This window comes from Mustela putorius, unplaced genomic scaffold (assembly GCF_011764305.1).
Source record: "Mustela putorius furo isolate JIRA1106 unplaced genomic scaffold, ASM1176430v1.1 tig00000083_pilon_pilon_pilon, whole genome shotgun sequence".
In the NCBI taxonomy this organism is placed as follows: domain Eukaryota; kingdom Metazoa; phylum Chordata; class Mammalia; order Carnivora; family Mustelidae; genus Mustela; species Mustela putorius.
The window spans coordinates 24,029,240-24,317,597 of NW_025421273.1; the positions used below are offsets into that span (position 1 = coordinate 24,029,240).

Here is a 288,358-nt window from a genome sequence, read left to right on the forward strand (position 1 = left end):
AGATGCCTCATCCTTCAGTATCTGACAAAATGATACAAAGTCCTCTCTGATTAGTGGAGAGATCATCCAATAAAATACAGTAAAGGAAATAATATTGTTAGAAACTTCAGAGTCAGAGGAACAGGTAGTAAGGACCCAAAGAATAAAAAAGCTGAGCAATTAAAGGCCACAAAATAAGAAAAATGTCTCTAAATGTCAGTTTGTTCTAATTTCTAGTCCGCCAATTTTACATGAAAAACAAATGGCATACACAATGGTTCTCAAAATAATAACTGTTTCACACTATCAAATAATGTAGTCACTGGCCCCATTCGTCTATGGAGCACCCAAAATGTGGCTAGTGTAAAATAACACTTAACTTCAAAGACTAAGTAGACAAAAAAAAAAAAAAAAAAAAAAAAAAAAAAGAGAGAATGTAAATCATTCCATTAATAATTTGTTGATTACATGTTGAAATAATATCTTGGATATACTTGGCTAATATCTTAATGCCATTTCCAGCTTTCTTTCTCCATAGCTTTCCAGGCATTTTACATTTAGCTACTTGTGTTAGCAGTATATCCCATGTTTTTCAGCCTCTACGCTTTTGCTCCAGCTGATTAACCTAAAATACTCATACTTCTTTGCTTTTTCTGAATTAGATTTTTTTTTTTTATTTATTTGTTTGACAGATAGAGATCCCAGGTAGGCAGAGAGAGAGAGAGAGAGGAAGCAGGTTCGCCGCGGAGCAGAGAGCCCGATGTGGGGCTCGATCCCGGGACCCTGGGACCATGACCTGAGCCGAAGGCAGAGTCTTTAACCCACTGGGCCACCTAGGCGCCCCTGAATTAGACCTCTTGATAATCTGAAATTATAGGCAGCCTAAATGCAACCATTTCATTACTTTAGCATTTGAATACTTACAGTGTCGTATGTATAATACGAAACAAGAAAATGGGTGAATAAATTATCAAATATCCATAGAACAGAATACTACCGCAACCTATCTGTGCCTCTGTTTCTTCATCTTAAAAGGAGCTAGAAGTTACATTATCGGGGTTGTTGGTAAGGGCTGAATGAACTAAAGTGCTTAGAATAAGTGTCTGGCAAATAAGGTGTAAGTTATTATTATGAAAGTATTCATATGAATAAATCTCAACAACAATACTAATTGAAAAAAGCAAGTTGCAAAGGACTATTTTGTTTGCAAATGACGATTTATATAATGTTGGAACATGAAAACAATGTATTTTTCAGAGACTTATTCATATGTCATTAATACATAAAACAGTTGACTTCAGAAGAGCTGTTAATGATGGAGAGAGAAGGTAATTCAATTGGAAAAAGGCAGGCGGCTCAATAATCTATTTCTTTAGCTGGCTGTGAGTATTGAGATGTTTTTGTCTGATATAATTCCATTTTTTTTTTTTTTTAAAGTTTAAAGACCTAGTTCCTCCTGGAAGGCATTCCAAATTTCTTTTTCTTTACCACTACCCTAAACACCATCCCGTGTTCTCCTTTGTTGAATACACTGTCGTTATGCACCTCGGTAGCTAGGCCTCGGGAGCTGGTGCATCTAGAATAAGCTGGGTCTAAATTAAATCATGCCTCTCTTCACAGCTCTTCCCAGACTGCCTCCCTTTTGCAGACCCTCCACCAGCCGCCGTCCGAGAAAGTTGAAAATGACGGAGGCGCGCTTCCCTCAGCAGACCTCGTAACTCAGCAGATCGGGAACGTCTGCTTTCTCGGCGGAGGCCGGGCCGCTGCCCAGCCTCCAGCACGCCCTCTCCCCTTCTCGATGGATCTCTAAACGAACCCCTACGCTTGGCATCCCCAGCTCCCCTATTTAGCCGGAGCAGAAACTGTTCCCCTCAGCAGATTCCCTGTTCTCACCCATAGAAGATCCTTTCTTCTTTCTCGCCCCACGCCCAGGGGCACGACCCGGATAGGCCTGGCACCACTATCTCTGTCTGGACGGCAAAACCGCCCTCCGGCAGGTGTCCGATACCACTTCCGGGCAAGGCGACGATCCTCTTACAAACGCCACTTCCCACTCGCAAAACCGCCGCGCAGGTCCTAAGCGCATGCGTCCAAAGTGCCTCATTTGAGGGAGGTGGCCCTCTCTCTTCCCGCTCCCGCGGCAGTCTCGCGGTATTTCCTTCTCCCGCGGGAGTTATTTGAATGCTCAGGCGGTAACTGCACCCTGGGTGCTCAGCCGCGGGCCGAACCCGGACCTGAGGCGATTTTGTATCCTTGACCTGCGCTCTGTAGGGCTCCTGCAGCCCGCAGCAGACGAGGCTCGTCCCGGCCGGGTCCCGCTGCCATGGGGGCGGAGAAGAAGCTGCTGCCGGTTAAGGAGGCCTTTCAGCTGGCGCAGCAGCCGCACCAGAACCAGGCGAAGCTAGTGGTGGCGCTGAGCCGCACCTACCGCACGGTAAGCGCGGCCCGGGGGCTCGGCCGCCGCCCCTCGCCCCCCTGGGACCAGCTTCCCCCAGGAGCCTCCCATGACCTTCCGGACTCCAACCTTCTGAACCAGTTCGGAGAGGCCTGGAGGCCTGCCCGACGTCGCCCGGGCACCCCCTCTCCCCAGCAGCCTCCGGCGCGGACCGTTAAATCTTTGTGAATTTGGAAAGCAACGTTTACGAGCACCTGGCGGACCAGGCGCCAAGTGTGGCGCCGCTGGGTGGAACCGAACGGGGAGGTTCAGCGGTTGCTGTCCCTCAGGTCACCGCCCACATCAGGAACGCCAGAGTCTTCACAGTTAAATTGAATGGAATCACCGAATAACAAATTAACCATTAAGACCCGGATCTTTCTATTTATGTAACTACTCTTTTGAGTGGTGCCTTGAGAAGAATAGGACAATGACTTTCGTGAAAATAAATTATTTTGAGGTCCAAGAAAAACTAAGTTAATATACTCGGGTTTAAGGATGTGAGATAGGATGTGAAAAGGTACTTGCTGTGTAAAATTAAGGCTAAATGTAAAATATGAAAGCCATTGTCGATTTTGGGTGGTTTCATGAGGAAGCTTATTTTTACTAATCTGGCACCAAGCATATTGAGAATTCAAGGGTATTAAGAGTCAAAGGAATCCTTTCACTGTCAATATTCACATTTGTTTTCCTTGGAAAAGTACATTTTTCTGGAGAGAAATTTGTGCAGGGTTTTTTTGTTTTTGTTTTTTTTGTTTTTTTTTTTTTTTTTGTTTTTTCTTTGATAGTTTGGAAACTGAACTGAGAGTTCACTAAATAATGATTTTAGTTTTTCTGAGTTATGACTAGGGCTTTCAGCACTCTTCCGGTACTGTTGGGAAAAAGGGATTGTATCAGTGCAGTTTGTGAAGGGTTTCTCTTTGTCTTTCAGGTGGATGTTAAAACAGTTTTTCATGAGGAGTTTGTTCATTATCTTAAATATGGTATGGTGGTCTATAAACGTGAACCAGCCGTGGAAAGAGTAATAGACTTTGCAGCCAAGTTTGTTACTTCATTTCACCAGTCAGATACGGAAGATGATGAGGAAGAGGAAGATGGTGGCATTTTAAATTATTTGTTTACCTTTCTTTTAAAGGTATGAAAACTGGAGCTTTGGGGAAGTGCTGTAGAAAATTTTGCATATTAAAAGGGCCATGGGAGTTTATATGTCTTAGAGAATGAAATCTTTATTTATTTATTTTTTACAGAGAGAGAGAGAGAGAGATCACAAGTAGGTAGAGAAGCAGGCAGACAGAGAGGGGGAAGCAGGCTCCCTGCAGAGAGGGAGTGGGGCTCTATCCCAGGACCCTGAGATCATGACCTGAGCTGAAGACAGCGGCTTAGTCTACTGAGCCACCCAGGTGCCCCAAGAATGAAATATTTATTAACTGAGAAAATGTCTGTGAATGAGTCTCTGCCTTTTGTAGGAAATACTAGAACTGTCATTGAGATTAAAATATGGACTTAAAATAACTGCAGTATTAAGTTTTTAATGATCTCTCTTAGCCAGTTCTCAGAGCATTTTAAATGAGTTTTCTGTTTTAGAAGTAAAGTAAGAATTACTACAAAGAGAAGTATGCTCTTGGAATTTAGCTTATATTGTGTGTATTGTGAGACTTTTAGTATGCATATGGATAAAGGTAGCATTGTAGTTTCTCTGCAAGTAATGAATTATTTTAGTAATGAAGAACTTTAGTAAGTTTCTGAATTCTAAACAAATTCAAATGATATGTGATTGTAAATAAATTGTGATTTGTTCCCATTTCAGTCTCATGAAGCAAACAGCAATGCAGTTAGGTTTAGAGTGTGCCAGCTCATAAACAAGCTGTTGGGAAGTATGCCAGAAAATGCCCAGATTGATGATGATTTGTTTGATAAAATTAATGAAGCCATGCTTATTAGATTGAAAGATAAAATTCCAAATGTGAGGATACAGGCAGTTCTGGCCCTTTCACGACTTCAGGATCCCAAAGATGATGAATGTCCTGTTGTTAATGGTAGGTGTAACTTCCTAAATTCTTTTTCATTTCCTTGACTTTGTTAAATTCTGTGTAGAGAGCTTTATTTTCCCATCTCTCTCTCTATGTAAAATCGTATAGGTCAAATATATATACATATATATATGTATATATATTTAATTTATATATGTATTTATAGTTTATATATGTAACCAAGTTATATATATAATTTATATTAATATATGTATGATTTTTTTAAATACCCAGGTAGCCACCACCCAAATTAAAAAAATAGAGCATCATCAGTGCCTTTGAAGTCTACCTTATGTCCCACCCAGTCTCCCTCAGAGTTAATGATTATCCTGAATTTTGGGTTAATTATTCTCTTGTCTTTCTGTTTAAACAATTAACCACATGTGTGTACCTTTAAAAAAGTTTTGCTTGTCATTTTTGTGTGCTATATGAGTCATACTTTTCTGTACTTTCCAATAATATATTTATAATTATAACATTCATCCATGTTGATATATTTACTGTCTTAGAGCATTCTGTTGTATAAATTGTAACACAGTTAATTATTTCTAATAATGACAGACCATCTGGTTTCCAGTTATTTTGCTCTGCAAAAATGGTGTTGTTGCTATGAACTTCTTATCATGGCTTCTGGTGCACAGGTTAAAGAGTGTTTTCTGGGATATATACCTAGGGTGGACTTATTAGCATATGTGCACATTCAGCTTTATTAGATAAGACACAAGTGTTCTACAAAACAGTTTACCAATTAATACCCCCAGTAACAATACATAAAAACATTCATTGATCCATATTCTCTCCAGTGTTAGATATTGTCAGATTTTAAAATTTTTGTTTATCTGTTTGTGTGTGTGATATATATCCTTTTTATGCATCTTTTCATATATTTAACAGTCAGCTGTATTTCTTCTATATAATGCCTATTAATGTGTTCTCATTTTTGGAAAGAAATTCTGGAGTTGTATGAATTGTAGATCTTTTTAAATTTTAGATGGCTCTTTGTTTCAACCTCTTTGGGATATCTTCTGTTAGAAATTACTAATGTCAAAATTAATCAGTCTCTGATTTTATGACTTGTGCTTTTTTTCTTTTCTTTTTTTTGATTTGCACTTTCTTTTGTTTAAGAAATTTTTCTCTGCCTCTGGGCTTGTAAAGATACCATATTCCACCTTTCCATATATGCCTATCTATGACGTTTCAGGCACATGTTCATTTTTCTCTTTGTCCTTGTTACTAGCTTTATAGTCAGTTTGTTTTTTTTTAATTTTTTTTTTTAAAGATTTTATTTATTTATTTGACAGAGAGAGATCACAAGTAGACGGAGAGGCAGGCAGAGAGAGAGATAGAGGGAAGCAGGCTCCCTGCTGAGCAGAGAGCCCGATGCGGGACTCGATCCCAGGACCCTGAGATCATGACCTGAGCCGAAGGCAGTGGCTTAACCCACTGAGCCACTCAGGCACCCAATAGTCAGTTTTGATTAATATTTTTTGGTGTTAAATGGTACACATAATATTGTATAAAATAAATGTTTAATAGTCAACATGTACTTAAGTATAAAACTGGGGAAAGGGGCGCTTGAGTGGCTCAGTGGGTTAAGCCTCTGCCTTCAGCTCAGGTCATGATCTCAGGGTTCTGGGATCAAGCCCCGAATCGGGCTCTCTGCTCAGCAGGGAGCCTGCTTTCCCCCCTCTCTCTCTGGCTGCCTCTCTGCCTACTTGTGATCTCTCTTTCTCTCTTTCTCTGTCAAATAAATAAATAAAAATCTTAAAAAAAAAAAAAACTGGGGAAAATTTGAAAAGTAAGGGTGAATAAACATTTACATACAGGGAATGGATTTGGTTTCAGGGAGTAAAACGGAACTTTTTTTTTTACAAAGCCTTATTATTTTAAAATATATTGCCTGCTATGCTAGCCTTTCTTCTAGATCTTGATTAGCAAAGACATAATCTTATTGATGGATTTTCCATAATCTTTAGGGCTCTTTGTTTTTAGTTTTAGCCTTTGTGCCTAGTCTGTTGACAAATTTCTTATTCTATTTTTTTTTTAAAGATTTTATTTATTTATTTGACAGAGAGAGATCACAAGTAAGCAGAGAGGCAGGCAGAGAGAGAGAGGAGGAAGCAGGCTCCCCACTGGGCAGAGAACCCGATGTGGGACTCGATCTCAGGACTCTGAGATCATGACCTGAGCCGAAGGCAGAGGCTTTAACCCACTGAGCCATTCTGGCACCCCTCTTATTCTATTTTTTAGAGGAAATTGGCAGAGAAAAATCTTTCGCTAAAATTAAATGTGTAAGACTAAAAAATGAATATTTTTTAAAGATTTTATTTATTTATTTGACAGAGAGAGACCATGCAAGAGAGGGAACACAAGTGGGGGTGGGGAGTGGGAGAAGGAGAAGCAGGCTTCCTGCTGAGCAGGGAGCCTGGTGTGGGGCTCCATCCCAGGACCCTGGGATCATGACCTGAGCTGGAGGCAGACACGTGCCCCCAAAATGAATATCTTTATAAAACATGTTGTCAGATATCAAAATGTGGGCTATCTTATGACTGTGGTTAAATAGATAATATTTCTTTAGTGTACTAAAATGTATTGCTCTATTTTTAGCATATGTTACTTTGATTGAAAATGATTCAAATCCAGAAGTTAGGCGTGCTGTGTTATCATGTATTGCACCATCAGCAAAGACTTTGGCAAAAATTGTGGAGCGTACCAAGGATGTAAAGGAGGCTGTCAGAAAGCTGGCTTATCAGGTAAATAGGCCTAGTAACTTGTGTAGACATATTCTTAAAATATTTTTGAAAAATATTTGGCATGTAATAATGATTTCTTCAATTTTTATGTATTTTTATGAGATTTTTATGGATGGAGAGTATAGATAATTTAGGTAGATTCTTATTACATTGAATGTGTTACCAGATATTAAATTGTTTTGGAAATTCTGGGTTATTAGATGGAAATATTACTAGTTATGAAATATGTAGACTGTTGAGTTTAATGACCACCTTATTATCATTACTATCTCTTTAAGGTTTTAGCTGAAAAGGTTCATATGAGAGCTATGTCCATTGCTCAGAGAGTAATGCTCCTTCAACAAGGTCTTAATGACAGATCAGGTAAGATAGACTTCTGTATATACAAAACATCACTAGGTTTTGCTGTAGTAGATTTTGAAGATTTAGAAAGCATGTGTCCTTAATTATGTCAAGTAAGCTTGTCATTGACTTGGCCTGTCAAAGTTTAGCTGGTTACATCATGTAGAAAACATTTCAAAGGGTTAAAGATCCTGGTAGTTAAAGGAGCGGTGTTTTTTAAAAAATTTTCCTGTGTTTTACAGATGAAGAAACTATATCTGAAGGCTATATAGCTAATTTATATCAGAGGTAGGGCAGAAACTCTTTTCAACTCTCTCTCATATAAAGAAGTACTATCTATTCCCTTTGTGTATTTCTTTTCTTCTCTTTTTCTTTCTTTTTTCTTTTTTCTTTTTTTTTTTTTTTTTGGTATTTGAGAGAGAAAGAAGCAGATGACCTCCCACTTAGGTTGAGGAGGAAGGCCTGACACTGGGCGTAATCCCAGGAATCCCTGGAATATGACCTAACCTGAAGGCAGACACTTAATGGACTGAGCCACCCAGGCACTCTCCCCTTTGTGTATATCTTGATAGGAATGTGTGCCATGCTATGGAAACAGAAATTAGGAATGATCAGAGTAGCATAATTTTCCTTTTTTTTTTTTTTTAAAGATTTTATTTATTTGACAGAGAGATCACAAGTAGGCAAAGAGTCAGGCAGAGAAAGCGGGGAGGGAAGCAGGTTCCCTGCCGAATAGAGAGCCCGATGCGGGGCTCGATCCCAGGATGCTGAGATCATGACCTGAGCGGAAGGCGAGGCTTAACCCTCTGAGCCACCCAGGCACCCTTTTTTTCCTTTTTCTCTCTGTTAAAACTAGAGACTCTGCTTACAGGAATGATGAGGAATCATATATATATATATATATTTTTTTTTTTTTAAAGATTTTATTTATTTATTTGACAGAGATCACAAGTAGGCAGAGAAGCAGGCAGAGAGAGAGAGAGGAGGAAGCAGGCCCCCTGCTGAGCAGAGACTTTGATGTGGGGCTCGATCCCAGCACCCTGGGATCATGTCCTGAGCCAAAGGCAGAGGCTTAACCCACTGAGCCACCCAGGCGCCCCGAGGAATCATATATTTTAAATTTCCAAACTCCATGAGAAGACTAAGATAGCTTAATTTTGCCATAGCAAGAAAACTTGAGTTTTAAAACATTGTCAGCAGACTAATGACTGGGAGGATGACTAAAAACTAAGAATAAAGTCTGTTCAGTGATACATGCTTGTATGATTCACTTCTGCAAATAGCAGTCATGTAATAGAAGAAGTCAGGCATCGGGTAATAAAATTGCTATCATAATGTTAGGACTAACACTGTAGTCCGTGAACCCTGTGGAGAAGGAATGCAGAAATTTTTGTAGGCTGTGATAGTGGTTGAGCATTTGGGTTTGGGCCTTTTCCGTTTTCATTAGAAGTGAGCAGCATTGTGACTTTTGCAATATTATTGTACCTTTATTTTTTTCTTCAGTATTTCTCTTTGTTCTTAGTCTCTTCTCATTTTTATTATAAATGTTGGTTTTATGTTAACATTAATCTGGTAAAAGGTAATTAATACAGACAAAATATAGGAAATAGAAGCTAGAGGGAGCCTCTGTTCACTTATATTTCAAATGACTTAACAGATGCTGTGAAACAAGCAGTGCAGAAGCATCTTCTCCAAGGCTGGCTACGTTTCACTGAAGGAAATATATTAGAGTTACTTCATCGGTTAGATGTGGAAAATTCGTCTGAAGTGGCAGTCTCTGTTCTTAATGCCTTATTTTCAGTGACTCCTCTTAATGAACTGGCAGAAATCTGTAAAAATAACGATGGCAGGTATATTATTCATTACTTGAAATGTGATGCTCAGGAACTTCTACAATTAAAATTAGTTCTTTTCTAGTCCTTTTCTGATTACTTCAGACTGTTTCAAAAGCTTTTGTCTACCTCACTTGTGTTTTCTTTGCTCTAGTTGATGACTTTTCTCTTTTATCCTCCTTGTGTAAGAACTCACTACCTTATCATAGACTACTTGAACTGCATTCTTTTTTTTCCCCATTTTTGCATTAGCTTACCATGGAAAGTCCAACAACATGCTTCCCTCTTGTATGTTTGCTTGTTTGATTCTTTTTCTCTAAATATTTTCATTTGTGTGTGGGTGGATAAGATAATGACTTTGAAAATTAAAAGGATGCTAGTTTTAAATCAGGTCTGCTTTTTATTTCCCATTTTTTATATCCATTCAAATTTTTAACTTTAAGATTTTTCTTTTTCTTATTCTCTCCCTTTTAAATGAAGGAAACTGATTCCAACAGAAACGTTGACTCCTGAAAATGCTTTGTATTGGCGTGTTCTTTGTGAATACATGAAATCGAAAGGAGATGAGGGTGAAGAATTTTTGGAGCAGATTCTGCCAGAGCCCATAGTATATGCAGAGTATTTACTAAGGTAAAATTTTCTTTTTTTTGTTTGAATTGTACTTTTGTTCCTGCCTGTGTCAACCCTCTAGCCCTCTCTTTCAAAGTCATGCTTGATTGGGGGTCAATTAAAAATCATTTTTTGGCTAGGTAGGGATAAATAGGAATGTACATTGAGTCTTTCTGAAGAACATTCTGTGCTGGACAGTACACTGAAAGAGTAAAAAGTCAATGTTTAGGGACATTCCTTAAAACCGTTAGGATGTGATTATGAACATTTCTCCATAAAGTTGATAATGAGGATGTGTTAACTCTGAAATTGGTTGGCAAACCTTTTCTGAGGGTAGATAGTAACTATTTTCGTCTGTAGACCTGTGTCGTAATGACAGTTCTGTGGGGGTTCAAAAACAGAGAATATATGATGAATGATTGTAACTGTTTTCCAATAAAACTTTTTTCTACTTATAAGTACATTAAATTTTAATTTCATATAATTTTCATCTGTATATATTTTCTTTTTTTTACATTTTTTTAAAAAAAGATTTTATTTATTTATTTGACAGAGAGATCAGAAGTAGGCCCAGTGAGAGAGGGAAGCAGGCTCCCTGCTGAGCAGAGAGTCCAATGCGGGGCTCTGTCCCAGGACCCTGAGATCATGACCTAACCCAAAGGCAGAGGTTTAACCCACTGAGCCACCCATGCGCCCCACATCTGTATATATTTTCAAATGTATTTGTGTATACATCCATGTGTAAACAAGCTTCCATTTAAAAATGTAAAACTTAGAGCACCTGGGTGGCTCAGTGGGTTAAGCCTCTGCCTTCCGCTCAGGTCATGATCTCAGGGTCCTGGGATAGAGCCCCACATCGGGACCTCTGCTCAGCGGGAAGCATGCTTCCCCCCATCTCTCTGCCTGCCTCTTTGCCTACTGATCAATATCTGTCAAATAAATAAATAAATAAATCTTTAAAAAAATAAAAATATAAAACTCTTAGCTTACAAGCTGTATGAAAACAAGCAGCAGGTCGTATCTGGTGCATGGGCCATACTTTTCCAACTGATAAGGTGAACCTTGGTGGCTAGTTTAATATTAATTAAAACTTTCACTATTTAGCTTTTTGTTTTATAAAGCTTTTCCAAGATTATTATTCTCATTTCACTTTAAAATTACTAAGTCAAACATGAATGCAATTCTTGTCAAAATTCAAATATGTAGAAGAAAAATATGGAATTTTTTTCATCTCCTAATCCCATTTATCTGAGTCATCAATTTAGGATATACACTTTCAGACCTCTTTCTTTACATTTATTTGCACATATATTAAAATACATAATTTTTTAAAAATTTATGTAAATTTTTTTAAACATAGCACACAATACATATTTTTGGTTTTTTTCCCAACCTCTTATATCTGATCATTATATGTTGGTGCACATAAATTTACCACACTCTTAACAACATATTATCCCATAGTATGATGGCAGTGCTTAATTTACTTCTCTGGTTAATGGATGTTTAGTGTGATTCCAGTTTTCACTGATAAAGTTGTGTTAACTATACATTTTATGTATGTTTGGGATTTTTATGGGGTTGATTCCCAGAAGTGAAATTGCTGGGCCAAAAGTTACGTATATTTTGGTAGATTTTGGTGTGTAGATTTTTAACTTTGTGCTTTGGGTGCATTTTTTATTTTTTATTTTAATTAAAGATTTTATTTATTTATTTGATAGAGATCACAAGTAGGCAGAGAGGCAGGCAGAGAGAGAGAGGAGGAAGCAGGCTCCCTGTGAGCAGAGAACAGGGCTTGATCCTAGGATACCGGGATCATGACCTGAGCCGAAGGCAGAGGCTTAACCCACTGAGCCACCCAGGCGCCCCTTGATGCATTTTTTAAAAAGCTTTTTCCATATAATAGGAATTATAGACCTGAATTCTCTTTATGTGGAATGTAGTATTCTGCTTTTGCTTATAATGATTCCACATAAGTTAGGAGGCAAAACTATAAATGCATTTTAATTTGTAGGCAAAATATTGAATCAAAGATAAATATCTTAAATGTGAGCCAAAATGGAAACTTACAGCTTGAGTTGATAGTAACATCATAAAAAATATGTGTGAATCTCTACTGTTTCAATAGTAATTGTTTCAGATGTCACTATTTAATTAGAGTGTTCATTATAATGCTGTTTGGGCCATGTTGCAGTATGTCCAAAATGAGTTTGATGCAATGCTCAATAATATGAATTAATATAAAAGTAGTAAATGCTTATAGAAAGTAAAAGAAAATATGAGGAAGTAAATATTTAAGTAACAGAGGGAGAGCCTCTCCTCAAGGATTGCTTCACAGGATTGCTGAAATCCGTAGGTAAGGAGCTTGCTTCCCCTGGCTCTGAGAAGTCAGGGATTCTTATAATTCCTCTGTCACTTAATCTGTGAGTTTTGAAATAGGTAACTTTTTAATCAACTTTTTTTCATTTATAAAGAAGAAAACTTTGAAAATTATATTTTAATTATTATTGAAAGAATGCCTTAGAAATAGAATGGCTTTCTTTTTGGAGCAACATCACTAGATAGGATTAGCTTATTCAGGTACAGAAACAAAATTAAATGGAAAAATTACTTCCTCATAATCTGAGAGAAGTATTTTCAGACATATAGTAGCAGAAAGAGGTATTCAGAATTCTGATATGAAACAATTTCGGGTTACCTGAGGTATTCTTGTAAAGGAAGAAATCAGGGATATTAAATTAGGCTTGCCAAATATGAGGAAGAAAAAGAGACACCAACACAAGTTTTAGAAAGTGACCTTAAGTATAAATTCTTGAAGAGAGCTTTAGGAAAAGGCTTTCTTATTCTTGAGTGCTCTTCATTGTAATGAATGTGTTTTAAAATGGTTAAAAAAATTATATCATGGTAATTAAAATTGGTGGGTCCATTTTAAGTTGTATTTATGCAGTTTGAGATTTGTACTCTATTAATGAAACAACTACTCTGAACTTATTTAAAAAATTATTTTTAAAAAACTTATTGATGCTATGCATTGTGCTAAAGCTGGAGTGGTAAGGTACTCAAATGGGAGGGAAGGATTCAAAGATGAGTGAAGGTTTTATAGCCTGTCAGAAACCAGGAACTCTAAGCTAATGATTTTGATAATTATTAGCTTCTTTCTTTTAGTTTTATCCTAGAACCCAAAGAGTGCTGATACCACTGAAAGTCCTAATCTCATGGCCAGAGATTTGTGACCTTTTATTTACTCTTGGTTATCATTTTATAGGCGAGTCAGTTTATTCATCATACATAGTTCTGCAGTTTTTATAACTTGATTTTTGTTGACATTTTATTTATTTATTAATTTATTTTTTAAAGATTTGTATTTATTTATTTGACAGAGAGATCACAAGTAGGCAGAGAGGCTGGCAGAGAGAGAGGGGAAGCATACTCCCCGCTGAGCAGAGAGCCCAATGTGGGACTCCATCCCAGGACCCTGAGATCATGACCTGAGCCGAAGACAGAGGCCTAACCCACTGAGCCACCCAGGCGTCCCAGTTGACATTCTAAAAATGACGTTTTTCATCAGGATTGTTTTTCATATTACTTTCAGCCTAAAGGCACCAAATTGTGTAAGCTTAAACTCTTAATTCTACCTTTAAGTAGCCTTTTGTTCACACAAAAAGAGAGATCTTTTGGTAGGCTGTTGAATTTTATCTAGGTGAGGCTTATAAAAGACCTTAATTTGAGCAGGGATAGTAAGAATAAAAGGGTAGTTGATGATACTTGTTTAGGAATATCTACACAAAATAAGAACAATACAGATATTAGTAGGGCCTCTAAGTAAGGATAATACAAATTCATGAGGCTCTATTTTTCTGATTTTTTAAAAGGTCATTGCATTCCTGTATAACTTGTATAATTAGTATTAATTATTACTTTTAAGCAAAAGAATAATGGTCAGTTAGGGATGATGAGTGAAGACTAGCTCTTTATGAAAAATTGAGTTTTTAGGGGCGCCTGGGTGGCTCAGTTGGTTGAGCGTCTGTCTTTGGCCCAGGTCATGATCCCAGGATCCTGGGATCCAGTGATCTACCCCCATGTTGGGCTCCTTGCTCAGTGGGAGCCTGCTTCTCCTTCTGCCTCTGCCTGCTGCCCCCCTTGCTCTGTCAAATAAAAAAAATCTTAGGAAAAAAAAAAAGGCGGGGATACCTGGGTGGCTGAGTTGGTTAAGCATTTGTCTTTGGTTTAAGTGGTGATCTCAGGGTCCTGGGGTGGAGTCCTACATTGAGCTCTCTGCTGAGCGGGGACTTGACTTCTCCTTTTCACTCTTCCTCTGTGCTATCTCTCTCTCTCAATAAATAAAAATCTTTAAAAGAAAAATTGAGTTTTTATTAAAGGGATCCAAGACTCTAATTGAGAATACTGGTTACATTGAAATAATGTCACCAACTTGAGAGACATAAATATGTGCTTTTTGAAAATTTCCCATAAGAAATTTGAATCTTTAATAAGTATATTTTCCAAATTCTTTCTGATTCAAGCCCATAAGTTTGCAACAGTTCATAACAACCGCATAGAGTTTATTCTTTAGGCCAAATTAGTATAACATGGTATAAACATCCATTTGGTTGAAGTTATATGAATTGAAAAAGACCCTTTTCTGACCTCATGGGGGACCTGTTTAATGTTTTTTTTAAACAGATTTTACATTTTATTTATTCTGCTTGTTTTAGTTATATTCAGAGTATCCCAGTTGTGGAAGATGAAAAGAAAAATGATTTTTCCTATATTGGAAATTTGATGTCAAAAGAATTTATAGGTCAACAGTTGATTCTAATTATCAAGTCTTTGGATACAAGTGAAGAAGGAGGAAGGTATGTCTAAATATTAATCCTCATCCCAATTTGCTCTTTTAATATCCTGTATTGAAATATATTCTTGTTACAGTATGATTAAATATATTTACATTTAACCTAGCTCTCTATAGTGCAATAGAGTTTTCTTTTTCCTCTTATACGTGTAATATCTAGCAGGAAATACACCCTTTCTCTCTGTGTATACATACGTGTGTGTGTGTATGCACACGCATATGTATATCCCCCATCTCACCTCTGTGGAGTCAGAAATCCACATAAAACTGTTGACCTCTCAAAAACCTAATTATTGGGGTGGCTGGGTAGCTCAGTGGGTTAAGCCTCTGCCTTCAGCTCAAGTCATGATCTCAGGATCCTGGGATAGAGCCCTCTGTGCTCAGCAGGGAGCGTACTTCCCTCTCTTTCTCTGCCTGCCTCTCTGCCTACTTGTGATCTCTCTCTCTGTCAAATAAATAAATAAAATCTTTTAAAAAAACCAAAACTGGGGCGCCTGGGTGGCTCAGTGGGTTAAGCCGCTGCCTTCGGCTCAGATCATGATCCCAGAATCCTGGTATCGAGCCCCGCATTGGGCTCTCTGCTCAGCAGGGAGCCTGCTTCCTCCTCTCTCTCTCTGCCTGCCTCTCTGCCTACTTGTGATCTCTCTCTCTGTCAAATAAATAAATAAAATCTTTAAAACAAAAAAAAAACCCACCAAAACTATTAATAGCCTATTGACTAAATGCTTTACCAGTAAGCATAACATAAAAATTGATGTAAACAGTTGATTAACATGATTTTCTATATTATATGTACTATATATCATATTCTTATAATCAAGTAAGCTAGAAAAAATGTTACTAAGAAAATCATAAGGAAGAGAAAATAAAGTACTGTACTGTATTTCTGGAATTGTACTGTACTATATATGTACTATATATGTATATATATACATATATATATATATATTTGCCCATATGTATATGGGCAAAAATATGCATATAGGTGTTTCCTGTGCAGTTTGTATCCATTTTGTTCATATATATGGAAATACATTCAATTTTTTCAGAATAAATCAATAAAATTGCAGACTTTGCTTAAAGATTTCTATTACAGGGGTGCCTAGGTGGTTCAGGGGGTTGAGCCTCTGCCTTCAGCTCAGGTAATGATCTCGGGGTCCTGGGATCGAGCCCTGTGTTGGGCTTTCTGCTCAACGGGGAGCATGCTTCCCTCTCCCTCTCTGCCTGCCTCCCTGCCTACTTAGGATCTCTGTCTGTCAAAAAAAAAATCTCTATTACAGAGAGGGCTAGTGATACTATCTGAAAAAATTTTTTTAAAAGATTTTATTTATTTATTTGACAGAGAGAGATCACAAGTAGGCAGAGAGGCAGGCAGAGAGAGAGAGAGAGAGAGAGGAGAAGCAGGCTCCCTGCTGAGCAGAGAGCCCAACATATGGGGCTCGATCCCAGGACCATGACCTGAACTGAAGGCAGAGGCTTTTTAACCCACTGAGCCACCCAGGTGCCCACTATCTGAAAATTTGATTCACTTCTGATATTTTGTCATTTCATCATGTTGATTTATGACAGATTTTAGGGCCATTTATAAAAAAATACTTTTTTGTAGAACATGAATTTTTGACCTAATCTGTACATATATTTTGTACCTATAGTGATAAAAAAGAACTGATACAAATATAATTAAGTCTGCAGAATAAATGTTAGAGATAAAATGTGTTTCTGTCATGGTTAAATGAAAACAGTTCTTTTTGAATGTAGGAAAGGACTACTGGATATTTTACAGGAGATTCTTACGCTACCCACAACCCCGGTATCCCTACTTTCTTTTCTTGTTGAGAGATTGCTCTGCATCATTACAGATGATAATAAGAGAACACAAATTGTAAGTAATTTTCTTAAGTGTTGATAAAGGTTGAAAGGTTTTGGTCAGTGAGATTAAGGATTGTCTTGTTTTCTTTTCAGTATTTTTTGCTGTATCTTCACAATTGCTTTTTGTCTTAGTCTTGTCTATTAAATTTTTAGTTTTTAAAACTGAATCTCTCTCCCACACATGCATTTGAAAAATCATCTTCTCTTCCTATCATTTTGTTGAATCAGTTTGAATGGTACAAGTTAGGGTAGAGGGGACAGGTGTCTTGATCACTAGAGTGTTAGAGTGTTTGAGTGTTTGAGAGCTGGCTTAAATTAGACACACTTAGGTTCAGATCCCTTCTACTTTCTGGCTTTGTGACTTTCAGCAAGTTATTTAATTTAGCCTTTTTAATTGTCTGTAAAACGGGAATAACAATAAGGCCTACCTTGTTCAATGAAATAGTATTCATCCAGTACTCGGTAAATACAGAATTAAGTGTTATCTATTATTATACTATTGCCAAGTATCATTTTTTCAGGGGTAGCCAAAAAGACCTGTATCAGTGCTTTTCATAAATTCATATAATCTTTGCATTGCAAATTAATTGAGGGGTTGTCTTTTCCAACCCTTTCTTATACATAAATCCTTTCTACAACATAAAACATTCCCAGTTAGTGGTTATCCAATGTCTGCTTAAGTACCTTCATATGGATGTAACCTTTTCCTGAATCAGCCAACTCTTATGTCCCAGTGGCTCTGAAAGGAAAGTCTTTAATCATGCTGGCATTATTTATGCATTCTATACCCAAAGGAAGAATAAAAGCGTATTCTGTTTTTCTATATTTAACTCCTGTGAAGCTAAACTAGAGAGGGAGTTGAGGATTGTAGACAGAGAATTTTAGGTTTTGGTGCCTAAGATTAGATACTATATTCATTTTTCTTTGTTTTTCAAGCATTGTATGAGGGAATTTATCTTCAGTGTCTATGTACCTGTTTACCTTCTTATAATCTTAGAGTTTTTAGTCAAATATATTGTTTGGTCATACCCCCACCCCGCCCCAGATTGTCTAGCAAGTAGAATGTGTGCTTTACTCTATTTTGCAAGAGATTGTGGATACTATTTGGAGCTCTATGTAGCAGTTTGGTTTCATTTTATGATACAGAACATATATTAAAGGATGTGCTCTGACTTATAATTTATCAGGTTACAGAAATTATCTCAGAGATTAGGGCGCCTATTGTTACTGTTGGTGCTGATGATCCAGCTGATGCAAGAAAGAAAGAACTCAAGGTAAATTTCTTCTGAATTAAATAAATGCTTGAGTATAACGTAACTGTGCAAGTCTTTTATTTCCTCTTGCTGTATATTTTCAGAATTGTTCTCACAGAGTCAAATTATTAATTAACAGTTAAACTATAAGAGTATCTAAAATGTTACCAGATTATGCAGTCTGAAAGATTTGCCCTTCTTTGGATCAGGAAGACCACAACTTTTTGTATATGCCTGATTCTGCTTAACTTCTGGGTTGTCATAATGTTAAATATTACTCTTTAGTTTGCTATAGATGTTCATAATAATAGCTTTTGCTGAAGCGATTTATATCTTTCCTTAGATGGCAGAAATAAAAGTTAAGCTTATTGAGGCAAAAGAAGCTTTGGAAAATTGCATTAACTTACAGGACTTTAATCGAGCATCAGAATTAAAAGAAGAAATAAAAGCATTAGAAGATGCCAGAATAAACCTATTGAAAGAGACAGAGCAACTTGAAATAAAAGAAGTCCATATAGAGAAGGTATAGATAACTTTATCATACTAAGTTTCAGCTGTTATTAATCATCTCAACTACACTTTTTTTCTTTCTTAACTCAGAAAGCTGCCAGAATATGTTTACTATGGAGGGCTTTTTAGCAGTATCATGAATTAAGATGAAAATAATTTTTTTCTCTTATTCCTTTTTATTTTAGGCTTTGAAAGGAAGGCCTTGATTAGCTTTAATTATTATAACTAGGACTTTATTTGCTCTCCTGTCATGCTAATCTCTGTAGTCTGTAGTCTTTCTTCCTTGCTAGGGAAACTTAACTTTCCAGTGTTTTCCTTCTTTGTGTGTGTGTGTGTATTTTGAATGCTTTAGAGGAGGAAAATGCATCCATCTATCCATCTTTTTTTTGTGGAAAACTCCTGACCTTTCTGAGCTAGGAAAAGAATTTTTGTGGTAAGTATGGTAACTATACCATTATACAGGTAATTTAAAAAAAAAAATTTTTTTTATAAACATATATTTTTATCCCCAGGGGTACAGATATGTGAATCGCCAGGTTTACACACTTCACAGCACTCACCAAAGCACATACCCTCCCCAATGTCCATAACCCCACCCCCTTCTCCCAACCCCCCTCCCCCCAGCATATACAGGTAATTTTTAAAGCTTAACTACACTTTTTGTTTTTAGAAAAAGCTAAGTAGTTTTGTTATTTTAAATGAAACACTAAGCATTTTATCTAGTAACACTTAAAGCTGAGTTTCAGCAGTTATTTATTTTTTTTTAACTTCATTGGTGTGATAAACTAGTCATATTTTAACATAAGATAGAATGGCATCAATTACTATAAAATTTGATGTTAATTTTCAGGAGGTCTTTTAGAATTCTGCTTTTGTAGTAAACATTATTATTTTACTTCAGTTTAGGAAGTGCTGATTGGAGTATGTTCATAAGGGGAATACTGAATAGGGAAGAATTTACTATACAGGGGCGTTTTTTAAGTTGTGCTATGTCCTTGGTGCTCTCTAGCCATAGACATCCCTGCTCCAACACTCCACTTTGAGTATGCCTGAATTTTATTTTATAACTAGTATCTTATTTTGTTTGGCAAAGTCTATGGATCATTACAGGTTCTTAATTTGAGGAGTGGATTAAAGTGAAAAATGAAAATATAAACTGAATAACAATATAAACTGCAGGTCTGAATTGGGAAAATATGAACAAATATGGTTTATCATGATTAATATCTGTTTAACTTGACTTCCCTTGATCTTTAGTGTGTTCATTTGTCCTACTTAAGGGTTATAATTTTATTATAGTATAATTACAGAATGGCGTAATAAATGGTATACGCAGGGAAGTTATAGGGCTTTTATGGCGAGGTATCCAACTCAGGTATGGTGTTGTTGGCTTCCCTAGGGGAAGAAATGTTTTCACTTGATGTCTGAGTAAAAATTAATAATGTAAGCTAACATTTACAGGTTGCTTTTTCTGTGGTAGTCACTGCTTCAGGCACTTCGCAAGTGTTTGATTCTCACTATAAACTTATGGGATGGTGCTATTTTCATTTTATAGAGGGAAAGTAACTTGCCCAAAGTCACACAGATAGTAAGTTGTAGAGGCAGGAGTCATATCCGGGCAAGTCAGGCAAGTGGCTTTAGATTTGTGCCTTTAGTGCACTCTGTTGTCTCTGCCTGATGAATTGTTAGAATGCAGCAGATGGAAGGCATGTGGAAGGCCCAGAAATTAAAGAGTATTTTCTATGTTTGAAAACTTCAGGTCCACATGACTAGAGAATTGATGGGGGAGAGGTAAGAGATAAATCTGGTGGAAAAATTAAGGGCCAGGTCTTGTAAGGCCTTGCATAAGCAATATTGAAAACTTTCTGCCTTAGCCAAGGATCATGGTGAACCACTTAATGTTTTAAGTGGTAGAATGAGATATATATCTTCATCATAAAATGTGATAAGAGCTTACACAGGTATAGTCGTTGAAGACTACTATGTTATAATGTAGGCTTGATATGACTTCAGCCTGAACAAGATAATGATGGTGGATGTGGAAAGAAGTAATGGATTTGAGAAGTATTTAGAAATTAGTAACAGGGAGAAGAGTGAGTTAAAAATGTATCATAGGTCTTTTGGTTTGGACATTTGGATAGATGGCAGTGTTATTTATGGAAATAACACAAGAGGAGGGATTGGGATAATGATGATTTGGTTCTCTTTTGGACATTTGGGTTTGGGAAGTCTATGGAACATATATGAGGAAATGTCTTGTAGCAATTGTATATATGAATCTGAAACTTAAAAAATAGCTGGGTCAGCTCATGGATGGTAAATGGAGTTGGAGATCTGGATAAGATTCCCTAGGGAGTGTGTATAGAGACAGTATGTTTACCCTGGGAAAGCTAACATTTAAGGGATGGGCAGAAGATATACTTACTAATGCAGAGTATTTTGTGTTTCATTTTAGAGTGATGTTGAAACACTACAGAAGTGTCTTATTTTGTGCTATGAACTGTTGAAGCAGATGTCCACTTCAACAGGAATAGGTGCAACCATGAATGGCATCATTGAATCTTTGGTATGTTTGTGGCCTTTGAGGCTTTATGTTTTAGCCCACTTCTTCCTTGTTTCATAAGTAATATGTTCTTTGAAGTTCCAAAGAAGAAAAAGATGACCATCTTAAACATCTGATAAATATGAGTGGTAAAAAGAAAAATTATATAGTGAGTACTTCATATTTGTGGATATTAAATTAAGATAATGCATATAAAAGTCCTGGTATATAAGTGATATTTATTCCTTTAAGAAGTATGAAAAAATTATGCTAGAAAAAGATGTAGAGTATCTTCATTTTTTGATAGTAAGAGGAAATAGTGAAAAACATTAGGAATATTTAAGTACTGGAATCTTGCTATCTAGAAAGACTATGAGACTGTTAACATTTTGAGTCCTGTGAAAGGAATTTTTTTCCTATATATTTAAAGAACTTTATACTTAAGTAGCTTTTCAAAGGTAGTTCCCGTATTAGTGACCATAGAGACATAAATTCTGCAAGACTGTAGTAAAACATTGTCTGAAAGCAATATAATTCAAACACATGTAACTTTTCATTTTCTGTAGTCACATTTAAAAATTAAAAAGAAACAGATGAAATTAATTTTAATATATTTAACCCAATATATCCAAAATTTTTTAATGGCTTCATTTACTCAATAATAAACTATTGAGATATTTTACATTCAGATCTTTTTTTTTTCTTTTTAAGTAGTCTCTGTGCCCAGCGTGGAGCCCCATGTGGGGCTTGCTTGAATTTCCGACCCTGAGATCAGAGCTTGAGCTGAAATCAAGAGTTAGACACTTGACCAATTGAGTCACCCATGCTCCCCCATACAAAAGTCTTAATAGCACATCTCAGTCTGGTGTAGTCATATTTCCAGTGTTCAATAGCCACATGTGCTCAGTAGCTAGAGTATCACTTAGTGCAACTCTAGGGTATTGTTTTTAAAAGTGCTACTTATCCAAAGCAAATTTGAATGTGTCCAGACTCTTCTAGGATTGTCCCCCAATTGTTTTTACTTGGGATTATTGAAAAACAGCCAATTAATATAATCTAAAATCAGGTTCCTTGGATTGTATGAGTTTCTAAAGTCAGTAAAGAAGACCAATCATTGTTTATAACAATGTAGAGCTTCTGATTAAAAGATTTTACTAAACCATTAGAATTTAGCTTTATTCTTAGTGAAGCAAATGTCTTTAGTAAAAGTAGTACTCTTAAAGTTCTGTTTGCATACTTTATGTCTGGTTCTATTGTAAGAGAATGTTAAACTATCATATAATTACACAATTGAAGTAGTATATATGAAGACTTATATATGTTGGAAAAGATACTCTGAGTGAAGAAAGAACACAAAATTGAATGGTCATAATGGTTTTAAGTATACAAAGACAATTATGTCTAAAGATTGAAAGAAACTAGAGGGATGTAAATGAGTAGAGTATTTAGATAGAGGAGTTATAGTATTTTAATGAAGTTACCGTTTCTAAATAAAAATAGTTAAGTTACTAATTGAACAAATATGTATTGAACATCTACTGTATACTAATTGTCAGTGATAGTGTACATGGGATACAAAGCATGTAGACTGCCCTTGTAGATCTTCTGGTCAAATGAGAAGGGACATCAATCAAATAAACAAGTGGAAGGTTATGCCATTGGTAATTGCTAGGAAGAAGAGCTATATGGCCATATGTGAACTTGTAATAGTGGAATTTGCTCTATTCAGGGAAGATGACTCTGATCTGATGTTTGAAGGGACATCAACTATGTGAAAAGGGGAAAGAAGAATATTCTAGATTTGCTCTTTCCAGTAGAGCTACAACTAGCCATGTGTGGCTGTTAGAAACCTGTGTCGATGGCGCCTGGGTGGCTCAGTTGGTTAAGCTTCTTCCTTTTGCTCAGATCATGATATCAGGGTCCTGGGTTTGAGACCCATGTTAGGCTCCCTGCTCAGCTGAGAGTCTGATTCTCACTCTCCCTCTGTGCTCTCTCTTACTCAAATAAATAAATAAAATCTTTAAAAAAGAACCTGTGGCTATTAGCCATCCAAACTGAGATGTGCTTCAAGAGTCAAAATATATTGGGTTTTGAAGACTTAGTACAAACAATACAATGTAGATTATCTCAATTTTTAAAAATATTGATTACATGTTGTAATGTTAATATTTTCATTATATTGGGTATAATGTATTAAAATTAGCTTCATATGTTTCTTTTTAATGTGCATAGTATAAAATTTAAAATAACCTATGACTTACTTTAATTTCTTTTGAATAGCACTGAATAAAAGACATCAAAATCAGTATAAACAAAGAGCAAGGGGTAGCATGATATAAGATGGTATTAAGAAAGATTATGCAATGAGATATATGTCATGTAAGGGAGTTTTATCTTTGCCCTGTCAACACTGGGAAGCCATTGAGTCACTTTTAGCAGGTGGAAGGGCAGGTGTCTCATGATCAGACTGTATTTCATTCTGGCTACATTCTTCTGTTTCAGCAATTTAATATTTACCCTTTTTTTTAAATTGAAAATTGAGTTCGACAGTGTGGATAAGAAATAGATCTATAACATCATACAGAAATTATCTATTTGACCATGTTTTTAATATACTGTTATAAATTTCTTGTCCTGGTCAAAATTATTTTAATTAAATTTATTTAATTTAGATTCTTCCTGGAATAGTAAGTGTTCATCCTGTAATAAGAAATCTGGCTGTTTTATGCTTGGGATGCTGTGGACTACAGAATCAGGATTTTGCAAGTAAACACTTCGTATTACTGTTGCAGGTAGGATTTATCCTATGACAAAATCTGGGTTGTATTTCCTGAAATAAGTACTCAGAATCTGTGGAGATCCTATGAGTGCTCTAAATTTAATTTATTCCAGGGCTTATTAGTGATGATGGCTATTATAGATGACTTTTAGGGACAGGATGATTTCTACCTTTTTATTTCTTTCTTATTAAAGTAGAAAAATGAAATGTCAGTTATTTAAGTATTTTTTAAATTAAACATATAGCTTATTCTATACCCAGCATTATTCTAGGCTTAGAAAATAATAAGATGGGGGTGCCTGGGTGGCTCAATCAGTTAAGCATCTGCTTTCAGTTCTGGTCATGATCAAGCCCTGTGTTGGGCTCCCTGCTCAGTGTGGAGTCTGCTTCTCCCTCTGCCCCTGCTTCTTTTCTCCCTCTCTGACACTCTGTCTCATGTGTGCACTCTAATAAATAAATAAAATCTTTTTTTAAAAAATAAAATAAGATAGGTAATGAAAAAAAACAAGATAAAAGTTGCTGTCCTAATGGAGTTTACATTTTAGAAGGGTAAACACATAATGAAAGATAATATATAGTGTGTCAGATTGAGAAAGGCAAAGAAGACTTAGTACAAAAAAAAAAAAAAACGAAGAGGGGTAAGGAGTAGAAATAGAGGGATCTGTTTAATAGGAAAGGCCTCACTAATAAGTTGAAATTTGGGTCACTACTAGAGGAAAGTGGATGAATGAATTATGTTAGATATCTGAGTAAGATGTTTCTGAGGAGAGGGAAGAACAAGGGAAGGGCCCCTGAAGTAGGACTTTGTTTCACATGCTCAAGGAACAGGGTAACTATCACTAGGGCCAACAACAAAGAGAATAGTAGGAGAAAGGATTAGCAGGCAACAGGATCTTCTATGGAATTAATAGATTTCACAGTGAATGAAATGGGAAAGAACTGAAGGATTTTGAGTAGAGAATTATTAGGATCTGACTGGGGTATAGTGTAGATATAAACCAGGCATTAGCAAACTTCTGTAAAGAGCTACAGAGTAAGTATTTTGGACTTTGCAGACCATATGGTATGTCTCCAGTATTATTCTCTGGTGCAATGAAGTTATTTTTTTAACCATTTGAAGATGTAACTCTTCTTAACTTTAAGGCTCTGTAAAAAGAGGCAGCAGACTGGATTTAGCCCCTTAGCCATAGTTTGCAGGTCCCTAATATTAACTGTAGGGGTACAAGTATGGAAGCAGAGATACTCATAAGGAAGGTATGCAATAATCCAGGAAAAAGATGATAATGGCTTGGACCAGTATTCGAGTGGTTACTAGGGTTACAAAAAGGGTTGGTAATCTAAGTTTGGAAGATAACATCTTTAGAATTTGGTGAGGAATCTGATGGGACATGTGAGGGAACGAGGTTGAAGATAGCTGAGAATTTTAGACAAAATAATTGGAAAGACAGACTTGCTCTTTCTGATGATGGGGGAAAACAGAGGGAACAGGTTGTAGGGCAGGTGGATGAGATAAGAAATTCAATTTTGGGCATGGTAAGTTTGAAGTTTGAGTTCCAAGTGGATATATCAAATAGACATTTGTATTTGAATTTGGAGATAGGAGGGAAGTGCAAGCTGGAGAGATGAATCTAAGTCTTTGTAATAGTATCCAGTGCTTAGAGACTGGATTTTACATGAGTGATGAATGTAGATTCATTGGAGATCTTTACTTTGTAGTTCCCGAGGGCTTAGGCCACATTTAAAGGAGAGATCAAGAAGAACCAGTACAGACTAAGGTGAAATAGACAGTAAGAGGGCAGTAAGAGCACTTCCTAGAAGGCAAGTAAAGATGATATTTTATAGGGGCTAGTATCCCTTGACTGTTCGATGCTGGTGATAGGTTGATAAGCATTTATAATTGACTGTTTGGGGCAAATAAGGAAATGTTTGGTGATGTTCTTGAAAATAGCTTATGTGGAGGACAAAGCTTTATTGGAGTGGGCTGAAGAGAGAATTATGAGAGAAGAAGTGGAGATAGCCAGTGTAGACTATACTATTTCAAGATTTCATTTTTGTTAGGAGAAACGGAAATGGGAGGTAACACGAGAAGGGTTTGGAATAAAATTAAGAGCTTTTTGGTTTTAATTTTTTTTTTTTAAGATGGAGAAGATTATACCATGTTTATAATGAATGCTAAGGACAATGGCCCTGTTGAAAGGAAAAAAATTGATAATATAGGAAGAGAAGGCACTTGCTAGAGTGCTGTTGAATAGACGAGAAGGATGAACTCAGTGGGATATATTTGACTTTTTAACTCCTTTAGACATCTGTCTTTAACATTTAGGCCTGGCTTAATTTCAGAAATATACCTTATTCCATTTCCCTATACAAAAAGACAATATGACTCATGAAGCATCTGGTGTTGCCAAATGTAATGGTATAAAAAAGCTGCAAGGAATTTTAGTGCAAATTGGTTGCCAGCAAGTATATGAGAGTACTTTGCTCAATTTGAAAATAACATGTGACAACACAGATCATCATTTTCATGAAAAGATTATTTTAAAATACTGAAATCTTGGGTGTCTGGGAGGCTCAGTTGGTTAAGCATCTCACTCTTAGCTCAGGTCATGATCTCTTAGGGTCCTGAAATCTGGCAGTATTGGTCTCAGCAGGAATCTGCTAGAGATTCTCTCTCCCATTGCCCACCTCAAATAAATAACTAAACAAATTTAAAAAAAAAAAAAAGTGGGGGGGGGTGCGCCTGGGTGGCTCAGTGGGTTAAGCCGCTGCCTTCTGCTCAGGTCATGATCTCAGGGTCCTGGGATCGAGTCCCGCATCGGTCTCTGTGTTCAGCAGGGAGCCTGCTTCCTCCTCTCTCTCTGCCTGCCTCTGCCTACTTGTGATCTCTCTCTGTCAAATAAATAAATAAAATCTAAAAAAAAAAAAAAAAAGGCCTGAAACCCTTATTTTGGAGCATCCTTTTATTTATTTATTTATTTATTTTAAAGATGTTATTTATTTATTTGATAGAGATCACAAGTAGGCAGAGGGGCAGGCAGAGAGAAGGAGGGGTGGGCAAAGCAGGCTCCCTGCCAAGCAGAGAGCCCGATGCTGCGGGTCTTGATCCCAGGACCCTGAGATCATGACCTGAGCTGAAGGCAGAGGCTTAACCCACTGAGCCACCCAGGTGCTCCTTGGAGCATCCTTTAATGTTGCAATCACATTACCAAGAGAAAGAAAGCATACAGTTATAACTTGGGGAAATTATATGTTCTAGAAATGGTCAAACTGCTAATGGCTTATCAGAGGAAGAAAATTAAAATCATACTTACGTCAAAAGATAGTCATTAGGAATTTCAGGGTTTTGTTCTAACTTCCTTTTTTGTATCATTTGGCATCTCATCAATTTGTTTACTGTACAGTGATGAAATTCCTGTTGAATGCTTTGTTTATAGTTATCATGCTATGCTGCTGTTGTCACAGGAAGATTTCTATTATTGTTAGATCCTTTTGGAAACTTGAAATGTCAGTCGTATCTTCAAAATGATGTGAAGTTCTGGGGTGCCTGAGTGGCTTAGTGGGTTAGGCTCTGCCTTTGGCTCAGGTCATGATCCTAGGGTCCTGGGATCGAGCCCTGCATCAGGCTCTCTGCTCAGCAGGGAGCCTGCTTCCCCCTCTCTCTTTGCCTCTTTGCCTACTTGTGGTCTCTGTCAAATAAATAAATAAAATCTTTAGGGAAAAAAAATTGATGTGAAGTTCCTTTCTCAAATGGAAAGAAAAATTTTGGTACTTTGTCTGGGTGAATCATTTGTAGTACTTGGCCCTCCATCAGGTTTTACTCCCAAGATATAGAATGAATCTGCATGTGTTACAGAAAATCATTCCTTTTCAATCATTTGGCATCAATGATTCTGTTAGTAATTCGAAAGGAAGTTTTGTTTACTATTGTGAAAATTTTTGGCTTAATATAGGTGCCTAGAGAATAAAATCTTATATTTTCAAAGAGGTTTTGCTAAGAACTTAATGAACAGTAACTTCTTTACTTCTATTTCCTGGCTTCCTGAAAGATGGGTCTTGCTATGCTAGATTGATCTCTGGTTATTTAAAGTGGGAGAAAATTCTTTTTAGAACATTTAATAGTAAAGAATTCATTTATGTCTAGCTTAAATATTTTTTGGGGGGGCTCTAAAAATGGGATAAATCATTCATTAAGATGTTCTATATACCACTAAGAATGGTTCTGAAGAACTGTGAGTTGTAGTCAAGTTTGAACTCTAATAGAGGAGATTAAAGGTAGATAGTTATATAAAATTTCTAGTATTGCAGTAAATACCATAGAACTTTTCCCAAAAACAATCAAGTTCACTTAGCCTTTAAAGATGAAATGTGAATTTTGACCCTTTTAATTTTTACTGGTCATAACATCAGTAATAAGTGCTGTGGTCATTTAAGCCAGAAGAAATGTAGTGTGATTGTAATGCTTAAGTGTGTCCTGGAGTATTCTGAAGTATTTAATACTAACTCATACTCCACTTGACAGAGCTTATAGGGGCCTTGATACTAATTGTTTTTATATTTATACTTTTCTTTTATGGAAAGGAATTGTCAAAATCAAACAGGTGTGAAAGAGAAATGATTTTTCTTACCCAGACCACAATTTTACCCTCCTCCAAATCAAACCAGTCAATAAAAAGCAGCCTTGTCATGGAATTAAAGTTTTGAAGAATTGAAGTTTGCCCCCCCCCTGCTTTTGGTACAATAAACAACTGAGATCGCTAAACTTTTTTTAAGGATGAGCTATTAATATTTGCCTGAAAATATAACTAGATACAGTTTTTTTGTTTTTTGTTTTGTTTTGTTTTTTAAAATATGCTCCATGCCCAGTGTGAGCCCAGTGTGGGGCTCAAACTCATGACCCTGTTGAGATAAAGAGTCAGACACTGACTGAGCCACCCAGCCGCCCTTAGATATTTTTTATAAATTAAAAATGTTTGTGAATATCAGGTTTAAATGCAGTAAAATAAGTTATATGTAAAATGTTGTCTCTTTTTTTTGTATGTCATCCTACATTGGGGTTTTCATCTCTTCTTACATCCTTAAAAGTGTTCATGATCAAAAGAAGTTAACCACTGAATAAATTCATTTGTTTATAAAGTTATTTTTAGGACTATCATTAGAAGATTTTAGATTAAGGGAAAATAGCTCTCTTTTGGAGGAGTAAGAAATTCGTTCTTTTTTAAATCAAGTTTTAGTAATAAAATTTGATTTAATACACGTATACATACTTGCTAGAAAGGCAGGAGAGAGAAATCCTTCTTTCCTTCCCTTGGCTCCAAGCCCAACATGGGGCTCAAACTCAACAACCTCAGGATCCAGAGTCACATGCTCTACTGACTTGACTAGCCGGGTGCCCAGAAATTATTTTATTATATTTTATTTTATTTTTAAATTTTATTTATTTATTTGACAGAGATCACAAGTAGGCAGAGAAGCAGGCAGAGAGAGAGAGGAGGAAGCAGGCTCCCTGCTGAGCAGAGAGCGCCCGATGAGGGGCTCGATCCCAGGACCCTGGGATCATGACCTGAGCCGAAGGCAAAGGCTTTAACCCACTGAGCCACCAAGGGGCCCCAAATTATTTTATTTTAAAGTCTTGCTTAGATAAATACAGTATCGAGAGCTATTGCTAACCAGTAAGGGACGAAGAATGACAAGGAAAATCTGCTGCTGAAAGGGTAGCATGTTTAGAAATCTTAGAGAACAGTCCTGACACTGCATTTCACTTTGGCAAATTTGTAGGTCATACCGTAATAGATATGTTCTGAAATTTCAGAGATTTGAGCTATTTTTCTCAATTCATACTTGACCAACTTACAGGTGATTTTTATTCATTCTAAAGGTTAGGCCATATAACCATGTAATGTATCAATGTCCAAAATTTAAGTGCAATAAAGAATATAATAAAGCTCTTCATAATAGAAATACACAGCTTTTTTTTTTTTTTCATGGCTTTGATATTTGGTATATAGGAATTCAGTGTTCTTAACCTAGGACAAACTCCTAGAACCTGCTGGATTTTATGGTTTACCTCCTTTTATAAAGGAGTCCAGTTCATTGAGAACTGAATTTACTTTTAATGAAATCTAAATTTATTGAACTAATAAAATTTTATCTTTAGTGAAGCTTGATAACCTGGGAGAGTACTGATAATCTAACGTGTTATTTTTATTGGTTAGCATGTAAGGTTTTTGACCTGATAGATGGCTGAAACAATTTCAGTGTAATTTTCTGGATTAAAAAAATATATATATCCAATATATTCATTCTTTTTCAAATAAAAGGAACAGATAAATCAGCCTGATTCTAATTCTAGGAGTTTTCTTGTACTTAAGGTAAGCTTTTTCTGAATGAACTAGAAGTCTAAATGTTATGGTATAAATAAAAGTAATAACTTAAGGGGTGCCTGGGTGGCTTAGTGGCCTCTGCTTTCAGCTCAGATCATGATCCAAGGGTACTGGGATTGAGCCCCGCATCGGGCTCTCTGCTCGGCGGGGAGTCTGCTTCCTCCTCTCTCTCTGCCTGCCTGTGATCTCTGTCTGTCAAATAAAGAAATAAAAATCTTTTTTAAAAAAAAGTAGTAACTTAAAAGAGGAATTTTTGATTTTTGAATTATGTTTCATGTGGTAGATTCATAGACTGAGAAAATAAGGTACATGTTAATTTTGTACATCATAGACAATGAAAAGTTTACTGAATTTAGTTTTTGGCTGGGGCTGTTTCAATTTAGGTTTTGCAAATTGATGATGTGACGATAAAAATAAGTGCTTTAAAAGCAATCTTCGACCAACTGATGATGTTTGGGATTGAGACATTTAAAACTAAAAACAAAGCCCTTCAAGGTGAAAATGCAGAAATAAACACTGATGGAGACCAAGATATCAAAGATGCTAAAGAAGAGACTGCTACAGCCAAGAATGTTCTGAAACTCCTTTCTGATTTCTTAGATAGTGAGGTAAGAAATAATTACAGCCCTGTTATTATGAAATTTCTTTTTATTGTGTATGTTTATGCTCTTTATTTTTTTAGACTAAAGCTTAAATTTGACCAATAAAGACTAAAGCTTTAAATTTGACATTTAAAAATTTTGGCTTTTAAGTATAATTAAATTCTACTTTTATTCCTAATATATCTCATTTCTTACTATTATATTGTACGTGCAGCTAATTGAAATGTAAACAAAAATGACTATTAGAGGGAGTTTTTAAAATTTTTTTCCTTATGTCTTTGTGATTTATGATTTGAAGTTTTTCCTCTGAAGTCTGAAGAAATAATTTAATTTTACATTGGGTTGGTGGAAGGTCTGAGACATGATATGGGTTTAAATGTTTTTCCTTAAGGTACTCTTGAACTACACTGTTATAGCATATATAAATAATTAATCAAAAAATTTTTGTGCTGGGATACCTGGGTGGCTGCCTTTGGCTTAGGTCATGATACCAGGCCCTGGAGTGGAGGTCCACATGGGGCTCTCTCCTCAGTGGAGAGCCTGTTTCTTCCTCCCCCTCTACCTGCAGCTCTGCCTGTGTTCTCCATCTCTCAAATAAATAAGTAAAAATCTTTAAAAATTTTTTTAATTTTTTTTAAGGTGAAATTGATATAAACAGTTTTAAAGTGGACAGTTGATTGGCATTCACGATGTCATGCAACTACCAACACCTCTATTTAATTTTTAAAAATTTTTGTTATCCCGAAAGGAATAACCTTTGAGCATCCTTTGTATCCTTGAGCAGTTGCTCCCTATTTCCCATGCAACCTGCTCCTTAAAGCCACCAGTATACCTTTTATCTCTATGGATTTAACCATTCTGGGTGTTTCTTACAAATGGAATCATACAGTATGTGACTTTATGTCTGCTTTCTTTCACTTAGCTTCTTTTTTCTTTTTGATATATTTATTTATTTGCTTTATCTATAAGTCCCATGGCGGAGGGGACTATATTTGCATGTTTTTTGGGTTTTTGTTTGTTTGTTATTTAAATATCCAAGGTATAATACATCATTACTTTTTGATATAGTGTTCAGTATCGCTTCTCGGCCTTTTGGCTAAGATCAAGTGTGATATAGTGTTCAGTGGTTCATTAGTTAAATATAACACCCAGGGCTCATCATATCACATGCCTCCTTTAATTCCCATCATCCTGTTACCCCATGCAACTGATTTTTATGCATTGATTTTATATCCTGCCAATTTACTGAATTCCCGTATGAGTTCTAGCAGTCTTGGGGTGAAGTCTTTTGGGTTTTTCCATATAAAGTATCATATCTTGCAAAGAATGAGATTTTGACTTCTTCTTTGCTGATTTGGATATCTTTTGTTTCTTTTTTGTTGTCTGTCTGCTGAGGCTAAGACTTCTAGTACTATGTTGAATAACGGTGGTGATAGTGGACAACCCTGCCATGTTCCTGACTTTAGGGGGAAAGCTCTCAGTTTTTCCCCATTGAGAATGATATTCGCTATGGGTTTTACATAGATGGCTTTCATGATTTTGAGGTATGGCCCCTCTCTCCCTACACTGTGAAGAGTTTTAATCAAGAAACAATGTACTTTGGGGCGCCTGGGTGGCTCAGTGGGTTAAGCCGCTGCCTTCAGCTCAGGTCATGATCTCAGAGTCCTGGGATCAAGTCCCGCATCGGGCTCTCTGCTCAGCAGAGAGCCTGCTTCCCTCTCTCTCTCTCTGCCTGCCTCTCCATCTACTTGTGATTTCTCTCTGTCAAATAAATAAATAAAATCTTTAAAAAAAAAAAAGAAATAATGTACTTTGTCAAATGCTTTTTCAGCATCTATTGAGACTATCATATGGTTCTTGTCCTTTCTTTTATTAGTGTAGCGTATCACATCGATTGACTTGTGAATGTTGAACCAACCTTGCAGCCCAGGAATAAATCTCACTTGGTTGTGGTGAATAATCCTTTTACTGTACTGTTGGATCCTATTGGCTAGTGTTTTGGTGAGAATTTTCACATCTGTGTTCATCAAGGATATTGGTCTGTAATTCTCCTTTTTGATGGGGTCTCTTTCTGGTTTTGGGATCAAGGTAATGCCTTATAAAATGAGTTTGGAAGTTTTCTTTCTGTTTCTATTTTTTGGAACAGTCTCAAAGGAATAGGTGTTGATTCTTCTTTAAAGGAAGCCGTCTGGCCCTGAGCTCTTGTTTGTTGGGAGATTTTTGATAACTGCTTCAATTTCCTTGCTGGTTGTGGGTCTGTTCAGGTTTTCTATTTCTTCCTGGTTCAGTTTTGTAGTTTATATGTCTCTAGGAATGCATTCATTTCTTCCAGAATGTCTAATTATTATTATTATTATTATTATTTTTTGCTTGTAGTTGCTCATAATATGTTCTTATAATTGTTTTTATTTCTTTGGTATTGGTTGTAATCTCACCTCTTTCATTCCTGATTTTATTTGGGTTTTTTCTCCTAGTTTTGTTGATCTGTTCTACTGTTCTTTTGGTTTCTATTTTATTGATTTCTGTTCTTATCTTTATTATTTGTCTTCTTCTGATGGGTTTAGGCTTTATTTGCTGTTCTTTCTCCAGCTCCTTTAGGTATAGGGTTATCTTGCATATTTGAGACCTTTCTTTTTTCTTAGACTGCCTTTGCAGCATCCCCCCAAATTTGACTGGTTGTGTTTTCATTTTCATTTGTTTCTATGAATTTTTAAAAATTTTTAATTTACTCATTGACCCATTCATTCTTTAGTAGGATTCTCTTTAGTCTCCATGTATTTGAGTTCTTTCCAACTTTCCTGTTGTGATGGAGTTCAAGTTTTAAAGCTCTGAAAATATGCAGGGAATGATCCCAGTCTTTCGGTACCATTTGAGACCTGATTTGTGATCCAGAATGTGATATATTCTGGAGTATGTTCCATGTGCACTTGAGAAGAATGTGTATTCTGTAGCTTTGGGGTGGAATGTTCTGAATATATATATCTGTGAAGTCCATCTAGTCCGATGTGTCATTTAAAGCCCTAATTTCCTTTTTGGTCTTTTGCTTAGATGATCTGTCCATTTCAGTAAGGGGGGTGTTAAAGTTCTCTACTATTATTGTATTGTTGAGGTGTTTCTTTGATTTTGTTACTAATTGGCTTATATAACTGGCTGCTCCTTTGATAGGGGCATAAATATTTACAGCCATTAGATCTTATTGGATAGACCCTGTAAGTGTGATGTAGTGTCTTTCCTCATCTCATTATAGTGCTTGGTTTAAAATCTAATTTGTCTGGGACGCCTGGGTGGCTCAGTTGGTTAAGCAGCTGCCTTCAGCTCAGGTCATGATCCCAGGGTTCTGGGATCGAGTCCCGCATCGGGCTCCTTGATCGGCAGGGAGCCTGCTTCTCCCTCTGCCTCTGCCTGCCTCTCTGTCTGCCTGTGCTCACTCGCTCTCTCTCCCTCTGTCTGTCTGACAAATAAATAAATAAAATCTTTAAAAAAAAAAAATCTAATTTGTCTGATATAATGATTGCCACCCCAGCTTTCTTTTGATGTCCATTAGCATGGTAAATGGTTTTATATCTCCACACTTTAAATCTGGAGGTGTCTTTGGGTCTAAAATGAGTCTCTTTGAGACAGCATATCAATGGGTCTTGCTTTTTTATCCAATATGATACACTCTGTCTTTTGATTGGAGCATTTAGCCCATTTCCATTCAGGGTAACTATTGAAAGATATGAATTTAGTGGCATTAAATTGCCTGTAAGGTGACTATTACTGTATATTGTCTCTGTTCCATTCTGGTCTATTTATATCTGGGCTCTCTCTCTTTGCTTAGAGGACCCCTTTCAGTATTTTTTTGTAGGGTTGGTTTGATGATAACAAATTCTTTTAGTTTCTGTTTGTCCTGGAAGCTTTTTATCTTTCCTTCTATTTTCAATGAGAACTTAGCTGGATAAATTATTCTTGGCTGCATATTTTTCTCATTTGGTTCCTGAATATATCCTGCCAGTCCTTTCTGGCCTGCTAGGTCTCTGTGGATTGGTCTGCTGCCAATGTAATGTTTCGACTGTTGTAGGTTACAGTCCTCTCATCCCAAGCTGCTGTCAGGATTTTCTCCTTGTCTCTGAGATTTGTAAGTTTTATTATTAGATGTTGGGGTGTTGACCTATTTTTATTCATTTTTGAGGAGGGTTCTCTGAGCTTCCTGGATTGTGACGCCTGTTTCCTTCCCCAAATTAGGGAAGTTCTCTGCTGTAATTTGCTCCAGTATACCTTCTACTCCTCTCTTTCTTCTTCTGGGATTCCAATTATTCTAATATTGTTTTGCTTCATGGTGTGCCTTATCTCTCAAATTCTCCCTTTGTGATCCAGTAGTGTTTATCTCTTTTACTCAGCTTCTTTATGCTCCATCATTTGGTCTTCTTTATCACTAATTCTCTCCTGCCTAATATATCCTAGACATTAGAGCCTCCATTTTTTATTACATCTCATTAATAGTCTTTTTTATTTTGACTTGGTTAGATTTTATTTATCCAGAAAGGGATTCTCTAGTGTCTTCTGTGCTCTTTTCAAGCCCAGCTAGTATCTTTATAATTGTTATTCTGAATTCTAGTTCCAACTTCTTACTAATGACCTGGCAGTTGGTACTGCCTCCTGTTTTATTTTTTTGAGGTGAGTTTTTCTGTTTTGTCATTTTTTTGAAAGAAGAATAGATGAATGAGAGAAAAAATGGTAAAAGGATAATAACAACCCCAGAGAAATGTAGATTAAATAAATCAGAGGAGACCCAAAACTGGGGAGGGGGGGGAAGAAAGGAAAAAAAAGAATATGGTCAGGTGGTGAATAGAACAGAGCCATACACTGGATTTCAGGTGTTTTTTGGTCTGTTAGAAGAAACTGAATCCCAAAATTTGAAAAAAAGAAAAACATAGATTTATGAAAAATAAGGTTAAATACAATGAAAGGATAGAATATTATTGTAAGGATGAGAATTTTAAAAGATTTTAAAAAAGGAATTGATAGGAAGTTGGTTGAAAAAGGAAAGATTTTTAAAAGAGAGAGAGATAATGTGATCAGGCAAGTGAGTAGAACAGAGTGGTACACTGGATTTTGGGTTTGTTTTGGTCTTTTAGAAGAAACTGCATCCCAAAATTTCAATGAAAGAAAAACTTATATATGTACAAAAAATAAGGTTAAATACAATGAAAGGATAGAATATGACTATAAAAATGAAAATTAAAGATTTTTAAAAGAATTGACAAGATAAAAATTTGCTTGAAAAAGGAAATAATAAGTCAAAAGAAAGGAAATAAGTAAAAAAACAAAGAAAAATTTAAAAATTTAACTTTGAAAGACTAAAGAATCATGGGGAAAAAAGACCATGAATTCTGTGTGTTGTATTCCCCTAGCGCTGGAGTTTTGCAATTCTCATTGATTGGTAAACTTGGTCTTGGCTGGATGTTCTTGCTGATCTTCTCGGGGAGGGACCTCCCAGTGATTCTCAAATATCTTTGCCCTAGATGAAATTGCACTGGCCTTGCCAGGGGCCAGGCTGAGTAATCTGCTCTTGCTTGCTCTTGATAGCTTTTATTCCCTGAAAGCTTTCAGGGACAAGAATGAAAATGGCGGCCTCCCAATCTCTGGCCCCAGAGGAGCCTAGAGCTTGGGGCCCTGCTCATCAGTGAGCCTTCAGAGACAGTTAATCATTCCTGTCTCCTTGGTCTCCCACTGCACTCCGTGCTCACCCAGCCTGCGACCAGGCATTTCTGTCTCTGGCATATGGCCCCGTTTGGAGTTTCCAAACCTAGCAGATCCTTGCGGTGCACTTCCATACTGCTTCTTCTATGGGAGGAAGGTGAGTCTGCCCAGATCTGCCATTTGTTGGGCCCCTGCAGTGGATCTGTGGCATGGATCACAGTTTATGGCAACCCCAAGAAGAGAGCCCACTCCTGGGCTCACTTTTTGCAGCTGGCTTCCCTGCTTTGATGCCTGGGAGCTTTGCTGCACTCAGGCATCCTGTCTTTTTGTGACCGCAAGAGTCCTGAGACAGCACTGTCCCAGCAACATTTTCTCCCTCTGCTTAGCCACCAGAGTGACATCTCTTTCCAGAGCAGACTTCTAAAAGTTCTGATTTTGTGCCAGTAGCCAGCTGATGGAGGCCCCCTTACCCTGTGGTCTATCTTCCTATATATTGCTTCAGATTGATTTCTCCAAACGTCCTTCCTTCCAGAAAGTGGTTGCTTTTCTGTGCATAGAATTGCTGCTAGTCTTTTCTTCAATCTCCTATTGAGTTTGTAGGTGTTCAGAACGGCTTGCTAAATATCTAGCTGAATTCCTGGGATCAGACAAAATTTAGGTCGCCTACTCCTCCATCATCTTGGACTCTCCACCTCTCTATTTTATTTTCTTTCTCCTGCCTAATTGCTCTAACTGGAACTTCCAGTACACTGTTGAGCAGCAGTGGTTAAAACAAGCAACATTGTTTTGTCTCTAATATTAAGGGGGAAACTTTTCAGTGTTTTAACTATTGAGTATGATGTAGGTTCTTCATAAATGACTATCATTTTGAGAAAATTTCCTTCTATTCTTCTCTGGGTTTTTTTTTTTTTTTCTTGGTTTTGGCTTTGTTTTGCTTTTGTCACAAAAGTATGTTTAATATGTCAGATGCTTCTTCTGCATCACTTGAGATGCTCATATGGGTTTTTATTGCTTTGTTCTATTGATCTACATTACTTTGCTTTGTTTTCTTCTGTTGAACCACCCTCACATTCTTGGTATAAGTTCTACTTGATTATGGTTTATATGGTGTGTAATCTTTCAAATATGTGGTTGGATTTGGTTTGGTGCCATTTTGTTGAAGATTTTTATGTCTGTATTCATAAGGGAAATTGGGCTGTAGTTGTCTTGCACACTGTTTTTAGCTGCCTTTGGTATCAGGTTAATTCTAACTTCATATACTGTGTTAGGAATTGTTTGTTCCTCTTCTGTTTATTGGAAGGCTTTGAGAAGATTTCTGTGAATTCTTTTATTGCTTGATGGGGATTTACCAGTAAAGACAATTTGGGGTTGGACTTTTCTCTCGGAGGTGTTTCTGATTACTTACCCAATTGGAGTATTATTATAGGCCTATTTGGACATTCTATTTTTTTTTTTTTTTTTTTTTTTTTTACTGAGTTAGTTTTGTAATTTGTCTTTCTAGGAAATTTTCCATTTTATCTAAGTTACTTAATTTTTTGTTGGTTGGATTTTAGTATTTTCTTACAGTTCTTTTTATTACTGTAAGGTCAAATGTAACATTCTTGCTTTCAGTTCTGATTTCAGTTATTTGCATCTTTTCTTTTATCTTTGTCATTCTAAATTAAGGTTTGTCAATTGTGTTCATATTTTCAAAGAACCAGTTTTTGGTTTCATTGATTTTTCTTGTTTTCTCTCTCTGTTTTGGTTCTCTTCTCTAATCTTTAGTATTGTCTTTCTCCTTCCTTCTTTAGGTTTAGTTTGTTCTTTTTTTAGTCCCTTAAAGCATAAAGTTATGTTATTGAGAGCTTTAAAAAAAATTCCAATGTATTTAGTGTACACTGTTATATTAGTTTCAGGTGTACAATTTGGTGATTCAACAGTTCTGTGAATTACTCAGTGCTTATTATGATAAGTGTATTTTTAATCCCTTTTATCTATTTCACCCATCCCCACCTCTCCCCTCTTTCCTTTGGTAACCACGAGTTCTCTATATTTAAGGTCTGTTTTTTGGTTTGTATATTTTTTCTTTGTTTTGTTTCTTAAATTTCACATATGAATGAAACATATGGGGATTGTCTTTCTCTGATTCACCTATTTCTTTTTTCTTTCTTTCTTTTTTTAATGTGGCGCTTGAACTCACGACCGTGAGATTAAGATCTGAACCAAGATCAGGAGTCGATCACTTGGCGTGGCTGGGTGGCTCAGTTGATAAGTGTCTGCCTTCAGCTCAGGTCATGATCCCAGGGTCCTGGGATTGAGGCCCTCATTGGGCTTCCTGTTCTGCAGGAAGCCTGCTTCTCTTTCTCCCACTACCCCTGCTTGTGCTTCCTAGCTGTGTCTCTCATTGTCAAATAAATAAATAAAATCTTAAAAAAAAAAAAGAAAAGAGTTGAATACTTAACCCACTGAGCCACCGAGGCACCACACTGACCGACTGATTTTATTTAGCATTATATCCTGTAGATCCATTCATGTTGTTGCAAATGGCAAGATTTCACATTCTCTCTCTTTTATTCGCTGAGTAATATTCCATTATATATATCATATAAAGATACATATATATATATATACACACACACATCATCTTTATTCATTCATCTATTGATGGACACTTAGATTGTTTTCATATTTTAACTATTGTTAACAGTACTACAGTAAACCTGTATATATTTTTTCGGAATTGATAATTTTATATTCTTTGGGTAAATATCCAGTAGTGGAATTACTGGATCATATGATAATTCTGTTTTTATGTTTTTGAGGCATCTCCACACTGTTTTCCAAAGTGACTGCACCAGTTTGCATTGCCACCAACAACACATGAGGGTTCCTTTCCTCCACATTCTTGCCAAACTTGTTGTCTCTTGTGTTTTTGATTTTAGCCGTTCTTATAGGTACGAGATGATATCATTAGGGTATTGATTTGCATTTCCCTGAAGATAAGTGATACTGAGCATCTTTTCATGTGTCTATTGGCCATCTGTATGTCTTCTTTAGAGAAATGTCTGTTCATATCTTCTATCCATTTTTTAATTGGATTATTTTTTGGTGTTGAGTGTATGAGTTATATATTTTGGCTACCAATCCTTTATCAGATGTGTCATTTGCTCATATCTTCTTCCATTCAGTAGGTTGTTTTTTAGTTTTGTTGACTATTTCCTTTGCTTGCAGTAGCTTTTTGTTTTTATTAATACCAGTAGTTTGTTTATTTTTGTTTCCCTTGCCTCAGGAGACTTATCTAGGAAAGTGTTGCTACTGTTGATGTCAAAGAAATTATTGCCTCTGTTCTCTTCTAGGATATTTATGGTTTCAGGTCTCACATTTAGGTTTTTAAAGCATTTTGAGTTTATTTTTGTGTATGGTGTAAGAAAATGGTCCAGTTTCATTGTTTTGCATGTAGCTGTTCAGTTTTCCCAACATCATTTATGTTATTGTTTTTCCCGTTTGTATATTTTTGCCTCCTTTCTTGTAGATTAATTGACCATATAATTGTGTGTTTATTTCTGGGCTCTCTATTCTATTCTTTTGATTTTTATGTCTGTTTATTGTGCCAGTACCTTACTGTTTTAATTACTACAGCTTTGTAGTGTATCTTGAAATCTAGAATTGTGAAACATCCACTTTTTTTCTTTTTCAAGAGTACTTTGGCTATTTGGGTCTTTCATGGTTCCGTACAAATTTTAAGGGTTATTGTAGTTTTGTGAAAAATGTTCTTGGTATATTTATAGGGATTGTATTAAATGCGTAGATTGCTTTGGATAGTATGGACATTTTAACAATATTTGTTCTCCCAGTCAGTGAACATGGACTATCTTTCCATTTGTTTGTGTCACCTTCAATTGCTTTTATCAGTGTTTGATAGTTTCCAGAGTATGGGTTTTTCACCTTGGTTGAGTTCATTTCTAGGTATTTTATTCTTTTTGGTACAAATGTAAATGGGATTGTTCTCTCAATTTCTCTTTTTGTTACTTCATTTTTTGTGTATAGGAAGGCAAACGATATCTGTATATTGATTTTGTATGTGAACTTCCTGAATTCATTTATCAGTGCTAGTAGTGTTTTGGTGGTCTTTAGGGTTTTCTGTATAGGGTATCATGTCATCTGTAAATAGTGAATTTTACTTCTCCCTTACTGATTTAGATACCTTTTATTTCTTTTTGTCGTCTGCTGTGGCTAGAACTTCCAGAAAAAAAGTTGAGTAAGAGTAATGAGAGTGGATATTTTTGTCTTGTTTCTGTTCTTAAGGGAAGAGCTCCCAGTGGTTTTTTTTTTTTACCATTGACTACAATGTTAGCTGTGGGTTTTTCATATACGGCCTTTAGTATGTTGAGGTGTGTTCCCTCTAAACCTACTTTGTTGAGGATTTTTATTATAAATGGTTGTTGTACTTGTACACTTTTTCTACATCTACTGAAATGATCATATGGTTTTTATCCTTTGTCTTACTGATGTGATATATCACATTGATTTGCAGATATTGAACCACGCTTGCAACCCAGAAATAAATCCCACTTGATCATGGTGAATGATTTTTTTTTTTTTAATTTTTGAAAATTAAAAAAAAAATGTACTGTTTCCATTTGCTAATATTTTGTTGAGGAGTTTTGCCTCTATGTTCATTAGATATATTGGTGTGTAGGGTCTTTATGTGGTTTGGTATCAGAGTGATGCTAACCTCATAGAATGAATTTGGAAGCTTTCCTTTCCTTTTTTTTTTTTAAAGATTTTATTTATTTATTTGACAGAGAGAGAGATCACAAGTAGGCAGAGAGGCAGGCAGAGAGAGAGAGAGGAGGAAGCAGGCTTCCTGCTGAGCAGAGAGCCCGATGCGGGACTCGATCCCAGGACCCTGAGATCATGACCTGAGCCGAAGCAGCGGCTTAACCCACTGAGCCACCCAGGCGCCCCCTTTTTTTTTTTTTGGATTAGTTTGAGAAAAATAGGTAATAACTTTTCTTTAAATGTTTGATAAAATTCACCTGTGAAGCCTAGTGGCAAGTGGCCCTGAACTTTTGTTTGTTGAGAATTTTTTTAAAATTATTGACTCATTTCATTGCTTGGTAATTGAACCATTCAAATTTTCTATTTATTCCTGCTTCAATTTTGGGAGGTTACATATTTCTAGGAATTTATCCATTTCTTCTTGGTTTTCTAATTTGTTGGCATATAATGTTTCATAATATTTGCTTTAGTCTTCCATATTTCTGTGATTTTGGTTGTTATTTTTCTTCTTTTATTTCTGATTTTTCTTTTTCTTTTTCTCCCCCTGCCCTTCCTTTTTGATGAATCTTGCTAAAGTTTGTCAGTTTTATTGATCATTTCAAGAACAAGCACCTGGCTTCATTTATGTGTTCTATTAGTTTTTATTTCATTTATTTTTCCTCTAACTTTTGTTATTTTCTTCCTTCCTTCTTTTGGTTTAGGGTTTTGTTTATTCTTCCTTTTCTAGGTCCTTTATGTGTAAGTTTAGGTTGTTTATTTGAGATTTTTCTGCCTTCTTGAGGTAGGCCTGTGTTGTGATAAACTTCCCTCTTAGTAGAGCTTTTGCTGCATCCCGAAGATTTTATTCATTTTCATGTGTCTCGGTTTTACTTTTTGTTTAATTTCTTGGTTGCTTCCTTAATTGTTTCGTAGCATATTATTTAACCTCCATTTGTTTGTGTTCTTTCCAGGTCTTTTCTTGTGGTATATAGTTCCATTGCGTTGTGGTTGGAAAAGATGCATGGTGTGATTTCAGTCCTTTTGTTGAGATTTATTTTGTTGGCTAACATGGGATCTATTCTTGAGAATTTTCCGTGTGCACTTGAAAACAATGTATATTCTGCCCTTTTGGGGTGGAATGTTTTGAATATATCTATTAGATCCGTCTTGTTTAATGTGTCATTGAAAGTCATTGTTTCCTTCTTTATTTTCTGTTTGGATGATATATCCATTTCTGTAAGTGGGATTTTGAAGTCCCCTACTATAATTATATTGCTATCGATCACTTACTTTTTTGTTGTTGTTGTTGTTACCTGCTTAATGTATTTGGGTATTGTCATTTGGGGGAATAAATATTTACAGTTGTTATATCTTCTTGTTGCATTGTTCTCTTTTGATTATATGCTGTCCTTTGTAGTTACAGACTTTGTTTTAAAGTCTGTTTTTTCCGATATAATTGTTTCTGCCCCAGGTTTCTTTTCACTTCCATATGCAGATAAATGTTTTTCTATACCACAGTTTCAATTTGCATGTGTCTTTAGGTCTGAAAAGAGTCTTTTAAGCAGCACTTTAAAAAAAAAATCCATTCTGTCACTATGTATCTTTTGATTGGAGCATTTAGTCCCATTTATATTCAAAGTAATTATTGATAGGTAGGTACTTACTGCTTTTCTGTTACTTGTTTTGTGTTTTTACTTTTCCGTTTCTTTCTTGGTCTCTTCATTCACAGTTTGTTGGCTTTATTTAGTGAAATACATGGATTCCTCTCTACTTTTTGCATACCTATTACCGATTTTTTATTTGGGTTACCATCAGGTTTACATAAAACATGGAAATAGCAGTTTATATTAAGTTGATGGTTGCTTAAGTTTGAACCATTTTAAAAGTACTAAATTTCTACTTCTCTTCCCCCACATTTTAGATAAAAGATATTATACTTCATTTCTTTTCCTTTTGTGAATTCCTTGACTGATTTTCATAGGTATTCTTAATTTTACTCTTTTTGTGCTTCCTAGTTTTCTTACTCCTGGTTATGGTGTTTCTTTTCCACTAATCCCCTGTAGTATTTCTCATAAGTCGGATTTATGGTGATGAATTCCTTTAAGTTCTGTTTGTCTGAAAATCTCTTTATCTCTCTGATCCTGAATGATAGTTGTGTTTTGTTTTTTAAGATTTTATTTATTTATTTGACAGAGAGGGAACACAAGCAGGGGGAGCAGGAGAGGGAGAAGCAGGCTTCCCACTGAGAACGGAGTCCAATACAGGGCTTGATCTCAGGACCCTGGGATCATGACCCAAGCTGAAGGCAGATGCTTAACTGAGCCACTCTGGTGCCCCCTGAATGATAGTCTTGCTGAATGAGTATTCTTGGTTGCAGGTTTTTTTCTTTTAACAGTTTGAATATATCATGTCACTTCTTTCTTAGCTGCAAAATTTCTGCTGAACAGTCAGCTGATATTCTTATGGGGTTTCCCTTGTATGTAATGGTCTTCTCTTTCTGCTTTTCAAATTCTCTCTTTATCACCACTTTTTGCCAATTTTTAAAAGACTTAATTTATTTTAGAGAGTATGTGAGTGTGGGGAGGGGCAGAGGGAGAGGCAGAGAATCTCAAGCAGACTCCGTGCTGTGTGTGGAGCCCAATGCAGGGCTTGATTCCGTGACCCTGAGATCATGACTTGAGCTGAAAACCAAGAGTTGGCCACTCAACCAACTCAGCCACCCAGGCGCCCCACTACTTTTTGTCAATTTAATTACTATGTGTTTTGGTGTGGACCTTCTTGGGATGATTTTGTAGGGGGCTTTCTGTGCCTCCTTGGTCTGGACTTCTGTTTCCTTCCCCAGTTTCAGTTTTCACCCCTTATTTCTTCAAATGAATTTTATTTCCTCTCTACTATCTCTTCTCTTTCTGGGATCCCTGTGTTACTGTGTTTGATGGTATTGCTGAGTTCCCTTAATCTATTCTCATTTTATATTATTTTTTTCTTTAGTTCAGCTTGATTGCTATTACTCTGTCTTCCAGATTACTGCTCTGTTCTACTTTCTCCAATCTACTGTTTATTCCCTCTAGTGTGTTTTTAATTTCAGTTACTGAATTCTTCATTTCTGATTTGTTCTTTATTTTTTCTATCCCTTGGTTGTCGGTCTCACTGAGATCCTCCATTCTTTTCTCAAGTCCAGTATCTTAGGCACTATTACTTTATTTTTTTTAATTGTTTATTTTTAAATTTTATTTTTTCAGTGTTCTAAGATTCATTGTTTATGCACCACACCCAGTGCTTCATGTAATACGTGCCCTCCTTAATACCCACCACCAGGCTCTCCCAAACCCCCACCCCACTCCCCTCCAAAACCCTGTTTCTCAGAGTCCACAGTCTCTCATGGTTCTTTTCCCCATCTAATTTCCCCCAACTCACTTCTCCTTTCCTTCGCCCAGTGTCCTCCATGTTATTCCTTATGCACCACAAATAAGTAAAACCATATGATAGTTGTCTCTCTCTGCTTGACTTATTTCACTCAGCATCATCTCCTCCAGTCCCATCCATGTTAATACAAAAGTTGGGTATTCATTCTTTCTGATGAAGGCATAATACTCCATTGTATATATGGACCATATCTTCTTTATCCATTCATCTGTTGAAGGGCATCTTGGCTCTTTCCACAGTTTGGCGACTGGTCATTGCTGCTATGAACACTGGGGTATGGATGGCCCTTCTCTAGTGACCATTACTTTAAATGATCTGTCAGGCATATTACTTATCTCTTTTTCATTTAGCTCTCTTTCTTCAGCTTTTTTTATTGTTCTTTTATTTAGGATATACCCCTATGTCTTATTTTCTTTAACTCTGTGTCTATTTCTATGTTAGGAAAGTCAGCTTTGTCTTCCGCTTTGAAAGAGTGGCTGTATGAAGAAGAGTTCCTGTTGTGTCCTGAGTGCAGTGTCCCCTGTTCACCAAAACCTGGTGCTTCAGTGCTATCTCCTGTGTGTGCTACGAAGCTTCCTGTTGTGGCTGAGCCATGTTTGCCGTCAATCCATTCATCTGTAATGGTTTTTCCCGTTGCTTATTGGCAAGCTTTAGTCCCTATATTTTTAATGGGCCAGTCCGGGCCACTTCGGGCTTGATTGGGTCAATCTGGGTTTTAGAGATATGGTCACAGTGAACTGAAAGGGCTGTCTAGGTCATGCCCTGGGAAGCTTTCATTGTTAGGCAGAGCTGGCCGTCAGATTAGATGTCTGCCTTCACCCCACTGCTTTAGCTGCTTTGGAGAATTCCTGCTGTGGGAAGGGGTAGGTCTGGAGAATTCAGGAGTGGGGCGTGCTATTAGCAAGGTAGGTGGAAAGTGTTCATCCTGGGCTGGTTCCCTCAAGTGTTGGGTATCTGGGCTGGGGATCAGAGGAAGAAAATGGCACCTGCCAGCTCTGTTCTTGGAGAAGGCTTCTAAAGATCCCTGTTCCTCTAGCACATATTCAGAGATTAGTAAATAAATCTTCCTGTATATTCCAGGCCTTTTTCAAATTATTGCTTCCATGCTGTATCTTAGAGGGGTTGTTTGATATGCTGTCCCTTTAAGGGACTGAGTTTCCTATCTCCATTTGTCTCTCCCAGAGCCCAGTTGGGTGATGTTTTCAAGTTCCAGGTGTTAAGCCCCACTGATTATAAGAACTCACAGTGTTGAGCCTCTCTGGTTTTCAAAGCCATATGTTATGGGGATTCATTTTCCCAGTGAAGGTCTCCAGTGCCTGGGGTGCCTGGGATAGGGTCTCCTCCTCTCCTCTGTCCAGTGGCTGCAGTGTCCCTCCTTGGACAGTTCTGTGGGTCAGTTTGGTTCCTGACCATGTCTCCACCCTTCCTGCTCTTTTTGATGCGGCCTCTTCTCTGCATGTAGCTGTGGAGTCTGTTCTGCCAGTCTTTAGGTTGTTTTCTGGATTATTTATACTGATGTGGGTGTTACCTAGATATATCCATGGGAAGAGATGAGCTTAGAATACTCCTATTTCACCATCTTCCTGGAAGTCCAAGTTTTTTTTTTTTTTGTTTTTTGTTTTTTTTTTAAGGTAGGCATTTACTACTATAAATTGCCCTGTGAAGACTGTTTATGTTATACTTCATAAGTTTTGGTTTTTGTATTTTTCACTTTAGTGCATTTCTAAGCATTTTCTAAAGTTCCCTTTTATGTCTTCTTTATCTCATCGGTATGTAAAAAGCATATTGTTTACACATATTTGTGAATTTTATAGTCTTCTGGTGTTGCTTTCTAAGTATATTCTCTTATGGTTTGAGGAGATATTTTGATGTTTTCATTGTTTTTAAATTTATTTTGAGTTGTTTTGGGCCTAAATAGTTTCTATCCATGAGGATATTCCATGTGCCCTTGAGAAGAAAGTGTATTCTGTTATAGTGAAGTGGAGTGGACTATATGTTTTGGTGGGTCTGGTTGGTCTATAAGATTGTTCAAGTCCTTTTAGTTGTTTCCCTATTGATCTGCCTGGGTGTTCTGTCCGTTTCAGAAAGCTCTTCAGTTATTATTGTTGAACTGTTTCTTTCAGCATTTTTGCCAATGCTTGTTTATGTATTCTGAGACTCTGTGTTTTAGCTATACTTTTAATTATCTTTTGATGAATTAACCTTTTTAATATCAGTATTTGTTGTTTTTTGTCTCTCTTAACAGTTTTTGACTTACCACATTTTTTTTTTTTTAAGATTTTATTTATTTATTTGACAGAGAACACAAGTAGGCAGAGAGGCAGGCAGAGAGAGAGAGAGAGAAGCAGGCTCTGCACTGAGCAGAGAGCCCGATGCGGGGCTCGATCCCAGGACCCTGGGGTCATGACCTGGGCCGAAGGCAGAGGCTTTAACCCGCTGAGCCACCCAGGCGCCCCTTGACTTACCACATTTTGATTGCAAAATTGTGGTAATCAGTCCTTTCTTATCAGTGATTTAAGTGTAAATAAATTAAACTTACCAGTCAAAAGGCAGATGTTGGTTTTAAATTTTGAGTTAATATTTCATTGATATACTAATTTCCTAATGGGAATTACCTAGTGCTGTGGGTTTGCTGACATTGCACTGGTAGGAAATGACTGAACAGTAAAAGTGTGTGACAAAGGAATGAGGGGTTTTTGTTTTTGTTTTAATAGTACTGGTACCATAATCTCTTTCTGGCAATACTACATTCTATGATTTTGACTTTTTTTTGTCATCACCACTAAACAAAATCTGACTTACTTCACTGCCCTCTGGGCCATAATAAGAGTTTTTTTTTTTTTTTTTTCATGTTTTAAAGACTTGCAGTTTGTTTCGTTTCAAATTTCTGACATTCAACTTCAGAGCACTATTGCTGTATTGCTATCAGGAAAGTATGTCACAGTTAAACATTTTAAAAAGATGGGGAGCATGTAGCCTTTGGAGTTGTAGACTTGTACATTTGTGTTCTGGTCGCATTTGTGTTAATCTTCAATAAGGTGTTTACTGTCTCTGGCTTTTTTCCTCATCTGCCAAACGGGGGTTATGAGGCCTATTCACTGGATGCTTCTTCAATTAAGTCAACAAATATTGGAGAGCAAATTATGTGCCAGTCACTATATGTTCTTGAGAGTACAAGTGCTGAGTGGAACAAAGTTTCTGTCCTCCTGGTTATTGTGACCCCTAAATGAGTTAGTGTGTTGAAAGCACGTGCTAGTGCCCTAGCACTTACTTATCTTGTTGGTCTCTAAATCTTTATTTTTGAGTTTTGGGAAAACTTTTGTAATAGTTTTTGTATTTGCTCAATCCATTGTTATTACTTGTGTCTCTCTAGTTTAGACTTGATTTATACTCATAGATTATAATCTGCAAAGATAACTTCCCTAAAATCTCATTTAAGTTTTTATTTTTCCACCATTTCAAAACCTTACGTGGTTCCACATCCTGCCTCACTATAGCTCATTTTTTTTGCCTGGTTTTGAGGCTCTCTAGTGTGATCACTGAGGATATTTACTGTTCATCAGTAATAATAAATAATAACTAGTATTTGTTGAAGATTTACTATGTGGATAGCACTTTTAAAAAAATTTATTTGAGAGAGAGTGAAAGAGTGGGAGAGGAGCAGAGGGAGAGGTACAGACTCCCTACTGAGCTCTGAGCCTGACCCAGGTTTGGATCTCAAGAGCCTGAGATCATAACTTGAGCTGAAACCAAGAGTCAGACGCTTACCTGACTGAGCCACCCAGGCACCCCTATGTGGATAGCACTTCTAAGAGTTTTATTCGTAGTATTTTTTTCTTTGTAACTGTAATTTTATTATTCTATTTTAATATGAAAAAAGTGGGGTACATGGGGCACCTCGGGGGCTCAGTTGAGTGTCCGGCTCTTGATTTTTCGCTCAGGTCATGATCTAGGGTCATGGGATCCAGCCCCACATGAGGGCACTACACTTAGCAGGGAGTCTGCTTGAGATTCTCTTCCAGTGTCCCTTACTGCCCTCACTTGTGTTCCCTCTTTAAAATAAGTATGTCAATCTTTTTTTTTTTAAAGTGGGGTACAGAGAGTTAATATGCACAGGATCATGTAGCTAGGAAGTGTCAGAGGCTTGACTTTAATAATTCAGTATCACTAACTAATTTTAGTTACCTTTTATGCCTGTTCCTCCATTTGAATATCACTATATCTTTTCTATTTTCTTCTCTAAGGTTTGCTTTGGTTGGTCTCTCTAGGAATTCCTTTTTCCACATGTACACTTTCTATTCCCATTTCCCCTTTATTCATAACACATTGTTACTCCCTCTGGAGGTTCCATTTATAGGTCACCTTCCTCTGATGACAGGGATGTTACTGAGTGTTTTCTATCTTATCTCATGAGCAGCATGTAATACTTTACTGTTTTGACTTCTGGTTTCACAATATTTAAAAGGCCTTTTGGTTCTTCTAAAAAATTTGGAGGAAATTGAGGTTTTCTTAGCTAGACTAGTAATTTGTCATATAGCCTTAACCTAAAATCTTTTTATGCATCTTTAAGAAATTCATAGTATGCGTGATTTTTTGATAGTTCATAGAAAAATATTGTAGGACCGGCTACATTGTAAGGCTTAAAAACGAAATACAAATTAAAGAAATTCTTTTAATGAAACTCATTTTTCTTAGGTGTCTGAACTCAGGACAGGAGCTGCAGAAGGTCTAGCCAAACTGATGTTCTCAGGGCTCTTGGTCAGCAGCAGGATTCTTTCTCGTCTTGTCTTGTTATGGTACAATCCTGTGACTGAAGAGGATGTTCGACTTCGACATTGCCTAGGCGTGTTCTTCCCCATGTTTGCTTATGCGAGCAGGTATTTAGTTATATTGATAAATCAGGATCTGACTTGAAGTTAAATTCAGGTTCCCCATGAGTCATATCTATAAATATAATTTTGTCTCTCTTCCTTGTTTTTCAGTGGTTAGTAATGAAAATGAGAACTTACCTAGATTTTATTTACCTGAATTATTTGTCTCTTTCTTAGATGAAAATATACTATATCTTGATGGGGTGAATTTTATACTTTTTTTTTTTTGAGAATCATATGCCTTTTCTTTGCTCACGTACTTTTCAAATTGTTTTTCGATAGGACTAATCAGGAATGTTTTGAAGAAGCCTTTCTTCCAACTCTGCAAACACTGGCCAGTGCTCCTGCATCTTCTCCTTTAGCTGAAGTAGATATCACTAATGTTGCTGAGTTACTTGTAGATTTGACAAGACCAAGTGGATTAAATCTTCAGGCCAAGAATTCACAAGATTATCAGGTGGGTGAGTAGATTAGCCCATGGATGATAAGGATGATGACTATCATACAGGTCACTGTTTTTGATAAAACAATCCTTTTCATAGGTTCTTAGAAAGAGAGGCCATGGTTTGATCTTGAGATTTCTGGTCTTTATGGTGGCACATACCACAAGGAAGAAAAAGATCTTTTGGAAAATATGGTGATAATCGATCATAAAAAGACAAAAGCAGTTTGCTACTGAAATTCAGAACTTGCCAAAAACTCATCTCTCTTACTACCCCTTCCCAACCTAGAGCTGGCTATTAAACATTCTGAAAAATGTCCTCTGTTTATCTAGGACTCATTGAGTCTTCAATGGTTGGCTTATCTGCTATGTTTCTGAGATAAGGAAGGAGAATTCAAAGAATGAAGGTATTAAGGAGGGCAGGTATTGCATGGAGCACTGGGTGTGGTACATAAACAATGAATCTTGGAACACTGAAAAAATTAAAAAAAAAAAGAATGAAGGTCACCTCAAGCTCATCTTTGTTTTTAATTCAAAGAAGATAAGTTAACTGCAAACTGTCTCATAAATTAAACTTAAACTGAGTTTTGGATCCTTTAATATTATTTGTAACCATATTGAAAATTAATGTGATTTCAGATGCCAGCTAATTAAGTTGAAAGTATAGCTTTTTAATTTTATTTAATATTATTAATTTGGTTTGTCGTTAAGTTATATGTTGTTGCAGAGAAGATTACAAAGGATATTAAGGCAAAATATAGTAAGGATAGGTGATAGAGCTACTAAGTGCTTCAGGACTTAAGAAGGCAGGGTTCATGTAGCAAGGGCGATGAGTATAGCATTACTGGTAAAATTCAGTTTGGTCTTGTTGGGATTTGTACAGTGGTTTGGGTAGAGAAGAAGACTTTAGGTAAAGGTGATTAGAAAAAGTAGCTGGCTATCCAAGTCATACAGGGGACTATGGAAGAAGCCATTCTGGCTCTTTAGGTAAAGAGCCAGAATGGCCCTGTTGAGGGCAGAACATTAAGGTAGGGAATTTGGAGTTGGCTGTATTTGCTGTAATAGGGTATATACTGAAAGGCTTAATGGGATGAAAGTTCTCTATGAAGAAGCTCAGTTTGGTGGCCAGTATCTCTGTATGAGGTGAACTGGTGAGAAGAATAGAGAGTGAATATTAAGAGGGCAGTTGGAAACCTATATAATTAAGAGATAAAAACTTGTAGAAAAAGGATAAGAGCAATAGAAAGTAGAAAGAAAAGAATAGGAGATGGTGATGTGGAAAAGAAAAATATGGGTGTTAAAGACATGAAGAAGGAACTTAGGGAGGCAAGGAAGATGGAGTCCAACCAAGGTCCTGAGTATGGGTTACAGAAGACTTCAAAGGAGCTGTTGACATCTTTTAATTGCAGTTTTCTCCTGATTGTCATCCTGGAGGAGTGAGGGAAGTAGGCTGGAAGAGAGGAAGAACTTGAGCTGTCATGCAGTTTTAAACCCCCAGCTCATGCCACAGGAAGTTCCAGAACTGGGATAGTCCTTTAAGTTGTCCAGATGGAGACAAGGCTGGCCTGTTGTACCTACGTATCTTCCAGGCATCGAACGTGGACTAATGTGGCAGGCCCCACAGTCTTCAGCCTGGATCAGTTCTGCACCTGAGATCCTTTAGCCTCCAGATCTCAAAGTAGCTGGTGGATGAATGCTTCATTCATGAAGGGGGTGGTTCTGGACTCTGTACCAGAGCATCCTCTATAAGAAGAGGGAGAGTTCAGTTTGGGAGGAATATGTTAAATTTGGTTTTAGACATTTTGCATTTGGGATTATTGCAAGATAATTAGTTGGAAATATTTGTTAGATGTGTAAGAACTATATTGTAATACCATTTCCAGTTTATAAAACTTTTTTCTCTTGATTTTCTAGGCCTTATCAGTTCATGACAATCTGGCTATAAAAATTTGCAATGAGATCTTAACATGTCCATGTTCACCAGAAATTCGGGTCTATACGAAAGCCTTGGGTTCTTTAGAACTCAGTAGCAACCTTGCTCAAGATCTTTTGGTTTTATTGAATGAAATTCTGGAGGTAAAGTAGTTTCTAATTACTCTGTGTAAATTATTGTGTACAAATTTTTTATTAAAGTAGAATTTACGTGGTTGTATTAAATACATTATGTGGTTGTAGTCAATTATACATTTGTTGGCAAATTTTGTCTGCTCATTTGAAGTAAATATTTTCTTCGTAAATTCAATAGGATTTTTAAAATGTTTTTAAACATCTTGATATCCATATGTAGCTTTTTTGAAAAAAGTTTAGGATTAAATTAAATTAATTAAAAACCATTATGTTTTTTGTTATAGCAAGTAAAAGATAGGACGTGTCTGAGAGCTCTGGAGAAAATCAAGATTCAGTTAGAAAAAGGAAATAAAGAATGTGATGACCAAGTGATAGAGGCACAGGATGCCAACATGGCTATGACTGCTTTTCAAATTGAAGATGGTAATAACATATTAACCTGAGTATTTGTAAGATTCTGTCCTTTTCATCCCTAGAGCCACTTTTTTTCTCCTCTAACGTGGTTGGATTTCAGAAATGAAGGAAAAATGTTTCTTATTAATTCCATTAGGAAGTATATTACTGATAAGCGTTTATTCTACTTTCATAGCTTTTTAAAAAAATTTTTTTAATGTGTATGTTTTTCACCATGCATACTGTCTTAGGTTTCCTTTGCTTTCCGATATTCACATTTTTTGAAATGCTGATTTATGATCATTTTCAGTAGCTGCTAATGGTACTGGTTTGTCATATCTGTTTTATGAAAAATTGACTTGGAAAGACCATTTAAAATATTTAATGAAGAATTGTATTATTTCCTTTAACAGAAAAAAGTAAAGAAGCATATAAAACTCCTCTCAGGGATGTAAAAGCAACCCGAGCATCAAAATCCACTCAGCAAAAGACCAACAGAGGTAGTGTATGGATCTTTATAATAAAACTTTTCAGTTCTGTTTTCCAATGAAATATTCACTATTTACAACAAGTTTCCTTGTCGTAAAGATTTTAAATGTGTCAGGTATCCTTTATTTTCAGTTCTTTCAGCTGATATTAGGTTTTGCTTTGTGTCTCAGATTCTAATACCAGTGTTGCTCCAAGTGCTTTTGATTGAAAGAGATATGATGCAATGTATCATATTGCTAAGGACTATTTGGATTAAATTAAGATTCTTTTATTAGAAGATCAATGATGATTTTATATTATCAGTTATTGTATCCTGTCCTTTGTATGATTAAGCACTTTTGAAAACCTTATCCCTGTAGTACTTATCTGGGCTTCTGTTTTCCTTTTTCCCATTTTATTTTATAATTTCTCAACATCATTTCTTTCCCAAGGAGTATCCAACAATAAGGGATTTGTTGGAATAAAGTAAATGTTGACTATTAAGGGATCACTTGGAAAAAAATCTGAAATTCAACAACTTTTTATTGTTTTATTATTATTACAAAAGCAGTTCATGCTTATTACAGAAGAATCAGAAAATACATGCAAGCAAACTAATATAAAGAACGCAAATCATCCCACCCACGAGCCAACCATTATTTTAATTCTTAAGAAAGAATTTTGAGGCCCTTTTCTATGCAGATTTAATTTTTTCCTGAATGGAATCTGGCCATAATATTTTTATAGCCAATCACTTATTTACATGCTTATTGTTGGGTATTGTTCCAAATTAGTCCCATATTGTTGGATGTTTTCTTGGGGCTAGCTGCATTATAAGCAATTATGTAAGGTTTTGGAGAAAAACAGTAAGTTTCACATGAATAATAAATAGGATATATAAATTTCAACCCAATGTTCATATGGAGAAATTTGATCCAATTCTTATACATAAATGAGGAGCATCATGGTTTGCTAACTTTGTCTTCTTAACTTTGGAAATCTCTAGCAAGTAGAATTTTTGTAATCTTCAGCATTTTGTTAGAAGATCTGGTTTTTATATTGAAAAATGTTTTATAACACATTTGAATTGGCCATATATACGATGGAATATTTTATAAGAAGCCATTACCTTACATTAAAGTTCTCTCTCTCCCGGACCTGCTGATGGGCTTACCCTACTTTTCTCCCCTTAATTTTGATTAGTTTCTCTGTAGGTTATGTGCTATGGCCATAATAGAAGTAATACTCTTTACATAGCATGTTTTTCATATTCTCCTTTCTCCCATACATATTTAACTAAAATTTGCCTCCCTATAATTTGATTTCCATATTTTCCTTTGCCTATTATCCAAGTTTACAAAAGAAATTAATAAATGGCTAGAAACTAGGAAGAAATGTGTTGCAGAGGGAAAATGAAGGATTTGGGTAGCCCAGAAAATAGAAACACTAAGCAACTGAGAATAAATTTTGGTAATGAATTTTATACTGTCTTGAAGGACGGAGAAAAGTGACAGCTTCAGCTAGGATGAACAAGAGGCGTCAGACTGTGGAGGTTGACTCTGAAAGGTATGCCATATACATCTAGAAAATGTTTTTTGTTTTTTGGGTTTTTTTGTCTAGGAGTAGAAAAAAAATTGTAGTTTGCTTCCACTGTGAAAGAGAGAATCTCAATATGTAACAAGATACTCAGTGATAACTGCAAATAGCAAGGTCTTGGATATATACATATTTTCTAGAATTCCATTTTCAAGAGTATTTGACCTCCTATGGCTTGTATGCTTTTCTTACTGGGACGGCCCTTAGTCCTAGGTGATCATCTTTAATATGTTCTTTCAGTTTATATTTCCATGTATGCCTCTAACTCTAAGATTGGGTGTAGGACTCCTTCGATCTTGAATTAGCAAACTCTGAGGATTTAGATTTGGGTTTTTGACATTTATAAGCAGGATTAATCTATTATGGTAAATCATATACTTGTGGCATAGTGTTTACTTTTAGATTCTACCAATTAAGCCACTGTTGTAAGCTGAAACTTTATAGTTGCCTGAGTTCATCTATTGGTAAAATCCTAATGTGTGTATTTTCAGTATATAACTTTAAGTTTTGATTAAAATGTTTTGAGGAAACTTGCTTTTTAGAGTGTTTTAAGAATTTATTGCCTAAATTAAGAGAACTTAAAATGTTTCCTCACTTTGTGTTGTCCTCCAAAGTTATTTTGGGCAGTTCCTATTTAATCCTTTCATCGCAAAATTTTGTTTTTCCTTGTAATACCAGGTTCCATATAGAAATAAAAAGCAATTAGCTAGGTTTTTTATGATCTATCTGGCCAGCCAGCCAGTTAGTCTTTTTTTGGTTTTAGTTTTAAACTTAGTAAAATCAGGATATCAATTACACACTGATAAAATGACAGAAACAGAGTTTTATTGATAAATAAACTTGTTTTAAAGCTTGTATTTAAATTGGTGTATTTTCAACATCTATTTAGTGATCCTGAAATTCCAGAGCCAGAATCAGAAATGAAGATGAGATTGCCAAGACGAGCCAAAACAGCAGCACTAGAAAAAAGTAAACTTAACCTTGCACAGTTTCTCAATGAAGATATAAGTTAGAAGAGATGATGGAGGTGAAGTCCTTTTAACCATGTCCTTTAAAATTATGTTCAGTTCTCTGCTTTAATAAAGTTACGCTTGTATCAAAATTAGAAAATGCCTGATGTTTTGTAGGATTTTGTGCTACATGACTCCACATTACTTTGGCCTATACTGAAACATTAGGACAGCGCCTGTCCGAGTGCTCCCCAGAAGCCTGCAGCAGTCCCCTGGGTGTAACCAGCTAGGTCTAAGGAGGGCCTAGGAACCGGCTTCGAAATTGGGCTTCTCAGGTGATGCGTATGAACTCTCACACTTAGTATCATGGTGTTCTGGACAGCTTCTCAGTGTAACTAGCTAGTAGCTTGCAATTGAGAAGCTTATGATTTAGATGGGGCACATCCAACATAGATGAAAACATTTTAGAACATTTAAAAAGGGACATCTTAAGGGCAAATGAAGTACCACAAACTAGCTAGGAAAGAGCTTACCTTTGGGGAGGAGGACTGCTACAGTGACTCCAAAGTTTCCAGCATCTAAGTCGAACAGTTATTTTGATAATTTTGTGATTCTTATACTAAAAGCATTTTGGTAATGCTATCCGAATGGATAATTTCTTTTCTTATAATATTTGCATATGAGAGTCCTAGTTTGCTTATGTTTCTGATGGTGTTTCTTGGGTTAGATGTTCATATATACATGTTTTTTTTTTTTTTAATTTTTTTTTTTTTTAAAGTAATCTTTACACCCAACATGGGGCTCGAACATATGCCCCAAATCAAGAGTCACATGCTCTCTACTGACTGAGCCAGCCAGGCACCCCCACTTACACATATTAACTATGGAGTTGCTTTCTACATTTTTGGCATAACAAAATAAATATTGTGGATAATAAAAGACAATTCTAGTGGGAAAAACATGACAGGAAGTCTTTTACATACTAGTTTATGAGCACTGTTTCTTCACTGTCAATTTTATTTTTCTTCCCAAATTGGCACTTGCCTCTCTTATGGAACCGAGTATGAACTCAGTCCTCTTTCCGTCTGCAACACCCAGCAAAACATGTTTTCTTATCCCTCTGATTACCTTTTCTCTTTATTATCCAGAAGAAATGCCCTAACATTGGATCTGTTTTAATAATAATTGTGCTTTTTAAGATTTAGGCCATTTATTTAAGATAGTGTTCTAAGATAGAGCTAAATTAAGATCATTGTGCTTTTTAGAACCAAATTGCTATGTTACATACATATATGTGCTTTATAAAACTCAGAAATATAAAAGGAGCCTGAAAGTTACAAAGTAAGAATGCTTATTAAGCAAAAGGAAAAGGCAGATATGGTGGTGGTATAAAACAATAAAAAACAGATGATTATTTTTCATTCTGTTGGCTCTGTGTCTTCCTGTGCTTCAAATTCCTTACGTAAGTCTTATTTTGTTAAATCCCTGTCACTTTAAAAATAATTTTGGGGGGTGAGGGATAGGGAGAAATAGGACTTAAAGTTTACACAGAATGTGCTATAAGGAAAAGTGTTTAGAAACACCATAGACTAAATCCCATTTATCCCACAGTCAGGCTATCCAAAGGGAAGAAGCCATGTTCTTATATATACTTCCATGGATCACCATACCAAAGCTTTTTTTCTCTGGCATGGGAAAAATAAATTTAAGCACCAAACCTTCAGTATTCTTACTATTCAAGTTTTAGACAAAATCACGTAGCCATTGCTGAAGCTATGCTTTTGCACTATTATTGTTAAAGGTAAGGAATATTATCCTGATTTTCAAAAACATTTTACACTTAAATGGCTAAAATACAATAAAATCAATAGATGTAAATCCATTTACCATTTCTCATTCAAAACTGGTAACTTACACCAAATAGTATTCTTGTCTGCAAGAGGCACAGCTTTGCTGAAGAGTAAACATGCAATTGTGCCACTGATCTTACAGCCCACAGATTTTATAGGTTTAAAAGTACAGAGAAAGAACTGATCAGCTCGAATTCTATGAATGAAAACATGCTACTTGATGATAAACTATGATCCATTTTTCTATACATATATAACTTTGAAAGAGATATACTTCTAGAGATACCTTTGCCTTTTACCAGTTCACTTCGAGGTAGTTGGTATCCACCTATTGTACAACTGTTCATGGTCAGGTCATCACAAATCTTTACAATACTAGCCTTCTAAATCACATAATGCAGTATATATTAAAACTTTTTTGTGTACAGAAATAAAACCAGGGACAATTATGTATTTAAACTTAGGGCATAAAAGATTCACAAAATACCATTAAAAAGAGAAACATCAAAATCCATTTGTACTGTAAAATTCCACAATGGTCTGGTGTAAAACGTGAAAAAACATACAAAGAATTATAATCAAAATGATTAATGCTAATGAATTGATATAAAGATATCACAGGACTAGAAGTATTTCAAGATCAAATGATAAATGCAGAAGGAATATTGATGTACAAAATAAGGATAGTGCAAGAAGAACCGCAATCTATTTCTCTTCACTTTTGAGATTTTGGTTATGAACTGTACAGCTCGCTAGAGATGCTGCTGTCAAATTCAGATTCCATTCAATGGGACGATTAAGGCACATCTTAATGGGGCTCAAAGGGCAACTTGCTGTATTCCCATCGGACAAATTCAGTTTCTCATCAGTTTTCATTTGTAGCATGCTGGAAAAAAAGTGTAAATCCATTTTAGTTTTACTTTAACTTCAAAGAAATTATCAACCTTGTAAAAGAAAATTCAGTCATTTTTATTGTTTGGACCTCTAACCAGAGTAGATAGGGCATTTTAGTACCCAGAAAGTACAGGAGTTTTATTCTGTTTCTCAGCTCCAGCCTCCTTACTGAAATGAATACATTACACATAGCCAGGTACTTAAGATATCACCCAGATAGCGATGGAAAAAAACTAGTATACTAAAAAAAAATTAGTATACTCATGACATTTAACCTACTGAACTTGGCAGGATTCAAACCTTTTCATTTGTCCTTTAACGCACCAGGATCAGAGCCACTCTGAGACAAGAAGGAATTAAGCTTTGTTTGAAAGTCTACCATGTTCTAGGCACATTCACTTGTATTATCTCACTTAAATTTCCTAACAACCAAGCAAAGTTGGTAAACTTATCCTCATGATAAATAATAAAAGTGAGTCTCAGACTCAAGGACAAATATGTTTGAAGTTATACAGTCAACCAATGAATCCAAATATGGTCCTTCCTCTTTCCCTTATGCTTGTCTACTAGCTCTCTGATGGGAGTCTTTAGGAACAGAAACTTGAGAATCCAAAGGGTAGCTAGTCCACATGTAATGGACATGTAGTCCCGAATCTTAATATTTATGATAGCCCATTCACATTTTCAGATATGAATCCTTATGTTTATAAACTAATAGCTTGCTATATGGTAGCTCATTTGATGCTTAACTGATTAGTTTGGTTGGACTACATCATTCCTAACCTATCTCCAACCAAAGGTCTAGGATTCTTTCTATTAGTAAAGAGGAAATAGCTGTGTAGTATTTAAGTAACTTGTTACAAGTGGCAGCCACCTCCAGACCTCAGTAGCATTTTCCTGATCTTTCCTTGCAACCTCAAAAACAGACTCATGTGCCATTCAATAAACCAGAGATTTAACCTATTATGGCATATATCAATGGCCATGATATACCATGTATAATTGAGAAACTCTAAGGCAAGCTATAAGAATACAAATAAATTTATTAAGATAGCTTATCAAGTATTAATGCCAAAAGAAGATGAGGGCATGAAGCAACAAATAGTGATAAAAACAATTTTTGCTAAAAAAAACTGAGAGACCCCAATTTTTGCTGTTTGACAAAGGTATATTCATCAGAATAATACTTTAATAACTACATTGTTCTTTTTAAGATCTTTAAAAAAGTTGCTTTTCTAGAGTTTTCTCCAAATTTGGGTACACAAACTCCAGGAGTACACAGAACTATACACATGCATGGGAAGAAAATTTCAGTTTTAAAAGAACTGTATGTTAGGACCAATACACAGATTGACATACTTAATTCATAAATACACACTTAAAAGTTGTTGGTATGCAAAGTTTGGGTCTACTGATCTATGAAATACTAAGAGGAGAAGAATATAGCTATCTTCAAGTGCTAGAAACAGAAGTGTGAGAATGACAGAGCTAGAAGGGACTTTTCTAGACACCACCTAACCACCCCTTTTTTTTTTTTTTTTTTAAGATTTTATGTATTTATTTGACAGAGAGAAATCACAAGTAGATGGAGAGGCAGGCAGAGAGAGAGAGGGAAGCAGGCTCCCCGCTGAGCAGAGAGCCCGATGCGGGACTCGATCCCAGGACCCTGAGATCATGACCTGAGCCGAAGGCAGCGGCTTAACCCACTGAGCCACCCAGGCGCCCACCACCCCTTTTTTAAGATGAGGAAACTAGAGTATAGGAAAATAGAAAAATAAACTTTTTCACAGTGTTCTAACCAGATGTATGTGGACTAATATAAGAATCTGGATCTCTTAGTAATCTAGTAATAACCAAAGCACTTTTCAATTCCATTTTCTGTACCAAATTATTTAACATTGAGTATCTACTAGAAAGCACCTCGGAGGTACAAAGATGAGGAAGTATACACAGTGCATGCTTTCAAAGAATTTGCAATCTGGATTTAACAAATAATCCTTTATATTTAGAAGTTTCAAAATTGACTAGTTAGGTTTAATGTCAGGAATTTGTGGTACAATCATACACATTTGTACCAAGTGAAAGATTAATAAATACGCCTCAATACTTTTTTTAATTTAATCTCAACACACAGTATGGGACTCGAACTCATGATCACAAGATGAAGAGTCCCATCCTCTACTGACAAAGCTAGCCAGGTGCCCCTTCAAATTTTTTTGATGTACTTTTTAAACTTTTTGTTTTGTATGTTTTAAAAATGAAAGTTGAATATTCTTGTATGTGTCTATATATTTAACTATCTATAGGGCTGGTAATCTATAGGGTTGATATCTAGGAGTAAGATAAACTGAGTTACAGGGTGCTTTTAAAATTTTGATAGATATTACCAAAATATCCTTCACAGACTATGTACCATATTACACTCTTGCCAACAGTGTATGAGCATGTCTATCTTTCCTCATTTACTTACCAATGATGTATAATAAAACTTAAAGATCTTTGAGGAAAATGATAGGTTAAAAAATGGTATGTCATTGTTTAATTTGCGTTTCTCTTATAAGGACTGTTCAACTTATTTCCTACTGCTATGTAGTTAAGATTGGTCCTCTGTTCTATGTGATTTACAATCTCACACCCCTCCCTACATGGCCTAGTTCATTAGTCTTTATATCTGCTTATGGTGATTTTGTCATGAATCCATTCTAAATTTTAGATCATCAAATTTATCAGTCTTTTGTTCCATGGCTTCTTTGCCTTACATATGATTAGAAAGTTGAAGCAGCACATTTAAACCATCAGATCAAGTGGATTTAGATATCCATACCAAGGATTCTACTGAAATCTCAATGACAGTGTATAAAGAACTGGGGAAAGGAACAGAAATACCTGGGTCCTAGTTCTGAGAATATCATTCATTAGCCTTATGACCTCGGACAAGTAAACGTAGCTTCTTTCATTCTCATTTTCTCATCTTTAAAAAAAAGAAGTTGAGGGGCGTCTGGAGGACTCAGTGAGTTAAGCATCTGACTCTTGATTTTTGACTCAGGTCATGATCTCAGGGTCATAAGACTAAGCCCTGCGTTTGATTCTGTGCTAGGCGTGGAGGAGCCTGCTTGAGATTCTCTCTCTCTTAAAAAAATGAAATATCATCCTGTTTACCATTGTATTTCTAAATGATCTCATGAGAGCCACTTAACAGAAGTTAAAAACCATATGGAGCTATAGACAAATGCAAAGGTTTAATTTAACACCATGTCTTTTGGTGAATGGGGGACAAAACTGGAAGAGAGCCACCTAGACAGAGGGTAGTTGAGGAGTGAATGAGGACAAGGAAGGGGCACCTGAAATGATCATCTAGACATAGAAGTCTGTTTTCAGTACTTCTGTAATTTCATTCACCCTAAGGTAGAACCTCTCTCCAGCATGTGAATGGAGGTTTACAAGAATATGTACATTTGGTGGGGCGCCTGGGTGGTTCAGTGGGTTAAAGCCTCTGCCTTCAGCTCAGGTCATGATCTCAGGGTCCTGGGATTGAGCCCCGCATTGGGCTCTCTGCTCAGCAGGGAGCCTGCCTCCCCACCCCCCTCTGCCTGCCTCTCTGCCTACTTGTGATTTCTGTCTGTCAAATAAATAAATTAAAAAAAAAAAAGAATATGTACATTTGGGAAGCATAAAAAATGAAAATCTTTTGTAGGTCATGGAAATTCAAACAGTTATACTATGTGATTTAAATTAATGAATACTGGGGCGCCTGGGTTGCTTAGACAGTTACGTGGCCAACTCTTGATTTTGGCTTAGGTCATGATCTCAGGGTCTTGAGATCAAGCCCCAAAACCCATCAGGCTCAGTGCTTGGCACTGAGTCTGCTTAAGATTCTCTCTCCCCCTCTCTGCAGCTCATGTGTGAGCTAATACATAAAATCTTTTAAAAATATTTTAAAAAATGATTATTGATAATGCTAACAAAAAATTTTAATATATCTAGCTGTAATAATTCACACTTGTTTTACTTATTACTAGAGATATGGGATAGTTCATTTCTGTTATACAGACAATAAACTTTAATGTAAGCCAGCCAAATCACAGGAAATAAATTTTAGTGTGAACAAGATAGGTCTGAAAATATCATTTCTAGAGCAGTTGCTACATGCCAGGTACTACGCTAAAAACCTGACAATATTGCATTCAATTCCAAAAACTACCACTGAGGCTCAAAGAAGTAAAATGATGCATTCAGGTTCATTCAACTAAGTGCAAGCTTAGTGTCTAAGATCTATTACTCTATCCTGCATACTAGTTCTTGGGTTATAATTCTGTCATGATTCTCCCTTTGTTAATACCCATTTATTTCTTCAGAATACTTAACATATGATAAGTGTCTGGTCTACAGATTTCAGACAGACATTCTGAAAGACTACAGTCATAACTCTATCAAGGAAGTTATATATGTAGAGCATGAAGTTTCCTCATATTTAACTAAATAAGTAGTAGTCATACCTTTCAATTTCTCAAGATAAAGGAAGAAAGTATGTTAGGGCACAGACATGTTTTTGAGAGCTACCATAGCGTATATATATATTTTTTTCTTAAGATTTATTTTAGAGAGAGTGAGAGAGCAGGGGGGAGGGCTGGAGGGAGAGGGAGGGGTAGATAGAATCTCAAGCAGACTCCCCACTGATCATGGAGCACCGTGCAAGGGCTCAATCCCACGATCCTGAGATCATGACCTGAGCTGAAATCAAGAGTTGGATGCCCAACCGACTGAGTCACCCAGCGCCCCTACCATAAGAGTAGTATTTAGGTTAAAGGTTTTAAGAAACATAAGGTTATCTTTTCAAAAGAAGAAAAGTCAGCTTTATATGTGGATAAACTGAAATCTGGTATAGGATTTAGAATGTGAATATTTACTATAAAGTACCCAAAACTAACGAATTTGAACTAATCTATTGATCTCAAATTCTGAATGACTGGTTTATTTCTTCTGGCAACAGTGTCATCTTATGTTGTGAAAATTTACTGAATAGCTATTATAGCTATACCCTTGAGCTTGATTCTCCACAAATCTATCCAAATACCATGAGGGTTGTTAAATGTGTAAACTAGATCAAAGAACATTTATGAAGGCAACAAGTGGTATTCTTATGGTTCTGATATAGTGAGAAGTTATAAAAAATGAAATTCTTGTTCCACTGGATTCTAAACTGGCTAATTCCAGGGTTCTCAGAGGCCAATACCAAGGACTTTGCCGCCCATCAAAGTGTTTCAGTTTTATGAGGAGCTAGTATGTGTCCATCAGCCAGGTCTGCTGGATACTGAAGGTAGTTTTCTTCCCTCAAACCCTTAACCAATACCTACCTAATATATTTAGAATACAAAATACTGTGATGGTGTCTGTCTTCAAGGGTTTTGCAGCTTATAAGGAGGCATAAAGGAAAGTTTTCATACATTTCCAACATAAATACATTTATTTTATTTTGAAGAGATATAGAAGAGGTAAGACCAAGGGATTACAGAAAAGGGAAATTAATCCCAGCAGTTGAGAAGCTGGGAAAAAAATACTGAAATAGGACTAAAGTAAATCATTTACTAAAGGATTTTAGTAAATTGGGACAGAGCGAAGCTTTGTAGAACCTAAGATTAAACCACTCACCTGCTACGTGTACATTCCTTAACCTCTAGCCTTCAGTTTAACTAGAGCATAAGATAACGAGAATATCCAATCTCTAACCTTAATCTCTAGCCTTCAATTTATTTTTTTTAAAGATTTTATTTGTGTATTTGACAGAGAGAGATCACAAGTAGATGGAGAGGCAGGCGAAGAGAGAGAGAGAGAGGTAGAGGGAAGCAGGCTTCCTGCTGAGCAGAGAGCCTGATGTGGGACTCGATCCCAGGACCCTGAGACCATGACCTGAGCCGAAGGCAGCGGCTTTAACCCACTGAGCCACCCAGGCGCCCCTCTAGCCTTCAATTTAACTGGAAAATGAAGATAATGAGAATATCCACCTCTTAAGGGCAATGTGATTATTACATGAGTTATGTAAACAAAGCAGTTGGTATAGAGAATACATGTAAAATGCCTGGCTGGACACTGGACTCAATAAATGTTAATACCAGTACTACTAACAAAAAGTCAAAAGGTACATATGTGGGGATAAAGGATCACAGATATGTGTATGCTTTGTTTTTCTAATAGTACAACCATTTAATTTTAAATCTTTGGGCTTAAAGGGGAGGCAGGTTCAAATGAAAGAGCCATAGGGATATAGCCAGTTAAACATGTTTTATTAGGAGAACATGAAGTCTAACATAAATCTTTTCTCTTCCTGGCAAACCCTGTAAGAGTTAGGTTGTACAGGATTTTTGTTTTTTGTTTTGAAACAATTTATCTTAAGAGAAAAATTTCTCCTTGGTAAGATACTGGTGACTTTAAGAGCCCTGGCAGATTAAGTGGTAGAATTTATTTATTTATTTATTTTAAAAGATTTTATTTATTTAGTTATTTGACAGACAGAGATCACAAGTAGGCAGAGAGGCAGGCAGAAAGAGGTGGAAGCAGGCTCCCTGCTGAGCAGAGAGCGCGATGCGGGGCTCGATCCAAGGACCCTGAGATCATGAGACCCTGAGCCGAAGGCAGAGGCTTTAACCCACTGAGCCACCCAGGTGCCCAAGTAGTAGATTTTAAATCAGACATTTTTTCCAACTTGCTTTTGATCATTTGATGTGGTTATTTGAAGGAACAGAAGAACCCGGTGGTTAAGAGTAAGACTTTGAAATCTCATATTCTTGGATTAGAATCTCAGATTTGTAGTTTACTCCAAATGATTTTAGGAGAACTACTTTTTTAATATAAAGATTGCATAGTATGTGCTTAACTAGTAAGTGCTATCATGATTATTAGAGCAAACCATAATTGGAGATTCAAAAGAAAACATCTAGAAGAAAAAGACTAGCTTCCCCTAAGAAGTAGGATATCTACCTGAATTTTTAGTTGAATAGAATGAAGGAAATTACAGTCTGATTAAAGGCACAAAACCAATTCTCTTCAGAAATCAATGAACACAGTTTGTACCACTATGTAATTTAGAAGTGATTGTTGGCCATGTAGGGACAAAAAGAATTTACCTGAATTTCTTAATTAACTTGTATATTAAATTAGTATAACACAACTGTGCCTAAAGCAGTATCTTAAATATAATAGATATTCAGATATTCTATAAACACAAATGTGACTCACATACATTTATAAAAATAAAATGGGAAATTTTAGTACTAAATTAATTAAAAGCACTTAGCAAGTTGTTGATCTGAAATAGTGTCAACCAACTGACTTTGAAAGACTGCAGAGCCTTGGATCCTGTTCCCATCTGCCTTCTGAGGAACTTAACAATGATCATAATCAATGATCCCTTCCTTTTTTTTTTTTTTTTTTAATTTGCCATCTGTGGAAGATTAAGTGGATTCACAGTCCAAATTCTTCATCCCTCCCTATAACTATCGTCTTCCCTATTATTTTGCAATGTCCTCGCATTCTGGCCTCACCTATGTGACTTGCTTTGGCCAACAGGATGTGAGTAAGTATGAACTGTAAATTGGTGGAGGCCAATGTAAGCTGAAGCTTGAGAAACTACTTGGGCATTTATGTCCCCTCATATATCTCTGCTTTTGCCATGAGAACAAAGCCTGGGCTGGCCTGCTGGATGGATGTGAGATGTGAGGCTAAGCTGTCCCACCTGATAGCCAGCTAATACAAGACATGTGAGGGAACCCAACCAAAGTCAAAAGAACCTCTTAGCCTTATTTTCCAGTCAGGATACATGATTGAAACAAGTGCTTATTTACTTAAGGGAGTAAGTTTTGGAGTGGTCTGTAATGTAGCACTGTTGTGACAATAGATAAATACTAGAACATGTCTTCTCCTCACCATGATGTTTAAACAAGTGCAAGGTCTCTCATGCCTTAAATAAAACTTCAATCTTTTATTCTCCTCAAAATAACATTTTTAGAGCTAGATTACTTTAATGAGTTATCACCATTTTCTTATCTCTTAACCTACTCCAAATCTGGTTTCCAGGTCTTTCATTCAATGAAAACAGCACTTACTAAAGTCACCAATGAATTGATAAGTCTAATGAATGATATTTAATTTTCAACTTTTTTGCCTTCCTAAGAACATTAAACACTATTGGTCATTTCCTTTGCTATAGACTGAACTGTGTACCTCTCTGTTTCATTATGTCAAGTTCCTAACCCCCTATTGCCAAGAGATATAGGGCCTTTAAGAGGTAATGAACTTAAATAAGGTTACAGGGTAGAGCCGTAATCTGACGATCTTGTTGTCCCCATAAAAAGAGAAGTCACCAGAGAGTGGGAGGGTAGCCATTTGCAAACCAGCAATAGAAACCTCACCAGAAACTGAACCCCCCAGACCTGGGTCTTGGACTTTCCAGCCGCCAGAACTGTGAGAAAACAAATCTCTGTCATTAACTCATGCAGTTATCAGTGTTTTGTGATGGCAGCCTGAGAAGAGTAAACCTCTTTCTTGAAACTCACGTTTTTTTTGCTTTTCAGACAAAACATTCTACTGGCTTTCTTCTTCTTCCCTTTACTGCAAGTCATCCTCCTCTTAGAATTTCTCAAGGCTAAGTCCCAGACTTCCTTTTCTTCTTCTATAACCTTTCTTTAGGTGCTCAGTTTCAGTTACCAATGATATCTCAGACATCTCCAATCCTCCAACTACTCAGAAAGGATTTCCCTGAGTACTCAACCTAAAGTAACTATCAAGAGAAACTCTTAAGATCATCTAATATCATTGATATGGAACTTATAATTGCTTATATTTTTCCTGGCTCCCATTAAAATACAAGCTTGATGAGAGTACAACATATTGGTCTTGTTCAACGTATTATTTCCAGCACCCTGCATATAGAAACTGGATAAATATCTGTCAAAAGAGTAAATCTAGGACTTCTCCTTTTGGCCATGAAGTAACAGGAACCAGATTTACCCACTCACTTTAAACAACTTAAAAAATAGATAAAAATGTATCCACATCCACTTGGACCCCAGTGTGGGGCTTGAACTCACGACCCTGAGGTCAAGACCTGAGTTGATATCGAAGAGTCAGATGCTTAACCAACGGGGCCACCCATTCGCCCCTGAAATATTTTTAAGACAATGGATAAAAGAAAGTACAGGATGGCACTGATCCCTGAAAGAAGGGAACAAAAGAAGGAAGTCATAAAAATTGCTCTGGCTTACTGCCTGAAGAGTTTCCAGGCTGCAGTATAGAAAAAGAGACCCAAAGGAGCTTGTAAATCTTCCTGAGATGAGAGGACAGTTTGTTGGTGAGGAAGACCAAAGCAGCTAGAATCTGTGGGGCAGAGCACAGGAGACACAGTTGCATAGATAAAGAACTCTAGAGATCTACATTGGTTTCCCTCGAATCCATAGATAAATACTGATCAGTGCTTAAATATTTCCCAAAGCTTTGAAAAAGACCACTGAAAAGGATCAGGTAGAAAATTGCTAGAGGCCATAAAGGACTGGGTATGATTTGTGTGTGTTCCCACCAGTAAAAATGGAAAGACCCCCCTAACACATATGACAGTAAGTAATTATTGGTAGTGTCTCACTACTGGGGTAAAATTAGCCCTGTGGCAAGATTTTTCATCCTCAGCACCACTGACATTTGGGGCCAAGTGATTCTTTATTGTGGGTAGCTGTCTTACAAGGCTCTGTAGAATGTTTAGCAGCATCTCTGGCCTCTACCCACTAAGTGTGACAATCCAAATGTCTCTATACATCATGAAATATCCTCTTTAGGACACTTCCAGTTGAGACTGTCCTAGACGAAAGGCTTTTCCAACTCTGCCTACCAATGCCCAAAAGCAAGATTTGAAAGAATAAAAAGTTTTCTCATTAAGTTAATAGTGTCTCAGAACAGAGCCACAAAACATTGAAGGCATTGCCAAAACACACAGAACAAAAAAACCTCAGCATACAAGGCAAAACTGACAACATCTAGCATCCAATCCAAAATTACCAGGCATGCAAAAAATAGGAAAATCTGTTCCAAAATGAGGAGAAAAACCAATCAACAGGAACTGATAAATAACACAGATTGTAAAATTAGCACACAAGAATGTTAATGTAGTTACTTTCAAGAAGCTGAGGAATGCATGAGCATGAGGAGAAGAAATATAGTAGATACAAAGAATACTAAATTTATTTATTTTTAAAGATTTTATTTATTTGAGAGAGAGAGAGCATAAGCAGGGAGGAGAGGGAAAAGCAGGTTCCCTGCTGAGCAGGGACCAATGTGGGGCTTGATCCTAGGACTCTGGGCTCATGACCTGTCTGAAGGCAGACGCTTAACCAGCTGAACCACCCAGGTGCCCCAAAAGAGTAAATATAAGTCTCTGGAGATGAAAATAAAATTTCTGAAATGAAAATATCCTGGCTGTTACTAACAGCAGATTAGACAATACAAAGAAAATGTTATCAAACTTAAAAACAGAAATAGCATAATCCAAAATGAAACAGAAAAAAATGAACAGGTATCAGTGATCTATGTGGCAAAATAAATGTGATTGGAATTCCAAAAAGAGAGTAGTGACAGGAGAGATAGGAACATATTTTAAGAAAATACAGCTAAAAGTTTCCAAATGTGATAAAAACTAACCCCCCATATCCACATAGTTCAAAAAACTCCAAATAGAAAAATTATGAAGGCAACAATGCCAAATCCATTTATAATCAAATTTATAATCAAATTGCTGGTAACAAATGGTAAAATCTTACAAGGAAATGGGGGAAAAAAAAAAGCCCAGTACATACAGAGCAGCCAATAGAAGAACGACAGCAGACTTATCTTCAGAATCTAGAAGGCAGTGGAGCAAGAGCTTCAAAGTACTAAAAGAAACATATGTCAAATCTGAATTTCATATCCAGCTAAAATATCTTTCAAAAATAGAAGGGGGGGTTGTGAAATAAGAGTTTTTCAGACAAAAAGTCAGGGCCAAATGAATTAATAAACAGCAAACCCATACTATAAGAAATGCTAAAGGAAGTTATTCAGGCAGAAGTAAAACAATATCAGATAGAAGCCCGGACTTATACAAAAGAGTGAAAAGTACCAGAAATGGAAAATTCACGGGGAAAAGAATTTTAAAATCTTTCCCATTTTAAAAATCTTTTTGAACAACTGTGCAAAGGAAAGATAGTAAGAACACATTGGGAAGATCCTAACATTTACGGACGCAAAATGTATGACAATAATAATAGCACAAAGGCTTATGGGGAGGAATGCAAATGTACTGTATAGTTCTTAGACTACATAAGAAGTGGTGTAACATTATTTGAAGGTAGTTTCTGGTAAGTTAATGATATGTTGGATAAACTTGACAGCAAGTATTTCTTAAAAAAACAATTAAGAGATTAAATAGAATAATAAAATGCACTCATCCAAAAGAAAGCAGAAAGAGAAAAATAAAGGAGTAAATAATAGATGGGACAAATATAAATAGAAAGTTGGATGGCTATTATCAAAAAGATAAGAAATAACAAGTGTTGGTGAAGATATGAGAAAATATGTGTACTATTAGTGGGAATATAAATTGGTATACCCCCTATAGAAAATAGTATGGATATTCCTAAAAAAAATTAGAAATAGAACTACTATATGATCCAGCAATTCCAGTTCTGGCTATTTATTAAAAAAGTGAAAATGGTAACTTGAAAAGATATACGTACCCTTGCCACATGTTCACTGTAGCATTATTTACAATAACCAAGATATGGAAACAACTTAAGTGTCTATCAATGGATGAATGGCTGAAGAGAATCTCTCTCTCCATCACACACACACAGACACACATCCAGCCATAAAAAGGAAATCTTGCCATTTGCAATAACATGAATGGACCTTGAGGGCCTTATGCTAAGTAAACTAAGTCACAGAAAGACAAATACCGGGTGACTTCACTTATATGTGGAATCTAAAAGTAACAAAAACCAACCAAGCTCACCAATACAAAAAGCAGATTGGTGGATGCTAGAGGTGGGGGCAAAATGAGTAAAGTGGCTCAATAATACAAACTTGTAGTTATAAAATAAAGAAGTCATGGGGTTGTGATGTACAGCACAGTAGCTCACTATAATGAAATAATACATATTACTTATTTGAAGGTTGCTAAAAGAATAGATCAAAAAGTTTTCATCACAAGAAAAAATTCTCACTATGGTGACAAATGTCAAGTAGACTTATTGTGGTGATCACATCACATTTGTACATATGTACAAATACCAAATCATTATGTTGTACACCTGAAACTAAGATGTTATATGTCAATTAGAGGGAGGAATGCAATATGTCAATTACACTTCAATTAAAAAAATGTTGGCTGACTGAAACTCAACCACCTCAAGTCAAATGAAATGAAAATGGCCTTAATATTTAAAGATTGGGTGAGAAAGCAAGTCTCAACTGTATGCTGCCTAAAAGACACTTACTTAAAAAACAGAGACATATATCTTAAGAATGAAAGTGTGGGTAAAGATATACCATGCTAAAACTAGTGAAAAGTAGGCTGGGATGACTACAGTATTATCAGACAAAAAAAATGATTTCAGATCAAAGAATATTTCCAGAGATAAAGAGGTTCATTTCATATGATAAAGGAGTAAATTCCCCAGAAGTAAATAAAATTTCTAAATGTATATGAACCTAATCACAGAGCTTCAAAATACATGAAACAAAACCTGATACAACTGAAAAGATAAATAGGAAAATCTAGAACCAAAGTTGCAGATTCTAAAACCTCTCTCTCAAGGATAAATAGAATAAGTAGACTGAAACTCAAGAAGGATGTAAAAGTTGAATAGCACTATCAACTTGCTTAACTGACACCCAACAGCTGCAGACTACACAGTATTTTCAATAACACAGAGAACATTCATTAAAATAGATCTAGATGGACTCGAGCATTGAAAAAAAACTCAATAAATTCAAAAGAATTAAAATCATATAAAGTATATTTTATAACCATAACAGAATTAAAATAGAAATCAGTAACCGTATCTGGAAAATGCTCAAAATTTGGAAACTGACCAATATATCTCTAAGTAATCCATGGGTTAAACAAGAAGTCACAAGGGAAATATGAACATATTTCTAATTTAATGAGTGAAAACACAGCAGAGCAAAATTTGTGGGATATAGTTAAAGTAGTGTTCAGAGAGAAATTTATAACATAATGATCATATAGGTAAGGAATTAATCTTCTTTCCACTACAACCCTCTACACTCTATACCATCAGTTCTCAAAGTGTGGTCCTTGGGTGAGCAACATAAACATCACTTGGGTCCCACTCTGTAACCTATTGAAACAGAAAGTGCTTGGAGCCCAACCATCTCTTTTTAAATAAGCCCTCCTGGTGATTCTGATGCACACTGAAGTTTGTAAAGCATTGCTTTAAAGCAGTACAGTTCTCATTTGGGCCACCATAATGGTCTATGCCTTCACTCTTTCCCCCTACCATTCCTCTTCCACAAGGCAGTCAGAGAGATCCTTTAGGAAGGAGAATCTGATGATGTCATATATCTTTCCCTCCAATCTCTACTCTAAGAGTGTAGGAAGCCACTGAAGGTACATAAACCTGGCTTATGGGAATCTACATGGTCTATCCTTCATTTACCTCTCAGTCCTCACACCTGATACCATGTTCCTCCTTTCTTTTTTGACTCAAGACACACCAGTCATTGTCTTACCTGCAAAGAATACCATGCTGTAGTTTTTCCACAAGCAAGTCTTTCTTTCTAGAAGTCAGTTCTCCCCTCCCAGTTCTCTGCTACTTGGCCTAGGTAATTCCTACTCTTCACAGCTCAGTTCAATGGCCATTTCCTTAGATAAGTCTTCTCCCATTTCTCTGACTTGATAAGATCTCCCTATAAGGAATTCTTATAATACCACACACTAATTAAGAACTTGTAAGATTTGTGTAACTATTTACTCAATGTCTGCTTATCTTAATAAACTTGAACCATGAGGGCAGAACAATACCTGGTTTGTCCCTCATCATATCCTGTAGGTCTAACATATTGCCTGGCATACAAGAGGTTTTTTTTAAAGAATAAATTAACGGGGTCTATCTAGCTTTCTGTTTCTAAGTACCGAAACAAAGTAGCAAACACATGAATTTCTAGGTTGTCTGGAATTGGAATGGGAGTGGGGTTGGAAAAAGAAGCCAAGGTCTTATTAAAATTAAACAAAAACAACCAAGAAAAAACCAGCTAGGATGAAATAATTCAGACACCTACTCAGTTCTTTTTTTTCCTCCCAGTAATTAAACAAAAGGTGAATTCAATAGACTTAACATTATAATCACAGAATGCTCAGCTCCACTGCAAACTGTTCACTACCCAGGAAAAATGAGCGGGGTGGGGGGGGAATGTAGTCAGGAGAGATGAACCAAGAATTCTAAATCCCTAAGTGAAGAAATTGAGAAGAAAAAAAGAGTAGAAAAAGAGAAAAGAGAACACTTGAGGAAGGAATTTTAGATGTAAAGCACCAAAATCAATCTTCCTAACAGGTGGTAGCCACTGGTGAAGGAAGAGAAGGGTGACCCTTGGACTTACCTCAGATAGACAAAGCAGGTCTGGAGGCTGCGGGGAGAGAATAAAGATTTACAAAACAGAATAAAACTGCCACTCATGGCTCCTCCAGCACCACTCTGCTGGATAAAGATTGGTCTTGTCCCACAGAGAGAAAATAAAACAACTACAAGTCAGAAATATATTGTATTGTGTGGGAAGAGGGAGAGGACGGGGTGTTGGGAATAAACCAGATATAACAACTTTAATCTACTTTTAAAACCCCCAATGACTTTCTAGCCACATACCAAAATTCTACTGATACAAACAGGTCAGCAAACTTTTTTCCACTAAAGGCCAGATAATAAATATTTTAAACCTTGTGGGCTTTATGCAATTATTCAATTCAGCTTCAGTGGTACAAACAGCAATAGACAATTCATAAGTTAATGAACATAGAGTGTTACAATAAAACTTTACTTAAAACAGGTCATGGGCCAGGTGCACCAATTTAGAGAATTTTATGTTCTGTACTCCATATCCTCTAGTATGGAATCAACCAATTCATCTTTCTTCAAATTATACTGTACTGCCAAAGTAAGAAAAATTTGACATATTTTTTATGAGTTCCCTGAGTTCCTCTGTAACTCTAATGTCTAACACAAAGCCTAGTAGATCAAAAGAAAAAGTATCCAATTTGTTGAATAAATTGGGTGGTTTTCCATGAAAGATGTGGAGCAATTAGTGAAGTAGAATACTGTGAAAAACTCAGTAATGGTTGACAAAGCAATAGGATATAAAATATCCAAGAAAAAATTTAAAGAAAAAAGCATTGAGACAGGAGATTACCAAAGTAGCTCTTCTATATTTTAATCAAGCATTATAGCAAGAGCTAGAAATGCTTCAAAACCTAAAACTCTTCTCCTTACTCAGTTCCTATGAAAGTTATGCTGATAGGGAAGAAAATGAATTATAAATAAAACAGATTTTTATTTAAAATTCCTGATTTCATTAGAATACTTGAAATAAAAGTTTTAACAGTTTTGCTTGTGGCACTATCAATTAGCAAAGTGGTAATATGAAGTCCAAATAAAAAAGAATATGCCTATGAGTTTTTTCACTTTTACATTAAAATATCTATCTTCATCCAATTCTGACCAAATTAAGATGGTGGATTAACTAAGATTAACAACAGGAGATACTGATGTCATATAAGTGGGAAATTAAGACTTGGCAAGACATAGATCTCATATGTTTTCCTAAATTCTTAAGATATATTCTCATGGTTTATAATATGTATGGTAAAACTACCTGAATTGAGCCACTCCTCCTTTCTTAACATGAAATGAAAAACTAATATACAAAAATGAAATTTACAAAATGGACTCATCAGAATGTGATCAATTTTGACTTATAGGTATTTCCCATAGTGTTCTTTTTAATGGTGAATGTTAATAAAGCAATTACAACTTAATTCTGATTACTCTAATTTATGTCCAAGAACAAATCAAGTATATAATGTGTTTTTATAGTCATTGCATTCTTTCTGGGAATATCACAGTAAATATAAAGAAAACCTAGCAGGAAACTATACAGAGCAGTGTTTTCCAGTTATGTTCCCCAAACTGTGGGATATAAAAAGCTGTGAGATTTTATATATATTTAAACTTTGAAGAATGCTGTTTAACATGTTAATGTGGCACAGTGATTCAACAAGCACAGGACTGAGCATTTCCCAAAGTTATTAGACCGGAGAACCCTTTGCCCACAGAACATCTTGGAGGACTAGTGCTTTGTGGACTATACCTCTGGAATGCTTGTGTGGCAACTAGATGAAGGTGATAATGAGTCATCTAGAAATGTTTTTCTATCAAAATGAAATTTAGAAAATCATCTACTCTGTGCTTCATAGTTCTTCTATTAAGTGATAATTATGAAGCTGAATAATAGAACATGAAGAAATGCTAACTCTAAATTTTATTTAAAAACGTTGAGGGATATTCTGTGCCAACAAATTTAAAAGGAAATTTTCAGTTAGGATGCAAAAAAATGCAGTAAACCACTTATGAGCAGGACCAAAGGAGGATGCATGGTTGGTTTCAGTTGCAGGTAGCTGAAGGAGCATACTATTAATTAAAAGTCACCCATCAGTTACATACCTGTGTGAAAACCAGAATTCTGAATGGAAAAATACTCAGACTTTTTTGAAGACAGATGACAAAACAAAAGAAGCGGACAAACTGAACTTTTTTCAGTCAGCTCAGAATCTAATTCAAAGTATCAACCTGAATTCCAAATTTTTATGGCAAAATTTAATGTTTTAGAATGAGTACAATGAGTATAGCAACTTTAAGTCCACATTAGTTATTCTAGTTTTAAAACATCCTTAGATGTGTCCAAAGTAAGTTTTTACATCCAGATATTTATCAACTAGGAAAGGCACACATTTACTTCCATAACTGAAAAGATACTCAAAAGTTCTCAAAAGATACTCAAAAGTTCTATATTATTATTTTTCAATGGTCACTCCATTATAGGCCATGATCACCTCAAAAATCATCTCTTGCAGTTAGTCTTTCACACACCCCATTTTGTCCTTCCCCTCAAAAATCTATACTGTGCGCTATTATTTGAAAAGATTCTTTAGAATTACACTTTATTTAGTTTCTCACTATTCATGGAATGAATTCTTGGCCTGATCTCTTTGTCCTTCTTTTATACCCACTTGGTGAACCCAATTAACCCAATTACATCTATGGGCCCACTTTTCTCCAAGCTTACGTTCTGGCAGTTGAGATAAAAATCACAAAACTGTTCAACCATGTTATTTCTTGAGATAGTACTTCAAATGTTATCTATATTGCACAATACCCACCATATTACCCTTAAATTACCTCTAGACTTATAGAAAATATATCTAATATCCTCAGTATTCTGCCCATGAATTTGTAAAGTGAAGTGCATTCCCATATATTGTTCCCACTCTTATGTTTTAAGAGAGAAGTTTTCTTCTGGCTGAAACCATTTAAAGATGGCCATAACGTCCAATAATCAACTCTGGGTCTTCATTCCATTTTCACTGCTTGCCATCTCCTTTGTATCTTCAACCTTTCATTCTCTACTGGCTTCTCATTGGCATCTACATTTTTTTAAAAAACCAGTCTTCATTAGGCTTTCTTCTCACTATCTCCCTATCTCCTCTCCAGTCAGAGTCATTTGTTTTCTGTGCTAATTTTCTTCATCTCCTCTTCCTGCATTAACTACATTGCCCTACCAAAACTACTCTCTCCAAAGTCATTACAATAACCTTTTGCCCTATCTTCAGTGGAAACATTTCAAAGCTTAATGAACCTCTTTTCAATAGTTTACACTGTTGTTCTATCCCTTCTTAAAACACACTTCCTTTCTACCACACTCTCCTGCCTTTCCTCTTACTTCCTCACTACCCTCAACAGTCCCCTTTTGTGAACATTAAAAAAAAAAATTTTTTTTTTTTTATTTTAGAGAGAGAGTGAGCGGACACACACTTGAGTGAGGGATGAGGCAGGGGGAAAAGAATCTCAAGCAGACTCCCAGTTGAGCATGGAGTCTGAGGCAGAGCTCTATCTCACAACCCTGCGATCATGACCTGAGCCAAAATCAAGAACTGGACACTTCACCACCTATGCCACCCATGTGCCCCTATGCATGATTTTTTCTTCTCTCTATCTTTGGGGCTGTGAGATCCTAGGTTCTTTCCATTTTACAGTGAACAATCCATTCCACTCTCATGGTTTCAATTATTTATGGACTCCAAAATCTTTGTATCTAGCTCAGACCTCTTTTCTGAGCAACAAACCCATATTAACCAAAGCTTGACCTCTTAACAAGACAGGTTTAAACTGCATGAGTCCACTTACAGGCAGATTTTTCCCCCATAAATATACATACAGTATTGCAAATGTATTTTCTCCTCCTTATGATTTTCTTAAAAGAATTTTCTCTAGCTTGCTTTATTATAAGAATACTGCATATAATACATATAACAGAAAACACGTGTTCATTGACTGTTCATGTTATCCGTAAGGCTTCCAGTCAACCAGTTACTGCTAGTTAAGTTTTTGTGGAGTCAGAAGTTAAATGTAGATTTTTTAAATGCACAGGATATTAACACCCTTAACCTCTGCATTGTCCAAGGGTCAACTGTGATTGCTTCCTAAACATCTTTTCTTGGATATCCCACTCAAACTCCCAATGTCTAAAACTGCACACTTTGAAAGTTCTCTTTTATCTCAGTGAACGTTACTATCATCTATCACTTAGATGTTCAAGCTCAAACCTGACATTACCCTTTATTCCTCTACTCTCTAAAATACACTGACCCTCTTAGACCTCTGTCAAATGTATCTGTCCTCCTCCATTACTGCTATTATTAGGGCTCCAAACATTTTTTTTCATTAACTGATGCTGGCTCACAATTTGGGCTATGCTTACCTCAGGAGCTTTATCTTTTGCCATTTTTCTGTCCACCCCTTGCTACTTTCTTAATTCCTCTTTATGCCTTAGCTATATGAATTAAATTACTCAGTGTTCTATAATCCTGTTCTGTCACCCAAATTTTCCACATGCAGTTTGCTCTGCCTGAAATATTTCCTGACTTCTAATACTTTGGCATTCTTCAAATCTTAGATGTGACTATGTAAGAATCCTTGCCTAATTTTCTAAACCTGGGTTCAATTATCCTCCTAGGTGCTTCAACAAGCCACCTTGTTCCCCAATCATAGCACTCTACTTTGTATTGGAATTGCCTAGTCACTGTCCCCTATGAAATGATAAGCTCCATGAAAACACAAACCATGACTTTAGCCATTCTACTCCCTTAATTAATGTAATTAATAATATCTCACTTAAAAAAGAAAATATACTCTATTTATTGAATATATACACAATGCAGGGCTTGTTTTCTTACTCAGATGGAAAGGCAACTTTCTGAACTTTCCATAGTATCAAAGAGCATATTGTAGGCATTCATTAACTACATACGGAAGTAAGAATAGGACAGAATTACATTTCTTCTTTCCTTTCCATGTCTACAGTTGATACACAGCAGCAGATATGTAGTAAAGCATAAATTTTAAAACTCCTCTATGTGTTAAACTATATCTTTACTGTTAATCTCGAAATGTACAAAACAAGATATTTATGGCAGAAGAAAAATTTTCATCAATAGAAATATTCTCTAATTCATTATATACATTGCTTTATGAATTTTTCTAGAAAAGTCCTTGTTGCTAAAAATCTCTCTCAAATCTCCAGTCACTAATTGTTCTACAATGAAGAAAAACACATATAAAACTAATAATGAATTTTAGTTTCACTTCCCAAAAGGCATTAAGAAGTATGGAATACCAAGAATAATGAGAAAACAACAACAACAACAACAACAACAACACCTTAAGAAACATTTTAAAATCAGATAAATATAACAAATGCTGCTATAAATACAACTTTGTAAAAATAATGTCCTTGATTAAAAAAAAGAATGTTAAATAAAGAAGGAAAGTTATCAGTAAAAGATAAATAAAACTTTAAGCAGAACAGGACATAGTACTAGTAATTTTTAAAATGAGAAAAGGTGAAAAACAACTCTTACTCTGATACTACATTTTTAAAAAATATCACAAAAGGATTTTGAGACTAATTTGAAAAAGTAATAATGAGGCATCTTCCATCTTATTTTTCCAGGGTGATCTCATATTTAGTGAGGTAAAAAATCATATTAATATAAATTTTATATTCATACCTTAGGAAGATATAATGTTTAAGAAACTAGAAGGACAAAATATGGTTCTGCTGTAAACTACCTTTGGTAAACTCAAACAGCATGAAATGAGAATGGTAGTAAGAATTAAAAATGAAACACTGCACTTTATACAGATGTGTATATATTTTTAGGTGAATTATAAATTTTTTTTTAATCACTATCAGGCTTCTTCTTTCTTTTTTCCTGACATGCTATTTGTTAAGTTTAATTATCCTAAGGATAAGAAACAAAGAACATTGTTTTTTCAATTTGATTCATCTTTCATAATGGAAACTCTAATTTGACTAACATTAAAGTTTTAACCATCACATGTTACAAAGTTAAAATTTTTTAAATTAATGCATGTTAAATACTACTGAAATAGATTATTTTAAAGTCATTCAATTAACCAAATGTTGGAGGCCATCATAATCATCTAACCTATTAAAACTTGAGTTTATTGCTTTTAATATTTTAATATTAGACTTAATAGTTGTTTTTTAGCTTTTGAAAAGGTTTTAAAAGGTAACAAAAATAAAGCCATCGATACTTCCATAAGCCCCTAAAATACACAATGTAACAATGCAACCATATAATAAATGTCCTTAAATTTACAAATGTAACCTGGCACTCTCCCATCTGGGAAGTAATGAAATAAGCACTACCATATTTCTACAAATCCTGGACTGTCTAGCACCTATCAATAAGTGAGAAGGAACTGGCTACAGTGGCAACTACAATGTTCATATACTATTTTGCTAGGGTCTGAGGGTAACAGTCTCCCTGAGGCACCAATGTCAGGCCCGCATAACTGAGTAAAGCTCATAATTACTAAAGTAATTTCAGTTTACATTCTAAATTTAGCATTACCTTAACATTACTTGTATATAACTTTCTCCCTTGCTATCTCTGGAAAGAAACCCTCATCTTTATATATGTGGAATCTAGTCCAATGACTCATCTGAAAAAAACCTATTCAACAAGTTTCCTTATTTACTGAAGAAAATACCTTGTTCCCTGACACTATTTAAATAAGCAGAGTCTTAAAATGGTTCCCAAAGCAGTACCAGAGGGCATAACAATTTGATGGTGAATGTGAGACTTGTATACTAGAATTACTATATATGTTACAGACCTCATCAACTTAGCAATGAGACAGTCTTTACATCTTTCCACGTGGTCTCAAACCTATTAATTTAACAAGACAATGAATACATATTATCCTGTAGTGTAGCAGTTAATTTTTAGATAGCTCCTTGGGTATATTTATCATTCACACTGTTTTCTATATTTTATATGAGGTCAAATACAAAAACAGATAATATAACTTATACATTAATGATATATGTTTAGGAGCTTTCTATGTCTCTACTAAATATATTTTAATTTGCTTCAAATCCTGGACACATTAAGATGTAGGGAAGTGCATGGGTATATTTAGTAGGACCTAATATCATGAGTTTCATACTAGGTGCCAAGAAATTAGGTTGTCCAAATATTTTGGAAATAAATTGAAAATAAATCAGCTGTTCCTTTTCTACCCATTGTCTCATACTTTACTCAAGGCACCTAAAATGAAACTTTAAAATTAAGTAGAGAAAAACTTACCTAGTTGGGATTTTGAATAATAGTTTGCCATTTGTCCACTGTTGCAGGACTGTCGTTTATGCCTTTTTGTTGACATTTCTGTGGTCTTCCATGGTGGTCTTTTTCTTTTGTTCAATTTGCTAAGAACATCAGAACTATCAGGATTCTTGTCATAGTTAACACATTTATTTAATTTACTATTGTCAAGTTGGCTGGGAAATTTATCGATTGAAGGACTATTTGTTTTAGCATTTTCCATTTCTTTAGACTGCTTTATAAAAGAATTTTGCCTAGCAGAATGGGATCTTAAGGTAAAGCGCTTTGATTCTTCTCTGTGAGTCTGAGGATTACTTCCACTGTCAATAGATTCAGGAGAGTAAATGATTGTATTTAGCTTAAAAGTATTTTTGTGTTCAAGATAGTTGATCTTCCTCAAAAATATTCTACAGTCTTTTAAGGTTTTTGACTTCCAATTATTTGGACACACATTTCCTAGTCTTGGTCCCTTTTCAAAATCTTTTTGGCTGCAATTTGTTCCATTCTCTTTTGCTTCTGACTTAAAATTATTCTCTAAACTAGCATGTGTTTTCAAGTCAGACATTGCCACCTTCTGTTGCAAAGAGTCATCCCTGATCTCAGGTGGCAAAATAAACTGACTAGCTATTGTGTTTTTTCCTCGGAGTGGGATATCAGCTTTTGTTCCCCTCTCAGTCTTACTTAAAAATTGGTTCTGGCAGAAAAATCTTAAGTTTTTCCTTTTAGAGATCCAATCAATTGTTCCATGGTTGTGCAGCTTTCCCTCTCTTTTCCACCTTTCATGTTGCAACCTCTTAAATTCAGTTCTTTTTAATCTAGCTAACGTTAAATTATTTTTCACATTTAACAGTGGAGAGCTAACCATTTTATGCAGTATATGCAACTTCCCTGCTGATTTTGAAGGAGAAGATAGTGCAAATTTTTTAAAGTGCTTTCTGAAGGGGCTGGTATTAAAATTAGAATATTTGGTCCCTAACTTAATTCCTCTAGTATTTATTACTTCCAAAGGGTTTCGAGCATTTGCTTTTCTAACTAGTGAAAGAGACTGTGTTTCTGTTGTTTGCATAAACCAGATACAGAGTTCATTCAAATCATACTTTTTCCGAAAAAGCATTTTTACAGGTGAAACTTCAAGTTCTAAAAGACAGGTTTCCAAAGGGTTTGCTATTTTGAAATTATCATTTTCAATGTGTTCTCTCTTTTTATGAGCACAATTTCCAGCTTCATCTCCACTCACTTGCACCCAAGCATTTGTTATTTGCTCAAATCTATTGTTTAATTCCTCTATTAAGGAATCGTTTGATGTAGAAGCAGCCCACCACCTGAGCAAAGGATTTGATGAAATTATTGGGTCCAAGGATACTTCAGAAATGGGTATTACTTTGTTATCTTCCAAACACATTTTTTCATTCCTTGAATTTCTGGTTGCTGGGGTACCTTTCGAAGCTATTTTTATCCTTGACTGCTTAGGTTTTTCCTTCTGACTTTTACCGTTCTGCAAATGGAGTTTATACGATTTACGGAACAGAGCATTTCTATAAATAAGTGAGCTAGAAGATGCTAATGGATGTAAGAAATGGAGGGATGGTTTTCTATCTGTAATAGAATGTCTCAAAGGTATAGTAGCAACCATACTTTTTGATCCATTCTTAAATGTGTCAGCTTTGGTGTGCCCTGTATCCATCTTATTGCATTGGTGATCATACTTTTCTTCAGCCAGATTTCTTTCTAATATATTTTCTTGTTCTAAAGGAGGTAAGCAGCTGCTAATACTTACTTCTCTATCCTGAGGTGAAACTCTATTAATAGTCACAGATATGCCAGAGATTTTCACTTTTGCAGGTCTACCAGGCTTCCTAATTATAGCAAAAGGCTTCTGAGTTGGTCGAATAATGTTCTTGGAAGGTTGAGGTATCACAGACTTGTTCTTGATAGGCCTAACATATTCAAAGCCAGACCCCAAGACCTCACTTTCAGTAGTTAAACTTGAAACAGCCCTTCTTTCACCTGCATCAATTTTGTATTCTTTAATATTTCGGAGACTGTTACTTTCAGTTGGAATATCAGCAACATTATTGCTGAAAGATAACACATTGCTTATGTCTACCGTTCCTTCAGAAACATGCCTTCTAGTTCTTCTTGACCTTCCATAAATAACAGTTACGGTAATACTCTTTTTATAAATACCTTCTCCTACTTCTGATAGGAGAGACTCTGGACTTTTCTTTCCAGCACTAGAACACTCATTTTGGCAAATGGTGATGTCTGTTTGATTAGTTTTAGGTTTTGGTGGTCTTCCAATTGGCCGCTTAATTTGTTTCACAACCTGGGGACCTATTTTTTTAGGTCTACCTGGTTTCCGTTTAAAAGATGAATCAATACCATTGTTTAGATTTTCCTTAGGTTCATCTTGTGGCTTATCACTATTCATACCATCTATGAACATTGCAGGGGATTCCGTAGTTTCTTTTGCACAATTAAATTTGTTTAGTTCTCCCTGTAGAGTGTCACTATCATTAAGATTAGAACTATCCTTTTCAAAGTTAGCATTTGGGACATTCTTATTTGTCATTGTTTTTTTTTCAATTACATGATGAGTTAGATATTTTTCAGAAGAAAGTTCAATATTTGACTTGGAAGTACCAACTGAAGTTAAAGTATATTTGACTCCTTCACTGCTTTTAACCTCAGATAAAAACATGAGTTTGATAGGACTAGAATAGCTGGAAAAAGGAGAGCTTTCAATGGCTTCATATTTTGTTGACACACTTTGAACATTGGAAATCAAGCTACTTGTATCCAAAACAGATGTCTTTTCCAGATTATCAAGTCTTTTGCTATTCAAATCTATTGTAGGAATATGATTGCTTTTGATATTGCTGGCTGCTACCACAGATTTTGACAAACTCTGCTCTTTGCATGCCATTCTGCTTACAGTAAGAGTCACATTTCTACCTGCAGTTTGATCTTTACCATTAACTTCTATCAATTTCTTGGATGCCTTGCATCCTTCAGATAATGAGTGATTATTCAAAGACTTCTGGGCCATATTTATTGTGTCTTCCAAACGCTCCACAACAACTTGTAAATTAGAATTCATTGCAATTTTGTTTAGATCTATATTGTGTGAGCTTTCGAGTTGAATCGTTTTCATAGGATCTTTTTTTTTTGTAGATTCAGCAGCTTTTTTGGCCTTAGGGGATTTTTTGAAAACATAATTATTTGTTACATATATAGAATACCACCCTGGGGGCACAATATTTCGTTTAGTTCTGCTCAAAAGTGGAGAAACATCACTTTTCAAAGGAGCTTGAGTATTCTCCAGGTTGGGGTTCTCCTTGTGATTTTGCAAAAGTTTTTTTCCACCTGCAGATTTCTCCTGTGATTTTCTTATGCTCATTTTCTCAGGGAAAGTTGTTTTAAAGCTTTCGGAAAATGCATCAAAAGCCAAGTTAGTTTCTAAACTATGAAGAGGTAGTTTTAATGACTGTAATGCACAATCTGGTGAAAATGATGTTTCTGTATGATTATTATCTTGCCGGTTTTTAGAATTTTGTAAAGACCCTTGGCAATGATAGAATTCTTCTTTGTCTGTGGAAAATATCTCATCATTGCGTGTTAACTTCCTTGAATTTTTTTCTGTGTATTTTTTTCTTACAAAATTTTCATCAAGACTAGCAAGTTCTCTTTTTATTTGTAAAGACTGCCTTCTAAACATGGGGGAATCAGGAGAGCTGTGCATTGAAAATAAGGTTTCTTGACGCTTTCGAAATCTTGTCTGAATAATTTTATTTTCTACCTTTTTATCATGTTGACTCAGCAGTTCCATGAAACTGTAATCACTGGCCTTGGCATTATGCAAGAGTGAGGATATTAAATCCCTCAATTTTAAATCATTATCTGTATTACAATCACTGCTAGATAATTTTATAAGGTTTGTCACATCTGTAGCTTCTATTGATTTTAATTTTTCATTAATACGATCCATTAAATCTTGAAATATTACAGTAGTTTCATCATTTTCATGATTTGCAGTACAATTATCACTGTCTTCCAGGAGCAAATAATCGGAGTTACTGGATTTTTTAGTTTTATGTACTTTACCTTCGTGATCGCCCTTGTCACTGTTTATTTCTGCTGGTGTGAGAGATGGAGGCTGGTTAATGTTTATTTCAAGTCTGTTATTTTCTAAGGCTGAAAGCTCTAGGACGGCATCTTTCAATTTTTCAAATCCTTCAGTCTGTACAGGCGATAACGGTGGAGGTGACGGACTTCGAGATCTACAAACATCCTTAAGACTGACCGAAACATCGCATACTTCCCTTGATGAAAGAGGAGCATGAAAGGTTGATTTTGTAGAGTGAATGTTTGGTAATAGTCCAGAACAGCACCTGTGAGAATTACAACTTTTTGCAATTCCTCTATTCACTACTGTCTTAATGTGTTCAATAGTTACAGTTTGGCAAGATAAACAATGTAAATCTTTAATACAGACTGGCTGAGGCACAAAACCAGGGCTTTGTCTTTCATTTTGTAAATACCCTCTTTCTGCCAGCCTATATTCACAACTACAGAATAGACCATGTAAGTCATCTTCAATTAGGGGCTTTTGAGATTCTGAAGACACAGTATATGATGTATTACAATAGCAAAGAGAAGCAGTATTCTGCTCTTGGACTAGAAATTTCAACATGGCCAAAACTTGTTGCTGGTGATGTATGCACAAAGATTCCAAAACTTTGCTTAATGCTGATTTTCCTTTTTCCATTTTAGTAGCTTCCTCTGATTTTGCATCAACAGTTGAACTAAAAATAAAAATCAAACAAAAAATGAATTACAGCAAAAATACCAGTATTATAAGGAGTTATAATTTTAACAGAGTTTGAACAAAAGAAGTTTTGGTATTGCTGGACTCCTAACTCCTATAGAGCTGCAATAATGACATCTTGATTATTGTTCAGCAAAAATATAATGAAGCACTGGTGATAATTAATTTCCTATGGCAAGTAGAATAGTCAAAGAAAAGCCCTAGTTTTGTGATATAAAACCTGGTTATAGACAATTATAATAATAATATAGATTATACTTATATCAAATATAAATATGATTATATTTATAGATTGCTAATGTTTAGTGCTTTGGATGTATTAAGAATATTTAATGGAAAGTGCTTCAGAAAGTTATTTTTGAAAGTAGATATTTTATAAGTTATTTTGATAATTATCAATCCATATTAGTGCAAATAAGAAAAATAAGATATAGGAGAAAATCTTATCTTTAAGATAGATATTTTTTCAAGGAAGTGAAAATAAAAATTATTAATAAAAGAAAGTTTTGTATACTCACAAGGAAAATTAAGGAATTTAGACTTCATATAAATAACAGAGTATCTTTTCTAAGATTAAGCTGCAGGCATTTTAACCTAATAATAAAAAATTTAAGCTATTTAAAAATAAAATCTATTTTTAATTGATTTTAAATACTAAAGTAACTACATGAAGACTAAAGGCATTACTTACCTAATTATTTAATTTCAAATGCTGGAAAATGTCCTACTGAAGACTAACATACAACTAATTTTAACTAACACCCAGGATTACTTAGTAACCAAGGCAGAAGTCTACAAAAAAATTTTTTTAATCCAATACCAGCAGCAAGAAGAGTAAAATATATTAAAAGAATTCTGTTTCAGAAAAGTATCTATTTAAACATATCACCAAACTCTGTACATGAAAATAGCCTCCCATTCATGATTTCTTATATTTGCTATTATTGTTAGTAGTTCCTGGTTTGTAGAAATTTTATTTAGTGTTGGAATTAGGATATACTGATTATGAATTGCTATAGAAGACTGTATTTGTTTAGAGGGTTATTATATTTATGTATATTAAAAAGTAAAAGATTTTTATTTTAAAATGAAAAGTAAAATTAATTTTATTTTGTTCCCTAAAACTGGCTTAATCTGTTTCACACGTAAATATGCAATATTTTATGTACATTTTATAAATATTATGTTATTTGAGTAGCAAAAACATCAAGGCAAATTCTGAACATTAGATCAAAAATTTTCTAGAAAAATGATAACTTTACTAGATTCAACTAATAGTTCACCAAAATTAACATGTGATTTGACAAAAAGCAGTTATCAGAGTGAGAAAAGATATGAAATTAACAATAAAGTGCTTTAAGTCCACAGATATAACCCCAATACCATTTCCTTTCTGAAAATATATATATATATATTTTTGGTAAATTTTATCATGATTGGGAGTAAATAATGGAACTGATTCCCAAGATTCACTATAACTCAAAAAATACAGGGAGAAAAAAGACATGAGGAAATGTTAACTATCAAATATGAAGATATGTGATATTATACTCTTTTCCAGCAAATTAAAATTATAATTTTTACATAAGCAAAGAAATCCCAAAGAGTTCTGATAGATGCACTTCAACAGTTTTTTTTAAAGTTATGTTATGGCCTATTAAATATATCTGTGATTAAATAAAAAGAGATTTTATTTCTTAGAAAAATTAATTGCACCATATTTTAAAGATTAATTTGCTTTCCTAAGTTTCTAAAATGCTTAAATGTTTTTTCCATTAGCAAAGTCAAATAGAAAGTAGAAATAACTAAAACTAACTATTCTGAAAACCACCCCAAGATTTTTACAGTTGTCCTCTGAGATTTCAAGGGAGTCTATACTTTAAAAAAGTTTCTTATTCAGTTAATTACTCCCCCCCCATTTTATTATTTTTAATAATGGAACTTCCATTCCAAAATACCACAGTGGTCAATAATTTCCATGTAATGGTATATAAAGAATAGCTCCATAAAGTTACTAATTGGATATTCAGGTATTAGATTATATTTAATACACATATATCAGATATTAGCTAACTAAATTCTCAAATTATAAAATTTCATAATGTTTATTTGGCTCCAAATTTTTTCTTTTTCATATTTCTTGCATGTTAGAGTCTCAAAGAAAAGCAATATGAGTAAATAATAGTTGAATACACAGATGTCTCCAATCTAGAATTTATTCTGAAATGATTATGTAAAGATTCTAAAATTATATCTGTCATAGCTCCCTTGTTTTTAATGTTAAATTTTTTTCTAACTCTTTTCAGTTCAGATTTCTAAACCAAAACATCCTGCCTATTTTTTATATGTTACTATCGGTTTTGCTTATTACAAGTTTTGTTGTTGAAATAGTTCTTTGGAGAAGTCAATTTTTCATATTAATATAAATAAAACTCATTCCTACAGTGAATCAAAAAAGTCAGTGTAGTCAGTTTTTTTTCTTTTCTTTTCTTTTCTTTTCTTTTACTGAATGAGTAAATCAATCACACACCAACAGTGTTGTAAATTTAAGTGCAAAAGCATTGAAGTGCTTTACTACAAATTACAACCTAGAAACACGTTAACTGAACAATTAAAATTCATACAATCAGATTTAGATATATAACAACACAAAGTAGGAACAGAATTACAGTACATTTACAACACAAGACAGATACATGAATTCATTAGAAAATATTGTAATAAATAATTCATGAATTATAGTGCAATTGATTTATGCATAAATAGAACTAATTGCCTAACAATCAGTTTATATTAACAAAATCTGTCAAAATCAAGGCAGCCACAGAGTTTTACTAAATTACTGCGACAATGGAAATACTGCAATTAAAAAACAAATACAAGTATTTGTACTGTAAACAACTAAAAAAATCAGTCTCACTAAAGTTAGTATACAATTTAATATAAAATTGTCATTAGCTACCAGAAATGGTTTAAACAACTTTACTGAGCAGTAGTTTTCTAAAAACAGAGGCACTGTTTTTTCTTTTCCTTTTTTTTTTTTTTAAATATAAAATACTTGAGGAACATTCAAATAAGTAGAAAGCATATAAGGGTTGCTTTCACCTTCATTAAAAGTCTGCTGAAACTGGATTTTTCAGAAAACTGTCAATTAATAAGTAGTAACTGGTAACTAAATTTATAAAGTACTTTGAAAGTTTAACATAAAGAACATCTTAATAGAATCACTGGGGAGAAGGGGAACCCATAAATTTCCCTGCCTTTCCTAGTTTGTATAATCAAAAGTTAACTCAATAATTAGAAACATTTTGTTTCTTTTAAAAGTTATGGGTTGATCATTACCTATAAACTATCAAAAAATATTTAATTTACTATATCTGACCAAAAATAAATAATACAAATACTAAATGCTGCAAATTAACTATAATATTACCTATAAAACTACTGATCACTGTGAAGTCAATAGCAAAATGATCCCTGATTTTATGAATCCTGTAAAGTTTTTGGTCAGGTCATCTTTTAAATGATATAAAAGTGTTCTGTAAGTATCCCTTTACTATAAACTTCTCAATCAATTTATTAATGTAAATATAGTGTGAGGAATAAAAAAGCTCAATATAAATATTATGTAATGCATTCAGGCCCCCAAATTTTTGCAAGTAAAATTCTGTATAAAGAGGTCAATAAAATTGTGTTGAAACATTTACTTTATTTTTTAAATTTGTTTTTCAATGGGGGAGGAGGGGAAATATATTAAATAATCCAAGTTCTGGCCCTCACAAAATATGGCTTAATTCTTTAAAAAGAAAGATGACCCTGACATCTGCTGTTTGGCAATCTATTATGTATTCTTACTTGGAAAAACAAAAAAGCAAGAGGATTCATACCCTAGTATGCAGGTAACATTAAGCTGAAGAGGGTTCAGTATAGATCTAGGAGGCCAAATAACTACTTGGTTGTATAGCTTCCCACTCTTCAGTTTTTTTTTTAAATCATATGTAAGCAGTTTTTAAATGTAATAGCTGAAAATCTCTTTAGTATTACATGTATATGTGATTATTAGATACACACAAACACAAGTGTAAAAACACAAGTATTTGACAAGGTGCACTTATTTTTTTTAAATTCAGCTTTAAGTATTCCTTTTGGACTTAGGAAAATTGGCTTAGAAAAATGATCAGAACCTGAATTTAACAGAGAAAAGGGGCACTCGGAGAATTCTGAATATACGAAGCAAATCCCCATTCTTTACATGGAGGCACATGCTTATAACATTTTACCACTAAAACTGCATACTCCATAAATCCAACATGGATACTCTGAACCACATTTTAAAACTGCTATATAAAAATTATTGGTCTCTTTTATGAGTCTAGTAAAAGTTAAAATGCACTGCCCAGCTTCTAACTACCCAATTAGTAGAGAGTTTACATTACTGAAAGTTCAAAACAGCTTCAGTGTTAAATATCTGTAAATCTATTCAAGACCCTGAACAAACTGCAAATTTGGTTATTAGCAAAATGATAATGTATCGCCCACCAAAATGAAATCTGTAATTCATTTTGATAAACTGAAAATGTTTTGAAATGTCACAGCAGCAAATATATTAAAGTTACACTGAGGTTTTTCAATAGTAGGAGTGTGTCACAATCCTTAAAATTTAAAGTAGTCATAACATCAACTAACCAGCACATTTAAACCAAATATCATTCTCAAGCTTTTTCTGTGCACATTATAAACATGCTCTAAGTTGCATTCCAACTTTTTTTCTAACCTTACACATTAGCTTATTTTTCAAATGAAAAACAAAATTAAATTATTTTAATAATTAAATTTAAATTACTTTTTGTTCTTAGTATTCCATCTTATATTAAAGGATTCTATAGCTGCTGGGGTTAACTATGTGTCAGTTTTTTTAAAAAGTATATACCTTCTAAACCCCAACTTCCTGTAAATCAACTATTAAATGATAAATATTAAATTTCATTATACATATCATTTAAGGTTTTCTATTCCTGGTGGATGCACTTGAGTGCATTTCATATTTCATAGAATACACTGTAGTGTACTAATACTGTATATATTAATTTTTCTTCATATGGAGATAGTTATTTAAACTTTGATTGGTTGTTTGATGTACTTACAATAGCTGTAAGTGCAGTATTGTAAAAATGTTTACAAACTATTAATATCATATTTCCCTTATAAGATGGTTCAACTGAATGGCTGGAGTGGTCTTTCACCAATAAAAGTGTTTCACTTGACAATTACTTGTTTTCCCACAACGCTTTATGCTATTGACTACTAAAGAAAACCTGAATCTTTTTCACCTATTTATACAAGGATTAAATACAAACTATCAGAATTAAGTAAGCAACTATATAATTCTGTCCACAGTGAAAACCCTGAATAAAACTTTTTTTTTCAAAAGGCATGTAAGTGGTTTTTGAACTGTAAAATTTCATGTCTCCTGTCAGAGTGAGCATCTGTAATTCCCACATGTGTGTATATAGACACACAAATACACACCTGTGCACATACACACACACACGCAAACACACATACACACACACACATACACACATACAAACATTTTCCTAACAAGTAATCTACACAGGCTTGCTGTTTTTGCAGCTGCCAGTCCCTGAATCTGTCATATTATATAACCCAGTGTCTGGTAATCGGAGTTTCTTCTTCGGAGGAGTCTTCAGTGTTCCAGATCTTTCTTTTACCTTGTATTCTAAAGTGCTGTGAGGTACCCCATAAATTCCTTGTGCTTTGGAAACACTCATTTTTCCGCTCATTACCATTGCAATAGCCTCTTCCATTATTTCATGATCATATTGGCGATAACGGCCACGTTTTTTCCTGGGCTGCTTGCTATCTTTTCGATCCAATCCATCTTCAGTATTTTCAGAGGTTCCATCAACTGTTCCATTTTTAGAATTAAGACACAAAGGAGAGAGGTCCCCATGTAGAAAATAAGAGTCAACACTTGAGTGAGTTACAGGCCCAGAACATTCTATTTTGTTCTGTTTAGGGAGTATATTTTTCAGTTTTTGGAGAGCTGATCCTTCTAGGACTGGAGAGGTTTTGGAAACTTGATACATAACATCCAGCAGACCAGGACCATCAGGTTGTGGTTTTGAAACAGAACTTACTCGGAGCTGAGGAATTTTTAACTGTACAGTAGGGTGTGAAGTTTCATATTGTAGGCTTTCATTTTTTTCTTTAAATTGAGTAACCATTTTCTGTAGAGTTAACTGATGGAGGTAACTGGAAGCTGTTGGGAATTTTAATTCTGAGGTTTCAAGTAGATTGAGTTTACTTTTTTCTGTGCGCTCTGCTTGAGCTCTTGCCCACAAGGCTACTTTTTGCAGCACTGCACAAGTTTCTTTACTGTCTTTATATGAGTAACTATCATTGAAATCTCGAGTTTTGTTTTTAAAAGATGCAGGCTTCCCTGCTGGTAAGGCTTCTAAGTGGAGAAGTAAAGTTTTTTGAGGTATGCCATAAAGTATGCCTGCTTTATTTATGTCCAGTGCTCCAGACTGAATGTCTTTCAAAGCTTTTGAGAGCAAACCATCTGCAAACTCAGCACTTCTTTCCACATAGTCCTCTCTGTTTCTGTGTAGTCTCCTGGATGGATGGAATGAAACGATGGTAAACTGATGCATGAGAGACTCTCACACAGCTATGGAAGGGGAGGGTCCACTCCTTTATTATACTCCTTGCTTAGGTAACATCACTGCTTATGACTCTTTTTAAGTCTGTGAGATGTAGTAGTTACTCCTTATCAAAGCAAACGCTACAGTCCTGGTAGGACAATGTGTCAATCATACGGTGGCCTCAACGGGCAGACCTTCCAAGAACATAAAATCCTAACTCGGTATTTGTAAAAATATTCTCATGATGTTGCTATTCCTCTGACAGATGCTTGCAGAGCAACACTTATAATTTATTTGTACAATTAGCGTTCCATTATAAAAAATACCCAAATCCTAAAGGAGTTTTTGTTAGTAGAAACGTGACGTTACCGCTAAACAAGTAATAAAAGAGTCAACCCCTTTAAAGGAAATTTGTAGCAGCAAGAATATTTCCAAACACAAACATCCCATATTTCCACAAGACTAATTTTTCTCTAGATAAAACTTAAAATTTGAAATAAGTAGGTAAGTTATATTTGGGTAAAATAATTTGATACTATAAATTGTTCTTTCTATTTCAAATATATCATTGTAATTTTCAGTTTCTCAAACAGAAGCTAACTATACCTTGTGACTCAAAAGCTACTATAGTCTTAGTTGAAACAAGTTACACTCTAATATTTAAACATAGTAAAAAAGCTTCCTATGCAGTTTGTTAATGGGAAGATGCAAAGTTACTAAATAAAAATCCAAAAATCCAACAGAAGAGCATCTCACTGTTATTAATTTATTTATTTTATTTAATGAGAACTTTCAAAGCATGAAAGGGCTTTCTGTGGTGTTTACTAGACATATATTATTATATATATTATGTAAAGTTTGCCACCACACCTAAAGCACAGTGAAAAAACGTAAACACTATAAGCTAGCTGTTAGAATTAGTAAGTATGGTACTTTTAAAATTTGTTGATTGTTTAAAAAAATTAAATAGTGAAATCACATATTTTCCTTAAAATTGCCTCCTGAATACTGAATTTTAAATTTTCTTTGTATTCGTCCTGCTTCTTAGTTTGCAGCCTATGATTAAGTTGGTAGTTCATTTTAGTAACATGAACTAAAGTTTGGTGATTGTTCTGATAACTTTTCTTTAACAGAAAGAATAAAAAAGAAAAAGAAAGGACAAATGAAAGGTATGAGAGACAAACACTTATGAGTGACAAAAATTCTGGAGGAAAGCTAAATATGTCAATCTACTCAAAGTAGCATTAAGAGTTCTCTGAAGAGATAATTTCATATTAATATTAAATTATATTTCCTAGATATTGCTTACCCAGCCATTGAATTTTCAGAAGAAGGATCACATATGGATGACTCTTCAGATTTTATGCTGGTTTTCTTTGTAGAGAGATCTAACACTCCATCCCCTATAATTTTTGCAAGAGAAAAAACTTTATATTTGTGACAGATAGGTAATCCTTACATTTTAACATTTCATATTTTGCTGATCTACTAATTCATAACCTAAAAATTAACACTTGTATTTGACATGTGGCTATTAACAACTCATCTTGTGGGTTTAAGAACAGTACATGACTGGGAAGGCACTACATAGGAAAAAAGAACAGAGAAGGAGCTGGCATAGCCAAATGATATGAAGAAACATATGAAGGCTATGATATAATATCTGTTTAAAATCAACCTTTGGTTACTTTTCCCCTTGTTCTGCTGTGAACAGCCATTAACTGCTTATCCGTGACTTTTTTCTAATCAAGGCTGCCCAGATGATGCTTCAAGAAAGTAGGAATGATGTAAGTTGTACAAAACAGAGACCACAGAAAAAAGGACGATGAATAAGAGAACAATAACTAGCATTTACTATGACTAGCAATATGCGGAACATATGCTTTAAGTAAATGTGACTATATATAATCGAGGTATTTTTTACAACTCAGTGTAAAATTTTACTATTTTAAATAACTGAAATGTATAGCAGTTGAATCATTGCTATGTAATATGTTTATATCTGTGACTGGATGAAGACATAACCTACAATATTAACATTTCAGGAAATAGAGCCTGTTAGAAAACAACTGCCTAAGTATTTATTAAAATGTAGTTGTTTTTATTACAACACTGAATTTACAAAAATAAAAACAATGATTCAGACACGTTAATCCGACAAGGATTGAAAAGAGTAAAAATAAATTATGAATTTAAAACAAAACACTAAGGAACAGTGTGACTATTTCTTTACTGACAGCTAAAAAATTGAAAAGTTATAAAGAATCACTATAAGAAAACACATGTTTAAAAAATATACTTAAAAATTTAAGTTGGTCTAAAAAAAATTCATCTGGGTTTTATTGTTACCATATAAATTTACCTAACACTCAGGTGCTCTGGCAAGACACAAAGACAGAAAAATAAAATGTCTCACTCATAACCTATGTGTAATTCAATAATTTCATTGAGTGCCTACTGTGTTCAAAGCACTATTTGAGGAATTTAGAAGCAGCAGTAACAAAGGCATAAACAGTACCTATTGTCATGGTGCGAACCATGACCAACCAAATATATTATCAGGGAAAAGCTTCTGTAAGGATCAGTTTATACAAAGGCTGTGTTATGGAATCATTTTTGAAATGTCTGAGGAATAGCAAAGAGCAAAGTCTCAGCTGGAAGCCAGGCTGAGTGAAATGAGCTCAGAAATGTACAAAGGCAGATCATATTAGGACTTGTTGGCCATGGTAAGAAATCTGAATTTTATTTTGAGAGAGAAAGGAAACAGGTTTCTGAGTGTAGGACCAACAAGGTTTTAATTTGTACTTTTAAAGGATCAATCTGCTGTGGGGAGAATGGACCACAAGGGCTAAAGTGGTGTAGGGAAACCTGTTCGGAAAACACTATGGTATTTCTCAACTCTGAGCTTTCACACTTCATTAGATTCCTCTGTTAGAAGACTCCTAATCCTTTCCTTCTATCCCCACACTCATCCTAGTTCTCATCAAATCTTACTCATCATTCAGTCATTCAGGCCACAACTTGAATTTGGTTGTCATTATTTTAGGTTCCTATACCTGCCACACTTACCTATATTATTTAGCATTTAGCACACTATATTCTAGTTGCTTACATACTTACCGGCGTTAGCCATGCAGACCATAAGCTACGTGAAGACAAAGACCATGTCTATTTTATTCACCCACATACCCCCACCCCACTGCCTAGAATAGTGCCTGGTATTCAGTAAATATCTGCTGAGTAGAACTCTGAAGAAGCAAAAGAGAAGACTGGATAGGTAAACAAAACATATGGTACATAGTACCTTGAAAAACTGTTAAGTGAAGCACCCTGCCCCAGGTTATCTGCCTGGCTCAATCTTTTGTGCTTTGTCTCCAACTCAACTCAACCCTCATTCTTCCTTGCAGTTCCTCACAAATGCTACATGGTGTCAGGTCTCTCAAATTCCAGTACTCTGCCAAGAAGGTTCTACCTTTTCAACTTGTCAAACTCCTACTCAGTTTAATTTTTTTTTTTCAGTGTTCCAAAATTCATCCATATGCCCCCAAGTAGAACCCAATTACTGTTTCCCTTGAATCAACACTTATAATTTATACTTAATGACACTTATGAGACTGTCTTGCAATTATCTATATATATCCCTCTACACACATAAACACATATATATGTACATATTTATCCCACAAGACTGAATTCCTCAGGTCAGGAATCTTATTCATTTGTATTTCATAAATAGTAGAGTGCTGTAACCTACTAAAAGAAGAAAGAATTGAATATTAGTCTTCTCTTTTACTATCTCATTTCTCTCCTTCAGCAATTAGGATTTTATTATTTCAAGGTCTCATAAGATCATCTTCTTCAAAAAATCATTACTACCTAATCCATATTCAGATTTACCTCCGAATGCACCAGTTTTGATTCTGCTCAAGTTTTACATAGTATGCAGCACACAAAACACACTCTCCATAAATGTGTTATTCCTAGTCAATGTTACAAAATGAATGAATGAAATTTTTCCTATTCTAAACTTTTAGACGTTTGATATAGTTAATTTAAAGTTAATTATTTCACACCAGAAATAAGAAAAGGAGGTACAGGAACGCCTCTCTCTCCTTTACATTAACTATGCAAATTAAGCTATAGCTCTCCAGCTAGGACAATAAAGGCATTCTTGTCCTTTTTGGGCTATTCCTAGACACATGGCCCTGGTTAGGAATAATCTAAATCTGAAGGATGAACTAGACCTAAGTCCTGTTCCACCTTTAAGAAGCTACCCAAATCAAGCTTATACTCCTGATTCTTCTTCTTTTGAAACTCTAAACAGTGACCAAGGTGAGAGATGCTTTATTTTTTTCCCCATAGCCTTCTCTTGATATGCAGTACATATGTTAAAAGTTTTGCTCTAGAAGTAACACATTATAGTCTGTTATCCAGTGAAAACAAAATATACTCCAACATATTTCTGCCACACAGGAAAACTACATAATCAATGAGCATTTATGTACTAAATACAAGATACATAAATGTGTAAGTAAAGAACTTTTAGAGAAATTTTAGTTATCATAGAAAATCTCACTTTTTATTAGTAGTGCTTTGACCTACACTAAAGTATTTTGCTGATATCATTACTTCTTTATACATAATAAAAGCTGTAACTCAAGAGCTAGAAAAATCAGAGCGTTATTTCTAGGTTTATCCAAATTAGAAAAGCAAAAAACAGTAAGAGAAGGGGAGAAATAGCTTGGGAAGAAGGATTCAGAGAAAAGAAAAAAAAAATCAGGAATGGGGAGAAAGGGCATTTTCTTGCTCCTGCTGCTGATTTAGATCTAGCTGAAGCGATTACATCTATAAGTATCACTCCTTCACAATGGAGATGGCACATCATAACTAGGTTGTTTTGTGTATATATTTCCAAAGTTCTAATGATTAACTTGATGGATAGAAACTAAACTATATCTTTTTTTAAAAAAGATTTTATTTATTCATCTGAGCACAATTTGGGGGTGAGGGGTGGAGGAATGGCAGAGGGAGAGAGAGCAGCAGGCTCCCAGCTGCAGGGAACCTCACATGGAGCTCAAACCCAGGACCCAGGGATCATGACCTGAGCTGAAGGCAAATGCTTAACTTACCGAGCCATGCAGGCAGGCACCCCTTTTTAAAATATTTTATTCATTTTTTTGAGACAGAGAGCGAGAACTAGCAGGGGTGAGGGGGAGAGAGAGAAGCAAACTCCCACTAAGTAGGGAGCCCAACACGGGACTTGATCCCAGTACCCTGAGATCATGACCTGAGCAGAAGACAGATGCTTAGCCAACTGAGCCATCCAGGCAACCCCCAAAACTAAGCACTTATTATGCTCTAGGGCAATATAAAATAAATAGAAGACAAGGACTGAGATTTATTTGCCATTCAACTATTGGTAGGTACCTAGGTTGTTTTGTTTTACACTTAACAAACAATACTGAAATGAAAACCCTAAATGTTTCTTGCATTCATGTATATGAATTTTTATAAGATATACACCTAGAGGTATAAGTGCTGGACTTAATTAACATTTTGGAATTTAGTAGATATCACCAATTTTTTTTTACCATATCCTTGATGACATTTGGTGTTGTAGAGATTTTTAATTTTTGCTAACTTGGTAAGAAAGCAAGTTATAGGAATAAATTAACAAAAGTGCATTTAGTATGCATCACTGTGAATTTTTAAAGAACACAAAATTATTTTACTTATAAATGCATAAATAGGCATTATCAGATGTTGCTTCTAAGAGTAAACAAAAGGATGTGACAGTTCCTTAAGAGAAAGCATATCAGAAGCAAACATGATCAAATAACACATTTATTAGTTCTGGATGACAGAAGCATGATTATTAAGCAGTATATTTCTCTATATTTGAAAGTTACCTAATAATAAATACAAATTATTCCCATTTGCTGATTATAGACTGGGTCGTAACACTACAATTTACTTATTTTTGATCAACCACTAATGTAAAATGTATAGAATTAGAGGCCAGTTTCTTTCAACAGGGTCAAGTAATTGTAGATATTGTACTATCAGATACAACTTTTAAAACGGACTGATTCTTGAAAAACTGAAACCATAACCAAGCTGGGCTATTTCTTTCTTTTTTTTTTTTCCTAAGATTTTATTTATTCATTTGACAGAGAGAGAGACACAGCGAGAGAGGGAACACAAGCAGGGGGAGTGGGAAAGGAAAAAACAGGCTCCCCAACAAACAGGGAGCCCAATGAGGGGCTTGATCCCAGGACCATGGGATCATGACCAGAGCGGAAGGCAGACACTTAACAACTGAGCCACCCAGGTGCCCCTGGGAAATTTCTTGATATCAAAACATTATGGGGTTAATTTTTTTTTAGAATTCACCTTCTGTTAAAATCAAGATTTGATTTATTCATTTATAAATTGTTTTCAGTTCTATTTTCATGCAAATTCCTAATCAAGGATCTATTCAAAGAAGACAAGTGCAACTGTCATAATACAAAATTGTTTTTCACCCCTCCAAGGATACCATTTTTTTTTTTAAATCTCTCATCTTACAGCCTTTGTCCATTCTTCAAAGTATGTTCTGTGTTCTCTTGGCCTGACAAGTTAATTTCTACACATCCTTCAGGATCATCCATCCCCTCAAATGTTTTCTGAATTTCCTCCTAATACTCTTTATATTCTTTTATACTGTATTTACGATGTGTTATAATTTGCTTAGTTTAGCACCTCAAGTCTAATAGGGAAGTTAGTAACTATTTTTAGATCTATTTAAGATTTACATGCAATTAAGTATCATTACCTGGCTGATTTTCTCACAAGACTCCCCACCCCCCCCCTTAAGCCAGAGCCTGAAAACATGAAGCTCAGTCCATACAGGAGAGAATATGAGATAAAAGTTCTCTGAAACCACATAATCTCTCATCAATATTAAATATGTAAATATTAGTAAGATTCAGTATATGAAAGCAAGTGAATTTTAGTGAGAGGAAAATATCACATAAATTTTATGTTGTCTAGAAGGGGGAGAATATTCCAAATTAAATTTCACAAAAATGGCAATTACTAGCAATGAAATGTTCATCAAAATCACTGCTACTTAACATTAATGTTTGATGCAAGCTGCAAATTTATATTACAGTTTTAATGAATACCTTTAAGCTATTTCTACCTTACGTCTTGGATCACTTCTTATCTCCTTATATGGGTCCTGTCTTTTTTAAAAAAAAGATTTATTTATGAGAGAGAGAGCACGAGCGAGAGAGCATAGGTGTGGATGGGGAGGAGGGGGGAGGGGCAGAGGAAAAGGGAGTGAAATCTCAAGCAGACTCTGTGCTGAGTGTGGGGCCCCATGTGGGGCTTGATCCATGACCCAAGACCATGACCTGAGCCGAAACTAAAGGACAAATGCTCAGCTGACTGTACTACCTAGGTGCCTGGGTCTTGTCTTTATTTTAGCCCCTCAATTTATTATCTTAGTCATCCTAGTTCTTTCTGGTCTTAACTGTACTCTCTAGGAGATGCCTAGACTCATAGATTCCTATGGATTACTAATTCATTTATATTCAACTGATTTCTAGAAAACATTAGTAACTCACAAAAAATCTAAATATATACAACTAATATTTTTCTACAGTGCACATAAAGTATGCACTAAAGGTTTTACTAATGTGGAAATTTTGATGATAAAACTAAAAGTGATAGAGAGGTTTATTATCCTACCCACAGTGACAGAGTTCTAAATAGTGAGAATGTCATTCAAACTCAGGCAGCCATGTTCCAGAGTCTGCATTTAACTATAATTCTAATCTATGATATTTTAAAAATCAAATTACAATGTTGGTAATGGTGTAATAAACTTGACATGGTTAAACATTGCTAGTTCAAGAACATAACCCTTTTGGAAACATTATAGCAATACGTCATCAAAAATCTTAAAAATGTTCACACTTTTCTGGGTATCTATTTTAAGAAAATATTTAACACGAAAATGCCTTTATGTACAAAGATATACCAAAGATTTCAATATTACTGATCAATACAATTTTTTTACAAACCTGAATATTTAGGTCTAGCATATCCATTAAGGTAATTAATAAAACACTGAACACTGCAATTGCTATTACAGTGTTTTTAAGAGGTAGGATATAAACTTGAATAGAGATAATAGACAACTAAACATATAAAAAGCCAAAAAAAAAATCAGATATAGAACAAACCTGGAAATAAATATACCACATGACAACAATGCTGATCTTTCATGAGGATCTGAGCAGTTAAAAGAAATGTGTGGGCACATACTTGCATACATATACTAAAACTTATTAACACAAACTTGTTAACAAGACTTGTTAACACAATAATACCAAAGCATAAAAGCATTCCCTTATGTTTATCCAAATTTATTTTTAAATTATTTTTATTGTTAGTGGTTTAACCAACGGGTTAAAGTTTCAGAGTCATGGGGGGAATAACCAATAAAAAATAAGAGCAGCACATCAATTAAGTTTTAACATTGGTTTTCCTTTCCTTATTTGCCTCCCTCGACAAGCAAACAAGTTCTTAAAAGGGAAAGTTATAGCCTTTCCGATGTTTTATTTAGTGCATATATATCTGAAACCCATATAATTCATTCATCTACTATTTGTCAATAAAAGACAATATAAATCAAGTACTTATAGTGAATTTAGGATGTAAAAATTATCTAAGCACTTCCACCCAATACCATTTTAGAATTTCATTACAGTTTTTTCTTTCTTCAATTACCCCTACAAGAAATGAATTGAAACAAAATTTCAAAAATCTTCAAGTCCACACTTAAAAAATATTCTTAAAAACAAGTTCTCTTTTTTATCCCAAGTATTACATTACCTTATTCTAGAAGTTCAAGTTTTAACCAAACATTTCACTTAAAATGTGGGACATATGCTCAATACAACAATGCCATACTGAAAGACTTTCCATTTGTTGATCATACACTTGATAGCCTCTGTCATGCTTATCCAAAACGATTCATGTTTTGAAAAACTTTTTATTGAAATATGACATTCATAATAAAAATGCACAGAAGTATAATGAATTTTCACAAACGAAACAGTCCTATGTAAACAGTACCTAGATCACCACCATCAGCTAAGAGATAGCCCCCATATTATCTCCCCTCTGACCACTAACTTACTCCCACACCCAATATCTTGATTTATAACAGCTTTATGCATGTGAATCTTGATGCAGCAATTTTACTTCTAGGAATGCTTCCTAAGGTAAAAGTTAAGATTGAGTGCAAAGTCTTAGCTTGAGCATGTTTACTTACATATCTAGAGACAGAATTAAATATGTAATACTTCCACAAAACAGAACACTATTCAACTAAATGATTCTGTAGAAAAATATTTAGTAATATAAGAATATTTAAAAATATTATTTTCTATAACACAAGTTGCAGAAGATTATATAATTTACAATTTGTGGGAGTGAGTTCTGGGAAGACAGAGAGAGTGAGTGTGTGTATTTTTTCCCAGAAAGTGATTCGGAAGGATTGAAAACTCAACAGGAGCAGTCACCGCTTGATAGGTAAGAAAAGAATAATTTTTATTTTCTTTATTGGTTTATTTTCTAGTTTTCCTATAAATACATAGCTTTTATAGTTCAATTATTCAGTTAAGACTTATTGAATGGATACAATATGCTAGTCATTTTTTAGGCACACAAGAAACAGTAAGGGAACAAGACTCTTGCTTTCATGGAACTTACATTCTAGAGGGGAAGACAAAGAAAAGACAAACAAATCATTAAAAAATGTTTTTCCCAAGGTGATAAAACATAATGAAAATAAAACAGAGTGACAGGACACAGTGGCAGGTGGAAAGGGGTTACTATGCTGGAATAAATAATCAGGCAAAGCCTCTGAGGTCATCTCCTTTTTTAAAAAATAAATTTTATTAAGATAAAATTCAAACATACAAAAATATAGCATGATTCTCCTTTACATCCTCTCTTCAGTTTAATAATTAACTAGATTTTTGCTATACTCACTCCATTTATCCCTATTTACTTAAGTATTTTATTTTTAAAGATTTTATTTATTTATTTGACAGATAGAGATCACAAGTAGGCAGAGAGGCAGGCAGAGAGAGAGGAAGGAAAGCATGCTCCCCGATGAGCAGAGAGCCTGATGCGGGGCTCTATCCCAGAACCTTGGGATCATGACCTGAGTCAAAGGCGGAGTCCTTAACCCACTGAGCCATCCAAATGCCCCTTTAATTAAGTATTTTAAAGCTAATTCCAGTGTTACATCATTTCTACTATCATGAATCTTTAAAACATACAAACATTTTCATACACAATTATATCAATTCCTTGCTATTATCTAACACCTGGTTTGTACTGAAATTTTCTCTAATGAGTCATGATACTTCTTTTTTAAAGTTTATTTTAGGAATCTCTACACCCACCATGGGGCTCAAACTCACAACCCTGAGATCAAAAGTCACATGCTCTTCCAACTGAGCCAGCCAGAAGCAGCTAGGTAATTGAGACTACTAGAGAACATTTTACATTATGTTCTGTCTCCTGTGGTGTCACTTCCTTTGTTCTTTTTATCAATAATTCTGATAAACTTGGAATTAACTCTAAAGCAAATGGTTCTCCCTAGATGTCCATCAACAGATGAATGAATAAAGAAGATGTGGTACATATATACAATGGAATACTATGCAGCCATCAAAAGAAACAAAATCTTGCCATTTGCAATGATATGATGGAACTAGAGGGTATTATGCTAAGTGAAATAACCCAACCAGAGAAAGACAATTATCATATGATCTCTCTGGTATGAGGAATTTGAAAGGCAGGGTAGGGGGTTTTGGGAGTTAGGGAAGGAAAAAATGAAACAAGATGGGATCGGGAGGGAGATAAAGCATAAGAGTCCTTATCTCACAAAACAAACTGAGGGTTGCTCTGTGGGGGTGGGGAGTAGGGATAGGGTGGCTGGGTTATGGACATTGGGGGTGCTATGTACTATGGTGAGTGCTGTGAAATGTGTAAGCCTGTTGATTCACAGATCTGTACCCCTGGGGCAAATAATAATTACATGTTAATGATAAATAAATGAAGCAAATGCTTCTCAAACTTCGGATCTCATAATTTTTTTTTAACTCTTAAAAAGCACTGGCTGTGGTACATAAACAATGAATTTTGGAACACTGAAAAAATAAAATTAAAAAAAAAAAAAAACTGTGGGCGCCTGGGTAGCTCAGTTTGTTAAGTGGCTGCCTTTGGCCCATGTCATAATCCCAGGGTCCTGGGACTGAGCCCAGGCATCAGGCTGCCTGCTCAGTGGGAGTGTGTTTCTCCCTCTCCCTCTGCTTGCCACTCCCCCTGCTTGTTCTCTCTAATAAATAAATATATAAAATCTTAAAAAAAAAATACTGTGAACTTCAAAGAGCTTTTGTTTAGGTGAGTTACCTCAATCTATATTTACCATATTGTAAATTAAACTGATTAAGTTCAAAAAAATTCCTAATTGATAACAATAACTCTACAAATGTTAATGTTTTTAAAAACATTTTAACAAAAAATGACATTTTCAAAGTAAAACTGTGATTTTAAAATAATTTTGCAAATCTCTTTAATGTCTAGCTTAATAGAAGTAAGCCAGATTGTCATCATACACGCTTCTGTATTCAATATATTTAGATACACTAGTAGTCTCTGGCGGACTTCATTACATACTTGGGAAAGAAAGAGAGTGAAAAGGACAAATAACATATTATTCGTTTTGACCTGGGGTATCCCCCAAAAAAGTTTCAGGTGCTCCAAGAATTTCCTGAACCATATTCGAGAACCACTGGCCTAAATAACTGCCTAGATTCATATTTAGTGTTTTGGGCAAGAATACTTCAAAAGCAATGCAACATATCATGAGGCACATAAAGTCGGAATTTCTATGAAGCTCTAGTGATCAGTGTGTTATGATGGTGATAATCTGACGACGCCCTCCACTGTACAGTTTCGGTTCCCCAAACAGACTTTCCTCTAACAGTTTTATCATGTTTCCCATATTTATTAGCTGAAATTCTTTAAGAATCTTTTTTTTTTTTTTAAGATTTTATTTATTTGAGAGAGAGAGAGCACAAGTAGGGGGAGCAGCAGAGGGAAAGGGAGACTGAGGCCTGGCTCTGATCCCAGGACTCTGAGATCATGACCTGAGCCAAAGTCAGATGCTTAACCCTCTGAGCCACCCAGGTGCCCCTTTAAGAATCTTTCTTAAATGATGGCTATTTGGTCCTGAAATGAATGAATGAATGAATGAATGAGGAAGGAAGGAAGGAAGGAAGGAAGGAAGACAAATGCTTAACTTTTCCCTTTAATTGCTCATTTGTACACTATGGTACACTGTGTACCCCCAGTGTGGACTAAAGACTTTGAGGGACACTTCCATTTTCTGATTATCATAAATGAATGGATTTTAAAACATTCAGCATGCTTCAGCTGCAACTGTTCGTTTTGATGCTCAAATGTTCTCATATGGCCAATGGGGAACTCTTAACATTGGCTTCTGTATTCTGCTGACAAATTACTTTGGAGCTTCCTTGCTTGCTGGCACAAGACGTCCTAGGCTTATTTCTTACACTTTCTGATCTGCACCAGGATTACAAGAAGGCCAGCTTCCTTTTAAAGGAAAATAATGTTTAGAGATCATAATGTGGGTCTAGGTTCAACTGAACTGTCATTGCTTTTAGGGTACTTCAGCAGTCTAAGAAATCCATATTTTTGAATAGAAAAAAAAATGTGAATTTTCCTGACATTTCCAATCCACATGTAATATTACAGGACTTGTACTTCTTTGATTTTACTCCTGTGCTTCTTCTCTTACCCTGGAAGTCTTGGTTCCCTAACAATGTTACATGATTACATATTTATCATCTAGATTCAAAAGAACAAACAATGGCAATATTATTACTAATATTACCTAAAGGACTTCTTTGAAGCACTCTTTGTCCTTAAAATACATTCTACTAAGAATGTAGTCAAAATACTGGCTAAAGTTACCTGACATAATTCTTTCCTTAGTGTCACTACGTTACTAAAATAATGCAGCCAAATTGATTGTAACATTCTTTCTGAAATTTTAGGGATTGCTCTATTAAAAAAAAAATGTATATTCTTTGGAATACACAGAATATTTACATAAAACTATATAACAAAATCCCTTCACAGCACTTTCATCCTGTCTCCTCTGCCTCACCTACTGCATCCCCTTATAAGTAACCATGCTTTTTTTTGCAAATGAGAATATATTTCCAACCCTTTGCTATTATAAATAATGCCCTCAATGAATAACACACACACACACACACGTATTTTATATATAAAATGGAGAGGTGGGCAGGGGCAAGATCTTAGCAAAGTCATGGAAATAAATTTAAATTTTGTTCTTCATGTAACAGAAAATTAAGAAAAGATTTTATTATTTTTAAAAAGATTTTATTTATTTATTTGACAGAGAGAGACACAGCGAGAGAGGGAACACAAGCAGGGGAAGGGGGAGAGGGAGAAACAGGCTTCCCACTGAGCACGAAGCCCAATGCCTGGGCTCGATCCCAGAACCCTGGGATCATGACCTGGGCCAAAGGCAGCCACTTAATGACTGAGCCACCTAGGTGCCGGTGAGGAAGATTTTAAACAAAAAAAAATTTTTTTTTTCCAATCTAAGCACAAGAACACAATATTGGCAAACTGATAACTTCAAAGTTATATTAAGATACACATTATGAAAGTTATCACTTTAGAGGGAAAACAGATGAAAAAAATTACGAAGAATAAATACTAGAATCCAAAGTATTGTCACTTAAAAACCACGTGTTGCTACAGTGGCCAACGTTCTATCAAACTGCAACAAATATTCAGGAAAAATGTAATGGCTATAAGGAAGTTTATCTTTTCCTTCTGCTCTTCTTTCTCTCCCCTCTCTTCCTCTCCTTCTTTTTATGCTTCATATAGCTTAGTAGGTTAGTCAAGTGTTGGTTTGTTTACATGGCAACATTTAAGGAACATCTGATTGTAGAGTGTATTGGTAGGTATTTGCTTGTGATATTCTTTACAAGACAAAAAAGTGAAACATCAAGTTCATACTTTCTGTGACAATTATATTTCTTCACACTTTATAATCTGACTTTATAGAAAAAGCTTTGAATAGTCTCCTGATTTTTAAGTAACTGAGGAAATCTTCATATGGTTCCTCAAATATAACTGATTTGTTCCTGCCCTTTTTTGCTATCTGAAATTTTTGTCTTTGTTTTTGATATTTCTTCTGCCTTGTCCTCAAACCTTCATGTGGAGGACTTCTCATTATTCAAGCCTCTCCTCAGGGAGACGTTTCTGACCACCTTACCTAAAATAATCCTCCTAAATCACTTTTGGTATCTCACTTATTGATTCTTTTGTAAAATTACAGGCACACTGACTGGCATTTTAAAAAATGTTACAAATAATTCTGGAAATGAAAAATGTAGTAACAAATTCAAGATACAGGTTAAGCAGTAATCAGAACAGTTCAGGGGAGAATAAGTGAATTTGGAGATTGTTCTAAATACACCAATCAAGATGCAACAAAAGGAAACGAAGAAATGGAAGATATAAAAGAAGATAAGTGATATAGAGGATAGAATGAGAGGATCCAAAATATGTCTCAGTAGATTCTGACAGGTGATAAAGTGAGAGTTACAATACATTTGAAAAGATAATGGCACAGAAGACATTGGGAGATGGAGAAGAGAAATGAGTTGGGGGAAACTGGAAGGGGAGATAAACCATGAGAGACTGAGGACTCTGAGAAACAAACTGAGGGTTTGGTGGGGGGTGAGCCTGGTGGTGGGTATTATGGAGGGTATGTATTGCATGGAGCAGTGAGTGTAGTACATAAACAATGAATTTTGGAACACTGAAAAAAAATGAAATTAAATTTAAAAAAAGATAATGGCTAAAAAAAAATCACAAATGATGAAAGACATTTGTCCTAAGTTATAGAAACCATATGATTACCAATCAGAATAAATAAAATTAATCTATACCCAAACATATCCAAGACAACCTACAGAATCCATAAACAAAACATGCGTACAGAGAAAGAGTTGTTAAGAGTTACAGAGTATGAAGATTACTTATAAAGGAAAGCTGATTAATTGTAGTTATAGCAACAAAGGAAGTCAGGACACTCTCAGAGTAGCGATACTGACAAAAAAAGTAATTGTCAGCCTAAAGTTGTATACCGAGAAAAATTATCCCTTTAAGTACATTAAAAAAAAAAAAAGAGTAAGAAACTGAAAAAAACCTGGAAATTTGCTATCAATGGAATTAAGAGAATTCTGTTTACTATAAGAATTTTTGTTCCCAGAGGAAAATCTGAGATATAGGAAGGAATGGTCAGCAAAAGAAAAAAAAAGTGAAATAAGGGGGAAAACGCAACCTAAAAGAAAATAAAGGATGGGGGAAAAAGCTTAACAAACAGAAACCACAAAATAAGATGATGGAAACAAATAATTATAGGGGTAATAGTGCTACAAAAGAACACATGATGCTATGAGTAAATAAGAGACCCAAACTAAATTTTGGTGGGAAATTAACAGAATGTGCACACACACACATCAGTGAGTGTGTGTGTGTGTGTACACATGAAATTTAGGAGGTATAGAGAGGTTTCCTTAGAGACGTGATGTTTAAAAGACCTGAAAAAAAGAAGAGTAAGTTTTATTTAGAATAAATTGGTAGGGGTAGAGAGTGGCTTCTACAGAGAGGCACTAGCATGTGTGAATGTTCTGAGGCCAGAGTGTATGACATATTGAAGAAAATGAGAGATAACCAGAATGAGGACCAAACAAAAGACACACACCAGATGAGACCTGGTAGACAGGAGCTGGATTTTGGCAGTTTCAGGATTTTAATTTTTATCCTAAGGACAATCAGAAGCCATTAAAAGATTTTAAAGCAGATGAATGGGATGCCTCAATTTGGAATTTTGAAGTATCACCTGTCTCTTCCATGCCTAGAGTCAAGAGTATTAGATTGAAAGCAACATGAATAATCTAGATGTATATTTTTATTCTTCAGGATTAATAAAATATGGTATCCATCTTAAACAGAACATAACATTTTTCTTCTGTCTTTAGCCTCGGAAAACAAAGGCTCAGCACTGAAAAACAAGATGGGTAATTTTATTGCCTTCATTAGCAGACAGAGAAATACCTTCTGAACTGAACTATAAAAACTGTTCAGTATTTTCCTAATAGAATAACAACAGACTCCATTTGTAAACAGCATAAACACAACATCATAAAACCACATGGCTCTCTTAATTACAGTTTAACATCTCAGCTGACAAGTTCACCTACCTTAATCTCAGACAAGAAACCAGACTAGTAGTGATGGCAGCAGCAGCAGCAAAGGATACTTAATAAACATATCACTGAAAGTCATGTAAGGTATTCAGTGCAGTCTCCAAATGCTCACTTGAAGCCTAGCTGATATTAATCTCATACATAATTTCTTTTTTAATCTTATTCAAACTAGGAAATATGATTTCCAAAGGTTAATCTACTGGTAGCAATGTATAGTGGTAATTTCTGAAAATTTTTATTTTTTTTTTTACTTATCTGTTGTCAAATAACTTGAGGGAAAAAAATTCTAAAATGTCGATACTACAATGCAGTGCAATAACTAATGTTCATTATGACGTTTAATGTTTTACATGTTGCTTAAGAAAGCATTAAGGTATTTTCCATTTAAAATGATTAAAATAAAAAATTTCATTGCTAAAAAATCATAAATCCAATGATCAAGTCTCAATTCTCATTTTAGTTGTCAACAGCATTTGAAAACAATGAAGGTTTTTAATCCAATAAATCCAACATATCATATATCATACATGTACTGGGAATATAAAAATGAAGAGACGGATTCCTACTTCCAAAGGTATATTATAGTGGAAAGATAAACATGGAAACAATTGCAATGCAGTAAGAAATTTACTATAAAGAAAGTTCTATGAAAGTATCACCGGACCTCATGGCAGGAATCTACACCAACAGGGCTAGATGCTACATGCTACTTCATCTCTGCCCCACATCTGATCTTGTTTTGTATAGGACTGATAAGTTCTTCATGAGTATCACAATAATGATAAAGTTCTTAATTGCAAATTTCTTCCTGCACTTTAGAAGTTTTCAGTTTGGCCCCAGATTAAGACTGAAATTAAAAAAAAATGATATAGGATGTTATTTCGATCTGTTTTTTAACTTAGTGTGCCAGGGCAAAAAAGAATCATTGGTATAAGCAATGGGTGTCTTACTTCCTCCCAGTTTCTAAAGCTGAGTATTTCCACAAATCTGTAGAAATGAAAGTGCACAAAGAAATATCTCTAATATTTCAAACACCTGGTTAGAAAGTACTATGGAGAAGTAAATGGCAATTTTAAGCTGGGTAATTGCATTTTAAACTAGTCTAGAGTTTGTAGAAGAGAGGGAAAGGAAAATGAGGAATATGGAAACTGACTTGTGAAGAACAATTGAAAGAAACAGGAAGAACAAGATGAAAAGATCTTCATGGAAAACAGAAGTTTAGAGAGACATAATAGTTTCAATAAATATTTACAGCACTAGTAGAAGAAGTAAATTTTCTCCTATTGCTGCAGACAGGGGAAAACACCCCTGAAGATTAGCATGGAAAAGAGAAGTCCTAGAGTTACAGTAATTTCTACAAGTATTTATAGTACTGTTAAGCAAAATATTGTTGCAGATAGAAAAAATACAAAACAAAGGATGGATATTCCAGAGATACAAGCTTAATTATGAGAGCTATCAAAGGTTTTTTGAAAGTACTTATTGACCAGCAGTTGAATTACCATCTCTCATATGATAGTTATTCTATCTAAGAATGCTATATTGGCGCAGAGGCTAGGTAGGATATTCTTTTGAATATCTTTTTCTTTGCTTATATGACTAATTCTGTTCTGACAGTGTTTTTGCCTATTTTTCTACATAGTTGTGTTTTTCTCATTCACTCTAGTTTTGTTCTGTTAGTTGAAGGGGTTGCCAGTTAGAATAGTTATAAATACTCTCTCCATTTGAGTCTTGCATTTTCACTCTGTTCACAGTGACCTTTATAAGAGTTAAGTTTATTTTAATACAGTCGAATTTACAAAATTGTTGTATGGATTGTTATTCTTGTACTTAAAAAAGTCTTCTTTATCAGGATTTAATCCTGTATCCTTTCTTTTTGTGTTTCTTTTCACATTTTAGCCCATTAGCCCACCGGAATTACTTTTGTGAGTTGTGTGAGGTAGGAATCATCTTTTTTTTTTTTTTTTTTGGTCCTACATGGGTAACCAGTTGCCCCAGAACCATTTATTCAACAGGCCATCCTTCCCAGTGATTTATAATGACATCTCTGTCTTGTACCAGATTCTACTAATGTCTGGAGAGTTTCCAGATTGCTAAACTGTTCTATTGATTTGTATATGGCCAACAGCACCATGTTTTAACTGTTAAAACATATTAAGTAATATGCTTTAGAGGGACTTCCTCAACCACCTTGACTTAGTTATGCTTAGCTCTTTAAGTACTACCCATAAATTTTAAGACTGGCAAGTCATTTTCCACAATAAACCCAATGAGATTTGACTAGAGTGACACTGAATCTATAAGCATATTAAGGATGAAATGCCATCTTTTAGAGTCTGTCCATTCATTTAAAATATAATCACTTATTTTGGGAGCCTTATTTTCATCCATAAGGTTTAAAACATTGTATTAGCTTCATTCTTTGGTGTTCTGGTGCATTTCCTGCTTTTGTTGCTATTGTAAATGAGATTTTTAAAAAACTGTGTTGTCTAACAGGATGGTTGCTGATTTGATATAATATATACTGATCTTGTGAGCAGAATATTTTCTGAACTTTTTATCAGTTCTAAAAGTTTAACCTTTTCTTTCATACTTTCTACATACACAACCATGCTGTTTGTAAAGCAACCACAATTTTGTTCATTCTTTCCTTATATTTATTATTGCTAATTTTCATAATTCTATTTTTTTTCCCCTCACTGTGCTATTTAAGTCAGGACCTCTTTGGTCTGGAAAATGGTGAAAACTGGTGATCATGTGCATTGTTATCTATTACTTTAAATAATTAGAATATGATATTTTTGGTAGTCACAGTATACATTTACTCTTAATTTGATAAACAATTTTATTATAAATTTGTCAGCTTTTGTAGAATTTTTCTTATCTATTAAGATGATATGTCTCGTCTCTTTTCTTTTTGGCAATGTGGAAAATCATAGAGGTTTTTCAATTGTGGAATCATCTGTGCTTCCCTGTCATTATTTATTATGTTTTTATACTTCACTATATTCAATTTGCTAATATTTATTTAGGATTTTTGTACCTATGTCTGTAAGTAAGACTGGTTTGCACCTTTTCTTTCTTTTGTTATTTTTGTCTCTTTTTGGTATAGAGATTAAAACAATATTTCTCTTTTCTTTAAAACAGTCTGTAAAACAAATTATCTATTGCTTTAAGGTTATATGAAGTTTACCTACAAAACCATCTGATTGATAATTTAAAGATTTGTAAGTTAGACCACCCAAAAATATTCACGTAGATTAGCCAATAGATTTATGGATTACATTATCTGATTTGAATAAAGTAACTCATAGAATGAACAATGAGCTTAAATGTATGTGGTTAGAATACTACGAAAAATGTAAGCACCAGCAAATAAAAGTGGAACACTGCTACTGCTAGTATAAGCACTTAATTGATTATAGGTAAGAACAGTGAAATCAGGCCAAAAAATTTAATTCCTTTTCTTTTTAAGATTTTATTTATTTATTATTAACTATTATCTGAGAGAGAGAGAGTCAGAATAAGCAAGAACCAGTGTGGGGAGGGACAGAGGGAGGAGGACAAGCAGAATCCCTGCTGAGCAGGGAGCCCCGAGATGTGACGCAGGAGCTTGATCCCAGGATTCTGAGATCATGATCTGACTGAGCTGAAGTCAGATGCTTAACCAACTAGGCCACCCAGGTGCCCCCAACCCCCAAATTTTAATTCTTAAGAAAACCATTTGAACTATGGATTTATATCCTCTATCATCACTAATAAAATTCTCCCAAAGTCCATACTGTGTAGTAACATATTGGTAGTGAAGTCATGATTAGCAAGTTATTTAAAAATTGTTTATAATATCTTTATTTCAACCTTAAAAATTTTAATTTATGGAAAGATTAGTACAGATATTGGTGTACATACATAAACACACATGCATATACAAATGCATCAAAGGATATGTGCTCCTTTTTTTTTGGTTTTGTTTTAAGATTTCATGTGCAAGTATGCAAACTTAGAGCCTACCAATCTACACCACAGAATGGCTTTACAAAAAAAAAACCCCAAAAAAAACCACCCCAATTTTATTACTCACTGCTTGAAGCAATCTAGTAGCTTTCTGTGGCCCTAAGAAAATCAAAATCTTTAATAATTCTTGTGTAACTTTCTCATAATTTGGTCTCTATTTCTTTGGCTCATTCTATTAACATTCTCTCCCTTGCCCTCTATACTACAAGCCACACTAGACTAAATGATTCCTATAATCATGTAAGATATGAGGTAATCCACCAAAATCATCAAGAAACTATTTATTTAAGGTACAGATTTATCCACTATCATTACTCTTTTCAACCTTCAGATGAAAAGGATGTTCACATACATATCTGTGCACTTTTGCCGAGAATATAATTACTTGGGTTTGCCTTATCACTTAAGTTCATAGAACCAAAGAATGTAAGGAATGGAAATTTACTTTTAAAATGTCATTTATTCCAACAACTCATCTGATGCTTCTGAATACCTCTAATGATAAGGCAACCACTTTCCACTTGGAGAAATGTCTGATCCTCAGAAATATTCTTTTGTATATGGACCTGAAATCTGTTTCCATTTAATTTCTAGATCCTAATTCTACTCCCTGGGCTATTCAAATAAAGTTCTGCCCTACTTTAATATAATGAGCACACAAATATTTACAGATCACTATAATGTTACTGCTAAGACCTCTCTTCTGAGGTAGTAAGAAAAAGGAGGTACAGAGTATGGAGGCCAGTGTTTATCTTTTATGAGTCTGTTAGCTCAAATTTAATTTTCACATTGCTCTAATGAGTTTGCTATTATTATTAATGCCAAATAACAATGAGGAAACTTAAGGCTCCAACAGGTAAAGTTACTAGTTCAAGTAATTAGTAGCAGAGCTGGTCAACCACAAGTATGTCAGATACAAAAACCTATGTTTTACTCTCTTTAGAACACTGAACTGCCTTTGACAAGGAGCTATAGGAGGATATGAAACACGGAAAAGCAAAAAAAAAAAAAAAAGCAAAAGCATGCAAAATTCTAAATATCCTATGCTTTCTATTTTCCAAAATTCTATGTGTTGATATATTTTTCCCTTAAGCCTCATATCACAGTCATCTTTGACATTTCTGTCTAATAAACTAATTATTATTTTAATATTTCTCAGATATTTCCACATAACTAAACTCCCATGAACTAAAATTAGGCAAGCAAGAAGAGAAAATCATTTCCATATTTCATTCCTTAATTTTAATGTTTTATACAATGAAAAAATTACCTTCTTTAAACATTGACTAGATACTTCATTAGAGCCCAAACACACACTGCCTTCTGTGATCAAATCTAATGCTGATATTTTCCTGGCTTCACGGACTGACAACACTATCCCTAACCTGTGTTAACAAAAGGTATCTGTTCTCTGTTCTCTAGGCAAACACTTATTTGGCATCCCCCACAAACACTTATATGGCCTCTCCTTCCTTTCCTCTAGATTCATGGCTCTTTTTTAATCCACTATCAGATAAGACCAACATAGCCTTCGTCATTCAGAATTCTTATGAAAAATGTATCTCTATATATTTAATTGCATGATTATTTATCATATATATTAACTTTTCTTTTTCCTCAGTTACATCATAAATAATTGAAGAAAAATCATTTCTTAAACATTTTTCACTTAGGTGTAAAAAACTGAACAGTAAGTGCTTAGTGTTCTTAGCTGTAACATTTTAAAAATAATTTATACATCTCCTTATTTGTATTCTTTGCTTTTAAGCTGCTAGTGAAGATTCTCTTGCCATACATTTTATTGTGAAAAGAAACCAAGGGCAACCCAAATTTCCTCTTCTGTAAACAAAGTCAAATACAAAATTCAGCACTTCTCTCTAGTTCATATCACATAAGCTAATTGCAAGTAAAATTATTTCTAAAATAAAATTTTTATGAATGTAAGGTTTTATGTATATTAAATATTAAAACATAAAATTATGAATTACACACACACAAATCTTACCTTGCTGAGTATTTTGTTCTTGCATTCGATTCACAGTGAGGTCTAAGGGGCCTTCCTGCTCTTCCTGAAGGGAGTTTTCTGCTTGATTCATTTGGATACTTTTACATATTAGACTTGGTCCAATTGAACCATTTCTATTTTCTTGAATTTTACCACTTTTTGAAATATACTCAATTGCAAACTGACGTATCATCTTTTTCATTAATTCCTGAGCAACTAAGGGAATGTTAGGATCACAGTTCTGAGGAAGATCTAGGGAAGAAATAAACATGATAGGCATTAAAAAAGAGAAATGGAAAATATCAATACTTAAACTTATTTTATTAAAAATTAATGGTTTCAGAAGTCTTCAGTTCAGTCCACAATTGCTAATGACTTCTAGGACTTAGTAACAGAAACCTTGTAGATTTAATTAGTATTACATCAACCGGAACTTGGTATATTTAATGATTTCTTAAAAACAAATGTTTTCGGGGCACCTGGGTGGCTCAGTGGGTTAAAGTCTCTGCCTTTGGTTCAGGTCATGATCCCAGGGTCCTGGGATTGAGCCCCACATCGGGCTCTCTGCTCAGCAGGGAGCCTGTTTCCCCCCCTCTCTCTCTGTCAAATAAATAAAAAATATCTTTAAAAACAAAAACAAAAACAAAAATGTTTTCCAGGGCCCCTGCATGGCTCAGTCAGTTGAGCATCCTACTCTTGATTTTGACTCAAGTCATGATCTCAGGGTTGTGAGATGAATCCCCAAGAAGGGCTCCCTGCTAAACGTGGAGTCCACTTGAGATTCTCCCTCTTTCTCCCCCTTTGCCCCTCCCACCACAGGCACCCACATCCTCTCAAATAATTAAATAAACAAAATCTTCGAAAGACAACAACAATAAAAAAGACCAAATATTTTCAGTCTCAAACTAAAATACAGACAAAGAATTAGACATAGAAGCAGAACAGCTTATTTTCAGGGTTTAAAACACTTAGAATGTGAACATAAATTGTAACTGAGCAATTTGTAACTTAATATACAAAGTAATTATATGCATTAGCTATTAAACAAAACTCTTATAAAATCTTGTAACTCTTTATAAAACATATACTCTTATAACTATTTATTACCATTAAATTGTTCCATTCTGTCAAATCTGTATTCCATATATAAACCAAATGTCAATCAAAAATTTCCCTTTCTTCAAATTATATTGAGAAATTTTAATCATAAAGAAAAAATAAGAAAAAAAAGTGATACAGGCAGCCTCCACCAAGATTCAAGCATTGTTAGTATTCTTTCACATTCACTTTTTAAACTTCTTTTATTTGCAGAACCACTGAAGGTACAGTGGAGAATTATGTTATTTCACTCCTTAATATTTCAGTATGCATCTACTAAGACTCTCCTATAAAAACAGCAATACCATTTTTGAGGGTCTTAATCAATTCTTGACCCCAAAACATCTTGATCAGCTACAACTATAATGAAGGTCAGTAGTGATACACACTTCTGCTTGTAACTTGTACAAAAGCTACAACAATTAATGATTTTATATAAGAAGTGTAGAATAAGGACAGACAACTTATAAACAATAATAGTGATAGGAGGTTTGGTATTTGAGGAAGGTGGGTGGTGGTGGCTTCTTCACACACACACTTCTGGCCTCACTTCAATCCTTTTATTTACTCTGCTCCTTCAGAGGCAGAACTATTGGTAAATTGGGAAGGATGACTATGCAGATGTGATTAGGCTCCATACCTCTTCCTTTTAGAAGTGAAACTAGAGATACTAATTCTTTGCTCCTTAAATATCTTAACTCTTATCCATGCAGATCAGTGTTATGTAAATAGGCCTGCTTTGATCCAGGAAGACTGAAGGAGTAAGTCTTTTTAGTTCTGGAGTTCAATATTAGCTGGAGCACATGTCTAAGAAATCTGCAGCCAAGTTCTCCAACTAACATCTACAGTTACAGATACATGATTCTAAAATGCAAGATGGTTTGGAAACATATACTATGTGGAGGTGAGGAGAGGCAACCAAACGACTTCCACCATGACTATCTCCAAATTTGGTAGCAAAATGTGATCTGGGCTAAAATGAATCTATTTATGATTCTGCAGAAATATCAATGTATTTGATCACAGCATGTTGTTTTGGAGATGTTACAAAATAAATATCCTTATATGACCTCTTTCAAAAGCAAAAAAATTTGAATTCTGAAAAAACATCTGAGAGAAGAAACTATGGGCAAAAAAAATGTAGTATTTTAGCCTTCACATTTATCTTCCTTTAGAATCCCGTAGGGAAGAGAGGCACTATTGGTTTTTTTTTTTTTAATTTATTTTTTATTTATTTTCAGCATAACAGTATTCATTATTTTTGCACCAAACCTAGTGCTCCATGCAATCCGTGCCCTCTATAATACCCACCAACCTGGTACCCCAACCTCCTACCAACACCCCCGCCATTTCAAACCCCTCAGATTGTTTTTCAGAGTCCATAGTCTCTCATGGTTCACCTCCCCTTCCAATTTCCCCCAATCCCCTTCTCCTAACTTCCCATGTCCTCCATGCTATTTGTTATGCTCCACAAATAAGTGAAACCATATGATATTTGACTCTCTCTGCTTGGCTTATTTCACTCAGCATAATCTCCAGTCCCGTCCATGTTGCTACAAAAGTTGGGTATTCATCCTTTCTGATGGAGGCATAATACTCCATAGTGTATATGGACCACATCTTCCTTATCCATTCGTCCATTGAAAGGCATCTTGGTTCTTTCCACAGTTTGGCGACTGTGGCCATTGCTGCTATAAACATTGGGGTACAGATGGCCCTTCTTTTCACTACATCTGTATCTTTGGAGTAAATACCCAGTAGTGCAATGGCAGGCTCATAGGGAAGTTCTATTTTGAATTTCTTGAGGAATCTCCACACTGTTCTCCAAAGAGGCTGCACCAACTTGCATTCCCACCAACAGAGTAAGAGGGTTCCCCTTTCTCCACATCCCCTCCAATACATGTTGTTTCCTGTCTTGCTAATTTTGGCCATTCTAACTGGTGTAAGGTGATATCTCAATGTGGTTTTAATTTGAATCTCCCTGATGGCTAGTGATGATGAACATTTTTTCATGTGCCTGATAGCCATTTGTATGTCTTCATTGGAGAAGTGTCTGTTCATATCTTCTGCCCATTTTTTGATATGATTGTCTGTTTTGTGTGTGTTGAGTTTGAGGAGTTCTTTATAGATCCTGGTTATCAACCTTTTGTCTGTACTGTCATTTACAAATATCTTCTCCCATTCCGTGGGTTGCCTCTTTGTTTTCTTGACTGTTTCCTTTGCTGTGCAGAAGCTTTTGATTTTGATGAAGTCCCAAAAGTTTATTTTCGCTTTTGTTTCCTTTGCCTTTGGAGACATACCTTGAAAGAAGTTGCTGTTGTTCTTATGTACTGGACAAGGATTTAGCTATATGCTGGAATCTTAGCCACCCTTATGTACTTAGGGTAGTTACATATCCCTTCTAAGTTTTAGTTTCTCTGTTCATAAAAATGGAAATGATAATAGAACATTCAAAATCATAATAGGGCCTGCTCACAGGATATTTTAAGGTTATGTAAGAATGTAGGTAAAATACTGAATTCCTGTACTTGGCATTTTAACAGTCTAGGAAACATTCGCCATTAAGATGTAGACTGAGCAGTTATATTTTATTTAAGTCACAAAATGCCAAATAAGTAAAGATATTAACTAGATTAATATAAAATTACAAGCTAATTGGGAAAATACAAAGGACCTAACTTCTAAGTATTTTGATACTTTTTGGTCCAGAATAGATAGTATTAGCACAAGTACCCTAAATGATGCAGATTACCAAAACAAGAAATTTCCATGTTGTATATAAAAACTCCCATTTTAAAAAATAATTTCTTGATTATTACCTCCAGGCATCTTTGAAGGCTTCTATGAACATTCTTCTCCATCTATTTCTCAACCTAATTTTGCTTTGTATTATGTGTTAAAAGGAGATATTAGATTTACTTCTAGGTATTTTGTTTAACTGTGCTATAATTTATTGAATGTCAACTTGTAAATTAAAAATAATTAAATTTACCAAAAAAGAACAGAAACATACTGGATTCATATCATTAGACTGGGGCTACAACTTTAGGGTTGAGTTTAGAGCTAAGTTTAAAAAGTTTAAAGCACAATATATTGTGCCACTCTATTTTTTGTTTTTTCATGTACTCAGTTTTTAGCCCTTTATATTGGGGAATAAGTGTATGTTTATTAATTAAGAAAAGAGACAAAGAGACAAAAAGTGCTGCTGATTAGCTAATGAGCCTTCTAGATTATGTCTACATGCTGTCACAACCATAAAAAAGCAAAGGAGTTAACTAGAGATACAGAACAGGAATTGTAATGTTTCCAAAGGTCAAGCAAGTAATAAGTATTTGGCTGGAAGAGAGAATGCTGCCACGTGGAAATAGAAGAAGACAGAAATAACTTATTTTTTGCCTTCTTAATTTTTCAAACCTAATTAATTCAAAAGTTTTAACAAGCTTTTTGTAATAGTCAGTTTCAAGATAGTCCTCAATGATTTTAACCTTCTGGCTTCATTCTGTTGTGTAGCCCCTTCCATGTTATATCTGCGGTGGCATGGGTGATTGACAGCATACTAAAGAAGTCTGTCATTTCTAAGATCAAATTATAAAAGAATGTGGGTTCTATCCTGGATACTCTTGACTGTTACTATTTGCTGTTATCTCCCTCCGCCATCCCCTCCTCTGTCCGTCAATATCTCTTATCACTCATTCTGGAGGAGGCCACACTGTTAGAAGCTCTATGGAGAGAAACTGAAGTCCCCTGCAAACAACCAGTGAGTGAACTTGAAAGAAGATATTCCAGATCAATGAAATCCCAGATGACTGTAATCCTAGCTGATCCCATCAGAGCAGCCAAATATACAGCTATGCTACTCTGTGAGATTCCCAGCTCAGAGAAAATATGAGATAATAAATGTTTGTTTTAAACCGCTAAGTTTGGGGGACAATTTACTAAATAGTAATAATAAATAATAAAGATTTTGTTACATGTTAGTGGGATGTTATTGTAATAAAAATCTAAAATGTAGGGATTGGCTTTAGAACCAAGCAGTGGGCTTTGGAGAAAATTAAGGTACCAAAAAGTACCTTAAGTTGTTAATAGGAGCTTCATGGTTTTTGATAAGATGTGTAGGGTGAGGATTGTAAGACAATGAGGTAAATGTTACTGGAAAGTGGAGGAAAGAATATACTTATTTTGTAGAGACAGAAAGTTTTGTGTTGTGTGCAGTAAAGTTTTCCTGCTGTGTGCAGTAACTTGGAAAGCAGAAAATGTGCCTAATAAATGGGGTAATCTATCTAGGGAGATTTCTAAGCAAAGCAAAGTGCCCTCTGGTTTCTTTGTGCTAATTATAGTAAAATGTAAGAAAGGAGACAGACTAAAGGAAGAACTGTTAAACAAAAAGAAATTAGGTCTTTATTTTGAAATTTTTCAGATGCACAGATAGGAAGTGAGGCTAAAATTAAGAAAGGTTAAATTAAGACCAAATCAGGGAAATAGCCAGGAAAACAGCTTAAAAAAAATGATTTTTTTCCAGATTTGACTTTCTTAATAATGTCATGGGACTCATGTGGATTTTTTTTTTAAGATTTTATTTATTTATTTGACAGACAGAGATTACAAGTAGGCAGAGAGGCAGGCAGAGAGAGGAGGAAGCAGGCTCCCTGCTGAGCAGAGATGCGGGGCTCGATCCCAGGACCCTGGGATCATGACCCGAGCCGAAGGCAGAGGCTTTAACCCACTGAGCCACCCAGGCACCCCTCATGTGGATTTTTAATTTTATTTGTGTGTGTGTGTGTGGGGGGGTGTCATTCCTTTATACTGAAGGACTCTGTAGTTAACCAAATCATTTCAGGAAGTGTCTATTCAAGAATATTGGCTAAATCTCAGTAAGAATAGTAAGCTGTATACTGTTTTAAATTGCTTTATTCCCATCCTCCTTTCCTACTGTTGAGGAAGCCTGTCCCAGGGCAAAGAAGGTAGGTAGGGGAGGAGAAGGTATGGGAAGGGAGGAAGAAAGAAAATAAACAGAGTCTCAGAAACCTGTGGAATACCATCAAGTGCACTAACATTCACAATGGTAGTCCCAGAAGGAGAGGAGAGAAAGAGACAAGAAGCACAAAAGATAGCTCTTTCTTCGGTCTCATTGTTAGTGTATAGAAATGCAGCTGATTTCTGTGCACTGATTTTGTATCTTCCCACTTTTCTGAATTCCTGCATGAGTTCTAGCAATTTTGGGGTGGAATCTTTGGGGTATTCCACATAGAGTATCATGTAATCTATCAAGAGTGAGAGTTTGACGACTTCTTTGCTGATTCAGATGCCTTTTATTTCCTTTCATTGTCTGATTACTGAGGCTAGGACTTCCAATACTATGTGGAACAACAGCGGTGTTGTTCCTGACCTTAGGGGGAAAGCTCTCAGTTTTCTCCATTCAGAATGATATTTGCTGTGGGCTTTTCGTGTATGGCTTTTATGATAGCTGAGGTATGTTCCTTCTATCCCTACACTGTGAAGAGTTTTAATCAAGAAAGGATGATATACTTTGTCAAATTTTTTTCCTGCATCAATTAAGACGATCATATGATTCTTGTCCTTTCTTTTACTGATGTGATATATCACGTTGATTGATTTGTGAATGTTGAACCACCCTTGCACCCCAGGAATAAATCCCATTTGGTAGTGGTAAATACTCCTTTTCATGTACTGTTGGATCCTACTGGCCAGTATCTTGGTGAGAATTCTTGCATCCACGTTCTCCTTTTTGGTGGGGTCTTTGTCTGCTTTCAGGATCAAGGTAATGCAGGCCTCATAAAGTTTGGAAGTTTTCCTTCCATTTTGCTTTTTTGAAACAGCTTTAAAAGAACAGGTATTAATTCTTTAAATGTTTGACAGAATTCCCCTGCGAAGCCATCCGGCCCTGGGCTCTTGTTTGTTGGGGGATTTTTGATTACTGCTTTAATTTCCTTGCTGGCTATGGGTCTGTTCAGGTTTTCTATTTTTTTCTGTTTCAGTTTTGGTAGTTTATACATCTCTAGTAATGCATCTATTTCTTCCAGATTGTGTAATTATTGGCATATAGCTGCTCCTAGTATGATCTTATAGGTGTACTTCTTAGGTGTTGGTTGTGATCACCCATCTTCCATTGATGATTTTATTTATTTGGGTCCCCCCCCTTTTTTTTTGATAAGTCTGGCCAGAGGATTTATCAATTTAATTAATTCTTTCAAGGAACCAGCTCCTAGTTTCGTTGATGTTTTCTACTGTTCTTTTGGTTTCTATTTCATTGATTTCTGCATCTTTATTCTCTTCTAGGTTTAGGCTTTATTTGCTGTTCTTTCTCCAGGTCCTTTAGGTCTAAGTTTAAGTAGTGTATTTGAGATCTTTCTTGTTTCTTGAGAAAGGTTTGTATTGCTACATACAATATAAAGAGACACTTTAAATTCAAAGGTTCACATATGTTGAAAGAAACAGGATAAGGGAAAAAAAAAGACATTATCAAAATATAACCAAAAGGAAGCTGGAATGATTCTACTAATATCAGGCAAAATCTAATCTAAGACAAAAACGTCAATAAAAACAGAGAAGGTCACTTTATAATAATAAAGGTTCAATCTCTAAGAAGATCTAATATTTATAAACATATATGGACCTAAGAACAGAGCCCCCAAATACATGAAAAAAATCACAGAATTAAAGGAGAAAGAAAACATTCAATATTAACAGTTGGAAACTATTAAAAAAAAAGCCACTTTAAAATCTATCTATCTATCTACTTATTTAGAGAGCTTGCACAAGTGGGGGGAGTGGTAGAGGGAGAGAGAAAATCCCAAGTAGACTCTACACTGAGCAGATACCTACTCAGAGCTCAATCTCACAACATCGAGAACATGACCTTAGCCAAAATCAAGAGTGGTACACTTCACTGACTGAGCCACCCAGGCATCCCTAAACCACTTGCAATAATGGATAAAAAATCCAGAAAGAAGATCAACAAACAGAAGACTTCAACAACACTAACAAACATATGCAGCATTCCATCTCAAAACAGCAGAATACATAGTTTTGTCAAATGCATGTAGAACCCTATGACCCAGGAATTACACTACTAGGTATTTACCCCAAAGATACAAATGTAGTAATTCAAAGTGGCACGTGCACCCCAATGTTTATAGCATCAATGTCCATAATAGCTAAACTATGGAAAGAGCCCAGATGTCCACTGACATTTGAATGGATAAAGAAAATGTGGTATGTATATACAATGGAATATTACTCAGCCATCAAAAAATGAAATCTCGCCACTTGCAATGGCATGGATAGAACTAGAGGGTATTAAGCTAAGTGAAATAAATCAATGACAGAAAGACAATTATCATATGATCTCACTGATAAGTGGAATTTGAGGAACAAGGCAGAGAATCATAGGGGAAGAGAGGAAAAAAATGAGATAAGACAAAACCAGATAGGGAGATAAACCATAAAAGACTCTTAATCTTAAGAAACAAACTGAGGGTTGCTGGAGGGGAGGGGGCTAGGACGCATGGGGTGGCTGGGTGATGGACACTGGGGAGGGTATATGTTATGGTGAGCACTGTGTATTGTATAAGACTGATGAATCACAGACCTGTACCCCTGAAACAAATAATACATTATGTATTAGTAATTTTTAAAAAAATGCATGTAGAAATTCTCCAAGACAGACCATATGGCAGGCCACACACAAAAAAAGGTGAAAAACATAAAAGGTACGGTCTCCAAAATCAAAGGAATAAAACAAGTAATAAAAGGAAATATGGAAAATATACAAATGTAAAAACAAAAACAGAAACAAAAAACCCCCACATATTCCCAAACACCTATTGAGTAAAAGACTGTGTCACAAATAACATTAGAAAATACTACAAGTTTAATAAAAAGGAAAACAGAACATACCAAATGGTATAAGATGCAGCTACAGCAGCACTTAGAGGGCAATTTGTAGCTGTAAACACACATTTTTTTTTTAAGAAATTCAAACCAACAACCCATTAAGAGAAAATGAATTGAAAACTAAACCCAAAACAAGCAAAAAGGAGGAAATAAATAAAATGTTGTAGCAGAAAAGAAAAAAAAAACCCACAACATAAAGAATAGAAAAACAGAGAAGCTCAATGAAACCAAAAGTTGGTTTGAAAAAAATCAACAAATTCACAAACCTTTAGCTAGACTGGCCAAGAAAAAAGCTAGAGAAGATTTAAGTTGCTACAATCAGAAATGAAAGAGACATTACCACTAACCTTAAAGAAACACAAAACAGAACCAAAAAATACTATAAAAAATCATATGCCAACAAATTAGTTATCCTAACTCATGTAACATTGTATATTAACTATACTGGAATTAAAATAAAAATAACAAAATTTTAAAAAAGAAAAAACCCCCAAATTCCATATCCTAGATGAAATGGCTAAATTCTAGAAAGATAAACTACCAAACTGACTGAAAGATGTAACAGAAAATGTAAATAGACCTATAAAAAAATTGAAATAATGACTAAAATACTTGTCACAATGAAAAGCTCAGCGACAGATTTCTGAGTAAATTCTATTAGATTTTTAAAAAATTAACACCAAATCCTTTATAAACTCTAAGAAAGAGATGAGGAAGGAACACTTCCCAATTCATTCTATGATAGCAATATTAGCATTATATCAAACTAGACGAGGAAATCACATGAAAAGAAAACTACCATGCCAAATGAAAACTAACCATTATAAAGAGACACAAAAATCCTAAATAAAATACTATCAAACAGAATCTAGCAACACATAAAAATAATTATACACCAAGAATCTACCCCAAGAATATAAGGTCAGTTCAACATATAAAGACCAATCAATCATTATAATAAAACGTTAATAAAAGACAAAAGCCAAATCTTCATAGATGTAGAAAAGCACTTGAGAAAATCCTGCAAGCTTTTATGCTAAAAACACTGAACAAGTCAGGAACAGAAGAAAACCACCTCAATTTAAGAAAGAGGGCCAATGAAAAATTCACACATAACATCACATTTAATAGTGAAAGAAAACTTTCCACCTAAGATCAGGAACAAGACAAGAATATATGTTCTCACCACCTCTAGCCAACATATACTGGAGGTTCTAGGCAGGGCAATTAGGCAATAAAAAGAAATAAAAGGCATTTAGATTGGAAAGATAGAATTAAGGCTCTGTTTGTATGTAACAATCTTTAAAATTTTTTTTTTTACTTTAATTCCACTATAATTAACATACAGTGTTATATTAGTTGCAGGTGTACAAAACAGTGAATCATAACAATCTTACGTATAGAAATTTCTAAGGAATCCAAACAAAATTTTTGAGCTAATGATTAAGTTTAGGAAGGGTACAGATCAAATATCAATAAACAAATATCCATTTGTTTATTGGATCTGAATCTCTTTGGGGAGTATTAAGCATCTTATATACAAATGTAAAAACAAATATACAAATATACAAATGTAAAAACAAAAACAGAAACAAAAAACCCCCACATATATATATAATGGTACTAAACAATTCCAAAATGATAAAAGAAAAAAATTCCATTTACAACAGGATCACAATGAAACAAAACAATGGAAAAAACTGTATGCTAAAAATGATAAAACTTAAAAACAACCCAAACAAATAGAAATACATCTAGTGTTCATGAACTGGAAGATATAATATTGTTAAGATGCTTAATACTCCCCAAAGAGATTCAGCACAATCCCCATCAAAATCCTAGCTGGCATTTTTGTAGAAATTGGCAAGTTGATCTAAAATTCAGATGGGAATATAAGGAATCCAGAAGAGAAAAAAAAAAAAAAAAAACGTGAAAAGGAACTAAACTGAAGGGTTAGCACATCCTGATTTTTAAAATTACTATAAAGTGCAATAATCAAGACAAGTGTTATCGGCATAAAGTTAGACATATAGATGAATGTAGTAGAACTGAACCCCAAAATAAACCTTTACATTGATAGTCAATTTATTTTTGATATGAGTACCTAGACCATTCAATGGCAGAAAGATTAGTCTTTTCAACAACAGTGCTGGGACAACTGGATATTTAGATACAAAATGAAGCTGGATCTCTACCTCATACAATATATAATAATTAACTGAAAATGGAACAAAGACCTAAATACAGGAGCTAAAACCATAAAAATCTTAGAAGAAAACATATGTGTAAATCTTTATAACCTTGGATTAAGGTGACAATTCCTTACATAGGACACCAAAAGCACAAGCAACAAAAGAAAAAAGATAGATCTACTGGATTTGATCAAAATTAAAAACCTTTGTATTTCAAAGTACACTATCAAGAAGTGAGAAGACAGTCCATACAATGGGTATTAATATTTATAAATCATGTCTGATAAAAGTCCAGTGCCACAGTATAGAAAGACCTCTTCTTACAAATCAACAATTAAAAAAAAATCCCCAAATAAAAACTGGTGAATGATTTTAGTAGATATTTTTGCAAATAGATTACTAATAGCCAATAAACACATGAAAAAGATGTTTAACATCATTGCTCATGAGGGAAATGAAAATCAATACCACAATGAGATACCATTTCATACCCAAAAAGAGCATTATGATAAAAATGCAGATAAAGTGCTCATGAGGATGTAAAGAAATCTGAACCCTCAAACACTGCTAGTGAGAATGCAAAATGGTGCAGCCACTTTGGAAAACACACTGGCAATTTTTCAAAAATGTAAACATATGATCCAGGAAATTCTACTCCAAGTCATATAACCAAGAAAATGAAAACATATGTCCAATCAAAAATGAGTGCATGAATGTTCATGGTAGCATTATTCATTAACAACCAACAAGTAGAAACAACAGAAATGAACTGGCGAATATAGAGATAAATGTCATATATCCATATAATAGAGTATTATTCAATTATAAAAAGGAATGAAGAACTGACACACACTATGAGAATGAACCTTGAAAATATTATGCTAACTGAAGGCTACACATTGTATGATTCCATTTATGAAATGTCTAAAACAGGCAAGTATATAAAGACAGACAGTAGATTTAGTAGTTGCCAGAACCCGGGGGAGGATAGGAAAAAAATGAGGAGTGAGTGCTTGCTTATCTGCTAACAGGTTTCTTTTTTAGGATGATGAAAATGTTCCGGAATCAGATAGCAGCGGTGGCTGTAAAACTTGGTGAATGAGTACACTAAAACCCACTAAATCGTATATTTTTAAAAAAATTAATTTCATAATATGTGAATTACATCTCAATTAAAACAGAAAGGAGGGATAACTCAGAGAGCAGAACATGACAGATCCAAGATCCATAAATAATTATTCTTAGACCTTAAGATCTAATCAAGGAATTATCAACTTGTGCTCAACTGGATTTCAGATTAGCTATGAATGGTGACTTCTGTGTATACTCCTTTCCCCAATTCTGAATACCCTACACCTGTCCTACCACTCTATGTGGGGTGGGGTGTGTGGGCAGGTAGCTTGTCTTTTTATTTTCAAAGGTCTACAGATCAGGATGAACTGTACTTGAAATGCTGTCCTTATAGAGTTGCACCCAAAGAACCTTGTTTGCACCTGTTACTAAGTGAGTACTGTGAGATAACACTGTAATAACAGTAAGAACTTTGAAGGTCTTGGACAAAGATGAGCATATTTTGCATATAAAGAGAGATGTTAATCAAAGGGGACAGACTGATTCCAACTTCCTTGTATTCACGCCTTTGTTCAGTATTCTCCCACACTGATAGCATATAATGCCATTGTTTACCGAAAAGGAATAGTTGCTCCTGAAATCATTCTAAGAATACTGACTGGGTTGTCTCAATTATGAGATCACCAATGTGGAATATGTAAGTCACTAATACAATAAAATGTTTTCAAGGACAGGATGGTGACATTTTGGTAATCTTTTCCCAACCCCATTTCCCTTCTCTCCATGTTTGATAGCTACATTAACAACAATTAACACTGGTTTAGTACTTTATAAAACAAGAACTCATGTACACTGGTATCATCTAATGTCAAGAATCATATTACTACAGATAATGGTATAATGAAAGGTAAAAAGGGAAGCAAAGTCCTATAGAACCATTTACGGAACACAGTTTTTGCCCTTGCCTTTTATTTTTCCCAAGTATTTTACTTCAAAGCATATCGATCTATAGAAAAATTTAAAGAAGAGTACAATGTACTTCCACAAAATTTTACCTCTATACATTCAACTAATGTTGACATTTTTTTATCATTTGCTTTACATACACACAAGTTATTTAAGGGTAAAGCATTTGCAGATGTCATGAATCCTTAACCTGAAATACCTGGATAATAAAGAATATTACCATGTATAACTATAATGTCATTATCCCTTTCAAGAAATTTAACACAAACAATAATGCCTTTAACTTTCCCAATTATGTCCTTTATAGTTTTTTTTTCTCCCCAATCTCAGGATGCAATCAAGAATCACATGTTGTATTTGACTGTCACATGTCTCCAGCTGTCTTTTTTTTTCCTTTCATGCCATTTAGTTTCTAGCATGCTCCACAATTTGGGTTACATTCCTTATCACTTAAATTCAGATTAAAAATTTTTTACAGGAATAGAATCATAGGTGATATGCTTCCTCGGAGTATCAGTTGGTCCCAGTATTGGTGGGGTTTTGGAATATAGGTAAGGTTCGGTGGGGTGAAGTCCAGAGCCAATGACCAAAAAAGAATTCTTGAGACATCTTTGGTGCAAAATGGTGGTTTTCAGCAGTCATTATTCTACTTCCTCCAATAAGTACACTGATTTTTTTCATAGTCAGAGTAAGTAAAATCTTCCTGAAAAAGAGCTATTTTTCACCGACCCCATGCTCAGTTCCACATAGTCTGACCACTTAAAACCCAACAATTTCATATTAATATCCATTCTCCATCCACTGTTTCAATGGTATGCTGGTTTTAGTTTTGTTTTCAGAACATCTGCTTGCCTTTGACTTGTAAAAGTAAATAAAGTGAATGAATAAGTATCAAAAACAAAACAAAACAAAATGGTGGTTTTATTAAAGCACGGGATGAGACCCATGGGCAGAAAGAGCTGCCGCACCAGGGTTGAAGGGTTGGCTGATTATATACTTGGGAGTTGGGGGAGGTAAGGAAAAGAGATTTTCAAAAGGATTTTCATATGTTAAAGAAGACTCCCAGGATACCAGATGCCACTGTCAAGTTAAGGTTGCTTTTCCTTCTAGCAAGGCATTAGTATGAAGACAGTTGGGAGCTTCCTGGATGAATGTCACAGGTATCCGACACAGGAGTGTGTGTGTGTGTGTGTGTGTGTGTGTGTGCACGGGCGCGCGCGCGCGCATGCGGGGGGGGTGTATGCAGGGAATCAGTTTATGCTTTGTCTTTAGTTAGCTGCCTGATCCTTCATCATCAGTGATGTCATCCATCACTTGCTTTAAGGTGATACCCAACAAATCTCTCCATTGTGAAGTTACCTTTTCTCCTTTATAATAATAATCTGTGGAGTAATACTTTAATGGAATTATCCTGTTTGCCAACATTAAGCATTCCTCAATGGTTTTAGCATGACTGATGATTCCTGCCAGAATCAATTGTTATACTAGGGACTGCAAAATAGTAATTTTTAAATTCTATTATTCATTCTCTATTTTTATGTAGCATTCTTTTAAAAAGTGCCTTCTCTTCTATGAAGAGAAGACCCTTTTCTTTTTATCATTATGGACTCATGGATTGTTTCTTGTTATCCAATGTTATTGTCCATGCCATCGTTATTCATTTTAATGTACAATTTTTCCCAAATTTAGCCAGTGGAAACCCCTTCAAGTTGGTCCTTGTATCCTTTCGATGTATCTCCCGTTTGTGGGGACTTCCTTATTTTTTAGCATATAAGAGTATACTCCATGTCCACCTTCTATTTTTCCTGTCCCTAACTTATAATCAACCAATACCACAAATGTCCTATTTTTCCTTTTTGTGGTAGGGAGTGCTACTGAGACAACGTCTGGATGCTAAGTGTGGTCATTGCTACTGTGGTGTCACTGCACCTAGAATCTTACAGTAGGCAAAGCTAATAAATACCATACATGTAAGCATTTTACACACACATATGTGTGTATATATTTAAATCATGAATTCATATATAGCTCTAATAACATAACATTGTTCTTTGTCTTCCCCCAGTCCATAGTTTTTAACCTTTATCCAACAGAAAAAACTCTCAGAATTACTACGCCAATACTGCTGCCGAAAAATGTTAATTCTTTTTTTTTTAAGATTTTATTTATTTATTTGACAGAGAGAGATATCACAAGTAGGCGGAGAGACAGACAGAGGGAGAGGGGTAAGCAGACTCCCTGCTCAGCAGAGAGCCTGATGTGGGGCTCGATCCCAGGACCCCGAGATCATGACCTGAGCCGAAGGCAGAGGCTTAACCCACTGAGCCACCCAGGCACCCCTAATTCTTAAAATATGTCCCATTGAGAGTGGGTCAGAGCAGTAGGTTAATTATGTAATTTCTTCCTGTGTTCTCTAGTATCAATATGATGTACAATTAGGTTTTTGTTGTTTGTACTCAATCACAGGGTTCACTCCCCCATCCTTGCTGATTTTATTAATTTTTAATGCTTAAGATTCTCGCTCTCCCTCTCCACAAACCCCTCCAAAAAAAATAGTAAAAAGTTGACATGTTTCAAAAGTCAAAACTATATAAGACTCAAATAAGTTTCACTTATTTTCCACCACTCCCAAAGTAACCAATCATTAGTTTCTAGTTTATCCTTGTGTGTAAAAATAGATTCATACATATTTTCCCTCTTCCTTCTTAACAGTGAACATACTATATACAATATGCAGTATAATTTTTCCTCTTGCTTTTTCTACTTAAAAATATATACCCAGGGGGTGCCTGGGTGGCTCAGTTGGTTAAGCGTCCAAATTTTTTATTTCAATTCAGGTCATGATCTCAGGGTCTTGATCTCAATCAAGACCCACATCTGGTTCCATTCAGTGGGGTGTCTGCTTGAGATAACCTCTCCCTTTCCCTTTGCTCTTCCCCCTGCTCTCTCAAAAAATAAATCTTAAAAAGAAACACACACACACACACTCAGGAATTTTAATCATTCTCAGTTCACAGAGATGTTCTTTGTTCTTCATTCTCTAGTTCCATGTCTGTCCACTGTATGTTTCTACCACAAAATTGTATATATGTCTCCAATGAATGAGCTTGCAAATGATTTCTAATATTTTGCTGTTATAAGTAATGCTGAAATGACTAATTTTGTGCATGTTGTTAAACAAAGACCTTCAGGTAAATTCCAAAAAGTGAGATTACTGGATGAAAGGGTAAATATATACATAGTTCTAATAGATATTGCTTTATAATCCTTGCAGGAAGTGTATCATTTTGTACTTCTCACAGCAATGGATGAAAGTAATTGTTTTATAGGTACCCTAACAGAGTGCTGTAAGGCTTTTGAATTTTGGCCAATCTAAGAGAAGAGAAATGATAACTCACTATTGCTTTAATTTCCAGTTCGAGGGCCATTTAGATGTCTTATTTTCCTGTGTGTACTACTCTGTTCATGCCTTTTGTCAATTTTTTTTATTGTAATGTCTGATCTTTTCTCCCCCTATTAATTTAAAATCTTACATTATAGAGATTAACTCTGTGATACAGCTCGCAAATATTTCCTCCCAGTTTGTCTTTTGTCTCCCAACTTTGACTATGGAGTTTTCTTACTGGGCAAATTATTATTATTTTTTTTATATAAATGACTCTTAAAAGTAGTCAATATTTTATCTCATCCAGATTTTAAATAACAGAGAAAGCCTTTACCCTACATCTGACTTACAAAAGAATTCACTGATACTTTCTTCCAGAGTATGTACATGGTTACCTTATTTTGTATTTAAATCTCTTATCCAGTTTGAAATTTATTCAAGTACACATGAAGTACAAATCTAATTTTATCTTTTTCCAATTGATTTTCCAGTTGTCCTAAGACAACTTATTAAAAATCCATCATTTTCCCCACTAATTTGTAATGCCACCTGCTTACATCATATGACAATATCCCTGGGTATCTGAATCTATTTCTCGATGACTGCTTGTCCATTTGGGTGACAGTACTACAATTTTAATTACAGAGGTTTTAATACCTGGAAGACCCAGTGTCAGGATGTTAAAAAAAAATCTATTCTTCATATTTGTATTCCATATTTTATCTCCAAGGAAAAATGGTGGGTGGGGGAAGAACTATAAGGGATCATATGAAATTTACATATTAATTTAGGGAAAACTGAAGTTATCTGTATGTTTATTCCAAAATGTTGTGGGTTTTTTTGCTACTGTAAATGCTATTATATCATCTCATTATGTGTATATGAAAGTCATTGATTGTTCATTTACACATAATGAGATGATATAACAACATTTACAGTAGCAAAAAACCCCACAACATCTTGACACTGTGCTGAATTCTTTTACTATTTAAGTTGGTACTATTATCAATACTCTTGGTTTTCTATTATCATCTGCAAAGAGAACTAGTTGTATTTTTTTCTTTTCCAATTTGTATGAATCTAAAGCAGTTCTCTCATCTAATTGTCTGAACTTCTAACACAATGTTAAATAGTGGGAACTGAGAACAGTCCTGTCTTGTTCCAATTTTAATGGGAATGTGGCCAGTGTTTCCACATTAAATGTTATTCTGTACTGAACAAAAAGGGGGGTATATGTGTTTTATTAAAGAAATATGCATCAATTCTTTTTTTTTTTTTAAATTTTATTTATTTATTTGGCAGAAGATAGATGCAGCAAGAGAGGATCACAAGCAGGGGGAGTGGGAGAGGGAGAAGCAGGTTTCCTGCCGAGCAGGGAGCCTGATGATGGGCTTGATTCCAGGACTCTGGAATCATGACCTGAGCCAAAGGCAGACGCTTAAGACTGAGCCACCAAGGCACCTCGCATCAATTCCTTCATTATTATTTTTTTTTATCATGAACACATGCTGAATTTTGCCAAAGGTCTTTTCAGCATCAGTGGAGATGAACTTTTTTGTTCCTCCTTGGATTAAAAGGTGAATTATATTAATGGATATCCTAAAACAGAACCATTCTTGCATTACTGGAACAACCTCATTTGAACATGACATCAATCATTTTCTTATCGTAGCACAGAATTCTGACATTTTATTTTCTTACTGTAGCACAGAACTTTGACATTTTTGAATTGATAGGAGACTCTTGTATGTGTTAACTATCTTTAATGAGATTTTTAACTAGGTATCTAGTTTCATACTCATGTTAAAATAATGACACTTTCTTTGTTATGTTCTAGAAAAATTTATGGAGCATTAAAACTGGCTAACCTTAGGTTTGGTGAAATATCACTTAAATTTTCTGGGCTGGTGTTTTGTTGAGCTTTTTTGTACTTTTTCCTACATAAAAAAAAGGGGGGGGCTTGTTTAAGCTATCTCCTCTCATAGATAGAAGTCTATCTCTTCTGTGATAATAATTCTGGTAAAGGGGATTTTCCTATGTAATTAACCATTTCATCTAAGTTGTAGAAAATAGAAACAGCAATTTTGTTTTCTTCCTTCTCACCTTAAGTCATTTCAAAGAATGTTTACATTGTAGGTAGACAGGACTTTGAATTTTTTGTTATTCACATTTCTATCTTTATTGTATCATGGTTGAAAATTGTTTTTATGTTTGTTTCTACTTTATGGAACTTTCTTAGGATTCCTTTTGACTTAGTATATCAGTGTTTTGGTGAACGTTCCCTCTACACTTGAGAAGAAAGTATACCTAAATTACCTGAGGATAGAGTTCAATATATACCCATAAACTATCCCTTACTATTAAGTTCTCTAGATTTTTTATTTTAAATTCATTTCACCTATCTTGGACTCAAGGTTACATATTAATAATACTGCTATGTGTCTGTTCTTTCCCCTGAATTTTCTGCTTTTGCTTTATAAAGGTGGTTGCTGTCTTATTTGGTACATAGATGCTGGTAAATGTCCTATCTACATTGAGTTATGACCTTTAACAAAGTCTTTTGTCTTCAAGACAAAGTCCTTAAATCCTCAAGACAATCAATATAATTTGGTATGTAACAGAAATATTTTGAGTACTCATATTTAATTGTATAGAATATTTTTTAAAATGTCTAACCTGGGGCACCTGGGTGGCTCAGTGGCTTAAGCCTCTGCCTTCAGCTCAGGTCATGGTCTCAGGGTCCTGGGATCGAGTCCCGCATCGGGCTCTCTGCTGAGCGGGAGCCTGATTCTCCCTCTCTCTCTGCCTGCCTTTCTGTCTACTTGTGGTTTATCTCTCTGTCAAATAAATAAATAAAATCTTAAAAAAAAAAAAAAATAAAATGTCTAACCAAAGGGTTAAAATTTCACAAATTAATAAAAATTTATTCCTTCATCAAGGTTATTCTTTTTTGCTGGTCCTTTTTTGCTACAATATGTATGGTGCTCAAGAACACTACTAGGTATAATCTATCGCCACTGACTTGATTCATGCTAAGGTGCCAGCAATTTTAACCAGCGTTGCTTTTGTACCATCAGTGCAAATGTCAACATGGCAAAAGTGGCAAATAACATCTTAGGATTACTTTTTTAAAAAATTGTTTGAACCTTGCAGATTCCTTGAATGAGTCTCAGGGATCCCAGGGTTCCATGTATCACACCACCATCCTATGAAAACCTAATGTATCTTTATCCCATAGTAGTACACTGGAAGGCAATATAGAAGAATGGTTGGAGGTACATCCTGTGGTCAGATATACCTGAAATGATGTTTCAGCTCTGTTGATTAGGCTTTGTAACTTCGGGCAAGTAACTTAGTAAGCCATAATTTGTTTATCTGTAATGTGATTCTACTAATAGTATCTAAAGGAGTTGCTTTGAGTAAATGAACACAAATATATAGAGTGTGTATCCAGTACCTATTACATAGACCTCAGAAAGCATTAGCCTAATTACTTAATTTTTATACAGTATAACTATTTTCTAGAATCCCTATCAGGAAAAGAAAAATCAAAGACAGTAATTTGAGTAGTTTCTCTAAATCAAAAGCTTATAAAATGAGCAAAACCCTTTAAGTATTAAATTCCTAAAATTTTAGAATATAAAATTTCAGATATTGGCATATTGTGATATTTTAAAGCCTTTTCAAAAAAACTGACTGTTTAATCTTGTCTATCTTCTCCATTTTATTATTATTTTTTTAATATTTATTTTAGAGAGGGAGGGGCAGAGGGAGAAGGAGAGGGAATCTGAAGCAGTCTGCGTTAAGCATGGAGCCCGACCTGGGACTTGATCTCTCAACTCTGACATCAGGACCTGAGTGGAAGCCAAGAGTCAGATGCTCAACCAAATGTGCCACCCAGATGCTCCCTATCTTTATTTTACTTTTGCATTCTATTTCACTAATTTCATTCATATCTTCATTTGTCTTTCTCCAACTTACTTAGGGTCACTTTTTTTTTTAACTCCTTCAGTTTAAATATATGGTTCACTCATTAAATTGCTTTCTCTTTCTAATGTAAGAATTTAAGTTATAAATTTCCTTTTACCAAATCAGCTTGTCCAATAAATTTTAAAGATTCCTTTTAATATCACCCAGAGCTAAATATATTCTCATAAATATTAGTTCTTCATTCCCTGAATTACTTAGAAATGTCTTTAAATTTCCATATATTTATTTATTTAAAGTTATCTTTTTGTTATTGATAATCTTAATTGAATGGTATCAAGGAATATGGTATGTATATGTTTTTACTTGTTGATGATTCAATGCGTAGAATATAGTCAATTTTTATAAAATTTTCAAGTAAACTTGAAAAAATGTTTACAATGTTTACCAACTTGATGATGGTTGGGTTCAGGGTTCTATATATGTCCAGTAACTCAAACTTGCTAATATGTTGTTCAAATATTCTTTCTTCTCGTTAATTTTAAGTCTATATGATATAACCAAGACAAACCCTCCCTCTATGATGTTCTACTTATACGTTTAATAACTTGCACTTCATATGTTCAGGCTATGATACTCTGGTATATATATTCATAACTGTCATGGTTTCCTGCTTAATAGTACTTTTTATCGGGGTGCCTGGGTCGCTCAGTCGTTAAGCTTTACGCGTCTGCCTTCGGCTCAGGTCATGATCCCATGGTCCTGGGATCGTGTCCCGAATCGGGCTCCCTGCTCAGTGGGAAGTCTGCTTCTCGCTCTCCCACTCCCCCAGTTTGTGGTCCCTCTCTCATTGTGTCTCTCTCTGTCAAATAAAATCTTAAAAAAAAAAAAAAAACCAAACAAACAAACCTACTTTTTATCATGATATTAAAATCCCATTAATTTTTAATACTTCTCTTTGACTTTATAAAGTCATTATATGGAGTGCCTGGGTGGCTCAATTGGTTGAATGTCTGCCTTCGGCTCAGGTCATGGTTCCAGGGTCCTGGGATCAAGCCCCATGTCAGGCTCCCTGCTCGGGAGGGCGTCTGTTTCTCCCTCTCCCTGCTGCTCTGTCTAGTTGTGTTCTTTCCCTATCACTGTCAAATAAATAAATAAAATCTTCAAAAATAAATAAAGTCATTATATTTGATGTTAATATGTTGTTACATGTATCTGGTCAAGTTTTCACTGGCATATATTTCTTCCCAGGGTTTTACCTTTTCAAGGATCTTTTAGGAAAAGCATATAGTGAATCTGAATTTTTATTCTATCTGATGTTTTGTTTTTTTAAAGATTTTATTTATTTATTAGACAGACAGAGATCACAAGCAGGTAGAGGAAGGGAAGCAGGCTCCCTGCCGAGCAGAGAGCCCAATGTGGGGGCTCATTCCCAGGATCCTGAGATCATGACCCGAGCCGAAGGCAGAAGCTTCAACCCACTCACCCACCCAAGTGCCCCTCTGATCATGTTTTAATTGGAGAGCTCATACTCTATTTAGATAACTGATATTTCTATTTACTCCTATTTTTTGCTTTTATAAGTGCCAGTTTTTCTTTTGAAATTATTTTTTTCCACACAATTTCTCCTTTTCTACTGGTTTGAAATAGTATGTCTAGATCTATTATTACTTGGCCCAGAAATTTTCACAAGCATATTTTTCCCTGTCAAAGTCCAAAGTCAATTAATATATATGCCCTATTAAAAGTACTGTACAATGCTTTATTTCTAGTCACACCACTCGAGGCTTACATGTTCTTACTGTCAGGTATTCCAGAATCCTTAAACTCACAAGATACTACTTTTATAATTTTACGCAGTAAGTTTTTTTTAGATTTACCCCAATGATTATCAGTTTTTATTTTTACTTCTCCTTGCATCTCAGACCTTCTTCCCAGGACTGTTTTGTTTCTTCCTCAGGTATAAACCACAAAGATTGTTTTGTTTTGTTTGGTTTTTAAAGAGAAAAGAAAAAAGTCTGTTGGAAGTAAAGCCCCTGTTTTCTTTTTAATCTGCAAATAAATCTGTTCCTTGAAAGACATTTAACCGGAATATAAAATTCTAAGTTGACTGTAATTTTTCTTTTGTAGGGGTCCATTCTGCTTAGAAGTCAACTACCAGACAACTATTTGACCATAATTAATCAGTCCTTTAGTTCTGGCTATTTTCAAGATTTTCTCTTTCTCTCGGGTCCCGTCCCTCTTCCTCCCCACCCTGGTATTTATTCTTTAACTAAGTCTGATGTGAATTTATTTTCTTTTATCCTGTTGGGTAACACTAGCATCTCTGAATACAATGATTCCTAACTTTCATAAATTCTAAAAAATTCTTAGGCAGTATCTCTTTGAATACTGACCCTATTAAAGTTCATTTATAATCTCCATTTAAAACTCTGATTAGACACAATCATTTCAATATATCCTCCATGTCTCTTAACATCTTTCACATTTTTCATATCTTTGCTGCATTTTTTGTGGCTTCTCCAGATCTTTCCAATTATCAATTACCCACACTATAACTATTTAAACTTTAAGTTTTTAATTTCCATTTTCTTTTTCATTCTTAGACAGTATTTGGTTATTATTTATACATGCTAGTTTTTTTACAGTCTCTAGCTTTTACTCATGTTTTTAATTACCAACATTGTATTTCCATTTAAAAGATTAAAATATATTCTTTTTATATTCTTATCTTTTAACTATAAAATCCACAGTCTTTGAAGGTAGGGTCCTATTTTTATTTTTGCTGATTACTGCAAAGAGTGCCTTGTTTGCATGTGTATTTGATGATTTCTTTATCTTATTTTGAGGGGAATATGTTCATTTTTAAAAGAACTTCATATTTGAGACTGTTTTGAGATAAAAGTTTTGGATATGTTGTTAGAGAGTCTGTGCCTTTCATTCTTCTAGGTGCCTGGAGGAGCTACCAAACCAAGATAATTAAAAAAATGTTTTTATCATGGTAAAATACACATAACATAAAATTTACCATCTTAACCATTTTAAGTGAATAGTAAATGGTATTACATACATTCATAATGTTGTGCAACAATCATTACCAACCATCTCCCTCCGTATCTCTTTTCATCTTTAAAACTGAAACTCCATACCCATTAAATAACCAGTCCTAATTCCCCTTCACCCTTGGAAACCACAGTTCTATTTTCTGTTACTATGATTTTAACTACTCCAAGTACCTCATGTAAGCAGAAGCATATACTATATACCTTTTTGTGATTGGGTTATTTTACTTAGTGTAATGTCCTCAAGGTTCCTTCATGTTGTACCATGTGTCAGAATTTCCTTCCTTTTGGGTCTAAAAATAAAAATTCCCTTATATGTATATACCACATTTTACTTATCCATTCATCTGTCCAAGGACACTTGAGTTGTTTCCAACCCAAGATGATTTAATGTTTTTTTTTTAATTTTTTTAGATTTTATTTATTTATTTGACAGAGAGAGAGATCACAAGTAGGTAGAGAGGCAGGCAGAGAGAGGGGGAAGCAGGCTCCCCGCTGAGCAGAAAGCCTGATGTGGGGCTTGATCCCAGGACCCTGAGATCATTACCTGAGCCGAAGGCAGAGGCTTTAACCCACTGAGCCACCTAGGCGCCCCCCAAGATGATTTTAAATTAAATTCTAGAATTATGAATTAGTATAAAATTAGATTCCTAAAGCCTGTGTCACACAGCCACTGGCTAAAAATTACAGAGGAGATTTTCTTCTTTTGGGTATAGACATAGATTCTAATTTTCTATTTACTTTAAATTTTGTTTTTTCAATCTAGCATTTTTCATTGTTTCTTTAATGAGAGTTTCATATTTCCAGTCTTCTCTATTTCTAGACACAAGAAATCAGATCTCCCTTGCCTATAAATTTCCATCCATATCAAATGCCAATTGTAACTAATTCTATACATTTTCAAAATAAATACTTTTTCAAAATAAATACTAACAATTAAAATTAAACTAAATTAAGCTAATTAATTCATTTAAAAGCCAAATTATTCATATGCCTTATTTTTAAAAGACATAACTCATTTAAAGATTCAGAATTATCTTTTCAGACAAAATAAATATATTAAAGTAACTTATAAAATTTTCTTTCAATGACTGAAGTTTAATGATAGTGAGACATTTAAACTTCCTATGGGACCACTATGAGCAGCTCAAGCCTTGTGGGAAAATTTTTAAAGTCTAAATGTAGAATAATAAGCAAAAGAGCTAACGATTTTTCAATGTTGCCATGATCCTATGATAATTCCTGGAGATTCAATGTTGAAACTCATAGGAAAGGGGAAAGGTAGCTAAATCCTTATAGGTAAACTCTTCTTGGGGCAGTTACTCACCTTGATAAAAAGCAACTCTGCTTCATTTCTGGTATGTCTCTATGTTCTAATGCTAAACGAGGTCTAAAATTTTATGGCAGCAATTAAACTAAAAATCAAATTAAGGAAAAGAATCTATGACATGCTTTCAGAAATTTTCCTTCCCTAAAAAAGCCATTCAGTAGATCATATTAGAGAAATTTCAGAATAAAAGAGTTCAGCTTATATTCTATGCCTTTTTAAAAGTTAAAATCAACTGGTTCTTTAAAAAGATCAATAAAATTGATAACCACTAGCCAGGATACCAAGATAGAAAAGGAAAACACAAATTTAAAATACCAAAATAAAAAAATAGCTATCATTATTTATCCCATAGACATTAAAAGGGTATCAAAGGAATACTATAAACAACTTTGTACCCAGAAATATGATAACTTACATGAAACAGACCAACTTCCTAAAATACACAATCTACCAAAACACTCACAACAAATGCTGGTAAGGATACGTGTACAATAGGAATTCTTATTTATTGCTGTTGGTAATGCATAATGGTATGGCCACATTGGTAGACTAGCAGTTTCTTCCAAAGCTAACAGTTTTACCATAAGCTCTAGGAATTAAAGTCCTGGGTATTTATACAAATGAGTTGAAAACTTATATCCATATATAAACCTATGAATTTCAACAACACCTTTATTTATAATTGCTAAAAAACTGGAACCAAGATGTCCTTCAATAGGTGAAGGTAAACAAACTCATACATCAAAAGCATGGAATATTATTCAGTAATAAAATGAAATGTGTCTGCAGCCAATTAAGCCAACTGTGCTCTTTGTCGATGGGGGCCCAGTATGCCAAGGCTGCAAATGGTAGCCTCCTTAGTGTTTATGCAGCCTGTTAATTGCATGGGTTGCCCTAAGGGACCTTAGAGACAGCCCTCTCCAATGGACACTGAGGTCTGACCTCATGCTATTTCAATCTAGGCTACAGATAGGTATGTGGAGTGCCTTTGGAAAGCCCCAGGGCAAAGTAGCCAGGGTCCGCATTGGCCAAGTCATCATGTCCATCCACACCAAGCTGCAAAACAAGGAGCATGTGACTGAGGGCCTACACAGGGCCAAGTTCAATTTCCCTGGCTGCCAGAAGATCCGCATCGCCAGAAGTGGTTTTTACTAAGTTTAATGCAGTCAAATTTGAAGACATGGTGGCTGAAAAACAGCTTATCCCAGATGGCTATGGGGTTAAATACATCCCTAATCATGGCCCCTTGGACAAATGGAGCTTTCTGCACTCATAAGAACCTTGGCACTTCCCCCTTCCTACCTTGTCCAATAATAAATCCTACTTCCTGTCAAAAAGTAAAATAAAAATAAAATAAAATAGGCTATCAAGCTACAAAAAGACAAAGAGGAACCTTACTTGCATATCGCTAAATGAATCCAGAAAGTGTATCCAAAAAGACTACATACTATATGATTCCTACTATATGGCATTTTGCATAAGAAAACTTTGGAGACAGTAAAAAGATCCATGTTTGACACAGGCTGGGGGCATGGGGTGGCGGGATGAATAATAGGTGGAGTACAGGGGATTCTGAGGGCAATGAAACTATTTTGTATGACACTATAATGGTGGCTATATGAAATTGTACATTTAGCAAGACCCATACAACAACATACACAGAGTGAACCTTACATAAACTATGGGCTTTATTTAATAATAATGTCTCAATGTTATCAACTGTAATAAGTGTGCCACAATAAAAGATGGTAATAGGGAAACCGAGTGGAGGAGAAATACGGGAACACTGTATTTCTGCTCAATTTTTCTGTACACCTAAAACTGCTCTAAAAATAGTCTATTAATTTAAAAAAATGCCAGATTAACTGAAACATCTACTTGATGTCACATACTTTTTTTTCCACTAACAAAGTATGCAGTAGATGGCACCAGAGATCCTTTAGAATAAGGAATTATAAGATGTACTATTCATAAGGCTTAGTTTTGATGTTGTTGATACATGCTTTGAGATTGTATTTATTCACTGAATAATATAATTGACTTAAAAAAAAGATGTGTTAGAGACAGCTAAATTTAGATATAAATTATATCATCCCATAAGTAAGTAAATAATCATGGACATCTAGGAATACAGATCTGAAAAATTATGGAGCAACAGTAATTCTACATTATGGGTAAATAAAAAAGGTACGACATTAAGCTATATAAAAACCAAATTCCAACTCACATTTGACAACTATATAGCACATCCATTTGACACTTCTTGACTACTAGTGAGCAAGTATCTCATTAGTAAATTGCCTTTCTCCATAGACTAAAAGCATTCACTAAATGTGGCATCAAGGCATTTAAAAATTCATTTTCTCCTCAAACTGGGACAAAAAACAAGTATTATGTCTTTCTAAAAAGCAGAGGGTGAAAACATGTTAATTACCCACCAAGCAACCATCGTCTAACCACCCCCTGACATTCAAGCTGACATAATATGCAGTTTTGTAGAGAACAAATGAAGTAGCCCTGATTTATAAAATTTATAAGATCTATACAATCCATTCTCCTATCTTAATTTATATCACCCTAAAGTGATATTATACAGCTACCTGGCTATTATGTACTGTACCCATTAATGGAGCCAAATATTATATACTGCAACTTTGGTGGAAATAGGAGAGAAGAATAAAATGTATTCTTATTTTTCCAAATGTAGAATTCAACTCTCAGAAAACAAATAATCCACAATGGCAGCATGTGGCTAAAACAGTAATATAGTAATAGTAATAGTAATAGTAATAATAGTAATATAAAGAGGTATATTAGTTACCATTATGGTCTTCTCTATACTTGAGAATTACTATTTAACATTTATTTCCAAGAAAAGATTTTACTCAGATTTCTAATCAAATTAATCAATAAATTTTTAGAACACAGTTTAACTGCAGTTGTGGAACAGAAATAGAATGAAATCAAGTCTAAGTACACAGTAATTGAAACCAATTTTGGAAGTGAATCCCCTTCAAGTCTACTACATACACTAGTTAATACAAAATTATGAACACTGATGGATCTCTGATTTGTTCAAAATAAGTGTATTAATCTTAATTTATATGAGAAAACTATGGTCCCTACACTTTGGAAAATAAACTCTGGACAATGCATGGCATAGTGATTTCCAATCTTTTATAAGCTAATTCCCTATTTAGTTCAATTCAAAGCCATATTAATAAGTTGTTTTGTCTGACAAATTTTATGAAAAAACAATAGTATGAATCTGAACCAAATAAAGGAAACTTTTCTTTAACGTACAGTCATTACCAGTAAATATACAACTTTTACCAACTTTTAGGACTATTAGACCTCAGGCTCCACCAGGCTGGGAGACAAAATCTAATTCAACCTAACAATTTTACAAAGAAGGAAACAAAAATCCAGAAACATCAAGCAGCGCAGTTTAGAATATCAGTTTTCTAATCTCCCAAATAGTCTTTACTTGACCATGTAGTCTCATTAAAAAAACAGTAATGCAAGTATTTCTCCTTATTCAAATTTATTTGGTTCTTGAATTCACAGTCTGAAGAGCAAGTTCAGGTAGCAAGAGATTTTTACAATTTTTAGAACCCATTTGATTCTCAATTTTCAATAGAGAGAAATTTATTTGAAAATTAGCTGAATTTATTCCATTTCTGAGTTCAGATAATGAGAGTTCAAATAAAGAAGAAGACCTATTTTGTAAGAAGATGGGGAAGAAAAACTTGATCCATTTCTTTTCTTTTTGTGCGTGTGTTTCTAATCCTACTCTACCAAGTCTCATAGTCACTGAAATGTCTCTGTTTTTCTTAGGGTAATATTTAGTTTAATTAGAGAAGAAGATTATAGGTTTCCTTCAACTCCAAACCTTCCTTCACATACAATATTACAGAAGGTTCCCAATTACCACCAGCAGAAGTGTAGATAGTAAATTAAATAGATTAAACTGAACAAATATGTTACAAATCAATAAGCTCGGTATACATTGTTCAGTTTACATTATTTTGTAATAATCTCATAATTCATTATATACATATAGAGTTAAAAAATTCTAAATATGCCCTTTTAATCACCTTAAACAATTCAGAGGTATTTATTCTTATTTTAGGTTGGGTCTCTATTCCTCCCACATATTCCTTAATGCCAAATTAACATTGCTCTGGGATAATATCCTAATCATTTTAAAGTTTTTTCAGACAAATTTTCCCAACACTGGTTGCAACTGTTTTCCTAGCATACTGTAACATATTTCTATGCTATATATATCTCAACAAGCTCTAGCATCCATATTGTACTAAACTAGAAAAAAAAATTTTAAAGAAGTATTTACTAATAAAAAAATGTTATCTGGAATCACTGGACTATATTATCAAGAAAAGATAATTCCTCATATGAAGAGTAGTATTAATATCTAACTTATTTTAAGTATCTGTAAGTGAATTTAAGAAGAATATGGCTAACTGAATCTCTGAAAAAAACAAACAAACCTGATTTTCACTAATGATTTCATCCTTACTTTACCAAAAGTCTCTTATGATAGAAGCAATAAATAGGAAAATCTTACATTTAGATTTCCTCTCTCTTTCCTAATCATTCTCCAAGAAAAGATGTTAACAAGTATGACACTTAGTACACCAGAAGACAAACAGCAGCACACACTCCTGCCCACACAATTAAAAGGCACAACTAAGATAAAAAGGAAATTTCTAAGTCATTATATTAATTGTCAACTTATCCGTTGATAAACCTAGCAACATACTCCTCAAACAAGAAAAAGAACTAGAGTAATAAAGTGAAACAAAGTCTTATATAAAGCATGTAAGTAGCGTGTGCTACACATGTAGAATTTTAACACCAGCCTCAAATGAGGTTATGTGTTTATATATGACAGGACTTAAAAAAAAAAAGGCTTTAACCTTACAGCTTCATATTTCCACTCCTGCAAAATTACAAATTAACACATTTTATAAACCTAATAATGAATTTATAAATATAATTTTATTACATTTTGTAAATGTGTTTAAGGCTTTATTTGTTACATAAAACTTTTAAGATACATGATAATTTGCCTACCTCAAAAAGGAAAGTCGCTAAACCTCTCTCAACTTTTCAGAGATTCCCTATTTTCTTAGTTTTCTTAGTCTTAGCTTAGTTTCATCTTCCAGTTTCTTTAGCTCCCACATGGAGGATATTAAAACTGTTTTCAATCTCACAAGGCTTAATGAATTAGGAGATAAAAAGGCACTTCAACAAGATTAAAGCACTATTCAAACATTATGAATGATGACTAATCATTCTGACAAATGATTTGTATCCAGAATTTATAAAGAATATGTACAAGTCAACACTAGAAAGCAAACAACCCTATGAAAAAGGGGCAAATGACTTGAACAGATCCCTTAGAAGAGAAGGGATATAAACCGCCTATATGAACCTGAAAATGCACTCAACATTATTAATTATCAGGGAAATGCAATTTAAAGCAAAATGAGGTATCATTTCATACCTACTACATCAAATAGTAATAAAGACCGATAACAGTAGTTGGGTTCTAACAGGGACCCAGAATAACTAGAATTCTGATGCATTTCTAATCAGCAAAATGATTAATTTTAGAGAATGGTATAACAGTTTCTAATATATTTATAAATATTCATTGACATTATGACCCAGCAATTCTACTCTTATGGATTTTCCCAAGAGAAAGAAAACAGATGTCCAAAAATTATAAAAATGTTCATAGCGGCCTTATTAATAATCCCTAGCTTATTAATAACCCCTTTCAGAGGAGGTAGTAAGAAAGAACAAAGAATCAAAAATGATTCTTACACTTTAATCTGAGTGAGTGGGAAGTTATCAATGGCACTAATTAGTGGGGAACATAGGAGGAAAATGAGAAGGTTTAAAAAGTGTGGCCAAAACTTTGGGATCGTACTCAGTCATATTTTAAAAGCACAAATATAGGAGCACCTGGGTGGCTCAGTGGGTTAAAGCCTCTGCCTTTGGCTTGGGTCATGATCCCAGGGTCCTGGGATCAGGCCCCACATTGGGCTCTCTGCTCACGGCAAGCCTGCTTCCCCCTCTCTCTCCCTGCCTGCCTCTCTGCCTATTTGTGATGTCTATCAAATAAATAAATATAATCTTTATATAAAAAAGGCACAAATATATAGTATAGGATTAGAAGAGAAACCAACCATACTGAAATAAAACTGTCAAAAAATTTTTAAAGTGAGATACTGCTATATATGTTTTTTTCTTAATTCCTTAAAATATAAGATTCAGTAGTTAAGTCTAATATCTACATAATTCCAAAGTAGTGAAAATTGTAATAAGATATTGCCAGGAAAGAGCTATGATTTTTACTGCTGGGACAGGTATTATTACTACTGTTGTTTATTGTCAATATTTATATTTGAAGGGAATATTAAATTTCAGGTAGGGGTTAGTGAAAATAAAGATGTCATTTTTTCCCCCATGAAATCCTATCCATGAACTTTTGGAGGAATACCTCAGGTTAATAATCCCTGAATTAGGAAGTAGAATTAAAAGACATAAAACCTCAGTGAAACAGTATCATGGAAATTATAGCAGCAAAATAGCAATTTTTAAACTGCCATGATAAAATCCTATATTCACTGTTTCTGCTTCATTTTTTACAACTGTGAAGCAGAGTAAGGAAGATCAGAGAACAGTACGTTAAGCAAAGTAAGACAGAAAAGATTCAGAGGTTTCTGAGTTATTTCCCTTAAAATAAATCACAACTGTATTTAAACTGATTTTAAAATATGTTATCTCCATTAGGAATCACTAGATAAACCTCCATAACCACACACTGCCAATACAATAATCATTCTACCTACCAGACATTCCACTCCCATCCTGCTTCATCCAGCTTCTACTTCTTACCAAAAGCTACTGATATATTCTGCTATGCAAGCCAGGGTCAGAACAGATGAATAGTAATGGCATAGGTCTTTTCAGCTGACCTAACTGCTACCCTAGAGATATGAAATAGTTTATTATGATACTGAACAGAAAAGGCAAACCATTTTCTTCTTACAGAGATGCAGTGAGACATGTTACTCCAGGTACATTATCCTACTGCTCATATTTCTCTACATAACAGTCTATATTGTTGTAAAAATCTGAGTAGAAATTATTTCGAATGCTGAGTCATTTCACATGACAGGCTAGTTTTTTCTGCTTCTCAGCAGTTAGGGCACTTGCAATTAAGTATTATCAGTCTCTGACCCAACAAAGTAGTTGTTTAGATTAATACCTTTATACCTCCCACAGCCATCTTCAACAGAACTTAGAAGTTCCGGTCCAAAGTCTACTATGGGGGAACTATTGCACAGTGTTTGTAGAATACACCAAATGTGAATTCTCTGCTGTGACACCCAGAGAGATACCAACATCTCCAGAAAAGCTTTTCTTATTTACTTGTTGTTGTTTTTTATTAAGTAATCTCTATGCCTAACATGAAGCTCAAACTCATGACCCCAAGATTAAGAGTCACATGCTCTACTGACTTAGCCAGCCAGGTGTCCCTCCAGACAAGCTTTTAGATCTACTAGAGGCTGGGGCATTCCTGGGAACAAACAGAAAACAAACAGAAACAACTAGAAAAGTAAAAGTATTATAAAGCAGGCTCCCTACCAAAGAAAATCCAATACTTTACAACAGAGTGAAGTCAAAATAAGGTTGTAAAAACTATCCTAAAACAGTGAAGTTTGATAAGGACTACTGTGGTAATATAGTATATAGTACATAGTATAGTCCCATCTTTTAATCCTATAGTAGAATTTAAATGTATTATACTCTGGACATGATAAGATCATGAAGAATATCTAATGTTTAGTAACAAGCAGAAAATTAAACTGAGGTGTGAGGCTTAATACTTAACTAGTAAAACTACTATTATTGCTCTTTCTTATCTACTGAATATGAGCTATAAAAGACCCTCCCAAATGTTTTTTTTACTTTATTATTTTTCATTTTAAATGGAATGAGACTCTAAACAAAATGTAAATAAATTACTATTAAGAAGTATTTAAAAAAAGTATTTTAAAAACACTATAAAATAATGGGATAGCTATAGGGGCACAGAGCCATGTTTAACTGAAGAACACTTTTCTTTGTTAGAAGCAAAGTTATTAGAAATCAGTTATCAAGACTAATAGAACTATGATTACTTGCTCAGGGTAATAAAAGAGACATTGAGAAAGCACATAGATTTTTGGTTCTCTAGGTGTTAACAATCTAGTATGGAAAGGTACAACATAAAGATCATGTATTTCTTGGAGGAGCACCTGGAGGCTCATTTGGTCTTCACTTTCAACATTCCTGAGTAGAGAACAGGAGTTGAAGGATGACATGTGAATTAAGAGCACATGAACTACTCTGTTTTATCTCCTTTTATTCTCCTATAACATGCAAGTGTCTCCTTGAAATTAAGCACTATATCTTACTTATCTATTCAGTGATCTAACATGGTACCACATACAAGATAATTAAATCAATTTCATATATAAAAGACTTCACTCTTTAAAGGGAGTAAGGACTGCATGAAAAATTCATCAATAAGCTAATCTTTTTTTTTTTTTTTAATTTACAGGACATAGAAAAATTAGAATGTGGAATTTAAGAAACAAAACAGATGAACACAGGGGAAGGGAAAGAAAAACAAGATAGTTGGCGCAGCCACTTTGGAAAACAGTGCTTTTCTTTAGCACTGTTTTTAAGAAATTAAAAATAGAGCTTTTCTATGACCCTGAAATTGCACTACTGGGTATTTACCCCAAAGATATTGATGTAGTAAAAAGAAGGGCCATCTGTACCCCAACATTCATAGCAGCAATGGCCACAGTTGCCAAACTGCGGAAAGAACCAAGATGCCCTTCAACGGATGAATGGATAAAGAAGATGTGGTCCATATATATAATGGATTATTACGCCTCCATCAGAAAGGATGAATACCCAACTTTTGTAGCAACATGGGCAGGACTGGAAGAGATTATGCCAAGTAAAATAAGTCAAGCAGAGAGAGTCAATTATCATATGGTTTCACTTATTTGTGGAACATAAGGAGTAACATGGAGGACATTGGAAGATGGAGAGGAGAAGTGAGTTGGTGGAAATTGGAGGGGGAGACAAACCATGAGAGACTGTGGATTCTGAGAAAGGCACGTATTGCATGGAGCACTGGGTGTGGTGTGTAAACAATGAATGCTGGAACACTGAAAAGAAAAAAAGAAACCAAGATAAAATCAGAAAGGGAAACAAACCATAAGAGTCTCTTACTTAGAGGAAACAAACTGAGGGTTAATGGAGGGGAGAAGGGTAGGAGGGATGGGATATAACTGGGTGATGGGCATTAAGGAGGGCAAGTGATGTAAAGAGAACTTGGTGTTTTATGCAACTGATGAATAACTAAATTCTACCTATGAAACTAATACTTTTCACTGGATGTTCATTTTAAATATGGCACTAAGCTGAATGTTTCATTTACATTATATTAATCTTCACAATGATAGAGTACTACCAGGTTAAATGCCCTATCATTGTGAAGATTAATATAATGTAAATGAAATATTCAGCTTAGTTTGTTGCTTGCAGTTTTTTCCCATTAAATTAGCTGTGATGTTGGGCTAATTATTTAACTCTATCATTGTGGTTTATCTCCATAGTCTTTTTCCACCAGAGGTTACTAGTGAACACAAAATGTATGTATCAATGACTAAAGCATTAAAATCTAAACTACTGTCTTCTATTTTAATAAAACTGTTTTTGGTAGGTGAGGGTAGACAACAAAGAATAAATATCTATAATTATTGTATTTCTTCTGCAGATGAGAAAGACAAGTCACAAAAAGGGTATGTAGTTTGTCAGAATCACATAATATATTCTTTGTTTCTGTGTGAACAGATTTGAATCCATATCTGTTCAATTGCAAAGCTTGTGTTTTGCTCCTTCTATTGAGGACAGAAACATTTTAGAAGACTTCACTCAAAACATTTTAAGGAGGAAAATTCATACATGCCCATAAAAATATAAATCCATATGGAAAAGGCAGGAGGAACCAGCTAATTATTACTAACAAATCAATATTTCAAATTAATAAACCTTATTAAAACAGTCTGAGCATGTTGTAGATAAAATGCACAACTAGCCAAGAGCAAACTGTAAACTGTAACTGACAGTTCAAATTATATGTAAGCTAAAAATGGCAAGATGGCAATTTATAATGTAATTTACCACACTTCACAAATACTGTATTTGAAAAAACCCTCTGCTAGAATCCTAGACTTCTCGTATGTTGGTGAGTAAGAAAAATTCAGAAAAAATGAGTTCCAAAGTACCATAGGGAACAGGTAATTCTTTAAAACAGAATTACATACCATATTAAATGAGATAGAGAGGAAAGCTCATGTGTTAGAAAATGTTTAATAAAGTGTTATTTCTACAAAAATTACATTTAAATATCAGACTCAAAATTATGAGAAGACAGAACTTCAACCTTTTATAAAACAGTGAGATTGTAGACTGATTCAGTGCCTGACCTATAATTCAGGTGGTTTTTACACTAGATTTTTTCATTCATAAAACTACAGTATATGAATAAAATTATCTGGAAAAATTTAGCTAACAACAGACTCCTCTTCCTTTTTATTTCAGTTCAGTACACATGAAATACTTCAGTCCTTGGCTAATTTCTTTGGCCATTAAAAGGTTACTTTTTTCCCTTAAAAGGCCCCAATCCTGAGATTCTAATACCATACAATTTAGAATGTTGGGATGTCTTAAATTTGCAGGCAGACTGCAATCAGGTTTAAGATTCTACAGCTAAGATATCAAGAAGAAATATATTTTTTTAAGTATTTTAGATTAAGAGTTTTAGACATGTTACTTCCAAGGGTAATGACAATTTGCTATATTTATGCTTTAAAATGACATCCTTTTTTAAAAAGTTGGGTGCCTGCATGGCTCAGTTGGTTGAGCAACTGCCTTTGGCTCGGGTCATGATCCTAGAGTCCCAGGCTCCCTGCTCATAGGGGAGTCTGGCTCTCCCTCTGGCCCTCCTCCACTCATCCTCTTCCTCTCACTCTCTCCCCCATTCTCTCTCTCTCTCAAATAAATAAAATCTTAGAAAAATAAATAAATAAAAAATTAAAATAAAAAACCGGACAAAAAATTGCCATAGTAGATTTTACTCTAAACTCATCTAACAACCTGCTATCTTTGGGTACACAATGACAGAGATAATCACTGTTTTAAAATTGTGTAAGCTGGGGCACCTGGGTGGCTCAGACAATTAAGTGTCTGCCTTCAGCTCATGTCAGGATCCCAGGGTCCTAAGACTAAGTGTCAGGCTCCTTGCTCAGTGGGAAGTCTGCTTCTCCTTCTCCCTCTGCTTGTGCCCATTCACTCTCTCTCAAATAAATAAAATCTTTTTTAAAATTAAAAAAAAAAAACAACAAAAAACTAATAATGTTATGGCTTAGTTTTAAAAAGTTAAAATACCAAGAAGAACTTGAAAACTTAAAGAGACAAAATTTTTTTTGTTTGTTTTTTAAAGATTTTATTTATTTATTTGACAGAGATCACAAGTAGGCAGAGAGGCAGGCAGAAAGAGGAGGAAGCAGCCGAGCAGAGACCCCCACATGGGGCCAACATGGGGATCGATCCCAGGACCCTGGGACCTGAGCTGAAGGCAGAGGCTTTAACCCACTGAGCCACCCAGGTGCCCCAAAGAGACAAAATTTAAAAAGAAAAAAAAAATCAGAGAAAAGTAGACCTCCAAGACATGCAGATTTCTGTGAAAAGTTTTAAAAAAGCAAACCTTTATTTTCACAGCATCTAATACACACAAACAAAATTTATGGCAGAAGAACTGAATGATTTATACATATCAGTTCTTATTTTAAAAAGACCTTACACATATTATTTCACAGAGCAAAATCTTAAAGACACCTCAAATATAGCACCTGAGAAGATGAAAACTGACTAGGAAACTACTCTTGCATCATCTTCTGAGTGGGCTCCTCTTATATTTGCCTAGACATGTGGCAATATTCCTGAACCATACTGCTATATGGTATCTTAAAAACTCATTAGGCAGCTGAGCCATGTTCTTCCACCATACACATGAATGCAGTATGCATGAACGTGCATTTCTTTAAAAGATACTGTGTTTTCATCATTTTATACCTAAATGCATAATCTAACTGTTCATAAATTTGAGTGGTAAATGTATTCATTATGTGTTAAAGAGTGTCTTCTGTGTTTTTTATGTCTTTGACAAAACTATTTAAAAAACAGTATTTATAAGGAACTAAAAGAGTAAAAAAAATTAAGATACTCTTTGCCTCCAAAGTTCTAAATATACTAAAATCAATACTCTTAGGGAATATGATAGAATATTTAAAATTGACAAAAATAAAAATCATTTTGCAGAATCAAAATTATCCTTTAAAATCTCTTAAATAGCCAATAGGTACAGTATATACATCAATTAAGGTCTATAATCTCATATATTACATATTATGAATCACACATCTTTTTGAATATGAGAATCATGCTCTATTTGAAGAGATGCTCTGAAGTACAGGAGGTGTGTAGAAACTAGAAACTACTAAAAGACAGTAAATTAATTTATCTCCCATCTCATGGTCCCTTATGGGGAGCTATATTCTGACCAACTAGAACAGTGGATAAATGCCCACATGATATAGATTTCTATTTTTCATACCTGGTATGATTATATAAAATGTGGGGTGCTGATGCATTCAACATTTCTAGATGTAGGATTTATGAAAGAGTTTTAATAAAAAGATAGTCTAAGTGAATCAGGCTTCAGAAAAAGTATCACAACAAACAACGAATGAAGTATGAAAGAGACTAGCATTTTTTGGTTAACCTGTAGAAGTTAAAGGAAATGTTCAATATAAAACAAAAGGTTTTACATTTTGCTAAGGAGGCTAGATTTAATGAAGTAGACAGGGAAAATGTTAAAGAACTGCTAACAAAGAATTTATGATTGAGAAAATCTTTCAAAGATAAAGGAGACACAAATACTTGAAGATTGGGTAATCTTTAAGAAATTTTTAATCATACAGGTAAAATGTTTCTGGCTAAAAGTGAGTTAGATTGATATGAGAAGACTCCTAACATTAAAAAAATGAAACTGCAAGGGAAAATCTTAGGTGACCAGGAGTTGAAAAACTGCAAGTGAAGAGAACTTAAACAGTTCATCCATTTATAGTAGTTTATTTTTTTCTGTTATTTTTTTTAAAAAAAAAAGAATCATTGCTTTTCCAAGGATTCAGACATTGATGAACCTCAGGCATTTAATTTGCCTATTTACCACTTCACAGCTCGCTCTGGCTTGTTCTACTCACCAATAAGCAGCAACAGGAACTAAAGCTTCCATCTCTTTTCTTAACCAACAAACCTCACCCAGGCAACTCTATAATCCATTAACTGAAGATTTTTTAAAATGCCTTTTTAAAAATTTTACTAAGTGCTACTAGTAATTATCATCTTACATTATTTCCTTATTTACTTAGTACATGTCCTTTGGTCAACTTATTTAACTTTTCCTTTTTCTGTAGATATAGGAAAAGAAACAAATAATCTCTAAATCCTCTGCCTGTTTTAAAATGCCATCACTTTTAGGTTTGTGTTTAAAAGGAAAATAATCTATAAAACTGAGGAATGGGAGTGGCAATCGCTATATAATTTTTCATAATTATTATCTTTAACTTTTGAAATGTATTTCCCCTAGGATTTCAGTAGTTTGCTACCCTGTTTTTTTGTTTTTTACATCTCCTCAAATGTCACCTGACTGCCCTTTATAAAATTATGACCATTACCTCTATCCTGGTATTCCCTAAACTCCTCTAACTGCCTCGTCTCCACAGCATTACACACACACAAACTCAGCATGTGTGTTAGAGATATGTGTGTATGTGTACACATACATGCACATTCAACCACAAATACAATTTACTTATTGTTTGTTTTCCCTCACCAGAATATAAAAGTCCATGATGACTAGGATGTGTCTGGTGTTCTGTTAACTGGTATGTACTGGGATGTAGAAAGAAGCTTAGCAGATCTTTGCTAAATAAATGAACTTCCCTAATCATGGACCAGAAATATGTTTTACAAAGCCCAACATGCTGGTCTTGCTTTGGAAAAAGTCATACTCGGGGGGAAAAATAACTAAATTAGTAGTATTCTACAAAAGAACATAGAGGTGATAGTCCAGTTGGTGAGTTTATGAGTTACTCAAGAAAATCAGAAAAATATTATAAAAAGATTTAAAAAATAATGAATTAATCCTCAACAGTTTTACAGCACATATTGGTTCTTCTGTTACTTCCACATAAAAGTGCTTTTTCTTATTCAGTACTTTGGTTATAAAGTGTTGTAAATAGCACACATAGATCACTAAATATAATGTATTTGGATACAGGCTAGTTTATCTGACATATTAGAGAATGTATAGGGAAGAAATATTATCCAAGGACAGACGATAATTCAAAAAACTGGACCCCAAGTAGAGTTGTACCTCTCCTGAGAATAGGTCTTCCTTCTCACCTAGCAGACCATATTTTCTTAGCTGAAGGAGAATGTACAAAGAAATAATTTAGACAAACTTCTAAAGAATTATATGTAGATAAAGGGAAGAACCATTGCTTCTCCAAAATTTAAATCATGTTCTCACAATGTTATTAGGATTGTGCAAAACCACTGAAAGAACAATTCAATGACTAAACATTTCTGAGAGGAATTTAGAAGCACTTATATATTTAGTATTTTTGGCTGATTCCTAGAATATCTTAGAATATTGGCACTTGCTTGTTACCTACAAGGACTCACTAAAAATTTTGCAAAGTTCCACATGCTATGGCTGTGAATCACATTTTATAACACTGTGGATAGACAATCATGATTAAAGTATTGCTTTGCTCGTCAAAACATTCCTTTTCTAAATGATTTACATGCACTACATCAAGTTATTGGCATTAACTGTACCAGGTACTATTCTAGGTGGTGGGGATATACCAAAACAGACAAAATCCCTGTTTCATTGGTTTTTATATTCTAGAAATAGCAGATAACAGACTTTAAAAGAAAGTCTGATGAAACAAACAAAAAAGCAAAATAATTGATAAGAGAATGACTGAGATGAATTACCATAAATAAGATGGCTGAGGCATTTTAGTGTTATGAAGGACTGAGCAATGTTCACTATGGAAATGGGATTCTAGATAAAGGTAACAGCAAATATTAAGACCCTGAGAAAGGAATAAGGTTAGCACATTGGAAGAAAAGCAAAAAGCCATGAGTGTGCAAAAGAATGAGCAACAAGAAATGTGATCAAGAAGGAAGCACAACTAGAGCCCTTGATATATTTTATTCTAAGTGACATTCAAAGTCATTGTAAGCTTTTAGAAAGAGAAATTGATGATCTTTCTTTTTTTTTTTTTTTTAAGATTTTTTATTTATTTATTTGACAGAGAGAGATCACAAGTAGGCACAGAGGAAGGCAGAGAGAGAGAGGAGGAAGCAGGCTCCCTGCTGAGCAGAGAACCCGATGCGGGACTCGATCCCAGGACCCTGAGATCATGACCTGAGCCGAAGGCAGTGGCTTAACCCACTGAGCCACCCAGGCACCCTAGTTTAGGCTTTCTTTGTTCTTCTTAAGATTTATTTATTTACTTGAGAAAAAGAGAGAGAGCAAGCAGGGGAAGGGGCAGAGGGAGGGAGAGGGAAAGAGAGAGAAAGAGAAAATCTTCAGCAGACCCCCCACTAAGTGCAGAGCCCAACTCGGGGCTCGATCTCATAACCCTGAGATTGTGACCTGGGCCAAAATGAATAGTCAGACCCTTAACTGCCTGAGCCACCCAGGCACCCCATGGCTTAGGCTTTAAATACATCAATTAGCCTTCTCTGTATAAAAATGAATTGGTAGGAAAGGGAAGCGTAGAAGCAGAGACACCAGTTAGGAGGCTCTATAAGTAGTATATGCCAAAGATGATGCGCCTTGGATTAGGGTGGTAGAATGGAAATGACAAAATGTGGCCATATTTAGAACAGATTTTGAAGGCAGAGCCAATGAACTTGATGATAAGGTTAGCTGTGGATATGAAGGACACAGAGAACTCAAGAAAGGCCCCTAGTTTTTGAAGCGGACCAACTGGTCATATATATATAAAATTTATTGATTATATATTTATATATAGATATATTTATATATAATATATATTTAATAAATATTAAATATATATATATATTTAAGATTTTATTTATTTATTTGAGAGAGAGAGTGAGAGAGCATGAGAGAGGAAAAGGTCAGAGGGAGAAGCAGACTACCCGTGGAGCTGGGAGCCCGATGCGGGACTCGATCCTGGGACTCCAGGATCATGACCTGAGCTGAAGGCAGTCACTTAACCAACTGAGCCACCCAAGTCTCCCAAGAATGATATATTTTACTAAGATGAGAAAGTTTGCAGCAGGGGAAGATTTTAGAGGAGTAAAATCAAGTGTTCTGTTTTAGGTAATTCTGAGACACCTATTAGTATTCATATGAAGAATATATCAAGTAGGCAATTAGATAGTGGGTAAAACTAGAGGAAAGACTAGGATTAGATATATTTAGGTGTCATCAGCACACACATCATAATTAATGCCATAGGATAAAATGAGGGTATCAAGTAAGTTAAAATATATCTGTAACAGAAGACAGCTGAGGATTACTAGGGCTATTCAACATTTAGAAGTCAAGAGGATAAGAACCAGCAAGGAGCATTTAAAAAAAAAATGTGAGAAAAGAGGGAAAAAAATTAAAAGAATATGATTTCCTAGAAATCAAAATAAGGAAGTGATCAACTCTATCAAATGATGCTGAAAGGTTAAGATGAGAACTGGTAACTTCCCTTTGAATAGTACAAGATGGAATTACCAATGCAATTGATAAAACAATTAGTGAAGTGGAAAGAAAGGCTAATTGGGATGGGTTAAAAAGAGAAGGAGAATTCAGAAATGAAGACAGTAAAAGTACAGAGAATAAATGTTTAGTAAACATTTAGTAAAATATTTATCTACTGTGTGTCAGAAGCCTGAGATATGTTAGTCAACAAAAATACAAAATCCAATTCTTCATGGTGGTTATATTCTAGCAGCAGAAGAAAGACAATGAACAATAAATAAAAGAAATAAGTAAATTATATATGTTAGAAGGTTAATTGTGCTACAAAAAGAAAAGGGTGATTTTTAGTTGTTGGAGAGCTAAAAAAGATACAACTACCTGAAAGAGAGGAAACTGACTAAATGAGACTCAGGTGAGCATAATTGGGTGTTTTACTCTAGCCAAGTTCAGCTGGTCCAGGCAAAGTGTGTAATAAATGAGGAACTGGACAGGTAAGGTTCTAACAAGCAAATATGACAAAAGAAACGAGAGGAAACAGAGTTAAGATTTTATATGAAAGATGATCATAGTGATCAACCATAGTATCTGAGTAAGGAGAGAAGTGAAGTCATAGGTCATGTACAGGAGACACTGAAGAGTGAAAATTGGCATGATCAACAGACTGGAAATTGAATTGAGGTTAAAAAGGGGGAAGGGGGAGGGGGAAAGAGTAATGGAATAAAATTATAATCAGAGAAAGATTTGAGAGGTGGCAAAAGTCTAGGAATAATCACGGATAAAGATGGCTGGAAGGGAATGGAGGAAAAAATCATTGGAAATGAAGAGATCATATAACTGAGAGGCTACACTCTAGCAGATTCAGAGAATCTGAAGTCACTAAGAACTTGATGGGAACAATATTTGGGAGGAAGAAAGTGAAAAAGCTGGTAGAGGTCCACATGATAATGCAGGTAGAATAGTTCGATGTCATATGCTTCGAAGCAGCTCAGGGTTTTGATGAAGGCAAATAAATGATGGGAAAGCAACTATAAGATTATTAGAGTTTGCCTGCCTATGGTATCACCCTATATTACATAAAGCAAAGAATTAAAAAGTCCGAAAGAGAGAGGGCTACAAAAACATCTTTTAAGAATATGCAGAGCTGAGTTACAGAAATAAAATAAAGGGAACATTAAGAGGAAAAGATTGAGGATATAGGAGATTTTGCTGATGAAAGACCACGAGTTTTAGAAGACAAAGTAGAAATATGGGTGCTTGTAAAAGGACAGCTGACTCAAATTCAAGAATAACGAAGATAAAAGGAGATAAAAATCTAAATGATAATGAGTGACCTGCTAGTTGGCCTCTAATTCCTGTTATGGATAGTATATTGCAAGTAGCAAGGTGATTTTACCAGAAATGCAAAAATCTTTTAAATCCAGTTATAATTTTAAGTGTATTTTCTTAGAATTTCATTAATAGCTTCCAGGTATATGACAAATCTTTTCATAAACATGACAAATCTTTTCATAAACACCTCTGAATATGGTCCATAACAGTATGTGAATTATTTTATGGCACTAATGTACAGTTTCCTGAGAGTTCCAAAAGGCAGCCCAGAAATTCAATGTATGACCCACAATGGTCTCATAAAGACACATCTGTGTAAGAAAAACTCAGGGTCTGAATGAGTCAGGTCAAATCTACATAGTTGCTCAAGGATACCTACATTTAGAGAAAAGCAATCTAAAAGATCAACATTCCCGTTTCTAAGAAATCTAGGCTTTATTATTTATTGGTGATAACCAATTGGTTACTTAGCAATATTAATATTTATATCTTGATACAGTATAAAACTTAAAAATTAAGAGTTTAAAATAAAAGGAAAAGGATTTGTGTTCAGAAAAGGTTGAAACACTTTATATAAAACCTGGCTACCAATTAATTTAAGGGGAAAGGGTTGGTTAATAGCAGCTTTCAACGAACTGCATCAAATATATCAGGAAAGCTCTTTGAAAACAAAAAAACAGAACAGGAGTTACAAGAATGCTAAATGTGTGTGGAGATAAAAGATAAAGCAGGGAAAACATATATTTTGATGAAGAAAGATTTCATTTTATTATATACTTAGCGGTATGATTCATTCAACTACTATGTGTATACTATCTTTCCAATTTAGTCAAGTAGCCTTCTTTAATTTAAAAATAAAAGATGAGACATCTTCCTGACTCATAAACCAGTAACTTATACCGCTTCAAGTAATCAGAGAAGGTGAAGCTAAAAGTCAAAATAATTTAGTATACATATGATGGGGATACTTTGGAAAAGCATTTTATATCTATAAGTGTATGTTTCTATATACTTCAAAAAAAACTGACTGATATTCAAACTATACACAGCAATAAACTTTAGTACAAAGTAGGGAAAGGTAAACCATATGTACATGCTAACTTAATTTCTTTCTCCAAATAAAACAAGTAAGTACTAATACCAGAGTATATAGAGAAACTGGAAGATACCTGGACAGTTTATTAGCACTCTCATATGTTCAAGAAATATTTACTCAAGACAGATATGACAAGCACTTCTAAATACTGAGGATACTGCAATTAAAACAAAGTGCCTATTATCATGGAATTTTCATTCTATTTTATACTCTAGAGAATTTTAAGGTTAAACTCTAGAAGGAATTCAATTCTAAAAAATTTCTCAGGAATATTCAAAACTAGTTAAAAGTTCAGCTCTGTACTAAAATACCACCCTCCCCCATTTTATTTATTTAACCCTGAAAAAGTATTTTTGACAAGGTTTTAATTACAAGGGGTTGGCAAATTGTATTTAGTATTTAAGTTTTCTCCAACCTATTATTAAACTCTATAAGGAAACTAATCACTAAAACTGTTTCTAGTTCATTTAAAGGAAGAATGGAAATGTATGAGAAATACAGCATTTTTCATAAGTCCTCTCTAGTCTGCCTAATTCAATTAAAATAATTCTAATCCCAGGGGCTAAGTAGTAGAGAATAGGAAGATTTTCCTACTTAGTACATAAAAGAATATAGGAGCTTCTCACACAGAACACTTCTCAACTTTTTTTAAAATTTCTTGAGGACTCAAATGTTCGTAACCGAACCAAAAAGGCAGATTATTTAACTTCTCTGTTTCACTGTCTCTACCTGTTAAAATGATAACAATAGTACCTATCTCTTAACATTGTTTTCAGATTAAATGAAAAGGTGTAAAAAATCCTTAGTGCTCAATCAGAATGGATGACATCAATCATCATCATTATCCTGTGTAGTGGGTTCTTAATCACAGCTTACTTTTATCATTATCATCATCCTAAAACCATAGTTAGGAGAAATAATAAACAAGCTACAATAAAGCTACAAAGAGATTTCTTTATGTTTTGGCAAGATGATTAACATAATATGTTCCTCAAACTGAGCAAAAGATCAGTATCTGTACTTATCAATAAAACTAACATTACTAATAACCAGAATTCCTGAAAATGGCTGAATTTGGGAACTTTTCAGGAATCAAATAAAAGCTTCACCAACAATATCTTTTATCAACATTTTATTTGTTACTCAAAACACCCAGAAGTGTTTATGCCTTTTATTTCCATGTCAAGTTAACAGCAGAATTATCTAAATAAATGACAGAGTTATCATCAGTTAAAGATACTGGTATGACCTTCTGGCCTTATCCTAGTTGGACCATACTGGAAACCTCTAAAATGATTTTATTCAAAGAAAATTTGAAAATAAGGAAAAAAACCAAAACCAAGCAAATGAGTAGAAAAATCCTTGTTTAATTAAATCTGGAAAATCACATTGGACTACAAATAAAGGAATTAACAAAGGTAAGACGCGAAGTAAAGCAAAAAAACTCTGAATCTTTCATTTAAAAACTCTGAAATCCTTCAAAGATCTTGAAGAAAACCAAGATTATCTTCAAATGGAGAGGTCACTAAATATCCATGAACACTCACCCAACCTTTGGTAGGAGACCTCTTGAAGACCCAGATGCTTGAATCAGCTGAAATAGTACCAAGTGTTTTCTGATTACTCTTAACAGGGCAATGGAGCACAGGTTACTCCATACTATCAAAAATTATAGGTCATTATTATTGATAATTCTAGCTACTACCATTATAAATCACTCAAGAAAATGGAGACTGAGTAATGAGTTCTAAGGTGAGTGAAACTTATTGTGTGCATGTATAAATGTGTACATTTCTTCTACTTCTCTTAGTGATAGAAGTTTGTAACAAAATTCTTCTTATAAATGTAAATACACTGGCAAAATAAAATTTTCTAAATTAATGTTATAAAGTTCTTAAAGAAAGAATGCAAAATGTTTGTAATATTGGTTCAGATAAAAAAGATTTCTAGGGATGTGTGGGTGGTTCAGTTGGTTGAGCAACTGACTCTCAATTTCGGCTCAGGTCATGATCTCAGGGTCAAAAAACTGAGCCACACAACAAGCTCTCTGCTGAATGAGGAGTCAATTTAAGATACTCTCTTTACCTCTTCCTCTGTCCTTCCCCCTGCCTCCACTCTCTCCCTCTCAAATTTTTTTCAAGAGAAATGCCAATTTCTCAACACTAAGCACTTCAGTAACATATAGAAAGAGATTTTCAGTCTCCTGCACTTTAAAAAATACAGTTCTTAGCTTTAGGGTTTTTCTTGTTTTTTTTTGTTGTTGTTGTTGTTGTTGTTTGTTTTTAAGATTTATTGGAGGGAAAGAGATAGAGAACATACACATATTGGGGGGAGGGGCAGAGAGAGAGAGGGACTCTCAAGCCAACTCTGCACTGAGCATTGAGCCTGACAAAGGGCTCTGTCTCATAACCCTGAAATCATGACCTGAGCTGAACTCAACAGTTGGACACTCAACTGACTGAGCCACTCAGGCGCCCTTTAACTTTAGGTTTTTTTAATGTAATGAATGTAATCACAGATTCTTGTATTTCAACACAGAAAAGAACTCTTAACACTGAGGACTAAACAAAAGCCTCCTTGCTCAAAGATGAAAATTCTTTTCCACATTATTAATTAAAATCTGAAAGCTAGCAATTTAAGAGAAAAATATCCAATATTAACATAATTTCAAAGATGGGTAAGGCAAAGTCAATATCTAGATGAAATACAGTAATGTTTTTCTTGATCTCTGGAAAGTGGGAGGCAGAATGGTAACTGCTCCCAACCTGCATTCCCCCTACACCATGACTCACTCCAAGGATCTATATGGTGAAAATTAAGACACTCTACTAACAAAGAAATTGCCAAGAACAAAAAATGGAAGGTTCTATATTTCTAAAGTTTTTCTCAAGTAACTAAGATATAAAAACTACTTCTCTCTGATACATGTGTATGAAGTAAGGGAACAAGTGAAACAAGCCTCATTTGGTTTAAATAATTTAGACAGACAGGAAGCAAAAAAGAACATTTGACATTTAATGTTAAGTAAGCATACTCAAGCTACCAAAGAAACACTGATAGCCCAAGCCAGCAAATATACTTCAACCTGGCTGATAAAGGATTTAACTGTTATATTTCTAAAGACAGCTTTGTGTATATCTATCACTTATTCAACATGAAAGAACTTTTGAAGTCTTAAGAACAGCAACAAAATAAGGAAGACCAGAAGCATAAAAAAATTTCCTGTCTGCCTATAGTAGATGAGAAAAATGTCTGATAAAGTCAGGAAGAGATCTGAGAAAAGAGTGGTGAAAAGGAATGGCTAAGAGAAGATTAGCACTACAGTAACTGAGAATCCTAATGTCCCTAAAAATGTGAAGAAAAATTAAAGATAAAAAAATAATAAAAAATAGAATAAAGACTGGCATATAAAAAAGACTTGTGAGAAAAATACAAACAGTCTAGATCTTTACGGCTAATATTAAATGAAAAGGTATACCAATATTACCTTTCTTTCGAAAGAGTGCATTTAAGTAATTTTCTGCTTGGCATTCAATCTTTTCAGTGTTGGACTGGCCCTGAGATGATAGTTCCTCCGTTGGGGTTGACTGTGAAGAATCAAGAGATGGTATACAATCCTAAAATTATAAAAAAGCAACATAAAACAATCCATTTTAATTACACATGTGATTCCATTAAAAACAGCCAAAAAATATTATCTAAATGTTCATTTATTCTATTTAACAAATTATAGAGAGAGAACATAAAATTTGGGACAGGAGTCAGGAGAAAAGAAATTTAGCTCTGATATCAAATTAGCTTTATTTCTCAGCAAACTATAGCCCAAAAAGGGGGGGAGGAGTATAGATAAAATACATTGCTAAATAAATTCACTATACAGCATGCCAGTAATGAGAGTTTTAACAACAAAGTAGGTATGTTTACCCACTAATCTGACTAAATGGGTCCAGTTCTCATTTCTTCTCAGCCTTTCTCACAATAGTAAAGAATTAGGATTTCACGCCATACAAGAAGATGCTGCTTGTCTAGTTTATGCCCGTTTATAGTAGACACAATTCAAACATTTACACAAGAAATAATTCTGATATCCAGAAGACTTCAAGAAAGTAAAAGGCTAAAAAGTAGTACCACGTTATCCTCCCAAGTATAGATTCCTAAGAAATCAGACTATAGAGTGGTCTCAAACCAAGCTAGGGCTCTGAGCTCAACACTGCCTACCTAAATACAAAACAGATCTAAACTGAACTTCATGAGTCAGGGAGCTGTAAGGAAGAAATGTGAAATAAGCAAAAAGGATGAGTGTTTTGTGATTTCACCTGCAAGTTAAGCTAAATGTTAGCCTTCTAACATAAGACTTTAAAATATTCTTCTCATTACCAAAATCAAGTATTTAAATTTCCATTGTAAGTCACCAATTTTCAGAACAAATTAAAAAAACTGTTACAATTGTGCAATTAGTTCAGAAATAATTTCATAGCACTAAAACTTACACTGACTGCTTCTCTCTGTAGGTTACAAAATGAACATTTTTCATCCATAGACCAGTCAGTCAGCTCTTCTGGTTCACAGTCTTTAAAAGAGGGAAAAATACTCATTAAATACACTAACTTTATTAAAACAAATAAAATTACCACTCTCCACAGCAAAGACTCATAAAAAAAACTAACTACTAATAGTAAGGGGAGAAGGCCTAACTTTAAAATTAAAGAGATGACATCTAGAAAGAAATAAACAGAGAAGACTGTAAGGAGAGTAATTTTGCATTATTATGGGACAAAGAAGCAAGAACAATGAGCTGATTATAAATTTATTTTCTAACAATAGGGTTTTAAGTATCATCTAGTCTTCTAAAAGATTTAACTTATAATTACCTACTAATTTTTAATATACACTATGAATGAAATCAAAATAGGGAAGCATGGGGAAAAATAAATTTTACACATCCTGAAAGCAACATAAAACAGACAAATGGGAGTACAACACCAGAAAACCCCACAGATTTGAGAAAATGAAATGCTCCTAAAAAAAATGTAGAAATCCATAGCTAAGAAGTGAAATCAAATTTTTATTACATTGTTTAAAGATGGTGTCCTAAGAGTTCAAATAAAAGGGAGGTAAACAAGCTATATTATTCCACACAAAACCTGAATTTTTTTTCACAAGAATGTTTCATATAATCCAACTATTATATTAGAAAGTTTGTGTAAAACAAACATTTTATGATGAGGAAATTTTATGACAATATAACAACACTGTCAACCTAACTATACTTGGTACAATGATTTTTCAAACTAAACTCCCCTCAAGTTCCTTTCCCAAATAAATCCTACATAGAACCTCCAATATATGAAACAATTATCATCTGAGGCAGTTACATGGGTACTAATGTGAAAAGCACTGGTATACCACAGTAATTTTCTCTCATACTTTCAAAATAAATAAGTTGAATACATGTTTCTGTTAAACTAAGCAGGAAATAAGCTTACCTTTTCTTGGAATGGTAATAAATAAATACCAGTTAGGACCAGCCCCCAAGAAATTCTTACATCAATTGAGATATATACAAGTCAAAATAGAAGATAATGTAATCTGCTGGAGTATAAAGAGTGTAGTAATAGCTCCCTTCGGTTTGGGCCCTGGTCTAGAAATATTCCCAATATTATCCAAACTTAGAAATGGTAGGAAATGGGACCAATGGGACCCAGCAAAGGGTAGTGGAAAGATAACTGGGTTTAAAGTCTCCAACTGGAATAGAACGTACTAGTTGTTACCCTGTCAAGTTACGAAGTTTTTGTTTTAATTTTCCTATCTGTAAAATAATGATCCCACCACCTTATTCGTGGATCAAATGAAAAAATGTGAAAATACTTTATAAACTATAAAACACCATCCAAAGGCTAGTTACTAACAAAGCAGGGTCATCAGTCATTATTTTTAAATCCTGCACAATCACAAATGTATTTAATATGGGTCATTTGCAGAAAACAGATAATTTTAATATACCAATTTAAGAAAGCTGACCACTATTTTGCAAATGATTTGATAAATCAGAAAGTTTAAGGAATCTATACAATTAAAAACCCAGAATTGTAGTTACCTAGGTTTATAATTTTCTTCAATCCTTTGACCTATCACTATAATAGAATAATACATTCACACTCTTAAACATGGAATTTTGCAATGTCTCTTACTAGGAAGGCAGAACTTTCTCATCAGTAGAATGAATGTGGGAAAAGTGACAATATATATTCCAAGCTGAGGCTTTAAAAGGTATGGCAAGTTGCCCCAGTTATCTTGAGTTTCAACCACCCAATATGGAAAAGAACTTGCCCCACATAGCCATTACTCTTTCAGACTTGGACCGGCAGTCATCAGAAGTGATCCCTGAAGCCCAGTGAATCAGACTGTCCATAAGGATGCAATAGATTTTAGAGCTATTTGTTAGGCAGTATTATTGTGCAAAAACTTGACTCATATGCTAAGCATAACAATTTGATAGATCAAGGAAATCTTACTCCTTTTTATTATGGCTTCATGAATAAAAGATATGAAGGGAATCCAGCATTAGAATTTTTTAAAAATAGCTGGTAGTCCTGGAGAAGAGGTATTTTTGAAAAACCACTGTAGAATTTCATGAAGCTTTAGTGATAAATATGTTGAATCGAAGAACAACAAGTTTGGAATAATTAAAACAATTACCAGTTGTAAGATAAAACTGGGTATGCTGAGATTATCTCATTTATTTTAGTTATTTAGAAGTTCTTCAAAGAAACATTAATTAAAATAAATGCCTGTGTGATTAAATAAATGGCCCTGAATAATCAACAATTATATAAATGCTCTTAAATTTTGTGGGTAAAAAATCTACAACTTTACTTACCAATATTTAATAATACTTCTATGGAACTTTTGATTTTGAGTCCAAATAAATGATGGTGAGATATATTATTTTTTTATTGGAAAATAAATTTTAAAAAATCAACTCAAGGCCAGATTTCTCTGTCCAGGTTATCTTTTCATGCCGTAAAAGTTAAGTAAATGCTATAATAAAACAGATTATTTCTCAAGCAAAATACGACAATAAATCAGATATCCATAAAATAAATTGTCTCTCATTTTGCAATTTTAATACATGAAGTTGTATAAGCTCAAAAGGGTCAAATTATGTACCTTCCAGAATAGTCTTATTAATAAAAGGTAATGTCATAATGAAATCTAATAGTAGGGTGCCTCGGTGGCTCAGTCAATTAACCATCTGCCTTCAGCTCAGGTCACAATCTCAGGGTCCTGAGATGGAGCCCTGCATTACATGTTCCCTGGTCAGTGGGAGCCTGCTTCTCCCTCTCCCTCTGCCAGTCACTCCTGTTGCTTGTGCTCTCTGTCAAATGAATAAATAAAATCTTAAAAAAAAGAGAGAAAACTAATAGTAAATGACTAACAAAAGATCAACCTTTTCACCATGGATATATATTCGTGGTCAAAGTCTGGTTCCAATCTTTTTACCTAATCTGTCCTGGAAAGATAACAGACTTTGAAATTAGAGAGCCTTGGTACTGAGATATCTTCCAAATACTAGATGTGGCCTTTGCAAGTTACTTTCTCTGGGCTTCATTTCCTCATCTTTTAAAATGAGGATAATGACTGCATCTTAAGAGTATAGTCAAAATTAAGTAAGAACATACACAGAACACCTAACAAGTTCAATAGGCGTTACTTTCATTTTCTTTCAGATAATTGTACTTCCTTTGAACATTTTTTATTCTCTTTTGTACCCTTTCACCATAAGAAATAAATTTAAAGTTCCTAAAGACAAAGCCCAATGAAAAGTGAAAAAAGAAAATACTGAACTAGATTTCTCATGAAGGTCATGAAAAAGTGGTTGTAACTATGTTGATTTTGAGGAAAGATACTGAACAGTGGGCAATGTTACTAAAAAATAATTTTTCATTATAAAACTACCTCTTAACTGCACTGAAAACTACAAAAGAGAAAAGAAAAAGCTATTTGTAATCCCGTTATCCAGACATAATGATTAACATTTTGCAATATATCCTTCTAGTTTATATTCTATGCCTTTTTAAAAATCAGCATTAGCGGATTCTTTGAAAATATCAATAAAATTGATAAACCTTATGCAGACTAACCAAGTAAAAAAAGCGAAAATATCAGAAATTAAAGATGGGGTCATCACTGTTGATTTTATGAATAATAAAAAGATAATAAAATATTATGCATATGAGTTGCCCACAAATTTGGTAACACCAGATGAAATGGACAAATTCCTTGAAAGACATTCTCTACCAAATCTCAAATAAGAAATAATAGATCATCTCAATAGGACTAGATCTACAAGAAATTAAATCAGGGACTCCTGGGTGGCTCAGCTGGTTAAGCATCTGCCTTCAGCTAAGGTCTTGTTCCCAGGGTTCTGGGATTGAGTCCTGAATTGGGCTCCTTGCTCAGTGGTGAGCCTGCTTCTTCCTCTGCCTTTACCTCCCCCTACTTGTGTGCTCTCTCTCTCTCCCTCTATCTAACACATGAGTAAAATCTTAAAAAAATTTAAATAAAAAATTAACAACTTTCCAAAACAGAAAGCACCAACCCAGATGATTTCTCTACAATCTGTTTCAGAAAATAAAAGCAGAAGTATTTCCTCATTCTATCATTTTTATTATCTGTCATCATTACCAAGTACCAAAAATGGTCTGAACGCCTCACCCAAGAAGATATGTAGATAGCAAATAAGGTTATGACAAGATGCTCAATACTATATTCCATTAGAGAACTGAAAATTAAGATGAGCTACCACTACACACCTACTAGAACAGTTTAAGTCTGAAACATGGACAACATCATATGCTGGTGTAAATGCAGAGCAAAAGGAATTTCGTTTCATTGCTGGTGAGAACACAAAATGGTACGGCCATTGAAGATAGTCTTACAGTTTCTTCAAAGCTTAACATAATCTTTCTACACTGTCTAGTAAGGGTGCTCCTAGGTATTTAGGCAAATGAGTTGAAAAGTTATGTCTATACAAAACCTTGCACACAAATGTTTATAGCAGCTTTATTAGTAGTTACCAAAACTTGGAAGCAACCCAGATGTCTTCCAAGTACATCAATGGATAAGCAATCTATGCTACATGCACCCAATGTAGTATTACTCAGTTAATAAAAAGAAATTACCTAAGATGCCATGAAAAAACATAGAAGCACCTTACATGGATATTATTCAGGGAAATAATGAGTCTGAAAAAACAAAATACTGGGGGTGCCTGGGCGGCTCACTGGGTTAAAGCCTCTGCCTTCGGCTCGGGTCCTGGGATCAAGCCTCACATCACGCTCTCTGCTCAAGAGCCTGCTTCCTCCTCTCTCTCCCTGCCTACTTGTGATCTCTGTCTGTCAAATAAATAAAAAAAATCTTAAAAAAACAAAAAACGAATTACTGTATGATTTCAACTATATGACATGAAGAAGAAAAAAGGAGAGACAGTAAAAAGAGCAGTGTTTGACATAGGTTGGGGACAGGGGAAATAACTTAAAAGGTGGACTACAGGTAATTTTTAGGGCAATGAAACTATTGTGTAGGATACTGTAATGTAAATACGTGACTATGAATTTGCCAAAATACACATTACAACACACACAGACTTGGCTAATGTAAACTATGGAGTATTTAAGTAATACAAGATATCAATATTGGGTCAATAATTCTAACAAATGTACAACACTAATGAAAGATATTAATACAGAGAAACCTTGGAGGGGGTAGGGTATATCGGAAATCTTTGTACTTTCTACTTGGTTTTTCCTGTAAACTTAAACTGCTTTAAAGAATGGTATTTCCTTTAAAAATTAGGATATTAAACACATACTTGTCACAAATATTTCCTATGCTCAAATATACTTCTAAATCATTTTTAATAAATAAGTATGGACCATCAAACAGATGTATCATAACTTATTTAATCAATATCCTATTTTTGGATATTTAGTCTATTTCTCTAAGCTTGGTATTATAAATACATGATGAATACACTCAGATAAGTTTTTGTGTGCATAAGGATAAGAGCTAATATAATTTATGTAACTATAAAATAGAGCAGTATTAGATTCTCTGGTTTTAAAATAAATAATCCATATTGGAAAACTACTGACTTAATACTAGGCAATGAATTCCTAGAAGAGATCCCACTTACTCATTTTTTTCCCCACTGCTCATTACAGTTCCTGACACAAAATAAGCATTCAAAATATTTCATCTAACAAAAGAGGCAAGAAAACACAATAGGGAAACATAGTCTTTTCTATAAATGCTGGGAAAACTGGACAGCTACACGTAAAAGATGAAACTGGACCACTTTCTCAGATTATACACACAAAAAACCCAAAATGGCTTAAAGACCTAAATGTGAGATCTGAAACCATAAAAATCCTAAAAGAGAACAGAGACAGCAATTACTCTGACATTAGTGGTAGCAATATTTTTCTAGATATATTTCCTAGGACAAAGAAACAAAAGCAAAAATAAACTATTGGGACTACATCAAAATAAAAGGCTTCTGGAGAGCAAAGGAAACCACTAACAAAGCAGAAAGGCAACCTACTGAATGGGAAAAGATATTTGCAAATAATATGTCCAATAAAAGGTTAAGAGGTTAACATCCAAAATATATAAAGAACTTACTCAACTCAATATCAAAAAAAACAAAAACACAAAAAACAAAACAAAACAAAAAACTAAAAAATGAGCAGAGGACTGAAAGAGACATTTTTCCAAAGAAGATATACAGATAGCCAACAGGCACATGAAAAGATTTGCAACATTACTCATCATCAGGGAAATGTAAATCAAAACCACAATCAGATATCACCTTATATCTGTCAGAATGGCTAAAATCTAAAGGGCAAATAAGAGATGGGTATTAAGGAGGGCACTTAGGATGAGCACTGGTTGCTGTATGCAAGTGGTAAGTCACAAAATTCTATACCTGAAACTAATATTACACTGTAAGTTAACTAACGAGCATTTAAATAAAAATTTGAAAAAAAAGGGGGGGGCAAGAAATAACAAGAGTTGGAGAGGATGTGGAGAAAAAGAAACCCTTGTATGACGTTAGTGAGAAGACAAATTGGTAGAGTGTGGAAAACAGTATGGCAGTTCCTCAAAAAATTAAATTTGAAATACCATATGATCCAATAATTGCACCACTGGGTATTTACCCAAAGAAAACAAAAACACTAATTCAAAAAGACATATGCACCCCTATGTTTGCTGCATTATTTACAATAACCAAGATATAGGAAGCAATCCAGTGTCCATCAATAGATGAATACAGAAGGAAGATGCAAGACCCCCCCCACAGGAATATTACATAGCCTTAAAAAAGGATGAGACTGTGACATTTGCAAGAGCATGGATGGATCCAGATAATATTATATAACTGAAATAAGTGAGAATGAGGAAGACAAATACCACATGATTTCACTCATGTGGAATCTAATTCAAATGAGTAAACTGAAAACTGAACTGGACCTATAAAAACACAGAATAAACTGATGGTTGCCAGAGGGAATAGAGGGTGGGTGGAGGGATGGGCAAAACTGTCTAAGGGGAGGGCTTCCAGTTATGGAATGAATAAGTCACAGGAATAACGGCACAGCATAGGGATATAGTTAATGACGCTGTAATAGCCTTGAAGGTGACAGATGACAGCTCTATTTTTGGTGAGGACAGCATAGCATGTAGAGAAGCTGAATCGCTATGCTGCAAACCCTGAAACCAATGAAAACAACTATACTCATATAAAATTTTTTTAATTTTTTAAAAAATATTTTTATTTACTCATTTGACAGACAGAGATCACAAGCAGACAGAGAGGCAGGCAAAGAGAGAGAGAGAGAGAGAGAGAGAGGAGGAAACAGGCTCCCCGCTGAGCAGAGAACCCAATGCGGGGCTCGATCCCAGGACCCTGAGATCATGACCAGAGCCGAAGGCAGAGACTTTAACCCACTGAACCACCCAGGTGCCCCTCATATAAAATTTTTTAATGTTTTACCTAATAAATCTCATTAAAAGGTAGTTTTGTTGTCTCTATCCTTATAGTGTTTACAGTTGAAAAAGATATTAAGTCAAATATATTAAATTTCAGTCAGTGGTACACTCAAGGGTTAGCAAACCTTTTCTATTAACAGCCAAATAGTAAGTATTTCAGATTTCGTAGGCCAGACCACCTGCCACACCATTCAACATTACTTTTATAGTACAAAAGCAGTCACTGACATTTCGACAAATGAGACGTGTTCTCAATATAAACTTATTAACTGAACAATTATGTTTGAACGTCACATAATTCTCGTATGTCATGAAATATTAATCTTTTGATTTTTTTCAACTATTTAAAAATGTAAAAATTATTCTTAGCCCATAGGCCATTCAAAAATAATTAATAAGCTGGATTTGGCCAATATGCTATAGCTTGTAGACCTCTGACATAATCTCCCTTTGGCTCCATCAGTTTACACAGGTCAACCACACTCTACAAATTTTTGTAAATATCCATAATCACGGCATGTAAATTAGATGTTCCCACAGGTGAAAGAAACCAGTTCACAAATAAGACATGAGAAAGGACTGACTAAAGCAGAAAAAAAGAGGGAATTTTTGCTTAAAAGTTCTGTGGCACAGGAAAAACAAGTTTTGGAGAGATGGATAAGGAAGAGAAGCACAGAATATAAGGAACTTTTCTGGGCATACATAAAAGTTGAAGTTTATGACATTCAAACCTTCTTTGTAGAGTCCCCCTTGTCTTTGCCAAAATATTTTCCCCAGAAGGAGAAAAAGTCACAAAACATACCAAAGAAGATAGAAAACTAAGGTTTATGTTTCGTTTCCAACAAAATAAAAATTAGCACCACTTAAAAGTTTCCTTCAAACCATTTAATCTGGTGGTGGTTCCGAATAAAATTCAAGAATTAAAATACAGGGGCGCATGGGTGGCTCAGTGGGTTAAAGCCTCTGCGTTCGGCTCAGATCATGATCCCAGAGTCCTGGTATCGAGCCCCACATTGGGCTCTCTGCTCAGCAGGGAGCCTGCTTCCTCCTCTCTCTCTCCGCCTGCCTCTCTGCCTACTTGTGATCTCTCTCTCTCTCTCTGTCAAATAAATAAATAAATAAATATCTTAAAAAAAAAAAATTTAAATACAAACCTCTTAAAACCATCATATATACAATACAAAAGTCTTAAAGTTAAAAATATGCTCTGTGCCACAGTTGATTTAGGGTAGTAGTATGAAATTCAGAGTATATTTTCCACAGAAACAGCAGCAGATATGCAATTCTATCTAAATCAATGTATTATAAAGTTAAAATACTATGCATTTAATTGTATAACAAAAAATAATTTAAAGTAATATATAATATATAAGAATCCTTTGCTAGCCAATATATTTGGTTTCTCAGTTTTGGAAAGTGAGTTAACTAAGGTTTGGATTTCCAACGATTTAACTAAAAACATACACTGATCTATTTGATTCCTATATACAGATTTGCAAGGTGAGAAATCCCTATACCTGTAGTCCCCGCATCTAAATATTAAACCATTTTTAACAATGACAACAAAGAAACCACACTTATTTATCACTTATTTATAAGAGGATAAGATAGAAGTTGGAGATATCTATAATGTATAGTTTCTACATGCCTTTTCAAGAGGCTCTACATTTTTGATAGTACTAATTGAATTTCCCTCAAAATATATGGCTGTCTTCATTCTTGAACAGAAACAGATGTATTGCAATAATTAATATCATCATTCTCAAGGCTACAATTTAATTAGATTTTTTTTAATTCAAAAAAGGGAAAGAAAAGTAGAAGAATTTACCTAAGAAACCTGGAGGAAGAAAAAAAGCAACAAATATGTGTCTATATGTAAGTTCCAAAGCTTAGCTAATTTTGTTAAATACGCCCACCAAAAAAAGCACTAAAATGAACATAAAGTACAAGATCTATCTGAATTTAAATAAACTGAGATAGCAGCAATGGGTATTAAATAAGTAAATTAATTATAAATCTACAATGAAATATTGTGCAGCCATTACAAAAGATTGGGAGGGAGACAAACCATAAGTGACTCTTAATCTCACAAAACAAACTGAGGGTTGTTGGGGGGAGGGGGTTTGGGAGAAGGGGGTGGTATTATGGACATTGGGGAGGGTATGTGTTTTGGTGAGTGCTGTGAAGTGTGTAAACCTGGTGATTCACAGACCTGTACCCCTGGGGATAAAAATATATGTTTATAAAAAATAAAAAATTATATTTAAAAAAAAAAAAGATGGCCTAGACGTTATACATCCAGTGAGCACAATAGGTACAAAAATTATACATAATTATTATCTGAATAATTATCACAGAAATTATACATACTGTGCATATAGTAAATAGTGCTATAATTAAAGAATAAACACATAAAAACATATTTTACATTCATATAAAAATGTTTAAAAGTTATCTATAGACCATGGAAGTAGGGGTAATTTTTTCTTTCTGTCTTATCTGTTTTTTTTTAATTTCCTAAAATAAACATGTCCAACTTGTATACTAAAGAAATACTAGTCTAAAATCAAAATACAAAGCATTTATTTCCTTTAGAACATTCTGCCCTTTGTATAATAAACAATTTCTGAAGGATCATAAATATATATGTATACATAGAACTATATAGATAAACAAGTGAAAGTGGGGGAAGCAACAGACTGAATCACAAGATGTAATTTGGGTTGTCAGAAGGCAATTAAGTATAATGCTGACTTCTGATATGAATGAGGACAGCAGGTTAAGAAAGGAAGGCTGAGGAAATGTCAGGCTTTGGTTAAATTCTTGGTTTTTTAGATTTTTCCTTCGTTCATTTGTAAGCTCAGAAAAATAGGTGAAACTAGTATTAGCATTGCTAAAAAAATCAGGTAAAATACTTAATCCAGTGTTGAATTATGATTAAGATGAGAAATGACTGAAGTTAAGAGAAATAAAAAATGATTTTAGCTGGAAGAATAATAGAACATTAGTACAAGCACATTTCGGAGTCTCTACTCTTAAAGTCATGTTTTAAATGGATATGAATTCATCTCGGAGAAGACAGGTGGTTGAGACAAAAGATCTTTCATAGATACCTTCAGATCTATGATTCCTAATTTAATTACCCAGCTCAACACTAATAAAGAATGGGCAGAAAAGTTTTGACTACTCCACCATCATTCCCTCACCGCAAAAGGCTTAAACAGCAGAGAGAGAAGGACCTTTAAAGATGTCTGGAGTCTCAGTAGAATGAGAGATACCATAGTAGACGGCAAAAGAGTTAGGACATAAAACAGATCATATACAAGATGCAGAAATAATTCAATCAAAATCGAAGCAGAAAATCTACACTAGTGTTACTCATTTTATGAATAAACTGTATTATAAAATCTCAAAGGTCTACAAAAGCGTTCTCCTACTGCTCTACTTTCCAAGCAAGCAATAAAACAACTATAAACTATGGTATCGCAGCAATTATATCACAAATCAAAATCTTCCACTAGGCTTTATGCTACAGCATTTGAAAGAAGTGGCTAATAACAAACAGTATTATACGTAAATATAAAACTCTGAACATACACAGTGGGATTTCTCAGAGGAGCAATCTGATTTCCAGGCTGCCTGTCTCATGAGCAAGAGAAAATATTTACTTAATTGAACGCTTTTAAATCCTCTTTAAGAATAAGCAAGGGTACGTTATAATAAAAATTAAATTTCATCACTAAGCCAAAACCAAGCTTCACTTTCCATTTTGATCAGTATAATGAATTTTTCAAAAGATTATGATAATGTTATGTAATAACAAAAACAATATTTGGATCACTTATTTATTTATTTAAAAATACTAATTAAACAAGACCACAAATTTATGTTTAATGTAAAGTTAGCACAGAACAACTACTTTTCATTTGTTAAATGGGACAAAAAGTCACAATTTTAAAATAAAACTTAAAAAGCATTACCTTCAAATAAACTGAGGTCTCTTCGTAGCCGTGGTCCATAAAGCCCTTCTAAAATACTCTCAAAACCTGTGTTGTAAAAGAGAGAAAAGTATATAACCTACTGGAAAAGTTAAATTTTACAATAATCAAAAACCATAAACCCAAATGAATTAGAAAATTACAAATTTAACTATGAGGTGTCATTTTTCCTTTAGGTGAATTAAGCTGAACTAGGCAACACACAAAACAATAAACAATCACACAATGACTATCAGAAACTACATGATTGTGAAGAATTTAAAATATTCAAACGTAAACATTCTCTACTAAAACAAGTAAAAATCTTTGTTATTTAGAAGTATTCCAAGTTGAAATACTACAGGCAGATTTTTTTTAGTAATAGTTTTGTAAAGGAGAATGAAAAAAGACATCTATTACATTCCAGTTTATACCTGTAACAAAAAACATTAACATGAAAGAAAGTAGCATCTTTTTTAAAAATTTTATTTTTTATTTATAGATTTATTTATTTGACAGAGAGAGAGGGAACACAATCAGGGAGAGTGGGAGAGGGAGAAGCAGGCTTCCGGCTGAGCAGGGAGCCCCGATGCGGGGCTTCATTACAGGACTTGATACCAAGACCCTGGGATCATGACCTGAGCCAAAGGCAGATGCTTAAGGACTGAGCCACCCAGGCACCCCAGAAAGCAGCATTTTTAACCTCAGTTATAAGAATGAGTAAATGAATATCAATGGGGAGAAAATCCTGGCTGTGCAAAGTATAATATAAAAAATTTAAACCTACATACTTATATTTGGGAAAAAATACCAACAATCTTGTCAAGTTAACAAGTATCATGAATTTGCAAGAGTATTCTACCTTCTGGATATACTGACTTCAGTATTTTATAATTTTCTGTGAAGGCTGTATCTTATTCAATTTTAAGCAGCTTACTGATAAAATAAAAGGCATTTCAAGAAAAATGACCAGCATGGCAAAAAAGGAAACCAAAAAAGTAATGCATTTAAGAGTGCTTAAATTAGGGAAGAAAAACAAAAGGTAGAATGATAGGTATGAAAAATGAAAGGTAAAGCAGATTTTTTTCAGTGGTGTTTCTAAATCATAGAAAAATGGAAATACTTCTATAGAAATGTTTCATAAATACAAAAATGCTTTAAAAAACATTTTAATATCTTTGAAAGCAAGATGCATTTAAAAATCAATGATGTGCTATAATTAAAGAGTAGCAACACTTTTTCATTTAGAATGTGAAGAAATGATGCAACTTAAAATTAATGATGTCTTAGATTTAATAAAATAATGTAGTTATCATGGTACTTAATAAAAATATGTAGTTAATAAAAGCTTTGTGAAATGATTCAGTACTAGCTCCTATGAATGGAAATTTCAGGCAGAAAAGTGAATAAATCATCATCAGACAGAGCTTTCAAGAAGGCTATATAAGACTTTCATATTAGGTAACGATTTAGACTCAAAGAGCCCCAAATCTCTATTACTAAGATATTCTATTTATCAATGTGCTCCAAAAATATTGTAAACAACTATTTTAAGATGTTATTCTGTGTTATACTGGACAAAATATCACGTCCTTCCCCCCCCGCCCCCCCACATATAAGCTTACTGAAGTTAAAGGCTGCACATTTCCTACATTTAAGTCTGAAAAGATGATAAACAAGGACTTACTTTGTTCTACTGGGCTTCTCAGCTCTTCCCTAGATAAGACCAAGGTCTTACACATATCGTGTTAAGATTTATTCACAGTATATAGTATTGGTGCTACTGATCTATGGCCACCAAAGAAACTGGTCTGTAAATTTCTTTTGTACTTATCAAGTTCTGATGAATGGTAAAGTTCTTTTCTTTTGCCACCTGGGAAAAATGAAAAAATGTAGGATGTCTTGCTTGACTATCTGGTAGAATATGCCAGGGATGCCACCTGGAAATAAACTCTTTCTGAACAGGCTTATTACCAATCAAATTTATTTAACTGTCATAGGTCTACTCAGATATTCTATTTCTCATGTTAGCCATCCATTTCAACTGCATTTCTCAATTTATTTGCATAAAATGTTTCACTGTATGCTTTTATTTATCTAATATCAACAACATCAGCAGTCATGTCCCTTTTGCTTTTCATTCCTTACTTTGGTTATTTATGCTTTCTCTTTTTTTCTCAGTAAAGTTCATTCAAAGTTCCTCATTTTTTTTTTTTTTAATTTAAAAAGAAGGCTTCTGGGGCGCCTGAGTGGCTCAGTGGGTTATTTTGCCTTCGGCTTGGGTCATGATCTCAGGGTCCTGGGATAGAGTCCCGCATTGGGCTTTCTGCTCAGCAGGGAGCTTGCTTCCTCCTCTCTCTCTGTCTCTGCCTGCCTCTCTGCCTACTTGTGATCTCTGTCAAATAAATAAATAAAATCTTTAAAAAAATGCTTCTTTTGATTCCTTAATCTTCTGTTTCATATTTATGTTTTCTTATCCATTAATTTCTCCTGATGTTGAGATACATTTCCTGTTTTTGCATCTTTGGTAATTTTATGTGGATGCCAGACATTATGAATTTTACATTGTGAGCGCTCGATTTTTTTTTCTCTTAACAAGTATCATACTTTGTTTATTCAAAACATTAAAATACTTTTTAAAAAAGGTTTCTAGAATAAAAGCACAAAAGTCTTCCCACTACTATGTTTAGCTTTTGTGGATCTCCACTGAGTTACTCTTATATTCCATTATTGTTCTTACTCTGGTTGGTGGGAACCTGAATGACTCCCAGCCCTACGTCAGTTCTAGCAATTGTTCAGAGACGGTTCACTGGTAATCATTCTTTCCTTAAATTGTTATTTATCAGCTCTGTGGATGTCCGTCCTACATATGCATTAACTGGTTTCCAAATATTCAAGGGTAACATGTGTTGGTTTCTTGAGCTCTTTTTCTACATAACTCCCGCTTTTCTGGTACTATGCCCCCACAAATTCTAGCCACTTAAAATACTCTGAATGCTGATCTTTGTCTTCTCAAGTCTGTAGACCACTGGGCTCTTTTTGGAATCATCTTGCCTGTGCTACAGTCTGGAAATGACCTCCAAGCAAAATGGTGGAGTGATCATAGAGCCTCCATCATTGATTTAGTTTTTCTCTGGGACCACAGTCTTCTGCTACCTGTTTTCCAATGCTGAAACAAATTTCTTTTAAATATACACTCCGGTTTCTGAGCTGTCTTCACCAGAGGATAAATCCAAACCCTCTTATTTCAGGAAGCTTATCTGCTGACTTGTTAGTTTAATAATTTTATTTATATAAGTTCAATTATATTCTTTTTCAAATATTTAACATCTTTTTTTATAGCTCCCCATTCCTTACAAATATTTAGGTCTGTTTTAAATATGGGAAGCATGACAATTTTAAAAATCAGCATCTGATCATCCCAATAACTTATTGTGCATGAGTGTGTTCTGCTGTCTCATCGTTCTTGCTCCTCTTACCTGTTTCTTTGTGCACTTATTAATTCAGTACTTACTGGCTTCTGCTTTCAAAAGATTAAAAATTCCAAGGCCTAAGATAGATGTACCCTCCTCCAAAGATGCTTACTGTTTGCTTCCAGAAGGCAGCTAAAGGCACCATCAGTTAGAAACCATCTTGTGGTAGGCAGAATGAATGGCCTCCCAGATACATTCATGTTCCAATACCCACTATCCATGAATAAATTATGTTACATGGCAAGAGGGCATTAAAGTTACAAATGGGATTAAGGTTGCTAATTAGTTGATCTTATAATAAGATCATACTAATGGACCCACTATAATCACAAAAATCTTTAAAATGGGAAGACAGAGACAAAAAGAGTCAGAATGAGATGGCATCATTAGAAAGACTCAACAGGTCATTGCTTGCTGTGAAGACAGAAAGAAGCCATAAGCCATAGAGTGCTGGCAATTTTTAAAAGCTGGAAGACACAAAAAAATAAACTCTGCCCCAAAGCTTTCATAAAGGAACACAGCACTGCCAACAACTTGATTTTAGTCCTCCGAGGCCCACTTCAGACTTCTGACCCTAAGAATTGTAAGATAATAGTAAGTTAGTGTTATCTTAAGCCACTAAATCTGAGTTAATTTGTTTTAACAGTAGGAAACTATATATATATACATTTCTTAGTCCATTCAGGTGGTTATAACAAAAAAACAGAAACTGGGTATCTTAGAAACAACAAACATTTATTTCTCACAGTTCTAGAGGCTATAAATTCAAGATCAGAGTGCCAGCATGGTCTGATTCAGGTGAAGCTCTCACTTGGGTTACAGAATGCCAACTTCTCTGTGTCCTCACATAGTAGAAAGGGTGAGCTAGTTCTCTGGGATCACCTTTAAAAGGGTACTAACCCACTAATTCCCATCCTGTAAAAGCTCCATCCTCATGATCTAATCACCTCCAGAAGGACCCACCCTCCTAGTAACATTACTCTGGGCATCAAGGTTTCAACAAACAAATTTTGGGGCAACACAAAAATTCAGACCACAGCAACACTTCAATCCAGTATTACAGCCTGAGGTTCCTTGATTGTTAGGATACAGATCTGCTAGAAGGCCACCCTGTGACAAATTCAATCTCAGACATTTTCCCCCTTTTACTTCTTCCTTTTCCTGCTCAGGTAACATTCTGGAACTGCAGAGAGGAAGGATGACTTTAGATCTGGGTGCTTTTACCCTGAAGGCATGGCCTTTTGAAGTCTAGCTTAATTTGCGGAAGATCTCCTATAAGAATATCTACCTTGGACAGGCCCTAAGGCTTGAATTTTGATCCTTTGCCTAGTTAGCCAGGAAAATACAAATAAACAATATTAACAAGGGACTTCAAGCTTAAGCAGCTTTGCCACTTATTTTCTACTTACCTCTAAAATTAGCCTAGGGATTCCCAACTGTCTTTTCAGCTCTATTTTTTTTTTTAATCTAACATTTTTTTCATTGCTTTCAGCAGAGAGACTTACCTATATAACTGAGATCAATTCTTACCAAAAGGCCAAAATTCCTATGCATTCAGTCTGACTATAACACAGAGTTTATTTATATAAATACATGCAGTTTATCCAGTTCTCTATTGAGAGCTATATGACTTTTCACATTTTTGTTATTATGAAAAATAGTGAATTAAAAATCTTGATAAATGTGCCATCCTGTCCAAGTGTTAGTTTTTTCCTGACAGAAATCCGTAAGTGGAATTACATGGTCCCAAGGTATGCACATTTTCAACTTTACCAGATAATGCATTATATGATTAAATCATTTTGCAACTCTATCAGCAATGCTTAAGAGTTCCTATTGTCCCCCAAATAACCAAAACTTGGTATTATCAGACTTTATAGTTGTCAAACACATTAAAATAAAATCATTTATTTTAATTTGCAGTTTCTTAGTTATTACTGAGGTTTAGCTATTTTGAAACGTTCTCCATTCCCATTGCCCTTTTGCCACTTTTCAACTGACTGTTTGCCTTTTAAAAATTCAGTCATCAAAAGCTTCTGCACAGGGCGCCTGGGTGGCTCAGTGGGTTAAGCTGCTGCCTTCGGCTCAGGTCATGATCCCAGGGTCCTGGGATCGAGTCCCGCATCAGGCTCTCTGCTCAGCAGGGAGCCTGCTTCCCTCTCTCTCTCTCTGCCTGCCTCTCTGTCTACTTGTAATCTCTGTCTGTCAAATAAACAAATAAAATCTTTAAAAAAAAAAAAAAAGCTTCTGCACAGCAAAGGAATCAGTCAAAAAAAACAAAGAGGCAACTCACAGAATGGGAGAAGATATTTGCAAATGACAGTACAGACAAAAGGTTGATATCCAGGATCTATAATGAACTCCTCAAACTCAACACACACAAAGCAGACAATCATATCAAAAAATGGGCAGAAGATATGAACAGACACTTCTCCAATGAAGACATACAAATGGCTATCAGGCACATGAAAAAATGTTCATCATCACTAGCCATCAGGGAGATTCAAATTAAAACCACATTGAGATATCACCTTACACCAGTTAGAATGGCCAAAATCAACAAGACAGCAAACAACATGTGTTGGAGGGGATGTGGAGAAAGGGGAACCCTCTTACACTGTTGGTGGGAATGCAAGTTGGTGCAGCCTCTTTGGAGAACAGTGTGGAGATTCCTCAAGAAATTAAAAATAGAGCTTCCCTATGACCCTGCAATTGCACTCCTGGGTATTTACCCCAAAGATACAGATGTTGTGAAAAGAAGAGCCATCTGTACCCCAATGTTTATAGCAGCAATGGCCATGGTCGCCAAACTGTGGAAAGAACCAAGATGCCTTTCAATGGACGAATGGATAAGGAATATGTGGTCCATATACACTATGGAGTATTATGCCTCCATCAGAAAGGATGAATACCCAACTTTTGTAGCAACATGGATGGGACTGGAAGATATCATGTTGAGTGAAAGAAGTCAAGCAGAGAGAGTCAATTATCAAATGGTTTCACTTATTTGTGGAGCATAACAAATAGTATGGAGGGCATAGGGAGTTAGAGAGGAGAAGGGAGTTGGGGGAAATTGGAAGGGGAGGTGAAACCATGAGAGACTATGGACTCTGAAAAACGATCTGAGGGGTTTGAGGTGGCGCGGGGGGAGGTGGGAGGTTAGGGTACCAGATGGTGGGTATTATAGAGAGCATGGATTGCATGGAGCACTGGGTGTGGTGAAAAAATAATGACTACTGTTATGCTGAAAATTAAAAAAAAAAAAAAGAATATTAAAAAAAATTCAGTCACGGGGCACCTGGGTGGCTCAGTCATTAAGCGTCTGCCTTTGCTAAGGTCGTGACCCCAGAGTTCTGGGATTGAGCCCCACATCGAGCTCCCTGCTCAGCCAGAAGCCTGCTTCTCCCTCTCACACTCTCCATGCTTTATTCCTTCTCTCTCTCTCTGACAAATAAATAAATAAAATCTTAAAAAAAACAAACTTCAGTCACAGTTTTATGCATTCTTGATGCACTGACAATGACAACTGCCAATTTCATGAACCACATCCATGCTCCAACTATGGCTTGATTTTTCATTTTGTTCTCTCACACAGAAGTTTGTTTTATTTTAATATAGCACAAATACTTTTTTTTTGTATCTCGTTTTATAACTTATATTTTTGACAAAGATAATTATTTTACATATATATGTGTGTGTATAAAATTCTATAGTTTTGCTTTATATATATAGTTCTTAAATCCATCAGAATTCATTTTTTAGCAACAGTCTAATATAGAACCCAACTGTATGCTAAGCATTATACTACCTCAAATGAGAGGCACCTAACTGGCTCAGTCAGTTAAGTGCCTCACTCTTGATTTCAGCTCAGATCATGATCTCAGGGTCCTAGGATCAAGCCCTACATCAGGCTCCATGCTCAGCATGGAGTCTGCTTAAGATTCTCTCTCTCTCCCTCTCCCTCTGCTCCTCTTTCTACTTGGGCTTTCTCTCTAAAAAAATTTTTTTTTAAATAAAATTTAAGAACAAATAAATTTTTAAAAATATTACCTCAAATAGTAAGGCTACCTTCATGTCCCTAAAGTCCCAAAACGTAAATCTGTATGTTTTTAATTAATAGCTTTTTTGAGATATAATTTACCATCATAAAATTTATTCATTACAAATATATAATTTGGTGATTTTTTTTTTAAGATTTTATTTATTTATTTGTTAGAGAGAGAGAGAGCATGAGCACAGGGAAAGAGAGTGGTAGGCAGAGGCAGAGGGATAAGCAGGCTCCCTGCCAAGCAAGGAGCCTGATGTGGGACTCAATCCCAGGATGCTGGGATCATGACCTGAGCTGAAGGTAGCCACTTAACCAACTTAACCAAGGGAAGCCACCCAGGCGTCCCCAATTTGGTGATTTTAATATAGACATTGTATAATCATCATCATAATCGAATTTTAAAACATTCCATCACTTCCAAAAGAAATATTATACCCATTTAAGAGATACCTCTTTCCTACTCCAGCCTTAAGTACCTATTAATCAACTTTTTGTCTCTACAGATTTGCCTCTTCTGGGTACTTCATATAAATAAAGTCATGTAATCTGTCCAAATTTTTTGTGTCTGGCTTCTTTCATTGAGCATAAGGTCTTTCAGATTCATCCATGTTGTAGCATATATTAGTACATCACTCCAACTGTATATCCATTTATCAGTTGATAGAACTTTGGGTTTTTTCCACTTTTTGGCCACTGTCTATAATACTGCTATGAATATTTGTGTCCAAAGTGTAGACATACATTTTCATTTCTGGGTTGGTACATAGAAATAGAATTGGAATTGCTAGATCATATGATAATTTTATGTTTAACATTTTAAGAAATTACGAAAATGAAAAAAGAAAAAAGAAAGAAATTACCAAACTGTCTTCCAAAGTAGCTGGACCATTTTATACTCTCACCCATGATTTCTCTACATTCTTACCAATACTTGTCTTTTTTATTATAGCTACTCTAGTAAGAATAAAGTGATATCTCATTTTCCTAGTGACTAATAATGTTGAACATCTTTTTATGTGCTTACTGGTAATTTGTATATTCTCCAGATTTTCAGGTAATTTGTATAGTCTTCAGATTTTTTTTTTTTTTTAAATCTCAAATCCTTTGCTTACATTGTAACTGGGTTATTTGTCTTTTCATCACTGAGTTATAAAAGTTCTTATGGGGGGGTAGGAGGTTGGGGTACCTGGTGGTGGGTATTATAGAGGGCACGGATTGCATGGAGCACTGGGTGTGGTGAAAAAATAATGAATACTGTTTTGCTGAAAATAAATAAATTAATAAAAAAAAATTCTCAAGCTTAGGGGCACCTGGGTGGCTCAGTGGATTACTCCTCTCTTTTGTTCAGGTCATGATCTCAGGGTCCTGGGATCAAGTCCTGCATCAGGCTCTCTGCTTGGCAGGGAGCCTGCTTCCTCCTCTCTCTCTCTGCTTGCCTCTGGCTACTTGTGATCTCTCTCTGTCAAATAAATAAAAACTTAAAAAAAAAAGTTCTTATGGGTATAGGTCACTTTTCAGACACATAATTTATCTGCAAATATTTTCTCCAGTCTGTGGGCTCTTCTCACTTTTTTGATGATGTCTTTAAGTACAAAGGCTTGTAACTTTGACTAAGTCCAGTTTATCAACTTTTCTTTGTGGATCTGTTTTTAGTCTCTCCATTAATCTGTTTGTCTACTCATAAGCAAATACCACAACGTGTTAAGCATCACAAGGGTTTTAAAAAGTATTCTTCATGACAGTTTTTTTTTTTTTAAGTGTAACATATAATTTATTGAGATTATTCTTGCTTACCTTATGGTTTTCATGGACAAAAAAAAATTCAACTTAAAAAAAAAATTCTTTTTGGTGTGCCCAATGTATATGGCCAATGTATATCCACTAAACTTGCTAAACTCCTCTACCCATTTTAATAATATATCTACTGACTCTCTTATATTTTTCCATACAGATACATGAGGAAAGCCACAAATGTATTTCCTCTTTCAAATCACTGTGCTTTTCTTTACCCCTAATTCTATTGCTTCACTTAAGGCCTCTAGTTAATGTTCAACAGGACTGGTAATACTCTAAATTACATACACAAGAACAAAGGTTAAGAATTATAGCATATTTCCCATCCAAAACTGTGCAAGCCAGAAGACAATGGAGTGACATTTTTAAGTACTAAAAGAAACTACCAACCCAGAATTCTATACTCAATAAAAGTACCTTTCAAAAATGAAGGTGAAATAAGGACATTTTAGACTGCCCCCTCAAAAAAAAATTAATCATTAGAAGACCCCCAATACAAGAAATATTAAATGAAATTATTCAAGCAGAAGAATACAGATCCGTGGATCTATTTTAAAAAAAAGGTTCCCCCAAAATTGTTAAGATAAAGGTAAATATAAGATAATTTTCCCATTTTCAATAACTAAAAGATAATCAACTATCTAAAAATAGTAGTGATATTCGTTAATAGCATATATCAAATTTTTGCAAATCATGTAACTGATAAGAGACTTGTATCTAGACTAAAGAACTCTCAAACACAAGAAAACACTCATTTTTAAAAAATGGATAGAAGACTCAAACAGGATCACCAAAGAAGACATATAGATGGCAAATAAGCACATGAAAAATTGTCCAACATCATTTATCACCGACACACAAATCAAAATGCCAATAAAAGATATCTATTAGAATGGTTACAAAGAATCTGCTAATACCACATGCTGATAAGATGTGCAGCAACTAGATTTCTCCTAAATTACTGCTAGGAATGCAAAATGGCACAACTTTAGAAAATAGTTTGACAATTTCTAGTAAGTTAAACATATACTACCACATGATCCACAAATCCCACTCCTAGACATTTACCCAAGAGAAATGAAAACAACATTTACACAAAAACCTGTATGCAAATGTTCATGGGGTTTCATTCACAATTACCTAACCCTGAAAAAAAAAAAAAAAACAATGTTCTTCAACTGCTGAATGGATAAACCATTGTACAACGGAATACTACTACTCAGCAAAAGGAACAACTACTGATACATGCAGCAATATGGCTATATCTCAAATGCATATTGTTAAATGAAGGAAGCCAGACTCAGAAGTACGTACTATGTGATTCCATTTATATAACACTCCAGAAAAAAAGCAAAACTGTAAGGTCAAAAAGCAGACCAGTGGTTTCCAGTGTCAGAGTTCAGGTAAGGAGATGACTACCAAGGAGCACAAAACAACTTCCAGGAATGGGGCATGTGTGTGGCATAGTCAGGGTCATTAGATCAAGCCCCATATCAGGCTCCTCACTCAGCAGAGAGCAGAGTCTGCTTAAGATTTTCTCTCTCTTCCTCTACCCTTCCTGCTTGTGTTCTCTTTATAAAATAAATAAATAAATCTTTAAAACAAAAGATCTTCTGGGGTTGACAGAATTGTTCTGTATCTTGATAGTAGAAGAATTGGTTATTCAACTGCTTGTGTTTCAGAATTCATAAAATTGTTCTCTATAAATTATATATAATAAACCTTGCTAAATTTTTAAAAAGCTTAAGAGATTTAAAGCAGAGAAAGTTGAAGGTCATTACTGAGAATTAAATGAACTGTGAGGTTAGACGGTTTAATGCGTTATCCTTAAGAACAATAAAGTCAACCACAAATGATGTCAGGGTTTAAAGTAAAGATGGCAGACTAAAAATTAGATGTCAAAGTCATCAGTGATGTGGAAAAGTAACTTATCTTCCCACATGTTCATGACATACCAAAAATCCCATGATCCTCAATAATAAAGAGCCTTCTCTATGGGGTAGAATGATTTGGAAGCAAAAGCATAATAAAGTACACTCAGAGAAACTACTTAAAAAAAAAAACCCTAAAATTATGGAAGTGAAATATACCAGGAGATGATGAGATACAGGAATTAATGGGTAACTAAAATAGAACAGAGATAAAACTTGCTGATGATAAGTAACCATGTTATAAATTTGAGGGTAGGTACTACACTGATGCTTTCTTCATTCCCCACTCTGTTTATCATAATGCTATTATTAAAGTTGACTTAAGGGCTACAAATCTAATACTGTATTTTTGTAATGAAAACACACCTGATTATAATGCTTTCTATCTGTAAATAAACTTTAGACAGATTCTTGAGTTGCTAGATTCTATGCTATGTTTTAAATCTTATTAAATGTAGCAAGTCTAGTAACTCTGACCTATATAGCATACAAACTGTCTTTTCCTAAGGTCACAATTATTTAATGAAATGCTTCTTTAGTCAGTAGTCAGATGAAAAATCCATTTAAGTGTATCTTTACTTCCATGGTGGTAAATCCATGCACAACACTCAACATAAAGCTATATTGAGTAATACTATAGTTTACACAAAATTTCAATACATTCTATCTCCTCAATCTTGCTACTAAACAAAGACTCATGGATTTAAATATAATAGGCATTCAGGCAAAAAGCAAGAATTCAGACTTCAGCATTGGAGGAAATAGAAAAAGACAGTGTCAGGTTAAGTTCTCCAGAAATGGACGACACCCAAGCGTCTTCATGGAAAAAGAATTATCTGGTAAAACAAGGAAGGGCACATTACACATATAAAAAAGATTAGCATATATAAAGACATGGGCAATAGAGAGCTGAATGTACTCAAGAACAGCACTATTCAACAGAACTGTTATATAATGATAGAGATGTTCTATATCTGTGCTGTCCAATACAGGAGTTGAGGAACAGATTTAAAATTTTTATTTAGTTTTAATTAATTTAAATTTAAACAGCTATGCCTAGAAATTGAAAAATAATCGCAAAAATAAAGAATGCGATGTGAAGAAAAGGAAAATACAAAAGGCTGGAGAGATGAGCATAACACAGACCCTGAAAGGCTTTAGCACATTTTGCCATGTAGTTAATTTTTACCTTGAAAGTCAGAATGAGCCATGCTAGGTTTTTAGGTTGTCAAGAGATAGGATTAGCTTTACATTCAGAAAAGATCACTAAGGCTGCAAGTGGCATACACACTAAATGGGAAAAGAATAAAGACAGATGGCTAGAAAACTTGCAGCAATACAACAGAGAAAAAAAACCAAAAACCTAGGTTTAGGCAGAAGTTTTACTTAAGAGAAAGAAGATAGCTCTGAGTGATATAATACAATTAAGTGGAAATAATAATTAAATGGGAACATAGCTTCATTATTTTAAGGTAAGGCTGAGTGGAATTAAAATTTCTGGCTTAAGAAATTGAGTGAACATTCACTGAGACAGAAAATCCATGAAGTAGTTTTGTTTTGGTTTTGTTTTACATACCTGGTAGATATGAAAAAGAGTTCACTTTTGGATATGTGAGCATAAATCAAACGAAAACATCCAGAGGCAAAAACATAGACTTAGAGGTCATCAGTACACAGATAGAAGATGGGAGTCCCATTTTATAATTAATTAAAACAGATTTTCTTCAAGTACCAAAATAAAAGAACATTTAAATTACCACTTAAAAGCTTTTTTCTATTTAATTGTTAATACTGTAATGTTATTACTGTTTTTTACTACAAATGTTCAGTATTTCAGTACACATAAACGAAAAATCAATGTTATCATCTGGTACCAGGCTAGACCCCTGGCCTCTCCCAGTCACCCCTGCCAACTCTCAAGCCCTAAAAAATGCTCTATTATATTCCTCCTCCAGCATTCACACACAGTTGCTCGTCAACCTACAATATATTCCAAGCCCCCATCTTATCACCAAAACATGTCTGGATAACTTCTACTAATTCTTAAAAAGTCTTGGTATTAAAAATCACTAAGGGCACCTGGGTGGCTCAGTGGGTTAAGCTACTGCCTTGGTCTCAGGTCATGATCCTGTGTCTTGGGATCGAGTTCCACATCAGGCTCCCTTCCTGGCAGGAAGTCTGTTTTTCTCCCCTCTGACCTGTCCCCTCTCATGCTCTCTCTTTCATTCTCTCTCTTTCAAATAAATAAATCTTAAAAAAAAAAAAAAAAAAGGAAAGAAAGAAAGAGACCTAAAACTGGGAGGCTCAGTCAGTGAAACGTCTGCCTTCAGCTCAGGTCATGATCCCAGGGTCCGGGGACTGACCTCCGTATCAGGCTCCCCGCTTGGAGGAAAGACTGCTTCTCCCTGTCCCACTCCCTCTGCTTGTGTTCCCTCTCTCACTGTGTCTGTCTGTCAAATAAATAAATACAATCTCAAAAAAAAAAAAAAAAGGGGGGGGGGCGTGCCTGGGTGGCTCAGTGGGTTAAAGCCTCTGCCTTCTGCTCAGATCATGTTCCCAGAGTCCTGGGATCAAGCCTCAGCATCTGGGCTCTCTACTCAGCAGGGAGCCTGCTCCCCCCCAGCCCCCCCAGCCCCACCTGCCTCTCTGCCTACTTGTGAACTCTGTCGAATAAATAAGTAAAATCTTAAAAAAAAAAAAAGGATCACTAACTAGAACTATAAAACTCCTAGAAGAAAACACAGGGAAATACTCCTTGACATTAGCCTTGGTAATGATTTTTTTTTATATGATATCAAAAGCACTGGCAATAAAAGTAAAAGTAAACATGTGGGATTAGTTTAAACTAAAAAGCTTCTTTTTAAAGAAGCACAGCAAAAGAAATGACAAACAAAATGAAAAGGTGAACTACAGAAAATATTTGCAAACCAAGTGGTCTAGTTTTACATGATAAGGGGTTAACATCCAAAATATATAAAGAACTCACAAAACTGAACAGCAAGAAACAATCCAATTAAAAATGGGCAGAGGAACTGAATAAATATTTTTCTAAAGAAGACATACGAATGGCCAATAGGTACATGAATAGGTACTCAACATCACTAATCAGGGATATGCCTCTCAAAACCACAATGAGCTATCACCTCACACCTGTTAGGACTGCTATAATCAAAAAGATTAGAGATAAGTGCTGGTGAGGAAGCAGAGAAAAGTGAACCCTTGTGTATTATTGCTAGAAATGTGAATTGGTGCAGCCACTATAGAAAACAGTATAAAGGTTCCTCAAAACATTAAAAATGGAATTATCATATGATCCAGCAATTTCACTTCTGGGTATATAAATGAAGGAAACAAAATCCCTAGGCTGAAGAGGCATCTGCCCTCCCCACTTCACTGCAGTATTATTTACAATAGCTAAAACATAGAAACAACCTAAGTGTCCCTCCAGGAATGAATAAATAAAGAAGATATGGTATATATAGATAACAGTATCATTCAGCTATGAGAAAGAAACTTTGCCATTTGCAACAACATGGATGAATCTAGAGGACTAGAGGACATCATACTAAATAAAATTAGCCAAACAGAGAAAGACAAATCTGTATGATTTCATCCCCCCTTTATTTGGAATCTTTACCAAAAAAAGAACACCACCAACAAAAAAAGATCAAACTCCTAGAAACAGAGTACAATGGTGGTTACCAGGGGCTGGGATAGGGGGTGAGGTGGGGGAGATGGAAAGATGATCTGGTCAAGGAGAACAAGCCTTCAGTTAAAAGGTCTGATTAAGCTCTGGGGATCTAATCAAGAGCATAGTTAGTAATACCATGTTGTATACTGGAAATTTGCTAAGAGTAGATTTTAAGCTTTTTCATCATATACACACACAAAAAGGGAACTATGTGAGGTAACAATGTGTTAACTCCATTATGGTAATCACTACTCAAAGTATACGTTTGTCAAATTATCACACTGTGTACTTTAAAATAAATAATTTTATTTGCCAATTATATCTCAGTAAAGCTGGGGAAAAATAGTGCCTCAATTTAAAGTTCTGTCTAATCTAATTTAGCTTTAGACTACACTAGATGCATTGTTTCACGATTTGTGTTATATACCTGTATTATTCGCTTTGGAGTACTTTTCACAATTCTAATTAATCATGTATAATTTTTAAAATGTCTCCTTCCAAGTAATCAATATTCATTTACCAAATATTTACAAATGAACCAGGTGTTCTAGAAGCTGGGGATACATAGGTAAGTAAGAAAAGACAAATATTTCGCCGTCAACTCAAACTGGAAGAAGGAGAGAAAGCAGAAAACATTCGCATAAACAAATCTTTGATATTTTTACTTGTAAATGCCGTGAAATTTTAAAAGCTCCAAGAAGTACTGTACCATGTCATCTTGCTTGTTTTGCTTAGCCCTAATACCTGGCCCACATAAGGCACTTAAATACTTGTTGAATAAATGCTTGAGGAAAAAATTGAACCCTGAGACCAAAGATATTTATTTTCAAAAGAACTTTTAGAACACAGCCCAACTGTAAGTTAAAAACTACCTGTTCTTGGGGCACCTGGGTGGCTCAGTGGGTTAAAACCTCTGCCTTCGGCTTAGGTCATGATCCTGGGGTCCTGGGATCGAGCCCTGAGTTGGGCTCTCTGCTCGGCAGGGAGCCTACTTCCCTTCCTCTCTCTCTCTCTGCCTGCCTCTGCCTACTTGTGATCTCTGTCAAATAAATAAATAAAATCTTTAAAAAAAATACCTGTTCTTAATCAATACCTTTCTTCATATTGTTTCTTTCTGAAATTCAGCCATTTATTTATTTATATCCTATCTTGTTCTAAGAATACTCATATTTATGTCTTGCTTAGTTTTTTCTATTTCTTAGAACCTAAGACACTAGTTTCAATGTAACCACTGCCTTTTTAAAAATTATTTATTTATTTATTTGACAGACGGATCATAAGTAGGTAGAGAGGCAGGCAGAGAGAGAGAGAGGAGGAAGCAGGCTCCCTGCTGAGCAGAGAGACTGACGCGGGGCTCAATCCCAGGACCCTGAGATCATGCATGACCTGAGCCCAAGGCAGAAGCTTTAACCAACTGAGCCACCCAGGCGCCCCACCACTGCCTCTTTCTTAACCTGTGTCTAACTGTTCTGTTCTTTCTACAAGCATATGTCAAGTATATTTTCTACTATAATTTAAGGATTGTGGTGCCTCTATTAATAAACATGCCTCTATTACAAGGTCTTGAAGTCTTCTCCAATCTCCAAACATGAGCATATAATTGGAACTACTGGTATCTACTAAAATCACATATCCTACAATAAATATGCTAAATATCCTATAATGCACAGGACAAAACTCCAGAACAGGAATTGTGCAGCCCAAAATGTCAATAGTGCCAGGGCTGGTTCAAAACTCAGGGTTAGGAAAACTGGGTCAATTACGTCTGAATATACGCTAAAAGAGAAAAACCCAAAGACTATCTTAATTATCCACCTCTTTCTCTGATTTACATTTACACACGTGTAAATCAAACTAGTCATAAAGAATTACCAAGCAATAAGCACATGTACAAAATAAATGGTTACACTGTACAAGGCTTAAACACATTTGATCTGATACTAGAATAATTATTTCACTGAATTTAAATGCTTTTTAGTCATTGCTGGGGAAACTGATCTCATTCTCTCATTGAAACTACTGGCATTCCCTGACTTTTATACCTGAGTCTGTTTTGCCCTCTCATACATATAGGATGATAATGGATATGGAGTCGAGATCCAGGTTGGAGTCCCAGATTTCCCATCGTATCAGCTAAATGAACTTGCAAAAATGACCTAACTTACCCAAATCAGTAATCTTTCTTCTGTAAGACTTGGAATATTATCAACACTTCATATGCTGAAGATTTACTTATTGTAATCAAACATTTAATAAAATTCATTTATTCCAAGTACAGAGTCAATCCGTACAGAATTTTTAGTGAAATGTAAAGCAATAAACAAAAGCTAAACACTATTGACAAACTAGAAAAACACACAGGTATCTGAAATAGACTTTACCCTTACTTTAGTATATATGGACAAACCCAGGAAATACATTCTGACAATTCTGTGTCCACGTTATTTCCCCTTATCTTTTACTAAGTTTGTAAATTATTTTTATAGAGTTCAAATGCTAGAATATTCATAATTTATAGCACCGATGTCTGATTTTAAACAAGACTAATAGGTGAAACTAGATTTATTTACAAATCAAAACATAAAATATGGTGTAATAATGTGCTCTAGGAAGAAATTTATAATAATTTAAATAAGAAGGTTTGTGGAGCATTTAAAATAATCCAGAACAGAAAAATTCAATGTGCAACTTTTACAAAAGATACCTTAGTACTTAAAGTATATATGATTCTCACTTTGAAATCTTTTATAGAAGGCAGACTATGAATGCTTTAAAGAAGCAGCAAGAGAAAAATACAAACATTCAGGATGAGGGAAAAGGAATGGGACAGGCAAACGATAGATGAGAATTTCAATTTCATCTGTCATGTTTTATTTAAGGTGGAGGGTACTTGGATATACATAATAGTACACTCCATAAATTTTCTGGAAGCCCGAGAGAGTTCACAAATTGAAAAAAAATTTTATAATTCCAAAGAGTGAAACTTTGTTATCTTAAAGATGCACCTCTATAAACATTATTCTCACCAACACAGAAAATGTGAAGTCTGCTGGAGTAACTCTCTGTTACTAAGGCTCCTATAACAGATATCAGGGTCATTATTCTAATCAACTTCCACCATTTAAATGAGTAAAAGGCTTTATTAACTCTACTTAAAACTCTTTGGTCCCTATTCCTTACAGGATGAATTATAGATGTTCTAAAATAGCATACATGGCCTTCTCTGATCTAACCTCTGCCTATTCGTCTACCTCATTTTATGTATCATAATTAAATTACATGTCACCTACATGAAACAACTTACTATGCTTACACATCTGAAATCCCCATCCCCCCCATAATTTTTGTTCACCTGTCAAGTATCCTGTCTTCCAAACTAATCTAAAATACTTTCTTTCAGCTTTACAGCTAGCTGAGTATCCACATTAAGCAGCAGCTTGTTCATGTGTAAAATACATAGAGTTGGCATATAAGCACTGTCTAAATGATATCACAAAGTCTTTTCCAATCTTATTTGTCAGAATTTATTGTTATCAGCACCACCTTCTCCAAATATGTTCACAACCCAATTTGAGACATTTCATGTTTAGCTCCTTGACAATAGGAACAACATTATTGCCTTTGTTGTATTATCCCCGAGATCTGTCACAGTGATTTGTCTAATAAAATGCAGTTGAGGGGCACCTGGATGACTTAGTTGGTTAAGCATCTGCTTTCGACTCAGGTTATGATCCCAGAGTCCTGGTTGAATCCTGCACTGGGCTCTCTGCTCAGCAGGCAGTCTGCTTCTCCCTTTCCCTCTGATGTTCTCCCTGCTTATGCTCTCTCTCCCTCTATCAAATAAGTAAATAAAATATTTAATAAGAAAGGAAGGAAGGAAGGAAGGAGAAGAAGAAGAAGAAGAAGAAGAAGAAGAAGGAGGAGGAGGAGGAGGAGGAGGAGGAGGAGGAGGAGGAGGAGGAGAAGAAAGTCTAGTTGAGGGGCACTTGGGTGGCTCAAATGGTTAAGCATCTGGCTTTTAATCTCAGCTCAGATCTTGAGCTCAGGGTCATGAGTTCAAGCCCCATTTAAAAAAATAATAATAAGGTAGCTGAATTTCATGGGTGACAGAGGAGAGCTGTCAGGGAGATAAAGACCATCTATACTTAATAGTATTTCAATAAAAAGAAGAAGTTTAAAATAATAAAGTGACTAATATAAAAACAAACTTGTGGCAAATGACAGTATGTTAGAGAAGACTGAAACAGGTGACAGTCTTCATTTTTTCCAAAAACATTTTTGTTAAACTCTTAATAAACACTTGACTTAAAGTCAGAGTTTAGTGGGGAAGAAAGGCAAAACAACAAACAAGATCAATAAATATTACATAAAATGTGTGCGATAAACAAGCCTAGAGAACTGAAGTCTAACAGAAATGGGAGAAATAAAATAGTTAAAGGTATACTATTATTATTTAATTAGGGGAGGGGAGAAATGAGTGTTAGTAATGAGCATGGTGGTTAAAGCAAAAACATCCATTTTAATATCAGAGAAGATAAATTCAAGATGAAAAGCAAAAACTCTTACAAATAAATGATACTCAAGTATAACATAAGTAATGTGCAAAAGAAACAAGTTAAGTGACAAGAAACTCAAAAGCAAAATATACTATAAACTCCAGCTTATCTCAGCGGCTTAATTCTACTTGAATTTAGTGACTTAATTCTGTAAAAAGAGATAGGTTTTTAAGCCCATAAGGGGAAGGAGACAGGAGAAAAGAGTCAATATTATATTCCTTGAAATCTTAACTCACTTTTGATCCAGGTTATCATTCATAAAAGACTCATCTGGGCTCCAATGTCTTCTGGCTATTTACAAAACTCAAGACCACTCTCAAAGGACAAATAACATCACTTGCTACGAATGGGGTTATTAAATATGCAATGAGTGGTAAAAAAAAACAAAACAAAACATTTTCCAAAAAAACTTTATATGAATTGCTGTATGGTAAGAAAAAAGTACAAAAGGGACAGCACCGATGCCTGACAAATTACAAATTTTAACATAACTTTATTATTTTAAAGTAACTACATATCTAAAGAGAATAAATGGCAGAAAGTGTTAACTAAATTATTCAATTTCCATTAGATTTATGTTTATTTATTTTTTTTAAGCAATGGAAGGGTGAATATACTGAAAAAACTCATTCACTCAATTATTATTTAAGTACTCAGTGAGTGACAAAAAGACAAGGAAAGAGAAAACACGGTTTTTCTTTTGCATGAAACACACACACACTTTGAGTGCACACACACACATACTTTGAATATGGTGGAACATATATAAATGTTTATGATAGAGGAAGGTGAGAGTGTTATTAGTGCACAGAAAAGGGTACCAAATCCGAACTTGGAGAGGCTAAGAAAGCCTTCTTAGGGAAAGTGAAATCTAGTAAGCTAAAATGTGGTAGAAAAATAATCCAAGAGTTGAACCAAAATTAAAAATGTATAATGTGGAACACTTAGGTGGCTCAGTTGGTTGAGTGATTGCCTTTGGCTCAGGTCATAATCCTGGGGTCCAGGGATTGAGCCCTGCATTAGGCTCCCTGCTCAGCAGGGAGTCTGCTTCTCGGTCACCCTCTGACCCTCCTCCCTGCTCATGCTCTATCACTGTCTCTCAAATAAATAAGTGAAATCTTTTTTTAAAAAAATGTATAATTATAAGAATGTTAACTGTATGGTTGGCAATAATGTAAACTGGAAATAACTAAATTATCCTTCAATATAGAAAAAAGGTGATACATACATACATACTTATGTATCAAGATATTACAGAGCAATGAAAAGGAATGAACTGTATCTGAAGGCAACTACATGAATGAATCTTACAGATATAATGTTGAGTTTAAGAAACTACACACAAGAATAAGTGCTATACAATTCCATTTACACAGTTCCCCAGTAACAGCCAAAAATAATCCATGGTGTTGTCAGAAAATTATCGACATTTGAGAAGGAAGGTGAGATTAGTGATAGGGAGAAGATATGAGGAGACTTCTTCAGGAGGGGTTCTATTTCTTGATCTGGTGGTGGATGCACGAATATGTTGTTTGTTCACTGAAGTTTAAAGTACGTATACTTTTTTCTATGCAGTTATAATTCTTTTTTTTTAAAGATTTTATTTATTTATTTGACAGACAGAGATCACAAGTAGGCAGAGAGGCAGGCAGAGAGAGATAAAGAGAAGGAAGCAGACTCCCTGCTGAGGCTGATGGGGGGGGGGGAGAGCTCGATTCCAGGACCCTGGGATCATGACCCGAGCAGAAAGCAGAGGCCCTAACCCACCGAGCACCCAGGTACCCCTGCAGTTACACTTTTTAAAAAGTTTGTAAAAAGCAGTGAATAGCAGCGATTGGTAATCCAAAAGGAGAAAATAAATATGCAAAAGCCCAGAGGTACAGTGTCTGAGAACCCCAAAGTAGTTCAGTGTGACTCCTCTGTAAAATGCTAACTACCATACCTCTACTCAAAGTTATTACAGGGATTAAGGGATAGAATACATATAAAGCACATATCTGGTATAAGTATTAATAGGTGTTCAATAAATGTTAGCTGGCATTATTTCTATACTACTATTACTGAGCTACTAATGCAGCTGATTGATGGTAGTGCCCAAGGTAGAATGACAAAAAGGGTAAGGTGGTATAGAGGCAGCAGGTTACGCTGGACTTCCCCAAACCGTGTTATGAATTTAGACTTTATCCTAAGGTTGGCAGGAAACCAATGAAGCTTTTTACACAGAGAATCATGTGATCACATTTGAGTTTAGGAAAATTATGCATAGAAAGAAGATATGAAACTTAAAAAAAAAAAAAAGACATCAAGAAGAAAGAGACTGTCAACAAATATCAGAGAGGTCCACTACGCAGAAAGGAAGAAGGAAAAAAAAAAAATCACTGATTTGAAAAACAGTATGTAACAATTTGTACAGCACAGTTAAGTGACATCTAGAATAAAAGGTACTCTAAATTTACAATTTACTAAAAAAATCTCCATTTAATATCTTTTATAAAATTGTAACTTACACAAATAGCAACAGAACATCCTGTTCATTAAAATTAAACTAAAAACACATTTTTTAAGTCTCCTGTAATCATCACAATTATTACTACTAATGACAAATTATACACAAAGGTGAGTATCTCTGTATATCTATATAAAGCTATATATAAAGCTCATCTTTATCTCCATCTATATCTCATAAAGTCCAGATTTTCTAAGCCATAAATTAATTTGCTGTGGTTCTTTTAACAAACACTCAAGACATAAGTACCAAATTATCACAAGTGCTGACATATATTATTAACACTAATGTGAAAACAATTTATTAAGTTATGGTTATTTCAACAACAACCAAGTAAGATGAGTGCTCTGAGGGATTCTGACACATTAGTTACATCACTGTCAATTCAGTGGCTCTACAAGATTAAAAAACAATGAACTGCTCTTCAGCATATTCAGTGAGTCTATTAATAAGCAGTACCTTCTTTGTTATGTTTGAGGAATAGAAAATGTCAGACAGATCCAAGACATAAGCAGCAATGGTTTCTTACTGGTCTTAGAGTTATTCAAAACACAGAGGATAAAGATTGGAGGAAGAGAGAAAAAGGGTAAGAGAGAAAAATTATGAGAGAGAGAAAGAAAAATCGAGAAAAAAGGGAAAAAGTAAGCTTCTGGGTTCTAAACTCAATTTTTTTTGGCTCATAACTAAGGCATATACAACCAAATATAGTTTATTATTAAGCCTAAAAGCAAATAAGATGTTACATACATCGTATTTTCCACAACTCTTACATAAATCCACAATTACTTGCAACAAAAAGTGTAAGCCCGGTTTATTCATATTAGAATAAGAAATGGTGGCACCTGGATGGCTCTGTTCTTTAAGCATCTGCCTTCAGCTCAGGTCATGATCCCAGGGTCCTGGGATCAAGCCCCGTCTCGGGTCCCTGCTCCAGTGGGAATCTGCTTCTCCCTCTCCCCCCCCCCACCTCATTCTCTCTCTCTCTTTCAAATAAATAAAATCTTTAAAAAAAAAAAAAAAAGGATTACAGCATTCAGGCAACCAATGTATAAAATGCTTTGTTCTGATTAAAAATTTTAATATTAGGGGCGCCTGGGTGGCACAGTTGGTTAAGCATCTGACTCTTCTTTCAACTCGGGTTGCGATCTCATGCTTGTAGGAACAAGCTCCATGTAGGGCTCTGCATTCAACGTGGAGTCTGCAATATTAAAAATTGGGCCAGAATTTGTAATATTGTTAAAGCTAGATCACAGGAATATGGAAACTCATCATGCTCTCTTCTACTTTTGTACATACTTAAAATTTCCCAGAATAATTTTTATAAAATATAAAAAAATTTATAAAAATTTTATAAAATGCCCAAATTTTCAAATATTCTCCTGGGAAGGCTACTTTTGGTTTCTCCAAAGAGTAATCATGGTTTGCATAGGGTTGGTCTAAAACAGAGAACTGTAACAGTATATTCATTGAATGGAATGTAGAAAGTGGCATTCCTACGACCTTCCAAAAATAATGTCAATTGAATCTCAAATATCAGAATAAGGGCTAATTCTTTAGAACAATTACTTAAAAAAAAACAAAAAACTATTCCCAATTTGGTTCTCAAGCCAATTTTTGTACTCCCATGGTTTCTGCCACCTTACAACTCTCACGGATACTAAAATTATTTTTGGAGAAAAAAACAAAAAGAGAGGGAAATCAAGAGCTCAGTTTTATGGGCGCCTGGGTGGCTTAGTCTGTTGAGTGTCTGACTGTTGATTTTGGCTCAGATCATGATCTCAGGGTTGTGGGATCCAGCTCTGCACTGGAAACTGCACTAGGCAGGGAGTCTGCTTAAGGTTCTCTCTTCCTTTCCCTCTGCTTCTGCATGTTTGCTCGAGCTCTCTCTTTCTCTTTCTCTCTCTTGCCCTCATAAATAAATCCTGAAAAGAAAGAGTTCAGTTTTAGATATGGTATATTTAGGATATCTTAAAGACATACAAGTAAGTGAAGAAAGCTCAAAAAAATAAAAAATGAGATAGGTTAGTAACTGTGAGGACATGGACAAAATGAAGGTAAAGGAAGTGTTTAGGATTTTGTTTAAAAGATGGAATCACGGGGCACCTGGGTGGCTCAGTGGGTTAAGCCACTGCCTTCAGCTCAGGTCATGATCTCAGGGTCCTGGGATCGAGTCCTGCATTGGGCTCACTGCTCGGTGGGGAGCCTGCTTCCTCCTCTCTCTCTGCTTGCCTTTCTGCCTACTTGGGATCTCTCTCTGCCAAATAAATAAAATCTTTAAAAAAATCAATTTTAGGGTGACTGGGTGGCTCAGTGGGTTAAGCCGCTGCCTTCGGCTCAGGTCATGATCTCAGCGTCCTGGGATCGAGTCCCACATCGGGCTCGCTGCTCAGCAGGGAGCCTGCTTCCTCCTCTCTCTCTGCCTGCCTCTCTGCCTACTTGTGATCTCTCTCTATCAAATAAATAAATAAAATCTTTAAAAAAAAAAAAGATGGAATCACTGTATGTCAAAGCTATGCAGTTCTAAAACCTACAATGAACCATGTTACTCTCTAGCAACTTCAACAAAATTAGGGAAAACTGATCTGAGACAGTCTTTCCAAATTACTTATGTTTATTATTAAATTATTTTTGTATTATTAGAAAATTATTATAACAACATACAATTACAACATAAAATTACTCAGTCTATCTAGGCTAAATTTTCCTGACAGATAATGAGGAATCAAATCTGGGAAGGAAAAAACAAACCACACACACAATAATAATCAAGGTCTAAAGTCACCCCTCGGCCTTCAAACGTTAAGAAAACACAAATGCACAGATACCACATCATTCCTGCAGAAGTAGGAACATTTGAACTATGAAATATGAAAAATATGCTGCTCTATATCCTATTCTGGATAACTGTCTCACAACCCAACTAGGCCTTCTAAAAGAAGCCTAAAAATAATTTTCTCTATTCTTCCCCCTTTTTCTGTGTGCCCATAGTTCGTCAATACCTAAAATCTGGGGGCACCTGGGTGGCTCAGTGGGTTAAAGCTTCTGCTTTCAGCTCAGGTTATGATCCTCCAGGGTCCTGGGATCGAACCCCACATCGGGCTCTCTGCTCTCTGCTTCCCCCTCTCTCTTTGCCTGCCTCTCTTCCTACTTGTGATCTCTGTCAAATAAATAAAATCTTTAAAACAGACAAACAAAAAAACCCTTAAAATCTGTTAATTCTAATGCATCATATCTTTTGAGTTTTTCTTTCTTTTCCATTACTACTACTCTTATTTCAGATCCTCGTAATTTCTTAGTTGCACTATCTTGACACCCCCCTGGTTGATTTGCATGTCATATTCCCTTATTACTCTACTGGCAGAATAACATTATAAAACCACAAACGAAACTATGTCACTCCTGTGCTTAAAATCCATCAGAGCCCTGCATCCATTGGGCTCTCTGCTCTCCCTGCTGAGAGCCTGCTTCCCTGCCCCCCCCTCCGCCCCCACTGCCTCTCTGCCTGTGATCTCTGACAAATAAATAAATAAAGTCTTAAAAAAACCCAAACAAACCCATCAATGGTTTTCTACTACCTGTGAGTTATTTAATGGGGATGATAAAAATAGTTCCTAATTATATAACTATTGTGAAAATCAAATGAACACAAGTGTAAGCATTTAATGCCTAATCCAAAGTAAGAGAATTAAAAATAACAATAATTACTATTATATTCCACTTAAAGGTTTCTTTGTGACTCATTTTCTCTCTTTTCCATATCCCACAATCATCCTATGACCGACCATTCCTGGACCCATACAAGGAAACCTGATCACTATCCTCCTTTGTATCATAACTGTATATGCTTCTTTTACAGCACTTACTATAGTAAGAAAACCTTGTGTAATCTACAAGACTATGCTTCAGGAAAATAATCTAATGCATTTAAGTTCCCTAACACAATGCCTGACCCTGTAAATACTTAGTGAAAAAAACTATGAGGAAGAGATGTACAACAAATCAGAGCAGATAACTGCGCTTCCTTCAACACTGAAAATCCTATTATTTCTGATTTAAAATAAAGGGGCAATTTTGGAATGGGTCTAAAGAATGAGAGGTCAGCAAAAACTCTGTAACAAGGATGAAAGGATCTGTGGGTTCAGACTGATGAGAAGAGAGAAGATAACGTAGTAGGATCAGTTAGATAAGTAAGCTAATGTATACTCACAGGGATATTCTAAGCCATTTATAAGTTATACTGATGCCAGAATGGAAATATTAAAAGGTCAAATAATAAGGCAAAGGAGAAAAGATAGGTATGATTAGGCTGATCATTAATGCTGGTGTGTTAAAAAAAAAATTTACCAGGCACTATTTTCCTAGACTCTAGATGGGTATCGGGAAACAGAAGAAACAGGGAGTTAAAATGAAATAATAAATTGTCATTAGCTACCCTCTATTTGATCATTTACCATTCTTTGGAAAAATTCAGAAGAGATGGAAAGAAGATGGCCATCATTCTTGGAATTGGGATAGAGAGCAACTTTATATTCAGACTAAAAATACTGACAATCTGTGCTGGCAAAAATCCTCGCCCCACTAACTCCATGCTCTTACCACCCACTATTTCTAATAGTGACCAAGAAAGAAATCTGGGTATATTATTTCTGATTAATCTACCTAAATAGAATCCTTAACTCAGATATGCATTTTTAAATAACAGAAGACCCTATTCTCTCTTATTTCTTACCAAGAACCAAGCACTGAGGTGGTCTAAATCTAAAACTCTTTTACATACTCTTTAAACTCAGGGTTCTGAAATGAAACAGAACAGCACTATTTTATTAAAGCTTTAGACATAACTATCTGATTAGGAAGGATCAGACTTGTTAATTTTTTAACCAGGTTTGACCAAGAGAGTAGTAAAGACCTGGATGTGAATTCTACCTTCACAAGACCTTCCTCTATGGAAAGTCTTGGGCAGTTTCTCTAAGCCTCAGTTTTCTAATCAGTAAAATGAAAACAAAAAATGTATTATTTCACATATGAAAACTGAATGTGATTAATACACATACACATAGTGTATGATACATGGTAAGCACTCAAAGATATTAGCTATCATTATTTCAAGTGTTGAAAAACCTACAATTTATATACTACTGTGTGTTTTTAAGGCCTGAAAGTGATTAATTCAAGAGAATGCAATATTTTGACTCAACACTGCTTTTAAATATTTTTACTTTATAACATATGTATTTATTTTTAAAAATTTATTTATTTATTTGAGAGAGAGAGAGAGAGAACAGAGGGAGAGGCAAAGGGATAAGCAGACTCCCCACTGGATGGGGAGCCTGATGCAGGGCTTGATCCCAGAACCCTTCTATTTGATCATTCACCATTCTTTGGAAAAGTTCAAAAGAGATGGAAAAGTCAGACGCTTAACTGACTGAGCCATGTAGGTGCTCCTGTAACAATTTTTAAGTTTATATAAAATGTTTTAAGTATGATACAAATTATCATTTTTCCAACTATTTGAGAGTAAATGGCCTATATCATGTTCCTCCACCCTTGAATCCTTTTAACAAGTAATTCCTACAAAGCATTCTTTTAGTAATACAACTATTAAAATCAGGAAATTAATAATGACACATTATGTACAATGTTACTGGACTGTCACTGCTACTAGGGACCCTCCTCAGTGAACAGTATAGGGCATAAGTATGTATACATACACACACATTAACTTCTATATTTCTAATCTATACATAATGAAAACCATGAATTCACACCAATATTTCATTTCCAGTCCAACACTACAGAGAGCATTCTAGTTTTCCCCAATTCCACATTTGAAACTCCCCTCTCAACAGTGAGAGGCCTGGCTCCGATTACCTTTAATATTTATTTTTTTGACCAGTCTCCCTGTATGTAACCGATGTGTGGCTGTCTCCCCTTCCCTACAGGGATACTTTCCTCACCCTTCTCTGCACTAATACCCCCACACCTCCCTCATGTATACAACTTACTCACTTTGTTCAGGTCCCTATTTCTCATGCCTGGCACCCCTCCTACAAGAATATCCTCCTCCTGCTGCTCAGGCTCTAACATCCTACCTATGCTGAGGTGACCCTCCATGGGATGCCTTCCTCTCCCCACCCTCAGACTCTGACATCTTACACTGGGATGTTTCCACGCATCAACTTCCTCCTCATCCAACTGAGCCTCAATACATCCACACCAGGTTACCCCCTACATGGATGCTTTTCTTTCCTACCCTTTCTCTAAGCAGATGCCCTCTTTATCTTCCTACCCTGTTCAGGTCTGAACACTCCTTACTAGAACAGCCAATCCTCCCTCATATCAGGTCTACTATGCTTCACAGATACCCTGCTGGGACTCTGACAACTTGCACCAGCATGCCCTTATAGGCAGAATACTCTTCACCTCTTGAAACTCCATCAACCTACATGGGGACCCTCCTTATCCCCATCAGGCTCTGACATTCCACTCCTCTGAGAAGAGGTGGCTCTCTCCCCCCACATACACCATTCAGTGTAGACACTTACCCTTGCTTTGTTCCACCTGATGGTTTTGGTACTGACTTGTTCAGAAAGAGAAGAGAAAGAGGATAAGGAAGAATTGATAACATTTTAAAGAAAGAGATACCAGTGAATAAACTGCATAAGCACCCATAATCAGAGCTGATTAAAAGCATAATTTATCAAAGTATCTGCTTTTCTCACCTAAAAAAATAGTGCTCTATTCTTTCTAAATTTAAAAAGTCACTTGATAAAGAAGTTAGTATTATCTTTCTTTTCTCACCAAACATGGACTTTATTCAATTATTTTACACAGGTCTGTAGAAAATCTAGTTCATTAAAGAAGAGTTTAAGAAATATGGTTATTTCAAACACTAGAATTAAATATTTTTTTAAATATCCAGAATATGTAAGTTTGACTTTTCAGTATAATAACAGCTGAACTTATCTACAGATACAACTCTGCAAAAAAGTAGCCTGGTGAGGAATAACAACTTTTCCTTGCTCTCCATTTCTATGAGGAAAGGTGCTTCACAAGCACAATATGAGCATCTCTTCACCCGTAGGGAAGTGAACCAACTGCATGATCTGATTGGTGATTTTGTAAAGAACAACTGAGTAGACAGAGTTCAGTTCTGCTTCCTTTCCCCTTGGGAGTGAGCTATTGGGAAAACATACCTGCAGAGAACTCATATTTTGCTCTGCTTCCCTAGTATGCCTAGGATTGGTTGGGTAAGTTGGCCAGTGGCAGATGATGTGACTCTCCCACCAAGCTGTTCCTTTAACCTTGTCTGATCAGTAGAAGAAGTGATTTTTTGGCTCCCAACCTTTTCCTTATTTTTCAAGTTGTTCAGAGCCCAGGCAGAAAAGAAGGGTGCCACTTGCAAATACTTCAGCAATCCAACATCTTCATTAATATATTGATGTGGAGATTGCCCATTTTTCCAGTTTTGATTTAAAAGGGCAGCTTCAATTTGAGCTTCTTAAAACTATTACAGACCAAAAAAACCCCCCTCAAACCTGAACCAACAGCAGATGTTTAAAATGAACATAAGCCAACTTATCTGATCATGCTTATTACCCGTTAAAAAAAAAAAAAAACTTTAAGACTCATAATTTCTTCCTTATAGAAGACGTAATTTATACTTCCAGTCCTCCTCCCTACTCCCACCTTATACTCCAATGACACTAGAATGCTGAATATTTTCAGAATATATCATTATTTAGACTTCTATACTTTTGTTTACACTATCCTTCTGCCTGTTGCCTCTGACCTACTCTCCCACTAGTTCATTTAACATAGGGATCGGCGAACTATAATCTGTAGGCCACATCTGGCTATTTTTGTAAATAACTTTTTACTGGAATACAGCCATGGCCATTCATTTATATATTGCTTTTGCACTTTAACAGTAAAGTTGAATAGCTGCAACAGAGACCAAATTTACTATCCAGCACTTTACAAAGAAGCTTTTGTACAGCACAGAAAACCGCATCAACAAAACAAAAAGCCAACCTACTGAATGGGAGAAGATATTTGCAAATGATATATCTGATAAAGGGTTAAAATCCAAAATATATAAAGAACATATACAACTCAACACACACACACACACACACACACACACAATTCAAAAAATGGGCTGAATAAACATTTTTCCAAAGAAGACATACAGATGGCCAACAGACACAAGAAAATATATTTAACATCACTAATCATCAGGGGAATGCAAATCAAACCACAATGAGATATTACCTCGCACCAGTAAGAATGGCTAATATCAAAATGACAAGAAATAACAAGTGCTGGAGAGGATGTGGAGTAAGGGAATGCTTATGCACTACTGGTAGAAATGTAACAAAGTCCAGCCACTGTGGAAAACGATATGGAGGTTCCTCAAAAAACTAAAAATAGAAACACCATATGATCCAGTAATTCTACTACTGGGTATTTACCCAAAGAAAACAAAAACACTAATTCAAAAAGATATATGCACCCATATTTTTATTGCAGCATTATTTACTACAGCCAATCAATACATCCATTGATGGATGGATAAAGACATGATACATACACACACACACACACACACACAAAAGAATATTACTCTGTCATAAAACAAAAATGAGATCTTGCCATTTGCAGCAACAGTGATGAGCGAGAGGGTATTATGCTAGATGAAATAAGTCAGACAGAGAAAGACAAGTACCACATGATTTCACTTATATGAGGTATCTAAAAAACAAAACAACACCCAGACCCTTCAATACAGGGAACTGGTTATTGCCAGAGGGGAGGTGGGTGCAAGGATGGGCAAAATAGATAAAGGGGATTAAGAAGTATAAACTTCTAGTTATAAGATAAGTAAGTCAGGAGATGAAAAGTACAGCATAAGGAATATTTAAAAAAAAAAAAAGTTTGCCAACTTCTGCTTTCACTCAATCTTTGGAAGCCTCATCACTTTGAATCAAAATTGTTTCTGCTTCTCTCTTTCCATTACATTACACAAACTTTAATACTTAATATCCCTGATAACTGTGAGTGCTTTAATAAAAGCAAAATCTAAGCCTTATTCCTAGTATATACAATAAGCTTTTTACCCACCCACAGTCCCCACCTCTCCCAACAATTTTCACATTCTTAGGGGAAGTATTTTGAAAGAGGCTTCTGCCCTTTTCTCTACCCTTTATTCAGTCCTCCCAAAGGAAAGAGGAATGACTAATATTGGCAACATCCTGATAGTTGTTCCTAATGGGATGAATTAATGTTTTAAAGGTCATTTTCATGCATGGCCAAGCCTAAGTCTCACTCTGCCTACATGGTCATACCTACCAATAAGCAAATCACATGGTAAATTCACCAAGCTCTATCAGGCACAGAGCCTCCTGCTGGCTGCTCTATCTTTGATAAGGTGGTAAATTCAATTAAGGGGGACAGGGAGTAAAAAAAATTTGAGATTTGGCCTCAATTCCAAGCCACGTTCTTCTGTATAACCTACCATTTAAAAAGTTAATATTTTAATCTCTGATTCCTAAGTCTATTTTCAGTTCAGAACCCAGTAAGGAAGAAACATAGAATTACACCCCATTAACTGGCACACACAGCAGGACTCATGTTATTTGACGATTAACTGACAGAAGTAAATTAATTGGAGAAAAAAATGATTCCTTTAAATTGTGTAACACACTAATTCTGCATGTATTTTAGTGATGAACTTAATTAGGAAAGTATTTTTTGAAGAATAAAAATCCTGATTTTTTTTTAAAGATTTTATTTATTTATTTGATACATACACACACCAGAGAGAGAGTGAGAGAGTGTGTGTGTGTGTCCGCACAAGCAGGGGGAGTAGCAGGCAGAGGGAGGGGGAGAAGCAGGCTGCCCACTGAGCAAAGAGCCCAATGTGGGACTCAATCCCAGGACCCTGGGATCATGACCTGAGCCAAAAGCAGAAGTATGCTTAACCAACTGAATCACCCAGGCGCCCCAAGAGATACTTTTATAGTTCACATTCAGTGAGTCAAACCAAGCCCATTCTATTTATATGTCTCAATATCTTGTTGCATTCAAGTGTCAAATTAAATAATATACCAAGTAATTGTCAATTATTACTGATTCAAAAAAGCATTCCCCATCATAATGGTTATCTCCCACCTAAATATCCCTAGACCCCAGGTTCATCCAATTACTGCTTCATTTATCTGTTTTTCCTCAAATGCAGCTTCTCAAATTAGTAGTCTACTACAAATGCTATCTCCTCTTATATACATCTTAATTATTTTCTAGCTTATTACAATATGGCTTCCCTCCCCACCACACTGCTGAAATTACCAGTTATGTCACCTAGAACCTAAATGGTGTCAAAAACAATGTATACTTTCCTGTTTGAAGGTACTTAACATCTCAATAATATGTAAGGATCCTTTCTTGTTATAACAGTCCTCTCATTAGATTTGGTAATACTACGGTCTTCTCGTTTTCCCACTTAAAGCCAACTGCCTTACTTTTTAGTGTAAAAGTTCAGTGGATTATTTTGAGGGTCCCCTTCTTCTGCTCAAGGAATGTTAAGATTTCTTAAGGCATGATAAAGAGTAAAAAGAACTGGCCTATTCGAATGAAGAAAGGTCTCAAATTTGTTTTTCAATAAATACCTTAGAATAGACTCTAGGTTGCAATTGATTTTTAAAAGTGACCGAGGATGTATGGTAGAAAATACAACTAAAAAAACAAGTGGGAATCTGGGGCAATGTGTACAAAAGAGAATTAAAAGCAGATGAAAATCTATGGGCTGTAAAGAAGAAGCTAGACAAACAAATGGGGAAAAAGCAGTCTGGTAAACTATCATCAACTACTGAATATGATTATGAGGTTTTACTTTTATGAAGAAAGACAAATGGAAGATGCTACTGCTTTGTAAACTATAAAACCAAAGCAGGTATTCCAAATAATAACTTAATAAAGATTATAAGCTAGACTGAAAGACAATAAAACCAGCAATGCACATAGATATAAACTAAAATCTTATCTGTCTGCCCAACGTGCTTACTTCATTATAAAAACTAATCTGTGAGAAACCATAAAGAAAGTAATAATAACTTGGCAACAAATAAAAATACAGAAAAAAGAAAAACAAGAAGTGAATGAAATAAGCATGTTAGGTTTGTTGTCGACCATTAGAAAACTGTATAAAATGAGATATAGAAAAGTGATTCTTCATTAAGTTTCAAATTCTTTTACTTTCTGTGGGGAGTAAAAACTTCTGAAAGAATTGCTTAACGATAGATTCAGCCCTAAGTATGGAGTCTAATGAAGTTAAATGGGTCCTCCAAATTTTGAATGTATGAATTTAGTGCTCTAACCAATTGTTATCTATCACACATGAATGCTGGAGATATATATATATATACACATATATATGCATGTATGCATGTGTACATATATACATATATATATATATATGAAGGAATACTATTGAAAAAAGAAAAAGATAGGAAATCCACACATAAAAAATGTAGAATATTATAATTGAAAGGCTGGATTTACTAATAAAGAAAAAAAATTACATATCCAAAAATCTACATGCCTTTGTTCCTCCTCCCAGGACTGCACTGTGGTAGAATTAAAGACCAGAACTGAAAGTCAGACAAGTCAGGGGAACATGGAGAACACATAATAACAACATATCAGGGTGCACAGCCAAGCAGCGAGGGATGCACTCAGATAGCCAGCCAAAGGAAACAGCATGGACATGAAGAGACAGCACCATGCAGGAGGCTATGATATGTTTAGACCAGCTTGTAGTCTATATCTAACATCTGCAAAAATACAAGTTTCATAGACTGCTTGGTTCTAAGAATGGCATAATTTTAATTTTCCAAGTATAAAATAATCCAGGAGTACACAGAATTTCAAATTTTACATGCGAAATCCACTGATAGACCAAATGTAAAGACAAATGTGGATACACATCTTAACCACCCAACTATTCATTATCATCATAGATCCCATCTGCCTTGTGCATGTAATTTGTGCCATAATTTACACCTTTTTAAATTGGTAAAACAACAGCAAGTGCTTGAAAAAATAGTTGTACAGCCAAGTGCCAAGGTTTTTGGGTGGACCTATCCATACCAATCCCCATCAAATTCAGATTTACTCTTCTGGAAGTTACATGGCAATAACGAACAGATGAAGCAGAAGTCAGTGGACAGACAAAAGAGCAGAATGCAAGAAGCCAGAAGAAAGAAGTGTCAAGTTGATTATATAGAATTTTATTTACCTGGACTGTCCCTATCTTTAAAGAGTCACAGCTCCATGAAGTGCTCCCATAACTTCTTCACAGGCTAAAAATAGAGGAAGAGACTAGCCTCTGATACCCCTACCGCTATTATAAATGGCAGAGGTATTTTGGAAGAAAGCCCACTCTACAAACACATGCAGTATGCAAAGCTCTAAGACAGGGATGTGTTTAACAGGAAGAGTAAAAAAGAGAAGGTACTGACACATAGTAGCTTCAAGATGATCTAGTATGATACAAATTTTTTAAATGAATTTAAACTGGGCACCTGTGTGGCTCAGTTGGCTAAGTGACTGCCTTCGGCTCAGGTCATGATCCTGGAGTCCAGGGATCTAGTCCCACATCAGGCTCCCTGCTTGGCAGGGAGTCTGCTTCTTCCTCTGACCCTCCCCCTTCTCATTCTCTCTCTCAAATAAATAAATAAAATCTTAAAAAATATATTAAAATGAATTTAAACTAATTTCTTGTATTCAGGTACTCCAAAGCCAAAAGATTCCTTAGAATGTAGGAAGGCATCATTCTTTTGATCTCTCCATATATGAAAAGACAGTATTATGCCAAATGATATACTGTGATTCTAAAACTCTGACTCTGTGACTCCAAAATAACCCTAGAATATAGATCATGCAAGCCCTCACTATCTTTTCCTCTAATATGCCTCATGATCCTTTTATTAGTTTATCAGCATTCCCACCAGAAAAAAAAATCTATTGACAAAAACATAAAGCTCAAAGCTAATAACCTTGTAAATCACTAATAATAATACCTAACATTTATGGAATGGAATGTTTTTATATGGTAGACACATATTAACATATATCAACATAATTAATTCTCAAACCACTTTATTATCTCCAATTTACAGATAAGAAACCAAAGTACAGAGCGGTTAAGTAACTTGTCTACATTGGTAAGTGGTAACACTATGTTTCAAACACAGGTACTCTAGCTCCAGAGCCTATTTATTTGCTGTATTTTCTATACAAATAAAAGATCTGAAGAAAGAGAAATTAAGTTGTGGGTTTGGTTAATATTAACACATTTGAAATAAGTGGTGCCATAGTATCAAGTGTTGGCTGGAGCTATTATACTATAAAACTGTGCTGTCCAATGAGGTAGCCACTTGGCCACATGTAGCTATTAACTTGAAATGTGGCTAGTTCAAAATTAAGATGTGTTAGATGTATAAAATCCTAACTTCAAAAATTTAATATTAAAAAATGTAAACTAACTCATTAATAATTTGGTATGGATTAATGTTACAATATTTTGAGGTTAGTGACTTAAAAATGTGCTTTTCAAATGTGGTTACTAGAAAATTTTAAATTAAATATTTGGCTCCCATTATATTTCTACTGGACAACAATGGTATGTACAAAAGGAACTGGAGTTTAAAGAATGATTCTAATCAGATCTTTGCCATTTTATTTTGTTGTTGCAAGCTTAGGCAAATTAGTTACACAGAGTATTGGCTTCTGGATGAGAAAAAAATAGGGTTTAAAAACAGTCCTGAAACCTAGTGTTCAGATTTTGGTGTCTAAATTTATTCTCCACTAAAAAGAATGGAGAGTTCTTTGGAGAAATAATTTATGTCAGGGCTGGGACAGGTTAAGTACAAGATGAACCTGGAATATCTTGTTTGGGCAGGAAGGAAGTGCTCAAAAAGTCATTTGAGAGATGAGGGTGAGAGGTGTGACTTGCCAAAAAACACTGGAACCAGCTTGATGAGGCTCCCAAAGACCAATCCAAGACAATCGGGGAATCAAAGTAATGATTATAATGGATTTAACCATTAAATAACCTCCAAATCTATGAGTTCATGTTGATAAAAATAACTGGATAAATAAATAAATAATAGAGGAGACAGGAAAGATTGCTTTATGACAGACTACCAAGTACTAATTATAGAAGGAATGACAAAGTTAGAAAATCATGAATGGATGTTAAAACTTGTGGGTGAAATACTGATGAGACTATGTTAATATTCTGTTCCTCAAAATATCTTCCCTACGAATTACATTATTAATTGTAAAAGGATAAATAATAACTTTGAAGAAGAAATATGGAGATACCACCTTACTCAAATTTTCAAAACTAACATCACCAACATTGGGACAAACCAACATTATGAACCTCAAGATATGATGTACTGATAAAGAAAGAACATCTCTTGAGAGGTATTCCTGCCAAATATGTATAAGCAATCTAGTCATGAGAAAGCAACAGACAAATTCATATTAGGGACATTCCACAAAATAACCATCCTGTACTTTTAAAAAATGTCAAGGTCAAGAAAAACAAGAAAGGCTGAGGAAGTGTCCCAGATCAAGACAGACAAAACAGATAGTTCAAGGAAATACAATACATGATCCAAGACTGGGAGGTAGGGGGAGCTTATAGATAAACGAGATAAAAATTGAGCATGGATTATGAAATAGATAATAGTATTATGTCATTTTTAAATCTCCTGGTTTTAATAATTTACACTGTGGTTACATAAGATAATATCCTTGGTTTTAGGAAATACACACTAAAGAATTTAAGAATAGAGGAATGATATCACTAAATTATCCTCAAATGGTTCAGAAAAAAATAGCTATAAGGCAAGAATGATAAATGCAACATAATGTAATACAACTGGTGAATGTGAATAAGTGTACATAGCTACCTTCCTACTTTCTCTTGTACCAGCCTTCCAACTTTTCTTATAAATTTGAAATTTTATCAAAATTAAAAGTTAGCCCAAAGTAGAAAAACAAAGAACTAGGCCTATCTCCCAGACTGAATATCCTAATAGACTATATAAGACCTGGTAATATTTTAAAATATGCTAATACATTTCTTTTATGCTTGACTTTGTTTTAAATTTAATGACTTATCAGATACTAATTGTATTATATATTTCATAAGACCCGAGACTTTAACCATTACCACTCAATGTCATACTGAGTACTAGGATACTATTTACTATATCCAATAAGCACTCAAACATTTGTTAGCTGAGCATACTCAAAATTATAGCATTGTATAGGATTATAGGAAAATTATAAAAAGCACCACATTGTAAGTAGAGCTATTAATTAGGACATAAGAGTTCGTAGAACTTTTCAATTAAATTGTAAAAAAGAAAAACCAGGAATAAATCTCAGAGTAGTTACAAATCTAAAGACATTAGTTCCACAAAAAGAGAAAAGCAAACATCAATTTCCATATCAAGAGTTAAGCATCTTAGCTAACTTCCAATAGTCATGACAACTAAAATGAACTTTTTCCCTTATGAAATTAGAATATTATATGAGTTATTAAAAAAATCAGATTAGTTTAAAAACTTGGGCTAAGAATTGAGATTTAAAACTTCACTACTGGCTCAATACTAATTCGCTGTATAACCCCAGGATATTGCTTACAATTTCTGTCTCATAAAAATAAGATTTGGGGATAATTTTCTTTCCCAAATTATAGAAAGTATAATTTCTGAAAATTATTTCAAGCAATAAGAGCACTGAATATATTCAATACAGATATATACATATATTCACACACATGCAAAAAGGAAAAAGATTTGAGCTTTTTTGTAAATAGATTTACAAAGTATTGAATATAAGCACGTTAATAGCAAAAGGTAATTTAAAATAATGACACAAACTATATTTAATCCTAATTCTCACTATGAATAAGTGCTTCACATATAGGATACTGGAAAAAACCAACCAACAAGTGTATATCCTATTTTAAAAGTTTTATTGTTTATGAAAAATAATGAAAAAAAAGATGAGATGGGTTTTACTAGGTCTCTTGACTGACTATGAGAAACAATTCTCAAATATAGTTAGAGCCCAGGAAAAAATGTCTTTTCAAATACAGTACATTTATATATTAAAAATATAATATAGAGATTGCATGTTACACATACCACATCAACTCGATTTTCAATTGAGTTCTACTTGTGTGTTGATAAGGCAGAAAGATATTCTAAATAAATCCCTTTTTCCATCAAATCCAATGTCATGTTTAAAAATTGACTATTTTTCAAAACTACACATATTTTTGTGATACAGAGCCATACATAATGTATCCAACAAGAAGAAAAGAGAAAACCTCAAAGTATTCCAAAACATAAAAACTGACGGAAAACACCTACAGATCACTGCGTGCCTCGGTAAAACTTAGCACAATTTTATCCTGAATCAGTGCTTCAGTGCTGTCATCCTGCCTTATTCTCACCGAATGAACTCAACAATTTCTAAACAGGTTGTCACTGGAAGAGATCTTTACATAAGCAATTATAAAAATGGGTCCGTTTTGTATTCAGGAAGCACTAGCAACATTTGGCTTAACATTTTTATAAAAGAATACCGTGAGGGTTTAAAAAATTTTTTTTAACTTTTTCTAAGAACTAAAATCACTTATAAATACTTGATAAAGCTATTTCCCAGAATGTTTCCTAAAGTAAGACCAAAATATATTTTATAAGGATAAAACAGTTTATTGCTTAAAGTGAACTTAAATGTTCCTAGTCGGAGTAAGCTTCCTTCTTGCACATCTTCCCATATCCACTGTATTCTGCAGGCACATTTCTAAGCTGAAGCTGCACTAGTTTATTCTACCACGGTCTTCTTTTCACTAGGGAAAAACAAGAAAGATCTTCAGGTACTAACCAAACAAATCTGAGTGGGGGTGGAAGAAAAGGGGCGCGAGGTGGCGCAAGAACAGATGGAAATAAGGTAATAGAGTTGTTTTCTTAAGGCACTAAGGTTACTACTCCTCAACTCCAAATGCCAAGATTTAATCGTCAGTCGAGCAAGCTGCAATCACTACCCATCCACTCCTTAAAACAATGCAACCTTCCTTTATACTCTTCTCCCACTCTCCAACCCACACCCCCTTCCAATACAAACAAGCACAACACACCCCATCCCATAACCCTCATAGTCCCTTCTATGCTCACTAAACCAGCTTGCTGGGTAACAGCTCCTCGCACACTCACTCAGACAAAAAAGCGACCGCGGCACGGTGGGGAGTTCCCATAATCTCCTGCCACCCCGAGCAACCCGCAGAATGACAGCCCCGAGCCCAGAAGTTTGTAGCAAAACGATTCCGACCCCACCGAAAGGGAAGATGGAACTGCAAGAGAACGGGGATGGGAGATGGGGAGGGCGATGTGCGTGAATGTGTAGGGAAGGGTCCATCACATGACAGTACAAGAGGACCCGAGCCGTCCCGGCGTCCGCGAGGGGAAAAGGAGGGGGGGGGCAAGGTGGGGAGGGGGAAAGGGTGCTGTCACCATGGCAACACCCCCCATCCGTCCAGACTTCCAAAGAGGGAGGAAGAACTTCAAATCCCAACCGTCAGTGCTCGAGGAGCTCCTTCTTAAAGGGGTACACACAGCGCCGCCGCCGCCGCCGAGCGCGAGAGGGCAGAGTTGGGTGCCCCCGCCCCTCGGGCGACGCCCCCGCCGCCCCTAGCCCCCCGCCGGCCCACCCGCGACCCCCGCCCCGCGAGCGCCCGGGGTCGCCCCGGTCCCAGTCCCCGGGAACTCGGCTGCATCGACCGGCCCGGCCGCCCGCGGTGAGAAGGGGGTGTGTGTGCGCCCGGTGGGGGCGCGGACCAGCCCGTCTTCCTCCCTCCGGCCCTGCCCGTCGGCTCCCCTCCACCCGGAGGCCGACCCGCCGGGCCGCTGCCTGCCCCCCGACAGGGTGGACGGCAGGCTGCGAGGGGCGCCGCGGAGTTTCGGGGAAAGCGCGAGCGAGCGGTTTCCTCGGGGTCTTGGCGAGCGGGTCCGAACTAACAGTTCCTGAGGAGCGCAAGAGCTGATGAAGGAAAGGAGCGCGAACCGCGCCGGACGAGAAGCCCCCAGACAAAAGGCGAGCGCCGGAGCCGCCGCGCCGCCGCCGCTCCCATCGCGCTCCCCCATTGAACTGACCCGAACGGGAGATTCAACTAACCCCCTCAGCCACAAACTCCTCGGGCTGCGGCAGCCGTCGCCGCGCGGAGCAGGGGCCCCGGCCCGTGTCTCTCTTACCTACACAGTGCATGAGGCGGTGGCGCCAAGAGTCGAGTTCCCGCCGGAATCCTCTCCTCTCCGCCGCGCACCTAGGGCTCCGGCACTGAGCGGCGGCGGCGGCGGCGGCAGCAGCGGCGGCGGCAGCGGCCATTCTCTCTCTTCCCTTGTCCATCTGCGTCCCGCGTCACGCGCCCTCATTTACATACGAGCGGCGCAGGCACGAGGCAGGGGCGCGAGCCCTCGGCGCGAGCCCCGGAGCGCGCGCCCCCCGGAGGGGGGGTTGATTGACACGTGTCACTACCTTCCCTTTGCCCTTCCCTCCCCCTCCCACCGCTCCCTCAGGGAGAGGCGGGGAGGAAGCTTGAGGAGAAGGAAGCAACCTGCCGCTTCCGCTGACCCCGCCTCCCCATCCACTCCCATCTCCCTCCTCCCCCCGGAGTTTACTCAAGCAAGCCATACTGTTCCTGCCGCCGCCCGCGAAAATCCTGAGCGGGAGCAAGAGGCTCGGAGCTCGTCCAGAAACAGGCGTGCTGATGGAGCGGACTAGCAACGCCTCCCTTCTGACTTTGCGACGCGACTGGGGCCGCCCGGAGACTTCACTTCCCAGGCTCCGTTGCGCCGAGGTCCCGGAGCGGAGCTTGCCGCCGCTACGCGATGCATGCCGGTCCTTGTAGTCCAGCAGGGATGGGTGCTGACCAGTTCTCTCGCAGTGGGCTTGCAAGCTGTCCTTGACTTCTTTGCGCTGTTACAGCTTGAGGGCTTAACTTCCAACTCGCTGAGCACCGGACTGCGCTGCCAGCGTCGCCGAGTCTGACCCAGTTGTCTTAGCTTCCCTGGGTTCCTTGGTAGAAGAGCGGTGGAAACCGCTGGAGTTGTCTGCCCCTTTACGTTTCAGGCGGCGTTTTGTGCTTTAAGTTCTGGAAACTTTTGGCGGAGGGGAAGGGGCGGGGGGAGCGTGGCGCGGGGGGTGGGGTTGGTCACTGTCATCCCGCCACCGCGGGGAAAATCAAGCCGGCCATTCGGCTGCATCAGAAATAACTGCCATATATTCAGAGATCCCACAGTGATTTCAGTTTTCAGGACGACGAGATCTCGAAAGGCAAGAATATTTGCAAAGGATTAGGGAAAAGATGAGGGGATTCTCATTGAAAATTGTTTACGGAGGGATGGGGTGTGGCTGGGTGAGAACTCCAAAAAGAGAAACTATTATGCTCCGCAAAATGTAAACTCCTGTTTGTCAGCGACTCGTCGAGATTCTGTACCTTGGCTTCTCTCACTTTCATGACCTTCATACAGTGGGTGACACGGGATTTGGCACTTTACAAAAGTTACGGAATAAATTCTGCGCTATGCTAGAGAAAATGCTTCTTCAGAGAGAGGGAAAACTAACTTTCTCTTCCTCGCTCTCTCCTCCCCGACCCTTCCTCCATCCCTTCTTTCCAAAACTTTTGATTGGATATAAACTTCAATGATATATATATAGATAGATAGATCTAGATCTATCTATCTATATATGTATATATATTTAATTTATTTATTTGCTTTGGCACCAGAGTGTGTGGCTTTCTGTATATGTGCAGGGGTAAAACCAAAGCTAAGACACCCAAAGTTTGCTGAGAAGTACTGTGTAGTATTGAAAATTTATGCAAAAATATGCTTTACTCTTCTTGGAAACTCCTATGCATTCAGTTCCACCCTTCCTATTTTGTGGCTTATCCTTACTGGCCTGCTTGCTTGCTTACTTACTTTTCTATGAGAAAGTATTTCATTGTTCATCATTACCTCTCAATAGTGAGGATGTGGTTTTACATTTTAACAAAGAAAAAGGAATGAAATTTGAATGTCACAGTTACCTTTAACAGAATGTTATAATTGAAGAAGCAAGTGAAATCACTAGTGAAAGTGCTTTTGGAATTATCAGTGGATGATTTCAGTTACAGATTCCACTCAATTGCCAAGCCGATCAGCCTTATAGTTTTCATGATCACTTTTACAGTATCTGCATTAGGTAGAATGAGCTAGGTTATAGTGTACTAACAAAAAATCTAAAAATTTTAGGGGCTTAAAACAACAAAACATGGTATATCCTGCTTATCTGCTTGTTCATGAGGAGCTTGGGGAAGGGGGGAAGGCAGAGTCTCACTACAGATGGTTCTCACCCAGCAACCAGAAGGCTTGAGAAGGTTCCAATCTCTAGAATTTCCCCACTTGTATGATATAGAAAAGGAACATGAAAGGCAAACTGGTTCTTCCTGAAAGTTACACAAGTCAATTTCACTCAAATTTCTTTGACAAAAGCAAATCATATGGGTTTGCTAATTTCAAAGGGTCAGGGAAATATAATTCTATTTACCTAGAAGGAAGATAACCCAAATTTACAGGTGAATTGCACCAGTGCGTACTGCTATTCCTTCTGGTCATCAATTTACAGTTCATTCAACTTATACTACAAAAATACTTTCACTCTTGACAAATGAGACAATCTAAAAATTTTGTTTAGTAACGGCACTAATTTCAAAGTTCAGCATCTCTGGGTGATGCTTGGTGGTCCCTATGTTAGAATAGGATAAAGCTCTTGTTAAAGAGAAAATATCTATCCTCCCTGTTTATATACACATATGTACACTCAACGTAAAGTGCTTGAGTAGGAACAGAATAACCCTGGTGAACATTCCTATTTAGAAAGGGAAAGAATGGGAGACACACATGAATGGTTTTAGCAAATATTTTACCACAGCTAAGCATGGATTGTCAACTTTCCAGCCTCTAACAATAGTTTCCTTGCTACCACCCACTGAGTTTCTAAGCCACAGCTACATATTTTAGGTTTTCTGTCACAACCATACCTCCTCAGTACCAATTTCTACCTTAGTCAAAATGGACTAGGTTATACTTTACTAAGAGCAACCCCAAATCTCAGAAGTTTTATATGAAGATTTCAAGTTTTTATGTAAATTCTAGTTGGTGAACATATATGGTAAACTTGGTTTCAAATGTAGCATTTAGTGATTTATCACTCACGTATAACACCCAGTGCTCCTAATAACAAGGGTTTATTTCTTACTTAAACTGCATATTCTTTGAAAATCAGTGTCAGGGAGGATGGGGAGGAATGCCCATGTCCATTAAGGGACCCAGGTTTACGAAGCCCCACCATTTGGAAGCACCCTAGTCACCATGACAAGAAAAATAAGATGCTGAATCACAGTCCAGCTCTTAAAGGCTTTTGCCAGAAGTGACATAGTTCAGTGGGTGAAGCAATCATGTGGCCATGCCTAACTTCAAAGGAGTGATATATCAAATAGCTTTAAGGGCATAACAAACCATTCCAAAAACTTAATAGCTTAAAACATCAACTATTCATTGAGCTCATGAGTCTATGGAATGGCAATTTGTATTAGGCTCAACCAGACACTTCTGCTGGGTCTAGGCTGCGCTTACTTAGGTGTCTGTGATTAGCTGCCTGTCAGCAAGGCAGCTCTGTTTCTGAGAGTGAACTGACTATCAGCTGTAACAACAGAGCAATCAGGCCAGGTGTCCCTCATCATCAAGAGGCTAGCCCTGGTTTGTTCACAGGGTTGCATTCACAGTGTTTTAAGAGCAGCAAGAGAGCAAACTGCAGTATGCAAGCACTTTATAAGTTTCAGCTTGAGTTACATTCACTGCAGTTCCAATGACTAAAGCAAATCATACAGTCAAGCCCAACATCAGGATGATCAAATAGATTATATCTCTTAACACAATGAGCAAGAAGACGAATTGCATGGATACAGATGGGGGAAAGAAATAATTTGTGGTCACTTTTGCAGTCGACTGCATATGAGAAAGTGCAATTCTACCATGTTCCCCTGAAGAATGAGAAATATAAATATCAATGAACAGAACTAATGAGTATTATTGCTGAAGAATTTCTGTGAGAAGGGAAAGATCATGGCCATATATAATGAAATACATAAATGGAGCCAACTTTGGAACTCAGCTTGACTTAGAAGAAGCAAAGAATTTTCCATGGCAAGTACCACAAAGTATATTATAATAATCCAATAACTTGACTTTAGTGTAAGCTCAATAAACATAGAGATAGGAGTCTAGGTGATTCACTCCTGTATTCTCAACAGCTAGTGCTGATCCAGGCATTTAATTGGTTCCCAGTTTTTTTTTATTGATTTGACAAATATTTAGGGTATCTATAAAGCTTTTTTTTTTTAAAGCTTTTATTTATTAATTTGACAGAGAGAAATCACAAGTAGACGGAGAGGCAGCCAGAGAGAGAGAGAGAGATAGGGAAGCAGGCTCCCTGCTGAGCAGAGAGCCCGATGCGGGACTCGATCCCAGGACCCTGAGATCATGACCTGAGCCGAAGGCAGCGGCTTAACCCACTGAGCCACCCAGGCGCCCCTAGGGTATCTATAAAGCCAACGATAGAAAAAGAGTCCTATCCAAGATGATCCCCTATACTGAAAATCTAGTTACTTACAAAGGAATTTTCCTATAACAACAGATATATGATATGAAAATGTCAATGTTCTTTGGAAAGATTTTTTTTTTCTGGTAGATCCTACGTATAATATATCAATTATTTATTGCTGTGTAACAAAACAATCCATAATTTAGCTGCTTAAGAGAGCACCTGTGTGTTATTGTTCAAAAGTCTACAAGTCAGATTGCCAGTTCTGCTAATCTGGAGAGGTTCTTCTGATCTTGGCTGGGCTGCAGAATCCAAGGTGGCCTCACTCTGGTCTGGAGTTTGGCTCCCTGTTTGCTGGGATAAAGAGAATTACTGAACCATATGTCCTATCATCCAGAGGCTGACTATAGTTTATTTATATAGTGGCAACATGTGAAGTATAACAAGAGAGTAATGTGCAGGGTGGCTGGATGGATCAGTCAATTAAGTGTCTGCCTTCGGCCTGGGTCATGGTCCAGAATCCTGGGATCATGCCCCAAGTTGAGCTGCCTGCTCAATGGGGAATCTGCTTCTCCCTCTCCCTCTGTTTTTCCCTCTGACTCGTGTGCTCTCCCTCACTCACTCAGCGCTCTCTCTCTCTCTCTCTCTCAAATACATTTTTAAAATCTTAAAAAAAAAAAGTAATATGCAAGTGCTTTTCAAGACTTTGCATTGTTTGCTTGCCACTGTTCCATTGGCCAGGGCAAACCACTTGCCCAAGCCCCAAACGTGAATAAGAGGACACTAACAAATGGCATGGATATAGAAATGTGTGAGCAAATTATGGTCAATACTATAATCAAACCACCATGAATATCCAAAACTGATAAATTTTGCTTTTTGTTTGTTGTTTTTAGAGACAGAGGTGCATATGGGGAAGGGGCAGAGGGAGAGTGAGAGAGAGAGAATCTTAAGCAGTCTCCACACTCAACAGGGCTGAGCCAGGCTCAAACTTGTGATCCCCAGATGGTGACCTGAATCAAAATCAAGACCTGGGTGCTTAACTAACTGAGCCACCCAGGATCCCTAGCACATCAATAGTTTTTATAATAGTGTACCAAGTATAGATATAAACCACTGGCAAAATTAATAGTTTCTTGATTTATGTGATCACTGGGCAGTTAATTCTTTTTTTAAAATTAGCATATAATGTATTATTTGTTTCAGGGATACAGGTCTGTGAATCATGAGTTTTACACGATTCACAGCACTCACCATAGCACATACCCTCCCCAGTGTCCATCATCCAGCCACCCTATTCCTCCCCCTGTCCCACCCCTCCAGCAGCCCTCAGTTTATTTCCTAAGGTTAAGAATTTCTTATGTTTTCTCTCCCTCCTCGGCCCCATCTTGTTTCATTTTTCCCTACCTTTCCCCCATGAACCCCCTGCCCTGCCTCTCAAATTCCTCATATCAGAGAGATCATATGATAATTGTCTTTCTCTGATTGACTTATTTTGCTCAGCATAATAGTCTCTAGTTCCAGCCACATTGTTGTAAATGGCAAGATGTTGGGGGTTTTTTGATGGCTGCATAGTATTCCATTGTGTATATATACCACATCTTCTTTATCCATTCATCTGTTGATGGACATCTAGGCTCTTTCCATAGTTTGGCTATTATGGACATTGCTGCTATAAACATTCGGGTGTACATGCCCCTTTGGATCACTACATTTGTATCTTTAGGGTAAATACCCAGGAGTGTGATTGCTGGGTCATAGGGTAACTCTATTTTCAACTTTTTGAGGAACCTTCATACTGTTTCCCAGAGTGGCTGCATCTGCTTTCGTTCCCATCAGCTGTGTAGGAGGGTTCCCCTTTCTCCACATCCTTACCAACATCTATCATTTCCTGACTGGTTAATTCTAGCCATTCTGACTGATATGAGATGATATCTCACTGTGGTTTTGATTTGTATTTCCCTGATGCTGAGAGATTTTGAGCATTTTTTCATGGGTCTGCTGGCCATTTTGATGTCTTCTTTACAGAAATGTCTGTTCACGTCTCCTGCCCATTTCTTTTTTTTTTTTAATATTTTATTTATTTTTTTGATAGAGATCACAAGTAGTCAGAGAGGCAGGTGGAGAAAGAGGAGGAAGCAGGCTCTCTGCTGAACAGAGAGCCCGATGAGGGGCTGGATCCTAGGACCCTGGGATCATGACCTGAGCCGAAGGCAGAGGCTTTAACCCACTGAGCCACCCAGGTGCCCCTCTTCTACCCATTTCTTGATTGGATTATTTGTTCTTTGGGTGTTGAGTTTGATAAGTTCTTTATAGATTTTTGGATACTAGCCCTTTATCTGATATGTCATTTGTGAATATCTTCTCCCATTCTGTCTGTTGTCTTTTGGCTTTGTTGACTGTTTCCTTTGCTGTGCAAAAGGTTTTTATCTTGATGAAGATAACATGTTTTATCTTGATGAAGTCCTTGATGGGCAGTTAATTCTTAATCTGGAGTATACTTTAATAGAATATGATGTAAATATATAAATAAATTGGAGTAGTTTGAAATATTCATGTTTTCATAGTAGAAAAATATAAAATTTATAGAGGGTATGACTAGGGTCATGTTTTTTGAGACAGTAAACAAAAATGAAAACTGTTCTTTTACTTAGGCACAAAACCCCCCAATATACTCGTAGGATTGCAAAATACCTACTCAACTAGAATTACCAACATGTAATATATAAACATAATGTACATTTCTAATTTAATAAAATTGAAACATATTTATATGAATTTGATATTTATAATTACAAGGCATAAATATTCAATGCCTTAATTAACTATAAAGTGATTCATAATCCTGAAAATTCATTTTTCAGTAAGTTTTATTAGCTGCTTTAAAAATATCACAATTTCCTATATTTCCTTTAGTTCTGCACTATAATGCACTGCACTGATCAGAAATCTAAAAATCAAAGACAAATTTGATCAACCAATTATTTAAGGCATGAAACATAGTCCCCATCCAGAAAATTTCTAATCAACCACATAATCATATTATGCAAAATTTTATGCAAACATCTTAGATTCATCTGGGTTTATGAGCCAAAGATTTCTCAGCATTCTTTTTCTTATAAGAGAATGGACTCCAAGGACACCATCATCTCAGATATACATGCTGTGCATTTAATTTCAATACTTCGGTTAAATAATTAGAAAAAAAAATAATTAGAGATATCTAAAATAGATGAATGATTTCGTCTTCTTGATGCATTTCCAGATATCATCAACATCTCTTTTGCACATTTTATAGGGAACAAAGAAAATTTCACAGCAGGGAATAAAAATTGAGAAAGGAGAAATAGTGATGCACCTCATTTTTACATTATAATGTCTACTTATTTCCTATCCTAAGACTATTCTTAATATACATAAAAATGAACATGATAGTTGATCCAATATTGTCACTCATCTCAGTGTGGTATCTCAGATTTTTTTCTTGGTGTTATTTGTTTAGTTATACCACTAGGAATTTTTTAAGCATTACTATTGTACCCTGTTACCATCTTGTTGGACACATTTTCGCTGTATTAAAAAGATTTTGGCCCTAAACTGACAGGATAACCAATATAAAATTAGAGTAAACATGTTTTCTAATTTTTTTTAACAAAATTATATACCTTTGAGCTTGGCATCTGAATTTAATACTATTTACCCTCTATTTTCTCTTATATCCAACCAGATGATAATAGGAGCTGATCTATCAGTATTCTTTTTGTGTCCTCTTGAAACAACTCCCCAGCCTAACTCATTACTATCACTTTCATTTTCATCCCTTTAATAATTTCAATGTATTAAGTGCTTATTGATGGTAATTTGATCCAATTTAATCCAATTGAATGGTTTAGTATCAAAATCAAATAAAAATGTCATCTATATCACCTAGACTATTATAGTTCAGAGAGAGTGCAGATCTTATAGGTCAATTCTCTATTTTTGCAGATTAGGACATTGAGGCCCAGAGAGGATAAGCAATTTGTGTAGGTCATACAGTTTATAACTAGTAATACTTAAACTAAAGATCAGATTTCCTATTTCCTAATCTTGACCCTTTTTACTATAATGATAGCCACCACTTTTGAACACTTCTTTGCATTATTAATTCATTTAACCTTTACCATAACCCTATGCAGTAAGTATTTTTATTATTATTCCCATATCTAAGAGAAGGAATTATAAATTGGCTCAATGAAGTTAACTTGTCCAGTGTCACTTAGCTAGTTAGTGGTGGAACTGGAATTTCCATCTCTGCCTTTCCAAATTTAACCATTACTTTACATTGGCAAAGCAGAGAAGAAGGTGATAAAGCTGTCTTATAAGGAATCAGAAGTTGAGAAACATAGACTTTATCTGATTTTCATGAGAAACTACTGTTGATTTGGAGGAGGATAGTAACACAAACACAGAAGTATGGTCTCCCAGTATTTAAAGTATCATTCAGCCAAACTAGGCTTTCTGCTGGCCCCTATCTCACACTTCCATGCTGTTCTACTCTCAAGAAGCTAGTTCAATAACTCCAAACAAAATCATAATGACTCCCTCCTATGTTCTTGAAACATTTTATTTATACTTTTTCCCATGGTGTTATCACATTCTTCCATATATTATAATTATTTGTGGATGTATCTTATTGCTCCACTCTATCACCTTGCAGATTGTGAAGTCAAGGCCTGGGTTTTCATCAATTCTGTATCCCATTCTACACTTAGTTGGTACCAAAGAGACTTTTGTTGAGTTGAAATGAAATGGTAGGAAATCAGGATTTTTAGAAGAATATAAGTAATATAAGACTTCTTACACCCCTACTCCACCAACATTCTCAAGCCCTATTCATAAATCCAAATTTATTTTTCATCCTTAATATCAAGACAGTAACAAAAGGAGATGGCATGGTTGCATTTTACAAGTTAGATTTGAAACCAAGAAATTAACACCATTTTGCATTTCTGCATGTTGAAACTCCTGGTACAGAATAAAGCATAATATCTTATATGAATAAATCTCATTCTTTACTTCCTAAAAGGACATAACAAACAGAAACATGAACAATTTGCAAATTTGGAATTGTTTTTCCATGCTGTTAATAATAGCTAAAATTTGGTTCTCAGTTTTGACATACGGAATATACTTATTTTGATATGAAAATAGTACAAAATACCAGTATATTATGAAGAGGTCTAACAGTAAACCTTCAAAGTGAATTCCAATGGATTGAAGATGTTTATTTTGAAATATTATAACAGTGAATATGATAGTGGCCCATATCAATATCCACCTAGAGAATAGAGGTGAAATAAAGGTAGAAAAGAAAGAAGCAATTAAATTAAACTATAATTCACCTTCATAAAGAAGAGATGGGAATAAAAATGTGAAATTGGTATAGCTTTAGCACCTTTTAACTTAGTAGTAAGTATGTTGAAATTATATCATATTTGAAGATTTAAATTATAATGTAAGATTTAAATGGTAATTAATAATCACTTATGCAACCCTGTAAGGTAAAGAACAGTCTAATATTATCCTGTTACAGGCTTTCAGATTTAATAGGCAAAGTCGCCTGATCTTATTCTTATGCACTAAAGTCATTAAGCTCTAAATCAAAAACTTGAAAGAAAAAGAAATCTAAATATAAAACTCAGCAACTATTTTGAATATCGCTGGTCTCCGTGATTTCCTTCTCCATTGTTCCCAGGAAATAGAGACTTACATCGCAGAAGTTTGAAATGGGAAATAGGGCTAAAAGCCTGGGATTGGTTGAAAGATAGTGTAAAGAGCTGTGAGAACTACTTCTTCCTCTACGACTCTCTCCCACCAGGTACAGCTAGGCTTTATCCTAACTCCTGCAAGAGAAAGGCAACCTGTTCTGTGGAAAAATTGGACTGGAGAGATTATGGATTTCAGGGCACCAAGTATAGTAGGAGTTGGGCTAAAGTTGCAAACTAAACACAGATTATTAAGTAAAGATTTGCTAATTCCTCCCAGTTTGCTCCTACAATATACATAATCAGATTTGTACTTTTAGCAGGCAACTGGAGATCCTTCTCCAGAGAAGTTCAAAAGTATCATAGGAAAGACTTACAGATGCTGACATCTGAAAATGTCCCCAGTGAAAAACTGGCCTCGTGCATGATCACATTTAACTCAGAGTTAAGTCCGCCAGCCATACAGCCCACCCAGGTACACAGAGCCTCCAATAAATGTTTTAGGGTTTTATGCATTGGCTGCTAAGAGCCCTTAGACGTTTGAGGAAAATACCCAATGTGAAAGAGACCAAAATAAGCAGATAAAAGCAATTCAGAGAAAAGCAGAATATTTGGGAATAGAAGAAAACTTCCAATTAACTATAATTAACATCCTCAAAGAGATAAGAGAGATATTTCATCATTAAAACAAGAATTACTTTGAAACAAGATGCCATGGAGACCAAGCACAATGAGAAATCAAGAAAGAGCTCTTGGAAATTAAAAATATGCCAGAGGCAATTAGATGAAATTTAAAGGAAGTGTTGAAATATAGTATTTCTTCAAAGTAGCATTAAAAAAAGATATGGAGATGGAGAAGAAGAGATAAGAAAATTTCAAGATCAATCCATGAAGTCTAATATCTGACTAATATGAGTTCTAAGAAGAGAGAACAGAGCAAACCAAACCAAAGAAAGGTATTATCAAAGAGATAATAAAAGGGAACCTCTAGATTAAGAGGTGTCACTCCAAAACACATAATAATGAGATTTTAGGATCCCAAGAATAATGAGAAAATTTAAAAAAACTTCTAGAGAATAAAAGTAGACCATGTATAATGGAAGGAACAGAGTACTATTGGACTTTTCAATAGAAGACGATGGAGTAATGTCTTCAAAATTAAAATTAAAAATGACCTCCAACTCACAATTCTAAATTCAGTCAATTAGGGGAATAAGTTAGGTATTTTTCAGGCTTACAAGGTCTCAAAACATTTACCTCTTATATACTCCTTTTCAGGATGCTACTGGGGAATGTACTTCTTCATAACAAACAAACAGGGAATCCAACATAAGATGAAGAATGGCTGTTACAGGAAGGGCAGCTGGCAGCAGACTCTGAAAGCAAGTCCAGATGTGTTTAGAATGTTGGAAGGATCCAAGGAGGAATTTCCTGGGACAAAATGAAACAGAAATTTTATAACAGGTTTGATTTATGGAAAACTAGAAATTGGAGTGCTACTGGAGGGAGCAAAAAGAAGTAATAATAGGCCCATAGATAACTTAGAAAATAGAAAGATACTCAGTGTCTGTCACTTTGAATTTTTATTTCTGCTTCTCCAGTGTCTAGAATAGTGCCCAGCAAGGATCTCAATGAGTGCTTACTCGATAGATGGACAGATAGATGGATGGATGGATGGTTGCTAATAATAACTTTGTGCATTCCTCCATCAGCACTCAGCATAGTTGCTTGAACATAGATAAACCTTTATGAGTATTCATTGAATTGTATGAATGCAAATTGTTTATTTATTAGACAAGGTCTTTGCATTAGTCAGATTTCTTTGTTTTGAAGGAGAGAAATTAAATTTAAATTTGTTTAATGAAGGAAGGGAATTTATTAAAATTCTGAAAAATACAAGATGATAGCTTTAGTCATAGAATGGATCCACATACTCAAAAATAATCTGCTTCTGTCTCTTACCACTGCTTTCCTTTGGGATGTTTTCATTTTTAGATCAGCTCTTCCCTGGCTAAGGTGGCCATGAGCAGTGATAGACTTAATCCTCCAGATTACCAAATACCTCTTTTTTTAGTAGTTACTCCAAAATCTAGAGCTGATTCACAGTTGACCAACTTTTATCAATTTCCTGAGCCAATTGTTATGATCAAGGTAATGAACCTGATTGGTTAGGACTGGGTCACATGATGAATTCTAGCATCATGAATCAACTTCACCCAAACCGCATGGACTCAAAATGAGGGAGTAATGGCTCCTCAAGGGAATACCAGGGCACTATTACCAGAAGGGAATATAAACATCCAGACAGGCAAAAACAAATAGCTCATTTACTGAAAAAAATTTACCTGCTTTACCCTGACCTCTATAGGAAAGGCAAATATGCCTCCAAATATGCCTTTTGGAACAGAAATAGTGTTTGAGAATGTTTGTTAAATGTGACTTTATTTTTCCTTATACCTCATGTGACCATTCTTATTTCTTGACACGTAAATTGTGGGCCAGCTCTGTTCAATGGAAATATGATGTGAGACACAATGCAAGCTACATGCACAACTTTAAGTTTTCTAGTAGCCACATTGAAAAAGTAATAATGAAATTAATTTTAAGGGTATATTTTATTTAGTCCAGTACATCTAAGAGATCATCATTTCAACATATAATCAACATAAAAGTTATTAATGCGGTATTTTACATTCTTTTTCTGTCTTAATTTTTTGAAATCCTATATGTGTTTCACACTTATGGCACGTTTCAATTCAGATTAGCCACATTTCATAGTTACATGTGGATAGAAGCAACCATACTGGGCAGGACATTTCTGGTCCATGAAAGCTTTTATATTCTATTAAGTAGAGTTTATGCTCTCCCTCCCCCAGCAAATTTCCTCCCTTAAAAATTTCCTCTTTCCACTCTAGCCATCTTTCTTTCTCTAATCAAATAGTACAATGCCCAAATAGGACAACGTTAATTAATTCACAGTCTTATGACTTGGAAAAGGGAATAAAGACAAGTGTTCATATAGTTTTTTATTTTTCAAGAAGAAGAGCTGAAATGACATGGAAAATCACACTGGTGCTTTCATTCAGCATGAGTTAAAGCAATATGAAAAAGATGATCACATCTTGATGACGATTATGGTTCTATTTGGCAGGAAGAAGTGAAGAAAGAATTTGGCCTGGTAGCATTAAGTAGCTGCCCAGATAGGTTCTACAAGAAATAAGGAGAGAGAAGAATCAAGTTGCCCCACATGCAACTAATGAAACAGTTGCATCATGGTGTTGGGGGAAGCTCAGTTGCTAAGATAGAATGCCAGTTTACACACTTCTATGACTCAAAGGGGTCTGGTTTGTACGTACTCACTTTTGAGACTAAATCTTCAGATGTGCTCTCTATGACACATAAAAGATTATGTAAAATGTAATGCCGAAGCAGCATTTTCTTTTAAGGCTATGGTTGTAAAGCACTCTAAGTTAAGATAGATTTAAAAAAATGAAGTAAAATAAAAAACCCTCCAAAATGTCAACTTCTTTGGGATGTATCTCGCATGACTTTCTCAGTTCAAACAAACCCATAATACAGTTTACTCTTGAACAATGCAGGTGTTAGGAGTGTCAACCCCCTGCATAGTTGAAAACCCAAGTGGAAATTTGGCTACCCAAAAACTTAACTAATAGCCTACTATTGACCAGAAACCTTATAGATAACACAAACAGTTGGTGAATGTGTATTTTGTATGATATATATATATATATATATATATATACACATAAGAATATATATATGTAAAATACATTGCATTTTTACAATGAAGAAATCTAGAGAAAATAACGTGTTAAGAAAACCATAAGGAGTCAAACTCTCTCTCTTCACAGATGACATGATTCTTTATATGGAAAACCCCAAAGACTCCACCCCCAAACTACTAGAACTCATACAGCAATTCAGCAACGTAGCAGGTTACAAAGTCAATGTACAGAAATCAATGACTTTTTTATACACTAACAATGAAAATACAGAAAGGGAAATTAGAGAATCAATTCCAATTACTATAGCACCAAGAACCATAAGACACCTGGGAATAAACCTAACCAAAGAGGTAAAGGAACTGTACTCGAGGAACTACAGAACACTCATGAAAGAAATTGAAGAAGACACATGCTCTTGGATCGGAAGAATAAACATTGTTAAAATGTCTATACTGCCTAGAGCAATCTATACTTTTAATGCCATTCTGATCAAAATTCCACCGGTATTTTTCAAATAGCTGGAGCAAATAATCCAAAAATTTGTATGGAATCAGAAGTGACCCTGAATTGCTAAGGAAATGTTGAAAAACAAAAGTAAAACTGGGGGCATCACATTGCCTGATTTCAAGCTTTACTACAAAGCTGTGTTCACCAAGACAGCATGGTACTGGCATAAAAACAGACACATAGACCAGTGGAACAGAGTAGAGAGCCCAGATATGGACCCTCAACTCTATGGTCAAATAATCTTCGACAAAGCAGAAAAAAATATACAGTGGAAAAAAGACAATCTCTTCAATAAATGGTGCTGGGAAAACTGGACAGCTATATGTAGTAGAATGAAACTCGACCATTCTCTTACACTGTACACAAAGATAAACTCAAAATGGATAAAAGACCTCAATGTGAGACAGGAATCCATCAGAATCCTAGAGGAGAACATAGGCAGTAACCACTTCGAAACCAGCCACAGCAACTTCTTTCAAGATATGTCTCCAAAGGAAAAGGAAACAAAAGTGAAGATGAACTTTTGGGACTTCATCAAGATCAAAAGCTTCTGCACAGCAAAGGAAACAGTCAACAAAACAAAGAGGCAACTCACAGAATGGGAGAAGATATTTGCAAATGACAGTACAGACAAAAGGTTGATATCCAGGATCTATAAAGAACTTCTCAAACTCAACACACACAAAGCAGACAATCATATCAAAAATTGGGCAGAAGATATGAACAGACACTTCTCCAATGAAGACATACAAATGGCTATCAGACACATGAAAAAATGTTCATCATCACTAGCCATCAGGAGATTCAAATTAAAACTACATTGAGATACCACCTTCCACCAGTTAGAATGGCCAAAATTAGCAAGACAGGAAACAACATGTGTTAGAGAGGATGTGGGGAAAGGGGAACCCTTGACACTGTTGGTGGGAATGCAAGTTGGTGCAGCCACTTTGGAAAACAGTGTAGAGATTCCTCAAGAAATTAAAAATAGAGCTTCTCTATGATCCTGCAATTGCACTACTGGGTATTTACCCCAAAGATACAGATGTAGTGAACAAAGGGCCATCTGTACTCCAATGTTTATAGCAGCAATGGCCACGGTCACCAAACTGTGGAAAGAACCAAGATGCCCTTCAACGGATGAATGGATAAGAAAGATGTGGTCCATATATACTATGGAGTATTATGCCTCCACCAGAAAGGATGAATACCCAACTTTTGTAGCAACATGGATGGGACTGGAAGATATCATGTTGAGTGAAAGAAGTCAAGCAGAGAAAGTCAATTATCAAATGGTTTCACTTATTTGTGGAGCATAACAAATAGCATGGAGGACAAGGGGAGATGGAGAGGAGAAGGGAGTTGAGGGAAATTGGAAGGGGAGGTGAACCATGAGAGACTATGGACTCTGAAAAACAATCTGAGGGTTTTGGGTGGGCGGGGTGTGGGAGGTTGGGGGAGCCAAGTGGTGGGTATTATAGAGGGCATGGATTGCATGGAGCACTGGGTGTGGTGCAAAAACAATGAATACTGTTACACTGAAAAGAAATTTAAAAAATTTAAAAAAATGTGTGTTAAAAGAAAAAAGAGAAAACCATAAGGAAGAGAAACTATATCCAAAGTACTGTACTGTATTTATTTTTAAAATTCGTGTTTAAGTAGACCTATGCAGTTTAGACCCATGCTGTTCAAGAATCCAAAAAAATACATAGATAGATAGATAGATATGGATAAATATATCTATCTATATCTATATTTATATATAGGGAGATATATATCCATATCTATGTATATATTACAGGGGCACCTGGATATCTCATTCAGTTAAGTGTTTGACTCTTGATTTTGGCTAAGGTCATGGTTGCAGGGTCATGGGATCTGCCTGGCATTGGGCTTCAAGCTGGGAATGGAGCCTGCTTGGGATTCTCTCTCTCCCTCTCCCTCTGCCCATCTCCCATGGCCCTCACCTCAAAAAATGTGACAGAATTCAACTTTGCTCTTTTAGTGTGATTGGAATATGTATACAGCTACAAAAATACTGTTTATTTTTTTGCAGAACTATCTTGAATAACTTGCATTTATACAAACTGGGTGATTTGATTTTCAAATGTCAGTATTTGATACACACCTAATCATAAAATATATCTTTTCATCAGAAAGCAATACCTCACACATTAAAATTCCACAGACTTTTTTAAAAAAGATTTTATTTATTTATTTGACAGAGGGAGAGATTGAGAGAGATCACAAGTAGGCAGAGAGGCAGGCGGAGAGAGAGGAAGGGAAGCAGGCTCCCTGCCGAGCAGAGAGCCCAATGCAAAGCTCTATCCCAGGAGCCTGGTAACATGACCAGAGCCAAAGGCAAAGGCTTAACTCACTGAGCCACCCAGGCCCCCTCCACAGACATTTTGGGCACTTAACATTTGTCAAATGCTAACATAGTAGGTGCTGGGTTTTCAGTGATAAGTCAACAGAATGTGCTCTTGGGATTATGGCAGTATTTGCACACTTTCCTTTTAGAAGTTACATCTTAATTTCCCTTTAAGACCATTCGCTCTCCTATTCTCAATTTATCTGCCTTCTATGGCGTTGACTTTATCTCCTGGGACTAGGAGACCCAGGACTGGCCAACCAGAACATGGCATTCCTCTGGCGTAGTGATTGACTTAAGTATAGGTACATTACCTGCCCAGGGCCAATGAGACACAGTGAAGTTTGGGAAGGCCCTTGCTCTTTTCCACTAAATGTGCAATCAACTATTCTGGGTTCAAGAGTGAAGCCAACACAAAAGAACAAGTTCATAAAAGGTGAGAGGGAAGCCGAGTCCTGTAATGAGCTCTGTCTAAAGCCAATTGCCTGGGACAAGAGGATGAGAAAAGAGTAATGCAAATGGAGGCAAGGAGTTGGGGAAGGGTGGGAGCAGGTTGGAGTTTAGAAAAGGAAAGAGCATTTCAGCCAGATAATGTAAGACTAAAGGCAGACAGAGCATGATGAATAGGGAAAACATTAAACAATTAGTCTGTGGAAAAGATAAAGTGACAATAAGAGAGTTATCAGAAAAGACACTGGAGAGAGAGTCATCTTAGCTCCCATGTTAAGGAACTTGCACGGGGGTGCAAGGATCATTGACATGGTCATATTTTTATTTGAGACAGAACACTGTAGAGGCATTGCAGGATGTATTGGAGGGTATTACAGGCAAGGAAAACATTTGGAAAACTTCACCACAATCTATTCAGGAGCTAATAAGGTTTGGAAATAGACAACGATAGGGAGAAGGCAAAGAGGAAATTAAATTCTTATTTATTTATTTTATTCAATTGGAATTTTGTGTGTGTGTGTGTGTGTGTGCAAGTAATATATACACATGATTTCAGAGTAAACTAGTGCTATTTTTTTTAATGGGAAAAAACCCCCCACAATAGTCTGCCTTGCCCTTCCTCAATCCCAGTTCTGTTTCCCAGAGCAAACTACTTTTAATTTTTAACTGTTAATATTTGTTCTTGGAGTCAGTTAGGACTGCGATACAGTTGTATCTTGTAGAATTTGCATGACTCCATGTGGCATCCCTCAATTACCTCTAGCATCTCTAATTACTATGTATCTACCACTATTTTTTGATTTTAATTTTAGATATTATCAAACTACCCATTTCCCCCACCTCCTATATTTCATTATAGTTATACCACTATTTTAATATATGTTTTTAAATACATTTGTGATTATTATGGGTGGAAATGTGTTCTCCCAAAATTTATATGTTGAAGTCTAACCTCCCTTACATGTAATGTGACTGTATTTGCATACAGGGTCCTTCAAGAGGTGATTAAGTCAAAATGACAGGGCCTGGTGTGCTTAGAAGAAGAGGAAATTTGGACACAAAGAGACACTGGCAATGTGTGAAAAAAGAAAAGTCCATGTGAGAACATAGCAAGAAGGTGGCCATCTGCAAACCAAGGAGATATGACTCACAATGAAATCAATTTTGCCCATGTCTTGATCTCAGACTCCCAGCTCTGAAAATATGAGAAAATAAGTATCTGTTGTTTCAACTACTCAGTTTGTACTATTTTTTTATGGTAGCCCTAGCAAATTCATATAATGATTAAACTTTAAAATATGTTTTTTATTTTTTTTATATATATATTTTTGTATATATATATATATATATATATATTATTGCTATTTCATCATTACAGATAGTATGTTTAATTCTCCATTTCTCAGGATGAAGGCTTTTAACACCCTTACCTTTGTATTTTCTCTTTCTGTCCCTTTCAGTTTCTACTTTCCATCATTTGTATTTTTACATCAAGTTTGATAAAATTTACAGTCTACATGGTGACTATATTGAAATTTTCTGTGCTTTACAGGTTGATCTTAAAAATTGATAATCAGAGAAACTTGTCTACGTGTTATGACTATGTTCTCTTAATAGCCTAGAAGTTTATTTTTTTATATTCCTAATTTTACTTATCTCTTCCTCTGCCTCCTTCCCTGCTTCCCTCTCTCTGTCTCTTTCAACCTGACAGACCTATGGGTTTCCTTAGATTAGGTAGTCTTGGCTAGAATTGCAGGTCAGGTTTATACGCACTCTGCGTGTCTCATTCTGGGATCTGCGGCTGCTGTGATGGTCTCATCATGAAGATGGCAGAAGTGCATGATAGCAGACAAGAAAACAGTACTTAAATCCTCTCCTTATACCACATTGGCTAACATGACATTGGTCAAATCAAGTCATACCATCAAGTCCAAAGTCAGTGGGATGGGATGAATATTCTGCCAACAATGACCCTTGGCAAGATTGTGGGAGGGAAGGAAGAATTTTGAGCCGATCATATAATCTACCACAGGAACCAATGGCTGTGGTCAACTGCCATAGTTTTCCCCAAAATATTTGCTTAATTCCTTTAGAGAGGAACAATACTGTTTTTGTTTTTCCAGGTAAATCCCTGCTTTTGTTAAAGATAGTATACATTAAAAAAAGTTCACACATGTAGAATTATAAAGCAATAACATCTAATAGTGCCTTACATGAAGCAAGCCCTCAATAAATATTTGAACAAGTAAATGAATGAATGAGTGAGCAAAAAGAAACTAGTTTCTTTATTTTAAAAAGGAGCACTTGGAAAGATAGGGAAGTTTAAAAAATATTTATCTTTTTCTCTCCCAGATAATTGAGACAGTTTCAGAGTCATCCATGAAAATGTGCCTTAAATGTATTCACTCTTCTAATAACTGAAGCTGTTCAGTGAATGTTTCATTTTTATTTTTAAATACATGGAAGACTGGCTTAAAATTGTTCGCTTCACTAAAAATATACTATTATACAGGATAATTTGTTTGAAAAATTTAGGATTTCATGGTATAGCATTTGAATTCAAGTGAGAAATATTTCACATTGTCAAAGTCACAAAAAATAAATTTTTATCAGCCATCTCATTTTAATTGAAAAAGGACTGACCTGAAAAATATAGGAAAAAATAAACAAAAAAGGTGACTTTTCCTAATCTTTTTTTTTAGATTTATTTATTTATTTAAGAGGGAGGGACAGATGGAGAGAGATGGTGCATGTGCCCAAGCAGGGGTAGAGGCAAAGAGAGAGGGAGAGAATCTCTAGCAGACTCCCCACTGAGCATGGAGCTCCAACATGGGACTCCCTCTCAAAACCCTCAGATCATGACTTGAGCTGAAACCAAGAACTGAACACTTAACCAACTGAGTAACCCAGGATCCTCTCCTAATCTTTTTGTAGGATTACATTTACAAGATTCAATTTTAAGCCTGGATTTGCAAACATTCTAGAATTAGAATGTACTTGCATAATGATTTTGTTTTCTAAAAAGTTAAAAAACAATTAGTAACTAGTAAATTGTATTAAAACTAACTTGCCTGATTAATCTTTTTAGCAAAGATGAAAAACAAAAAAGTCACTTGGGCTGGCACTATGGATTTCTTTCATGTAATGAAGCCAACTGAATGGCTGCTTTAATAACCTTGGTTTGATTTCTTTCTGAAAGTGTTCTTATGATAAAATGATGAATTTGGTATTTCAGTAATCTCTGTGATGTTAATGAAATGCGAGTTTATAATGCAGTTGTAGAGTACCCACTCTAAAATGCATAGTTTGCCTTTACTATCTTGCTTACTTTATTTAAATACTCTGTTCCATCTGTAGATGGAGACTAATGTTATACGACCAATAAGTTCTATATTCATATCTTGTTCTGAATATACCTCATTGTCTCTTCAACCAGTTAATTTTTTTCTCCCACAGTGCCTATAATAAAGACTTGGAAATATTGTAGTTGGGTAAAGAAAATTTTAATATTTTAATTTTCAAAATTTTGGGGGGTGAAAAAAATTTTCGTTGTCACAGAATGTTTCAGGTTAAGAAAACGTCTATTCTTGAGAGTTTAGATCACTGGATTAAGCCTGCTAATCATTGGCAAAATGTATTTGTGACAGTCATGAGTATCTAATCACCATATTTATTTTGCAAAGGCAGTTCTATGTCGTAGGCAGCAAGGAAACTTTGCATAAAGTCAAATTTCTAAGCATAAAGAAATGATTCCACAATATGCTTTTTGTGCAAACTCAGGTGCCAAGTCAACTATATCACTGGTTGTATAAAGAGGACTTCCTTGAATTCACTACAGCTTCTGCCTTGGAATAAGACTTCTATCCAACAGAGGTAGGGATGGAGAGGATGATGAAGCAGGGGGAAGGTATCTGCTAAGTTGACAGTAGACAGTTTTTTTTTTTTTTTTGCTTTTTTGCTCATTTTTTTTCCCTTTGCTTTTGGGTTTTTTGGTTTTTGTTTTGTCTCTGTTTATTAACCTTACCTGACAAAGCAAGAAGCTATAGACAAGCGTATTAGATTCCTAGGGCTGCTATAACAAAGTATCACAAACTGGCTGGCTTAAAACAATACAAAGATATTATCTTTGCAGATCTGGAGGTCAGAAGTCAAAAAGCAAGTCTTAGGCAGGTCTTTCTCTCTGAAATCTGTAAGAGCATACTTCCTCGCCTCTTCTAGCTTCCGGTGACTTGCTGGCAATCTTTGGAGATCCTTACCGGCAGCTGCGTTACTCTGATCTCAGCCTATATTGTCCCTGTGTGTCTCTGTCTTCATGGGGTTGCCTTCTTATAAAGACACCAGTCATTTTTGATTAGAGGCTCACGCTGATCTAATATGACTCTATCTAACTATTTACATCTGCAATGACCCTTTTTAAAAATAAGGTCACATTCACAGACCTGTACCCCTGGGGATAAAAATATATGTTTATGAAAAATAAAAAATTAATTAAAAAAAAATAAGGTCACATTCTAAAGTGCTGGTGGCAAGGGCTTCAGCATGTCCTTTTTGTGGCAGGAGAAGGATGAGTGAACAATTCGATCCATAACAGAACATGAAGCAGAGGATGGACTTGAGCACAGAAGTGAGACTTGTCAGGAAGGGACCTCCATTAGCCTGTATGGAGACTGAGAACTGGGAAAGGTCCTCCCTCTAGAGTGGGCATGGTACATGACAGAACTCACAGCTGGAGACAGAGCTGGATTTCAGCTCCCCTTAACGGTTCACAGAGTGTCTTTCTGTAGAGCACAATGAGACCAAACTCACAGACTGGAAGTAGATGCTGATGGCGAGGTGCTGGAGATGAGAATGTTGGCAAGGGCAAATTGATGGAAATGGAATATCTGTGGAGATGGAGCTGAGTAGGAGTTGATGGTATACATTGACTCATTCCACCAATATTTGGTGAGTATCTGCTACATATTAGTTGCTCTGATGGTACCTGATATATAACCCAGAAAGTAAGGGAATAGACATTTTCCTACCCTTAGGAATTACGGTCTAGTGTAGAGAGCAGACAGCAAGCACTTTACTGCGAATTGTGGAAAGCATTCCGAAGAAACAAAGGGGATGTAATGAGCAAAAAATAGGAGGATAGATTAGATTTTTTTTTTTTTTGAGAGAGTGGCCAGAATAATACCTCAGTGACATTTAAATAGACACCTAAAGGCTAAGACTTAAAGATGATATTGGTTAAAGTTGGATTAGACGGGGTGGGATGTAAAAGATACCTAACCTAAAAAATTCCTGAGCTCAATGATTTTATATTTCCCTGTATCTTTTTCAATTTAACCTTTTTATATTACTTCTATTTCCTATAAGTCATAGAATTCATTGTTTTGCTAAGAGTTTTTGATAGACTCATTGGAAATAAGTTCATAAATACAGCCCAGTTTAGGGTTATCAATTGTTCAAAATCTGTAGCAATTGTGAAATATACCCATTATCATATAAAGATTTTATTTCCTCAGAAAGCTGGAGCCTTGGGGTGCCTGGGTGGCTCAGTCAGTTAAGCATGTGCCCTCAGCTTGGGGCATGATCCCAGGTTCCTGTGATCAAGTCCCACATAGGGCTTCCTGCTCAGAGGGGAGTCTCCTTCTACCTTGCCCTCTGCCTCTCCCCTGGCTTGTGCTCTAGCTCACTGTCTCTCTCAAATAAATAAATCATACACACACACACACACACACACACACACACACATAAAAGAAAGCAAGCTGGTTTCCTTTGAAGCCCAATGATTCTCCTAGAACTACAATCAGTTGCCAAAATCTCTGATGAGAAACTGAAGTTGTATGCAATGAAACATTATTCATCATGAAAAAAAGAAGAAAACCTTGCCATTTGGGACAACACAGATGGGTCTTGAAGGCATTATGCAAAATGAGGTAAATCTGATGGAGTAAGACAAATGCTATACCATCTCATATGTGGAATATGAAAACAAGCAAACAAAAACCCCCCACACAAAGATATAGAACACAAATCAGTGGTTTCTGAAGGTTGGGGTGGAGGTGGGGATGGTGAAGGGTGGGTGAAATGGGTGAAAGGAGTCTAAAGGTAAAAACCTCCAGTTATAAAATAAGTCATCAGGATGTAGGTACAGCATGGTAACTATAGTTAATAATACTAGATTGCATATTTAAAAGTTGCTTAGGACGTTAAGGAGGCTTATTGTGGTGATCATTTCACAATGCATAAAAATGTAGAATTGTTATGTTGTACACCTGAAACTAATATAATATGTCAATTGTACTTGGATTTAAAAAAAATAAGAATGGATTTGTGCTTACACAAATTTCCCCATACCTCATACTCCAGAACTGGTCTCAGTCATTCCTGGGCAGGGTATTGTGTATAAAAAGAGTTAAAATGAAATTTGTATTTACTGAATCTCCTCCTAGTTTTGTTACATTTCGTTCAGTCTAAAATTTAGCAAGGAAAATAGATTTTGTAAAAAATAGTATGAACTGCCTACAAACTTTACATTCAGATTTTTTTTTCTGTGCTCAAATACTAACAAAAAATGGATTTGAAGTATCAGCAATTACAACATGAGGAATTACATTATTTATTTGTTTATTGCCTGATTTCATATAGTATAAGTCAAGCTACATGCAGATAGAACCTTTTTTGTCTTCATAGCTGTATCCACAGCACTTAGAATGTGGTATGTAGTAACTGCTCAATAAATACAACAGAATGGAATTTTGGAATAAAATACACTTCCTGACAAGCACTAAAAGGGTGTTTACTCAAAGGCGGCCAAATGTTTTCTACATTAAATGGTTATTCTGAGAAAATTATTGTGTTATGCAAGCCACTTACATTTAACTCATTTAAAATATTACTGTGTATAATTTCACATAATTATACCATTAAGGAGACCATGATTCTCCATTCCTCTCAAGTCCAAATGATCATTTGCAGATTGTGCATCTATGAAGACAGAAATTCCTTCTAATATTCAGTAGGCATTCCCTTGTAGTGGATCACATTGCTTTGCACATTGCACACAGCAAGAATAGTAATGTTATTAGTAATAATACTGGTATAGCTAGTATTGAGCACTTACTGCATGAAAGACACTGTTTTAAGTGTGTTAATAGATTATATATATATATATATATATCACACAACAACCCTATAACTTGTTCACAGTTACTCTGTTTATAAGCAACAGAGCCAGAATTGGAACCTAGAAAATCTAATTCCTGGAATTATCTTCATAACCTCATTTATACACTAATTCCAAATATATATGCTTGAGAAACAAGTCATTACTATAAAACAATTAAGCCAATTATTCAAAACACAATGAATATTTAGTGAGTGTTCTTCAAATCTCATGTGTGTAAGTTAAACATCTTTGAAAGTCTTCTGTTGTTAAAATTTTTTTTAAGGATTAAGCTATGCCATTAAATGTAAAATCATGACCAAATCTTGGAAGACAATTCTAGAGTAATTATCTCAAAAATGTCTTGCACAATGAAAGAATGATTAGAATGGGATATGGTTTCTTTTCTTAGAGTTTCTTTATTTGCAAGTAGCAGAAACCCACACAAAAATAGCTTAACATAAGGGGCAATTTATTTGAAATAAACAAGAATATCTTGAAGAAATCCAAATGCACAAAGTAGAACTGTGTTTTGTAAATCCCAAAGTGGAATTTGACAAATAATTAAAATTCGCTTTCTCTTTCTTTCTGTATAGCCACAATTATAATTTGCCATACCTGCATTATTAATTCTCATTCCCACTCCCTTTTTAGTTTTTCTACTTTTCTGTGCACATGGGGAGGAATGGGAAAGATGGCTGGTTAAAAACCGGAGTCCTGCCTTCAGTATGCAAGCTCAGTACCCGCGGATAACTGATTGGGCTCCTTATCTCCAGTTGTCAATCACAAATTCTGAACAGGGAGAGCTCAGAAATCTACCTTGTTTCAGTGTCAACCCTGGTCTCACTGACTGTGATTGGTTAACAGAGTTGACCCAGAACAAAGGCTCAATACTTTAGATGAAATGGTATGGGCTTGGGAGAAGTCCTCAGAGAATTGGGGGCAGGAACTAAGCATATGATTTAGAATTATACAGCTTTCAAGAGGACAACCTTGGGGGAGATGGCCACTATGGAAAAGTATAAGTTCTTAAATGCAGATTTGTTATTTTATAATATTAAAAACAGGAGAATTTTTATGATGGCATTCCAAATAAGAAAGCTCAACGAGGTAACCAATTTAAAAAGATACAAAATTAATCAATGTTTTTTCCATATTACCAGAAATAGTTATTGAGAAAAAGAAAAAAAAATGCATTTCACAAAGCCATAGAAAATAGACATAACAGTAATGTTAGCAAGGAAGTTTGAGGGACAGCTGGGTGGCTTGGTTGGTTAAATGTCTGTCTTTGGCTCATGTCATGATCTGAATGTCCTGGGTTCAAGTCCCTCATTGGGCTCTCTACTCAACAGAGAATTTGTTTCTCCCTCTCCCTTTCCCTCTGTAATCTCTCTTACTCTTTCTCAAATAAATAAAAATCTTTTAAAAAAAGTATAATATCTAGAAAGCTACAGAACAATGTTGAGAGATAATAAAAGGAAGACATAGTGAGATATACCATATTCATAGATGAGATGACTGCAGTAGACACAATTTTGTGAGGCATGCAGAGATGAGTGATTCGTTAAGACTGAGCTGAATATAATACTTCATTTCCCTTGTTAGGGTAGCTGGTCCAAAACTTGAGTGCTCAAACCAAACTGGGATGGCCAGAAACTATCTTAGGATTTAAAAAGTTGAATCTAGTAGAGTTATTCTACTGACTTTCAAGTCTTAAAGCTGAGGGAATAAATCTGGGGCTGCTGAAAGCCATGTTTCCTACCACTTGGAGAAAACTCATGTGTGATAGCAGAAAATGGAGTCGAGAGAGAGAGAGAGGGAGAGAGAAAAGCAGTGGCAAGCCTTAAGGTCAGCAATATCCTGGAGATGTCAAGTCCCCAGTTCCAGTTGCTGAACTCTACAGAGCTATTTTACTCCTTGTTTTATTACTATTTTTTTTCATTCTGTGCCTAGTTCAGTATCTTTCCAGTAAATCCACATCTTTGTTTTAATTTTTTTGCAACACTTATTAAATATCTAGCACATACACAACAAGTCTCCTTATGCTCATAGAACTTACATTCATTCTAATCGGTGGTGAAAAGACTATAAACAAGTAAATAAATAAGGAAATACTAGGTATTTCCTAGAGATAAAGGCTGTGGTTAATATTAAAAGAGGTGATAGGATGGAAAGTGTGGAATGTCAGCAGAGGCCTCTCTGATGAGGAAAATATTTAAGCCAAACCCCAAAATATTTATTTATGTATTATATATCTTGACAATATGTCAGATATTGTTTAATATGATCTACAAATATTAACAATAATTTTGCATGGGATTTCTTTCACCAGCATTAGAGAGAGTTCAGATTAATACAAAGATCAATCGTTCCCAGATTCACTTCCAATCAAATTTCAAGTTTTGTCAAATTTAATTTCCAAAGTCTAAAAAAAAAGTAAGTGTAATAAAAATTCCAAAAGGATTAATTCATTTTTTAATTTTGTGGGAACAAAAAATATAAAAATAGTAAAAAATATGGAAAAAAAATGTTCTGGGGAAAACCTGTCAATCAGATACTAAATACATTATAAATATTGTAATTAAAATTATTGCATGGAAATACTACAAGACTAGATAAGCTGATCAGTATTAAAGTATAGGCAGCCTAGAAACAGGATATTGATGTATATCCAAACATACGCAATATGATGAAGGCATAAAAAACTAAGGGGCAATGAGAGGAATTATTAAATAAATTAAGCTTGATAATTAGACATAGTGGTAAGTAGAATCCAAAGATGATCTTCAAGATTCATTGCTCCTGGTGTGAACACACCTTCTCCCAGTTATTCAATGAGCATGAATCTAGGTGCTGCTGTGAAGGAATTTGACAGATGTAATTAAGTTCTCAAATCAGTTGGCTTTAAAAATAGGGAAATGATCCAGGTGGGCCTGATCTAATCAGATGAGCCCTTTAAAAGGATAAGCTCTTTCTGGAAGATTTGAAGTGTGAAAGGGATTCCATGTGAGCTAGGTTCTCTTTGCTGACTACATATATGGGAAGCCTCCTAGAGCTAAGAGTGGCCCCCACCTGACAGTAATTGTGAACCTCCGTCTTACAACAAAAATGACCAGAATTTAGCCAACAATCTGAAAAAATTTAGCAGCAGATTCTTCCCCAGAACCACCAGAATGAAAGTTAGCTCAGCCAACACCTTGATTTTAGTTCATTCCCAGAGATCCTGAACAAAGAAATTTATCACATCACTATTAGATTTTGGACCTCCAGAACTATGAGCTGACAAACGGATGTTGCTTTAGGCTGCTATGTTTGTGGTAATGTGTTATGCAGCAATAGCAAACGAATGTAGTAGCTTCTTGAAAAAAAAATGAATATAAAGAATCACCTCCTTGTAATACCTCAGATAAGTTTCTGTAAGTATTAGAGCCTTAAATACAAAGAATGTAACCATAAAACTAACCTATCTCATCTCAGAATGTGGACACATTTTCCTTAATTTTTTTGTTATGTAATATTAGGTACAAAAGAAAGGATTCATGCATCATCTGTGTAATGCACAACCATAGAATGAACACTATTGCACTTACCACTATAACTTAAGAAATGGAATATTACAATGCCATTTAAACTGTATTCTTTTAGGACACTTTCCTTCTTATTCTGGGCCCCCCCTTCTCTATCCCAGCCAGATAAATTCTATCCTGAAGTTTATGTTTATCCTTCCTTTGCTTGTATTTGTATTAGCAATAAATTCCATATATGTATGTTTCCTTAGACAACATATTGTTCAATTTTGCTTGCTTATGACCTTTGTAAAATATCATACTCAATGTAGCCTTCTGTGGTCTGCCTTTTTCCCCACCCAAGATTGTTTTTAACATTTTACTCCTATTGGTTATATGTAGCTGTGGTTCATTCTATTTTATTGCTACATAAAAATCCAATGTGTCAACATATTACAATTTATCCAACCTTTTGTTATTGGATATTTTTTGTTAGATCTAATATTTTTGCTCTAGGGAACAACACTTCCATGAATATTTTTAAACATATTTCTTGGTTTCTCTAGCATGTATACCTAGGAGTTAAATTGCTTGATTGTAGGGATGTGAATGACCAACTTTACAAGATAATGCCAAATTCTTTTCTAAAGTGATTGCACCAAATTGTAATCTCGCATAGCAGAATTCTTGTCAATATTTATTATTATTATCTTCCATAATTTCTCTTAATCTAATGGGCATGTCATATGCTTCATCGTGGTCTTAGTTTATTTTTCTCTGTTATTATTGGAGTTCAAGGCATTTTCATATTTATTGGACTGTTAGCTTTCCTTTGTAGTGCAATGATTGTCCCATATATTTTGGAAATATTTCTATTGAGTTGTTTTGACTTTTTCTTACCAATTCAGAGACGTTCTTGATGTATTCTGGTAACTAATCCTCTGTCAGTTATTTGTGTTGCAGTTACCTCGAAAGTTTGTGGGTTTTCTCGTTATACTTTTTATGGTGTCTTTTGATGAAAAGTTCTTAATCTTATAGTAGAATTTATAAGTATTTTCCTTAACAGTCTTAATCTCTTTTAAGAAATCTCTTGCTATCCCCAATATCAGAAGATAGTCTCCTATATTTTCCTCTAAAAGTTTTTAAAGTTTTACATCACATACATGTTTTTAATCCATTAGAATTTGATTTTTATATATGGCATAAGGTAGGGATTTGATTTTACTTTTATTTTTTCCATGTGGAATACCAGCTGTCCCAACATCATTTTTTGAAGATAGATGGATTAACTGATGTATGTGAGAGAGAGAGAGAATGGGGGAGAAGCAGAAGGGGAAGGAGAGGGTCTGAACCCAACTCCTCCCTGAGTGCAGAGCCTAATTCAGGTTCCATCTCCCAAACCTGAGATAATGACCTGAGGCAAAACTAGAGTTAGAGGCTTAGCTGGCTGAACCACCCAGGTACCCCAGTATCATTTTTGTGAAAAATTGTTCCTTCAGTTACCTGAGAGTTGTATCTGCCAGATATTGAGATTCCATACATGCATGGTTCTGTTTTTGGCACTTTAATTCTGTTCCATTGATCATACACAAAAAAAGATTTGTTCATCTTTGTGTTCATAAGACATTGTTTAATTAAAATAACTTCAAAATAAATCTTGATATTTGATAGGACAATTTCCCACACTTTGTTCTTCTTCTCCAGATTGTTTTTGCCTTTGGCCATGCAAAATTTAGAATCTGCTTTTTAAGTTCCTAGAAGAAATCTGTTGGGATTGAGAAAAATTTCTTATTACAAAAAATTTCAAGTGTACATAAAAATAAAAATAGTGGTGTAATTATCCATTTCTATTGGAGAAAATTATTTTTGTACGGGAATGTGGAGGCTAAATCCAGAAAAATAATTTGCTAGGGCTATATAAATAAAGTACCACAGACTTGGGTGGCTTAAACTATTGCCCACTCCAGGTAAAAGGAATTAAGGTACAGAACTGTTATAATGTTTTACCTGAAGTAAATGATATATGACCATATCAGTCTTTGTATTATATCTGGTCATTATCTATATTCCAAGGGGAAACATGTGCTAGTATATCTTGGGGCATTGGAATTGCTATTGGGTTGGAGGTCAGGTTACCTTGATTAGCACTCTCAGATGTGACAAAGGAGAGGCAATTATCTGAAGAAAATCAGAGCACTGTTACTGAAAGAGCAAATGGCCAATACAAGAAAAGAACCTAGAGTCAGGGGCCAGGGAGAAGATCATTCAGAAGCACCATATGAGGTGATGCGATAGTGGACAAGGGTAGGCACAGCATGAAGTTTTATAGAGCCCCAAAAGAGATTGATGATGGGGGGGGGGATACACATATCTCCACATCATGGGACAAAAACGAAAGTAATGTGGTCAGATAGGAAAGCTAGTTTTATAGAAAGTTATAGAAATATATGTTATTTTTGGCTGTCCAGTGCCCAAATGCTCTTTGAGTTTTGAAAGGATCCTAACTAGGAAGGTAGGGTCCTACCTTGACATGGGAGCCAGAAGACTTTATGTGGGAACAGATATTCTCTCTCTAAGCTTCGACACTGAGTAGCTGAAGCATGACTTTGTGATCTAGGCTGGGCACATCGGATGCTCTCATCTGGAGCTTTGGTTCTTGAGGAAGTGATGGAAGGGGCCAATGAGTGGTTAGAGACAATTTTGCGGGGAAGCAGATTTGTGAGCCCAGTAGCATGGGAGTGAGTGGTTGGGCAACATTGTCAGCAGCCTGGGTCTGTGGTAGGGTTGTGGTTGTGTTTATTTGCTCCCTTTGGTTTCTGCCTATTTTCTGAGGCTGGTTCTTCAACCTTCCCAGAGATCCTGTGAGCTAGCCCATACAGCCTCCTAGTCAATTCATTTTCTACTTAAGGTGAGAGTCTGTTCCTTTTGTTTGGAAAGATGGATGATGATATATAGAGGCCACAGTGAGGTTGGCTGTGAGTGACATTTCAGTCATGACAAGTGAAAGCATATAGCATGACAATCACACAGAAAGGTCTCGAGTCAGCTGGATATGTGCGAGGAGTGCATGTGAGGAGTCAGTATGGAGGCAGGGCTGGTTGTTATCTGCCTGGATGTGATTAAGGCAACTATGACAGTGGATGGGTTTGTGTGGGGGGAGAGGATATGAAGAGAGAAAATAATGCCAAGGGCTAATCTGAGAAAATAGGAGAAGAAAGAAATGAATAACTGGAACCACAGCGATGGGGAAGAAGTCAATATAGCTCATAATACAGAAGTTGAGTTAAGGAAGGAGGGGGAAGATCCAGGAGAAGTCAAAGGGTCAAATGGGTCATGAAGTGTTCAAAGAGAATGAGAACTAAATATAATTTATTCAATTTGTCAGTTGTAGTATTTGAAAAGTTCTAAATATCAAACCAAAATATAATCTATGTAGTGCTAAAATTAATTTGAATGTTTCCTGTGTGGCATTCCCTGTGATAAGCACTCTGTGTGTATTATTATATATGAAATAGATATTATTTTTTCTCTCTGCATATAAAGAAAATGAGACTTAGTGAGATGAAGTAATATGCCTGTGCTCATGTGGCCAGTGAATTACGGATCTGGAATAGAAACGGGTTTGTACGATCCCAGAGGCTGTCTTCTTCACTACTCTACTCTAGTTAATCGACATGGCAGGTTGACCATATTTTAACACCTTTAACACCTTCAAGCTGAATTTGCCGTTTTTTTTTTTTTAAGATTTTATTTATTTATTAGAGAGAGAAGGAGAGAGATTGAGAGAATGAGTGAGAAGAGGGGCAGAGGGAGAAGATGACTCCCTGTAGAGCAGGGAGCCCTATGTGGGATTTGATCCTAGCATGCTGGGATCATGACCTGAGCCGAAGGCAGACACTCAACTGCCTGAGCCACCCAGGCACCCCGAATTTGCCGGTTTTGTTAAGCCTTGTGATATACTGTATCACTCTCTTGTTCCCTTTGCTGTTGATTCATTTGCACCTTTCACCATTTTATAATTTCGTGCTATTGGATTTTTACCACTTACAAATGCAATCAGATAGGGCTGAGTTTTAAAAATCAATTGTGATTATGTTTGGAATCTTTGGATTCACATGATTCCTTGTACCAGATAGTTTATTCAACTTTTGTAAAACATGGAAAGCTCTGCTTTCATAATTTGGTTATTTTGACTTGAAAGTAATGTGCAAGTTTGTGTGTGTGTGTGTGTGTTTAGTTTCCCTAAAGTATATTGGAAAATTGATAAAAATTGGGTATTCAATTATTTACATGGATGTACACATAAATACATGTTTGCAAAAATACATCTCTATCTTCAATACATTTTAACTTTGAGCCTTCAAAGTAAAGAAAAAAACATTTAGAAGTTGTCATTTTCCTTGCTTTTTTCCTCTCCCTCCTTTCCATTCTAGTATAATAATTGGGTTGGGGCCCAATGTTAGACTGCTAGGGGTTAAGTTTTGGCTGTGACACTTATTAAATATTTGGCTGTAGGTGAGCTAGTCAAACTCCATTTCTTTACTTGGAAGTGAAAATCATACTAGTACGTACTTTATTTGCTTCCTGTGTTTGGGTAGAGGTAAGAATAGTGCCTGACACGTGGTGAGTCTTCATTAAATATTGGTCATCGTTACTCCAAGCTGCCTTAGCCTCAATGTAGAGGACTTGTTTGCTGGTCTTAGCATATAGATTATATACAGCTTTCAAATATCTGCTACATCTCTTCTTTGTACCCATTACTCCATCTTTCCACATTTCCCACTTTTAAAAAAGGATTTGTTTATTTTAGAGAGAGAGAGAGAGAGCATGCAAGCAGGGGCAGGGGCAGAAGAAGAGGGACAGAATCTCAAGCCACTCCAGCTCCCCACTGAGTGCAGAACCTGATGCAGGGCTCAATTGCACCACCCTGACATCATGATCTCACCAGAATTCAGCAGTGAGCTACTTAACCAACTGAGCCCCCTAGGCTTTCCCTGTGTTTCCCACTTTTCATCAAAGTATGATTTATTTTTTTAATTTTTTAAAAAATATTTTATTTATTTGACACACACAGAGAGAGAGAGAGTGAGCCAAAGCAGGGGGAGAAGCAGGCAGAAGGAGAGGGAGAAGCGGGCTCGAACCCAGGACCCTGGGATCATGACCTGAGCCGAAGGCAGTCATTTAACCAATTGAGCTACCCAGGCGCCCCTTCTCAAAATATGACTTAGAAGTATTCCTGTGTGGCCATCCTGACCAATCTTAGGATATGACCATTTCACTCATTCAAATGTTTCCTCCACTCTTAAATCAACTGTTTCTCACAGTTGTATCGATTTATAGTTCCTTTGTACCTCAAGTTTTATGTGTTTGCAAGTTATTTTTCCCACTGCTATCTTTTGTTTTTATGATATGGTGGAGAGATAACTGGATCAGTGTTGGGAAATGTAAGTTACAATTCCTGCTCTACTAACTAGCTATGCTGCTTTTGACACATTCTTTATTTTGTCTGGATCTTATTTTCAACTTCCGAAAAGTAGGGGCTTGGGCTAAGAATAAAATCTAAGGGGTGATTTTTATATGCCAAGTCCTTTTCTATCAGTTTTATAATAACCTATGAAGTAAGCTTTATAATTATGCCTGTTTCACAAAGGGACAACTGGAGGCTCAGACTAATAACCAACTTGCTTCAGCTGAGTCAGGTCTGTTCAACCTTTGCATTTATACTTTCTTATCTATAAGGATTCTGGAAGATGATGAACTTCTTGGAATCTAGACTGATGCTCTTTTTTTTTTTGTTTGTTTATTTGTATATTTAAAAAAATATAATTCTTGTCCCAAGTAGGGCCAATAGTCTTGATGATACATCTACTTGAAAACTGATGGCATTTAAGGCTTCTTTGAGGAACTGGAGGTAAGCAAACTTTGGGTAAATTAAAAAAAAAATCCTGATATATGCACAAGATCACTGTCAACATTTTTGAAAGAATGCAATCCATTTCTTTTAACATTTGGTTTCAAAAGGCTTTTGAAAATAGAAAACTCAGATTTTTGAATTCTAAAATTTTGGGGGGGGATTCTTAGTTCTTTCTATGCTTATAGAACTAGGCCACTGAGTAATGTTCAAGATTTTGTTGTTGTTGTTCTTAACCTTTAAGAAATCATATTGACATTGGGATAAAGAGTTGTATTTTTACAACTGTTAAAAAATCTGTTAAAAATGGCAAATTGGTACTTACACAGTTTGAGGAAAATAGACTATTAGAGAACTCAGAGTGAGACTATCTCCTATAATTGAGCTCATTAATTTTCCCATAATGTCAGGAAACTGAACAAAATTTAAAAGATTTTAAGGTTTCTACTTCCCTCTTGAACATCCCTCTTTAACTGGAATTACTCAGACCACTGGATAAAGTACAAGTGCCTTCGGGGCTAGTCATATTTCCAGAGAATTCAAACAAAATATTTCCTAACATTTAGAGCAAAATAGATTTGCATTTGTTTGACTTACTGTGCCTATCAACATTTCTCAGAACATGATCCACAAAACACTAATTTTTCTTCTTCTTCTTAAAAAAAAAAAGATTCTGTGTTCAGATACATTTGGGTAACTCTTGAGTGAAGCAAAGCTGAAAAAAAAATATGTTTCAAACTGTAGTTCTTCTGATTATTTAGTATTGAACATGCATTTAATTTTTTTTATCAACAAATATTTGTTAAGCACTTTCCATGGGCCAGACACTGTACTAGCCCTTGGGCCATCACAGAGGCCTCATTCCTGCCCTTTGGAATATAAGGGCTGTGAAAATCTCTCATCAATCTGCAAACTAATATAAGGTATGCCATTTTTCGTACCTTTTTTTTTTTTTACTCCAAGAATCTTTCTTCTTTCTTTCTTTTTCCTTCCCTCCCTTCTCCTTTCCTTCCTTCTCCTCCTCCTTCTTTTCTTCTTTTTTACTTCCTTCTCTCCCCCCCTTTCTTCTTCTTCCCCTTCACCTTCTTCATATCTTCATGCTCCTCCCCATCCTTCTCCCCCCTCTCCTCCTCCTCCTTCTTCTTCCTCTTTTTCTTCTTCTACTTCTCCTCCTCCTCTGTCTCTTTCTTTTTCTTCTTCTTCTTCTTCTTCTTCTTCTTCTTCTTCTTCTTTGTGGAACATCTCTGGGACCATTTTTCTGAGGAACATTCTTTGGGAATACATTTATTGGGACAACATTTATTAATAATAAATTATTAATAAATTTTCTGGATATTACTTTTTTATTCTTTGGATATTACTTTTACTCTAAGAGGTCCAGATACTGGAGAACAAGGCCAGGATGACCCAGTAGATGTCTTTACATACCAGTGTTGTCTGAGTGCACCTGGCCATGGTGAGATCAGCACTAGGAAGACAGTGACAAGCTGTCACACAGGTACTTTGAAGTATTGAAGATTTTCAGTAGTTTAATGTCAACAGGGATGTTGATGGAAAACATTTAATTAAAAAAAAAAACAAATTATCAGTTTGAATTCTAATCAGAGAGATTCTGTGGGTATAGTATCTTTTTCCTTCCTGGAGGTGGGGAAATAACACTAGGAGACTACTCTGATATCATATGATTAAAAGGCTCTGGGTAATTTTTCTTTGTGGAGAAGAACCAAGAAGGTAAAAGTTTGAGATGGTGAGAGCAATGGAATGGGATGGGGTGGGAGAAAAACACGAGGCAGGAACACAACTTGGGGAGCTGAATTTACTTCTAACCTAAAGCCAAGTATTAACTTTAATCTTACATGTGTAAGACCTGCTCATAGAGCCCTCAATATGGTTGTACAAAATGAGTGACTAGTTTATGGTTCTATGATGGTATCAGAAAAGGACAAAGTTTTTGATGTTATCTGTCTAGACCTGGATTTGAAACTAAACTGCTTTATTTTCTTTGGGGTGCCTATGACTTACAGTTACTATTTTCAGCTATGTGCAAAGGCTCTGCAAAAGTTATGAAGGAGAATCCAATAGGAACTCGGTACTCAAAGAGTTTATGATTTGAATGGGATATAAGATATGTACTTTTACTCATGATATAAAGTAGAAAATGGGGGCATCTGCCCAACTTAGTTGGAAGAGCATGAAACTCTTGATGGGAGGGTCATGTGTTCGAGCCCCACACAGGATGTAGCAAGTACTTGAAAAAACTTAAAGAAAAAAGAAAAGCATGAAATGAATAAGGCCTGGAATTCTCCTATTGACTCAGATGACCAAATTTTCCTTTTGACTGAGCTGTTGATGAGATTGGATACAGAAGTCTGTTTCTACCCTTGTTTTTGCAATTGCTCTTATGAGGTATCATAATATTTATGACTGGGTGATCCAACCACCAAAAAATTTATCTTATAATTTTATATCAGATTAAAAAAACTGGTTCTGGTACTGTTACATGAGATGATAAAAATCTTTCCATTTAACTCTCAATAAAAAGAAGCAGCTTTTGAATTGGGTTTTTAAAAATCTGTTATCTTGGGCCAGAGCAGAACAACAGTAAACCACTGGGAATATCACATGACAGAATGATGAAATAAAAAAGAGAATCATGGAAGGACCTGGGTGGCTCAGTTATTTAAGCATCTAACTCTTGATTTTGGCTCAGATCAGGATCTCCAGGTCATAGGATTGAACTCCATGTTGGGCTCTGCACTCAGTGGGGAGTCTGCCTCAGATCTCTCTCTTCCTCTCTCAATGCCCAACCCCGCCAAAAGAGAATCATATTCGCCCCCTTCTTTCCATCCTTTTCTCCACGTATCCCTCATTACCAGGACACTTTTTCCAGTGAAAGGAAGTGATGTTAAGAACTGTGCTGGTAGGGTGCCTGGGCGGCTCAGTGGGTTAAGGCCTCTGCCTTCGGTTCAGGTCATGATCCCAGGGTCCTGGAATCGAGCCCCGCATCGGGCTCTCTGCTCAGCGGGGAGCCTGCTCCCCCCCCAGGGTCCTGAGATCCCCCCCCGGGATCATGATCTGAGCTGAAGGCAGAGGCTTTAACCCACTGAGCCACCCAGGTGCCCCCCAACTATATTCTTGAAACTATTCCAACTGCTTTGTCTCTCTTTCAATATAAAAAATGTTCAAAACACAATCTACCAGTTCTGGACTTTTTAAATTTCTAAAAAGATGCTAAGGTTTATATATGAGATTGCATTAGTCATCTTTTAAAGCCCATTGTATTTCTTCTTTATTTAAAAATCATCTGTCAAATAAATAAATAAAAGTATTTTTTTAAGATTATTTATTTATTTATTTGATAGTCAGAGATCACAAGTAGGCAGAGAGGCAGGCAGAGAGAGAGAGAGGGGGAAGCAGGCTCCTCGCTGAGCAGAGAGCCCGGTGTGGGCCTCAATCCCAGGACCCTGGGATCATGACCTGAACCGAAGGCAGAGGCCTTAACACACTGAGCCACCCGAAGGCAGAGGCCTTAACACACTGAGCCACCCAGGCGCCCAATAAATAAAAGTCTTAAAAAAAAAAAAAAAAGAACTATGCTGATATATACTGGTCAATTGCCCCTAGCAAACTGGGAATGATGATCCTCTTATTTCTCACAACAGTTAGGTACACTTAAAGACAGCTGAAGTATTTTAGAATTCCTTTTTCACTCTCTCACACTTGAAACTTGACTCCCTATATTAACAAAATGGTCTGCACCCTTAGTTGTTTTACTATTCAAAGAGTGTAAGAATAGTGATGACTTCAAAATAGGTTAGAATGATATTCTCATTAATCCTTGTGTTTTAGCTCTCTCATAAATCTTAGTAGTACAGATAAGTGGTAGACAGAAGCAAGTCTTTTCAAATATGCAAGTGAGGGAGAATAATTACAAGAAAATGTTATTTCTTGATGATTCAGTTCTATTTCTTGAGAGTAAAAACCAAATTTAATTAAAATATTTTTTTGTAAAAATTAGTATGAAGATAAAGTTTCCCAGTTTGTCTTCATTAAACCCACCATTTCTTATCCTCCACTTTTTGTTCTATTAATTTATTTGTTTGTGTGTTGCCACTTCTTACTAGTTAATTATTGGCTAATTTATTTAAAAAGATGAAAATGGTTGACTATATCAAAGATTAAAAAAATAGAAATTTCCTCCCTCATAAAATGGATGATGTGAGACTCCTACAGAAAGTCTAAAAACATCCAAAACAATAATTTGTAATGATTATTTATTTATTTGATGATTTTTAAATAAAGAAGAAATACAATGGGCTTTAAAAGATGACTAATGCAATCTCATATATAAACCTTAGCATCTTTTTAGGAATTTAAAAAGTCCAGAACTGGTAGATTGTGTTTTGAACATTTTTTATATTGAAAGAAGAGACAAAGCAGTTGGAATAGTTTCAAGAATATAGTTGGGGGGCACCTGGGTGGCTCAGTGGGTTAAAGCCTCTGCCTTCAGCTCAGATCATGATCCCAGGGTCCTGAGATCAAGTCCCACATCAGGCTCTCTGCTTGGCAGGGAGCCTGCTTCCTCCTCTCTCTCTCTGCCTGCCTCTCTGACTACTTGTGATCTCCATCTGTCAAATAAATAAATTAAAAAAAATGTAGTTGGAATTTTTTTCAGGCTTTTAGATGATTTAACTAGTTTTCTTATTTATGCAAAATTATGTAAATTTTTAGAAGTTTGTGCTATACTTGAGGGCAAACAATATTTAGTCTACTGTCATAATTTATAGTCGTTATTTCTATAAGGTCATGTGAACACTGAATTAGTGAATACTAAAGCTTTGCTCCTAGGGGAAATACAGAATCAAGTTCCTGTAAGTCTCTGGTCACAATATTTTCAGCAACTGATCAATCCATAACCTTGTTTTTGCTCTGTTTCTGTTTCAATACACTTTATATAATATATATTGATTACTTATTAGCATTAAACTCATAGTCAACAGCACTACAAGTCAGGCCTGAATGAAACTTATCTAACACCTGTATTTTCTCCATAAGGGCACATCATAGCCTTCATGTGCTCAGGAATACTAAATAACACTAGAGCATTATGCTTGGTGGCCATTTTAAACACCACCCCCTAAAAAAAAAAAAGCACAAAAATGAGAAAAATATCTTGCTAAATAAACCATGAAACAGATTCTAGTTTACAGTACGGAAGACGAAATGAGAAGGCAGTGTCTTGGGGTGCCTCGGTGACTCAGTTAGTTAGCCATCTGACTTTGGCTCAGGTCATGACCCTGCCATCCTGGGATCCAGCCTCATGTTGGACTCCCTGCACAGCAGGGAGTCTGTTTTCCCCCTCTCCATCTGACCTTCTTCCCTGCTCATGCTTTTGCTTGCTCTCTCTCTCTATCTCTCAAATGAATAAATAAAAAAATCTTAAAAAAAAAAAGTGTCCTACACTGTTGGTGGGAATGCAAGCTGGTGCAGCCACTCTGGAAAACAGCATGGAGGTTCCTCAAAATGTTGAAAATAGAACTGCCCTAATGACCCAGCAATTGCACTATTGGGTATTTACCCTAAAGATACAAACGTAGTGATCCAAAGGGGCACATGCACCCGAATGTTTATAGCAGCAATGTCCACAATAGCCAAACTATGGAAAGAACCTAGATGTCCATCAACAGATGAATGGATAAAGGAGATGTGGTATATATACACAATGGAATACTATGCAGCCATCAAAAGAAATGAAATCTTGCCATTTGCGACAACATGGATGGAGCTAGAGCGGATCATGCTTAGTGAAATAAGTCAAGCAGAGAAAGACAACTATCATATGATCTCCCTGATATGAGGAAGTGGTGATGCAACATGGGGGCTTAAGTGGGTAGGAGAAGAATCAATGAAACAAGATGGTATTGGGAGGGAGACAAACCATAAGTGACTCTTAATCTCACAGAACAAACTGAGGGTTGCTGGGGGGAGGGGGTTTGGGAGAAGGGGGTGGGATTATGGACATTGGGGAGGGTATGTGCTTTGGTGAGTGCTGTGAAGTGTGTAAACCTGGTGATTGACAGACCTGTACCCCTGGGAATAAAAATATATGTTTATAAAAAATAAAAAATTAAAAAAAAAGTGTCTTCTTGTTTGCCCTCACTGGAAATGTTCATATAAGTCATCTCAATCTGTGCATGCCTGCAACTGAGAATAAGTATCAAATAAATAGGGTTACAAATAAATTTTAGCAAGGAGTCAAATTTACAAATACAGAACCCAAGAAAAATGAGAATGGATTGTATCTTGTTCACCTTTGCATTGCTGGTAACTGCAATGTTGCCTGCCATATAGTAGGGAATCAACACATATATGTTGAACAAATGGAACAGTGTCCCTTAATTTTTCAATGAATCCTAATTGTATTATTTTATACTTAAGTTTGTGTTATATCAAGCTTGTAAAAGTGAACATTGTAGAATAATAAGAGTACTTGCTTATTTAATCATCCCCTTAGAACTGGGAAGATGCTGCTCCCTTATCTCTAGAATCTAAAACTGTTGACAATTCTGATAAAATTCTAATTCTCAGTCCTTTGTAGCGGATCTTTTAATCTTCCCCTCTTCTTACATCACCCTCCTTTGGAAGCTTTTAGAATTTTTTTCTTTTCTTTGGAATTCTGAAAATTCATACTTATTTAGAGTCTTTGGATGGGAAATTTGATATCTTTCTTTTCTGAGAAGTTTTCTTCTTTTATTTCACTGGTTATTTTTTCTTCTACATTCTGTCTGCTATTATTCTCTGCTATTATTTCTAGAAATCCTGTTAAATGAGTTCTAAACTTCTGAATCCTGTCGACATATTTCTTGAAGTTTCTTTTATACATTTAACATGTTGTCCTTTCATACTGTGTTCTGGGAGCAACACTTGGCCCATATTTATCTTCAGTTATGTTCATTATACTACTCAGTACATGTGTTGAGTTTTAAAAGAATTGCACATATATATTCATTTTACATTAATTTTTATAGATGATATGAGGGATAAGGTACAACTTCATTCTTTCACATATAGATACCCAATTGTTCTAGCACTATTAGTTAAAATGATTATTCTTTCCCCATTGAATTGTCTTGACACCCTTGTTGAAAATCAGTTGACCATAAATGCAAGGGTTTCTTTCTAGATTCTCAATTATATTCCATTGCTATATGTCTGTTCTTATGTCAGTATCACACCATTTTGATTACTGTAGCTTTGTATTAAGTTTGGAAATCAGTAAGGTTTCCAACTTTATTTTATGTCAAGATTGATTTGGCTTTTCTAGGTCCCTTGTGTTGCTATATGAATTTTAGATTAACTTGTTAATTTCTGCAAAAATGGTTGCTGAGATTTTCATAGGGATTGCATTGAATGTGTGGACCAATGTGAGGAGTATTACAAATGTAAATAATAGCAAGACTTCCAAATTTGTAAACATGACTTTCCATTTGGTTAGATTTTCTTTATTTGCTTTGAACAATGTTTTGCAGTTTTCAGTGTGTAAGTATTGCACCTCTTTTGCTAAATTTTTTCTAAGTATTTTGTTTGTTTAGATGCTATTATAAGTCTTGACTTTATATTTGTATTGTTCATTGCTAGTATACAGGAATATAAGTGATTTATAAACTGATTTTATATTCTGCAACCCGTGGAATGCATTTATTAGATCTAATTGTGTGTGTGTGTGTGTGTGTGTGTGTGTGTGTGTATTACTTAGGACTTTCTGTATACATGGCCATGTCATCTGTGAATAAGATCATTTTACTTCTTTCTTTTCAATCTGATGCCTTTTGTTTTTCTTGCCTAATGTCCCTAGCTAGAACCTCTATGCAATGTTGAATATAAATAGTGAGAGTGGACATCTTTGCCTTATTCCTGATCATTAGGGGGAAAACATTAAGTCTTTCACTATAAAGTATGATGCTAGTTCTGTTTTTTTTTTTTTTTTCCCCCAGAATTCTATGATCAGACTGAAGAGTTCCTCTGTATTCCTGGTTTGTTGAGTATTTTATCCTAACTGGAGATCCAATTTTGTCAAGTGTCCTTTCTATATCTTTTGAGATGACATGAATGACTCCCAATAAAAGCCTTGGATTCCAAAATTTGGGAGAGCTTCACTGATGGACAATAGTCAGCACACGTTGTTACAATCATTATGGGAAAACTAAGCATTGTCCATGTAATTCCACTGGGGAAAGACAACTAGAAGCTTGTCTCTCCTGCACCTGTCCTATGTGTTTTTTTCCACTCGTGATTTTAAGATTTTTTAAATTTATTTATTTGAGAAAGAGAGAGAGAGAGAGAGAGAATGAGAAGGGGGAGGGTTGAAGGGAGAAGCAGACTCCCTGCGGAGCAGGGAGCCAGATGCGGGACTTGATTCCAGGACTCCAGGATCGTGACCTGAGCTGAAGACAGTCACTTAAACAACTGATTTTAATCTGTTTCTTTTTCTCTGTAATAAGATGTAACCATGAGTATAACAGCTTATTTGAGTTCTCTGAGTCCCTCTAGTGAATCATGAGCCAGAAGTGGTCTTGGAGACTTTCAACACAGCTGCTTTGAAATCTTTGTTGGGTAAGTCCACAGTTCAGACTTCCTCAGAAACGGTTTCTACTGTGTGTGTGTGTGTGTGTGTATGGACATACTTTCCTGTTTCTTTTGATGTCTCACAATGTTTTGTTGAAAATTGGACATTTAAAATAATAAATTGTGGCAATTCTGAAAACCAGATTTCCCCCTTCCCTGTGGCTTATGTTGTTTATCTTTGTTGTTGTTGAAGTTTGCTGTTGTAGTAATTTTTCGGAACTAATTCTCTGAAGTCACTGTTTTTTGGTCACGTGTGGTCACTGAAGTTCTTCTCATTTAGCTTAGTGGTCAACTAAAGACTAGGCATTTCCGTGAACGATTTGAAATGACAATTCTCCCTGCCTTTGCCAAAGAGTACTGGGTGCAGGTTTGGCACATTTTCCACATTCTGGTAGTTACAGCTCTGCCTCGACTTTCACTTCCTACTTCTCAGAGTTTCAAGCTCAGTCAAAGGTCAGAGATAAGGGCCTTCTCAGGTCATTCCTGAGCATGTACAGAGTACTGTGCGTGCACTTTGCCTTCTAGATTCCAAAGAATATGTTAGGGCTTTCAAAGCCTCCTATGGCCATCTCATTACTTAGCTTTAAAAAAATTGTTTTTGAAGTTTTTTAGTTAGTTTCTTGTTTGCTGCAGCTGTTAATCCTAACTAAGGCAGCTGTAATATTAAATAATTGCCACAGATTTTTTTTTTCAGCAAATGCTCTGTAGAAAAGACTGTTCACATTGATTGAGCTCCTGCGTCAGGTCAAGTGAAGATAAATCCTATGAGTGGGGATTTCTAGATGTTTTAAAATTATAACTGGGATTTAATTTATAGTGGTATGACTGAATGATAATATACACAGGCTAATGCCACTGAAAGAAGTTTTTACTTATGTTTCTTGATAGAAGGGGACCCACCACACCATGTAGAGCCATAGGGGAACTACCGGGGTTGATTAGGTAGAAGTAGGAATAAGGGGAAGACCTCCGCTGGAACATTTATTGAAGTTTCTGAAAGAAAGGCAAAGCAAAGCAGAATAAACAGTTTAGAATTGGCCAGTTTGAATAATTCTGGTATACTTTGGGCTTTAGGTGTGGTCTCTAGTTGCCTGGTATTGATGGTGATGGAGTCAGCATTTTATTTTACTTATTTATTTATTTTTTAGAGAGGAGAGAGAGAACCCAAGCAGGCTTCATACCCAGAACTGAGTCTGATGTGGGGCTTGATCTCACAATCCTGAGATCATGACCTGAGCTGAAATTGAGAGTTGAATGCTTAACTGACTGAGCCACCCAGGTACCCTGAGTTAGTGTTTTAAATAATGTGGTTGGGAAAGCCTTAACTGAGAAAATGACATCTGAACTTTGATCATCTGGGGAAAGAGCATCCTGAGCAGAGGGGAGAGAAAGTGTAAAGGCTTTGAAGCTACCTTGTGTTTGATGTATTTGAGAAAAAACAAGGAAGCCAGTGTGGCTGGTGTGGAAGAATTAAAGTGAAGAGTAGTAGGAGCTCAATGTGAGGCAGGTTAAGAAGAGGGAATTAAATAGTTAAAGACTTTGTAGGGGAACTTAAGGACGTTAGCATTTACTGTGTGAATAAACAGATGATCTTTTGGACAGGTTTGAGCAGAAGAATGAGGTGAAAAGATTTATATATTGAAAGGATTAGTGTGATTTACGTTTACTGAACAGATGTGGCTTGGAAGACCAAAAGTTTAGTTTTTATCCATCTTAAGTTTGAGATGCCTGACATCTCAAGTAGAAATATTGCTCAGGCAAACACAGAGTCTGGAATCCAAGGGAGAGGTCTGAGCTAGAGGTATAAATTCAGAAATTGTCAGCATATTGATGGTATTTAAAGTAATAAGATTGCATGAGAGCACCTAGGGAATGAGTGAAGAAGAGAAAAGGCCCAAAGATTGAAGCCTGGGGTTCCAACATTAAGAAATAGCAAAAAAGACTGAGAAGGAGCATCCCCGGAGGCAGGAAGATAACCAGGAGAATGAGGTGTCCTAGAAGCCAAGAGGAGCAAGTGCTGAAAAGAGGAGCAAATGTCAACTGAGTAAAATGGCCCAGAACTGGTGTATGTGGAAGAAAGAAGAGGGAGAAAGAAATATTTGGATATATGTCCCTTTGCTTCAGCTAAGAGAATTTTCTTCCTCCTCAAATCTTCTGTAAGTTCAGCCATGTGGTGATGTAAGGTGATGGGCTGGGTTGAGTGCCATAGTTGACTTGTTTTTGGTATGTGTAATCCCACCCTCCCTTCTCTGGCCTGATTACTAAAGATCCTGGCGAGGAATATATCCATGGGGATCTGTGCATTTGCTATGTCTGGCTTGTAGACGAGCACATAAAAATGCTGCTTTATCAATTTACAGTACAATTGCTCCGTGGCCAAAAGCAGAGTTGGAAGTCTGCCTCCAACTGCCTCCAGGAGAGAGGCCAAACTCTTCAGCACACCATATCAGTCTTCATAAACTGGCTTCATTTTTTGCCATCCTCCCTCTTTTCCACCTCCTCTACCTACCCCTTTGCTCCTTGCCCTACCACATAACCTCATGCTCCATTCACATTAGATTTCATTCTTTTTTCTAGGCACACTGTGCTTTCCCACTGCGCTGCATTTCACACATACTGTGCCTTATGGTTGCAATGCCCTTCCCTCTTTTTCTGTTCAGGGAGGTGTTACAAGTCCTTGGAAGATCAGCTCATTTGAAATTTCTACTGTGAAGTCTTTCTGATTCCCAGGCTGGAGTATTTATTTCTTTCTCTGCTTACTCATCTATGGAATATTCATAGTGTATTGAATTGTTTATATGTCTGACATTTCTCACTGGATTTTATGGTCTCCACAGTCAAGGATCTTACTTACCCTATGCTATCTGGCACATAGTAGGAACTTAATAATAATAATAATAGCTAGCTTTAAAAAAAAACCTTTATGATATGCCTATCTTTGTGATTAGTGCTTCTGCATGTACTTTGTCATATTATCCTCACAACAACTCTCTGAGGTAAGATCAATTATTTTCTCATGCTATAGGTGAAGAAACTGAGATTCACAGAGGTTATGAAATCGCCAAAGTTTACATAACCTAGATTTCAAATCTCTCTACTGTAGGGACTGAGCACTTAATTTCTGTTCTACACATTTTGATAAAGGAGAAAGGAAAGAAGAGTTAGGAGTGAAAGTTCTTTTTTGTTTTTGGGGTGTCCAAAGCTCCCATATTTTCAACTTCCTTTAATTTCTAAACCAATGTGCCTTGCATTTATTATCTTTCTAGATGATTATGTGGCATTCTTTCCCCTTTCACATGTATTTTTCTTTTTAAATCTGTGTGTCTTTTTTTTAAAGATTTATTTTTTTAAAAGATTCTATTTATTTATTTATTTATTTGACAGATAGAGATTACAAGTAGGCAGAGAGGCAGACAGAGAGAGAGGAGGAATCAGGCTCCCCGCTGAGCAGATAACCCGATGTGGGATTTGATCCCAGGACCCCGGGCTCATGACCTGAGCTGAAAGCAGAGGCTTTAATGCACTGAGACACCCAGGCACCCCAAGATTTATTTACTTATTTATTTATTTAGTCAGAGAGAGAGAGAGAGAGAGAGGGACAGAGAGAGCACACAAGTAGGCAAAGTGGCAAACAGAGGCAGAGAGAGAAGCAGGCTCCCTGCTAAGCAAGGATCCCGATGTGGGACTCGATCCCAGGACCCTCGACCATGAACTGAGCTGAAGGCAGTGGCTCAACCGACTGAGCCACCCAAGCGTCCCATCCCTTTTCCCATGTATTATAATAGTCCCGTTTGTTTATCCAGGAAATGTTCAGTAGGGATCTCTGCCCTAGGTATGCCTAGCCAGGCAGCTGTGGCCAGACCTATGTCCAGGCAAAGTCTCAGGTAGGCAGGAGTGGTGGGGCAGGAGAGCTGGGAAATCATTGAAGAGGCAGGTCTACCACATTGTGGAAGTCCTGGAGGAATACATCTCATTGTGTTCTTCTGTGAATTGTGCCCTCAGGGCAGATGATAGAAAGAGAGAGGTGAGTAGATGATCAGTTGTATGTATGTCAACTTGGGTAGGCTGTGATCCCCACTTAGTCAATCAAATACTCTTCTGAGTGTTGCTGTGAAGGTATTTTGTAGATGGTTAACATCTATAATCAGTTGACTCTAAGTAAGAGATTATCCTGAAAAATCTGGGTGGGCCTGATCTAACTCATTGAAAGTCCCCAGGAACAGCACGAGGTTTCCTGGAGGAAGAAGAAATTCCACCTGTGGGCTACAGTGTCAGATCTTAGACGATGGCCTTGCTCATGGCCTTGCTCATAGCCTGCCTCAAGGATTTTGGACTTGCCTAGACAGCCCTACAACTGTGAAAGCCAACTTCCCACAAGAAGTCTCCCTTTATCCTTTTTCTCTCTATGTCTCTATATATCCATTTCTCTTTATATATTCTATTGGTTCTGTTTTTCTGGTGGAACCCTGACTGATATAGTGAGCAAGTCAAAAGAGTGACTATAAGCTAAGTTAAATAGGAAAAATAACTGAGTAAAGGAAAGAAGAATATGATAATATTATAATTAATAATATGAAAAAAGATCAAAGAGTGGAACTGGAGGATTAATTGTCATCCCTTAAGATTCTGCTTAGGTTCTTCATTATCCACACTGCCCTCCCTTGCCTCCTAACCTGAGAAATTAGTCTTATTTTACCTTGCCTGTTGTCATCTATCACGGCAAAGGCATTGTAATTATATCCTGATATGCTGTGATGCTCCACCCTGCGTTCCCATACCCTGGTATGACTTTGAGACTCAAAGTGTAATTCTTAGCTTTATCCCTAGTACATATCTCTGTGTTTGAGTCATATTAGGAGCTGAGTACACATTTGTTGATAAGTGAATGAGAGAGTTCACAGCATTAGGGGTTCAGAGATGCCCAGCCCAGGCCAGCCCATGGACCAAGGAGAGCTTCTGGAAAAAGCAGCCTCTGAGAACCATCAGCAGGGAAGCTCCAGCCATTTGTTCTGGATCTTTTTCCTTTCATCCATTTATTGAGCACACAATTTGTTGGGTCCCTTTCTCTGCAAGATGGTCCCACCAACATATTCTAGCACCTCCAGGAAACAGCAGTCAGTATTTCCTACTGGGTACTCCTACACTGAAAGACCCACTAGCCATTTTGCAACCCCCTGGTAACTATCACAGGGTATTTAGATATCTTGAGGACCCTATGGGTGTTTCTATCTTCACCAGACATTTTTCTTGGGCTCCTTTCATCCTTTTCTTTTTTGGCACCAGTGTTTGAACCATCTTGAAAGGATACAAATGTGCTGCATTTGTGTTCTCTCTTTGCAAGGTGAAAGGCAAAGGCTTTTCCCTGCAGGAAAGAGAACAGAGGTTCTTCTAGAAGGAAACATCCACTTTAGGGATGCTCTGAGAGAATCCAGGCAATGACTTCTGCCTGCAGAATTTCCTCTTTGGCATCTGAAAATATGACTCAATTCCTGGGAACTACATGGAAAAGAGATGTGAAACCCCCTCTTTTTTCTATTCTTCAGGGATCTGAATTCTTTGAACTTATTTTGTTGTCTGCTTCACATCTCTTTGTTGGAAGCAAAAGGAAACAGCCACCTCATGCTCCTTCATTGAACAAAGAATTCCCCACCCTTTACCCTCTGGCCCAGGACATGTCCAGCTCTTTCAATATAGCAATGCTGCCACATATCCAATTTCTGATGAGCTAGTACATTTATATGTCACTCAAATATTCACTCCTATTATAAATACTCAACTTCAACCATCAGGCTGGGAGCTGATGATAACACCCAGTGTCCTGTGCCAGGTTCTGGGTATATGGGAGCCCCCCCTCAACAGGTCATCTTCCTTGCCAGGCTGTTTTTGTGGGCTGAAGGTTATTTCTTCACAGCTAGTCCTCTGGAATAGTTGCCCAGGGCTCCACTCTATGGCAAGGGATGAGGATGGGGACAGGATTGCTTCTCATCATTCCTTCTACTGCCCATGCTGTGTTGGGGTTGCCCGCCAGAGCTGCTAATTGCTGGTAAGAAGCCATTTCTCCCAATTGTTGAAAGAACCAGAATTGACAGTAAAAATGAAAATATAATGGAAGAAATTTCTAATTCTAGGACTGAGGCAGGAAATAATACAAGATGAGCCTGGTGCATCTTTTAGTGTCCAAAAGTAAGGAAGAGCTACCTCCCACTCCAGAAAAAACCCACAGTGAAAGATGTAGGTCATTGGGGCACAAGAGACAATGGAGAGAGATGCCAATAGTCAAAGCTGGAACAATTTAAATAAAAAAAATCTTTTAATAATTTAAAATAATTTAATATCAAATAATTTAATCAAAAATAAAAGTTGTATTGGATTATAACCCAAAGTATGCAATAAATATCCATGAGTCTAAACTGACACAGAAAAATGATCAAATAAATAAATGAGGGAGAAGAGACATCTCCAATGCAGAAAACATCCAAATAAGTTGTGTAGACACTCCACCCTAAAGAAAGGGAGTATGACTTTTCACTCTTTAAGTGTGGCTTGCATGCATTAGCTTCTTTACAAAATATAGACAGTATAAAAAGGTGGGAAATAACTTTGTAGAGGATAAACCTGACAAACACTACTTCAGCCAGCTTATCAATGTTGATGTCAACAATAATTAGTTATGTTGATGGTATGATGTGGTGAAAAGGACACTTCACCTCTGTAATCTTCCTCCCTCAAACACATAACCCCAGCCTAAACATGTGAGAAATATCAGACAAATGTTTGGGGCATTCTATAATATACCCAACCCATACTACTCAAAACTGTCTAGGTCATAAAAACAAGTCTGAGAAACTGTCACAGCCAAGAAGAGGCTAAAGGGACGTGACAAATAAATATATTGAGTACAGTGGCCTGGATGGGATCCTGTAACAGCAGAAGTAAAAACTTAGTAAAAACTAAGGAATATATATATTCTAATATATCTAATATATATGTTGTACTATTATATATATGAACTATATATATTATATATAACTATGTATTATTATATATATGTAACTAATATATGTTCTACTATTCGCTCAATTTCCCTGTAAATCTAAAATTGTTCTAAAAAATCTATTAAAAACAGAGGAGAAAAAGAGGAAAAGGGGCATAAGGGTCTGCTGTGGTGGTATAGGTGTGTAGAATTAAGTGTGTGTACACACACATACACATACATGCACACAGAGATCAACATCTTATGACAATCTGGTAAAATGAAGGCTAAGATACTGCAAAGAAATTATAGTGTATCATCTGCCTTTTACCTCACATCTTTTCCCAGCAAGTCTTTGGCCATTATTGGTTCTCATGATCATGATTTCTTGGATAGAGAGGGAGAGAAGGAAAAGATCTGCTGGGTGCCATGCCTATTTGGAATACTTCTCATCTTCTTGAAAATACCTATTGTTTAAGGTTTTGTTTATTATGGTCAGGGTTTTATGAACAGAGCTGAGGGAGAGAGTAAGTAGCTTATAGGCCAAACTCGTAGGATCCCTAACCATCACTCTTTGAATTCACGATTTTCTTAAATGGAAAGGAGAGCATATACTCTGTTGAAGGAAAATAGCATTCTGTATGATATGTGTAATATGCCCTCTTGTTGTATCAGTATGGTTCAGCAATTGTCCCAAACCCTCAAGAATGTTAAACTGAATTACTAAAAAGGACAAACATTGGCAAAATGGTAAACGAAAACAGAACAAAACAAAAAAAGAACAAAAGAAAGAAAAGACATGAAGAAAGACTACTGGGGACTTTATGTTCAGGGTCAGTTGTGCCTAAATTGAGAGATAAGAAAATCTGAAGGGTTTCTAAAAAATGGAGCAAAATCACTTTGCATCAGAGAAATACAAATCAAAACCACAAAGAGATACCATCTCAGACCAGTCAGAATGGCTAAAATTAACAACTCAGGAAAGGTTTTGGTGGGGTGCCTAGGTGGCTCAGTGGGTTAAGGCCTCTGCCTTCAGCTCAGGTCATATCTCAGGGTCCTGGGATGGAGCCCCACATCAGGCTCTTTGCTCAGCAGGGATCCTGCTTCCTCCTCTCTCTCTGCCTGCCTCTCTGCCTACTTGTGATCTCTCTCTCTCTGTGTCAAATAAATAAATAAAATCTTAAAAAAAAAAAAAAAAGAAAGGTGTTTGTAAGGATGGGAGAAAGGGAAAATCTCTTACACTATTTGTGGGAATGCAGACTGGTGCAACCACTCTGGAAAAACAGTTTGGAAGTTCCCCAAAAAAGTTAAAAACAGTTGCCACCATTGCACCATTTAGTATTTATCCAAGTATATAAACATAGTGATTGGAATGGGCACATGCACCCTAATGTTCATAGCAGCAATGTCCACAATAGCCAAAATATGGAAAGAGCCCACATGTCCATTGACAGATGAATGGGTAAAGAAGAAGTGGTATATATGTGTATATATATATATATACATATATATATGTATATATATATATTAGAATATTACTCAGCCAGCAAAAAGAACGAAATCTTGCTATTTGCAATGATGTGGATAGAGTTAGAGGGTATTATGCTAAGCAAAATAAGTCATCCAGAAAAAGACAAACACCATTTGATTTCACCCATATGTGGAATTTAAGAAACAAAACAGAGGAACAAAGAGGAAGGAAGGAAAAACAAAACAAGATGAAAACAAAGAGTGAGGCAAATCATTAGAGACTTTAAAAAACAAAATGAACGTTGCTGGAGGGGAGGTGGGTATGGGTATGGGGACCCAGGTGATGGGCATTAAAGAGGGCACTTGATGATGTTATGAGCACAACTGGGTGTTATATTTGACTGATAAATCACTAAATTCTACTCCAGAAACTAATAATACACTTTGTTAACTAAATTGAATTTAAACTAAAAAAAAAAGAAAAGAAAAGAAAAAAAGAATATAACAGAAAAACGTAAGTAGTTTGTATTGATACATTTTCCAACCCAAAGTCAGGACACAGGGCTGGCAAGTATGAGGGAATCTATGGGGACAAAGGGATGAACAGCTTCAACTGAGGCTGCTCTGTGAAATCTGGTTAACAGAATCAATGAAAAGTGAAGAGGTTAGGAGAAAAGAAGAGGGACAAATAGGTAAAGGGGAGATAAGCTGTTGATCCTAGAAGTCCTGTTTACCTTTCATGATTCACGTACATAATGACCAAACCAATATCCAGCCTTTCTTTCTTTTCTTTTTTTCTTTTTTTTTTTTTTCCAAACTCAATGAACCCTTATTTTATTGTGTGGAAATATGCCTAGATACAAAAGGCAATTCTCAACCTCCCTTTCAGTTGTTAGCAGCCATGGGACATGGTTCTGGACAATGAAATGTTAGCAGAAGCTCCTGGGAGGGGCTGCTCAGAAAACTCTTGTAAAGGAACAGAATTAGCTGCCCTTTGTCTTTACCCTCTTTTTAACTCGGACACAGACTCAACATTAGATATGAAGGAATGGTTTTCTCACAGTGATGCAACCGAATGGAAGACACCTGCACAGAAGAATTATGGAATAGAATATTAGAAAGGACCCAGATCCTTGAAGGCAACATGGTATTACTGTATCATTCTTGGACTGCTGGACTCTGGACTCATTTTACATAAGAAAAATGAAAACCCTGAATTGTTTAGGTCACTATTGTTATGGTTTCTGTTACTTCCAGGGGGACCTCCAACTTTAATAGATAGACCTCTTAATTGGAGTATTTGTTGCATCCCATAAAATTCTTTCCAAGCAGTGGCTGAGAGCAAGCACTGTTATGACTAATGCGATCTCTGCTCTACCCTATTAAGAATATAAATCTTCCTGAATATACCTTAAATGGAGTTGGTGCTGACATTTTGGTTTCTTTCCTAACTGAAAATGATACTCTGTGACTGAGAGGCAGCATGATGAAATGAAGTCAGAGGACTTTTGTTTGAGATCCATTTAATTGCCATCAACCTGTGTAATGTATGGCACTCTCTTAATCTTTGTGTACTTCTGTTTCTTCGTACACAAAATGAGGTTAATGATATCTTATAAGGTTATTGTGAAAGAGGAATGAGATATGTCGTGTATAGCTTTAGCTTGGCTCCTGGCACATTGTAAATACTCACTAGTAAATGGTGGTTATTACTTCAAGTAAGTCATATATATATATATATATATATATATATATATATATATATATTTGACAGAGAGACACAGCGAGAGAGGGAACACAAGCAGGGGGAGTGGGAGAGGGAGAAGCCGGCTTCGCGACAAGCAGGGAGCCCCATGTGGGGCTCCATCCGAGGACCCTGGGATCATGACCTACAAAATGCAGACACTTTACGACTGAGCCACCCAGGCACCCCTCAAGTAAGTTTTTTTAAAAAGCCTTTCAAACTGTAAAGAGTTATACAAGTAAAAAACATCATTCTTCCGATTATAAGTGTTCCAGTTATAAAGCTATTGCCTTTCAACTCCAAACCCTCCTTTCTACATTCAGCTCAGCAATATTGGTTCTGGGGCTCTGCAAACCACAATTATCTTTGGAGCGGCTCTGTTACTCTTCCATTAGGGGGCGCTAGAGGGAGACTGCGCGGCTGGAGGCAGAAGGGGCGTCCCCTTCCTCCCCGCTTCCTGTTCCTGTGAGCTGGGCTCTGGGTATACGCTTCTGTGTCCAGCCGCACAGCCTTTCCCGAATCAAAGTTGAACCCAGTTTGTGTGTTTTTCCTCTGCTTCCAAACGTTGCGCTTCACTTGGGAGTCAGCAGCTTCAGATGTACCTCCTTTTATTGGTGTATTTTTTTTTTTTTTTTGGAAAGAGACTTTGAGAAAAAAACATGGGCCGGACGGATATAGAAAATAAACACACATGTAAGCTGTTTTGCTAATTTTTAAAGTTTTATTCTCATTATTTTTAAAAATATTTATTTACTCAGAGAGAGCACGTGCCTGGGGGGGTGGGGGTGGGGAGAGGGAGAGAAGCTCCAGCTGACTCCCTCCCTCCTGAACACACAGCCACCCTGAGATCATGACCTGAGTGGAGATCAAGAGTCCTATGCGCAGCCGCCTGAGTCACGAAGGCACCCCTGCTTTGCTAATTTTCAGGCAAGCACCACAAATTAATACAGAGAATGTCCTCCACAAAACAGCGCAATAAAGACTCAGAGATCCAAGTGTTCCCTTGGGCAAGGCTGAAGATCTCCATCTTTGGTATTTGGAATTTAGGCTGCAGCCCTCGTATTTCCGAGGAGCTCTGGGCGTGTGGCATAGTCCATGCTTTCAATCAGATTTGAACGGAAGAGTGGCCACTTGGCCCAAGAAGAAGTAGATGCGTTTGGTTTCATCTACAATTCGGAGTCATGCAGGATTGTACCTTTTGTCCAACATCTTAATGGAGTCCTCCTCTGTTACATTTCTTTAGTTTCTGAGTAGCACACTCCACAGAGTCCTCCTGTTGCGTCTCCACCCTATCCCTATTTTTGATCCTGGCCTTTTAGTTGCGCGTAGTTACTGTGGTTACCATGGAGCAGGAGCTGGCGCGTGGAAACGGTCTCCTGGTGGATGACAAGTCTCAGGCAGGCTGCCCCACACCTCTTTTTTAGAAACCTCTTCTTTTCAGGCTCTCAAGTCCCTGGGCCTCCTAGCAGCTCTCTGACCAGTGCCTGCTGTGCAGCTATCCTTCCTTAGATCTCGATTTCAGCCCTGCAGGGCCCTGCAAGCTTCTAAATTTTAGTAACTCCAGCCTCTTTTTGTTCTTCATCCCTAAGGGTGTTAGCTGTTTCCTGTGTGCTGGAATCAGCCCATATTGGCTTGTGAAAGCCCACTGTTAAATTTTCAGGAATTTTGCGACTCAGTTGTTAAACCGTTGGTACCTGGAAATCTGCCAGTCAGCCACAGTGGGAGTATTTACACCATAGAAATTGGCAAATGCTACAAACCAGGTTTCCCCAAAGAGAGAGCTAGTTGTAGACATTTAGAAGCCCACTGTTACTTAGAGTTCTTTTTACTCCTTCGGTTAGCTAGTTAATAACTTTACATTTACTTAATACTTTATATTCAGTGTTCAATTAGTTGAATATTTTCTTTATTCAGGTAGTGTGGTTTCTGTCTCCTGAATGGACTGTGAATGATACGTAACCTGTAGAGTTGTGCCTCTATCAACCCTAGTTGTACCCATGGAAACTGGTGAGTGTGTAGTTTTTTGTTCTGTTTTTTGACTAATTTCTTTTGCAAAAGTGCCTGACACTTTTTATATCAATAGCATAAATTGATGCTGGTTTAAGGTCTCCAGATGTAATATGGGAAGCTATCTTGCCTGTTCTAGGATGTAGTTTGTAATTCTTTCCTCTGTATAGAAGGAATTGAGATATGGCCACTCACTGAATTTTTGCTGAGCAAGGAGGATGGCATATTTATTGGGGGGAAAAAAAACCCGAAACAAATCCTGTTTTAAACACATGAGGGTTCTCTGGGTCATAAGGCATCCTATTATAATCTTTTGTAAAAGAAATAAGCATTCCCTATTCTGACAATGGTATAGATTTGGTTTCACATGTCAGGTTTCTAAAAAGCTAGGTATACTTGATATCTCTGATTCCTTAATATATACACTCTGGCTTTCAATAACTATATGCTTTCTTCTGAAGCTTTTGATCTCCATTTTAGCTGCATAATTTTGGTTATTAGACTTGGAGAAACCTTTCGTTAGCTCTCCAAAGCTTTGATCTTGCTCAACATGTCTGTGAGGCTCCACAAGGTTATATTCTAAAAAGAGATGCCAATATTCTAATATAATCATCAAAATAACTTGTAAGAAAAAGCAAACTTTTCACACAAATCCTATATTTAAAGATGCCTTCCTTCCAATAACATTCATTAAGCGACCATCTGTTTGCCTTTGATTATCATCTGGACCACTAATAAGCGAGTTTAATCTGAGCAGTGTTATTTGCATGCTACTTCTAAATTTAGTGCTTTTCAAAGAAGTCAGCAAGGCTGGCCTCCAGGAAATATTGGCTTTGATGTAACATCTGGTTTTCAGGGAGTTTCTGTGTAGTGCCCAACTGGGGGGTGGACCAAAGGGCAAAGGGAAATCAAGTGACTTGCCCAGAGTCATGTAATTGGTTAATGACTTAACCTGCATTATCTGTGGTTTCTATCTGTGGCTGAAAGTTCTAGCATGTTTATTTCTATTCTGTGTTGTATAGATACGGTATATATAGATAGAGCCACTCCCCCATCCCCAGTTATTCACAAATAGATAAATGTGTGGACCTGTAAGACTAATTGTTAATTTGTTTATTTGCATTTATCTTTTTTGGTGTTTGCTCTCTATATTTTGAGAAGAAAAGAAATTTTCCTGCATTGTTCTCCTCTCAACTAAAAAAATTATTTGAAATAACAGTAAACTGTTATTGCCTGCAAAAATTTCTCTACAAGTAAACGGATTTTTTTCCTTTCAGGGGAAATGGAAGGTTGAAGTGAATGGCTAATTCACTTGATTTGAAGCTGACTGAAAGGCATCATCAGCAGTCAACCTTTTTCCCTTCTCAATTGTTTTCTCCATTTTCCCCTCCTTTCTCTTTTCCCCGGCTAGAGCTAACAGAGATGTCAACACATAATATCCCTGATTATGTGGAAAGTTCAAGGTTGTGATGCTTTTGTTGTAAAAGAAATTCCTTTTTGTTACTTTACTGGGTCAATAATCAATATGTGACTTTAATATCCCAATACTAATTATAACATAATATATTCAGTCTAATTAGTGCTTTCAGCTTTAAAGCTATTTTCACATTTATGGTTTAATTTAATCTTCTCAGGCTTTTATTATGAAATAGTTTGCATGCTATGTATGCTTAGGATTGTTTTCCCATCACCTAAAAGAACACTTGAATTTTTGTACAGCCTAGCATATCTTGATATCTTATAAATTAAGTAAATTAAAATTCTAATCCGACAAATTGGGGTTTAAGTCTCATTTCTACTGTCTGTGTGACCTTGGGCAAATCATTAGATCTTTTTAACCTTCAGTGTCTTCATGTGAAATACCTATCTCATAACACTGAGAGAGTGAAATGAGGTTATATGTAAAACTGTTAGCATAGTACTCTGATACACATTAAAAGGTCAGGAAATAGTCCTCAGTATTCTTTCTTTCTCTTTTTTTTTCCTTCTGTAAAGTACATTAGTGTCTTGTGCTGGTTTCTTCTTGCCCATTTCTGCCTGACTCTAATTAAGAGATTTTGTGAAAATCAGTCACCTAGTGTGGTGAGAGGGATCTTGGAAATCTTAGAAACCTGAATTACAAAATTAAATGAAATGGTGTGCAAGAGACTTTTGTATTTGTCTGGACAAGATCTATTCCCTTTGCTTTAGGTGGTGCCACCCAAAATTCCCTTTAAGAGAGTTCTTGCTCTTTTCTGTGCCATCTCAGGAGTAGATCGTAAAATTGATGTGTCCTGCTTTAGCCAAGGGTTGGGTATGAGACTCAAGCCATTTTAATTGTGCTCTCTCTCCTGGGATTTTTGAATCCTGGTGAAGTAACATAAGGGCATGACTGCAGAAGCTCCTATGGCTAATGCTATCACGCTGTTCTTGCCTTGAGATACCAAGTCCCACCTTAGTTATGGTCATTCCCTGATCTGGTTCTCCAGATTCTGAGAGCTACCCAATAACCCTTTATCTAAAGTTCTTTACTGCCTAAGGTAACCAGAGGTGGTTTCTCTTGTTTGCAACCATATAATCTCAAGTAGTAACAAGTGGTCTGAGGAACCATGACATTGCATTCCCTCTTTTTATAGATTTTTTTTTTATATATAGATTAGAAAACTCGGTGAAATCCCTTGGCTGAGATCACTTAGCATGTAAGTGGTAGTATTTGGATTAGTGCCTGATTATCCTGACCACAACTCATGGACCTTCTTTACTAGATCAGGATTATGCTTAATCTGCCCTTATTCTATTTTTTCTTGGAAACAGCTCTGTTTCCAGTTCCTTGTAACTGAACCTCGCCTATTTTCTTCAGCACATTATTTTGCATTCGGTCTTCATTTCCGTCATTTGTTTTTCTTCCCACTTGACAGACCAAGGCAGTCAACTGGGATCTTACTGCTGTTCAGGGACTCAGGACAGATGCTTAATCTTGCCTCATACTTCTTTCCAGTAGTCATACTTCTATATTTTTTATTTTGAGAAATATTATTAGTTGATTCATTCATTAGTTGCTTCATTCATTTGAATAGTCATTGAATCATTACTTAATGAGCATCTGTGATGTTCTAGGAAATTTTCTAGATGCTGGGGAGATGACAGTGAACGAAGCAGTATCCTTTGGTGCAGGAGCTTACATCCCCAGTGGATTTAAAGACAGATAAATAAAATTCTAGTAGAATGTTACTCAGTGTTAAAACTATTGGAGGTATGGATTTGGAGAAGGAGGGGTCCTAATTTAGTGCATTGAGGAAACAGCATTGCAGCAGAGACTTGGATGGAGTGAGAATGGCAGTAAATATCTGTGAGAGGAATGTTCACTGAGATGGGCATATGCTTGGGATGTTGGAGATATAACAGAGAGGCCAGGATGACTGGAAGATAGCGATCCAAGAATAGTGAGATCTGAGGGGTGGCAGGGGCAGGCTATGTAGGGCTTTGAAGTCATAGTATGGATTCTGAGCTTTGTCGGGCGGGGACTATAAAATCTTGCAGTCCTTTATACTACTTAAGATCAGACTGTTAACGTCTCTTCCCAACCTGGGCTCAGTGATTTTACACAGGTTATTAAACATTGACCAGCTTACCACTATGTGGGAAGCTCTTGGAGAGTTAGGGGGAGGAAAGGGGCACAGTCCCATTTATCTTTTAGAAGGGTCACTCTGGTTGTTCTGTGGAGAGCAGTTTATAGATCAAGAGTGGAAGCAAGTTAGGAGTCCATTGCTTTAGTTCTGGGAGTGTTGATGCTCAGAGTTTAGGAGTAGTGGTAGGGTATGCATGAAATAGTGGGATGTAGAATGTATTTTGGAGATAGAGTGATAGTGTATGCTGAAGAATTAAATGAAGAATGTGAATGAAAGAGAGGAATTGAAGAGTGTCTCCAGATTTGGATTCTGAGTAACTGTTTTAATGGAGGTGTTGATTACTGTCATGGGGAAGATCTGGAAGTGTCAGATTGGGGGAGGAACTTATTTTTGAAAGTTGTAGTGTGGATCTCTGTTTCCAGAGTAGAAAACACAGAAACAAAGAGGAATTCATGATTGGGAAGAGTAACCATTGTTCAAAGATCTTACAAAGAGGAGGGTGGAACTAAGGATACTCTTGTCCTTTGGCCAGCTTTTGTTGGAAGTGTAGACTTGGGATCGAAACCCTTGAGGGCAGGTGTTAGCCTATTAGACAAAGAATCAGTCCCTTCTTAAAGTATAAGCAGGTTTCCACCTAACATTAAAAAAATACTCCTTAATATAAGTATCTCAAACATATTTACAAAAAATAAAAACATTTAATCATTGCTTTTCTAAGCCTCAGCCAGATTCTCACCAATGCCCAAAGAAATTGCTGATTATAAAGTTTCTACTGAACAGTTCATCCTCTTTTAGGTGACACTGTTACCATGATGAAAGTGTAGAATAATGGTTTGGAGGACAGGTCTTGGAGCTCAGTTGCCTGGGTTCAAATCACAGCTCTGTCCATTTCTAGCTGTGTGACTTTGGCTGAATAGATGGCACCATCTCTCTCTGCAACTTTAAGGTCTCACAGCAGAGGGGAAATGCACATGGCTAACTATGTGTTAATTCTGAAAGCTTCTTTTCAAAAGTGAGAGAAGTGACTTTGCCTACATTTCATTGGCCAAAGGCAGATACGTGGTCAAGCCTGACATCAACACAGTAGTGTTTTTCCATCTTCTCAGAAAGAGGGGCATCACAAATCCCAAGACCAAGCTTGATTACAGGGTTCTTCAGAGAGTGACAGCAAATATATACAGCTACAGAGTAATATAGATACAGGGTAATACATGGATCTCATCTTTAGCATCTAATGACATATGACCTTAAAGCTCTGGTTCCATGTTTATTATTACAGACAGTATCAAGATTCTCTTCAAAAATGAAAAATTCTCATTAACACCTAGAAGGAAGAGATCAGAGAATTATAGTCCTGGCAGCTAATTAGAAGAGAATAGCTTTCCAATTTAGGACTTTAAATTGTGCTATTATTGTCAATTTTGGGGGAGGGAGGAGCCCAGTTTCTGTGTGTTTAGTGTCTAGATTTTTGGATTGCTAGAATTTAAAAAAATTTTTCTTTGGTTGAGCCACAAGCATGTGCAGAAACTCTGCCACTCATTCCATTTCCTGGGTCTCTTTTTTCTGTGAAACAAGGTAGACCAGTTGTCAACCACTTGACTCACTGTTACGTTGTGAGGATTAATGAGTTAAAGTTTGTAAAATGTCTCCTGCTACTGACAGGTGATAAATAGAAGGCATAATTATTGGTATTTTCCCATCTTTATTTAGACTTGAAAGGCCTTTCTAGTCACCTTTGAGATTTTGACATAAGCTAGCTACTGTGGTGAGTTTCATTTGTTTTACTTCCCTTCTGTTTGACATTTCTCTACCCTCGTCCTATCACAGTGACTTTAAAGAGGGAATGTCAGCCTTAACCTTTCATGTCTCCATCTGTTGAGATTTTTGGCTTGTCTCATTGTTATTTTGTACATTTTATTCTATCATTTACAAAAATGTGCTCTCAGACTATGCTATTAGCTAAGTAACATGGGGGCATAAAGGACAAACGGTAGTCATATGTTTATTCTATATAGTGCCTGGTGAGTTCACAGGGTGGTTCAATGATTAACCAACATTATTAAGAAATGCAGGCTTCCACTGAGCTCTCTGTCTAAAAGTCTCATTACTAATTTAAGATAGAATTCAAAACAAATGTTTATTATTAATCTATTCCGTGCATTAACATACAGGTACCCTGGCTTTGATAAGAACATATAGAAGGAAGGTTGAGAGAAGAATATTTTCTGGAGAGGTTGTCATTTCAGGGATGTCATTTAAGTTAGCACTGTTGTGTCCACTGTGATTTTGCCTATGGGGTGCAGAAATAAACTGTAATTCTTCTCCAGCCAGACAAATTTGGTTTCTCTCAGGGACGTGCAAATAGATGCCTTCCATTTTTATGTTTTCACTTACTGCCACTGTAGGGCAGGTCTTTCTGCAGATTCATGTTTCTTTTTTAAACCTTGCCTCTGAAAAAGTGACTCACATTAGACCCACCTGTCTCTAATCATGCTTTATTTGACTTTCCTTTAGCACTCATGGAGGCAGGGTGGTGGTGGGAAACACCATTAAAGAGATAGTTTATGTAAAACTCTCTATAGTGAGACTCAATCAGAAATGTAAAATATGAATCATAAAATTAGAGGTTCAAGTTTTGGTTCATTCCTATATCCAGTCAACAAATATTTACAGTGTTTATTAGGATGCTTGGTGCTAGGTGCACCTTACTCCTTGACTCACTTGAGCTTTCAAGCCTCCGTTGCCTATCTGTAAAATGGGGATAATACTCTTTATCCTGTTATGAGGACCTGTCCTAGTTTTCTTATGGTTGCAAGTTCCAGTGTCCCCTTATTCCTGTGCCTTTAACCCAGCCATTCCCTAACCTCAGTATGAAAAGGAATGGAGTCTCAAAATTAAATCCTTGGAATCTTTTGCTTCTTACATACTGTGATTCTTGACTCAAACTGTTTTCCTTAATTTACTGTATTCCTGATCTTACTCTGTCATCTACTGTTGTTGGTTATAAGTAAAAGCCTCAGTCTAGGTTTAAGATATGGCTTCTGTGAGTTGATGCTTGGCTTTTCTGTCTCTTGCTTCTGATGATGTTGGTGTCAACAGAGCCTTGGTCAAACCTTGTCTGGGCCTGACATCAACTTCTGCAGTTGACCTGCTGGCCTGTTGAGTTGATTGGGCCTGCTCTGGTCTGTTATAAGGAGAAATTTCACAGATATGGTCTCAGCCTCATTGACAGTGGACCAGCAAGTTTTAGTGTGATCAGCAAGGCTTTATTTGGATTGGATTCAGGATGAGACTTCAAGTCGAGTGAAAGAAGTCCTATCCAGTCCTGTGGCTTACTTCCAGACGTGTGAAGAGAATGTCATGGTTTGGTGGCCTTTTGAGAGACCAGAGCTTATTTTAGCATACTGGATCCTACACTTGAAGGACTAATCTATTGTCTGTGGTGGCTGTTGGGTCTTAGAGGGGTTGGCTCAAAAACTAAGTGGCTATTAGACCACAGGTTTTTGTGTTAGAGCTCATTGCTGAGAGGTACCAGGAAAGGTGGGTAAATAAGATTCTGTAAACACATTTGTAAACACATTGCACAGATGTGGTTAGCATTATAATTGATATTGTGTGGCACATAGCAGGTACTCAATAGGTATTTGTTGAATAATATCCACTGCTTTTATTGCCTAGATTTTACTGGTTTGTCGGTTGTTTTATTAGAAAAGTTTCTTGAATCTTATACTTTCATATCTTATTTCAAAGTGTTGTCTTTTCTCTCCAGAGTTCTGACAGTGTTAATGTGCTGGATACTGGTGGTGGCATACCATTTGAAAGCTAGTTCACTTAAGCCCCACGCATAGGGAGGCTCAAGAAATTATATGTAAGGTGTTTTTTTTGTTTGTTTGTTTGTTTGTTTTTTTAAATTGAGGTATAAGTTACACATAAGATTTGAATTAGAAATTTGGGGATTCAAGTTTTAGTTCACTCCTATATCCAGTCCACAAACATTTATAAAGTGCTTAACAGGTGAGGTACTGTCTACCATACTATCTAATACTATCCAGCATCCAGTGAGTCCTTGATTGGTAGCAGTTTATTCAGTATGTGGTGGTTGAGTATAGAAATGTGAGAAGCTGTGAATTCCTTTTATCAGTATTCTTTATATGGTGTGTACAAATAATAGTCCAGCCATGGGTTAGGCCTTCCTGGGAGAGAGTGATTTAATATACGTTAACTTTTAACTCACAAGCATTTTTTGAGAGAAATTAGAAACGTAGTTATAACTCTGTTTCCTAAGGCTGACTAACTCCTTTTGTTCCATGGCTGGGACATTTGTTTAAAAGCTGAACAATATTAATGAAAATGAGTATCATTAATCATTACTCATTTTGATTAAGCAAGTATTCTAAATTGCTCAACACATTCTATTTATGCTTCTAAAATCCTTTGTAATTGATCTTGGGCGAGTTGCCTACCTTCTCTAAATCCTAGTTTCTTTCCCAGTGCAGTGCGAATGTTCTTTATTACCTTTGAGGATTTCATTGAGGACTAAATGAAACCATGCAGTCTTTGGATAGTTATTTACTGAGTGCCTCCTACATGTCAGGCACTGAGCCAGCTCCTAAGGGTATAGCCATGAAGTAAATCTGACATTGCCCCTGCCTTCATGGAGATTACAGTCTAGGGAAGGAAATAATGTAAAATAATACACATTGCTATTTAGTTACAGTTGTTATGAGTGCTACAAAGTAAAAAATGGGGGGGCATGGTGCTATAATGGAGTATGTAGTTTAGGAAACCTGACCAGGAATGTGGAGTCTGGAAAGGAAAATTTCCTTGGGAAAGAGACATATAAGCTAAGACCTGAGGATGAGTAATACTGAGAGGTAGGGATACTCAGGGAAAAACCTTTCAGGAAGAGGATATAACCTCCGTGAGGGGAATTTGGTGCCTGTCAGTGAGCAAGAGTGGGAGGGATGAGGGGGATCATTAGAGAGCTGATGATTCAGTGCTTTGTAGGCTATGGTAGAGAATTTTTACTTATTTCATTTAGCATAGTGTCTTCAGGGTTCATCTATGTTATAGCAAATGACACAATTCCCTTCCTTTTTTATGGCTTAAAAATATTCCATTGTATTATATACCACATTTTCTTTATCCATTCATCCATCAGTGGACACTTAGGTTGTATTTCAATAAACATGGACAACCAGAAGAACTTTGAATCTACTTTAAGGGTTATAGAGACCATTGGAACATTTTCAATAGATTTGCAGTATAGGAGATTTTTATTTGATTGTGGAAGGCACCATGGGGGAAATGTGTAGAAAGTGTGCAGAGTGGATGCAGGGAAATCATTAGGAGGGTATGATAGTTGTCCAGGTAGGAAATATTTGTGCTTTGGGGCTGGGGAGGTGTGGAAATGGAGAGTAGAGTTGCACTGGATATGGTGGGTTAGGTAGAGGGAGGGGTTAAGTATAATGCCCAGATTTTCTGGTATCAGCTACTAAGTGAAAGGTGTCAGTGGTATCTTTACTAAGAGATGATACACTGGATGAAGAAGAGGTTTGGGTCGACTGAGAATACTAAATTCATTTTCAGGAATGTTCAGTTGGAGGTACCCATGAGACACCCACATGAAAACACCAAGTGCACAGGTGGATATCCAGAAATTTAGAGCTCAGAAAAGAGGTCTGGATGGAGAAGTGATTTTGATGTAGAAGGGATTGGCAATTAAAGTCATGGAAATGATGGATGGCTTAAGGAAATAGTGCAGGTTAAGAAGAGGAAAGAACCTAAGACCAGGCCATATGGCATATCAATATTTAAAGGTTAAATAGAGGGATGCCTGGGTGGTTCAATTGGTTAAGCATCTGCCCTTAACTCAGGTCATGATCCCAGGGTTCTAGGATCGAGTTCTGCATTGGGCTTCCCACTCAAGGGGAGCCTGCTGCTCCCCATGCTTGTGCATGCATGCTCTCTCTCTCTCTCTCTCTCTCTGACAAATAAATAAATAAATAAATAAATAAATAAATAAAATCTTAAAAAAAAGTTAAATAGAGTAGGAGAGATACTGAGGAGGGTAGGAAAGAATGGGTAGGAGGAAAAAAAAAACTATAGGGAAATTAAGAATGTGCTGTCATGGGATCAAGCAAAGGGAGTTTTTAAAGAAAAAAAGGCATGAATGGGCATAAGGGGTATTTTTGGAGTGATGGAAGTGTTCTAAAATTGAACTACAGTAATGATTGCCTGATTCTGTGAAGTTACTAAAAAGAATTAGATTTTACTCTTAAAATGGATGAATTTTATGCTAAGAAAATTATACCTCACTAGGCTGTGAAGAAAAAAAGAAGAGAGGGCATAGTAACCATCTTGACAGTTGAAGAGGGATTGAGAAAGAAGAAGACTTTTTTTTTCTGATTGAGACAGAATGAAGAGGGATTGAGACAGAAGAAGACTTTTTTTTTCTGATTGAGACAGAGAATTTTTTTTTTTTTTCATCAAAAGGAAGCCTTTGTTGTGAAGGGTGTTTGGGAGGCATTGCACACTGGATGATGAGGTGTGGACATTCTACTGACAGCTCTTTGTAGACAGTAATAAGTTTTGAAAACTATAGATCACATTATATTGTATTGTAATTTTATTTTCCTAAAGCATGGCAATCTTTTTCTTAGAACAGTGATTTCTAAAATAGGATACAGGAAGGAAGAGTAGCCCTTGCAGATGCTAATTTTGTCTAATATTAAAAAAAATTAGCTTTACTAGTTTTTAATATGTGGAGCTGTCCCTTGGTCCATGTGGGCTTTTCATAAACAGTATGTATGTGTTAGGGGAAAATGTGGAAGTTTCACAAAGCAGAGGGTGGACAGTCGTATTGACCTTATTAGTTTGCTTACTTTCAGTTGGATGTAGTACATTTCAGTTTGTCTGAATTTCAGTTTGTCTGGGTAAGAAGTTGCCCAGCTTATCTTATCAGGCTTTAAAGAAATGGGCTTTTGAAAACAAACATTTCTTTCTTTCTTTCTTTTTTTTAAATTAAATTTAATTTTTTCAGTGTTCCAAGATTCATTGTTTATGCACCACACCTAGTGCTCCATGCAATATGTGCCCCCCATAATACCCACTACCATGCTCACCCAACCACCTCAATTTGTTTCTCAGAATCCACAGTCTCATGGTTCGTCTCCCCCTCCAATTTCCTCCAACTCACTTCTCCTCTCCTTCTTCCAATGTCCTCATGTTATTCCTTATGCTCCATAAGTAAGTGAAACTATATGATAATTGACTCTCTCTGCTTGACTTATTTCACTCAGCATAATCTCCTCCAGTCCCGTCCATAGTGATACAAAAGTTGGGTATTCATCCCTTCTGATGGAGGCATAGTATTCCATTGTATATATGGACCATATCTTCTTTATCCATTTGTTCATTGAAGGGCATCTTGGTTCTTTCCACAGTTTGGCTACTATGGACATTGCTCCTATGAATGTTGGGATACAGATGGCCCTTCTTTTCACTACATCTGTATCTTTGGGGTAAATAGCCAGTAGTGCAATTGCAGGGTCATAGGTAGCTCTATTTTTAATTTCTTAAGGAATCTCCACACTGTTTTCCAAAGTGGCTGCACTTTGCAACTTGCAATTCCATAACACCGTAAGAGGGTTCCCCTTTCTCCACATCCTCTACAACACTTGCTGTTTACTGTCTTGCTAATTTTGGCCATTCTAACTGGTGTAAGCTGGTATCTCAAGGTGCTTTTGATTTGAATCTCCCTGATGGCTAATGGTGATGAACATTTTTCATGTGTCTGTTAGCTATTTGTATGTCTTCTTTGGAGAAGTGCCTGTTCATGTGTTCTGCCCATTTTTTGGCGTGATTATCTGTCTTTTGAGTGTTGAATTTGAGGAGTTCTTTATAGATCTTGGCTATCAGCCCTTCGTCTGTAGAGTCATTTGCAAATATCTTCTTCCATTCTGTGGGTTGCCTCTTTGTCAGACACATTTCTTTAAAAAAAAAAAATATCCTTGTAAGAGGCACCTGGGTGGCTCAGTTGGTTAAGCATCTGCCTTTTGGCTCAGGTCATGATCTCAGGGTGCTGGGATCAAGCCCCTTGTTGGGCTCCCTGCTCAGCAGAAAGTCTGCTTCTCCCTGTGCCCCTCCCCACTGTTCATGCGTTCCCCTCCCCAAATAAATAAATAAAATCTTTACAAAAATAAAATAAAATGTTCCTGTAATTAAACTACATTATCAAAGATAATTTTAATTATTTAACTACAAAGAAGAAAATGCCCCCTTCCTTTCTAGTACAAGTTCTCTGTCAGTCACATTATAATAACAAAAAATGGTTTACTCTTTGACCAGAAATTGGCCAGAGCATTTGAAACAGTTACAATGATTTGAAACATGAGTTTCATCCAGTATTGTTACTAAACTTTGTCCCATTTGTCTTCTACTGTGAATATTGTGCCTTTTGCGAGCTATATTTTCTAGTTATAAAATAGCTATAAATCCATTAAAACCATATATTGAAATAAACTGAACTCAGATGTAACATTTAAATTGCTGTGGCAAGGTTTTTTAGAAAAACCAAGCATAATCAATACATTGTTTGCATCAAAATTCATATTAATTATTTTGTTGAGAGCACAATAATGTAGTAAGAAATACCATTTGTTTTTGCTGTGCCTGGAATACTACTGTTAACCACCTAGGTCACTTCAGTGAAAAGACTACGAAGGAGGTCAAGTCTGCTTTTAGAATTCTTGTCCCTAGTTCCTGTCAACACTCCTTTCCTCTATTCTAACCACCTGTGCTTATGCTCCTCCCAATCCATTCCCACATGAGCCTAATCCGGAGATCAGTTCCGCTTATTACACCGAGCAACCATGGTAGCCAAAGGTGACAATTCTCAGGCAACCCCTAATGCATGCATTCTCTGCCCTGCCTGGAAGAGTGTAAATTCACAGTATGTATGGAAATCTTTAAAATTCTGTGTAGTCACCAACCTCAGAATTCCACTTTTAGGAATTAATCATAAAGACATATTCAGAGCTGCCTACAAGATTTACTTACTTAATACACATTTTTTAAAGAATTTAAATTCAGTTAATAAACATATAACATATTGGTTTCAGAGGTACAGGCCTGTGATAGCCTACAAGATTTAGATTTAAAGATGCCATATTGTTGGGGTGCCTGAGTGGCACAGTCAGTTTAACGTCTGACCTCATTTCGGCTCAGTTTCTGATCTCAGGGTCTTGAGAGTCCTGTGTCAGGCTCCACACTCAGTGCAGAGTCTGCTTAAGACTGCTTCACTCTCACCCTCTGCCTTTCCCCCCACCACCCAAAATAAGTAAATCTTAAAAAAAAAAAAATGCCATGTTGTTAATAGTATAGAAAAATGGGGAACTATTTAAATGCCCAATACACAGGGTTAAATTATGCTACTTCACACAATGGATATTATCCAGCCATTGGGAATAATGTTGTCAGGGAGCATTTCATAACCAAGCTGTTGTGATATATATAACATTTAAGAAAAAGACAAGATAAAAAAATATGTATTTGATTCCATTATTAGGAAAAATGAATATCAGCAGGAAAAAACGACTGGAATGATATGCATGAAAGCATTAAGAATAATTACCTTTTGGTTAGCACATGATGGATTTTTAATTTCTTTTCTGTGTTCACCTAGATTCCCTACATTTTCTAGAAGAAACATGTTACTTTTGTAATGAGGAAAAATAAGTTATTGAAAAAAAAATTTTTCCTACCCCCTTTTTTTCTATATTGCTCCCATACAAAGAGCAGTCAAGATGATTAGGAAGATAAGAGTTTCTCGTGAGGCCATTACTGACTGCAAATGGCCAGTTTCCCTGATGTTCAGGACCCTTCAGATGTTTTTTCAGAGCAGAAGGAGGGGCAATAAGCACAGAAACATCAGCCACAGTTACTAAGCACCTGTCTGTGCTGAATATCCATTTAGGTTCTTTCTTGGAACGAACATAGCAATAAACAGTATGATGGCCCTGGCCTTGGAAATTTTACATTCTAGTAAGTGAAGATAGTCAATTAGTACATAAACCAAGAAATATATGATGTTTCAAGTGTTAGAAGGTCCTTGGAAAAGATATAGCAGGGTAAGTAGACAGAGAATGATAGGGGTATGTGTGTGCATGCATGTACCTGTGTGTGTGTGTGTGTGTGTTTGTGTGTGTGTATATATGTGTGACAGCTTGTGCACTACATTAGATAAGGAGACAAAGAAGACAACTCTGGTAAGGTTATATCTGAGCAGAGACCTTGAAGAAATGGAGGATGGACCCATGCAGTTATCTGGTGATCCAGCATGAGGAAGCAGTGAGTGGAAAGATCCTGGTGGACTACAGGGTGAACAAAGTGAAGAGTAAGGGCACTAGATCAGAGAGGCATGCAGAGATCAGATCACAGAGAATCTTGCAGGTCATAGAAGGGCTTTGGATTTCTTCTGACAGTGAGATACCATGGAACACTTTGAGCAAGACATGAATGTGATTTAAGTTGTAAAGAATCACCCTAACTACCATGGAAATAATGGACTATGGGGTTACCAGGGTGGATACAGTTAGAATACTAGTGTTCAATCAAAAGATGATAGTGAATTACTATATGATTTGCCAATTCCTCTTCTAATACATGTACAAAAGAACCAAAGGCAGATCCCAGATACTTGGTTCATAGCAGCATTGTTCACAAAAGCCAAAAGGTTAAAACAACCCAAACATTCATCAATAGATAAATGGATAAATAAAATGTGCTATAGACATACAGTGGTCAGATTAAAAAGAAAATGAATTTCTGATACCTGCTACAATATGGATGAAGCTTTAAAACATTATGTCAAGTGAAATAAGCTGGACATAGGACAAATATTATATGATTTCATTGATATGAAGTACCTAGGAAAGTCAGATTCATAGGGAAGTAGAATAGAGGTTACCAAGGGTTGGTATGGGGTTGGTATGGGTGGTGGAGAGTTATTGTTTAATGAGTACAGAATTTCTCTTTGGGACAATAAAAAAGTTCTGGAAATGGATAGTAGTGATAGTTGTCCAACATTGTGAATGTACTTAATTCCACTGAAATACCCAATTAAATATAGTTAATGTGACAAATTACAAGTATATTTTACCTCAGTTGTAAAAAAGAAAGATGCTAATGGCTTGAGCTAAGAGGCAGAGGAGGAGGTGGTGTGAAGTGTTGGATTTTGCATATATTATGAATGTTAGTCAATGGGATTTTCTGATGGTTTAGATTTTTACATGTGAGAGCAAAAAAGTAATAAATGATATGGCCGGGTTTGTGGGCCGAGTCACTGGAAGCATGGGGTTGCCATTTCCCGAGATGAGGGAACCTGTGGGAGAAGGTAAGGGACTTAAGGAGAAGGTTTCAGATGGGCCAAATTTGAGAGGCTCATAAGACATCCAGGTGATGATGGTGAGTTATCCCTATGCTAATCGATTGCCCATCCGGGGGGTCTTCCCTTTGGAAATGCATTGGGACTTTGCCACAGAATTACAGTATGGAGTATGTTATTTAAAATACATCCATTACTTAAATTATCTGCCACATTTTATTTGAACATATCATATTAAATAGGTAGGTAGGTAGGTAGGTAGGTAGGTAGATGGATATATACATGAATAAAATAAAGCAAACCAGCTTTCCAGGATAATAGAGCAAGAGATGTGGTGTTCTGGTGATGATCCTTAGTGTAGCATTTGTGGCTGTGTTATCTGGGGCTAATTGTACTTTTGAAATCAGTACATTTGTTCATTTTCTTTAATCATGAGGTGGCCCTAATTCATTTGGTGCTTCAGATAAAGTTTAATGGAAGAATCTCAGAGTCATCCTGATCTTCTTTACCTGACAAATTAGGGTAATATAGAACTCAGATCTAACCCGAGCTCAAAGTTGTTAAATACTTTAATTTTCATCTGTGTTTTGTGTTGGAAAATAATTTTAATATTAAAGGACAGCTGTAGACTGCTAATGACTTGAATACAGTTTGACTGTTTTCATGAAGTGCTCTGTGGGATGTCAGAATATTTAATTCAGGATGTTAAAAACATCCCAAAATGTCACAATAATTATATCACAGCAGGCAATTAAAACACTGGAAAATGCCAACTGACTAAGAGTGTTCCTTGTTATTTAGGAAACTATTAAGAACCTGACATATAAAGTAAAAAATGCTGGTTATAACTTTCTATTTAAATAGATAATTTCATCACCAGATATGAAATTGATACTTTATGGATAGAGTTGAGGGTCATATTAAAAATGTAGCTTAAGGAGGAACTAAGGAAGAGATCTCCACTTGATCTTTAACTTTATAATATCTATATTCACACATTATAAAAAACATTGTTTGGTTTTTCATATCATACCATATGTGCTGCAATATCCTCCATACAATGGTTGTGTTAATTATATCATATGTTGGCAGCCTTAATTTATCTAATTTTGCCATCCTAAATTATGGGCAATGGAATTATTTCCTTGTTTTTTTCAAATTGCACTTTGGTTAATCCTAATGGATTAACAATGTAATGCTGAAGACCAGGGGCATGTTTGCTTAATCCCTGAGGATTAGAGTGTCATTCTCAGTGGGGGGTGTTAAGAACTGACTACGATTAGCTAGAAGGAAATATATTCAGGCAGAGTAAGATACAGAAAACAGGGAGTACCAAATTCCCAAGACTTTAAGCACAATTACAGCCATGTGGTTATCTTGGGCATAAGTGAGTAGTTTGCCCACACAACTGTAACATTTGAAAGGGCTGTGTGTGTGGAAAAAGAACCATGGTTCACCTGAAGCTGCATTTTGGGAAACTATGTCCAAATTTGAAATGGGTTGCCTGAAGGGTTTAATGTTGTCTGTAATCAACATACTTAAAAAGGACTAGTTAAGATATATAATTAGTGTAATAGCATTCATAGAGAGCAGGAATTGTTACTGCTAGCATTTATTTTTTATTTTGGGAAATATGAGAAACAATTGCCTTGCCTTCGAGAAACACCTATAATTAAGTGAGGTAATGTCATAAAGTACCTATCATGATTTGTCCAGAAAAGTAGTTGCTTGAAACATTTTAATTTCTTCTTTCCTTTGTGAAAATAGGCATTGACCAAAAGAAATGTGGTGTAGAGATGGCATTTGGGCTGAGCATTAAAGGGTAAATAGGTAAGACGGAGGAGGGAAAAAAATGCCTGGGTGTAATGTCTAAGCTCAGTGGTGGAGTTTAGTGTTGATACAATTTTGGGGGCCCTCTTTAAGAAAAACAACACAACATTATCAATACAAAAATCAAGAACAAAAGTAAACGTTTAATTTAGAATGAGAAAAGAGGGGTGCTTGGGTAGCTCAGTCCCTTTGGCAGCTGCCTTTGTTCACATCACGATCCCTGAGTTCCTGGAAAGAACCCCACATCTGGCTCCCTGTTTAGTGGGGAGTCTGCTTCTCCCTCTGCCCCTTCCCCTGCTCATGCTCACTCTCTCAAATAAATAAATACAATCTTAAAAAAAAAAAAAGAATGAACAAAGAAAACACAACAAATTACACATTAAAAAATCTGAGAAATACCACAAATTTCCTAAAATTGAGACAAATAAAGTTTTATTTTTATTAACTACCTACCTGTCATACTGCTAGAAACTTTTTGTTCATTTGTTAGTGCGTAATTTTTGAGCATTTTTAAAATATGACAATAGTTTTGTAATATTTTTTATAGAGAGAATAGGGTGATAATTCAGTTGTTTCTTATGGTAATCAAAATTTCATTTTTTAAAATTGTTAATTTTTTTTTTAGAAAAGTTTTCTCTTTAGAAGAGCTTCATGGCTCATTATTTATGTACTGTGTAAATAGTTAAGACTGTTGCCAAATTCAGGAGAACCTCTATTAAATTCCTCCAAAATATGAGTTGTATGATTTCAGGGCATTTCAGATTTACTTGTTCAGAGCTAATCTTTAGTACCATTGGCACTGACACAGGTTAAACAGTTTGCTGTTGATGTCGTCTCTGTGATGGAGTATTAGGAGCTATTGGGTATCTTTGTTGATTGAAGTATTTCATGTTGAATTAGCAAGAAATTTAGGTCTTTTCCTAGTTTGTTTATGACAAATCCTCTTCACGAATTAGGTTATCAGAATACCCAAGAGCCTATTCATTACTTCTTTTCAAAATTTGTTTCTTCCTCTTGATTAATCATTTCATTTGCTATGATCTGAAAGCCTTTTGTTACAATTTGCTCTTCAAGTTCAGAGTAATTTCCATTGATTTCATTCCTTATCTTTATTGCTTCTGTTTCATATTTCATTATTCTGAAATTTATTAGTTATTTTAAGAACAATTTAAAATTGATAAACAAGGTGTATGTCAAATGCACCTGAGTTAGGAATCTCTGATTCCTTACTTGTTTTTTTTTTTTGGAAATGTCTTTCCAAATTCCAATAAAAATTGTGCATTTAAACTTTATCAAACATGCCATTCTTATCAAAAAAAGGAGGAAGACTTTCTTATGCTGAGGTGGCTTGCAATAAGTTCACCATATTTGAAAATGAATGTGAACACCAGACCCAAACTAAATCTATAGTCAACTTGACTTCCTTTGCTAGATCCCCCAAAATGCCTTAGCCATTCCAGTGCCAACTGACACAGTAAGAGGTTTGATGGAAGGTAAGTCAGAGTAGGCTAGATAGCCGTCTTTACCAGTTATAGTTCAAGTATCTTTCTTTTGCAAAATTTTTGAAAATATATGATTGTACGAACCCCTTGCTAGTGCCACTTCCAGGGTCTTGGGAGGATTTTGTGGAAGTGGGAGCCTTGAAGCTTAAGCTTCGTTAGTTTTAAGGTTGTTCTGCTTCATCCAAATTTCTTCATTTAACTGTTTATGACTTGGCTTCTGCTAACTTCTCCAGCTCAGTCTCCTATCACTTTCTTTCATTTGCTGTCTCCACCTGAGCCTTATTCAGTTTCTTTCAGTTCCTTAACTCTGCTATCTTTTCTTTGCCTGTAGGGCATTGACTAGTACTGCTCTTTGGCTGGATATTCATCCTCTACATGTCACTTTGGAAGTCTCTTAGATTTCTGACTCTCCACGTCTAAGATACATGTCTTCCATATTTGCTCTCATGGTATAATACGTTAGTAATAATAACAAAAACCTATCATTAATAATTCCATGGTACAGTATAGTAAGAACAATGATTACAAATCTGTGTCATATCCAATTAATTTAGTGTGTGCTTTCTCACCTGTATCTGCCACGGGAGAGGTAAGCTCTGTGAGAGAAGGGGCCCTTGTTCTTCTACTCCACTATAACTATTTCCAGGCATAGCTCCTGGAATATTCATTAA

At 35.7% G+C, this 288,358-nt stretch overlaps 2 protein-coding genes, 1 long non-coding RNA gene and 1 other non-coding gene across 17 annotated transcripts; 2 read left to right on the forward strand and 2 right to left on the reverse strand.

Moving 5' to 3' along the window:
- Positions 1-2,157: 2,157 nt before the first annotated feature.
- NCAPG (non-SMC condensin I complex subunit G) lies at positions 2,158-55,550 on the forward strand. The gene is made up of 21 exons (XM_004773410.3): positions 2,158-2,413; positions 3,345-3,548; positions 4,221-4,449; positions 7,051-7,196; positions 7,475-7,559; positions 9,196-9,388; positions 9,851-10,000; positions 14,695-14,835; positions 16,590-16,713; positions 17,888-17,974; positions 18,297-18,476; positions 20,919-21,029; positions 23,678-23,797; positions 30,548-30,772; positions 49,307-49,488; positions 49,765-49,939; positions 51,839-52,000; positions 52,276-52,414; positions 52,798-52,884; positions 54,349-54,418; positions 55,338-55,550. The coding sequence occupies exons 1-21, from the start codon at positions 2,303-2,305 to the stop codon at positions 55,459-55,461; spliced, it is 3,045 nt and encodes a 1,014-aa protein (XP_004773467.1). The 5' UTR covers positions 2,158-2,302; the 3' UTR covers positions 55,462-55,550.
- A 2,082-nt stretch (positions 55,551-57,632) lies between these two features.
- On the reverse strand, positions 57,633-215,642 carry LCORL (ligand dependent nuclear receptor corepressor like). 14 transcript variants are annotated; one of them, XM_004773409.3, is made up of 9 exons: positions 215,203-215,642; positions 174,428-174,493; positions 162,884-162,963; positions 161,881-162,010; positions 114,061-114,312; positions 92,942-93,035; positions 80,122-84,941; positions 72,777-72,803; positions 58,000-58,134 (listed from the first exon to the last, which is right to left on the reverse strand). In XM_004773409.3, the coding sequence occupies exons 3-8, from the start codon at positions 162,929-162,931 to the stop codon at positions 72,778-72,780; spliced, it is 5,370 nt and encodes a 1,789-aa protein (XP_004773466.1). In that variant the 5' UTR covers positions 162,932-162,963; positions 174,428-174,493; positions 215,203-215,642; the 3' UTR covers positions 58,000-58,134; position 72,777. The 14 variants fall into 14 exon arrangements, with proteins under 14 accessions (XP_044931897.1, XP_044931898.1, XP_044931879.1 ...); XM_045075939.1 differs by having other exon boundaries at positions 214,762-215,640; XM_045075967.1 differs by lacking the exon at positions 215,203-215,642 and adding an exon at positions 214,762-215,113 and having other exon boundaries at positions 80,122-80,240.
- On the forward strand, positions 139,789-139,921 carry LOC123391259. The gene has a single exon (XR_006605888.1). It is a non-coding gene; the product is annotated as a small nucleolar RNA SNORA70 (small nucleolar RNA).
- Positions 212,464-214,178, reverse strand: LOC123390962. Its single transcript, XR_006605567.1, has 2 exons — positions 213,727-214,178; positions 212,464-213,362 (listed from the first exon to the last, which is right to left on the reverse strand). It is a non-coding gene; the product is annotated as an uncharacterized LOC123390962 (long non-coding RNA).
- Positions 215,643-288,358: the final 72,716 nt, after the last annotated feature.

Excerpts from the sequence above, each read along its gene's own strand:
- NCAPG (XM_004773410.3), top strand. The coding sequence starts at position 2,303 with ATGGGGGCGGAGAAGAAGCTGCTGCCGGTTAAGGAGGCCTTTCAGCTG. Across the intron at positions 7,560-9,195 it reads AGGTCTTAATGACAGATCAG|ATGCTGTGAAACAAGCAGTG; the intron begins GTAAGATAGACT and ends ATGACTTAACAG. Across the intron at positions 23,798-30,547 it reads ACTTCGTATTACTGTTGCAG|GTTTTGCAAATTGATGATGT; the intron begins GTAGGATTTATC and ends GTTTCAATTTAG.
- LCORL (XM_045075939.1), bottom strand. The coding sequence starts at position 214,915 with ATGGACAAGGGAAGAGAGAGAATGGCCGCTGCCGCCGCCGCTGCTGCC. Across the intron at positions 114,313-161,880 it reads TGCACTCTTTCGAAAGAAAG|ATCTTCCTCAGAACTGTGAT; the intron begins GTAATATTGGTA and ends TTTCTTCCCTAG. Across the intron at positions 93,036-114,060 it reads AGAACAAAATACTCAGCAAG|GGGATGGAGTGTTAGATCTC; the intron begins GTAAGATTTGTG and ends CAAAAATTATAG.